Source organism: Chroicocephalus ridibundus, chromosome 5, assembly GCF_963924245.1.
Source record: "Chroicocephalus ridibundus chromosome 5, bChrRid1.1, whole genome shotgun sequence".
In the NCBI taxonomy this organism is placed as follows: Eukaryota; Metazoa; Chordata; class Aves; order Charadriiformes; family Laridae; genus Chroicocephalus; species Chroicocephalus ridibundus.
In genome coordinates, this window is record NC_086288.1 from 5,310,030 (window position 1) to 5,544,119 (window position 234,090).

At 47.7% G+C, this 234,090-nt stretch overlaps 4 protein-coding genes, 4 long non-coding RNA genes and 1 other non-coding gene across 45 annotated transcripts; 6 read left to right on the forward strand and 3 right to left on the reverse strand.

Moving 5' to 3' along the window:
* Positions 1-5,554: 5,554 nt before the first annotated feature.
* CAMK2D (calcium/calmodulin dependent protein kinase II delta) lies at positions 5,555-165,278 on the forward strand. 35 transcript variants are annotated; one of them, XM_063336316.1, is made up of 24 exons: positions 5,555-5,658; positions 6,080-6,320; positions 7,119-7,213; positions 68,379-68,438; positions 98,304-98,358; positions 106,048-106,113; positions 108,735-108,807; positions 114,461-114,563; positions 120,574-120,657; positions 121,664-121,758; positions 123,098-123,220; positions 124,234-124,317; positions 125,036-125,078; positions 129,046-129,083; positions 130,670-130,702; positions 135,039-135,098; positions 136,646-136,687; positions 139,312-139,360; positions 144,372-144,455; positions 155,086-155,161; positions 156,085-156,179; positions 158,386-158,614; positions 162,530-162,579; positions 163,151-165,278. In XM_063336316.1, exons 2-23 carry the CDS (start codon positions 6,253-6,255, stop codon positions 162,534-162,536), a joined length of 1,662 nt encoding a protein of 553 aa, XP_063192386.1. In that variant the 5' UTR covers positions 5,555-5,658; positions 6,080-6,252; the 3' UTR covers positions 162,537-162,579; positions 163,151-165,278. The 35 variants fall into 35 exon arrangements, with proteins under 35 accessions (XP_063192386.1, XP_063192387.1, XP_063192389.1 ...); XM_063336317.1 differs by having other exon boundaries at positions 5,642-5,699; XM_063336314.1 differs by lacking the exons at positions 5,555-5,658; positions 108,735-108,807 and adding an exon at positions 109,736-109,808 and having other exon boundaries at positions 5,892-6,320.
* On the forward strand, positions 54,975-55,046 carry TRNAP-AGG (transfer RNA proline (anticodon AGG)). The gene has a single exon. It is a non-coding gene; the product is annotated as a tRNA-Pro (tRNA).
* A 9,845-nt stretch (positions 165,279-175,123) lies between the features above and the next one.
* Positions 175,124-176,184, forward strand: LOC134516500 (uncharacterized). The gene is made up of 3 exons (XR_010071343.1): positions 175,124-175,530; positions 175,738-175,912; positions 176,038-176,184. It is a non-coding gene; the product is annotated as an uncharacterized LOC134516500 (long non-coding RNA).
* A 2,542-nt stretch (positions 176,185-178,726) lies between these two features.
* LOC134516671 (uncharacterized) lies at positions 178,727-181,302 on the forward strand. Of its 2 annotated transcripts, XR_010071396.1 has the most exons (4): positions 178,727-179,151; positions 179,506-179,746; positions 180,036-180,604; positions 181,130-181,302. It is a non-coding gene; the product is annotated as an uncharacterized LOC134516671 (long non-coding RNA). The 2 variants fall into 2 exon arrangements; XR_010071395.1 differs by having other exon boundaries at positions 180,036-181,302.
* An 8,702-nt stretch (positions 181,303-190,004) lies between these two features.
* Positions 190,005-191,400, reverse strand: LOC134516236 (glutathione reductase-like). Its single transcript, XM_063336196.1, has 4 exons — positions 191,044-191,400; positions 190,833-190,964; positions 190,496-190,629; positions 190,005-190,319 (listed from the first exon to the last, which is right to left on the reverse strand). The coding sequence occupies exons 1-4, from the start codon at positions 191,267-191,269 to the stop codon at positions 190,170-190,172; spliced, it is 642 nt and encodes a 213-aa protein (XP_063192266.1). The 5' UTR covers positions 191,270-191,400; the 3' UTR covers positions 190,005-190,169.
* A 5,688-nt stretch (positions 191,401-197,088) lies between these two features.
* LOC134516266 (uncharacterized) lies at positions 197,089-198,501 on the forward strand. Of its 2 annotated transcripts, none has more exons than XR_010071269.1 (4): positions 197,089-197,270; positions 197,395-197,583; positions 197,988-198,153; positions 198,366-198,501. It is a non-coding gene; the product is annotated as an uncharacterized LOC134516266 (long non-coding RNA). The 2 variants fall into 2 exon arrangements; XR_010071270.1 differs by having other exon boundaries at positions 197,474-197,583.
* Positions 198,502-205,272: 6,771 nt separating this feature from the next.
* On the reverse strand, positions 205,273-206,773 carry LOC134516141 (glutathione reductase-like). Its single transcript, XM_063336050.1, has 4 exons — positions 206,312-206,773; positions 206,101-206,232; positions 205,764-205,897; positions 205,273-205,587 (listed from the first exon to the last, which is right to left on the reverse strand). Exons 1-4 carry the CDS (start codon positions 206,535-206,537, stop codon positions 205,438-205,440), a joined length of 642 nt encoding a protein of 213 aa, XP_063192120.1. The 5' UTR covers positions 206,538-206,773; the 3' UTR covers positions 205,273-205,437.
* A 13,739-nt stretch (positions 206,774-220,512) lies between these two features.
* Positions 220,513-221,958, reverse strand: LOC134516139 (glutathione reductase-like). Its single transcript, XM_063336049.1, has 4 exons — positions 221,556-221,958; positions 221,345-221,476; positions 221,008-221,141; positions 220,513-220,827 (listed from the first exon to the last, which is right to left on the reverse strand). The coding sequence occupies exons 1-4, from the start codon at positions 221,779-221,781 to the stop codon at positions 220,678-220,680; spliced, it is 642 nt and encodes a 213-aa protein (XP_063192119.1). The 5' UTR covers positions 221,782-221,958; the 3' UTR covers positions 220,513-220,677.
* A 2,929-nt stretch (positions 221,959-224,887) lies between these two features.
* On the forward strand, positions 224,888-227,326 carry LOC134516142 (uncharacterized). Its single transcript, XR_010071236.1, has 3 exons — positions 224,888-225,344; positions 225,647-226,215; positions 226,741-227,326. It is a non-coding gene; the product is annotated as an uncharacterized LOC134516142 (long non-coding RNA).
* The last annotated feature ends 6,764 nt before the right edge of the window (positions 227,327-234,090 follow it).

The following is a 234,090-nucleotide window of genomic DNA, read 5'->3' on the forward strand; positions in this document are numbered from 1 at the left end:
TCATACGGGAAGGGCGATTTGCCTGCAGATAAATATAACTCACGATGAAACCCGTACTAATCCAGCTGGTCACTGGCTCAATTTTGAGGGGGAGAAATATCCCCTTCCCTTTTTTTAAAAATATACTGTGAACTGTGCAGTGACACTCCTAAATCTTAGTTTATAATACTGTTACTGGAGCATTCTGGACCCTTTGAATTAATCACTGCTCTTTCCTTCGTTAGATCTGAGGACTCCACATATTACTGCTTAGAGCAGCGGTGTTTGCTGACTTTGTCACTGAATTCCTGAATTTGGCATCCCATTGACGTGTTTTCAGCCATTAAGTGCATAAGACAGTGACCTCCTGCTTTTCTGTGTTCTGCTCTTCCTCCTCACCTTCCAGTCCTTGCTCCATTGACTAATTCATTCACAGCCTGAAATATCATTTTTTTAATAGTATCTATCATTCAAATGCACGTCACGCAAGTCAATGGCAAAAGGTATAATTCTTGGAGTGTTGCTCTGCTGCTACTTGCTTGTAAGAAAAGCTGTGTAAATAATGTAATATTTTGTTTGCTAGGAATTCATAACAAATTACTCAGCTTAAAGTTAAAGCACGTTAAAAAAAAATCACTCTCTTCCAAACGATTAAATGAACATTCTTCATTAAAAATACCTTCAAATAAAAGAGAAGGAAAATGTATTAGTTAAAGTTCTGAGACGAAACCTGTATCTTATCGAGTCTTTGTTGCCTTTCCAATGTAAACCAATTAAACCATCTCAGTTTTGATAAGCCTGTATTTTTGTCCTTGCCCCAAATAAGAAAAAAACAACAAACATTACGTTTTTACCTAGTTCTCCCTGTATTCCTCCTAGAGGTAGGAGGTAAATGTCCAGCAACGCCTCCGAGTCGGTCAGGAGTAATGCTTTTTTAGGCCAGAGAGAAGTCTTGGTCTCCTGCATACCGAGAGCGTGACAGAATCGCTGAGCTATCAAATCAGTTATTCTGCCAACATCTTTCTGGTTCACTGGCAAGTAAATTAATCCTTCGTAAGAGTGCTCCAGCAGGAGAACAAGAGCGAGCACACACGCTGCCATAGTCAGGCAGTAAGGTGCTTGCCAGGAGTGTAAATAATGGGTAAATAATTAATTTTCTTCGGGAACCTTCAAGTTCCCAAGGATCTACTTCTCTGAGTGCTTATGCACACGCGGTGGAACAAGTGCAGCAAGGGATTGAGCAAGAGAGCTTCTCCGTGGAGAGAAAACACGCCCTAGGGCAGGTCGCTCAGCAGCTCCACCGCGGCTCTTCGCGACTCACTGGGGTGTCTGGGGCTGGGACCAGTTTCTGGAGCCAGCGCCGATCAGAAGGTGTCTGGGAGGGAGCTGCTCCGGCAGAAGACGTGAGGACACACCTTAGGCCACCATCATCCCCTGGAAATGACAGGCTGCAAGGAGTGAGTCTCCGGCATGCCGACCAGGCGGCGCTGGCAGCGCTTCTGCCCCACCACAGCTTTATTTCGGAGAGTCCAACAGCTCCAGTGAGAAAATAAGAGAGACACGAGACATGTTGCAACAGATAATTGAGCACTGACCTGGAATCTGTTGCCTCCAGTTCAAACTATTGCAATAAACTGCAAACACATATATTGCCTCCTGTGTGATTTCTCACGGTTGATCCTTTTTTTTGTCCTGTTCTTGCATCTTTCCTTGTTCCACATATGTATTTGATTTTTTTTGATTAACCTCTCCTCATTTTTCCTGCTGTCTTCAGATATTCATTCTTCTATCCCCTTTCACATTGATTATTTTTGTTTCTGACCCTAACGACTGTTTTGCTGTCTTCCAGTTTCCCTTCACTTGTTCCTTTTTCTTAGAAAAAGTTTTCTCCTTTTGTTCCCTGTCCTCTTCAGTCGGTGTGCTCCTGCGATTCTCCATTCCTATTAGAAAACTCATTTACTCTCCGTCTCTCGTCTTGTCTCTCACCACACAAGCCGTGTAACTCCATCCGCCGCAGGCCCGTTGGATTAATTTCCCCTTTTCATCTGCCGTCTCGCACCGCCCCCTTCCTTGTGCTCCCACACAGCGTTGCCTCTTTTCTCTTCCCAGTTTGACACCTCTCCTCCATCCCAAGCCCTCCCTGCCAATGGCGCTAGCAGGAACGCCAAGCTTTGGCGCTTTATCCCACAGATCTCGGTTTCCTTCGCCTCCTTGTTGCTCGTTGGATGAACCACCACCTTCTCGGCCAGCTCAGGGCTGTTTGCCATGCGTTAGCAATGCGAGCCCCTGTGGAAAAACGATGATACTTTCAATGTTCAATCAAGGCACGGGGATCACGTTTTACATCCACAAGATAGCGATATTTTATTGATCGAATTGCAGTTTTTCAGCTTTACTGCAATAACGCACCTGCAACCGCCTTCAATGTTTTCAATCCGTTGCCCCAAGGCAATAAGCGTTTTGCTACAGGGATACGGGAAACCATGGGAAGGACCAAGGATTTCTGTTCGAGACCATCCGGTCGTAAAGCGACTATTTAGCTAAGCCTTTACTCAGGTTTTCAGGCCGTTTTCTGTCTAGACCTCGGCTGTAAATGGCCGTTGCATTTCTTCACGAACTAAACAGACAATATTCCGAGCTGTCCTCATAACGAGAAGTCTACACGAATGACCTTCTGAAAGCTCTCAGACTCCTTCAAGACATAAGCAAATCGGCAAATCTGTATTTCCAAGATGAGAAGCAAAATGAAAACCTCCCTTTGGCTGTCGAAAAAATAAAGCCACGTAAAGCAAAGACCTTGCAGGATAGCAAACTCGTAGAATAAATACCGTTTCCTTTGCCACAGTAAATGTTGTTTCAGATTCTAAAGTTGAATATACGATTCGTTCCACTGAGCTGCAACATTTCGTTAAGCTGCAGGAACTTTAGAGGAACAGTTTTTCAGTTTCTTACAGACTTGAACTGCTTACTGCTCTCTTAAAAAAGCTTCTGGAGAAGAGAAGCTCTGGGATGTTTTTTAAGCCTTTTTTTTTGGGTTCACGATAGAGATTTGACGTTCTGCCTCCACCAGATCGACCCTGGATTAATTGTTTCTGTGACCTTAATAGAAACCCGAAGCTCTAAGCAGCTCTGAGAAGTTCCCCTGGTGGGCCAGATCCTTGGCTGCCATTCTGGCCGTTTTGGTCTACTCAGGAAGAATTTGGAGAACACACGGAGTGCTTGAACGGCAGCTACAAATTACGGTTTTCTTTCACCGCAAGAGTGAACTATATTTAAGAAATGATTGTTGCAACAAGAAAAAAAACCCGCCGAACTGAAGTGTTTCCAAGCTATTTATCACTTCCCTGGTATCTCTCCTCATGGAAATTCTCCAAGTCCTATGATACCGATCTTGTAAATAATTATTTTCTTTCCTTAGCGCCAGTTATGAAAATTCATGCTTGATATTTCTGTCAGAACTCCTTGGCTCCTTCTTGGACTTTTTTTTTTTTTGCCCCCAGATTGGGAAATGGGGAAAAAAAACGAAAAGGATTTAATTTTTTTTAAAAAACCCTCGGTTTGCGTCATGCGTCCTTATAATATCATTAGCCCCCCCCCCAAAAAAATAAAAACAACAGCAAGAAAAGAAAGTGAGTTGACTTTAATAATTCCATCTGAACATTTTTTATTAAATAATAAATGCAGGGCACATGCTTTGGCCAAATGCTTGTTGTCGGAATATATTATTAGGAAAAAAATTACATAGGACGGGAATATGTTGTAATTTTGGAATATTTATGTATATATAGATAAGGAACCTGGCAGACATGCCCCCATAAATACTCACGATCATCAGACCACTCTGGGGTTTCAGTACTGCTGATTGTGTTATTTATGCAGATATATACAAAATTATGCGCAACTCGCACGTTATATTTTTGTTGGAACTAAAAAACACGCTGCCGCTCTGAATGCTTTTTAATGCACCTTCCCTTCACTGACCCAACAATAGATTTATCCTTGCTTCAAGCAAGAATAGACCAAATTTGGACCAAATTTGCTGGTCTAAATTGAAACGTTCTCCGGTCTTTTGGTGCTCGTCGTGCAGCACGCAGCGATTCCCTGGAGAGGAACCTACGGAGCAAACGCTTCGTACTTGCTCACGGGTTTCAAAAACCTCCTTCGCTGCCGCCTTTATACCACGAATCGAGCGGTTTGAGTGTATTCTGCCTCCCCCAGAGGAAAAAAAAAAAATCACCCTCGTCCACAGGCTCACGCGTTCGCGTTGTGCGCGCACGATTTTCTTGTAGCAAAGGAAATGGTATTTATTCTACGAGTTTGCTATCCTGCAAGGTCTTTGCTTTACGTGGCTTTATTTTTTCGACAGCCAAAGGGAGGTTTTCGTTTGGTTTCTCATCTTGGAAATACAGACTTGCCAATTTGCTTATGTTTCGAAGGAGTCCGAGAGCTTTCGGAAGGTCATTCGCGTAGATTTCTTGTTACGAGAACAGCTCAGAATATTGTCTATTTAGTTTGTGGAGAAATGCAACGGCCATTTACGGACTCGACAGAAAACGGCCTGAAAACCTGAGTAATCTTGGGTTTAGCTAAATACTCGCTTTACGACCGGATGGTCTATGACGAGAAACCCTAGTTTAGGGAAGAGCTGCTGGGTTTTTAACTCTTCCTACAGGACCATAGCTCTGGATTCTCATTCCGGAAACTCCGGAGTTTTAATCTAAAATAAAACCTTTGTAGATGTATTTTAGCTCATTGCTTATCTCCCCTACTTTAACTCGGCACTTCTCTTGCCACCGCTTAGTTTCTCAGAAAGGAATAAAAGCAAAACGGTGGCGATTTCCCCAAAGCGAAGCAAATCACCGTTGGCAAAGGCTAGGCCGGAAGCGAGAGTGAAGGTACGACGGCACTGGCGGCACGCGGGTCTTTAACAAGCTTTTTAAAGGAAAAAAAAAAAAATTCAAAATTGGGAAACGGTGAGTTTGGGGTTTGAAAATCCATACAGTTCCAACCCGTCGCATTTCTTTGTCTTACGCGATGAACTATTTTAGAGGAGGAAATCTTCTGGATAAACGGAATCTGAACACTTCTTCCACTTATCCCCCCCCAAATTCCGACACATAAATGCTTTACTTCCACAGCATTTTTAGTTTTTGCTCTCACAAGCGTTAAAACAATCCCAAGACCTTCCAAATTTAACCCATTTAGAGCAAAATGACCTGAATTTCGATGCAATTCAGACGGCCAGCTGACACTCCCCCCCCCCCCCCGCCCCTTTGTGCCCAGTTGCGCTCATCGATGACGCAATTACGCGCTATTTTAACCGGGAAAACCTTTTGGGGGGGGGCGAGGGCCAGGGCCAGGAGGGAGCGTGAGGGCAGGGGGCGGAGGCAGCCGCTCGCCGTCACCTTGTGTCGTCACAGCCGCGTTTTGGGGGACGTTGGGGGGCAGAAAAGGAGCCGGGGGGCTGCGGGCACACGGGGCGTCCCTCGGCACGACCTCCCCGTGACGTCGCCATCGCCCCCCCCGCCTCCGCCGGCGCACGCGCTGTGCCCCCCCCCCCCCCCCGTCCCCGTAGCACACACACACACACACCCCCCCCCCGCCCGCCGTGACGCCACAGTGCTGGGGCGGGGCCCGGCGGTTTATGACGTCAGGCGGTCTCCGGGGAACGGGGCGCAGGTGCATCCGTTTGCGAGGGGGCGCCAGCGCTGCCCGTCCCGGTGGGGAGCCCCGGCGGAGAGGGCGGGGGGGGGGGGGGGGTCCGGTCCTTTCCTTCTCCTCCTTCCTCCCTCCCTGGCTCCCGGTGGGTTCCCCCGTCCGTAGTGTGAGAGTCACCCCCCGCCTCCGCCCCACAGCGTTCCCCGACGGGGCGGGCGGGAGGGAGGGAGGGAGGGAGGTCGCTAGGGGGAGGCACGGCACCGGGAGACGGGGCTGAGGCGGCGGCGGCCCCCGGGGAGGAGCGGGAGCGGAAGGCGGAGGCAGCCCTTGGCCCCCCGCCCCGGTTTTGCTTTCCTTTTCGGTGCCGCCTCCCCCGGCGGGCTTGTGAGGGGGAGAGAGAGGGAGAGACACGGTTATTATTTATTGATCTGTCTCCCTCAAGGGCGGGGGAAGACCGGAGGAGGGCGCGGAGGCAGCCCCGTCACGGCAGGAGGAGGAGGAGAAGCCGGCGCGGAGCCTCGCCTCTCGCCTCGCCTCGCCTCGCCTCACAGCCCCGCCGCCCTCCGCCGCCTCGCCGTCCCTGGCCGCCGGAGGTACCGGCGGCCGCCCGCCCTCATGATGGCCTCAACCGCCACCTGCACCCGCTTCACCGACGAGTACCAGCTCTTCGAGGAGCTCGGGAAGTAAGGACGGAGCCCGCCGGAGCGCGGTTGGGGAGCCGGGGGTGGGAGGGGAAGGCGCGGTTGGTTGTTGAGGGCTCGGTGCCTGAGTCTTACCGGTGCTGGAAGCCCCGCTCCCACCGGCGGCGGGGTGGGGGCAGACGACGGCGCCATGTCTCCAGCCCCACACACCGGGGCGTTATGGGCGGGGGGGGGGGGGAGCGGGCTCCGCGCCCGCCTTTTCCTTCACCCCCGGGGTATGTACGGCCCCGGGGAGCTGCCCTCGGCCATATGGTTATTTATTATATTTTTTATTATTTTTTTTTTTTTTTCAGTCTGGCCGCTGGCAGTAGCGGGGGGAACTAGCCGTGAGGGGCCGTTGAGGGGGAGCTCGGTCGTGAGGGGGCCGTTGGGGCGTGGCGCCCCCTCGCGGCGGGGCGGGAGGCGGCGCGGGGCCGGGGCCCCCATCGCCATGTCGGTGGCCCGGTGTCCCCGCGGGGGTACACGCACACGCGGTGTCCCCGCGGGGTGTGTGGGGGGGGTGTGTGCGCCAGCGTGCCCTCCCTCCGCCCGGTAGCCGGCGGGGATGGGGTCGGCCATACGGCTTGTACCGGCGCTCCTGATCAGAGTTAGTCTTTTGGTGAATAAAATAAAATAGTGGCCGTCCCTCTGGGTGGGGGGGGGAATCCCTTTTTTTTTTTTTTTGGGGGGGGGGGGAATTCTGTCGGCATCACACCTCTGACAAAACCCCCCCCCCGTTAGAAGGCCGGTGATGGCAGCGTTTCGGTGGGGCTGACACTTTGTCCCCTTCTGGGTTTGCAGAGGGGCGTTCTCCGTGGTGAGGCGGTGTATGAAGATCACCACAGGACAGGAGTACGCGGCCAAAATCATCAACACCAAAAAGCTTTCGGCTAGGGGTGGGTATATTTTAACCTGGTGTGCATGGTACCTCCTCCCCGTTTTTCACATTCTTGTGGTAAGCGTTAAAGTAAATGATAAAAATAGCTAAATGATTTTTTTTATTATTATTATTTCCATCATTTTCGTTTTTTTAATTTATTTTATTATTTCCTTGGTGCTTTTTTTTTTCTTCCTATGTTAAATGTGTCATGGATTGGTTGCGTGGAGGTCTGAGGTTGCCGTAAGGCGTTTCAAGAAAAGGTGTACAAATGCTCAAAACAATTTAACACGATGCAGCCCCTTCCTTTTTGTGAATTGCATTTTGCAAGACGACTTTTTTTTTCGGGGGGGGGGGAAGGTTGGGAAATAATAAGTTTCCATCATACCTTTTATTTTAAATACTATAGCTTTAGTGAATTCTCTGTTGCCGTTATATTTAAACGTGAACATCAAGGCGTATCTGGCTGTGCATGCATGAGGAAAAAGTGTACTTCTACCTCATGCTAAACTTTGTTATGAGAAGAAAAAATCACGTTAAAGAAAATTATCGTTTTACGAACTAACCATTTGCGAAGTAAGTCATTCTCATTGAGTGAAGAGTGTTTTCCTGTCATAACCCAACCTTAATACCTGCTCTACAGCTTGTTTATACTTTTTGTGTGATTCGTATATTTTCTGGCTATTTTCGGTATCAGTGGATAGGTCTTTAGGATACATTTGAGGTAAATATACACATGCTGTGGGTTACTGTTGTCCAAAGCAAGCCTTAATGGCGATATGTCAATTGCTTGTTAAATCCAAGTCAGAGTGCCGCTGCTAGGATGTCGGGGATTACGGATTGTTCTCCGTTAACGTTATCTGTGTTTTGATATGAATTTCTGATGTGGTAAATAGCATGGAGGTGAATAAGCAAACAGTATGAGAGTGTAAACCTGTTTATGGCCTGGTTTGCTTGTGAAGCGAAGGAATCACTGCAGGTAAACAGCAGTTGGAATTAATTCATTAAATTTAAACAGAAAATATTACATATGACATTGTGGCATGTTCTGGTAGCCTGCTGCTCTCGGATAAAGGTCTTTCAACATCGTGTCAACGCTTTTATGTTCAGCTGATGAAAGTCGTGTGAAAATTTACTTCTTACCTTCTTGCTGAATTTTAGTCTCCATACTTTTGCTGCAAGATTTGCTTTTCTGTATCTTTCAAAAGGTACTTAAATTTAAAGTACACCTTTGTGGAGTTACGGATTTAAAGGGAGAGAGTTTGAGAAGACGATAATACTTGAGATAAAATATTTTCACAAGTTTGCTTAAAACAGATCTTCCTTTTTTCTTTTGGTAGCACCATAATGTGATCTGTTGAATTTTGATGCTTAAAATAAACCGCCACATTCTGTGTGATTTCATAAATCTTGCGTATCTTCCAATGTGAGAAGCTGTAGCAAGATCACCATCAGGTGACTTACATGGCATGGGTTGTATGTATGATGGGATAGATCTTTAAATGCTAGGCTAAATTAATAAAAATGTTGTATTCCTTAGAAGTCATCATTTGGAACATGCTATATTTCAAGCTTTAATTTTCGTATTTCTCTGACTGTTCATGCAGGGCCGAGTTGCTCCATTAATGAGTGGAACCATATTTGGGAGAATTTGGCTGGGATGATGGGATGAGGCAAGATTCACACAGAGTGTTTTATACAGGTTTAGCACATAAGCCCATAAAGGAAGGGGTTACACTTCAAAGCTGGACCGTGAAGTATCCTTTCTTATCAGAACACGTGTGATGCCATGTCCGTGAATGCAGGGAATGTGTTTCCATCTCTGTTTTCAGAGATCCTGGAGGGGTTTTTGAGGGTTTTTTGTTGGCTTGGTTGTTATTTTGTGGTGGTTGTTTTGGCTTTTAGCTTTTTGAAATCTACTAAACAGTTTTTTCAGAGCAAGCTTCTTGGAGAAATCTTCAGATTCTTATTAGGCAATTCTTTAATTGCAGAAAGGTGTGCTTTAATTGCACTTGTGGTGCAAAAACTAAACATTAAAGAGCCTCAAAGCGTGATACGTTCTCCTGGCTGATAATAGGTATACAGCTTATAACTAAGATACTGTTTTTCAAACCTAAATTGTACGTTTCATTCTGCTCACACCTGAACGCTTTATGATGAGGTGGCAGTTCACTCTTGTGTTTTGTACTTGAAATACCAATTATGATGTAAATTTAAAGGACTGTTTATTGAGTCAGCCTCATCTGTGCACAGATTTAAGGGGTTCTTGTCTTGTAAATGTGTATCCCTTGTCTTTTAAGCACAGCACTTTATTTGGGATGCCTTGCTTGCAAGATCGAAGAGGAGCAGTTTCAATATATAAGAAGGAGCAGTCAAGACTAAATAAAACTTCCTTAAGGTAGCTTTGAAATTAGAAGTCATTTAACTGGCTTCAGCCCAGTCGTAACAATACTTGTCTCCCCATCGTTCCTTCACCTCAGCCCTAAACGCTCTTGGAGGTTTATCTGAATCCTTACTTTAGTACCTCTAAACTGAGGAACTGATCTGATCACAGACTAACGCTGGTGAAGGTGTGTTCTCATCTCTTTCCTTGTCTAGTTACTGGGAAATTTCAAACTAATTGTATCTGTGCAGAGGCATGAGCTTTGGTTTTAATTTGGAAGGGCAAGGACCGTGTTGTGGGAGAAGTAACCTTTGTGCCTTTAAGTTGATGATCAGGTTTTTTTTTTTCTGCTATGCTCTCATTTACAAATGGCAGTCCGAAATGTAATAAAAACACTTAAAGATTATGATTTTAAGTATTTGACTTTATGTGGAAATTCCAATTCCATGTTTTTCTGATTTTAGTAATAGAAATAATAAATTCTTGCAATTTCAATCTCTTTTGGTGTAGCAAAAAAACTTCTGCTTATTTGAATAACACCTCTTCTCTTCTTAAAGTAGTCTTAAGCTGCTTTTAAAAGGTTCTGAGCTTTGACTTCACGTTTACTAAATGAGTTTAAGTATTAAATTGCTATTGAAAATCAACAGCTAGTTTTGCATCAATAAAATATGTTCCAGACAAGCTTGCCCAATTTGATTATGCTGCTGATTTTTGAAAAGGGAAAAAAATAGGTACATAACATAGATCTCTAAAATTAAGTGCAACAGTGAACAAGCATGCAGAAAACTAAGAATAAAGTAAAGAATGTATGTTTTCTGGTTCTGGGGTCTGTATTGTTTCATCTGATGAAGTTGTTGGGATTTTCTTATTACTCGGTCTCTGAAGTGTGCTGGTTTGGGCTTCTCTGTGTTGTTTTTCTTGAGTTGAAAGCAATGTAGATAAAAGTGAACTTCTGTGAGGTGACTTTACTTTTCCTTGTCTGTTCCAAATACCAAATAATTAAGAAATCATCTTTTTCTTTTTGTCATTATCTGTACATCTTTTATCTTTTCTTTTGAGAGTCTTGTGGCTTTGATCCAGATTGATTTCATATAAACAGATGCCATTTTCTTAACAGGTTTGGACGTCGTTTTCTGTTTTTTTAAAAAAAAAAAAAAAAGAATTAGACAAGTGTTTGCCTCTGTGATCATACTTGAAAAGATCAATTACTAATGTATTTTCATTGGGTGTTATTTTTGCCAGTGACTTTTTCTCTGTACTGGCCAAAATCACGGTGCCTTTGATGGCAATTTGATGGCATCTATGAGAGGAAGAGGATGTTCCAGTCCGTTTTCTTTTCTAGGGTGCTTTTGTAAATACTGCCTAGGCACACCTCTCCCAGCCCTTAGATTGCTGCAGCAGAAACACGAACCTGTGTTTACGAGCATACATATTATTAAGAGTAATGTAAGAATCAGCTGGAGGTTATTGCTTCTTTGTGGAAAAGCTCTCGTGAGCTTTCGGGGACCAGCCGTTCCATTAGCTTCAGTGAGCTTTTGAGTTTTAAGCCTTGAAGGCTTCACTGGGTATTTATCTTCCCTCTTAGCAGGAAATATCCCAAATCTTTATCAGCGTCTTACTATTCTTCAAGGAAAAGAGTGTCTCCTACGAGCTTGTGACTGCACAGCCAGAGGCGACTGGACTGATTGCTCTTCCCCGCAACAAGCTCTGATGGGTGAGGAGGCTGGGAACCCCACCCTTTTGGAACAACATTTCAGCGGCAGTATTGAGCAATCCTACTGTGGGAAGAGGTTTTTCTGTGTCTAAATCTGTCCAAGTGGAGCACCTCATGATCCTTGAAGCGATTTAAAATACATTAGGGAGATGAATGGAATGTGAAGCATACAGGGTGGCTGGCATTTTTCAGCGTAGTTTTTCATGATGCAGAGGTGAACATTTTTGTTGTGTCACTGAACCAGCATTTCATTTAGTCAGGTAGGCTCTGTCAGCCTCTGCCAGATGTTTTACAGGAAGGCAAGCTGTAATAAGGCTTCCTGCGTGCCATGGGAGGAGAAGATAATTCTTCCTAATCTAGCTGAAGATCTTAATCTCTGAAGCACACATTTACCTGTGCGAGTTTATTATAACACATGTATTTTAATGCTACTATCTGTTATTATGTACACCTTAAATTATTCCCATGCATAGAGTACTATCCTTGAGGACATTTGTTTGCCAGTGAAGCAGATATTGTCTTTGTGAGGACAAGAGTTAAGCTTGAGGCTTACCTATTTTCTTCATTATCTTTCTCCAGTCAGTTTCTCAGGTTAATTACCTGCCCAGAAGCAGTATGTTTGCCTTCCACCACGTGTTAAGAATGTTTTTAAAAATGTTTTTCTGTAGTATGGAAGAAGGCTGACCTGCGAACATGCGGTTGCCCTTTTTTACAATGTGTGCGCTCTTCCTGTCCTTCAGCTTAAGTCATGGCATGCTTTTCAGTTTGACATAGATGTTGCGATTTAACGTTGGATACGTTTGCATATTTATCTGCAAGTATTTGTTTCAATTGCAAATTACCATAATTAGCAGGCTGTTGGTGCTATCTGTTAAAATTGAGTCATTCAGAAAGCTCAGAGTAGTAGAGAGCACTCATGAGAGTGTTATTTAAAAAAAAATTTGAAAAATCAGATTTTTGGTTAGGTGTTCTGTTTTGAAGGTTTGGAGCTGTTGTTGTATTTTATTTTTAGTGAAAATCTGAAGAGCTTTCAAATACCATTGAGAATGGGGACTTTGAAACTCATTGTAATGAGTGTTGGTTGGTAGCAATTTATTCTAACGGATTAAACTAGATTTGAAATGAATTTTCCTGGCAGTTCATAGTTAAATTATCCATAGCAAATATGATACAATTTTGATGACGCCACTTCTGTTTTCCTTTGCAAAGGACTTATTTTCTCTCTCCATTGTGACTCTTGTTGCTCTTATGAAAGGAGATTCTCTGTGTAGTTTATATGTGGATGGGCCTTAAACAAATTACATCAGAACTTGAAGATACATGTATTCCTCTTGTTATCATTAAAGCTTGTTGCTGGTGTTCTTAGTGGGAGGTATGTACTAAAAAACTTAAAATTGTAGTGCGTATTTTAACATATTTCTACATGGAGGATGGAGGAAAAGGAATTCTAGTATACTCTGCTGCTGTTCTTGTCACGTGTTTCAGAAAAATGTCCTTGACGTGTAGCTTCGTAGTTCGAAGTGATACTCTGAACTGAAAGTTGGAGCTTGTGGAAGCGTAGCCGTTTATTTCAATGGACACATGCCCCAAATCTGGTATGTAAGATAACTCAGGGAAGGCATGGAGAATGAAAAAGTGGTTGGCAGCGTCTGTCATCTCAGTTTGACCAAGCTCAAGGGTGGGGGAAGTACAGAAGAGACATTTTTCTGTCCAAACTCCAAGGTTATTGAGCATGCCTAAAATTATGAAGCAGTTGAATGCATATGTCCCTCGGAAGCTTCTCATTGTGTTTCAGTGGTTTTGCTACTTTGGCCTGGGTCCCTTCTCTGCTTTCAGATCTCTGCCGCTGAAATGTTAACAACAAAGGGATTCTTGGGGACTTATTTGGCTACCCCTTTCCTGCCATTTTCTGTCAGAAGGTGCGAATTCTGGCACTAATGTGCGCTTTTAATTTGTGTGTTCACTTAACCGCAAATTAAAGACTTAACCGCACATCTGAACAGCTCTGCTTTCGGAATTGCTTCTGTTGGGAGAGAAGGGAGAACCAGACACAGGGGGAAATGCGAACTGAATACCTTTACTCGGCTTCCGTATCTGCGTTCTGGTACTGAAATATGGATGTGGTGGTCTCCTCCTGGTCTGAGACAAGTTGTGTTCCCTGCTAATGTTTTACTGCTTATGACCAAATCGTACTTCCAAATGAAAGCTTTTTGTTCAAATATGAAAACAAGGAAATAAGCACAATGGTAAACACTTAATCTTTATTGTAGCCGAAGTGGTAAACACTTAACCATTATTGTTTCTGCCTGATGTTCATAATGCTCTACATAGAAAACATTGTTTTATATATTTAAGTGGCTTGCATCTGTCCTCATTGACAGCGAGATAGAAATACGCTTGTTCCTGGAAGAACTGAGACAGAATATCTGAGGGTTAGTTCTGCACCTAATTTCAAAAAGCTCTCTTAGTCTTCAAATCGAACAAAAAAAAAAAAAAGTATTATAATCTGAAAGTCTTACCATATGTAGATATGTATTTGTCAAAATACTAAAAATTATTTATTCACTTTCTCTCGTTAGGGCTAGTGGTATGTGAAGTCATCTCTGCTTCTTTCATTTACACTTTTATGATTCCAAGGTTTGGGTTTTGGGGTTTGTTTTTGTTTGGATTTGGTTGTTGGTTTTTTTTGATGGTGAATGTTTTGACTATTGCTTGGAAGATAGGAGAAGGCTGCATTTTTTATTTATTTTTTTTTTAATTTAATGGGGAAGTGTCTGATCTGAGAGATTGAAATAAAAGTGAGCTAAATATTTTGCTTTACAAATGTAAATACTGCCAAAACAGTGCTTTTCATGCATCTGTCCTTCATTTGACCTCCGGAGAAATGTAGGCCAGGGTGTTTCATATGTCAGGGTCCAGCTTCCTCCTTCATATACATTTATTGCACATTTATCATATGCTTTGTAAGGATATTATGGGGATTTTTAAAAGATGATGTGAGAAATATAACTTCCTCTGTTCCTTGAAAAAGGTTAATAGAGATCAATCCCCTAATTTAAAGGCGGTAGTTCCTCTTGTTTAATTCCTTAATAAAAATAATTGTGCCTTGAATTTGAAGGAACATCTGCTATGTTTTGGAGAGGCACAGAAATCCAATCTGTCTGTTTTTTCCTTGTGTGTGTTGAGCTCTGTGTGTATCTCTGTGTGCATGTTTGTACAAACTCCTCCTCTGTTTAATCCTTGTATTATGAGAAATGTCTTGTGTGTGGTATCAGAGGGAACGGAGAACTTGTGTGCGACATGGTTTTAGTATTTTCTTCTGGGGGGCCAGTTGTGCTGTTATCCAGGGTCATTTTCTGGATTGTTGTCAGCTTGTTCTGAAATGTGTATTGAGTTTCAGCTGTTTGAATTAGAAAACTCGTTTTAAAGCTTTGCAGCCCTGTTAATGGCTACTGCATCTGATTGGAAGCTGCTGGATATATTCTGCTGAACTGAGAGGTTACTTAATTTCTCTTGAATCTGTTGCTTCTATAGGTGCCGCTGGGTAGGAGCACTAGCTATAGCCAAGAGTAATATACTCATGAGCCGGGGAAGGGGAACTTATGCAAATTTGCAAATATATCTTATCCCTGATTAAGCTTTTATTCTAATCCAGGGCTTCTTTAGTGGAAATTGAGAAGCATAAGTTGTGCTACAGCATATATTTATTTTTTGTAATTAGGTTTTTTTAATCTAGAGAATGATAGTTAATGTGCTGAGCAAGCTATTACAGCTAAGTGTACGAACTGTTGGTTTAGGTTGGTTGTATTTGGTAGAAAGGAGCTTTGCCTACCTGGTGATTTGAGGTGGCTTCCATTACGTGAATTCCTGACCTTTTGTAAGCAGCAAGTATCTCACAGGAAGCTTGGAGGTGCAGGCTTAATTTAAAAGACAACCCCCAAACCTCTCAAAAAGTAACGAAGTAGACTTTACTTAATAATGGAAGCGTGATGCTGTGGATGTTTGCTGGTCAAGATGAAACTTTTTTTTTTATTTGTTCTTACCATTAACCAAGACTTTCTACATTGCTGCAACAAGCTAACATCCTGGTGATGCTTTCCAAGAGCACTGTCTGGCATCCATGAAAACAGAATTAATTTATGCTTTGGCAGTCACTTTCACCTTGAATGTAGAGCACGCTTGTGGAAAAAGCTCACGCCTGGTCGTGGAGTTTCTTTTGCTCAGTTCCAGCCAAATCAGTCAATTGGGTTGTCAGTTGGACAGCCTCTCCCCCCATCCGAGCTGTGCCGTGTACTTCTGCATCAGTGGAAAGCACTACTGTGGCTACATTCCACTGGATGTAGAATTTAACCTCTGACTAAAGATGGGTTTGGGTAATTATGCGCAGAATGAAAAACTTCAGAAGCGGAACGTTTGCTGGATTGAGTATGTGCATGAATTTTGACAGAGGTAAAGTATATTGAAGACTACATCAAACCCGGATGGTGCAGTTAGTTCAGGGTTGTTGTGTGTCTAGTCTGCAGGCAGTCCACAGCCCTTCAGAGCAACTCGTCCAACCCTCTGGCCCCCAGCTGGCAGCTCTCCTTACCTGGGAAACTGTTAATTGATTTGTACAGCATTATGGACAATGCACTGGGTCACGTGGCAGAAAGCTATCTTCCACTCGCCCTCCTTTCCCTGCGTTACAATGAACGGTGTACCTTGACAAACCTCCGTGTCAGTGGAAAAGATAACGCACCTCTGCTGTAAAGTTTCATCATCTCAGCACGTGAGAGGAAGAGAAAAATAAACTTACAGCCTTGAAGCCCGTATTCGTGGCAAGCAATCTATTGCATGTGTTTTCAGAACTTTGTTCCTGATTTAATTATAGTCAGGAACTGCTTACTTGTAAATTTTCCGCACTGTGAATGCAAGTGTTGCAGCAACAGTCACGTTGCATATTCATGTTGCTGCATGAACAGATGGGGTTCCTACATAATATCCATATTTGACAATCTGATGGGATTTGCCAAGCCTAAGCTTTCATTTAAATTTTAACCTCTTGGAGAGATAGGTTTGTGATTTAATCAGTCAAGGGAAGCCTTGAAGTTACTTGTGTTGCGTAGCAGATTTCAAGCTAGCACTTGGGTATGGTTTTGGTTTGGGAGACTTCTTGTAGGAATGGTTTTAACGGGCTATTGCTCATTAGAATAAATAGTCATCAAAATGAAAGGTTTCTCGTGAAACCTTATTAATTTAGCTGATTTTATTCATACCCTGCAGTAAGTGAAGATGTGTTGTATGTGCAGTTAAAACATCGTGTAACATGGACAGAGTTCAGTTGCTGTGGTAGTTGCAGGGAGGATTTTGTACTGTAGGGCAGATGACCTTCAGTTTCCCTTGGGGCAGGTTATTAAAACTCGCTTTATGACTTGTTTTCCACCTTTTTTATAGAAAGATTTCAGAAATGTTAAGTGTCTCCAAGACGCAAGTAACTTTCAGTACAGAAAGCAACCTTCAAAAACTACATTTTTTGGTTATTTATGAAGCGCTATAGCTATGAAAATATAAAGCTCACCTTGGTGCTTTTTATACTGTGTATACTGCTTTTAAAATTAAAAGAAAGAAACTCGGGTGTAAGGTGGATTGCTTGGTGTTTGCTTGCTTTAGGCAGCATGGACAGCTATGAAATTGTGGTTAGGATTGCATTGTTATATGCTCATGGGACTAAATGCCTTGTTGTTCACGGCATAAAAAAAAAAAACCTTTTTTTCAGGGCTTGTTAGTATCACCACCCCAAAAGGCATGGACGGGAAGGGTTTCCATCAAATTTCTGCATCTTTCCGTGGTGCTTTTGCTGCTATTCCTAATTTATACTTAGTAAATTTTAGCATGTTGAAAACATTTCTAGTCACTCACTCTTTTCAGTGAAAGCCTCCCAGTAGTCTTTTAATACTGGAGAAGCGTATAATTTTTAAGATGATGTGTACTGGTGTTGGATGGAAGAGCTTCCAAAACACAGTGTGCCTCTTCTTTTTATGCCTATAGCACTATATGATCTTTCATAGCTGTTACATTTTGGGGGAAAGGAAGTAAAAAAAGGCTGCTGGTGTAGCATTCTCTGTGTGTGTTTGTGTGTGCGCGTGCGCAGAAAAAGATTCAGCAGAGCTTGTGTGTACCCAGCCAGCTTGTTTGCCGTACGAAAATGTTTTGTGCTAAAAGACCTATTAACTAAAGTAATTTTACTTGTAATGAGAGCAAGAATTGGCATCTTTAAATTTCTATTTGTGGTTAACATGATTTATCTATCTAAATTAAGTAATAAATTGCTTTCAATGCCATGTTAATCAAAACATGCTTACTAATGAGATTAATTTTACCAGAGTAGAAGTTCCCTGTGTGTGGTCCATCCCTCCTCCTAGGAGATGGGTGTTAATATTACAGGTGTTTTGGGGACCAGATGGACGACTCGGCTAGCCTTGCACGCTAACGGTGGTAAGCTCAGCATAACTCAGAGATGGCTTTAGGAAACCTGAAGTAAGCGGACAAGGACTCACGAATTAGATGCGTTTCAAATCTATAATAGGTGGATATTTTTTATTCTCAAAATCATGAGGTTTAACATTGCATCAGCATTTTTCGAAATAGTTTTATTTTGGTCATAGAACATTCTTGCAGCTGTATAAATCTCACAAAATTGTTAGATCTCAACAAAGTTCATGCTCCTTAAAGTACCCAATATTTGAAAAAAAACACCTCCTTTGCCTGTTAAATAGGATCGATTGCCCTCCTTCCCCTTTAAATAGGGTTGATTCCCCTCTGTCCCCAACTGTCTTCTTGCTTAGATAGTTTTCAGTGGTAGGAATGGTCATTTACCAATGCTCAAAATGAAATTTAACTAAGGTTGGTTGGTTTGTTTGTTCAGTGGTCTGTTCTTGGTTTTCCTGTTTCATGTAACAGGTTCAGCCTGGCTAAAACTGATACCTTCCACTTTCAGATCCCATTTATCCACTGTCAGACTTCTTCTACAGGATGAGAGGACATCTGGGCATCTGTCACCTGGGGTTGGCCTTAGGTGAAAAAATGGGAAATTAAGTGCATCCAAGGTGAAGCTGAGTACTTCAACAAGAGTAAACAATCTCATTCAGTACTCCAGCTCTACTTTAAAATCAACTGGGGAAGCGAGAGGCTTAGGTCTTTTTGTTTACTGAAGATAATTTTGTACTGCACTCTTTTACTGCACTGATTGACAGCCCAAATTTATTCATGGACAGTGTTTGTGCCTAGGTTGTCCTTCAGTGAGTTCGTCATCTTTCAACAGTGGATTTATCAAGAACGATCTTATTTCCAGTATTTATTTTTTTTAACAGCTATCTTCCTTTAGCTTCCTTGTATATGATACTGTCTGTTATGATGGCTATTCTTACCTATGCTCTAACCTAATTTGTGTGTGTAGAGATATGTAGAGATATATAGATAGATAGATACCCCTCTCTCTCTCTCTCTCTCTCTATATATATATATATATATGTATGTGGATGTTTATAATGGGGGATTGCAATTGACTGGGATTAAAAAAAAAAATAATCAGGTGAGGTCTTATGAGTGGCATTACTAATCACCTTTGTCTGCATGGGAGGATCTTGTCTGGCAAATTCCAGTGTTTATTTACAGTTTAATTTGACTGATTCTGAGACCAATACAGGAGGAACTTCTTTAATGATTTCCCTTCAGCGTTCCCTTTCATCACTACAGTTCTTGTCACCCCTTTTACCAGTTGCCTTCCAATTTTGAAGCTAGTTTGGTGATCTCCATTTTTACTAACCCCCAAATGTCTCATTTTCTTTGTTTCTGCGTCTTAAACAATGGAGCCTTGCAGGAGGCATTGATCCCTGCTTAGAAGAACTCCGCAGAGTAATGTTTTAGAGGACTTACTGTGCCCAACCAGTAACTGATATACAAAGATGTAGGTAGATGCTTTTTTCCTTTTTTTTTTTTTTTTTGGTACAGTTTCTCAAGATGGTGCATGTTTGAGACCTAAGTCAAAACCCAGTTCTTCCCATCAAAAGGCGTGTTATTCAGTTTCTGGCATCATAGCTTTCTGCAGCCTGCCATTAATCTCACCTCTGTGCAAGGTCGAGTGGGAACCGCTGTGAAAATAGCTCCATGAAATGAAGCTAAATTAAGAACAGTTTCTGTGGAGTGTTGACTTTTGTTTCTGCAACCCCAGATGCGCATCTATTCAGGAAAATGGCTAAAGAAAATGAAAACCGTGCAAATGTACTTACAGCAGCTTAGTTCATTGTTCAAAGAAAAGTTGTATTGATTCACACACTAAATAAAGGGAAACACTTTCAAAATGCTGCTAATTGTTGTTAATGGGTTTAGTCGATAAAATAATAGTGCGTAAAAATAAAAAAAAAAACAAACACAAAACAACAAAAAACCAAACCAAGTAAAACCAAAACAAAATGCCAAAAAAACCAAAACCAAACCCCTGCAAAAATCAGTTGAAACACTTAAAAAAAAATCAACAGTAGTTGTGTATTTAGCAATACAGATAAATGTGAGAACTCACTGAATTTTGCTAACAAGCGTAAGCAATCATGAGATCAGTACCTGGCTTTGCATCTGCCATGTGTTCCTTCCTACACAAAAAATAGTCAATTTATTAAAAACTATATGAAACGGGTTGTCAATAAAAATATTTATTAGTAATAAACCGGAAAACTTCACATAAAGCCACATGCTGGTCAGCATAACCTTTTTTTTAAAAAAAAAAAAAAGTAATGTTTTATAAATATGGGAGGTACGTATTTAAATGAATGGCATATTAAGCTTCCTTCTTCTTGTAAATATTTACGTTGATTGATTTAACTTTCTAAAGTAGAATTGTGTCCCTTGATGTGGGTTTTGTTACTGAATAAATCTTCTGAAGGATCAATCAAAAACTGATGCTAGACAGATTAAAAACCGAAACACCAAACAAAACTCCTGTTGTTTTTAGTAAAGCGTTTTGATAATTTATGGGGATTCTCCCTGTCCTGAATTGTCTTCATTTAGAAGGAGGAAGGGAAGGAGATCTCTCAAAGACAATACTGCTCTCTTTAAGGACTTTTTACAAGCTGCAAGACATAGCTCTACAGAAAGGGAGGAGTGGGGGGCGCAGATAATAGCTTGTTTCCAGTCTTGACATAAAAACAAGAGGTATGAAAAAAGTCTATGGTAATTCAGAATTAGCGCTGGCTCCTTTAGTAAATAACAAAATTCTACAATCATACCAAGTTAATACTAATATTAACAGACTTCAGCAGCAAAAGTCAATGGAATCAGATGCGTATTCTTTACATCTCTTAAATATTGAGCAGACCATGCAAATTCTGTATAGAAGATAGGATTAGGGGCATGTGATGAGAGCTATATACCATTCCTCTCAAAAATCTTAGTAATGTGTCAAAGCTCAGATACCTGAAGTTGACCCACCTGAATCTGTATTTCCTAGCACAGTTAATGAATAATCTCAGCTATGATGGGAAAAAAAACCTCTTTTATATTACATAAATGCATTTTCAGTGTGAGATTGACATACATAACACCTGAATTACTCAAAGTGGCTCCAAAATAAGAGGTAAAAACCCCAACAATTTTCTTACTAAGCAGACAGCGTCAGCTCCTTTGAGAACTTCACTAATTTTACCCAGGTGGTTTCACGATATGTAGCTATATAAAATTATCTGTGTGAATATGGGGTATTTGCAGACTGAATTTGCTTCTGGCCTTGCATGCTGGGATGCACGGAATGCGAGTCCTATGTCTTTGAAGGATCCCCCCCTCAATGTTCTTAACATAGCGAATATTTCTTTGCCAAAAAAAGAGCGTGTGAAGGAACTGTCAAAGAAACCGTGCCTGTAGACTTGGTGTGAGAACCTCCGTAGATGATGTTGAAGCTGATGCGCTTTATGTTGCACCTGTGGCAGACTTAACTGCCTGCAGTCAGGAAATTCCCTGGCGGGCAATCATTTTCAAGTGCTGTAACCTGAGCGTGTTTAGTCTGGTACCTATATCCTTAGGACCTTCAGGTGGGATAACAGAAGGGTGGGGATGGTTTCAGAATCTTGTGATACTCCTCTGTCCTTCCTGTGCCCACTTACTCTGCTTATTTTGTTAAGGTATGATATTTCATGCTGCTGGTTTGAGAAATGTTGTTCTCAAGCCTGATGCTTGAGAAGGTTTATAAAATAGGCCTCTGAGTTTTGGGGGGTTTTTTGGTGGGTTTTGTGTTTAGTTTTTTTTTTTTGGATTGAAGTTGTTGCATCCCATCTCTATGAGATGGGGCCCTTATAACCTCATTACGAGATAATCTGATTATTTTAAATGCTGTCTTTTTCATGTTGTTCTTTAGCTTGAAACGTGCTTGTTTTCTTTTACCGTGTTATGTGAATAGTCAATGGAACAAAGGTTCTTGCAGTTAAAATGCTAGAAAATCCTCTTTTAAAGTGCGTGCTTATTTGACTTGAATGTGCTTTGGTTTTGGATATATTTCAATTTGGGTGTACATTTTGACCAAAATAACTTCATGTACGGCATTTAAGCACCTTAAATGTGCAGTTAGTGCCACTGCAAACTGTGCTCTTACACCACAGCTCTTCTTGAAACCACAGATGTGTTTCTCAGCTTAGATTTGCTCTGGTTTTATTTCGCGCTCTTACTCTTTGAACTTGAGTCTGCTCCACTACTGCAAATATACCCTTAGCATGTGGTCGCGTTTTCTGAAGGTTGCTTTTCTTTCATGGTAACTTCCCTAGCAGAAATGTATGCTGCTTTAGTTTTAGTTCAGCTTTTCCAAATTTCAGTTTTAACCTGTCTGTATTTATGTAAAAATAACGTGTGGTGCCGGGAGCTCTTCTGTTTATCTTGTGTGAGTATGGACTACCTGCCAGATAGAGGAGTAAAGGAAGCATTGGCATAGATAATAGTCACCAAGAGAGAAAACTTCATCATTATTTTAAAGGATTAAAAATCTGGAGGGGAAAAAGGCTGGTTATCTTACCTGGAAAGTGTGATGTTCGTTTAAGCTGTTTTTTCTTGGTAGTTTTGCCTGTGCAAGAAGTGAAAATACTGTCCTGGCATCCCGTTATTCTAGCTTACGAGCTACAGAAAAATGCATTAAGAAAAAATGTCTGCTGATAATAGAGTATTCAGTAGTAAACTATTAAAGGTTTATCTTGAATGACTTCACATCAAAAGATAAAGCAGAACAAGACTTTGCAATATAGATAACTTTTAATTGCATATTAACACTGATACCTTTACCTTATTAGTGTGGGAAGATTCTTCATATTTTCATGAAACAGCTCGATAAAATGGTCCGCCACTACTTCAGCCTGATTCTCATTAAATAAATTGACATTCTGTGGTGGATTGTTGAGTGACAAGCATTGCAAATGCACTCGAAGTTTTCCTTAATGACTAAGCTTTCTTGCCTAATATAAAAATGAAAGTCTGCGCAGGAGTGAGCGATGTTGTCAAACCTGTCATCGAGTTCTCAGAGTTGGTTTGAGTACTTGTAATGTTCTTCCTTTAATTGACTTGGAAATTTGCAAAGGTTGATTATAAAAGGGGAAAAGCAATTTTTAAAGATGGTGGGAAAAAACTTAGCTTCCTAGTTAACTCTGCAAAGTTTTATTGCCTGCTTTATAGCATTTGGTTGGAACATCAATTCGTCAGGTTTCTTATCTTTTTTTGGGTAGGACCAAATTGAAGAATGTACAGTCCTTTGAGAGCGTTCGGACGTTGAACTGAAAAAAAGAGATTAAAAATAAATCCTCTATTCATTTGTTTGCTGTCAGTCTGTTGTCATTACCTGTGTGTCACTGGTTTTCTTACTGACAACAAAAGGAAGGAAAAACAAAAACCACCCCACTAATAGAGGAGTCTAAAATGGAAACTTTTAATGCTTTGACAAATGGCAAATCGCAATCACTGTGGGAGTTTGGTGACAACAAGTTGAACATTTCAAGTATTTCAGAAACTGTAGTTTTCTTGAAATCTTAATCTATCTCTACTGCAGGGGTGATAGCTAGAAAGCTGAAGCCCGCAACAGCTTAGTAAGAACTTCTTTTAATGTCCTAATAATCATCCGTGGCAAAAACCTGTGAAGTTTTGGGAGCCCAGCAAGGTGGGGCTCTGGGAAGAATCCGTGATGAACTCTCCTTTGTCTGATCTTTGCATTCCATGCTCCAGCGTAATCCCCTGTGTCTGTCAGAGCCGAAGGGCAGGGCAGCGGAATCGGTGCCTGTGATAACGGCTTTTTGCTGCGTTTCTCACCAGCGTGGTGGCCAGCACTCGGTGCTGCGTTTCTGGTGTACGCGTGTGGTGGGCTGCGTTTGATGGAATCACGATGATACATGATTCCTCCTCTGAACTGCGTTTTTCTGATTCATTGTCTCAGCAGAATTAACTTTAAGGAATAACTTGTGAAACTGTTGGATGTATACAATTGCACAGTGCCAAGGCCAGATGGGGAGGCAATGCTATTAAAATGGCAGATGGCTGTCTTGTACCCTCTGCCAAAGAAAAAGACCGAGTATTTTGTTTAACTTCTGATTTCTGATGTTTCTTTTAGGAAATAGTGTATTATATTTTTCCCTCTTGTGTACTTCTCCAATGATTCCCCTTGATGTTCAAGAACTAAACCAGGAACCAGATAATTGCCTTTGGGAAGACTATAAAAACTCACAATACGGAGGGCTGATTTCAGAATTGTCTTTTGTCTTTTAAAAAGATGAGCAACTGATTGAAATGGGTTAGTAATTCTGTGTATGTGTTCGTAACACTGCATCCTGTGTCAAACCAAGTGTAGGATTGCGAGGATGATCCCTTCACCAGCTTCGGCTGAATCCAAGGAGAGTGTAAATCGGTCAGGATGTGGATCAAATCTGTACTGTAATGCTGACAGGTGACTGTAAAATCGTCGTTTCCATTCGTACATTTCTCAGATTTACAATGACATTACACACAAGTGACCACTGGAAGTAGGCTGTCAGTGTTTTATCCCCATTAACACCGGAGCCGATAAGAAAATGGCAGGGTATGTCACAAACATTTTATGTATGTATAGCGTTGCTGCTGCTCACCCAGGTGATGCTGAGCCAAATAAAGATCTCTGTAACTGTTCTGATTGCGAGAGAGTATTTGATGATTCTAGTAAATGGACTCTGGAAAGAATTTTCAGATGGTGTGTTTAAAACTCCCCTTTCATTCTACTTTACTCCCAGTGCTAAGGACTGTTTGTCTTGCTGCTCCTTCTCCAGGGAATATTGGGGGTAATTGTGCCAAGTGACGCTTTTCCACCAAAATCTGGCCTATATCCAGCCAGTCGTTCTTAGACCACAGAAATTAAAATAACACCTTCAACTTCTTGAACTGCACTAGGTTTTAGATTTTTGAAATATTTGCCACCAAGCTGTTTGATTCATGATTTGCATAGAGTTTTCCAAGGAGGAACTTTAATTTTTGAAATGAAGAACCGGAGCTAGTATCTTCCCACCGCTAGAATACCAGAAATACAGAAATCTTCTGTGTTATATGGGATAGTCGGTCGTAGCTTAGAAAGAATGACTACAAGAAAGATATATACGCTGTCATTTTACCAAAGACTTTGGTGGTAGTGTTTTAGTGTTAGTGAAATTTGATACCACATAATGTTAAGAATCGAATCGGAAGGTGGTGAAATGGTGTTATTTAGGAAACTGTAGATCCTAGTTCAGCATGATAACTAATCCTGTATCTTGAAGCCTGCAAATAATCCATGGGACTAAATGTACCTTAAGTCTGCTTACATTTACATACTGCGCTAAATCATAATTTCAAATCCATTTCAAACCCAGAATAGTGATCGTCTTGTTTTGCTCTGTAATTCCACAGTTCAAACAAAAACAAATGTGTATTTTTATTACAGGTAATTAGTGTACGTGATGGATTTGGCAGATAATGCTAGTTGGTAGTTTGAGTAATTTGAAACGTGACGTTATATTATCTCTATAACACATGGGACAATTACCAGGGTAATTTACACTTGATGGATATTATGTATGTTTACTATAAAAATCAAGAGGCAAAGAAAGCTAGCGTGCAATTTATTAATGACACAACTGAGCAGTTTATTAATGATAGAACTGAGCATCTCTACTATTTTTTCTTATACGTAATAATACTGAAAATCTTATTAGAACGTGGCCATTACCTAAAAAGCCACGTGGCAAGTTTGCTATTGAGGGGAAGGAAAAGAAATGAGATTTCTGTCCTTGGATCTTAACTGATGTTAGTTGTCCTTTCCGTGTGCTCTTGTGTGAACTTTCTGTGCAAGCTGTAAACTGATTACTGGTTTGATTAAATCATTTTCCTGTTAAGCTTTTATGTCTCTTTCTTGCCCCTCCTTTTGGGACGTAGAGGGGGGGAAATTCTTTTCAGGTAGCACTGGGAAGCAGAGATAGATATTTTTTTAATGATAGTGTAATGTTTAACAGAATAACAAGCAAGATATGCATATTTGGAACCTTGCTGGTACCCTACTTCAGTGGCAGCCTCTGCAGTTTCAGGTGTAATCATGTTAAGGGTCTTCTACAGTGATATGATGCGTAATATTTTCCCTTGCTGCTCATATGGCACAAACATGACAGCCCCTATAAGCTTCACTTACAAACACTATTATATAAAATCCATCAAAAATTTGAAAAGGCTGAGGTGTAGTACCAGAATGTCTTGTTCTGGATTAGCATCTCTGAGTTTTGACAACACACAGAAGGGAAATGCAGGCTCCTATTTTACTCTTAAGATGTTTCAAAACCAAGTGATTAAAAAGTATTTTTATCTTCAGCAACGAACTACATTCTGATGTCCGTGTAATATGGCATTAACCCGTGTTACTTCTTGGTCTTCATGCCATATGCCATAAAAAAACATTCTTCAAATGCAATAATTTTTATGCCGTTAGTTGACTAAAAATAGCATAGAGCACCATTCAGCATTTGAAGAGGATGAAATGCTTTGATCGAGATTAAAAACCAAAAAACTGATGTTGAAGATATTAAGTATTTTATGAATGGGGGGGAAGGGTAATGGTGATGAAAGGTGAAAGGCTGTTTTGCTTCTTGTACTAATTTTGTTAAGTTTTGGCACGCTGTATGTAAAAGGACTGTTTGATCATGTGACCATAAACCATCTTGCTTTAAACAATATTATTTTTGACATAATTTTTCTTGAGAGTCGGGAAATAATGGGCAGCTTAAGTGCGGCAAAATACTCGTTTGAGAAGCGAGCCGTGCTTCTGCCTGGGATGATGTCTTCTTGTGTGCAGTGAGATTTGTCAGTGACGCAATTACCGTGAGGGAAGGAGGTGTCGTGCAGTGGAGATTACCAAATTGACCTCCTCTTAATGAGAGCCTGACATAGGATGCTTGCCATGGTTCCTAGCTTTCAGATCTACTGCTACAGAGGTGCCGCGTGTTTTCCGTGAAATACGCGTCTTGCAATGCTTGTTCACCTTTCTCGATGTCTTTGTGTGCTCCTGAAAGGGATTATCTCTGTCTGATAAGCTCCTTAGTTGCTCTGCACAGGCCTCTTCCTTCACAACTATTCCCTCACGATATTTATAGGTACAGCATTAGCAACGTATGCCTTCTTAAAGGGCTGAAATGGATATTTGTATAGGCTTTTACAGGCTTATTTGTCTGGTAAGGAAATTGAACTATTGGGTGTCTTAAATTTTGCAAGATGATCCTACGGGATGTTTGTTTCTTGTAAGCAATAGCCCTGCTGGGTTTTTTTTGCACCCCTCTTCCTACGTTTCTACAGTCTGCGTGAGACAGAGGTGGCTTGTGAACGTAAAGAAAATGCAGCAGGAGAAAAGAGCAAATGGAGGGGGTGAGGATGGCACAAGAGTGTGGGTTTTTTTACTTATGATGTTGGAAAGCTGTGAAAACATATTAGCTGCTTCACGTTCCTCGTGATGCTTTGCCATGGCACTACGGAATCAACCTTCAAGGGATAGAAAATGTCCTTGTGCTGCACAGAATTACCACAAGAACACATTCATTCTGGGAGGCAGACTGTAGCATGAAGAGGATGTTTTCCTGCTATAGTTATGTAGTATATGTTTAAATTTACCATCTCATCACAAGAAACTCTTCGGAAAGATGACTGCATTTGCATTCAAATCCAATGATGCTTTTTGGATGGACGGTAAAAAGCACATGCAAAAGATAAGAGCAGCGGCCTCTGAAAAGGCTACTGAAACGAAAAGCAGGAATTATCACTTCAGTTTCCATTGAGAAGTCTCCCTCGTGTAGCTTAAGGTCATTTTCACATGAAATATTCAGGCTACCGTTCCTTCCGTATTTAAGCGTGCCTGTAAGCTATCATTAGTTACTGCGTAGATATACAAATCTTTGGAGGAAGTTCTTCCGCTGTTATTTCTGTGCATAAACTGTTCTTCTTAAAGAAATTGCCAAGCTCTTAATATTCGGTTATTTTAAATAAGTCTATCCTAGCTGCTCTTACCTTTCTGGCAGAGCTGGGAAATAAGTCTAGTCTTTTTGCCAAAAGCAGAAACATCATTGCTCTTTAACTTGTTTTAAAAGCAGTGGTGTAAGAAAGGCTTCAGCGATGCTATCTAGTAAATAATTTTGTGAGTTCTTAGAGTTCCCAGCACGCTTCCTCTTTATGAAGCTTTTCACTGTTACGCAAGCAGCCTTGGTCTCCATTATTTCTCGTGGGATGACACAATATCACAGGGTAACAGAATAATTTCAAAGATGACTAGCGAGTTTGGATAAAATAATTCTATGAGTTTTATACTCGTAAACGAAGCTAGGTATCTCTGGATGAGTACCTTGGTAACTTCACACATTTTGACATGGGTAAGATAGAAAAGCTCCTTTTGGTGTAATTGGGTGAAGTAGAATCTTTTTCTGAATAAGTCAGGAGGTGAAAAGATTTGTTAAGTTTTGGTTGGAAATTTCAGAAGTGCAATGAAACGCGCTGGGTGAGCTCTTCGGATTTGGAAGAGGAAGGGGGGCGAAAAACAAAACCAAAAAATGCAACAGAAGAAATAACGGTTCCTCTAGAGGAAAGTGGACAATTGAAAAACTTCCTCAAGAAACTTTGATATCTTTTGCCCAAATTGTGAACCAAAATCTTGCTGAACTGCTCGTGGAGGAAGGTGAACGGGAAACACTGTAGTTCTCACATATCGTGGAGGAACTGAATGTACTTCTGAAGAGGAACATTCTTCTTTTCTGTCCAGGCAGAATGAGCGCTTGACTCCTTTTAAACTTACAGGAGAAGCTGCTGTGGTTTTTGATTACTATTCTTCTGGATATTAAAGAAGAGATTTTACCTAGCCTGAAGGAACTGAGTGATAATTCTTCCTAGTCTGTCCTTCACTCAAAACTTTTCTTTTTTTTTTTTTTAATCTCTCTCCCCCTTGGGTGGGTTATGCCTATAGGTCATAAAGAAGCACCAGCCAAATATAAACCAAACTTATTAAGCAGAGCAGAGTAACACATTCATCAATAGTTGTGTTAAAAGGAATGTAAATGTTTTTAAATTTTCAGTATAAGTATTGAACGGTGTGATTCTGATATCTAGTGATTGAAAACTGCCAGTGTATTCACTGTAGCTGAATGATTGATTTAGCTTTGTAGGCTTTTTTTTTTTTTTTAACAGGTTCTCTACCAGATGCCTTTTTCCTTAATTTGAATAAATAAAATTTAAACCTTTACATTTTTTATGCATTTTTATCCTACTGCTACCATACACATTCAGTACTAGCAACTGTTCAGGTTGAATGACAAAAAAAGTAAATGAATAGAAAGTTCCTCCAGCTCCCCAAAAGCTTGGTCAAATACAGGCAAATTATCCAGATATTCATGATAGTTCGTAATCTAAAACGTAATAATTATTGCTTAGAGGTGGGTTGTTTTTTTGTTGGGTTTTCTTTTTCTGCTCCAGGGTATGATCGTAATGTGATTTTCAGCAAAGCTACCTTAACGAGCCTTCTAGCCTTCATAAAAACGCTCCTCAACATGGTCACCATACTGGCTGTTTGCTGATGTGCTAATTTCTAGAGTCACCTGAAGAGCCAAAGAACTTTAACACTGAGTGAGTGTGAGCGAGACAAGCTCACATTCTGATCGAAGGTTAACTCGCTCTCTTTTAAAGAGGCTCTTTCTTGATGGCTCCTGGAATGGCTTTTGAGCTTAAGCCCTCCATATTTCAACCTGGTCTGCATCTTTGGGTGACATCCCAGTCCTGTTGATACTTGATTTGTCTTCATTGAGTCCGGATTTAAAGTGTTTGCTTTTGACAGTATTTTCACCCTGGTGTTTTTCCTTTGAATCTTTGCTATTTTCTTTCACAGTTGGGTTTATCTACTGTGTAGCGGTAAGCGGGGCCAGTCCTTCCAGGTTCTTTTGCTGCGTGGTGTTTGGTTTTTTTCTTCAGCTGTTGACTTCAACTTCCTTTTAAGATTTTTGCAATGAAGTCTTTTCTGTATATCACTCAATAAGAGATGACAGTAAGACGCCCTTTTCCCTCTCTGTTTAGGTTCTCTCTCTGTGTCTCCCTCCCTCTCTCTCCCCCCTGGTCTCCCAGATATAGAGAGGAAGACACCTGTCTACTTTAATGGCATATCAGAACTGGTTTTGAAAGCCCATGGAGTATTACTTCCAAAAATCGGTGTAGCTGACAGAGCATTTGCACCAGGGAGTTGTCGGAGAGGTGCGTAGAAAACCAACTGTAGCCTTTTTGTGAACATCCTTTCGAGAGCAGTTTGACGTGCTGACGCCTGAGTTCACAAATAATTAGGTAGTAGATGGAAAGTTTTAAAATGCGTGGACGTGCAGTGTTCAGTTGCAATCAGAGCACACATTTGATTTTTATCTGTTATATTTCAGATTTTTATTTTGGATTTTTAGACCCATTAGAAAAGAGATAAAGGAGTAAAATCTCGTTGTTATTGATGAATAGGCAGTTTTGTTCAGTCTGGAATCCGTTCTTCTGCATCCCGTTAGACCTTTTGAACTATCTAATTTGAGCTATAAGCAGAAATACTGACACATGACCCCTAACTGCAGATACGTTAAACTTAGATATGAGCGGGCAATTAAAAATGTATCTTTAAATAGAAATGCTGTCTGTACGGTATCCAGCTCATTAAGCAAACTGTCAGACTGTAGCCTGGAATTCTCTTTGCTGAGGGAAATTGGAAATTAAAGCTCTTGAAGTAGTTTAATAGCGAAGAAAATAGAAGTGGGGATAAGGAGGATGGAAGGCGTGAGTCTGAAAGAGGTAAGCATGTTTAAATTTCTCAGGTTTACTGAAGTAATTTAGAAGTGAAAGGCTGAACTTAGAATCTGCCGTTAGAGATGGCTGATGTTATCTCACGTTATTACGCTCTGGACAAATACTTAAGGGCGGGGGAGAACCTTTATTAATTTTACAGCAATTTAACCATGCAGTAGTGAGATTACGTTACTCTCTTGCATGCTGCACCTTCGATATCTGCTGTACGCTGAATTCTCTAGCCTTTTCAGGATGTTTCATGACAGGGGGTAATTTAGCTAAGTGACGGAGGTCTAGCTGTATCCCAGGTAGCGCTGTAGTGGTTCAGAAATACAGCCTGGAAATCAGAAGGGGTTGGAGGATGTAAGTTTACCTGAAGAGCTACGCGGGATCTGGAGAAATCAGTAATATTCAGCACGAGACTCTATTTCCTGTATAACTTTGCAAGCTGATGTGTCCTGTTAGGTGCCGAACCTCGACCTGTTGGTTAATTCCGAGGAGCATCGTGTTTTTTTTCTCAGTGAGATACCTAATTAAAAAGAATGTAGTCTCAATGTGTTCTTAAAAACGTTGCCTGGCGTAATCCTTTAGGAAAATCGTGAGAAAATGGGATGATGGGCTCTGTGGACTGGTGTGTCTTTACTGACAAGTTGGTACAATGCGTTCCTGTTAAAACAAACAAACCTTAGTTCCTGCTTTGCTTTCCTGAGCTATACTAGTGTGTTATATATAGTGATGGCTCTTCTCCTTCTGTAGTCGAATGAAGCGAAGATATAGTTCCTAAAGCCATCGTACAGGCAGTAACGTAAAGCAGCCCCAGCTGGGGTGGTGTTGGGCAAAGTTATTTCTTCTTACGTGTGTACAGCGTGGCACAGCGAATTCAGATCGGCCGTTGCTATTTCCGTTTGGAGCTGTTGATGGATTCCTACGGCAGAAGAGCTTACATTGTCCTGGTGGTTTCTTCTCCACTGAAAAAAAAGAGTACAAATGCAGAGGGAAATTTGAATAAAGGTGTGGGGGCTTTTTTTTTTTTGTTGTCGTTTTGTTTTCCCCGTGGGAGTTACCGGAGCTCTCTTTGGGTAGCAGCAAACAAAGCCTTATGCGCGGAGCTTAAAGCTATTTGGGGGTTTGACCCGTTGATCTTGCTTTCTGCTAAGTTGGGATGAACAATTAATTGGCTGTAGAAACCTGATAAACTTCCAGTTGCTTAACAACGTCAAAGCAAACAATAACTACCATGTGTTTTCTCTAAGCTTGTTTGTATTTAAAATAGCCGTGAACATGTCAAGTGGGGACATGAATAAAATGCTGTCCAGATAAACTACTTAGATAATTAAATTAAATTGAATTTTAAGTACTCGTTTGTTTCATTTGATGATGTTGCATTGTGTAAACCTATTAATTTGGGGTTCGTACAACTGTTTCACTTACAGCAGGACCAAAAGGTCAGCTTGTGTTTCTTTGTGGCGGTCTCCTGTTTACGTACGGCAAATGTCAGATCAGATGTTACAACGCTGGTGCAATGCCAAAGGTGCCCAAACTTCTCGCCTTTTGGAAATCTCCCGATAGGTTGAGAACGATGAAGAAAATGAGTTGTTTAATAACCTCTAGTTACGTACATACTTTAGAGTAAATCAGCATTGTCTAATCAAGCCACGGCTCATTGAGCTTGATGAATTAAAGTATTAATTCTGTAAATAAGGAAAATACTGGTCAATGCAATGGGATTAGTGGGTTACAAACAGCTCTCTTGCATGAGGCTTGCCAAATTAACTGGAAAACCTTGTCATTATTTTATTTAAATACAGGAGAAAGAAGGACTAATTGTAAAAACTTAAATGTAGAGCCAGTGTGGCTGAAAGCTTACGTGAGAATTGAAATTTATATACAGTAGTAGATTCCCTCCGTTATCTATGGACTGCTGTGTACAGAAGTAATGCAGTAATACAGTGCAGCCGGCAACTTGCACTCAGTTGTGCGCTGGAATGAGTTTCAGGCATGTTTTGGCATGCAGGCAGCTTGTTAGTGTCCAGTTGCTGTTTTCGCTTCCAGAAACGTTGGTTGGCTTGGTGGGGAAAAATTATGAACCTCCAAAACTAGAGCCCTAAAAATGTCTGAAGTATATTACATTGTAAAATAGTTGATGAAAAATAATTTTGTGGCCTTGGAAGGGGTAGGCATTTTAACTCTGCCGTTTACATGGAGTAAATGAGCCCAGAGAGTTAAATATTGACAAAGAATATTTAAGACCTTACTTATAACAGTATGTGCATACAAGAGTATTTAAATTAATATCAATATGAGCAAAGATTGGTTAGTGACGTGTAGCTTAGAGAAGTTGTATGTGCAAGTGAGAGTTCAGATCTACGTAGGAGAGTTCAGGTGAGCTGACCGGCCTTGTACAGTAGGAGAACTTCAGCTTGGGACCAGTTTGTTCTTGGATTCATTAGTCTGGAGGGAGAAATAAATAGGTAATTATTATAATTAACTGAGTTAGGTAGTGTTTGTTTCCTTTTGGATCAAAGGTTCCTTAACTGAAAGTGGATCAGAATATTATCCATTCTGCTAGTAGCCAAAGTGGATTTTAAAAATTACTATAAATAAGAAAAGAAGGTTAGATGAGATTATCATTTGTTAACAGTTGTGAATTGGTTTGCATTTCAGGCACTTTGCGGGGGGGGGGTGGTGGTGGTGTCTTTTTTTTTTTTTTTTTAAAAAAGTATTATTTTTCTACTGTCCATCTTCAGCTAGGCATTACGGATATTTAAACTTGTATCCTTATTTACTTTCTGTGACGTTTATAAAGCAATAGAATGATAGGACTGTTCATGGCCCTTATCCAAATCTATTCTAAAATTAGAAGTTTTGGACAGGCTAATTATCAACTGTCCTTTGTAGCAGACCTGATAATTTAAATGTGTACAAATTACTGTATTTTAATCCAAACAATGAATAAATGATTTGTTTTTTCAAAAAATTCTCTGATATTTCACTAGCGTTATAAATGTTTGTGTCGGTATAATAAAAATTTTTAAAAGGGGTGGGGAGACACTCTAGTTTAAATGAAAACTCTATTTTTTCGCTTACCCAAGAAATGCTTGGCTTGCGTGACAGCAAAATGCATGTGATCTCTGAACTATGAACTGCGATACATTCAGTGGCTCCTAATGAATGCTTTAGTCACTGAGTTCTGCTTAATTATTGTTGTTAAAATTATGCATTGCTGAAGCTCTCAATAAGTTCGTTATTCGTTGTAATTTTGTGTGTCGCTTGAGATTAATCTCCGTAGTTGCATACAAACGTGGCATTTTTCAGAAGGATTTTAACGAGGTAAGCGTTTTTCTGAAATGCTGAGAAACGCTCTAAGATTCATTTATTTTAACGGATGAGCAGCAGTTTATAGGTATACTGTTTATCTTAGTAATATACTGCTGTTATTGCAAAGCATTCTTCGTCCCTTTAGCTCATGTTAGCAATTGTAATGATTAATGTATCGCATAGCTTTTCGGGTTATTAAAAGAGGATCAGCGGGGTTCTTTTTCCCCGTATGAATTTAAGAGGGCTCCCCAAAGGAAAGGCAGATCTTGGGCCATTTGCGGTTAATGCAGGTAGCAACTAAACAGTCGTGTTCTGTTCGGCCTCTCTTACCGAGATGTCACTGCTAGGTGTCCAACAAAACTTTCTGCGCGTCTTTTCTAAGGCATAAAATAGATGCGGGTTGGTCAGATAGTGGCTGCTTCAGGCAAAGCGTTGAAATGTGTGGCTAGGACAGCCGTATCTTTTATGCAGTGAGGAATGAGACCGTTTTTATGACTCTTCGTAGCTTTTTGTCTGGAAAATTTCAGTATGTTGAACGCTTGTTGGCCTAGTTCTGGTCAAAAATGCCTATTTCCACATATAACTTTCCATGGGCCTTGTCTGCAGAGTGCTCCATTGCCAACATTGCACAATATTTTTGTCTATTTTGCTTTTGTTAGCAGAGAAATTGATTTTTAAGCTGTCTTTTCGTGTCCTGGTAGTGGTTCCCCCTGTCCTCCCCGTTTAGTAGTTCATTTTGATCTTCTGCCAGAGTAAAGTAGTTTGATTAATCTGTTTGATTAATTAAATATATAAAATAAATCTGTAATTAAATCAGTCACGTCAGCTGACCATACCTCTCGATTAGTGTATTTCTTTCATTTTGGTGGCAGTGCTGCGTGCCTTAAGTGAAATTCTGACCGAATTATAACTGGCTAGGCCTTATGGCTTTTTAGTTATTGTTGGATTGCCTTATTTTACCATAAACAAATGAGTAAGAAGTATATTTTGTTCCAGTTGAATGTTGGTCTTATTACTTTTTAAATGAAAACAGACATTACTGTTTGAGTTGTATTATTTTACAATGAAAATTTCCTAGGTAGTCAAGTTTGGATTAAAGTACTTATTACAGGTTAGCTGTACATGAGGTTTTTTTAGTATAATGGTTTAAAATTAATCCGTAGCAGTTAAGATTTGTTTTCTACTAATAACGTTATATTGTGTGGCATGAAATAAAACAGGCTCATCTTCTATACTAATGCTTCTAGGTATAAATAGGGGAGTTAACTGTTCGTAATTCGTAGCTGTTGGTTAGCCAGTTAGCTGCCTGATCTATGGCTCACCCCTCTGAAATCTGGGAATGTCTTTGCGTGACGTCCTCTGAAGTGCAAGCTTACGTTGAACCAGAGTCTCTTTCAGCGTAGACCTTGGTAACAGTGGTTTCACGTGTGTGGTGTTACCCTCACAGTGCTGTACCAGGCTGCGATGCTTCCTAGGAAACGTGTCATTTTTCTGCAGTGGCTTTGTAAACGAGTAGAGCGTTAATCAAAGAAGTGAAGGGGGAATCCCTGCCAGGGTGGCTGGAGAAACAATACGCACATACGTGCATATACAGCCACACGCACTTTTCATTTGTTTCGTTCGTCAAACTCTTTAAGTCTGTATAGTTTTATTTTTTTAAAACCTCACTTGAAGTTTAGCTAGGAAGATCACCAGAATAACTTTCTTGTGTCAAACTGCCTCTTGTAAGGGGACATCCAGGTTGGACGGGGCTTGGAGCAACCTGGTCTGGTGGGAGGTGTCCCTGTCCAGCGCGGGGGGATTGGAACTGGATGGTCTTTAAGGTCCCTTCCAACCCAAACCATTCTATGATTCCATGGCTTTTTAAGAGAAGCTATGAACTTCCAATATTTAATAGTTGTATTACTTGAGTTTTAAGGTGTATCGTCCCTGAGGCAATCCGGAAGGGTTTTTTTTTCCCCCTCTCTTTCTTAACTGAAGTCTAATAATTACTAAAAGAGATTGTAGTACTTCAGTGAAACGACAGCATGCAAGATGTGCTCAGCAATTTCTGTGCTGAATAAGCTTGTTTTATACTTGAACTTGAGACCTCTAGGGCGCACCTGGTCATAAATTCGCTGGTGGTGTTATTTTTTTGGAGAAAATGCTTATTAGTTGGAAGCGTGACACAGGGAGTTTCTGGTTTTAAAATAATTTTTTATTTTGCTAGGCAGCTTACAGCTGAGGCATTCTTTTTATCTGAAAGATGACGCATTGCTGGTCGTGGACCTGGCCTGGTGGGATTTAGGGGTCAGTGGTGAGTGGATTCAGAGGTGGTTGAGAGGAGGTGAGCTGAGGAGGATGGATCCCTTCCTTTTCCTTGAGCCGAGTTCCTCTCAGGCATGAAAATTAAACCGGTTGTAATTGCTGCAAACTACCTTCTCCTCATTTAGCATGAGAAATGGGAATGGGGAATGGAAACGAAGAGGAAGAAGTTCTGTGCATGGGCAACGATCCCTAGAAGCTTGTGACATGAGTAAAAAAAAAAACTTTGAGAAACTCCTGTGCTACACGCTACGTGGTAACTCAGAAGCGTGACACCTTCCCAGCATCCTTGGAGAGGGTGATATGCTGTGAATGAATGTACTCGAGAATTTAGCTGGTTTTGATAACACAGCATGTATTGTACATTTACTGGAAGGAATCAGGCACATAATGTTGAAATAATCCAGCATCCTGGTGGAGGGATGCTGTCACGCATTTGTATTAGTCTATAAATAATTGTTGTTTGGATTTGATTGCTTAGAGCTGATCATTAGTCTCCAAGAGGCACTACGATTTTTTTTCTTTGTTAACTGTCTTCTGACCTCACCAATCATACCAAACTAGAAATGTATTTAGTCATTAGCTTTTTTTATTAGAAAAAATGTTTTCAGATCAAATAAAATCCGAAAAATAGGTTTTCCTTTTAGACCTGATTTCTCAAAATCTTCCCAGTTGCCTCTCCCCTAATATCAAAACACATCCCTGGGTATCCATATGGATGTTTTTCCCTCATAATTAAATTTATTTTTTCAGAACGCCTAGTAGTGGAAGCAAGGATCTGTAGGGATCTCCGCATCTTTGGCTCATATCTGTGGATAAAACTGTCTACGTGATCGAGTCCTCAGATTGCGTTTTTCTCTCTGTACTTTAACATGTCTTCAGAAAGTTCTAAAATCTGTCTGGTTTTACAAGTGTCACATAGCCATGTGTAACAACAGTGAAAGGAAGATGCTCAGGAGAGCGGGGAAACCTTCTGTCTTTTGATCTAGCCATGAAGGACCAGCGGAGCTGCTCTGAAACTGTTGCCCACCTTCAAAACTGCGGCTCTTCCTTCTTGAAGCTGGGGGCAGGAGCTGCTTTTTCTTCAGTCTTTCAGTTGTCCATCTTTTCTCCTTTAGGTCTTTGGGCACTTTTTCTCCGGTCTCTGCTTTTTTTTCTCTCTCATCTGCCTGTCCGTATTTGTGGTCCTTATTGAATCTTTTCTGTGGGGGTGCATTTTTTTTATTTTTAAACACATTCGCAACTACCGTAAGTGTCAACTGAAGCTCAGTAAAGTCAGGCAGAAGTGTCACGTGCCAGTGTAACAGCTGTCACTTGAAGTTTTTAAGTGTAAAACATCTGGCAACAGGAGAGTAAAACCATCTTCAGGAGAATGACCACGTGTCCTGTCCTCCACTTTTTCCTTGTAAATACGGCTGGGTAAGAAGTTGCGTATCAGTCACGGTGCAGTGCGGGACGTTTACTCTGTAGGTGTTGGGAGCGTTAATTCTCCAGAAGGGAAGGATGGCTGGGGGAGGCAGCTGCAAGGCGCACAAGTGGAATGAGGCAAAAACATGTGATGTGGTTTCCTGGTAATATTCGATCAGCACTCGTGACCAAGCTTGGTACATAGTGTCAACCGGCCGTGCAGCGCTTTGTCCTGGAAGTGCTTCAGATCACTCTTGGGTGGCTTGATGTGGTCGGCAGGATGAGAAACTTCATTTCATAATTGTAGACGGCTACAATTAGTTATTTTTCAAATGGAGTACTGTAAGCGGGGATTTGAAAGAGATTGCATTTAAAATCACGTGTCTGTTTGGAGCTTCTCTCACCTTTCAGTATTTAAAGAATAAGAGAATAACTATTCTTAATGATTTACCAGTTAGATTGTTCAAAGGGAGATTTGGTGTTCATAACTCACTCTGAGCACGCTTGAAGTTGGTGAGAGTAATTTGATTAATATTAGTCAGTTTTGAATAAGGCACGTTAACCAAGAATGCTATTTCAAGGGGCAATAAATACCTCTCTGATACTTTTCACTCCTGTTTTTGCTGCAGGAGCTTATCTTCAAAACTTTGTGATTTTCTGTGTGCATCAGCAGTAAAAATACTGGCCTGATTCCTTGCGTTGTAAGGAGTCAGTTGCACAGAGAATGTTATTTGCAGACAGAAACATTAAATGAAGACACAATTTTGTTTGCTGAAGTTTTGTTCTTGGTAATAATACGACTTGATTTTTGAATTCTGGGATGAGATTGCATTTCAGAAGGCTGTGTGGGTATAGAAGTGGAGAGAATGCAAGTTATTTTGTTCCCTTATTTTTTATAAAGCTCTTCTCGAAGTAGAATCAAAAGCAATAAAATAAAATGTGCCATAGTATCTGCGTTGTTATGGTACCGAGTGGAATACTCTCCTGGTTATACTTAACGCAGATAATTACTGGCTTGAATGCCTTAGTTCTGGCATTAAATCTTGAATTTACTAATTGGCGCTTTCAATTTTGAGCATGAAGTCAGGCCCTAAAATCCAAATTTAGATTTCTAAATCTGTGGCTTTGGTTCTTCAGTCTTGAAATTCCACGTTTTTGTCAGCAATAGTCAGGTTTGAAAAATGCGTAGGTTGTGTTTGCAGTATTCGTGAGAGTCGAGAGACACATAGAGGAATGCATAAATAGGCACTTGACCGGTATGAGCTTTATGGAGAGATAGGGTTTTGTGAGTAACTTGCTGTCCTTTGTGGATCTCTGCCTTGAGAAGAACTGCCTCTAAGTGCCTGTGTTGGTGGCAGAAAGTTGATCTTTTGCAAGTTTTGAAAGGGTACGTTCTATTTAAGATATTTGTGACGGTACAGCGTGTCAGCGTGCCTAAATGAAGCCGCAAACTTCCACTCGTTCCGTGAACCTCCGTAACTGTAACGTACACCGTATGCTTTTCATAGTGTGTTTTCAGCTACGTTATGAACTAAACTCTACGTGGTGTTCAAATGACAGAGAAATGCGGAGAGAATGGAAGGAAGCTGCCACTGAATGGTTCTTTCGTGGAAGCGTTAATTATGGTAAAGAACATGGGGGAACCTCCCAAAACAGTAAGAAAAAGAGCAACATCCCTTCCTCCACTTTTTCATCCTGAATTTTGGATGGGTAGACATCAAGTAATAAAACACTTGATTGGGGGAAAAAAACCCCTTGATTTTGTGAATTGAGATGTTGAGGCTTACTTGGAGATTTATTTGGCAAGAGCAGAGTAGAAAGTTTGAGTGCAGTTTGTGGTACAAAAAGGTGGAAGAGGCGGGAGAAAGGGAGTAAGAGGGGTGGTAGAACCTAAGGTAATGGGAGACAGTGCTGCGTAAGGATGCCGAAGCTGGTAAGATTTTTATCTGCAGTTGGTGATATTTTTTTCTTAAATCTCTCTTGTGATTTCAAAAGTAGTGGGTGTTGGGTTCCAAAGATCATTTGCAAAATATCTAACTTGCCTAAAATACTGTGTTCTAGAGTAAAATGATCAACCCAAGAATGTAGGAAGGTTCAATTATTTTTGAAACGAGACTCAAGTGTCATGGATATTTTGGTGCCTCCCTTGGTGCCGTAAATGATACGGGGAAGTCAAAAGCAACTGTGTTTTCTGTACCGGAATGCTCAGCAAGGGCTATGACCGTCGATTTCCCTCGATTCTCTTTTAGTTTCATTTGCTTGAGACTTCAAGCTGTGAGTGCTTCCAAGTCCTACTGAAGTATTGCAGTGCTTCTGTTTCAGTCTTTTAGCATATTAAAATGTTCCTATGGGTATATAGCTACTGAAAACACAAGCCTCATTAGCACATTTGTGTTTTGCTTTTTTGACAAAGCAATTGCACATTTAAGTAATGCGCTACTCGCAGCCAAGCTGCTAATTTTCATAATCTATCGAAGATGCTAAGTGGATAAAAATAAACGTGTCTCTTAATCTTAAAAGATGAGTTGCTAAAACCGCGCGTAGTGGGTGGCAGCTTCTAAAAACGCTTTTTTGCTTACACCTGAAGCTGTAAAATAGCTCTTTTCAAGAGCACTGTTTCTGAATTCAGGCTTACAAATGACTGGAGTTGGGAAATTTTGTGTTTTATTGCACAATTTGCACATTCATGAATATTGCAATCAGATACTTTTAGCATGGAAACTCCAGTATTAAGAGTGGTGCAGCCGCCTTTAAAATACGTATCAAAAGCTGTTGCTTAGGGGAAATAATTTATTTTACTGCCAAACCATGAGAAAAGTAGGAAAGAAGTGTCACCGCGTTACCAAAACTGCAGTTACGCCAAGGTTGCTGAAAATGCTCTTGAGCTAATGTATTTTTTAAAGGACCGCTTAGTGCTGTAGGCAATCACAGTAGTTTGTGTCGCTGAAATAATGTAGCTTTGCAACTGGTCTATTTTAAGTTTTTGCTTGAGTTTTTAGACACTAATTTCCCTGAGAGAAAACTCTTGCTTGTTTAAATTCTTAATGTTTGGGCTTTTCTTTCTCTAAGATTGTGTGTTATGGTGTGCATCTACTATGCTGTAGAAACAGCGGGGTGAGGGTGGGGGGAAGTGTTTGTGTGTTACATACATATGCATATATAATCCCAGTTTTTCTCTTCAAATTCATTATGACTTGGATATTCTCTTCATGTTTGCCAGTGAAGCGACTCAGAAGCTGTTGCAGGTCTTTTGAGAATTGGAAGAGGTTGAGATATTTCGCTGCATACTGTACATCTAAGGAGAGACTGATATTGTCCGTGTTTGTGCTTTCTGCAGTTCCTTCTTAATGCCTCTCAAAAGCTGTTTGTCTAAAGTCATTGTAAAGTTTAAAGAAATAGTCTGGGTTTTATGATCCATAATTAATTTGGGTGAAGTCCCTGCGATATCTGGGGAGGAAGCACGCTCCCTGGCTATACTTCTGTCATGTTATCCCTGGGAGCCTGACTCCAAGAGGGTTGTTCAGCACTATTAGCTGAGACAATAAGAAACCCAATTTCACTCAAGCTGGAAAACTTGCTGTACCAGATGGTCGAAACAGAGTTATGTTGTTCTTTTCGGCCAACTAAGTGGATTTGTGGGATTTGCTGTCAGTGAACTCTCGGTTGTGGGATGGGTTTAGTGACAAGTTGTCAGACTGGCGCTGGATGACTGCAGCGTTCTCTCTTCCACTGCGGGCAGGTGGGAGTATTTAAGCTCACACAATGAAAAATCAGTTTCACAGTGGATGCAGAATCTGTAATGCCTGAAAATACTCTTCTTCTTAAGACTGCTCCAGCTCTAGTTTGGGGTGCACAGAAGTGGAAGCCATTCAGTGGTTGCTGCTTTTAGCACTGCAGTCAAGCGCTTTTTAGATTTGTTCGTATTCTCCATGCTCTTGACACATCTGTGGTTTGCTTTTGCCTTTTTTTGCCTGCTTCTGACGTTCGAGTTTGCACTTCACCCTTGCTACGTTCGAGTTTGCACTTCACCCTCGCTCAGTCATTTCGTCTTTGCAAATTCCACATCCCTAGCTGCTTCGTGCTTGTATCACTGTGATGGTTTAAAACACTACAACCGGAGAGGATTTTCAAGGTTGACTTATTTTTTCTACTGTAGTTAATCATTATAAAGTACAAATTGCTATATCTTTGGGCCTGTTACTTTCTGAGAGTGTGGCATTCCGTATTAAAAAAAATAATAAATGAGACTATAGATCAAAAGATTTTTTTCCCAGGGAAATTCCAGTATGGTGAGAAAAGCTGTTACAGGCAAATAGCTTATTCTGATTCAGAAAGTGGTTGCCTCTATGTAGCAAAAGTCTTCTGTCTCGTTCCTGGGTTGAAAATAGCTTCTGGTTTTTGGGTTGGGTTTTTGTTTTGTTTTGTATGTAGTACTTGAAGCTCTGAAACGGTTACGGGATGTCCTTTCTGTTCTGAATTACAGTAACCGCTGGAGAGTGGAGCAGAATAAAAGTTCAGGTTAGTGTTTAATTGCGAGAGCAATGAGCAAGGCAGAAAGGCTACCTCGCAGCTTCCCTCTTTGAAGACCTGAAGGTTAAATTTGCTATTTGTGAACCGACGAAACTTTTTTATAGAAATCGGTGACACCGTCAACGTGGAGTTTTGCTGATAGTTAAATCTTAGTGCAATATTATGGTTCTGGCTTCAAGTTAATTTTGGCTAAATGTTCGGTGGCGCTGTTAGATTGTTGAAATGTAGTTCTCTGTGTTGCTGTCTTCTACTTAGCGGAAGACTATAGATAAAATACTCGATCTGTCTTGTTTTTCCCTGTCATTGAAATGCAGAGAATAGCTGTTATCTGTAGAAAAGGATTGGTTTGTTTGGGGTGGGGTTTCTTGTCTTGTGTTTTTTTTGTTTAGTTGGTTGTTTTTTTTACAGTAAAGGAAATAGCTTGTCTTATTAGTACAGCAGGAATAAAGAACTACTATATTTGGCAGAATAGGACACAATTTGTAAAGCCGTTTTGTCAAAAATAAGCATAAGAACTCAAGTGCTAAGTTTCGTATCTGTCATTTTCCTTCCTATCACCAATATTTTCAGTGCCTATATAGAAACTAGATTATAGAAAAAAAAAATCAGCGTCTAGAAGAATACTTTGCTAAAATAGGCTGCATTATTATTGTACCCTGAAAAAGCCCTTTAATAGCAGGAAGCAAGTGGTGCTGCTGTTACCTTTATGTAGCCTTCCTAATGAATCTTCAAGCTTTCCGTCTCTTCAGACACATCTGAATTTGTTTTGCCTCTGTATCCACAGCTTATGTAGTACTTCTCATGAAGTGCTGGTTTTTGTTGTTGTGTTGTGGGGTTTTTTTAACCTCTACGTGGGTTGGTTTGTTAATATAGGACTGAGATTCCTAAACGCACCGAAGTGGATGTAGGCCCAAAGGCTGTAGCTGTGAAAGGGAAGCCCTAGGAATGGGATACAGGGCTGTGCTTTGCTTTTTATAGACCTGTTCTCGCTTGAGAATTAAGAGGAAAATGCAAATCTTGCCTCTGCAGTCTGTCACTTCACGTAAGAGCTTTGCTATCTGTCTAGCCGATAGTGTGATAGTGTTTCTCGTTTTATCTTGAGAAACTGGGATCTAAATAAGAAGCACCTTTCTCTTTTGAGAGAGGTGTTTTCCCCGAACTTTATTTTGTAGAGAAATCATAAATTAACTTGATTGTGACTCCTTCCTGCTATAGGACATCAGGCTGTTCACACAAGTCGGTTGCAGATAGATTGTACAATAAAGTACGTTGTGGTAGGCGTACGGGGGAGCTTACTGGTTTGGCACTGAAACCCATCAGGATTCTGTATTTGCTGTGAAACCGCACAGTAAATTTTAGTGGTCTTTTCACGAGACTTTGTGCTCTTACTGAATATGGACTGTGATTTTTTTTTTCTTGGCCCATAAGGGTTCACGGACGGTGACGGTAAACGGCACGGTGTCTCTGAAAGCCTGGCAAAACTATTTCTGCTATGCTTACACGGCCCTTGCGAAGGTGAAGCCTTAATGTTTCTGTTAATACAGTGACGATGCCTACATAGTTTTGCGTGCTGGCGTAGTTTCTCTTACAGCTCTGTTGAAACGGTCACAACGTGACCGTTTCAAGGCTGGCTTGACTGGGAACAGCCAGGGGTCAGGAGCGAGGGCTACTGTGCCGAAAACCTTGAAGTAAATATAGCAGTGGCTGATATTTGCAATTCAATTAGTAGCGTAATTTGGCCGTCGTGGACAATGAGGAATGTTTATGCTCCAGAATGAGGTACTGGCTAGTAATAGAAGAGTCAATTTCCTGCCTCTGGGTCTTTAAAGGTCTAAAGAATAGCATTTACAGTCTAGCAGAAAAGTCACTACGTTTCCTCTCCAGTTTGTATCTTCTTGCTAGCCTTTGGTGCTGGCAGCGTATACACCAAGGTACTATCATTCTGTATTTCAGGCATGAGAGTCATTGACACCGTTCATATGCCTGTAGTCCACAGAAATTAAGATATGTCAGAGTTAGAAAAAGCTTTCCCCACCTCTTTAATTGATGTGGCTAGCTCTCTCGAGCCGTACGTTTCAGTAAAAAAGACACCGCAGGTAGTTTTCTTCTTTCTCAGCCTCGCATGTTTCTAATTTACTTGAAATAAAGCATGACAGAGTGTCAGTGGCTTCAGCCAGCGTGCTGAGCCTTCAGCCACCGCTCCCCCGCGCGAGGACTGGGAGCACAACTGTGGACGTGGATCTGCCAGTGCCTGTGTGTCACTTCCCGTGTTTAGGCACGCACAACCTCCCCATGCCTTTGGGGGCTTTGTGGGTTTGGGTTTGTTCTGGTTTTAACATTAATCAGCTCATGGATTGGGAGTTTAGTTACTTTATTAGTTAATTCTCTGATGACACAGAACGCTAATTTAAAATAACAGAACACTAGCCTGTTTTTAAAGGTAAGACTGTCTCAGTGAGCACACGGGCTAGTAAAAGAAACCTCTATTAATTTGGAATTTAAAGGTGTTTCTTCCAAGTTTTTTGTACTTTGATTATATGATAGATTAAAAAGATGGGCTTAGTTTTTTATTGTCAGTAAGAAAGTTGTTTTTACTTTTTGTGTATTTCTGCTGATGGTGGCTGGAATTTTTTTTTCTCTTCAAAGGCCAAGACAGTAATACTAAGTATTTTTCTCTCTTTCCTTAGTGGTTAGTGCATGCTGAAGAAACCGTATGCACAAATAGGAAGCACCAAAGTACTTTTAAGTGTAACTTCATTTTAGCAGCCATCTGACAATCTTATGTGACAGTGACCCTGGCTTTGGCTGTAGCCTGATCCACAAGGTTGAGTAAAGAGACAAACCCAAGGAATCTTTTTCTGCAAGAGAAAAATAAAAATCTTCATGTTGACCCCTTTGGACTCGGTAGTGTGTTGTGGTAGATGCACAGGTCACCAGATCTTCACCGGTATCTTTGGAGAACATTTTAAAAACAGAAGTAGCAATTGTGGAAATACTCAAGAGAGTTAAACCCAATAAAGATAAATGAACTAAACATGGCTTCAAAACATCCAATTAAAAATAAAAGGCAACAGAAGGGTTTTTACAAACCCTGTGGGAGGAGAAAGTGAAGGCAAGCCATGTTCAATAAATCTTTTAGGCTAGCCTGTAATATATGGAAACAGTTTACTTTGTGCATATGTGTTTCTTTTACACTGTACTACTGGTGCTTCGATTGATTCTTTTTAAATAAAATTAAAAAAAAGCAGCAGCTTGATTTCTGGCAGCCTGTAACTGGGTCCCTTGAGGAAAGAGGCAACCGAATAGATGATTTTCGGTGTCTCAGTGTTACGTGCGTGTGCTACCTCTGGAGCCAGTTTGTGGTGCTGAACAGTCTTTTGGCAGCGGACACAGATACTGATATTGTTGTGGTAAAAGCCAGATTGTGGGATGTTTGAGTGAATTTTAATTAGATGGGAAACAACTCCAGGAGCCAAGTTTTTGTGGCATGACTCATAATTTGCGTGCCGTGGAGCAGTTCCATCAGCGAGAGTTCTCCCAGAATAATGACTACGGCGACTGGCCCTCAGCCAAGGAAGGGTGCGAGTATCTGGCTTTGTGTGTTTACTGAGGTGCCTCTTAGCTCTTCTCTGAGTAAGAAAGAGCTCCACTAAATTCTTAATTTAAAAAACAAAACCTACCTTTTGAAGAGTGCTTGTCCTTGTGCAGGACTAAATTCAGGGCTGTGCACATATTGGTGTGGACGTTGTTGTGGAGGAGATAATTGCGCTACTGATATTGCCAGTGGGAATCGAGATTTTGCCGCTGTGTCGTACCTCCAGGCCACAGTCGGATTCTCACTATTTACCTGGCGTAGCGCAGGTTTTACTTTTGCGGTATTGTCGATGTGGGAGCAGGGTGGATGAAGGCTGGAGACAGCTGCATTCACACCCGATGCATAATAACCTTGCGCACAGTTCGGCAGGAATACAGTTTATGAATCAGACTCAAGGAATGTGAAAGTTAGGCAATTTGGAGTAATGTTTTCCATGGCACTGTCGCTCCGTCCTGCTGCGCAGCATAAGGGAGTTTGTCGTACTCGTTACGCAGAAGTGAAAGGGAAGTGCGAGGAAGCTATTTAGGACTTGCTAATTGGGAAAGCTGCTTTACCCCTAGTGTGCTTTAAAGATAGACAGCTAACTTAAAGTGTATTTGGGCTAGACTGGTGCTGCACAGCATACTCATACTTTACTATCGTTGATATATTCATTTAAGCGAACATCAGGAGCAAAGGTGGAAACCAAGACCTCACTTTTTAAAGGGAAATTTTCTGCTTATTTGCAGACGCTCTCTCTCTGTGTTGCCTGAGGAGCAAAAAGGGGGCAGATTCCAGAGGAAAATGTGGTCAGCTGTATTTGCGGTAGATACCGCTGTATGTTGTATTCAGTAGGTGCAACAGTAAGTGCCAAAAATCAACATCCGTCCACACCACAGTTTGGGGAATTCAGGGTTTTTCCGCTATCGGCCTAATCCTGGTCTCCTTGACAGCAAGATATCTTGTCGTGATGGACATCCATTTTAGCTAAATAGCTTTCTTCGACGTGTAGTTACCTGAGCGGTTAGGAAATGGTGTGATGTGTCAAGGTGCGGAGTGATTACAGTTAATTTGGAAATCTCAGAGGAGGAAATTCATGGCAGATTAGTCAGGGTGGTGTTAATAAAGTAAAAATACGTCAGCCTTTCCTCATAGAAGAGACGATCCAGTCCTTTCATCATCTTTGCGGCCTTTAACTAGACTCTTGCTGGCAGCTCCTCAGCGCTCTCATGCTGAGGAGCCCACAGCTGGACGCTGCACTCCACGTGGGGCCTCACCAGTGCGGAGTAACGGGGAAGGATCCCCTCCCTTGACCTTCTGGCAACGCTCCTACTGCAGCCCAGGATGCCATTAGCCCTCCCTACAGGGGCACATTTGTCACTTGTGTTCAACTTGGTGTCCACCAGGACCCCCAGGTCCTTCTCTCCAAAGCTGCTTTCCGGACGGTTGGCCCCCAGCAGCACGTCCTGGTGCCTGGGCTGGATCCTCTCCAGGTGCAGGACTCTGCACTTGAACGCCCCTTGGTGAACGCCACGAGTGAGGCTCCTGCCAGCCAATTTGTCCAGCCCGGCTCATTTTCATTTTCTATCTAACAGTGAAGTTCTAGTCGGGGCTGGCATGACGACGTTACCCTACTGAAGCTGTGATACTGGGAGAGAGGGGAAAGGAGTGTTTACAGTCGTGGAGGTGGAAAGGGAATTACAGCTGGTGGCTCCACGGCTTGGATGCTTAAGAGAACACGTTTGGATTCTGGTCCTCAGGACCTCATTTGGTGGGAGTGGCTTTTTTCCCCTCTTTTTACTGGTTAGTACAAAGTTCAATATGTAGTCCTGAGGGGGGAAAAAAAAAGCAGCAGTAGAGATACCTGTTTCTTAAGGAAGAGTCATCGTTGTCAGCAACAAAATATTTTTGCCTTTTGCTTGCAGTTTCTCGTAACCTTGATGTTGATTTCATTTTTGGTGGAACAGTGAGAGAAGTCCAGCTCAAATAGTGCCTTTCCACTAATTAATACACAGCAAATCCTCTTGTCCTTTGGGAGTGCCCTAGCTGTTAACAGCTGAAATACCAAAGCAGAAAAAGCTAAAAGAATTCACAATGACATTTTAAAAATTGGTAGGTGTTAAATATGGTCTAGAAAAATAAAAGTGGATCGGGTTCATCAGGTGGCTTCGCTGGCAGTTTCTAGAGCACGGTGAGCATTAGGCAGGAGGTGGGGCCTTCTTGGTGCCTCGGTCCTTTTTTGGCCTTTTGAATTCTGCCGCTGCACAGGTAGGGAGGCACCTGGTTGTCTCTAGGCTTAGGTAGTGATTTTCTGAGGTGGCAACGGTGCAGTAAGTCATCTTTGTGCCTGGCCCAAACTTTCTTGGTTTGGGCTTTAAGGACTTGTATTATTCTGACCAGCGGAGATGTGACAGAGGTGACGCTGAGCTGGGACCCTGCCCTGTCCGCAGCCTTGCTTTAGAGGGTGTTTAGATCTTCGATGGGACGTGAGCACCACATCCTAGGTGCCTTAAAGTAGGAAATCTTGGGTAGGAGGGAAGGTTGCCGAGTGGTTTCCACCGTGTAAGAAGACAGCAGAGTAAATGGCAAACGATTCGGTCTTAGTAAGAAGCTCATGAGAAAATCCCAAGTTAAAAAGAGAACCTTTAAATTGGCCCTGCCCGTTTTTGTGTCTGATGCCTGCAGAGGTCCCGGCGTGATACAGTAGTGGTTTGTCTTGGAGGGGACTGATTTTAAAGAAATTTGTATGAAATCTTCCTCACCTACCAAGCTTTTTTCTGTTGTCCTGGCAAGGTTTTGCGCACATGTTAGTTCAGCGGCAGCTCTGCTTTTAATTACACCTTCAGCTATTTCCAGTTAAAAAGGTTGGCTAAAATATACCTAACCAGGCTCACCCCTGTCTCTAGGGGTGATAAAGAGAAAATAAAAAAGGTGTGTGCAGCTGAAAAGGGGAAGAGGAAAGGCAGAAAACTAAAATTTTAAAATACACCTGTACTTCTTTTAAAGAGGAGGAGAACGCAGGTATCTTACCGCACCCCATTATTACAACGTCCAAAAGAGGACTCGTAAAAAGAAGTGTTTTTCAGGGCACATTTTCAGTTTAGGGGCCCTTATCCCTTGGAGTGATTCTGTAGATTGGTTTTAATCAGTTCTCCCCCTTCCCCCGTAGCACTCATTAGGCAAAAATCCGTTAATGAATTATTCTGGAGTTTGTTTTATAAGCTGCCTTCTTGTCACAGAGTTGTTCTCTCAAAAGCCATAGGCAGCTGAAAAAAATACTGCCAGAGGTTTTTCTGCCCCGGAAACTGGAATACGTCCAGCTGTGGGACAGGTGGGGAAAGGCATTAAAATGCGGATTTGGGTTTGAAACTGATGAGCTGTATTGGGAAGAGGCAAAAATTGCTGAGATTTGGTTCTTGTGCATTATCAGTGCTTTCCGTGTCAGTTCTCACGGATGTTTTAGAAGCAAAGTGAAAGTGCTGTCATCCTTTCTCTGTGCCGAACTACAGAGCGTTTCCGTCTCCCAGAGCTCTTCAATACGCGTCCTGGCTGTGAGCTCTTGGAATTAGCTGAAAGAGCTGTGGGCAAATACAGTATATGAGTAATGAATTTCTGTTTTATAAATTTGGTATAACAGTGGTACTATTTCCCCAGCGCTTTGCCAGCAATTTAATTAGAAGTGGCAGTTTTGATTAAATAACACAACTGGAGGCTGGGTTATTTCCCTCCTCCGGTTCCCTTACTTCAGTTGCAGGAGAGAAAGGTTTTTCTCTACTGTAGAGTCAGTTAGTACAAAAATGTGTATGGTAGGTAAAATATTCAACGGTACCACGGAAACCACATTATATTTGCTTGTTTAATAATAGTGGTCCATAACATTCATAATTTAAAGTATCTCAACTAAGTAACTTTTTCAGATGTGCAGCAGATCCTAGGAAAAAAAAGCGGGGGAACGATACCAGAGACTGGCACTTAGATGGAATGGGAATTGAACAAAACACCAGTTTTTCTTGTGGGGAATAACCTCTATCTGGTCGAGAGTTTTTCTGCTGACTAAATTGAAATTGTTCTATTTGACTCTGAATTATGTTTTGTTGTTGTTGTTTAGGTGTGGTTTGGGCTGCATTTTTGGGGGGTTGATCCCTGGGGGTTTGTTGTTTTGGGTTTTTTTGCTGGAGTCCTGTGCTGTGATTTGTCAAAGACGTGCTTGCATCAGTGATGATGAGGGCAATAGAACACCTCAACCGTACCATCCCCAATCAGAATAATAAAATTCCTGACTTCAAGTGACAGCGTGGATGTTTTGAACAAATCATGTTGCTGTGAATATATTCTTACATACTTATTTTCTCAAAATCATCAGGCTAATCAAATTCAGTAATTTGCCAGTAATATTGATTACTTTCTTGTTATCATTTGTAATATAATAAAATACTGTGCAACGATTGCCATTTAAAATATTGCAGTTCTACCCTTTCAGACAGCTAATATCAATGATATTGCCGTTTTACCCTTTCAGATGGCTACTGTTAGTCACTGTGCCAGCATTTGGATTCTCTGGAATATTAGCATATCTTCCCTAGGGTCTTTATTTACAGAAACGAGGACTAGACATTCATTACCTAGAATGCCCTATTGACTGTGTTTGTTGTATCCCCGAAAGCTGAGTGTGATTTTAAAAGACTGACGGTGTCTTTAATGCTGAAGTTGTACCGGGGAGGAACCTGACGCCGTGAGAAACTGAAACGCGTCAAGCGTTCTTTTACCTAGTAGGATTATTGGGTTTTTCTCCTTTTGACAGCTTTTCCTCACAGCTCTGTTTCTCTCGAAGATCTTTTTATTTTCCTGAAGTGGAGAATGATTTACTTACCCTGTTCGCTTTGCCAACAGAGAGATAACGTCGTTTTATAGTGTTTCCCGAGAAGCTCGGTGGCTAGGGAAAAGGCTAGCAGCATGGGAATTAACGCTACGTGTGCAGATACCCAAGCGTTAGGTGGTTTCGTAGTGAGGAAGAAGCTGAAGTGCTTTGAGGCAGGTTCCGTGCAGCCACTGCCCATTAAAGAGGGTAGCTTGCCTTGTGGGACTGCCTGCTTGCAGGCTAGATGCCTTAACCTGGTCCAGGATTTCTAGATTCTCACGGTTCCTTTGATCAATCTGCTCGATAGGATGCGTGGCACCGAGTGCAGAAGCTAACGGAAAGCACGCATTTAAGCGAGAGAGCTTGTTTACATATAAACCCCAGAAACTTGTCAAAAGGAGAAGTTTAAATTACCTGGTAATGCTTGCTTTTACTTTTATTTCTGTCTGTCTTGAAAAATCCTGTTTATTCTATCCTCACCTTAATTAAATAAACAAACCCTCAGACTCACTTGCCTGGGAGCATCTTCTGTCGAAAGAGTGAAATTATGACAACTGTTGAATCAAGCAAGCTATTTAGGCGTGAATGTCTTACTAAAATAAGACAAATGAGGAATTAGGAGGCAAAGCACTTGGAGGATTTGGGCATTTATCCCTTGTTTCAAGTATTAGAGGCTTTTGTGTTTTTATGTTTAGTCAGTTACGGTGGGTTTGCATTGCTGTTAGAAAATCAAACTGAAAGAAAGAAAAAGAGATCCATTCGAACTCAGGGGAAAAAATAGCGGTTAATAGCAATTAGACCACTAACCTTCAATAAAAGATTCACTGGTTAGCGTCGACTGAAATGACTGTGGTGGTACTTTAACGGTAACAGCAGTAACCCTCTGAGATTTTTTTTTTTATGAGAAAAGACTCTGTTTGGATACTATCTTTTAGTGGTACGTGTTTGCAAGACTAATGGTTTTTTTTCAAAGAATTGCTTTTACAAACTCAGTGAATTGAGTTACAAGACAGTGATTCTAAAGACAACGTGAAGATGATCCACTTGGAAAATAACACCATACTCCTGGAGCTTGGAGGTCGTGGCATCAGAATCCTGGTATCAAAGATTGCTGTAGCATAAAGCTTCAGATGGTTAAAAACCTATTCACGCACGTGGTATTTGAGGAGGAGATTTGTTATTTTTATGAGCAAAGACTGAGCAACTCGGCAGAGTAGAAAAAAATTAATATGGTGGGTTAGTCATAAACCACTTCTCTCTTAAAATAAGTTAATGGAAGGAAGATAATCAAATTACTATTTAATGTGGATCCCCTTTTTGAGTTTGTTGCTATTACTGGTTTTGCTTTTTATGGGCCATGTAGAAATAAAAACCTGCTTTACTTATGATCTGTTATTTGGTAAATACTGAGGTTTAGTCATTAGGATATTTTTATTGTTGCAATAGTATCTCTAGTCCTATGGTACTGGTACAGCCTACCGTTATTTTTGAAGAAATATTCCCGTAGGCATGTGCTTATGTATTCTTAGCGTTTCTTTTTGTTATGAAAAGCTTTGGCTTTGATGTGCTTAATAAATTTCCTCTGAGTCATAATGATAGTTGCCAAACCATTGTTTTTGTTCTTCTTGGACTTGATTCTAGTTCTGCAGTTGTTTCCTCCGAGGGGGTTAAAGTCCATGAGCTTTTATTAAGATAAATGTCAGTGATTTCAATTGGATTTGCATAAAAGAAGCCCTTAGTCTCTGGTAGAGTAAGTCATGTGTAATGTTTAGTTTTAAAGTAACAGCGACTACAGGAAATGTTAGAAGTAAAAGTTGTTGACCTTTTCTGCACAGTGGAATTCCTGCCTTTGACTACTCTTTTCCCTTTTCTATTAAATATGGAATACTGTAGCATCCTTAAGCTATCAGGGAACTGAACGTCCTCACTGGTTATTTTCTGTTTAAAAAAAAAACGAAAAACTTCCTCCCTCCCAAACAATGAATGCAATATCTTGTTCTAGAAATGACATCAAGGCAAAAGACGGTGACCATTGATACGCTTTCTAAAAATAAACATTGCCAAAGTGAAGAACTTAAAAGTCAGAGTTCAGAACTTGTTCTTTGCAGCGGCTTCAAAATCAGTAACTTGCTCATGTCTGTCCAAGCCAAGTGGATATCCTGGGTAGTCATCGTGACTTGGTGTCTTGCATGTAGTAATTCCTCATTTATATTAAAATTAGCTAGTGTCAGTTAGTAGGTCATGATTTATTTCAAGTTAAAAAATCATTTGCTACCGCAGTTTACATGTTGTTGTAGCTGACAGTGGGTTCGGAGTCTATAAGAAGTTGATTTATTTTTCTTTTTACTCTTAGACAACATTGTTTTATCGGCATCTGGAGGGAAAATGAGGATGTCTCATGTATCTCTCACAGCGTTATTTCAGAAACCTAGATACTTGAGGGGGCCTCCAAAATTTTCGTGGTCAAACAGAAGTCTGTTCAGAGCTTACAGTGCTCTCAGTGGATTTAATGGGTTGAACTATTCCTCTTTAAGCTGGGGTCCGTAGGACTGGCGTTCAGCAAGGCATTCCAGTATGTCCTTAGCCCATCCCTCTCCGCTGAAGTATTTGCGGGCGAGCAGATGCTTTAGTGCTTGTCGGACTGCTGAGTCGACGCCTGAAATTCCAGGCATCTCTTATATATGATGTATTTTTCCGAACTTACTTTCAGTTCCTAAGATTATTTTTTTGCCAAATACTGGTGTTTCCTGCAAACTTAGGGCAGTTTTCTGCGGGAAATGAGTTTAGAAACGGGAAAAATATTTCCCTAGTTATTGTTTAGAACTGTTCATTCAGGAGCGGGTACGGAACGCTCATTCTCGGTGCTGGTGTTATAAACAGGGTGTGTGAAAATATGTCGGAGCAAGCACTCAAGGAGTTTGTGTTTTGCGGAGCGACTTCTCTTCCTTTCGACTCGTCGGAACGTAAGAATGGCAAAGAAAACCTCTATACTTAATATAACAGCCGTCAGACAGCTGTGTTATACAAATTAATAAATTTATCAAGTTGTATTCAAAACCAGCCAGTCATTAAGCTGCTCACTAGGTTTGAAGCGTCCCCCTGCATGGGATGCTGTCCTTTCCCATAGCTCTACACACCGACTCGCTTGTGCCGCGTATGGAATGCTTTTTACTACAGGCAGTATTGACTGAACCAGGAAACCGAATTTGTGATTTTTGTGCGAATACATCGTATAGTTTTCACACCTCTTAGCACACGGGGATGTGTAGAAAGGTTTTCAGACAGATGCTTCGTGGAACTAATGTGCTGATTCAGCAGCGCTTTGTAATGACAAGTGATTTGGGTATTGGTTTCGCAAGCTGAATGTATGAGGCGTTTAGAGTTTTCTTCAAATTGCTCTCCTTTAATCTCCTTCTCCACACCTGTCGAATTGTTGGTAAGCACCCTGAAACTCTGATCGCTGAATTGTTACGTATTCCTCTGTAAAAATCTGAAAAATGGAAGCTGCCCTTTGGCTGAAGCCTGTTGTGCTAAAGCAGTCGCGGTGCTTTTGGCCCGCCTAGATGGGTGCTCAGCTTTAGCTCCTGCCAAGAAGTAAGCGGAGTCAGCTTGTGTATTCTGGAGTATAACTTGTCATGTTTAACGTCTGAATTGCTCAAATATGAATCGTGACTAAGCCTAAAAAAATGAAACGAACCAGCAGAAAATATAAAATAGGAAAAAATGAGAAATAATGTATGCACTCAGATACTTATCAGCCAAAATTAAAAAAAAAAAAAAATTAGAGGTGCAGTCTAAAATTTGAGAACCAAAAATGACAGGGAGGGCGGTGAAGTAAAGGAAGTTGTATGCAAGATGAAGGATGCCCGTTTGTTGAGAGAGGGAAGGGGAAAATGCGGAGAGTAAAGGGCTGCAAGGACAAAATGTGAAGAGCTTTCAAAACGTAGGATATAAACATCATGGATGCATAATCTTTGCAAAAAGGGATGAGTCAATTAAGGCACTCCAGGAGGGTCACCTGGCCAAAGCGGTGGGTCTGAGGTGCCGGATGAGGGGAGAGAAGGGTTCGGGGAGGCTGCGGTGTGTGAAGGAGCAGCGTTCCAGCCAGAGGTGGGAAAACAGACTGAGGCAATAGGGAAAAAAAGTGGTCAGTCCCGAAAGGAGCCTTTTTGTTCTGCTTTTAAATATGCTCCGTCTTGCACGTAGGGTTGTTGCCAAAACCAAATTGTGGTTCAGAAGGAGGAAGGGTTGCAGGAGATTTGGCTGACTGTCGGTTCTAGGAATTTGCAATTCGAGTCGCAAAGGAAAATATACTGCTGCAGGGACGGAAAGAGGCGGTAATGAGAAGCCTGAGAATGTACAGTACAGCGGCTCGTTGGTCTAGGGGTATGATTCTCGCTTAGGGTGCGAGAGGTCCCGGGTTCAAATCCCGGACGAGCCCAGCTTTTTGTGGCCAGCAGATGGAGGGAGGTGACTCTTCCCCTCTGCGTGGCTCTGGGGAGACCCCACCTGGAGTTCTGTGTCCAGCTCTGGGGTCCCCAACATCAGAAGATTATGGACCTGTTGGAGCAGGTCCAGAGGAGGCCACGGAGATGCTCAGAGCCCCTCTGCTGTGAGGACAGGCTGAGAGAGTTGGGGGGGCGGTCAGCCTGGAGAAGAGAAGGCTCCGGGGAGACCTTCGAGCCCCTTCCAGTCCCTAAAGGGGTTCCGGGAAAGACAGGGACTAACTTTTTAGCAGGGTCTGTTGTGACAGGACAAGGGTTAATGCCTTGAAACTAAAAGAGGGAAGATTTAGACTAGATATAAGGAAGAAAATTTTTACACTGAGGGTGGGGAAACCCTGGCCCAGTTGGCCAGAGAAGTGGTCAATGCCCCATCCCTGGAAACGTTCCAGGTCAGGTTGGACGGCGCTCTGAGCCCTAATCTAGTTGAAGGTCTCCCTCCTCATGGCAGGTGGGTTGGACTAGATGGCCTTTAAAGGTCCCTTCCAACCCAAACTGTTCTACGAAAGGTGCATTCAGGTTTTCCTGTAGATCTTCCAGGAAGCCAAATGTAGATCTTCCAGGAAGATATATTAGGGAGATGGTACAAGATGCAGCACTGGACAGAAGATCAGAATAAAAGAGGTGATACGGGGGAGAGAAGATGGGACACAGAGTAAACAGAGTTACATGTCGGGGGAAGATGGGTTGGCAAACAGTCGTGCTGTTTGCATGGGCACTGAAAGGTTTTACAGCGTGTTAATTTCAGTAGACGTACTCTTCATATAATAGCTAAAAACTCTCTCTATAATGTCTATATATAATTGTGCGTATATTTTTATATACTGTATAAAACATAAATCTTTATTTATATTATTTTAAATAGTGGAGATCTATCTCCTCTAACCTGATACGGGCACTTAACCCAGAAATAGGTAAAATGCGTATAAACAATAACTACTGCTTCTTCTCTAGGGACTGTTTTTTAAATTTGTTTTCGCTTGTGCCAGTGTGGCTGGCCGGGACGATGCCGCGGTTTCAGACTTTTACTAGTGCTGCCCTTGCTTTTTTAAGTCACCTCTCTGAAGAGTGAAGTGAGTGAATCACCAGCTGGCCGTTTAAATCCACAGCAAATTGGAGTATAAAAAGTGTGTGTGTGGGGGGGGAAATAAGGATTTATTAGCTTGACCTCAGCACCGTATGAATGCATGCCTTTAAGAACTGTTTAAAGGTTTCCAACATTTGAGTAAAATCCGGTCTGCGTTCTTATAATCATTTTGTTGGTCTCTTCTGTCTGTTCGTTTTGGACATCATTAAACACAAATCATATTAAAAAGAAGTAAAATCTTCTTGGCTCAGTGCTTTGCTATTAATGTCACGCGTTCACTTTATTCCTTTTGTCACCTCACTTTAAATCATGTGCTCCTCAATTTCGGCAGCGGTGCTAGAAACAGAAGAAACAGAGGAATATCCTGCACTTTTTTTTGGTCACAGTTGTCATAGAAATCAGGGCTGAAGGGTCTTTGTGAAGTGGCCCGAAGACACTTGTACCATCTCTGACTCTGTAATCTGTGCTTCGTAGGTAGGAATGAAGCCTCTGCATCAATTTATCAAATGCGCACACACTACGAACGCTAAGATACTGACACAGAAAGAGGGTGGGAAGTGGAAGAAAGCCCTACAGGAACACTACCCGCCTGAAAACTGCTGCTGTTGGCGGCCTTCACAGCTGGGCACAAAGACGCCTTTTGTTTTCTTAATGCCCTGGGGCAGAATTTGAAAATCAACAGGTGTGCTTTTTATGCGTTATTTTTCAAAGCCTCTCAAATTAATATATTTTGCTTTTCCTTGATATTCAGAAGCCTGGTTGAATAGGAGTGTGGATGCGAACATAGCCACAGAAATAACTGGAGGCACACTCTGTGCCCTGATTTCTGGTCTGTTGATGCTTTTGACCACTGGCCTAATAAAAGAATTGGCTCTGCTATTGTTGTTGCATACTCTTATCCATTACGGACCCGGGTATCCATGGAAAAGATGTCTTTATAACAATGAACACCTGGCGTGTGCTTCTGTTCGGGAAGCATTAGGAGGGGTGGGTCAGATGAGTACTCTTCGTGTCTTAATTGCTTATTAAAAGAATGTCCCACTTTCCTCGCTATAAATACTAGGAAGAGAGGAATAAGTGAAGACTCTGTTTTCCAATGTTTCCCCAGGAGCAGGAAGCGAATGCTAGAGCATTCGTTTTGAAAAAGTGCTTTTGGGAATTGAAGGACTGTATTCTTCCACATTTCACCTTCTCTCAGAGTAGTGGAGGGGCTAAGTGAGGTTTATAAGTGAGCGTTTCTGTAGCATGAACTCAGTAATGGAAAATTCAAAGCGCTGCGTGATGTACTGTTATATGAATAAATGTGGTTCTTGTTTTCTCTCTTATAGGCTGAAAGCGAGTAGGTTGCAAAGTGCTAAAGGTCTGTAAATTATCTGTCATAAGAACCAGCTCAGTCAGGGACTTGGTAATGTTGTTGGTCGCCACGAATGACTTCAGCTTACAGAAACGATCAGTTCTAAGAAATGGAACTGGACTGCTTCCAGAGCCTTAATACTTCCTCAGAGAGAGTTTAAAAAATGTATTTGATGGAGTAAGATTGTGTATAAACTGCATTCCTAGACTTAAAGCCAGTCACCGTTGCAACACCATTCCTCTTACACAATATATCCTTAAACCACAAATATTTACGTTCCATGATGCCTAGAATTGTAGAATTGTTTAGGTTGGAAAAGACCTTTAAGATCCTCAAGTCTAACTCTTAACCTCGCACTGCCAAAACCAGCACTAAACCACGCCGTCAGCACCACATATACACGTCTTTTAAATACTTCCAGGGATGGTGACTCAACCACTTCCCTGGGCAGCGTGTTCTAATGCTTGATAAGCCTTTCGGTGAAGAAATTTTTCCTAATATTCAGCCTAAACGTCCCCTGGTGCAACTTGAGGCCGTTTCATCTTGTCCTATCGCCTGTTACTTGGGAGAAGAGACCAACTCCACCCCCGGCTCCACCCTCCTTTTCTCCAGGCTGAACACCCCCACCTCCCTCAGCTGCTCCTCATAAGTCTTGTTCTCCAGACCCCTCACCAGCTTCATTGCCCTTCTCTGGACATGCTCCAGCACCTCAATGTCTTTCCTGTAATGAGGGTCCCAAAACTGAACACAGTATTTGGGGTGCAGCCTCACCAGGGCCGAGAACATGGGGACGATCACTTCCCTCTAATAATGGCCTCCTTGGCCCCCTGGGCACGCTGCTGGCTCGTATTCAGCCGGCTGTCGACCAACACCCCCAGGTCCTTTTCCACCAGGCGGCTCTCCAGCCACTCTGCCCCAGGCCTGTAGCGCTGCATGGGGTTGTTATCACAGAATCACAGAAACTTCAGAGTTGGAAGGGACCTCTAGAGATCATCTAGTCCAACTCCCCTGCTAAAGCAGGATTGCCTAGAGCACATTACTCAGGACGCACATTACTTATTACTTATGACCCAAGTGCAGGACCCAGCACTTGGCCTTGTTGAACCTCATCCCATTGGCCTCGGCACATCGATCCAGCCTGTCCGGATCCCTCTGTAGAGCCATTCTACCCTCAAGCAGGTCAACACTCCCGCCCAACTTGGTGTCATCTGTGAACTTGCTGAGGGTGCACTCGATCGCCTCGTCCAGATCATTGACAGAGATACTAAACAGAACTGGCCCCGATAGTGAGCCCTGGGGAACACCTAAACAGGCCAAAATTTGCCCTCCAGAAGTCCAAGGTAGCAGTTCCACTAATGCTCCTCCTTATTTTCTAAGAATCCAAAACTCAGTCATTTCATGATCCCCATGCCCAAGACAGCCTCCACCCATCACAATCAAAGCACTCCCTAACATACAGGGCTACCTCACCGCCTCTTCTTCCTTGCCTATCCCTTCTGAAGAATTTATAACCATGCATTGCAGCACTCCAGTTAACGCGAGTCATCCCACCAGGTTTCCGCGATGGTAATTGCATCGTAGTTTTCCTGCTGCACAATGGCTTCCAGCTCCTCCCATTTGCTGCCCGTGCTGCGGGCATTGGTGTAGATGTACTTCGGTTGGGCTAAATTCCTAATTCCTAGGTGACCATTCTTGGGCACTTCCGTGGTTTCATCAATAATCCTTGCATCTTTGCTGTTGCGTAGATTTCCGTCCCTTGTGTCCGCTGAGACGGCAGACCGAAGGACCTCGCTAGCATCCTGTCCCTCAAACATTGACGTGCCACCCCCAGGCTTATCTCTAGGGAGCCTGATTTCATCCCTTTCCCCCTTCAAATCTAATTTAAAGCTCTTCCAATGAGCCCTGCTAACTCCTGTGAATACTTCATCGTGCTCTACATAGTTGTCAGAGAAGCTGACAGAATCTGGGTGGTGGTGATGGGGGTGGAAGTTGTATTGCTCTGTTAACCTGTGCGTCTCCCCCGCTGAGTTACACAGAGCTGGTTTGCATATCTGCCAGGAAAAACGTGTAGAAAGAATATGTCTGCTGTTTCAGGTCACCCAGGCATCACATTTGACATTTTGGTAGTACTGAAAGGTAAGCTTTCTTTGATGCTTCCCCCCCCCCAACAGAAAAGTTTGCAGCTCTGTGCTTTTTTGGCCTAGAGTCTGCGTATGTGGAAGGGTTTATCGTAATCTTAACATCTCAATTATACGTATTTTTACTAGGCGTAGCACATTTCTTTCTCAAGGCAGAGCTCAGTTAACTTCACCCGTGCCACTGCATTGTAGCAGCATCATCCCTAGGCTGGTTCCAGCCAGTCCTTTCTGTTCCTCAGAAGTGAGAAGGCAAAGTTTGTTTGGACAACCTGTGTTCCCGTCAGGAAGTGTGGTCTGCCTACTCTTCCCATGTACGGTCAGGTTCTGCCACTGCCGTGGGAAGAGGGCAGGAAATCTGCCTTTTCTTGGCACTTTATGGTGTCCCAGAACTTCTACTTTGGGAAAATACATTCTTTTGAATGATTTAATAAAAAATAAGAATACGGGGAACCTGTGCAAAGCAGGAGGGGTCCTGGCCTGAAAGCCCCTAACAGCTCTAGATGTGGTTGCGGTCTGGGGTGGGAGACCTTCAGAGCGGTGTCCTTGTGGCGTGGCGTGGCTTGGAGCGTGTGTCAAGGACTATGCTCTGCACGAGTCGGTAGGGAGAGTCGCAGCCCGCTTACGTGCCTCCCTTCCTCACGTAGGTTAAAAAAATCTGGCGCTCCTATGACAGAGGAGCATAAAGGAAAGGTTTGGTTCCTCAGTGGGGTTCCTTAGTGGGGTTCCCCGACCCACTAAGCTGTTCTAAACCCTTAATCTTACAGACGTCCTGTGCGTAGCGAGCAAGGGTCAGATCTAAGAGAGTGCAAACAAACCTTGGGTGCCTCCCACTTGTGTTGTGCCCATGAAAATTCCCATTACAGCTACCTGCTGAAATTTTACCAGGCGTTAGGTACGTCTTTAGCCCAGAAACTGCTACAAGGTTGGGTGATGATGTCCTACCTGGCAACTGAACTGCCTCGGAATTACGTGGAGCACGGCTTAAGTTTCTACCAAAGGGTTTGGTCTCCTAAGCAGGCTCCGAGCTCTCTGACACTTGGCTCGCCATCAGCTCAAAGACCTTTAAGCACCTTTTGTCTCAGGGAATAGTCTCTTCATCTCTCTTGTTAAGATAAAAGAGCTTATCCTGGTGAGATTTTACTGCCCAGAGGTTACGTTCTGCGACAACAAATTTTTAAATTCTAATAGAAACAACAAAAGCACCAAGAGGGAGATTTTAATGCATTACAGGGTTTCCTTTTAATAGGAGCTTTGTTTTTCTGTGAAGGAGACTGAGCAAGAGAAAGTCTTTTTTTAGTCAAAATAATACTAACGCCAGCAAGAAAGTGTAGCTGTGTCCTGGTGCATCCTGTTGTCAGGATTTCTGCAGTCGTCTTCTGATTTCCATGGGAGAACGTAACAGGGCCAAGGGGGTCTGGGGTGGGCTTTAAGGTGTGGAATCTGAAGAGTCTCTTGCGACTTAAAACTCCTTGTTTTCTTCTCATTTAGCTGTCTACAGAAAAACGTGGGAAAAAACCTGAAAAGTGTTGAACTGTGTTGCACAGAGTAGGAAGCGGCTTGTAGAGACCATCCTCAGAAAAAGTAAGCAAGCTGTGTGGGAAAACATACGTTTTCTCACAGGGAATAATAATATATCTAGTCAATACTGGGGGGGGAAAAAGAAATGTCCAGACAATGGAAGGGGCTAAAGATATAAAAGTTAGCACTGGGGAGATGCACTTGCACTGTTCGCTGGGGACTGCAAGCTCTAGTAAAAAGATAACAACAGGAAAACCACAAAAGTTATTACAGATTATTGTTAGAAAGAGGCTTTGCTTTGGCGAAGTTTGAATTTTAGATGCCCACGTTGATAGGCGGTGAGCGGTGGACGTCCAGCCGTGGCGATGAGCTCAATGTGGGTGGTCAGGGCAGGATCAGCCCTTTGGATTCAGAGTCACGACACCAGTAGAAGAGATTTATACTGAAGGCATTAGTTATAAAATGCGTTATGACTCAATCCAAGAAATAGGTATGTCTGCGTACGTACTTTTTTGTAAAAAAATGAATATTGATTCCACTTAATTTGTTATTTTATTTGCCTGAGTAATATAAAGACAGCCGGATTTTCTGATGCAGGCATCATAAGTTGTAATATGAGATTTTGGCTTATTAGAATGTTGTCATGTGAATTAAGATCAGTTCAAGTCTTTACATTCATTCAGTCCGTCAGTACCCCAGCTTTTACACATCCATATTCCATTTGTTACACGTTCCACAGAATGTCATTAGTTGTTGTAAAAGTTGAATTTTTCATGGTTTAGTGCATTAGATTTTTTTTTTTTTCTTTTTTCTTGGCTACGTGTCACATTAAAGTTATTTGTAGCTGGCTGCAAGGTTTTTTCCATTAATAAAACTGTATTATTCTCATTGCTACCTTCTTCCAGATTGTATCAGTGTTTCACAGGCTGTGATCTTTTTCTGATCTTGATAACTGCCTGTTGCTGTGACAGATGCCATAGTTCACAAAGGGAGACTTGCTTTCCTCAGACAATCTAGAATTTATAGAGCCTTCCTCCTTCTGCGTTTGCTTTGCTGCTCTTTGAGCTTCTTATTTGTATTTTTCATTTAATTTTCTTGCAGCTTCTGGTGTAGACAGTGTAGGAGACCTGTCGGTAATGAAGTATAGGTGATTAAATGAGAGCAAAGGAAGCAAGTATATAAATATACTTGCATATTCTGTTCTTGTTGTATGTTTGGCTTTAAAGCTTGGCTTCCTCTTACTGATTGTCATTTTTCCCTGTTCGTGCTGACAGGTGAACACAGTTTTAGCTGATGAATTACGAGAGGAATTAACTTCTCGGTTTTAGTAAGTGACCTACTGTTGAATTTTCCTCTGAGTGCTGTTGGAGCATAAACGTTCTGCGCTAGATATGCTGTCACAAACTTTCTCAGCGTTCCTGGGATTTTGCCGCCCGCGAGGTAATTTCTCTGGCTGTATTCCTCGCGGCAGGACGCTTCTTTCCTAATCGACTCCGAGTGCAGCGACACACCTTCTCCTGCTTCGGATGTCTGGGAGCTGAGCGCTGGAAGTATTTCGGTTTGAACTGCCCTTTGACATTCACCTTCGGATGGCCAGTAATTGAAACCTGGCTGAAAACAGGGTAACAGAAATAGATATTTGTCTCCAGCCTGTGCGGTTGGATGTGCTTGGTAAATAAGCTGAGCAGAGGAAGGAAGGAACACAGTAATTCCTCAAATACGTAGAAAAAACGTGCAGACTTTAAAGGCGAGTTGTCATCTTGGGTACCCCACGAGGTTACATTCGCATTTGGTTCCCCCCCAAAAAACTTACGTACAACTTACTCAGAAGGTTTCTGACACTCCTCGAACAACGCTAAGGATCGCTGTATTTCTTTGGAAGTGCCGCTGTCATCCTCTGGATCTTAATGTCCACTTAAATCCTTGGCCCAGGGAATACGTAATGCTCTTTCTGCTGCTTCATGGCACAATGGGCATGGTGTGAGGTACCTCCATTCACTTAGCGTTTCCTTTTATAATGGGTGTCATAACAACTACTCTGACACGAGCAACTTCATGAGGTAAATGCAGAGAGCTCAGTGTTACAATTTACATGACACCAGATACCACCTCGTTGGCGCTACGCTAGTTACGTTTGGGGTGAAAATCTGGGAATATTACGCAGTCAATAACAACAATGATGAGGTAACCTTCATATATGGCAGTGCATATGTGAGGAAGATGTTTTTATTGCGACTTACAAAAATATCAGGCGTGCTTTTTGAATCAGTGCGGTTATTGTTCTTAAATCATGCGATAACAATTCAGCCTGTCTTCATACCTGAAAACATTCGGCTCCAGTTATTTGAGCACACTGTTATGTCTGTAAACAAGAGCTGGACGTGAACCCAATCTCAGCACGGCCTGCTCCTTATGCTTTTGCTAGAACGTGATGGTTTTGGGAATTATTCCCCTGTTTTACGGCACGCTCTGAAGCCATCTCCACAGGCACAGCTGCCTCTGAGGGAATACTGTGGGCATACGACACGCGGGGCATGTCCTTGCTTCGACGCCTGAGCTGAAAGCGTGAGTAACGATTGTATTCACTAGGTGCTTTTAATTGGCAGGCCTTACGATGCGAAGCTTTGTCTCTAAGAAACAGTATTAATTTATGATGGAAATGTATTTTTTTCAGAGCAGTTTACTAGCTGAAGCATCCGAGTTAGCAATATGAAGCAGTAAACAAGAAGAATTTACGTAGCCGAATAAATGAAGTGTGTTGTTTGGTTATGGTGGCCGTCGATTCAAAGAATTTCAGCACACGAACATGTGCAGATACCCTTTATTTTTTTTATGCACTTTGATGCTAAAATCTCAGTGACATCAGTGGGAGCCAAGGGCTGCCAGAATCTTGCAGGTTGACGCTCGGTAAGTTGGTTTTGGTTAAATGAAAGAGCTCCATCTAGTTCATGCGCTGTCATTTGAGAGTTTATTTCCCCTAGTAAATTGTGAAGTCATATTTACTTGTCCGGCTTTTTTTTCACCTTGTTTAATTTACTGCCTGTCCATCAGGCGGGAGTTTTCTGTCGAGTTTGTCACGCGCTGCATGGGTTGGTAGTTGAGATTGCCTTGCCCGGGTGGTCCCCGCCGGCTCGCTCTAGTATGATACCAGTTAAACAATCGATGAAAATGTTTAGTGTGTGTAAAAATATATGTATAAAATATATGATATACATGAGATATCAGTTACATATATGAGAGAGATGTATATGATACCAGTTCGGAAGCTGTGGTATAGCAAATAATAGCAAAGAAATGTCAAGTGTTTATAGTTTATATTCAAGGTCGGAGATGAAGTGCGTGGTTCTATCCGTGTTATTCCTGAAGAGTCGACATAGGATGAATTTGGCGTTTCGTAGAAGACTCTCAGGCCCGTTCCAGGTTTCTAGCTGTGCTGGCTAATCCTGAGACAGATGGAAGTGGTACAGAACAGCCTTTTAAAGCACTGCACCGGAGACACGCGTCTTGTGCCGAATGACCAACAGTTCCTTGATTTTTATTATTATTTTTTTCCCCGAGACACCGATCGTATTTCCATGTTTCTTCTAAACCAGGCTTAGTTCAGTTTGTGTTTCAGATCGTCTGCCTGTGTGCTGGGTGTAATACGGCGACTGGTGAGCCCATGATTAAGTTACGGCCCAAGCTGAGGGGCGTGAAGAAGCTGTAACCAAATACGTCCGTGCTTGGGTTTCAAACCTGCTGCAACTTGAATTTAAAAATCTTAACATAAAACCTCGGTGGGAGAGTTCAAGTTTACAAAAGGACTTCGCACTTATCTTGCTGATTTTTTAATTTTTTTTTTTTTTTAATATTTTGGATTTCTGAAATTTAAAATTAACTCTTCTTTTTTTTAAAGTGATGAAGTTTCATGTTTTTTCCTCCAGATTTTAAAAAGCATTTTACAAACCTGACGTGCTGACTGTTTTAAAGATGGGGTTTACTTTTTATATTTTACTTTAAATCTGTTGTTATAGTTTCTCTAAACATACATACCTAACTATCTAGATACTTTACAGGAAGGATTAAGCTTTGCAACTCTTCTTTTAACATCTGATGCTAAATTATTGACTCTCAGAGTTGTCATCCGTAGCAGCTTTTTCTAAACTTGTTCGTTTCTTAGTGTTTTCAGAACTAAGCTTACCACGCAGTTGTTGTGACGCGTGATAATTTTATTTAAGAGTTAAAGTGCTGTATTTCAATTGTAGCATATTTTTTACATCCCAAACAGTTGTATTTTCCAAAATCTGTAATTTGGAAAATTTGTGACGCTTATTCAGGTCAGGTTTGCAATGTTAGAAACCAAGTACTTGGATTTCTCTGAGGAAGTATATTTGCTGTATGTTTCTGTATTTTTATTTTTTTTTTAATAATTCTGCCCGTAGGGGCTGACATTTTGCATTGCGGCTGTTTTTTCCCGTTATTATGGAGAGAATTGCTAGAGCAGCAGAACTCCATGTGTTTGCCGTGATCTCTCCTACTGAATCGGTGCCTATTTTATCATTATTTGACTTTGGAAATCTCTTTTACTTGCAGAGAATGTAAAAGTAAATAATGTGCCTTTATGTTTAGTTTTACACTATATATTTCTCTGTCAATGTCCTTGTATTTCCTTTTTTTGTTATTACAACATTTAAGTGTTCCTGACAGCTGCGTCCAGGATATTTTGATGTCTCCTTGACATTCATACCCAATAAAATCTTTGCTGTCTTTTTATTCTTGCAGTCAGTGTTTCTCTGATTTAGATTCTCTTTCGATTCATGAAAAGACCCTATACAAATGCTGCTTGTATTTTCTGCAAAAAATGATGTCTCCGAGCAGTCCGGTTACGCTTACTGCTTGTTTTCACCTTTTTTTTTTTTTTTTTTTTTCTTTTTTGATGTTTTTCTTTACACCTCAGGTCTGTGTTGGTGCCTCGCCAGCCGGTTTGTGTGTGAAACCTGGTACTCTGTTCCTCTTGGAGCAGGGCTTTGGCATCCCTCCCCTAGCATCCCTTCTGCTGGAAGGGATACTCATGTCACAAATACACATTCGCTTGGGTTTAACGCACAGAATTAGGTGGATAACGACCACGTGTCCCTCCCTCCCCTGTTTCTTGAAGTTGTCCTAATATTATTGTTGCAGTTGAACAACTATAATTTCTACAGCACTTCTTGCGTTCAAATTCATTGCTGTTTGACGATGACCTCTCTGTTGACATCAATTGTGCTTACTGAAGTCTTTACTGATTATGCCTAAAACAGTTGGATGGATTGAGTAAATTACCAAAAAAAAAATAATGCTCGTTAATTGAGGACAATTACTTGATATTAAGTTGTCAAGATCTGTCAGGAGAGCTGGAGACTTAATCTATCTCTTCTGTTACTATTTGATATAAGAGTTTGCTTTCCAAGTATACATGAAATAGGTTGGTCTGTCTCGCTTCCCCCCGGATTGGTGTGAGGTTGGCTTTAAGGAGCTGGTTCGGAATGTTTCGGACCCAGAGCTGGCTGCTAAGAGTCTCTCCGCTCTAAGGCTGCATGCTATACCCAAAAGTTGGCTAATATTATAAAATTGTATTGGCTGCTATTGGCTAATATTATAAAATTGTATTGGCTGCTTTTCTACCTCTCCAGAAAACCTTAGTATATTCTTAGCAGCCATAGAAATTATGTTGCAGAAAGGATAAATGCGCTGGAAGTTGAAATTACAAGATTACAGTAGGCCGTAGCTGGCTATTTTTATTATCTTCAAATTACGTATTTTATTGCCTGAGTTACGTGTGTGTGTTTCATATTGCCTGACACTAGACATTTTAACACACCTGAAGACCTTTGGGTGTTCCCAGTATAAGTAATGTATGCATTCCCCTCCAACTCTCTCATGTTTTGTATAAAACAAGTACTACCTTGCTTAATGTTAACGAAAATACAACAAAAGTACTACTATAAAGTGGTGTTTGGAGCAAATATTATACAAGTACCTCTCCTGTGAGGACAGACTGAGAGAGTTGGGGTTGTTCAGTCTGGAGAAAAGACGGCTCCAGGGAGACCTTACAGTGGCCTTCGAGTATCTTAAGGGGACCTACAAGAAAGCTGGGGAGGGACTTTTTAGGGTGTCGGGTAATGGTAGGACTAGAGGGAATGGATTAAAACTAGAGATGGGACGATTCAGACTGGACGTTAGGAAGAAGTGCTTCACCAGGAGGGCGGTGAGACACTGGTTGCCCATTGGAACCCCATCCCTGGAGGTGTTCAAGGCCAGGCTGGACGGGGCTCTGAGCAACCTGATCTAGTGGGAGGTGTCCCTGCCCGTGGCAGGGGGGTTGGAACTAGATGATCTTTAAGGTCCCTTCCGACCCTGACAATTCTATGATTCTAAGTGTGCTACATGAAAAAAAAAAAAAAAAACAGGGAAAAAAAAAAAAAGAAAAAAAAGACCAGCTTAAGTAAAATGGAGCTTGATGCAAGTAGTAATATTTTATTTCCAGAAGTGTCATCAAGGCTTGGTGGTGGAGAAGTTGAGCCCTTCGGCCTGCTGCTCTCCCCGAAGGTTAAAAAAAGAATCAAACGGCCGGGAGAGGGGGAGCCAACAGATGGCACACCTTGGACCTACGTGTTCAGGGTGTCTTCAGGTTAATGAATAATCAGCCCGAGAGACAGATTAGCCCTGCTGGGGAAATAATAACTGCTGGTCGCGAGTTATGGGAAGTTGCTGTGGCATGGAACTGCGGTGGGAGCTGGCACTCCGTCGAGCCGTCTGCCTGGTGCGCTAGGCATCATTAAAGCAGGGAACAGATAGGATTTAAGGTGCCGCTAGAGGTTCAGGTTGTCTTTATCTTGATGAATGTTGTAACGCGGTTTATTGCCTGATAATTATAGGTCATGGCATGACTGTTTCCTGTTCTTCCCAGTGAATCGGCAGCTTGATTTTTCTGATGAAACGGTGCCTGTGGTAGTCCATCAAAGAAGTGGTTGGCTGCAGTAGCCTAATTCAATATTACTAACAGGTTGAATGTAAAACCTTAATGGATCTAAATAAAGGAGTATTTTTTAAAGATCCCATCAGATGATGTGATTTTTTGCTTCTGTAAAGCAAATACACTGAATTATGTTAATCATTGTACTAAAAGCAACTCTTCTGCTTTCCTTTGTTGCAGATCACCAGAAACTGGAAAGAGAAGCTAGAATCTGTCGCCTCTTGAAGCATCCCAATATTGGTAGGAACGTTTAATTGCTATATACGGTAGATACCAGTTTAGAAAACTTGGGGGGGAAATACAAAATAACAGACACAAGTAGCAGCTCAGAGAAGTCAAGGGGAAATATCTCCAGGCAAGACTATTTCTTTATAATGCGGTGCTCCTTTCGAGTTCTGCTGCGGGATGTAATGTCCCGGTAGATCACCTAAAGCAACACGTACTGTTCTCATCTCCTTTGAGCCATTGCCCTGCCATCAATGAGCTGTCTGCGCCAGGTGTTTGGGGTTTTTTTTGAGCAGTGTGTAGGAGGAGTTATTTCCAGTACTGCTCATGACTTTTTGAGACCTGCAGAAGAATTTCATCTAACAGCATATGTTGCAAAATGAGACAGACCAATGTCGACGGAGTTAGTGTTGTTTTTACTGAGATGCTTATTTTATCCTGTTTTATTTTGTGTTTGAGATTCTGCTCTTCTGTAGAAAAGATAGGTAGACGCAGAAAGCTCTGCTACTTTTGTTTCCAGAACCGTATGATTTGTACTCAAGCACTCATGGAAAGCAAAAACAGATATTTGGGGAGGTGGGGTGGTGCCTGTTTCCTTGCTTTAGAAACGGTAGAAACAGAGAAGTATCTCGATCTTTAAGGAGTTGTATCTGGGTTTTTCGGACACTGAATTATATGACAAGGGTATCTCTCACAAGAATATTTACTGTGTCTGAAACTTCTCCGGAATGGGGAGGGGATTCCTGTCCATCTTGTTCCTCTTTCCCCACGTACATTCTTAAAAGTCAGAAAAGCTAGTAATATCGCTATATGTTTTAAATAAATGCGTATGCTTGGTACTCCAAAAGCACTTGGCAGCCTGCTTGCTCTTCCTTCTGGTTAGTTTTTTCTCCTTTTAATTTTTAACTAGCAGGTGTTGGTGTTTGTGACATTTTTTGGCTTAATATAATTGTTTCATGCCTGGGAAAGAATCAGCTCCTTCCTTTTAATAGTATTCGTAGATGGAAAACAAATGTACCACAGTTCAAAACGAAGTGTGGAATCTCTGAAAAAGCTCTCTTAGGCAGTCTCAAAAGCTTTAGAGGTTTCACATGCAAATTTGGGTAAAGAGGAAGAATAGTGTTATCTGTGTTATTTTATCCCAGCCGAAATTTTTGCATTGTAAAGTGATGCAAGACAAGGGAACATAGAACTTGTGGGGAGGAAGAGCAGCTCTTCTGCAGCTATGGAAAGCAGTGGTTGCACGTCTGGTGCTACTCTGACTCTAGAGTCCTTTACCTGTGCCTGGCTGTGACTGGAGTATATTTATGAGTTTGAACAAGCCGGGGAAGATGAGCAGAAAACAATTAATAAACAGATGAAGTGGAAGAGCTGAAGCGCACAGAAGAACTCAGTTGAAACAAATGTCTAAATTGATTTCATGCGATGGCATGTCTTCGGTTTGTTGAGTAGCTTGGACCGATATGAGGATGTTGTGGAGGTCCTCTGGGGCAGGCCAGCCATTCCACGTGCAGCGTTTAAATTTGTGAACATTACAAGTTGAAATGCAAACAGGCGACGGCAGCTTTGGTGACAGGCAGGTAGGGTTCGGTCGGTCAGCACACGTGCCATGCACGGCTCCTTGCACCAAGGTGCGCGGTTCAGTCAAAGCGTTACAGACAAATTCTTCTGCTGTTTCACGAAAGAGGCCACCTTCTAGATCTGCCGGAGAGAGAGTTTTCCTGAATTAACAAGCCAGGGTTTGGCAGCAGGCGTTATATTCTGTCATCATTCAGCTTCTACTGTCAGCTCTTCTGCCAGCCCGAAAAAAACTGTTCCAATTAGTGCGGTTACAATAGCTCCTTGTTTGCATAATTGCTGGAATGAAGGCCACTTTGTATCTGGTTTTGCTCTTGAAGGAAGATCATAAATGCAGTCTGAAAACAAGAAAAGGTTTTTGTGAACTTAGAAAGGTAACTGTTTTCAAAGGGAATAATTACAGGTCCCTGAAGCCCTATCAGGTAAGCTATGGGGACGAAGAGGTTGATGTATCTGAAGGAGGTCTACAGGAAAGCTGGAGAGGGACTTTTTACAAGGGCATGTGGTGATAGGATGAGGGGTAATGGCTTCAAACTGGAAGAGGGTAGATTTAGATTAGATATCAGGAAGAAATTCCTTGCTGTGAGGGTGGTGAGCCCCTGGTCCAGGTTGCCCAGAGAAGCTGTGGCTGCCCAATCCCTGGAGGGGTTCAAGGCCAGGCTGGACAGGGCTTGGAGCAGCCTGGTCTAGTTGAGGATGTCCCTGCCCGTGGCAGGGGGGTTGGAATGAGATGATCTTTAAGGTCCCTTGCAACCCAGCCCATTCTGTGATTCGGTGTTTACATGCCGTCTGGTCTCCAGCCGGGTGCCAACCTTCTCCTTCTCCCTGGAGGAGGTCACATGCCGCCGGCTGCAGCCCAGCTCCGATGGGGTCCTGCTCTGCCCCCTTCTCCTGCAGCCGTCCCCTCAGCCAGCTAAGGGCCAGCCCAAAAATCGTTTTGGGGGCACGCTGCCTGCACCTGATGAACTCTCTTATTCTTGGGTCGCTGTCACATCCCTTTTTTTAAAAAGTCATCTCTACCGGGTAATTCTGTACCACCCTAGAAAGCACTAATAGTGAAAAAGGAAGTATAGCAGGGTAAGGAACAGCAGAGAGCAGCGTGCTTTATATGTCTCAAAATGGTAAAGATTAACCCTTGTAAACAAATTTTACTTGCAGTGTGTGTATGCCAAAGAGCACACGCGTTTAAAAAGATTAACAAGTCCGTGAATAGAGAATACGTGATTTTCATCTACATTTTCTCCTGAATTTACTGCCACGGATTCGTTTCTAATAGCCCAGAAAATAAAAAATTTCTTGGGAAGGAACTAGTCTTGTTAACAGTAAGTGTTTATAATTTAAGAAAATTGAGGGGAAAAAAAATATAAAAAACATTTTTTTCAAATGCGATCTGTATAGGAAAGCAGAGATCTAGTTTAATTGATTGGGCAGTTTCTCAAAGATGATCTCAGTGGTTTTCTTTATTTTCCTCCGGCATAGTTTTTTTTTTAGTTACTTGCCTCTTTGAATTACCGATTTGTTGCAGGGCAGCAGATTGCTGAAGTTAGAATTCAGTAATCCTTTCTTTTTTCTTTTAGGCTTCTTCTTTATTCTTCCAAATTAGCTTGATTGAATCTCCCTTCTAAAAGTGACTTAGTGTAAAAGTCTCGGTTCCAGGTTAACTTTATTTCTAAAGTAACACGTAATGTAATAGTACTCCTTTTTAGAGCGTTGTATGGTCTCTTTGGTTAATTATCTTTCAAGACTTAAGACTGTAGCAGGTAGTTTAGGGTGAAAACCCCTTTTTAGTTACCTTTTTCGTGCTTTCCCTCCAGTCAGAGTAAAGCAGCACAGCTGTGGTGAGTCACATTTTTATATTTCAGCCTGAGTAAACACATTGTAGTTTTCATATGAGCAAGATTATTTTTTTTTTTCTTTAGAGAAACGGAGTTAAAAAAACATGCTAAACCACTGGAAATATTTTCCAATTATCTTTCCAGAGAAAATAGAGAATTATCAAAAACATTTACAGATCGCTGGTTTTGTATTGCCAAGGTAGGTGTCCAATTAGTGCCTAACTAGAAAAATATTTAGTATTTAGTCATTTCACGAGGATGAGAAAGAATTTAGAACTAAACTTTTTAACAATCAATGTACCTATTCTTAGGTTCCCAACAATACCATTTTTGCATCCATGGTTTTATTTATATTTTATATATCATGGTTTTATTTAATGAGTGTCATTATGCAGTTAGGAAAACTTAGGATGACATTCAGAAAATACTTTCAATTTTACTCCTGTATTCACGTGTACTAAACTTCAGAAGTTCCTCTGGTATTGGCAGAGGAGTTTTAAAAATGGATGTAAGTGTTTTAATATTTATTTTTTTTTAATGTAGAATTTGAACAAAAGGTTTGGAAACGCACAGCGTATAGGAAAAAATAGAAGACCAAATCAGAATGCTTTCTGCAAAAGGGTACCACTCTGAAATTTGGGAATTAAGGAGACACGTGAAGATATTTTCATTTCAGTTCTTGATTTGAATCTTCTCCAGTAGTCGCTGTAAAGTGTTAAACGCAAAGAATCCTGAGAGGAAACATATTTTCTGCTGCCTTTTTGGAAGTATTTATGACATCAGATTATTATTTCAGGAATCAACATATCTACCAAACACTCGCAAATAGAGCATTTCAGTATGTATAGAGGGAAATGAATTCTTCATCCAAATTATCTGTGAGGCATTTCTACTGAAAGAACGATTTTGAACTAGGGTAGGGCACCAAGTTCTGAATTCATGGGTGAAAATTTAAATTGCTGATGATCGTTCTCGCTAGCCAGGTGTCAGGAAGGGAGGCTAACTAAATCAAAACCCGCCTCTTGGGCACTTCCACATCCTTACGAATTGAAGCAACCCATGATAACTCACAGTTGTTGTCTTGCTTGGTATGGATACACACATCTATGCCTAGCTAAGCCTATAGAAGCATATGGTCATTTGAAAAATGCTTTTTAGATGCAGCAGTTTTATTTCTTGTAGAAACAGATCTTGCCAAGTGCCCTCGATACCCTTTTAATGAAGTCATGAATCTAGCTACTAGCGTCAACTGCCTTCTGTAAGGCATTTGTTCTACTGCTGTATTACGTGCTAATTTTTGTATTAGGGAAAACCAGCATGTCCTTTATTAGCGATATTAGGAAAACAGATAACCACAATAAAAACGTAAGACGGTAGTTCTTATGCGACAGGATTACGTGTGGTGGAGCTCTAAAGAAGTCTCATTCAGTAGTATTATCAACAGATTTAAAGAAAAAAAATCGAAGTGGTATCAATTCGATGTGGTTGGGACTAAGGCGAGTTTACAGCCGAGAGATGGGAGCTCACAGGTCTAAGAACAAAGAATGCGTGTCAGTCTTCAAAGAGGAGTGCCTGCCTCTTGGAAAAGAGCGATTTTGAAAAGCCTGTGATGACGGGAAATAACTATTTCAACACAAATCTCGTTGGGATGCCGGAACACCCAGGGGAAATGCCGTTCTCAGCCGCATGGAAGTAAGAATCAGAAAGAGGAAAATAGTATTTATTTTGTGTCTGCCAACAGAAGTCACTGCTGGAGTGCTGCGCTGAGCTTTGGCAGCCACATGTCAGTAAGCGTGATCTAGGTAAAGGGGGTGATTTGAGGAGCTCTACGGGGGTAACCAGACAATGTTATTTATCAAGAAAAAGGCAAAAAAACCATGACTGTAGTGATGAAGTTAAACATAGGAGTTAGGTTTTTGGCAATGACAATATGAGACTGAGTTAGGGTTATGATGTTTTCTGACTTAAAGCGTGGATTTTATTTTTTGTTAAGCTTTATCCTAAGAACTGTCTGCTACTGAAGATGTATGAACTCCTCGTATTCAGAATTAGGTACAGGCCGTTCTTTTTGGAAAGCCAGATATTGCTGAAGAAAGACTGAACGGTAATGGTTCTGTTTCCGTAGTGCTTAGGAGGCTGGACAGTCCTTACTGGTTGTATTTCTATCCAGGACAGAAGTGTCAGGGAAATCTTCCTTGAAGAAGATGTTTTCATTTCGTGTAGAAGTGTCGTCCCAGCATAACTCGGAAAGCTGAGTATCCCTGTCCAGACGCTGCTTTGAATATAGCTAATTCGTTTTTCAGTGTCTCTCTCGTTTTGGTTTAACGTGAAGAAATCCATGATTTCTCCATCCAGTTATGTAGTCATGATGCCTAATGAATGGTGTAGGAAAAATGCCTAAAAGGAAAGCGGATTAGAAATAGTATTTCCTGCTCTCCTTTTTCAAATCTCCACTTCCCACTTAAGTAACGTATATACGAAGGTTTGTTTAAAAAAAATACAGGATTTCCTCATCCTTTTCACCTACGATTATCCTTAGTAGTAGTTGTTGCTTATGTTGTGATTTCTGCCTCTTCTCACCTCAGTTCTTTGTATCACAGTAATTGTACTGGAAAGCGAGCCCTGCTGAATTTTGTGATTAAAAGAAAACATATATTCATTTCGGCTTGTATGTTTATTCTTCGGATAAACATAAAATTACAAACAAGGGCTACTTGAGCATGTAACTTATTTATGGGAGGGAGGGGTTTCACCTCTATTAATTATTTGTTAGAAAAGTGCTTACTCAGGAATACTTTAGAAGTATGTAAACATCCTTGTCTGCAGTGGTACTAGAATTTTGTTTCCTTCATGGCCTCAGGATATTAAGAGGAGGAAAAAAAAACCCTAATAAAGACACAAAAGTAAGACGATGGGCTATCCTCCTTTGCCTAAGAGTACTCTGTTGAGGTGTACTTGCTCAGGACTCTCTGCGTTGTCAGTCCGGACCAGTCGGTGAGAATTAAAATGATGCAGAATCCATCAGCTGAACTTGAAAGAAAACTTTCAGGGGGGGGCTGAGAGTCCTTTCTTCCTGATCAGTCTTTGGCAATACTGGTATTTTCTCCTTTCCCAGCATTTCTTGAGTAATCTGGCCTGCTGCCTCTGTTACATGGTGGTGGGAAATTCCCAGGCAAAGAGAGCTCCAGCAGCTTGTGCTGGGCTGCGGCAGTTCCTAACGGCAGGCTGATTTTCAGTGCTGCGTTTCTCAGGTTCTTACCCCGATGAGATGACCGTAACAACATCGGTGTGTCCTCTTTTTCGCTTATTACAGCTTGCTAACACAACAGAGTTTGAAATGAAAAGATGTAAATGTAGGTTAAGCCTTACTGTTTGGAGAACCGAGTGCGTTTTCTTTGTAGGATTACACATCAAGTTATATTAAAAGCTTAGCTCCTCTACTGAACAAATACCCACGAAGGATTGGTCATCTTGTGTAACTGTTACTTTCACAGCTGTTACTCATGCTTCCAATGTTTTCATTTAGAAATTTGGAAAGAAAATTTGTAAGGAAAGTAATCATCTCTTCACCAAGAAATCCATTGTCCTTGTCCCGTTTTTCTGGCCTTTATCTTCTTTTGGTAAGCTTTGATTTCTCGGTCCTCTTTTAACTTTACATAATGTTGTAACTTAGCACTCTGATTTCTAGTCCAGCAATCCACATATTTTTGATGGTGTAACTGTTACACCATCTTGTTATTACTTTTGATGTTGATTTAGAGCCCGCTTTGGTAATCTTGGTTTATGAGGTCCCCAACGGATGATAAAAACTGCATTAGCCTGATGATGCAAGTCTGGAAAACTGCTGATTGAAACCTGGTAAAAATGTGGAGATTTTTTCCCGGGTTGAGTTTGCTCTTGCAGGGTTTGTGCTGCGTTTGGGTAGTGTTTTCCGAAATCAGAGTTCCACTGTCTCGCTCTGTAGGCACTGGAAGGGCTCCTGTTGGCTTTACATTCCCGCTTGTCAAAAGCTGTACGCAGCCAAATGGGACGTGCAGTGTAGTAGGATACCATAAATAACCAAAATCTGCTGGTTTTCACGTGGCAGCACTAACACGACTGGCTTCATTACGGCACATCATCCCCTGCCTGCTCCTGTCTCCTCCTTTGCTTTATAGACAGTGTATAAGATACGGCGAGCAGACAAGGATCCATTAGCCAACGGCGTCAGGCTCAAGTCTGAGTCTTCAGCCCTTCCCGGAAGGCAGCAGCAGATTTCACTGACATGTGGCAGCCCTTCAGGTGATAGAGTGAAGTCCTTTTGGCAACAGGACAGGTTGTCCCTGAATGGCTTTGTGAGGCAGGATATTTCGAGGTAAGCAGGACTGCCAAAGCAGGATGGCAGCTCTAATAGTCCTGAGCCGGTTGTGTGCGGATCTGCTGGCCAAGCCTCCCGTGGAGCTGTGGCATTGCCGGCCAGCCTGAGCAACCACGATTTGGAGGGGAGAAAAGTCTTTCTTCTATGCAGAGCTATAGCTGGACCAGCCTAGGGAAGTGCGGAGCAGCATCTTTCCAAGGAACGGTGGCTTTGCACCAGGTCAAGAGGCAGGTTACATACAGGACAGTCCGGGACGCCAGGAAAAAAAGAGACAAATCACTAAGCCAGTTTCCTAAATGTGTTGGTGTCTGTTTGCGATCTGCTCTGGTTGCCATCCGTTGAGCTTGAGAACGTCTCAGAAATCGCGGAGGCAATTGGTATCACCCAAACGTGGCACTGCTCCTCGTCAGACTCGTCCTGCTTGCTTTCAGCTTACTCGCTCAAGAGCGCACCCGTACGCCGGGAGGAAAGGAGGAAAAGCCTGCGTTTCAGGGTTTTCTCACGTCTCCCCACAGTAACACAAAACAGGAGCATAAAAGCTGCTAAATCCTTCACGTGGGAGGAAGAATAAGAAACTTCGTATTCTCTTGTCCTTTTTGGACAGAAAGTAATTAAGGATATGCAGGTTTTCTGTGTCCTTTATGCAAGACATCGTGTCCTTTATGGTTTATATTCACCGAGTTTGTGCATGGGACTTCGCAAAAATTCACAAGAATCTGAAGAGAATCACTATTAGTATACAGCAAACATGGATTTAATAAATCCTGTCTGAATTTCTTTTGACTTAGTGTGGCAAAGTCAGGAGTAGCTCGGCTGGCATTAGTTAAGTTAATGTATAAACCAAATATGGAATAAAAATCAGGCCTGTTCGGGCTTGGTGGATGTAGTTCTTTAGCACGGTATTTTTTTTCTGAGCTTAATTTCAGGTGTCACTCTTTACATCGAAAATATATTAATCCAGACTTCAAAGGTAATAATGCAGTTCTTCCCGGATGCAGTGAAAAATCAAACAAATTCTCAACTATGTAAATTTATGCTCAATAAACATGGGTCCTCAGAAATATATTAACTATGTATATAAAATATATATAGTTTTTATATATACATAAAGCTTTTGTTTACCCCATAGAAAAAATGGAAATCCGTGGGACTGATGCGTGTAGATGATCTTACTTCCTTTAATTACTTTTATTGCTTAGACGAGCTGATCATTTTAAGAATTCAAATCTCATCCATTCTGTCGAATTAATTAAATTTGTAATTTCCGTGATGAATAAGGTGAACCATAGTCCTTGAAAGAATTAAAATAAAACATCAAGAAAGCAAATAAACCAGTGATATAACGTGATTTTATACTTCATGTAAAAGCCAATCGAATGAGGATTGCAGAATAACATTCAGTGTTTGAACTCGGCTGTAGCTGAATAGTGAAGTGCAACAACAGAAAAGAGACGTTGGTTTTGTAGTAGCCATTTGTAAAATTAAATGTACCGTAATGAGACTGAACCAGGCAAGAAAACACGAGGAGAGCATCGTGGGCTTCGTTGCCGCTGGCTTTTCGGCAGTCTTTCTCCTTCTCAGGTTTTGTCGTGACTGTGCGTTTGATTTCCTTTAATTGGTGAAGTTGTGAACACGCAGTTGATGTTTAAGGTGAAGAGGCTGAAAGTTTTCACTTCCGATGGTGTAAGAATTCGGTGGCGAAAGGGCTTTCTGTAGAGCTATCGGCAGCCCTAACAGCGAGTGGAAAAAAAATCTCCACAGTTAAAATACTGTAAGTTGCTTAGTGCTCATCGACATGTCAGTAATTTTCAACATGCAGCGTATGAAGTGTCAGATAATGTGGGCTGTCTGAGTGCGAAAGCAAAGTGTGAAGGCAGCTTTATTAGGTGTTAAAGCTCTTTGTTTCGGTTAGAGCACAATCCTGTTATTCTGGTAAGAGCGGCGCTGAATCTTTCGGTTTTACTCTTCTGGGTTACTGTGGAGCATAAAAATGTCTTTTAGTGTAGACAATGACACTGCTCCTTGCCGCGCTAGGTTAATTTTCTTTCCTTTTAGTGGAGGATGAGATTATTGTAGCTCAAACGAAGCGTCGCTGGTTGTAATGTCCCTGATAACTGTAGCAACACCCGTAATATACCGAGGAAATGAGGTTTCACTGAGATTTGCCACAAATTTTGTCATTTTTTTGCCTCAGAAAGTATAGGCATAATTTGCAGCAAAATAGGTAATGATAAAGTATACATCAAGCGCGAACCAGACCTTGAAGGATTTTCCTTGCCTGCTTATAGCTGGTTTTGTACGTTTCCTTCAATGCACAAAAATTCTATTCGTAGCGTGTCCAGATTCTTCTAAACGTTTTTTCTTCCCGTAAAGTCAGTTAGGCTTGTGTGACCAGTCATTTTAAATGTAAAATCGAGTAATCCGCAGAAACGGGAAGTGGGATTTAAGCATCTCTCTTGAGGAACCTGCTGCAGGGGGTGAGTACGAGGATGTATTTTGTTTTCTTGCTCTGCTTTACTTTCTCTATATGCTTTCTGGAAGGAAGAGTTCCATAATTGCATTGCTGACTTCGAGAACCGTATAAATAAGCTAGACGAAAATGAATTGCTCTCTCTTTACACGCACAAGATGAATCTTTGAGAACTACTTTTTTTTTTTTTTTTTTGTTTGAAAGCTTTGTTTATTATGACTCTGCAACCACGTGTTATGCATACGGATAGACATCATGACTCCCAGCTAAACCACAAATATGTAATTTTCCTCTGGACCCTTTCCTCCAAAAACATCGATCTCTACTACTTAGGCTAAAGTAAGCTTTTTCGCTCAGCACAGCCATTTTTAGAGCATTTTTAAGGGATATTGTAAGTTCTGTTCCTTTGCTTTGTACAGACGCCGTCGTTGACGGTTTGATAGGTGAATTCTGCGCTCGTTCTTGGATCAATACCCAAATGCTGGGAAAAAATACTGTGAACCTCTGACTTGAGTCGGGGGGAGAAAAACCACCAAACCCAAACTGCAAAAAGGTTACAGTATATTCAGTAGTGCAGATGGGTGGCACTGGATGGCATTAGTGCAACTAAAAAGTGGTAAAATGGTTGTCGGGTGGTTTCCGTTATAAACCCAGCTCCGGCCTTGACCTTTGTGGCTGCGGGCTGAACCTGCTCTGGTGAGGGACACTTTTGTCTCGGCCTGTTCCCTTTCCTTAGAGAAACTAGAGAATTACCATTCCGGCAGCATTCGTTTCCCAAGCAGCCTGAATCTCCTAAATTTGGAGCGTTTGGCATCCTACCCCGAGGAGGGTGGGCTGCCACCAGCAGGGAGGCTGGGGGAAGAATCGATATGTGCTTGCTTCTGGAGAAGGTCTCTCCAAGGAGAAGGTGTTCGGCTGTTTGTACCACCTCAGAGCTGAGTCCCAGCCTTACCCCTCCTCTCTGCTCTCCCAACTTCGGTTCCCTGTCACATGCAGAAAAAGAAAAAATTCAAAGATGGGGGCAGAGAGAGGGAAGGGAGGAAGGGTGGCACCACTGGCGGGCAGGAGGAAGAACTTGAGTGAGGGAATGGAGATCTGAGCTGGGAGTGGTGAGAGGCGAAAGGAAGGTCTTCCTGACTTAGGACCATGGATTATGTTTTGAGTTAAGCAATCATAAATCAGGAGTGGTGCTTTGGGAGCTCGCTGTGGAGCTTAGGATGTTTTTGCTCCTCTCCCAAAGACGATAGAAACCCGGGAAGCTCATTAGGGAAGGCGGTCCTCGGGGCTGCTCATCTGCCCAGACATCTTGCTTTACTTACGTAGCCTGCCCCCTGAAAAAAAACATCGTAAATCATGGAATCATGCGGGTTGGAAGGGATCTCTGGAGGTTATCCAGTCCCAACCCCCTGCTCAAGCCATGTCCAGTAAAATCAGGTTACTCGGGGCCTGTCCTGCTGAGTTTGGAGAATCTCCAGGGAAGGAGGTTGCACAGCCGCTCTCGGCCCCGCTCCAGCGTTTCACCACCTTCCTGTCAACGTAAATAAATAAATACACGTGTCTCTATGCCTAGCTGGGATTTTCCATACTCCAGCATGTCTCTCTTGCCTCTGGTCTTGCTATTTGCAGCCCGGAGAAGACGGTCTCTGCCATCTCAACAGCCTCCCCACTGGTAGCTGGTGGCAGGAGCGAGACGTGTTCCAACCTTGTCTTCCTATGGCTGAGCCATCCCCTCCTCCTGTGCCGCCGGGGGCATCGTGGTGGCTGTCTGCTGGAGAGAGCCTGGCAGAAATAATAGCTAGCAACAAATCACGCTGTCCTACTAAATACTCAGACTGGGCTGAAACACAAAGTTAATGTCACGGGTTGCTTCAAAGGCGTGAGATATGATGTAATTCAGGGGATGGTCTGTTTTTGTGCTCGTAACTTTAGATCCGAGCGTTGCATTAGTCTGCTTTTAGGATGCTTTCCTAGGCAAGATGCTGCAGAAGAAAACAGTTTAGGGCAGGGAGCACGGCGTTCGCGATGTTTTGTTCTCTAAAACCTTTCCTGCTGATGAGCGAAGAGGGTACCGGCAGGAAAAGTGGACGTTCTTGCTTACAGCTGCGTCCCTGTTAGGATGTTTTTGTTCTTTTCTTAAAAATACATCAGCTTTTGTGTTTAAATATTGTGACAAATTCTTAGTGAAAGTGGAATTTCACTAAAACCTCAAAGCAGGGCCTGACTTTTTTTGGAATGCAGTTTTTAATTGGTTGCAAGGTGTGCATTTGGTAGCATATTTTATAGGCTGAGCTTGTCTGTGTCATGTCACGTGCAGAAATCCCTTTTCCTCTTGCTTTTTGCATTTCATGTGCATCTCTTACATCTCTACCAACGCAACGCCCTTTCAGTTAGAGATTTTATAGTATCTTGAGTATTATATATTGAGAACATCACATGGAAAATCTGGTTGCTTATGAAAAATGTAAAAACTCGCATCGAAGATAATGAAGAGAGCCCAATGAAACTGTGTGCTGCTGTGGCGCTGGGAGGCTGGCTGGACATCATCAGTCTACGGCTCTTCCCTGTGGAATGCACCTCTCCAGTAGTGACAGTACAAATTAGCCCCGTGTCATGTTCTGGAGAAGTCATGAGAGAGGAAATACCATAATGCAGTTTCTTTTCTTGCTCAGACGGTGGTAACTGCAGTGATTTTAGCAATGACTGCAGCTGCCTGCTGGAGACTGCTGGCCCGTACATCTCACAAAAATCACCCAAAACTCATTGATTTTGAATAGCGTCTCATCCATGTCTGTGTTTTCCTAAGAGCTCTCTTGTAAACTACTTACGACAGCAAAATTATATTTTTTTTTATTATTATTATTATTATTACTGTTTTTTTAAATAGCCACAGATCTGTCCTTATCAGGACTCAGAACTCCCTGCTTAGCCTGGCGTGTCCGCAGCTCTGTGGGATGTCACCCTTCACCGTGCCCCTGCGTGGCAGCAGTGTGGCACTGCCTGGTGACAGGCTGGCTCATCCTCCCCTCATGCTCAAGGGTGAGGGGACGGAATCGATCCCTTCCAGGCTGACAGCCGTCTCCTAACCACCCCCTGTCTTGTAACAAGTGTCTCGGGTGTCCTTTAGGATTTTCCTCGCTCCTCCAAAGTTTTGCCTTTAAAAAGTCCTAAATGAAACTTCTCGTCGTGATGGGAGGCTGTTGTGTTGTGGCGTGGCAGACCGAAGGATGCTACCTGGACTGGTCTCGCAGCCTAGCACAGAGTGGATGCTTTTACCCTGTGGATACCACTAATCTCCAGCATTTGAAATGGATAAATACCTTCTAATTGCTCAGTTTGGTCTGGTTTTTTTGCAGATTTCTGCCCGGAAGACTTTCTTACTCCTACAAAACTGCTGATCTGGGAATTTTTTTCCAGTTGATAGGGGTTTAACGATACCTCTCTCCTCCCAGCCACCTTCCAAATTTGGAAGTTCTTTTTTTAGTGGCTTCACCAGAGTGTTAGTATTCTCATGGACTGCCCGTGGGAATGTGCTTCCAATTTTAGTTTGTCCTCTAGATGTCCGTCTCCCTTAAATGCGTCCAGCTTCTCGTTACAGCTACGCTGGGCCGAGCGTGGCACTCCGCTCCTCATACTCGTCTATCGGAGGTGTTTTCGGTACTGTATTGTAATCAAACCCACGGCTTCTGCTCTTGTGCTGCACAGCAGTGAATAGCACTCGTGTATCAGCCATTGCATCCTCCAAGTAGTGCTTTTTTAATTAATTTCTTTGTTGGGCATCTATTTACCAGGTGACCTTGGCAGTTATTTAATTGCATTCCATCAATTTATACTTGGTCTAATATGGATGGTGTCACATTATTGTTGAGTTTGGCTGTGCAGTCTTGCTGGGAAAGAATCGGTTGATGATCTAAAGTCGTAATTGTGGCTGAACGGCTTGCAGCTATCTTCTGTAGGATATGTATTTTGGGAGTGTTAAGTAAGGCGAATATAGTAGTCCGTGTTTTTGAATACAGACTGGCTTCCAGCGCTCTCTTGCAGCTTCTCTTCCATCCAAGTTCATGTGGGTTTTCACTGAGCTAATTACAATCTTACAAATGGTCCCGCGAGACAGGACAAACTCTCTAATTTCCATTTATTGTCAGACTGTGATTAAAAGACAATGGCAGTTTCTCGTCATAAGCCTCAAGTTTGTCATCTGTTAAGTTAATATGCATTCCCTGCTTTTTGTAAAACAAACCCTTTCAATCATTTGGGATCATCGTTCGCTTGTAAACTTGCACGTTAGGAAAATGATAGTAATTTATAGTTGTGGGCAGTTCTGGTAGCATGACTTACTGTGATAGTTAATCGATAGAGGGGGAAGCCACATTCTCTCAGAAAATAATACAGATGGTTTTGAGCCCAGCCCAGTGGATAGAGATGGAGTGGGATTATTATGGAAACGCCCTGTCTTGGTGTAGCACTCTGGATCTCTCATTCTTACGCCCTGTTAAGTTACTGAAAGCTTCTACTGCTCATATGTTGTCTTGATCAGTTGTAGAAGCATTTGGTTAGCTGGGTTACGGCAGATATTTTTTCACTACGTTTGGTGCCGCGTGGATGTGGGCAGCATCATACAGATAGCTAGAAATAAGAGACCGGTTCCATAACCTTGATTTTTTTTTTCCTCAAGACTTTTCCGACCGTCTGCCTCTCGAGATTTGTAGGGAGTATGAGAAACAGATTTCTTTGCATCTTCACTGCGACCTCTGGCATAGTCTTAAAGATGCCGAGGCTTGCTTTTTGGTTTTGCTGTTGTCAAAGAGCAGGTTAAATAAGTCGTGCTGATAGAATTAAATGAACAGAGGTGCGCACGCCAGCTTGCTTAAACTCAGTTTGGATAGCTCTATGCCGTGTTCCCGTTTGCCGTCAAGACATGCCTTAGGAAAATCTCAGCTCAATCATATTGCTCACATTCAGGATATTCAGGACCTGTCTTTGCGAAAGAGGACACCGGGGACAGAGATGTGGTTATAATTATGTTTTAGGTCTGTTGCGTCCAGTTTAGGTCGTTTTCCTTCAAGCTGGTAACACGGAATTTGTGGGCCCCATCCTCTGAAAGTGGCTTTAGTCTTGTTTTCATGCATAGATGTAAAAAAAAGCTATCAGATAAAAGCACAGAGAAGCCCAATTTACAGTGGTGCTGTGTAACATAAGAAAATAATAGGTTCACTCCCCGAAATACAGAATGCGAAATGATAATAGGGCAAAAAGATGTTTCCTTTTGCCTCGATTCGCTTGGAAGACGATATTTTAATTCACATCTTGTGAGCGAAAAGGTCATCTCGTAGAAAAGTTTAGAAGGGTTTCATTGTCTGCAAAGAGAAGGTATATAGCCATGCATAACTACGTGATCAAGCGGACCACAGAACTGAAAGATGGAGCCAAGTAGGAGTGAACTGCAAAAATAAAAGAAAAAAAGGATTTAGCAAGATATACTAACAATTGCAAAACCTGGAAAGGTAGGAGTGTCCTTTGCTCACGTGAAAGGCGTAAGAACGGCTGCGTTGATCAGATGAAAAGCCGGTCTGGCTGGTGTCTGATGGCGGCTGTGGAGGCCTGGGAAAGATGTGGAGACGCATGTAGCGGTATTTCACCTGGACGCTTCCCTGGTCTCCAACCATGGCAGCTCGAGAGCTTCCTAAGGAAAGGACGGCTTGGATGTGTTCTAGTAACAGTGTGGGTCTCACCCACGCAGTTGGCTTTGTTGTCCTAGAACTAACATTTTGGCTGGAGCAGGTCCATGGCCTGCAGATGCTGCCATCGCTTTAGAATACAGCATTTTCTGATCTTGCGAATTCGAATAATAAGCAGCGTAATCAATAAATATTTTAGAGATAATGTTGACTTGGTATCTTAGCTTTTTTTTTTCCTACTTACGGTTTTGATTTGGGAAAATACCATTTTAATGCCCTATTCTGATACTTAGTATTGCAATCAAAAGTCAGATCAGCGTCACAGTAATGACAGTTTTGATGTATATATGTATATATTGAAAACCTAATCCCGCCTATTTTACGTGCAGTGGCTAACATATATTAACATATATTTGAGGCCTGAGATTAGGAGGCACTTTGTACCCTCGTCCCCACGATGGTCAGGAGGAGCGTTCCTCGCACGTCGTGCTGTTACCTGCTTAACTTCGGAAATCTCAGAAATCATTTCTTCCCAAGGATTAGAGGCTCAGCCTCCCTGTTCGAAGCGGGGCGCGGCTTCTCTGGTTTTGTCTAAAACTGCGTTTTAGCAGTAAAATTGGTTTTGTTTCGTTTTTCTCTCCAAAAGCGTGTTCTTGTTTGTGAAGTATTGTAGGAAAGGGAAAGTTTCCAAAGTTGAAATATGTTTCTGGTTCTTTGTTATAGCTGGAAATGAAATCTGCGGGATTCCTTCGTCACGAGTGTCAGGGATTTGTTTCCACAGGGATAATTAGCCTTCCTTATTTACTTTAAAAAGCCAATTTGCAGAGCAGGTTTTTATATCTAGGATGAGTAATGTGATATAAAAACACGTATCTGTGTGCAGGATTATCCCTTACATGAGAAGCGACTGTGGAAGATTATTTAATAGGCTGATTGACCTACGGGTCGTTGTGAGCTGGTTTATACCAAAATCAGAGGAGAGACCATTTTTGTGAAGATAGTGGGTCAAACTGCAGTTGTATTTACGTTCTTCTGAGCGACTTCGGGGGTTTTTTCCAAAGATGCGAACATCCGAGCTGTCGTCTCCTTTGGCTCCCTGCGGAGCTACAGCCTTGTGTGACTGGGCAAACGGGATGGGGGTGATGGATGTTGCCAGTAGCCCAAAGGCTCTGTTAGCTGGAATACTAGAATAGAAATATATTTTTTTATATATATATTATATGTATATTGGGGGGTTGAAGTAGATGATCTCCAGAGGTCCCTTCCAACCCCTATCATTCTGTGACTCCGTGGTATATATAGCTGGAATACTAGATTATAAAACCCCACTGGGATACTAGGATATAAAAAACCCCACTGGAATACTAGGATATAAAAGTACAACAGGGAAATGAGTTTGCATGCAAAAGATCTTTTTTTTTTCCCCTTTCCCCCCCCCCCCTTTTTTTTTTTCCCCCCAACAGATGCAGTCCATATGGAAAGGCTTCTGCAAATTGTTTACATGTGGTTTTTTATTTGTATGAGCGTATTTGTTACAGATTTTTGTTCTGGTCAGGTTCTTAAAGTGGTTTAAGTGCCTTGGCACAATTAAGTGGAATACTTTTTGGTGGCCATTTTTATCACAGCTGGGGAAAATGAAATCCTTAATAATTAAGGTTTGCATTCCATTAAATAGCGAGAGACCAGCTTGATCTTTGTCACATTACATGATCATTTATTAAATTCTTCACAAACGCAGTTTGTTTACAAACGACTTCTTTCCCAAAGTTTACGGATCACATTCCACCAAAGTGACTGGGACGCTCTTCTAAATGGGTTCAAGAAAATTTCTCTGTTTCCATTTTTTTTTCTCCACCATAATCTGAAATACTTCCTTCAACCAAATGAGTGTTTGTATTTTAAATCAGTATTGGGTTTGGGGTTTGGATTATTTTAATGAAAAATGAATGCATCTTAGGGGGAAGAAGAATTTCAAGTTTTCGTGCAGCCTTCGGAGAGAGAGGGGGGTGCGTGATGTTTCTTGGAGCTTCGCTAATTCAGTTAGGGTAAATTTGCATGCAGTTTCTAACAGCAAGATGGCAATTTAATATATTCATCAGACTGTAGAGCTGGTTCTTCAACCCTGATGCATTTCCATAGTGTCACAAAGCAGGTGTAGCAAGATAATCATGGGGAGAATGGCTTCACGCTTTACTTATTTCCAGAATTACCTGTTTTTAAACTTTAAGGCACTTGTTCTCCTAAAGCACTGGGAGACCAAAAAGCAATGACTGTATATACACATACAGGTTTTCGGTATTCCCCTTGGTCAAATAAATAGTTGAGATTAATTAGAAATATTCTCTGTTAGGATAGTTAACGTAGGAGTGGTGATTGGATTCAGATTGCATACAAGAATTGGATTATTGCTCGGTTATTAAAAAGAAATGCAATATCTGACATAAATATCAGTGAAGATCATCTTTTATCTTTTCTTACTTCTGTAAGCTACCGCAGTTCTAATCAAATGAAGAGTTTTACTAGTTACTTTGGATACACAATCACCCCTTTTTGGTTTTACTTGACGGTCTTTACTCTGACAAACTGACGAATAAGCTTTTAAAATTGAAAAAAAAAAAGCTAAAAATGAAAATTTTTAGAAAATTTAGCGATAGTAAGTGCTGCTGCTGACTGAAGGAATTTGGCCTAGGTTTTCTGGAAGTGACTGTTGCTGAAGGTGCCTGAAATACGGTGCTCATTGCTTTGAAAACATTGTCTAAAGCTGCTTGGTGGGCACCTTCCTCCTTCCTGAGAGGTTCCAGTGGAGCAGGTGACATTTCTTTTCTCTGGTGCTTCTTGAGTCACGCCACAGGATTACAATTTTCTGCTCTCCTTTTTGTTTAAAATATTTAAAGTAGAGTTGACGCTGTTTTCATAAGCTGATGTCTTTAAATACCTTGAGGCCTAGTCCTCATGAAAGGGGAGCATTTAAAAAACAAACAAACATCCTTCTCTGAGTGGTCATTATATAAATTATTTCTATTTCTGTGTTGAATGTGTTTTAAGAGAGGAAAGCCAAGAAGGGAGGCTGTGTCCTGCCCAATGATTACACCCCCAATATCCAATTTTGTGGACGTGTAGATCCTACCTATTATTTACATAGATCCGTTTTAAATGTTGGCCAGCACTGTAAATATTAAAAAGCACCTTTATTAATTTTGACAATTGGGCACTCCTGTCTGAGGTTTTACTTTCTTGTGATGCATCCGGAACGTAACTGAAAGCTTTCTTCTACCACATTGACGTTTATCAAAATTTTATTTTTTTAACTTATTTTATTTATCAAAAAGATACAGAACCGTATCTTTCCAGCGGGGATTAGTGGCCTCTTTTGCTCGTCTAATTAGGATGGTAGATTCTGTGCGTTGAACGGATCTCATGCAGTTTTTCATCTGATCTTTTCCATCACTTCAGTTTCTTGAATTGCTAAAATTCTGGACGTTGCTTCAAAACGAATCCTGGCAATCGATGAGCTGCCCAACCCTTGTGGCAATTTCATCAGCGCTGGTCTGTAAAGGCGACCACGAGAACTAGGCCCTTCTTTTAGAAAAATCAAGCAAATTACATTCCCTCCATTAAAGTATGCTGTGTGGTTTTCCGAACCTGCTAATTTTAATATAACCTCTCTGTGTTACCGCTCGTCCTGTTATTAGTTGACGCTCGGTGAAATTCTTGGGCGGATTGTCATTATTCCGCTTCTTACATGTTCTGATGAATGCTAAAATGGTTAAAAAATGTTAAATGCTTAGAGCATCAACACGGGCAGCTGAGACATCAGTTTGCTTTTAGCAAAAATTTGTGTCAGGCGCTCTTTTAATCCATGCAGATTTCCTCATAAGGCTTAATCTGACGACGTTTGTAAGGCTTTGTTGTGTTCGTAAAATACCTTGTTAAACTTACAAAATCAGGGCTTTAATTGCAACGAGGAATTAACTCAACCTGAAATACAGGTTGTAAATGACATGATGATACGTTAAATGAAGACATAAAGATACAGGTGTACGTTTTAGTACTCTCTCCTTTTTTTAAAATAACTATACACAATTTTGCTATTTCATAAATGAATAATTAAAGGTGTGTAAACTCTAGCTGTTCCTTTTAACTTCGAGGATATAGGATATTATACATAGAATCCCAGGTCGGAAGGGACCTCAAGGATCACCTGGTCCAACCTTTCTTGGCAAAAGCACGGTCTAGACGAGATGGCCCAGCGCCCTCTCCAGCTGAATCTTAAAAGCGTCCAAAGTTGGGGAATCCACCGCTTCCCTGGGGAGATTATTCCAGTGGCTGATTGTTCTCATAGGGAAAAATTTCCCTCTTGTGTCCAACTGCAATCTCCCAGGAGTTACCCGTTACCCCTCGTCTTTCCCATGTGACTCCTTGTAAAAAGGGAGTCTCCGTCTTCTTTTTGTCCACCCTTTAAACCCTGGAACGTGGCGATAAGGTCTCCCCTGAGCCTTCGTTTCTCACGGCTGAACAATCCCAGCTCCCTCCATGTTACTGCTCTGTGCGGGTGTGCGCTGGTGCACTGAAAAGCAAAAAAAAACCCCTTGGTTAAAGAAAAAAGTGTCAGTTATTACAACTACTCTCCCTGGAGATTGCTAATACAGAAGGATATGTTTTGGAATACCCGTTTACTTTTTTTCTTTTTTTAAGTAGTTAATTTTATTTGGGATGTTAAATAGTTTTTAGCAGCTAGATTTCTGATATTTATATGATAGAAAAGGTTTCTGCCTTTTAAGTTCCGTCTGTTAGCGCTTAGTTCCCGAAGCATACGTAGAAGCTCGACCCGAGGGTCTGTCTGTGCGTGCACCTCACCGGGTAAGACTTGACAAGCCGCTCGGGGATTTTTAGGGCGGTTAGTAGCTCAACGAGCCTCCTCTGATCACAAAACGTACTTTTTGTAAAGCGTTCTTCCTTTTTTGCTCTCTCCCTGACATTTCCCACAACCTGTATTGATGGACCTGCCTCAACTGTCAGTCTTCATCCAGCAGGAATGAAGCAAGAGTCTCAGCGGGCCAAAAGAGCTGGTAATTTGAGGCCATCTGCTTCGATATCGGTACCTGGACTGACTTAGTCTCACTTCAAAATTAGGTCTTTTATCTACTTTGGCAAATAATTTTTTTATTTTCTATGTAGCGCGAGGATCTTTTACCAAAGTTAACAGTTTGGCAAACTGACTTCTTACGCGTGCCTTAGACTTGAGGGGTTTTAATGAAGGCTGCGAATGTCAATATTCCTGGCGTTTAATCGGAATACAGAAGTTCATTGTGTGAGGGCCTTGATGAGGGAGGGTTTTGGTCACAAATGAGTATTTTTAGACTATACGGCATTTTGTTCATACTAGTTAACGCTTACTGTTACAGTGCCTTCGGGACAAACGCAGTCTTTCCAAATATTAAATTGCCTAATTATTTTTCCCGTCATTTTTCATTATGGCACGGCAGATGCAGATTAATGGGATTTTTTCTCAAGTTGTTGACCCTAAATAACCGTGAATTTGCACTGTAATAAAACGTTGTTTGTCTTTTGAATGAATTTGGAAGCTATATGGTTTTCATTCGCTGTTGCTGAATATAGACCTGTTAATAGCGTACGTAGCATTGCTGACTTGCATCAAGTCATTTAACGGTAGGAAGTATTACGTTCTACCGCTTGTGTGTTTAACAGCATGGGGGAGGATTATTTTCTTAGATACGCAAAGCATTGCTCTGTGTTTAATGTCTTTCAGAAATCAGCTGCCCTTGAGCATTGCTACTGGACTAATCTTACCAGATTGGCCTCTAAATATTTCAGATTGTTAGGAAACGGCTCTTATTAATATTTGCAAAGTTCTTTCTGCTGTGACTGAGCAGCTTTATTATAGAGGGCCCCAGGCTTTCGTGGTCTCAGAAGAATAGTACTTTAGCTGAGGCAGTAGAAGCGTAAGGAGCCACCCGGGTTGTAATACCTACATTTCTGACTCCGAGCTCCTGAAATGTGAGCAGGGGGCAAAGGACGCTTCCCTGCCCACCGAGGAGCGCAGCCCATCACCCATGGCAAGAGCCAGGTGCTGCTCTGTGACTTGGGCATCCCTCATCTTGTGACTCAGCAGATCATAGAATCACAGGGTTGGAAGGGACCTCTGGAGATCATCTGGTCCAACCCCCAAGCAGATAGAACTGTAGAATCACAGAATGGTTTGGGTTGGAAGGGACCTTTAAAGGTCACCTAGTTCGGACCACCTGCAATGAGCAGGGACACCTCCCACCAGACCAGGTTGCTCCAAGCCCCGTCCAACCTGGCCTTGAACCCCTCCAGGGATGGGGCAGCCACGGCTTCTCTGGGCAACCTGGGCCAGGGGCTCACCTCCCTCACAGTCAAGAGTTTCTTCCTGAGATCTCATCTCAATCTCCCCTCTTGCAATTTAAAGCCATTCCCCCTCGTCCTGTGTCTCCCCTCCCTGCTCCAGAGTCCCTCCCCAGCTTTCCTGGAGCCCCTTTAGGGACTGGAAGGGGCTGGAAGGTCTCCCCGGAGCCTTCTCTTTTCCAGGCTGAACCCCCCCAGCTCTCTCAGCCTGTCCTCCCAGCAGAGGGGCTCCAGCCCTCACAGCGTCTTCCTGGCCCTCTTCTGGACTTCTCAACCACGTCCTTCTTATGTTGGGGAGATGACAGAGGATCTCTGCGCCCCACAGCTGCTGACTCTGCTTCACTCCATACAGGGGGGATGTCTGCGTGATCTCTCCTTTTGACTGATAACTTCGAACTGGTTGTTTTCAAAGAAGTATCTAAGCTGCACAAAATAGGAGCTGTAGCCGCAGCAGTAACTACAGTGTAGACCTCAGCAGGGTTGTTTGGTGTTGAGCGTGATGTCTGGCGGCTATAATCGTGGCTGGGTTACGCACCACTGATTGAAGGAGTTCGGTTGCTCAGCGGAGATTATTTATGCCGTGCAGCCAAAGAGAGGAAGTAGTGACAGTGATGGAAAAATGTGGAGCACTGAGGTGTAGAGAATGAGGTTGCGGTGAAGATGGGATTTTTTTGAAGGAAGCAGATGCCTGATCCGTGCAAAGAGCAGCACCCCTGAGCAGTGGTTCGCAAGCTTTCGCATCCCTGCTCCCATATGCAGTTTTGTGTTTGTCGTGTTCAGCTTGGCGTCTAGACTAAAAGCTCTAGGGTGAATTTTGACTTTGGGCTCAGTTCTTGCCACTGCTGTAGTGCCTTTGCGCTGGCATCCACCTGAGTTTCTGATGAAGTTCTAGCAGTAGCTTTATTTTCCTTCCCTCGTCACCTCGGTTTATTCAGTAGAACAGGAAAGGTGGCAAAGGGCGACTCTGCAGGAGGATCTGAGTCCCAACAGCGCTAAGCCACGGCAGATCTTCCACTTCTCGGCCAAGCGGTTTTGCTGAGCACGAAGCATTCTTTGTCACGAGATGAGACAGCAGAAAATGCTTGTGAAGTGTTTTAAAATAGAAAATCGAGTGGTTCATATCTGGTTATACCTTTTCAGCGGGGTTTTTTCAGGTTTTGCTTTACCTCTTTATTTTCAAATGCAACAGCTTATCCCATACCTAGTGGCAGGCGGATACCAATTCAGAGAAAACCCAAGATCAAATGAAGTCATTCCGTTAAGTTCTTTCCATTAAGTAATTAAGTTCATTTTTTAAAGTCTTTGGTGTTTTGTTTTTTTTTTTTCTAGTAAGAGTGAGCTGCGTAAGATCTGCGTAAATAATATACTTTTTGGAAGTGAACATGGAGGGAAAGCACATCCGTCCCTTTATTTGATTCTGCTCGCAGGGAGGTCAGAACTTGAAGAAATAATTTACATATTTCAGCAAATATAACACTTTTGTGACTTCCCAAACTACTGACGAATGAGCCCTATAACTTCCTAACGGTGCACTAATTCGAGACATCTGGCTTCACAGGATTGCAGGATTGATGCTTCTGGGAGTCCATGGATCTTAATCTTTAGCACCAAAGGGAAAATAAGTGTCTTTAACTGCATTACCATTAACCGTGTCATCCTTTTCCATGCTTTATTAATATAATAAACAGGATGAATGGGATTGCATGGAAAGAGGCTTCCCTAATGAGCGGCACTCCAGTAGTTCGACACCTCCCTGCGCGTTTGTGGAGCTGCTGCGCTGACCACAGACCGTCACTTCGGTTTCAAATCCAGCCTTCATCAATTATTTTGTCTTCGTAACGTTAACTGATTCAGATACCAGGTTATCAAAATGATCACTTCGGCAGTTTCACAAAAACGAATATTTTAGGCAATAGTTCTAGATATGATTAGGTATCTTTGTCCTGAAGAATTTTTATCTGATTTTAGCTGCTGTTTGACTTGTCTCCTTACCTGGGAGAATTTGATTTTCATAGATTTTCATATTTTGACTTTTTTTTCTTTAAAGGCCGAGATTCAGAAAGGAGATAATAAAGCTGCTCCACCATTAGAGCAAGCTGTTTGCTGTAGAATAGACAGGAAAATACTATAGTTCAGCACAAAAAGTCAAATAAAGGAGATGATTTGGAGCTTGCCCACACTAATAGCTAAATACAAAGCTAATAAAGCTAATAGGAGTTCTCCCTTAAATAATTATAATGATTTTCCAGAGTGGTGATTGGAAAGTATTTCAGCTGAAAATCAGTGCTGAAGCCAAAGGGATATTCCTTATCTTTTGTGGGCTCGTAGTATTTTTCTAGAAGGAGCCGTGTGCTCCCTGCGTTCCTGAAGATTGCCGGAGAGCAACAACTTTGTTGTTGAAGTTTGTTAAATCTCTTCAAAAAAGATAAGTGGAACTTTTTCTACTGATGAATGCTTTCTGTGTCGCTGGAGAAACAGGAATTGCAGTGTGGGTTACTGATGGGAGTTCTTATATTGGATGAATAATCCTTGTAATTGCCACCTTTTGGTTTGTCGTGCCTGAATCCTGCCTGATCCGTGTGTGTAAAGAACTATATATGCTTGCAATGAATACACGAATCCTTTTTGTAGTGAGTCACCTCTTAAACTTTGTGAATGGCTCCTCAAATTGTCATCACGACCTCCCTTGTCTCTCCCGGTGAAAAGCTGAGTCGCAGGCAGAAAGCAGGAGCAAAGTCTGGGCCATGCTGGGCTTCCCTCCGTGCCGTCGTGCACCCTTTACTCCCTGTTGTCCGGCTGCCTTGTCTTCTCCACGGATTCTTCTCCTTTGCCCATGCGTATTTGGGATTTCCCCCTAGCAGATATACTGGCATAAAACTGCATCTGAACTGACCGAAGGCACCAACGTGAGCACTTTGCCAAAAGCTGGTTTTGATCTTCCTCGGCTGCCTCAGCCTGTTTTCCTTTCCAGAGACAATCAGGGGCATGTGATGCTGATTCAGAGAAGGATTTGTCTCATCTCACTTATATGATTCAGATATTTGGGAGGAAACGAAAAGAATGTGATCCTTGAAAAAGATATCCCCATGGACGTGTCAGACTAGAGTTTGGCTAATAAGGAAATAGCCTCACCGGGCTGAGAAAAAACATTGTCCGTCATCTCATACAGCCCGTTCCAGTCCCTAAAGGGGCTCCAGGAAAGCTGGGGAGGGACTCTGGAGCAGGGAGGGGAGACACAGGACGATGGGGAACGGCTTTAAACTGAAAGAATGTGAATTTAGATGAGACCACAGGAAGAAATTCGTGACTGTGAGGGTGGTGAGCCCCTGGCCCAGGTTGCCCAGAGAAGCTGCGGCTGCCCCGTCCCTGGAGGGGTTCAAGGCCAGGTTGGACGGGGCTTGGAGCAACCTGGGCTGGTGGGAGGTGTCCCTGCCCAGGGCAGGGGCATGGAACTGGGTGATCTTTAAGGTCCCTTCCAACCCAAACCTTTCTACGTTTCTATGATCTCAACTCACAACTCTTTCCTAGTCAGAAGGGAGCTGTGGTTCTGTGGTGCCACTGAACAAAGAAGCCCTCTTCTAGAAAAGGATGTCACAAAGCGAGAGCACCTCCCGTCTCAGGCAGGCAGCAAAGCTCTGGAAACCCCTTCACACGGTGCTGTGCTGGTCTGCTGAGTAGCAGGGGTATGGATAGATGCCTCTATCCGGGATAAAACTTGGACTCTTGGCTCTACTTTTGATACGTTGTGTGGTGGTGGGCAAGGCATTTATCTTCTCTGATGGAGTGGGAGTAAGCTACTGTTCTGCATAGAGCCGCTGATAGCTATATGTAATAGTCTGTCTATTTAGGTCGGTGTAAGTACAAAGCATCTATCGCAGCCTTAAATATAGATATTCCTAGCAGTACAGGTGGGAGACACCATTATTTAAAAGAGAAAAAAAAAAGAGAGATAAAAGGGTTTTGTACTGCCTTGACCCAAAGGCAGTGAAATGCGGCTTATTCTTCTCCTGTGACTTTTTTCGCTGCGGGGTCACAGTTTTAAAACCGCGCCTTAATGACTGTAGGTTCACGTTGACTTCACTCTCACCTAGGAGATGACTGTCGCATAAATGTGTGTAAGGAAGTCATTTAGTGCTTAAAAAATACAGCGGTAATTAAAGAATACGGCCCTTGGCTTCAGCTGGTCGGTAGCAAATCCACGCTGCAGCAGTAGGAGTGAACCAGGAAAACTAAGTAAGCATGAATATAGGCTGTTGCTGTTTTGTAGCCACAAACCCAAGCCAAGACTGTCTGGTTTTAATACCAAAGTGATATTTTAAAGGTGGATTTCGCTCCTAAATTTTAAGATTCAGTACTTTGTTCGAATCCTCTAAAGACGTTTCGAAAATCGGCGTTGTTTTACGTGCTTCAGAGCCCTTTGAAAGCAGTTGGCAGCAAATATTCTGCCTCCTTCAGAAGTATTGGGTAGTTCCCAATGTCCGTACGTGATACGGGAAATCGACTACGAAGGCTTCTGCCTGTCCGAATGTAATGCTGTTAGCGAGCAGCGAGGAGAGGAATGCTGCTTTGAATCCAAAAAAAAGCGGTCACAGAAAAAATGTCCTTCGGGTGCCGACGAATCTATTTCAGGAGCAGGCAGTTTCTGTCAAAAGGGTATAATTTGCTCTAATCTTACAAAGTTTTGAACTTTTTTTGGAGAGGTTTCTAGCTCTGTTCTGAGCTAGAAGTTGCAGGATACTGTTCTAGGCCAGAACTTGCTCTCTCAGCTCACACTGGTTTGCTTTAAAGACCAGACTTTTGAGAGTATCGAAATCTTACAGAACACAACCAGAAAGAAAGATAATGTTGGTTTTTTAGGGTTTGGGGGTTTTTTTTGTGTGTGGTTTTTTTTTTTGCAGCAATATACTCTCTTGGTCTTTTATGCTCCAGGCTCGCACTTCGTAAAAACTTAGACAAATCTAGAATATAGACCCAGCCAAACCCACAAATTCTGATTTAGACCTACTTGGCTCTTCTGAATCATCACGAGCTCTGGGCAGTGAGTCAGCCAAGAGCTGGTTTTCTCTTCAGTATTGTGTAAACACAAGATGTTTCCCTGGGCTAAATATTATTAAGTAAAAAAGTCATGTTTATTTGATTTTTTTTTTATTTTTTTTTAAATGTCATGTATTGTATAAAAGATCACTAACACATAAAGCTACCATCTGGGGAAATCTGAAAGTCCTTTTCTTCTCCACTTTCTTCATCAGCTCAGTTTTGAACACGAAGCAGTTTTAGGGCGCCCTGATTTTTTTTGTTGTTGTTGTTATTTGATTCTATAAGGAATAACGATTTTGGATCAAACTACTGACAAAGCTTCATGCCTTGTGGGAAAATTAGCTTTGGAAATTGCCAATTCACTTAAAGTAATTAAGAAAAACCGCAGGACTTAATTCGTGGTTCTACCATGATGGGATTTGGATTCTTAAAATGCAAAATTAATTTCTGCAGCTGACTCGTGCATTTTCAGGGAAAACTTTAGATATGGATATATAAGTGTATGGGGGGGGAATACGTAATATATATAGATACATACGTGTGTGTGTGTGTATACATATATATATATATATATATATATAAAAAATATGAGAAGGAAGATAGCTTATTCCCTTTTTGACCCCATGGAGAAGTGTCAGTTAAGAGACAGAAGTAAATGATGGAGCCGGTAGCTGTTTGGTGGCAACAATATTTTATTTTTTTCTTCTTTTTTTTTAGAGAAAGGAAAGTCTGCCAGCCTTTCAGTCAGAGCTTTCTTTTTTCTCGAATTGATGCGGTTTGTAGTTCTAGAGGCTTGAGCTCCCTCGTGGTTTCTCCTCCGTATTCCTCTGAACGAGTTTCCAGCCGGCGTACCCGTCACCACCGCCGCACACGCCAGCTGCGTAGCCAGAAAATGCCGCCTTCATCTCATTCGTTCCTCTGAGCGGCTTCACATGTGTCTAGTTTTGGAGTTTGAGAGGTTTATTTCTTTTCGCTGTCGGCTTTCATAAATTAATGTAAAATTTTTTAAAATCAAGGCCAGTGTTTTTAATACCGTGCTTTCGACGGAGCTAACTAAACCTATAAGAATAAGCTCATCGTTCTCACAATTTCTTCTCTTCCTACACTCATCTTTTTTTGGCCTCCCATGCACAGACATCCCAGAAATACGCTGCAGGTTGGTACGAGGTCTGAATGAGTGCAGGGAGTCCGTATTTTACGGCTTCTGTCTTAACAGAGAGAACTTGTATACCCAGAATATCCTTCCTTTTTTGGGCGGTTGTGTTCTTATTTTGCTTAAGGAGTCTTAACGAGAAACGCGGGCTTGAATTATTCTTCTGGAAGACTGTTCTCAGCGGTGTGGTATGGATTTGGTTATTACCCTAGTTGTCCCTACTTGATAGGGAGGGGACGAGCAGTTTGGGCTTGGTTGGTTTGGTTTTTTAAGGGAATATAAAGTGGCATGCAGGTTTTTTCATTTTTTTCACTTACAACCTTATTATTATTATGAAGATGTTTCCATCTGAAATTCCATTTGAAAGCTGGCTTTCAAAGGGAGAGAAGTACTGTGTTTTTACACCGTTGCAGCTGTGTTACAGTGAAATTAGTCACTGTCTCGGTAGTTAACTTGTTCAAATATTTTTTTTTACCTCAAGTGAAACTGAAGGCATTTAATTAAAAATTAGAACAAGGAGAAGGTGAGACTGAAAAAAGGCCAATTACTCTAGGGACTGCAGACAGTGATTTTATTTTTAATTTAAGTTCCTTTTTAATTATTAGTTAAGAAAGAGTCTTGAATTATTAACTGAACGTGCACTTTTGCTCTCTGTTTATTTTAGTATGGCCAAATGCTTTTAGTGTGCAACGATGCTTTCTCTTTCAAAATCAGCATCTATTGTCTGATTATGGAATTTGTTAGCATAGCCCTTAAAGTTTGTTATTCTGCTGGAATGTATGATGAATTGTTGCTTCTTCCCCCCCACCACCCCCACCCCATATCTGGTTTTGTTTGCAACCTTTAAGATGTAATGCTGCTGAGAAGACAGTCGTATGACAATAAGAATAGTGTTTAAGATCATAAAAGTCCGGTGACCGGAGAGTCCTGCATACGCTATTTAAAAGATTGATTGGAGGCTGTGCCTAGGCAAAAGGGAGTTGAATCATATTAATACAATATATTAAGATGTACAAGTCTGACCATGCTTTTAGCACTTGTTTAGTCATGATTCGAGGAGGTGGTAGGAAATGATTGCAGCGTTCTTTGGTGGCAGAGCAACAGCAGAGCTCCTCTAAAAATGACCATAAAATGAGCTGCACGTGCAGTCTTTTGGTTTCTTTGTTTATCTCACCTTATGAAAAAGGCGGTTCTGAGGGTAGAGAATTAAAAAAAAAACAAAACAAAACACCAGAAACCACAGATGAGAACGGACAGAGCTGCAGTACCGGCTCTACAGTAGAATTATAATCCTCCCTTCTCCCCCAAAATCACAGACAGACGTGAAAGACGTGAAAAAGATGACTGGTGTTTATATTTATTATTTTTTTTTCCCCCCCTTTCAATAGTGCGGCTTCATGACAGCATATCAGAAGAAGGATTCCATTACTTAGTCTTTGACTTGTAAGTATGTGTTTTGCCTATGTTTAGTATGTCGGGGATGTGGTATTCAAACCTTTAGATGGAAATACAAGCTCGCAAGATAAAAGCGCGGTTGTGGTGCAATGAGTTGGACAAAGAGATGTAAACAGAGCTGGAAGGACAACAACATGTTTGGGCATTTGCATGTGCAAGAACTGATTTGGAAGTGTCACTGCAAGAATTCCATATTAAAAACTTTGAATAAGTAGGGCCACTGTCGAAGTTGGATTTTAATATAAAATGTCGGTATGTAAGTAAAAGCTGGCGTGATAGCTGCCAAGGTTAAGCAAACATACGAGTCGGAAAAAATAATTTGCTGCAAGCCAGTGTCTGTGAAGGAAACATGAAAAAAAAAAACCATGTGGAAGAGCAGTTTCCTACAGCAAATCTGCATTTCTGGACTGAAAGGTAAGCCTGAGTTTCCTAGAGGGAAAGAATCTTTCAGTATATTATTCCGAATTGATATTTCCTGATGTATAGAATGGTTCATTTGGACACCAGCCCCCCGCCCCCTAGAGCCCAACGTGGTTTTGCTGGTTGGAGTGAGAGTTCATTCTTTCCCCCAGAAATGTGAAATCACTCGTATGTGAGCATACAATCTGAAACGTTGGCATTCAGCGTAGGTAAGGTAGAACCTGGCTCTCCCCCAGTCAATGGTGTGCTTTCATGTTCAGCTCACATCCTCTTTTATTTTCTGGATTAAGTTTTTTTTTTTTTAAAGTCATCTGTGAAGACTTCTTCAAGACTGGACTTCAGACTAGGAATACAAAAATATGAAATAGTCTGTAGTGAAGGCATACAGGGTTCAGTACTCAAATCCTAACCGGGCTCAACAGGAACTTATATCTGATTTGTATATGTCCCAGGTAAGTGCTCAGGCTGTTGGCTTTGGAAATAGCTGTAGGGCACAACGTGCATACTTGTTCTCTGACACGCTCTAGGGTTTGTTTTGCCCCTTTTTTTTTTTTTTAAGGTCTACAAAGGAAATCTTTCTGTGTGGATTTGGAAAAATCTTCTTTATCCTGAACATTTCCGAGAAGTGTCACGCAGAATTCTTTAGTTCTAGGGACAATATAATATCCCTTTTATAAACTGGTGGCATTTCTAGCTTTTTATAGTAGTACTTTTAGTAGTACTACTAACAGGTAGTACTGTACCTGTTAGAAACCATGGCCTGCTGTAATTGCAGTTAGTCCACTTCTGCCTTAAATGGAAGATACGATGCCAGACAGATCTTGGGAGATGGTGATTGTGATGTGAACTAGAAGGCATTTGAACAACTTTGAAGTTGCAGATACAAGTATCTCTTTCTCGATGGTAACAGAACAAAGAGAAGGCTGCATTCTGCAATAAAAATGAATACCTAACCCAAAGATACACTGTCTTGGCAGAAAACTAGATTCTGCAGGAAACTCTGCGCCGGTGGAGCTTCCTCGGTTCCCCGTCAGTCCCATTCAGGACAAACATAGGAACAGACTCAAACGTATGTCGTTCATCTAGAATGGTCCGCATGGGTTTGGTTTTCATCCTCTTCAAAGAATTTTTTGAATTACTTTGCAAAAAAGCAAACGCCTAAAGGGTAGAGGTGGTGACTGTACCGACTCATCGTTGCCTTTGGAAAAGCAGCATGTTGCATTCGTGAAGAACTTTTGCCTAATTACTAAGGATGACTGTTCACAGTTAATTTTTTCATTCAGACTGAGACATTATTGCTTTAATGCTCACTAATGCTATTGATCAGTGAAACTTCATCTTTTACTGCAGTTACAAATGTGTGGGTTGGTGGCTGGTTAAAACGTACATAAAAGAGCTGCCACGGAAAAAGGCACCGTATGCACTTCTTTAATATGAAGGCCAAGTGCGTGCTTTTATTTATTTATTTTATTTTTACTCAACAGGAGCCTGACTGTGGGGCAACACTGTCACTCCACCCACACATACCATCACGTCATTATCTTAATGATTTCTTTCAGACTGTGTGGGATTCGGTACGACTGCTGCTTTAGAAATTTCTTGTAGGCTGCGTCCCACATAAGAAAGCGAAGAGGAAGAAGTGCTTTTTCTCTGCAGAGACAAAAAACAGTCATTGTCACTTCCTATTTTGAATTTCTAATAATCTCTTTTGAATTAATGTCATAGAGATGTCTGTAATCTGAAGGAGAAGCCTGTTGCTTCACTTGTATACCTCGGTGATAGCTGTGCTTTTATCTGGAGAGGAAAAAAAAAAAGGGGGGGGATTAATGTACTCTGTTACAGGCTTGCGTTTGGGTGAAGAGGTTTAGTGTCAAAATGGGAAGCTGGAAGTCTTTTAAAATCCATGCGGAAACTGGACATTGAACAATGAAAGATGTGCTTTCTGATAAAATGCGGAATTGCGGTGTTCCTATAAGGAGCCCTGCATGTGAGAGAAACAGATGCACTGAAGTATTGACGTATCATATATGTGTATATATATGTGCGTGTATGTACATATATATATATATCAAATTGATCTTTGCTTGCTGACTCCCCATCTCTGAAATATATACATTGCGGTGTCATTCTGGACCATGGTAGTTGTTTTGCGCTTGACTAAGCAAATTAGTGATTTTCAAGGTCTCGTTGATGTCACTGCCAAGGAACAGAGGCACAGAGGTTGGAAAAGACCCCTGGGATCATCGAGTCCAACGCTCAACCCCACTCTGCAAAGTTCTCCCCTACACCATATCCCCCAACACCGCATCTAAACGAGTCTTAAACGCATTCAGGGATGGCGACTCCACCGCCTCCCTGGGCAGCCTGTTCCAGTGTCTGACCGCTCTTTCTGTGAAGAACTTTTTCCTAATGTCCAATCTAAACCTACCATCTTACTGATCTACTGATATCGCTCCTAAATATTTTAGAAAACTTAACTAAGATAGCCTTCTGCGATACTTCTCCCAAGCAAAGAACTTCCTCCTGTTACGTTTCTCTCACTACATACGGTGAAGTGATTTGCAGATTAATAAAACACGCTTAGTAAGGTTAGTAATGGGCTTCACCAAGTTTCTTACTCCTCTTCCCTTACTGGTTAAGGCAACTGTAGTTAGGATTTGCGTCTCTTTATCAGCCCATTTCAGTTGCTAAGCACGAATGAGGTTGTCTTCAGCGTTAATGATGTTAGATGAGTTCAAATCCAATCAATTCTGTCAGTATTAATTGCTGGATCTGAATGGAAACAGCTGTAGCACTTGAGGACTCTCTTGTTGCAAGTCAATGAGATTCTCTTTTCTCAGCGTCTCCCATTTTAATGCACTTGATGAGATGCAACAATTGGCACATTTAGAATCCTGGTGTTGCTGTTAAATTCCAAGTGGAGGGAGTGTACTGCGTAGAAGAAAGGAAAATGCCAAAAAAAAGAAAGGCTAATTGCAGAACAATCTTTGCTTAGGGTAAGTGCCTGAACTTTTCTATTTCGGAAGTAGAACGATCACAGGTAAATGTAAAAAGTATATGGCCACTGTAATTTTGTAAGACTGCGTCCTCACACCTTCATGATGAAAGAAATTTAAGAAAGAAGAAATGTACGCTAGGAGGAAAAAAAGACCGGCGTGATCAGCATGTATGCTCTTCACAAAATTACAGAACAATAACGATGGGTGAGAACCGGTGGCTTCCCTGTGTACCCTTAATGTTACTAGAGCTCGTTTCATGAATTGTCCCACCATGAAACAGGACCGCACTGAAGTCGACAATATCTCTGTATCAGAAAGGCACTGAGAGCCAGCTACTTCCCATTTTAGCCCTGTGGGGAGAAAGCAGTTTGGCAGCTGTTCATGTAGCTTTATAGTGCAGGGCCAAAGTTGGTTGAAGTTGTTTTTTTAACTTTCTACCTTCTGCTTTACAGTCTTCGCTTATATTGTGTATAGCCCATCTGGATAGATACTTGTAGATCTAACTATGCTGGTACTTGCCTCCTAATTTAAGTATACAGACTGGAATCCGTGCGTGATTCCCGCCCCACCTGAATAGTACAACGTGTCAGTTTTTCATTATTCTAGCCTAGTGGAAAAAAAAAAAAAAAGGAAAAAAAAACAAAACCAAAAAGTTTAACAGAAGCCACAGTCAGACTATAGGTAAGTCCTCTTTTTTTAATTTCCTTCTGTGATTTGATTTCAGAGGTCAGCCTAAGTATTTCTGTTGGTCAGCAAAACCCCCCCCCCCAAGAGTTCTGATTTCAACACACCTCTCTGTGTATTCGGTGCTCCTGCTGGTAACACGGAGCCATGCGTTCTCCAAAGAGTTCCTCACGCTTTCGTTTCAGGTCACGGCCTTCGCTGGGCAAGGAGAACCTCATAATGAAGAATCTCTTCTATTTGTGTGGCTTGTGTTCATGATAGGTAGCTCAGGTCCTTCCCTAGCCATCGTGTTTCAAAATTGAAGATACAGAGGGGAGAAGAATCCACCTAAGAAAGTGACATCTAATAAGAAGTAGAACGCCATGTAATCACTTTGGTGTTAAACTGTGTGGAGTATAAAAGGAAGTTTATAGGTAACTGTTCTGTTCTTTATTTATAAAATCAGTGAATAACGTAGGTTGGTAAGGGTCCCTGCAGGTTATCTGGTCTGACCCCCTTCTTGAACGGAGTCCAAGTGAATCAGGTTGCTCGGGAGTTTGTCAAGGTTGGAACGTCTTCACGTGTGGAAATTCCACCACCTCTTTGAGCAACAAGTGCATAGTAAATAATTATAATAACAATAAAGGAAGAAAATTCCTTATATCTATTTGGTATTTCTGGTGTTTCAGCTTGTCTTTCGCCTTTCATGCTGTCTCTGCGTATCCGCCCATAGGTTGGGTTGTAGACAGCAGTTGTAGACAGCAATGAGATCTCCCCTGAGCCTTCCCATCTTAGCGGTGAGCAAACCCAATTATCTCAGCCTCTCCGTGTGCCTCCAGCTCTAACCATCTCGATGGTCCTCCACTAGACGTAGTTCGTTAAGTCAGGGTTGTTCCTGTACTGGGAAGCCCAAAAAGGGGACACAGCACTCCAGGTGTGATCTCACCAGTGTCAAATGCAAGGGAAGAATCACTTCCTTCAACCTTCTGGCTGTCCTGCGTCGCGATGCAGTTGACCTTTTTTGCTGGAAGGGCACAATGCTCACGCACGCTCAATGGGCAAAGACCACTAACGCGGCCAAAATGATCTTCTCGGAGTCAGAGGCTCAGAAGGTGCAGGTGAGTTCTGGCCCCTCTCAGTCCCCTGCGCTACCTTCCTTCATTGCGGCCATTTAGCCGCCTGCTGAGAATTATTGCCGATGCATCCTTCGGAGTTGACGGAGCATGGGAATTGTCGGCTGCTTGTTTGGTTGTCAGTGAAGCTCTGTTCTTGCTTTTATTTTTTCATCATTTAACAGTGGTTATGAATGCCAAGCAAATGTTCAGTGTCAGCAAATAAGGATGCAGATCCCCGTCTTTTCTCCGTGCTTGAGGAGGGCAAGCGTCGGCTTGGTGTTCTCTCCCACTGGAACGCGCTTTGATGGCAAAAGCTTTTTCTTCTCTTTTTTCGCTTGGATCAAAAGTGAGTGTTTTAGAAGAAGAAGAAGATCAAAGGATGCTTTGTTTTTTTCATTCATCACAAAGTGAGAATTATTCCTCTTTACCAGAACTCTGGTAGACAAATATATATGCAAAAAGGAGGTATCAAAGACTGTCAAAACATGCATCAATCAAACATTTTGTGTTACAGCAACCAAAGCCAGTTTCTGGAAGGTAGAAGACAAAAAAGAAAGAGAATATAAATTAGGCAGCCAGCTATTTTACCTCCTCCAGATTTCATTGCAGACTTTTGTGCAAAATAGCATTCTGTTACCTGAAAGTGATTACTTTCAAAGTCAGTAAGGTGTGAACTCAGAAAAAGGACGACGTAGCCCAAACGTAAATGGAAACATGAAAATAAAGTTCTTTAACTGGCCTTCTCGAGGAAAGGAGCCATGCTGCTGGTTGAGCAGATCGTATCTGTCATCATCTAACGTGACTAAATAACTGGGATCTACAACGCGTAGTTAATACAGCAGTTTGCAAATGAGTGTTGTGGTATTGCAGATACCAAGTATCCTCGCTTTTAATTGTTTAATCCTATTAAACTTAATTGTATTCAATAGTAACCGTATTCATTGTACGATAGATTTTTAAGCATCTTAATCTTTAAGCATCTTGTAGCCCACTCTAGCTTTTACGTTTGGGAATGTATGGAGAATATAATGTGCTGTACGAAAATTCACTACGTTTGTAATCAGTAATGAATTACAAGTGTCGATCTCCCGCCTAGGAGTTGTTTCTGTTGGCATATCAGTAGGACGAAGGTTTGGGAAAGCAGTTTCTTCCTTTCACGCTCTTGTTGACATGGGCAGCTAAGTGTTACGATTTTATTTAAAAGCTCATCAATCTTCATCTTAAAAATAGAGCGCCTGTCTCAGTTACCTTACCAAAAACTGTTTAATGACACCGGTTTTATGATCGTTAGAAAACTTCTCCTGATTTTAACCTTATATTTATTCACAGGTATTGTATGCTTATTTATCATTGTACCAAGATTGTCCCTTACAGCTCGCCTCTGTGGAGAGCACAGTTTATGCTCTTTGCCTTCAGTATTTATTGTCATCCCTCTTAAACTTAGTTTTGCCAACTAAGATACATATAGGTTTGCCGGTTTAAGATACGATGAGTAAGTGAATGGATGGCCTAGTGGCAACGTGCTGCTCATATTGCTGTTTCGGTTCCCTTTTCTGAACGTGAGCGACCAGAACTGAATACGATACAAGGAGGGATTTTACTGCTGTACGTAAGGACGTTGCTGTCACCCTCTTTCAAATCCATTCCAAGACTGTGGCAGCGTCCTGCTGGTGACTCATTCTGGACTGTCATCTTTGGGTTATACCAACACGGTTTTATTTCTTTTTAACCACTTCCTACGATTAAACCGCTGGTTGTACGATGAAATCCTAAGTACGCAACCACGCACAGCCGCTTCTGCTGCTGCTCCTCTGGATCGTACAGTTCTTCCCTCGTACTATTAATGCCTCTTGAATCATTTTAAGTGGCACTTTCACTGAACTATTCCTACTTTCTCGAGAAAGATAACTGAACATTTTTGAGGAAAAGAGCCTGCCATTAAACTGATTAAGGCACCTGCTTCTACTGATACTCTCCTTCCAACTCAGTGATGCTATTTCTAGCGAAAGCGCAAAAAGCAAACCACTCTGGCCCATGGGTACACCTCTGTTTGACCTACACTTAAAAGACCCTTTTCCCTCTTGAGCATCATTATATTCGCCTTTCTTGCATCTCTCTCACATTGCAGTTCTCAATTTATCCTTCAGCCACAGTTTCCCTTGCCGGTCAGTTCCCTTTATTCTTGTTTTACTGCTTGCTCTTGACATCCTTAACAGATGCATGGCATCTTGCCCAGTAAGCTGCTGCTCTTTGCTTTTATTTTCTAGTTAAGATTGCTCTTCCACCGCGTCCATTTTATTCATGTAAGGATTCGGATGGACTTTAGTTCCTTTGCCTTGCTGGTCAAGACCTCTTGCATTTCTGTACAGATATTTCAGTTATTCCTCTCTGAATTCTCCCTGTCAAGTTAATTGAAGGTGCACTTTTTCACTTCTGAAATCTCCTTTCCCATCTTGATTTTTTTTTTTTTTTTTAAACAGAGTCACTGGTGGTGAATTGTTTGAAGATATAGTTGCAAGAGAATATTATAGTGAAGCAGATGCCAGGTAAGTCGTTTGTTTTTCTAATGTTGCCTTTAATACTTCTAGGATAGTTACTTAAATATCTCATGGTGTTTGGCATCAGTTTCAGTAGCCCAAATTTCTGCTAGAGTTCTCCTAGACTTGGAAGGGCAGTTTGGCGTTTTGAGCTCACAACTGCGTGGTGGAGAACTCGCGTGAAGTCTTGATGTCTGCTGATCTGAAAAAGCCGAAATTGGATCTCAGTTTGTTAAAATCTTTGTAAACTTGTGAAGTTATTAAAATCTTACCCGGTTTTCTCCTCTACAGACTGGACATGGCATTTCAGCTGTCTCATCTAGGGATGCTGAACAAAGTTTGAAATATATGTTGGTCTTGAAAGAATTTTGCTTTAAGTATCATTTTTGTTCTCAGTCCAGAAGTACTAATTTCCTTTTCGTATTTAAATATTTTTGTTGTGTTTCATCAATAAGCAATCATACTGTGCATCTCATAGTCTGAGCTCAAATTTGAAATCTCTAGCAATTTTCTGCAAGTGCTTGTTGAAAAACTTGAAGAATAAGTTGACAATTATTATAATTTGCGTGCTAAAATAAAGTATCGGGACCAATTTTCTGTCTCGGAATCTGTTTGCCTTCATAAAATAATAAATCTTAAATATTCTCATATAATTATCAATATTAAACATTGCGGTCGATTACTTTAAAGGAAATATGTTCTACCGCTATACTCTTGATGGAAAATTTATCTCAAAGCAAATCGAAAGAAGCCTCATGTTTTTGTGTGTTCAGTCACACACCGCCATTGATATTTATTTAATACATACAATTTTCGCTTATTCCTTTACATTTGGAATTAGTTGGCAGATGACTGGAAAGCATTAAGTGACCCTAACAACAGTGGTAGAGAACAAACGAGAAGTTACTCTGATTATTGGGAGGACTCCACTGTTTATTGCTCTTACTGATTTCTGTGGGAACGGTAGAAACATCATTACTTTAAGCCTTCAAATGTGGAACAGCACATAGCAACACGCTGTAGAAGAGAAAACAAAATTAGTTCTTTAGGTGAGGTGGAGGGTAGAGGAGCCACGTCTAAAAAATTTTTGAATGATTTTTGGCCTGCTGTGATTCAAGCAAAATTTCTAATATTGATGCCAAAGGCCAGCATACGGTGTCATTGTGTGTTTTTAAGGTACTTGTGATTTAAAAGGAAAAATTGCAATGATTTTTTTCTGTTCTAGCATTATGACATATTGGAAGAGGCTATGCATATATAGAGAGAGAGGAGATATATATATATGTGTGTGTGTGTGTATATATATGCATTCTATATATTCAGTAAAAACTCGACCAGATAAGTGAAATATCTAGCTGTCCTGCATCTTTGTATTTTTATATATATATATATTCATGGGCGTGTGTGTGTGTGGATATATATATATATTTATATCTATATCTATAGTGCCTGTGTGTGTATCCCTATAGAAATAGTCGATGGACTTTATAGATGCATATCCTCGGACTGTAACACTGGTCTGCTCCTGCAAGCCCTTACTCACGCAAGTGGTCGCTACTCGTACAGGCAGTCCGGTTCAGAGAGTCGTCAACTACTCGCGTAAGAAAGGGTTTCCAGGCTTGGGCTCCAGTTACTGATTCATGACCATTCCTTCTGAATTCCATGGTCAAAAAGTTCTGGATGAGCAGTATCATAATCCTTGGCCCTTGACTGCTGTGTGTTACGTACAGTCGCCGACTTCTGCCACAAGGATATCTTTAAAAAAAGAACGTTACAAGCTCTTGTGGTGCTGAAAAACATGTGAAAAAGTTCCAGTGCTCTAAAAGATGAATATTTCAGTCGTGCTTTTGGGCATCCTAGGCTGGCCAAAACTTGCAAACCTGGGCATGGAAAAATAGGTGCTAATTGAATTATTTAAAGCACCGAAATAAAACATTTGTCTACATTTTTAATGTAGATTCCCATTTCATGAGTGACTCCTAACTGAACTAGCGCTTGACGATACTTTAAATGAAAATGCATGCCACCTTTTTGAATGACTGGGCTTTATTCTACTACTGGGTTTTAAGAAACCATTAGATGCAACATGAGAAATGTTTTGCTTTTCCTTAGCTTTTGACTTTTTTTTGTTTCATTTGTTGTCCGTATATCATCTCATCTCTGAGCATTTTCTTGTTTCAGCACGTGTTATAATGTTAACTTCACTGTAAAAATTTAAAAAAAAAAAAAAACCAAAACATATCATTATTTGTTTTATTGCCTCCACTTTGTTTTTCCTATAGCAGTTTTTGGAAACTGGAAAAAGCTTCCGTACTGCTGAATGAGAATGCAATCTAATGATTCTGTCTCATAGGTGTCGTATGTTCCACCTTAAACGTCTTTTTTGGTTTGGTTTTGGTTTTTTTTTTGTTTGTTTTGCTTTGTTTTTTGGCTGTGTTAGAGCTGGAAATATCTCTATATTCAACATGGTTTTGTTCCAGTTCAACGTGCAATCAAGACTTGTCAGGAGGTGTAAAATTGGTTTTGTTCTTTATATTATTTTTTTTTTAAGTTTTATTTTATTTCGTATTTAATGTGATTATGTGCCTTTAAAATGTTCTCCCTCCCATTCTGCCCTTGTATCTTTGCAGTCATTGTATACAGCAGATTCTAGAAAGTGTTAATCATTGTCATCTAAATGGCATAGTTCACAGAGACCTGAAGGTCAGTATCTGGTGCCCATCAATTGGATATAAGAGTTTTGGGGATTTTCTTTTTTCTGCTGGGTAGGGGCAGAGGGTGGGTTGTCTGCGATGTTCCCTTGCCTTATCCTACTCACCCACAAAAACAACTCTTTAAGACGAACGAAATAATGCATGACGCCTCTTTCCAGTTTGCAAGTCTACAGGCCTAATATACATCATGGCAAAAGGGGGAATGGTTGCCAAAAAATACTGTCTCCTTCCAAGGCGCTGGATTTATCCCATGCTGTCGAACGTGTCTGGTGTTCTCTTAACGGCTGTCCATGTATCGCTGTGTATGCACATGGAGGTGAACTTTGGCTGTGATGTATGTCAGCTTGCAGATTTAAACGCCACTTCTGTTCTGAGACCCTGGGCTGCAGTCGCAGAACAAACCGGTCGCACACTGCTGCGTTAGAGTATGACGAACCCTCAGGCAAGTGATGCTAATTGCTGGCTAAATTGGACGGCGAGAAGTTAACCATTTACCTTAAAACACCTCGCTTGGAGTGGGGTCGGGGTTTTTTTTTGTTACCTCAATGGCCACTGGAATTTCTGACTCCTCCGAGTAAAGGAGGAAAAAGTACAGAGGATGCCATATATTTAATACGACCCCATGGACGAATTATTGGCAAAATTCGTACGCTTTTCCAACAGCAACAAAAAAATGTAAAAAATAATAATACCAAATTAAAACCCAAAAAAAGCAGGTCTCCGTGGCGGGGGCCCTCAGCCTGAGGCCGTCGTGCTCTGAGCGGCGCGGGGCGGCGCGGTGCGGTGCGGGGAGCGCGGTGCCCACCCGGCCCCGGTCCCCACCGTCACCGCCGCCACCGGCCCCACGCCGGGCTGTGGGCGTGCGGGCGGGCAGCGCACGCTGGGCACTAACCCGCGCCCCTGGTCTTTGCATGCAGTCATTGCATTCAGCAGATCCTGGAGGCTGTGCTCCACTGCCATCAGATGGGCGTAGTCCATCGCGACCTCAAGGTGAGTGTGCTGCTGCCCCGCCGAGCGCTCCCCAGCCACAGCGGAGAGCAGCAAACCCTAGCCAAACAGAGCCTTGGCCGGTGGAAATGTAAACGCTTTTCCTTTTCCCCTGTTTTTTCCCTTTTTTTCTTTTTTTTTTTTTTCCTTTTCCCCTCCCTTTTTTCCTTTTTTCGCCCATGTTTTCTTTTTTTTTCCCTTTTTAATTTTTTTTTTTAACTTCGCTTCACCTATGCACAAGAACGACCCACTGGCATTCACTGGAGAAAAATCTACTACAGGCTTGTCAATACCTTATTGTCCAGCCACCAGAGTCCGCTGGCACCTCTTGTCATAGAATCGTAGAATCGTCCAGGTTGGAAGGGACCTTTGAGATCATCGAGTTCATAGAATCGTTTTGGGTTTGGCTGGAAGAGCCCTTTGAGATCACCAAGTCCAACCGTTGTCAGCACCAAGGGAGAACAGGAGTTGCTTTTCGAGCATTCGGTGTATTCATTGAATACACGATCTGCCTCTCTTGTCGTCCAGAGCTATTGGGGCAGGGTGTGGGGGGAGCTTTCCGTCTCTCACCAGCGTAACTCGGAGTGCTTCTGGGAAGCACGCTAGCGTTTGCATGTCACGCGTTTTAGTGGCACAAGGCCAGCCGCTGGGAGAGTGCTGGCACGAAGACCTCTCTCTCCTCCAGATGATGGCTGGGCTACGGAATAGCTTTAGGAAGCGGGAATTTCAAGTCGTCTCGCCGTGATCACCTGAAGAGTCAAGTTCCTTCTGGATGAACGGTAGCGTTGGGATAGACACTTCAGAAAGCAAACTCTTGAGAAGAACGTTATGTCTTTCTTAACCATGTCCATATCTCCAAATGGCTGGAGCCGTCTGCTGCAGAAACGCTCTGCGTTGAAAGCATGTTGGCATGGAAAGAAACAAGTAAAAAATCGCTTTCTTTTGCTGGGAAACCCGGAGAGACAGGTCTGTCTCAAAGCTGGTAGTAAACTAGCCTTGTAGATAAGGGAGAGGACTTAATTTGTGCATTTGGGCTTCAAGATCCTTGAGTAAAAGATTTTTATGTAGAAATCAAATGGAAGTTGATTTCGGAAGTTGACTGCAAATGGAAGTGCACTATCTGAAATCCCACATCCTCTACGAAGGCAGAGAAAAAATGGCAGGTGGGCTAAGGTAGTGAAACACGCTAATTCCTTCTGGCACGGCTTCCTTGGCTCTTATTTTCCATTCTGCATGAGTTATGGGGAGTGGGAATTTCCTCCCCGGATAGGAGTTTTCCTAGTGGCTATCATTAGTAATAACATTGGAATCAGAATGCCGTCATCTTTCTTGCTGTCCTGCCCTCCGAAACAAACAGGCGTTATTGTCTGGATTTATAAAGTCTCTGTTGTTGTCCTAGAGGAACATCAAGAGTTACGCTCCGAAAGCTCAGCGAGCGTGATGGATTTCAAAGACACGTACCCAAAATTCTCTACCCGTTCTGCGCTCCTGGATTTTCCCGTGTCACGGTTGTACGACAGGAGACTGACGGGTCTCTATCCAACCCATAAATCTTGTGTGGCAGCCGGATAAGACGGAACACGTTTAAATGAAAGGATGTCAGATTTGTCCAGCTGCTCCAGCGATTCCGGTCCTCACCGTACGTGCCGTACTGTGCTTCTAGCGTGAAAAGGAGTTGAAAAGAAGGATTGTAGCCATACAAGCTGAAAGAATAAGGGAAAGCTTTCTAGGACTTTTCATACATTCATGCAAAATAACTTTTTCTATGGAAATGCATTCAATCCAGCTGTTCCCTGCTCCAAACCCCGTGTGGGTTTCTTACCCTGGCAAATCCAGGATGAATCGGAAAAACAGTGTGAGAAAAAGCATTTCTGCCAAGCTGTAGCACCCAGTTTCGTTTCTGAAAGTGAAAACTTCAGGGCGCAGAAAACCATCCTTCTTCAGTTACTACTTTGTGGCAAAAGAAAAAAAAACACCAAAGTATGATGAGAAAGACTGTGGTGAAATCCCAGCAGAACTCTCTGTGCCAAAAAGAAGATGCCGAGTTCCAAGACCCAGGACTACAAGACGTGTAGAAGATGGTTATGGCCTGGCATGGATCCTTCAGCTGCAAAACTTGATGGGTTTTTCATTCCCATAACTCAGACCACAATTTGATGGCATTTTTGGGGGCGGGGAGGGCAACAAGAGGAGGAGATTTTGGACAGTCTCATATTTTTTTAGCCTAATTTAGTAGAAAACAGAGAGGAGCCTTTGCAGCCTCTTCTGGCCCGCAGAAGTGCTTGTCGCTGCTCTCTTTGTAGCCCTTGGTATAAGTCAGAGCGGTGGCGGGTCCTAGATCCAGAAAAAAACTAACTTGTTAGTGGCAGTCTGGCTTTACCAGATGGTAAAAGTGCACTTCCCTGTAGGAATTCCAGTTTTTGGCAGTCAGCAGCATCGCTGCTTTTGTGAAACTCTGTGAATATGACCCCCTTGCGTTCCCCCCCACCCCAAAAGCAGATGCTCTGGTGATATTCAAGGAAAAATGCACAGAGACGTAGACTTGAGCTCTAAGAATGAAAGACCTTTGGAAAAATAACACATAAAACATCTTAATTTATTTGTAAGTAATTTTAGTAGTTAACGCTGCCATTCTACATGCTTGACTGCAGCCAGGCTACCGGTGACGCAAGGTGACACTCCTGAAGCCAAAGTACGAGTCCCGAGTGGCCCACGCTGGGCTGTTAATGTTTTCCAAGTAATTGCCGTCATTCGAAGTTAATGCATGGTAATTATCTAGTACGCCTCTCGTCAGCCTGAAATGACAGCCGCGTGTTGTTTAAGCGCATAGTCCCACACAACCTTGCCCAAAAGGCTGGTGGTGGCTTTGGCACAGGAGTAAATTGGGAAATCTGCTTCAGCTTCTCTTGAAATATAGTCACCTATAGAACGGTATTTCTGCAGAGCGCTTTGATCGGCGGAGTAAAGATGAGTAATGGAATTCTGAAAGAAAATACCCAAGGGAAAAAAAAAAAAAAAAACAACAACCCAGCGGCAGAACCCAGAAAAACGACTGTTTTGACCGGACTCATGTGTGGCGAAGTGGTTTGCGCCTGGTGGGTTAGAGCTTGCGTTTTCCGCCGCGAGGGTGAGGCGTTTGGCTGCTTTGGGCTTGCTGAAGGTCACAACCAAACGGGATCATCCATTGCTTCAAGTGGTTTACATAAGGAGTGCGTTCCAGGAAGTCGTTACCGTAAACTTCTCTCACTCGGGTGGGAAACCTTCAAGAACTATGCGACCGTATGTTGAAATTAGTGTGGTTAAATGACAAGCGGCGTGAGAGAATGGGGTGTGTAAACTGCTGCGAAATGGTCCTTTACGGTTTGGTGAGAGGGGGAAAAATCACCTTTAGAGTTGGCCAGGGCCAGTTGTGTTGTTAATAAATAGAAGTATCACAGTGGTTGAGGTCTTAATTAGGCTCAGGCGTATTCGGCTGGATACTTGACAGATGTATTCAAGATAGCCGTTGCTGAAAGAAGCTTACGATCTGAATTGTTTCCAGGCTCAGTACCTGCGTGGGATTAACTCTCATCGCATAAATAGTCCCTTGGAAAACCTATATGATTGCTGCTGGGTTCAAAAGGAAATACGGATTTAAGAGTTTGCAGGATTGGGTCCCCAGTGCCAGACCGGATATAGTGAATTTCCTTGTGATAGATCCCTCCAGAAATTGCTTCTGGAAAAGTCGCAGCAACACCCTTGGAAGTGAGGTTTTGTTATGATGTAAACGTAGAACAAAACCTTTCTTAAAAACAACGGAGGTAGAAAAGAAAGGAAGGACAAGAAAATAGTACAGAGGTCGCAGTTCTCTGAAATAATCTGTTGAATTCTACAGTATTTTGTAAGTTGTTTTTTTAAAAGAAAAAAATCAAGGTTCATGGAATGAAGCTCTCTTCGGATGCTTTGCATTTGATGTATTTGCTAAATGAAGTTAAGAGGATACATTACGAACAATAGAATGAACACCGTTACTCGTTCAGAGCCTTTAATTGTGTGCGCCTACCATAGCATTTGATTTCAGACGTGACCAACATACCCTAAAAAAAAAAAAAAAAAAGAAAAAAAAGGCAAAGTGGGAACTTCTGCAAGCACAAACGTGGGCATGCTGAAAGGTTTGCAATGTAAATACACCTGCCCTCTAAATACAAATATAATAATGTGTCTGTTATTGTTAAGCTGTCATGCAAAACATATTTATGTTTGACAGTTACAGCTGCCTAATCCTGCAAACCACCTAAGTTAGACAAGGAATCAAAGAATAGCTGTCTTTTGGGGGGGGGGGGTTTCTGCAGCATTTTTCGGGTAATGAGCTCTTAGGAGTCTCCGAATTGTCCTATCACGCGAGGAGGCGTCGCAGTTCCGTATGATCTAGTAGATCCGCACGTTGTCCTTACTCTTGCTGTCGTGGGATCGTGAAGGCTCTTTTCAGGCCTGGTGGTTCTTTCCAAATAGGAATTAAAAGAAACGCGTGGGTTTTTTTTTTTTTTTTCCTCTTTTCCACTCCTCTAAGTATTTGTTCTTTTCCAGACTACCGTAACTAAAAAAAAAAGTGAAAACCTGTCTAAAATATATTTACTTATCTTTTCATCTCAATTTTTTTCTCTCTCTGAATAAAGCCTGAGAACTTACTTTTAGCTAGCAAATCCAAGGGAGCAGCAGTAAAACTGGCGGACTTTGGATTGGCTATAGAAGTCCAAGGAGAACAACAGGCTTGGTTTGGTAAGTAAATATTTGGGTTTTTTCTCACCGTTTATTCAGCCTAGCTGTTAAGCCTCCCAAAACGCCCAGCTCGCACCCTAGGGTAAAACACGCAGCCGTGTGACTACTTGATATGTAGCTTTAAGGGGTATTTTGTTCATAGTTCAGTCTCTCCAGCTGACTACACTTTAGACCTTTTTCTCCAGGAAGAATGTTATCTGTAATTCTCACTGAAGTGAACAGAGCTTGGCAGCAGACCTTAGGTGCTTAAAAAAAAAGAAAAAAAATAAAAAGGAAAAAAAAAAAAGGAGGAGGGGGGAAACAACCAACCAACCAAATAAAAATCCCCCAAGGCTTCAGAAATGACCTGAGGCTACGTTTCCAAATCTCAGCGCTCGCTTAGCCGAGAAGTGGCTCTGCCTCGTAGCCTCCTCTTCACGGGCAAAGGTAAATCACTTTGCCAAAGGACGTAAAATAAATTGGCAAAAGTCTCTTCTGTTGGCACGGCTGTGTTCATACTGGGGATTTTGGCAGCGCAGCAGTACTGGTACAGGGCAGGATGGAGGGGAGAGGGTTTTTTAATTAGTGCTTCTAGTAAATACAGCTTTACAAATGTTCCTTTTGCAGTGACGTTGACATTTCTTGACCCGGAAACTGAGGTTTTCTGATTCCTGGTTTGTCCTGGCTTTTGTCAGGCTGTAAGTTTGACGTGGGTGCACGCAAACCCCTTTTCCCCCGGTTTCCCTTGTGTATCTAGAGGAAGGAAACACGGCTGCGGGGCCTGGGAGGGAGATGGGTGGTTTCCAGTCAGGTTGCTTGGGTGACCGAGGAGTAAGAGCGTAGGTTAATACTGCTGACTCTGCCTGCCCAGTCGTCCAGGCATTTTGTCTGAACAATTGTCTGTCACCTTGAAAGGTCTGAAAACTTAATTCTGAAGCACTTCGGAATGTGACTTGAATGGAAAAAAAAAAGGGGGAGGTTGAGTACCTGAGGCTGTGACGATCGTCCACATCCAGAGCTTCCCGTGACCGTACAAGCTGTCTGTCCCAGCTCTTTGTATTGCTGTCCTAGAGGTGGCTGCCCCCTTCACACCTGCAAGTAAAAGTTGATAAAACTGTTCTTTGACGCACTGAAGTCAAAATAAGACGGCTTATTAAAAAAGTACAACCATCAATATGTTAAGCACCTCACATAGTAGATCATGGAGAGCGTAAACCCAGGAAGGTAAAGGGTGGTTAAAAGCATCTGGAACCTTGCAGGATAGTCTGGAAAAGGTTGTCTTATCCACAGCTTACGAACATCATCTGAGGTTGGGACTGGAGTTTCTCAGCCACCTTAGTGGTGTTGAAAACACCGTCTTCATCTGGAAGAGAGCAAGAGTACGCTTGCTTGATGGTGAAGGCGACAAAGATGTGTGGGAGCGTGGAAGCAAACTCCCTGTGTGCTTGTGAGCGCGTTCTGTGCTTCAGACTTGCTCGTGAAATGTTGGAAAGGGAACGCGTCTGCCTTCCTGACGGTGGCAATTGATGGTGCAAACCAGGATTGATACCTGGAATGTATCTTAGCGTCCTGTACAATGCTCCGCCTCAGGTTATGAGAAGACGATGGGGGGGTATTGAGTTCAATATTATGCACTTCTCTCCCGTTCCACTAAAGTATTCCTTTTTTTTTTTTTCTTAATTAAAAAGAAAATATGCTAATTGCAGGTTCTTTGTTACAGTAACAGATAGCCAAAGGCAAATGGTGAAAAAGATTTAATACAGGTCATTTTAAATAGTAGGACATGTACGAACGTGGCGCGTCTATCTCTCGTACCACCCTCTTGGAACAGACGTGAAGCGCGGGGACAAAAATCTATTGTAAATCCCCGGAGGAAAAAATACAGAATAAAATATTTATAGCAGCTGCCTCTTCTCACTTACGGCAGCTAAGAAAGTGCGGTTTAAAATTGAACAAAGCGATTGCGAGCGTGCTGTCAAAGCTTAGGGTAAAAGCACAAAGGATTTTGTGCAGGCCGTGGGTTGAGAGATTGGAGTGTTTGAAAGCTAGGATATAACCACGGGCGGATGCGCAGGCAGTACCGTTGGACATATGTTGGTAGCTTTATAAGCTAGCCTGTTGTTTTAAATCCCGGCCTTTATCTAAATGGATTTCAATAATCCACAGAGGACAGAGGAGATTGTTCTCGCACATTAACAAATAGCCCAGTACAAAAGGAGTGGAACAGACATAAGACAAAGCACAAGTGATTTGTTGTAGCGGCAGAAACATCAGGTAAACAGGAAGCATCTCAAGAAAAAACCAGCAGGGTGAACTTCACTTCGAGGGTATTTTCTCCCGATGATACATCCGTATGGATGCAGGTGGTGCACGAGGCCCGGGGGGGGGGGGGTGTAATTCCCTGTAAAACCTTGAGCTTTAATTTCTGGTCATTTGGTTCTTGCGAAGTGCTTGGCTTAGACTCGTAGCATCGTGAGGACTGCCGCGCTGAACTTGGTAGAGAGGAGGTGGAGCAGAATGTCATCAAAATATTTATGTAAGGAGGAGGTAAGCTGGCAGCAAGGTAACAGAAAGAAAGTAGTCTCGTGTGGCTCTTTTTTTTTTTTTTTTTTTTTTTTTTTAATTTGTGGTATTCGATAAAGCTAGTGGGTTCTGGAACTTCCTCTGCAAAACCTTTCTGGAACGGTCCGAGTGCCTGCCTTCATCTTCTTAACGGCTGCTTTAACAAGGCAAAATATCATCTCTGATGTGCTCGACGTTATGAACTTTCTCTTGCTTCATTCCAGAAGATTTTTCAGCTTTCCACTGGATTCTGCAGCACTTAGTGACTCATGGTGTGCTCTGATTCTAATTATAGCTCTGCATCAGTATGTTTTTCTTCTTTTTTCCTTTTTTTTTCTTTCTTCCCCCTTTTTTTTTTTTTTGGCGTGTAGTCCTCTGGTGTGATGGTCGCTTTCCTGCTGAACCCCAACGGCTACGCCTCAGCGGGAGACTGGCTAGAGCTCGGTGTGGCTGGGTGCAACGGAACGCTTTCCCGGTTCGCGGGTTTGTAAAACAAACCTGTTCCTTGCCTGTTTGTAGAAAGCGTTGGGAGGGTTTGGCTGAAGCACCCCACCCTGGGAGCAGGTGTTTAATGTACTGGGAACGCGGCAGGTGAGTCATTGCCCCCGGCTGAAGTCGGTGGAAGGGCTGCAGTTAACTCACCGGTAGCTGGATTTAGCCCTAGTTGCATCTCATCTTAAGTCCAGCCCTGCAACTAGGACTAAAATACGCACCGCTACAGTCAGTTGAGTAGTTTCACAGTATTAGTTCGCTCGTTGCGTTAAATTTAGGTTGTGTGCAGTTGCTCTTTTGGATCCAGCCGTGCAGGAGGAGAAAGCTGCTGCCCTGTCCTTACTCCCAGCTGCTTGCTCGTGCCCCCTTGCTGCCACCTTCTCCCTGTCTTCTCACCAGACTGCTCCCTCGAATTTTCATTCTTGAGTCGAAGGGAGGCGTGTTAGCAAAAATAGACAACTCGGACTGTTTAACGTGGTTTATTCTGCCGTTTTATTTTGGAATCCTTGCATGAGGGGTGCTGAGAGGCCGTAAATCCAGCAAGGACCTGGTGAAAGCACAGGGCAGATCTTAGAGCGGTAATCTCTTCTGCTGGGTGTTTAAGATGCATCTCTCTCAATTTAAATTTACGTTGTGGGATTATAGAATCGTAGAATGTGTTGGGTTGGAAGGGACCTGTAAAGGTCATCTAGTCCAACCCCCCTGCGGTCAGCAGGGACATCTTCAGCTAGATCAGGTCGCTCAGAGCCTCGTCAAGCCCGGCCTTGAATTATAGCTAACCTTCAGCCCAGGTTTGACTCAAGAGATGTGCTCACCATTCATGAAGCGTGTGTGTAATCTTCGCATAAACTTAATTTAAATTTTTGTTGCGGGATAATAATTAATAATGGTAAGTTTGAAAGTTGAGACAACTTTATTTCCCCTTTAAAACGAACAGCAATATTAATAGAGCACTGCAGCCCAGAAGAGATACGAAACATCGCTCTATTTAAAGCTACTTCGAACGTGTATTTTTCAGCTTCTCAAAGGAGCTTAAGATGTGTTTCCTGTATGATAGGACGCTTTAACAATTCATAGCTCTCCTATCAGGAGACTGCAAAAAACAAGCTTATTTTTCATGAAAATCTTTTAGCTCTATTCTCAGTCGAATATACAGAATGTGTTCCTTCATTTCCTCCTCCCACCCTGAAGTGATTGCCAGCTGCGGGGCAAAGGCTTCCTTTTTCTGTAGCTGCGCGCTTTATACATTATCACCGTCTCTCAGGAGTTTTGTGGAATCCAGCGTGGTCTTTCAGAAATGACGCGTGGTCCTTCCCGAAAGCCACCAAATTCTCACCTTTCAGGAATTCCCAAGCAGGTATTTTAGGCAGAGACGCTTGAAAGAGCAGCCGTATTAACTGAGATGGTACAGAATATTGTTGGTCATGAAGTTTTTATCATTTATAGTGTCCTAAGAAAAGTCTACGTTTATACCTACGTTTTGCATTTCTCCTAAGAGAAAGCGGCACTGCTGGTGATGAATAAAGAATGAGGAGCATATAAATTTTAAAGGCTGGGTTACTTGAGAGATGCTTTCTGTAAGGAGGTTTCCAGAAGTGGAATGACTTCACGGAAATGAGTTTTGCTGTGGAAAGATGGTGCGAAATACGAACAGCAAAGGTTGTACGAAGGCTGAGCCCTAAGCTGGGGGGCCTTCATACTAAGGAGTAGCCAGTCGTGCTCTTCTGAAAGCTGATCCCAAACATCTCTGAATGTTACTTTGCCACTGTCTGGCATTGGCTGAATTGAGTTTCCACTTCTGCGTGAAGGAATTTGAACAGTGTTTTTACTTTTCTTTTTTTCTTCTAAATGAGACACCTCTCCATACGTAAGCTTTTCTTACATCCAGCCCTCCGTGTTGTTCGCTCCGACGTCTGCCCTCCCGTAAGACTGAGCAGGGGTCTTTAAATGCTCCTTATAGTCAGGATACTGCAGCTTAGCTGCCCCTCTGTTTTGTAGTTCCCCGTAAATGTGAGTGGAAGTACCCTGTGTGTGGTAACTCTCCCGACAGCTGATGGACTCCCAGAAATCCCACACAAGTCATGTTTACAGTCTTCATTCTTATAGTTTGGGGCTATCTTAAAATAGCCTAAATTAGGCTAATGATTAAAAAAAAACCAAAACCAGTAACAGTCTTTGGCATGCGTGGGGTGCATTTTCTGTCTTTCAATGAGTATCTCCAAGGGTGACCACTCAGTTCATGTTCCCCACGCTCCCCCTACTCTCCCAACTTTTTTTGACCTTGACCCTGAACCAGATGTGGTTGCCCCTCGCTACTGGATGTCTCGCTACAGCTCACGGTAATGCAGAAGTCGGCAAAGAAATTTCATCGTCTATCTTGTAGTCTTTGTAGAAACCTTCCCCTGTTGCATCGTCACCAGATTCTTGACCCCGCTGATGAATGTGGAGTGCTGGAGTAGATGGGGAACCAGCAGCTTTGTGGTGTGGTGCCCTCTCGACTCTTCCAGGCGTGGTGGCAGAAAGGGATGTGCCAAGTCTGCATAAGAATTCCCATTATCAATAGAATCGTAGAATCATTTAGGTTGGAAAAGACCCTTGGGATCATCGAGTCCAACCATCAACGCCACTCTACAAAGTTCTCCCCTACACCATACCCCTTAACACCACATCTAAACAAATCTTAAACGTAGTCAGGGATGGCGACTCCACCACCTCCCTGGGCAGCCTGTTCCAGTGTCTGACCACTTTCTGTGAAGAATTTTTTCCTAATGCCCAGGCTAAACCTACCCTGCTGCGGCTTGAACCCGCTCCCTCTTATCGTTACTTCTACGTGGTTCGCCATAAAAAGAAAAGTTCAAAATGAAGCAGTCAGGGGTCAATGGCTTGGGGAATAACATCTTGTGGACTAAGATGGGAATTACTTGATTTTTGTGGAACACACAGAGCTTTTGAGACTAACTGCCTTGCCGTTTGACAGGCTTTGCTGGGACTCCAGGATACCTTTCTCCAGAGGTGTTGCGAAAAGATCCTTATGGAAAACCTGTGGATATGTGGGCATGTGGTAAGAAATTATTCTGAAAGACGATGTTCAGTCCACTGGAAAGTATTTTGAAGGAGAGAGATGATATCCAGAATACATTACATTCTGCATCGGCTAATATGTATTTAGGATAATTCAGTATTAATTTTTAGAAGAGATGATTGGATCTTTCGTTATTCTACCACCTTCATTATTATTTTTTTTAAATTATTATTACTTATGAAGGTGTGTTGTTATCACGGCATTCTCGACCACGTCTGCACAACACACTTCCGCAAAGTATTAAAAAAAATAGCTAGTTAGAAAACATAACAATTCAACCTGTGATCTGGGCCTTAGTTTTGGTTCACAAGCAGCCTAAAATCAAGTCTGAGCAATGTACTACAACTGCAGTTTTAAACTGTGAAACTAAATGTTTTGTGAGCTGGAGGACAGGGCAATTACTTTATCATCCAGTTCTTGAAACGGTGTAGTTTAAGGTGCTGGCAAGTGGGAGCTACCTAGCGGAAAACAATCGGTGGTTTCCTTCTTTTGCTTCTGCCCACGCTTAGTTGGTTGTATTTATGAAAGCACTTTTATTCGTAGTGAATCACCTCTGCAAGACTAGCCGATGGACTTCTTAATGTCCTATCGACTGTATATTTATACAGGTGAACCGAGTTGCCCACGTTGTCTTTGCGTGGGATTAGTTAAAACAGAATCTGACCAGTACAAGCCATGATAAAACCAGAGGTAAAAAAACGCATTTTCTTAGAACATCCGTGATCGCTGAAAATTATTTCTCCAGCTAGCTAGATATTTTCAGTGTTCCTGATCTGACGTTGTGTCAGATGCTCGTTGTTGCCCACACCCTGCATAGGAGGTTATCTTGTGAACCTTACATTTACTATTTTCTCCCGTATCAACAGCGTTTTTCGGTAGCTGGGATAATACTATTGAACGTTTGTTGTACATGGTCTTCAGGTGCAAAATTAATTTCTGTGTTTTTTCCTTAAAATCACTAAATGCTACTATGACTTTTCTGCAGGCGTCATTCTCTATATCCTCCTGGTGGGATATCCTCCTTTCTGGGATGAAGACCAGCACAGGCTTTACCAGCAGATCAAGGCTGGTGCTTATGATGTACGTACCATACTCTTGACTATTCAGTTATTATAATTGTACCTCTAAATAGGAGTTTTCTGGAGAGAAAAGTGAAATTAGATTTATTTCTTAAATTTTTTTTTTATTGGTTGTCTTTTTGAGCCGCTCAATGCGGTAAATGTTGCTTTCGTAACATGAACCGTATTGGAATGGGAACATGCTATGCTAATTTAAATCTCATTTCCCTCCGGCTCCAAACTTTCATTGTCTGGTCCTTGTGTCAATCATGCAAGCTTACGTTACCCTGACAACCCTGTTCAGACCTCTGTGAGCTCCCAAGGGCCGGTGTTTTTCCCTGTGGTTTATCTCTTCAACCAATCAATTATTCTAAATGGTTTTTAGGAATTCTTAAGCTCCCTAAACACACCCCTCGATGCTGTTGTATTGCCCGCTTGCGGAGATGCGAGCTCTTAGAGAGCTTTTCGAAAGGAATATTTTCATTAACGACATGTATTCCAATAAAAAGCAGTATAACTGTTGGTGAGTAAGAACCGATGATTTGGTGATAGTATAAATCTTGCGAGATCATCCATTTATATGGTATTAAAGAGACAGAAGGGCTGTTGGTCCTCAAGAGTCAGGTAATTTGAATGACAAAGAGGAAAACGCAGAACCTTATGATTTTTAAGCTTTTACTTGAATCCAGTCCTGGAGGGTGACTGAAAAGGGAGTTGTTACGCTGTGGCCTTTTAGTGAAAATAAACTTACGCTCTGTCGAGTCTTCTTCCTAGCGAACAAGTAAGCATAGTTTAAGACATGGATTTTTTTCATTCCGTTTGCATTGGAGCAGGCGCCTTGAGTCCACGTATAAATATATGACCGAACAGGGAGGTGTTAATTCACAACTAATTGGATTTGTGTACCACAACGATACGGTTAGCATTAAGATTTACATTGAAGGAAGGCAAACAAGGAGTTTGAATAATAATGCTCGATATTCTTGTCTTTTATTAAAAGAGAAACTAGGGCTGTATTAAGTGCTGTATGACCGTTACCCTGTCAGGTGACTGGAGCGTGTTATTCTGTCTGCTGCTGTTATTTTATGCTGTGAATTTCAGTGGGCATCATGTTACTGTAAATACAGAAATGCTGTGCATTTGAACCAAATAAATAAAAGGTCAAAATAGTAAAGGAGAAAAAAATTATTTCTAAAACTGACCAATTCAGACTTTCCTAATCGCGGCAAACTGTGTTTTCCCCCTTAGAACCGGTTAGTTACGCTAGCAATTGACGTTACAGAAACAGTATCAATAAAAATCCTTAGGTAAAATTGTGTGAAGATTGTGCAAGATAATATATGTGTTTATTTTTCTTTAAGTTTCCCTCACCAGAATGGGATACGGTGACTCCTGAAGCAAAAGACCTTATTAATAAAATGCTTACCATCAACCCAGCAAAACGTATCACAGCATCAGAAGCACTAAAGCATCCGTGGATCTGCGTAAGTAATTCCCACAGATTTAACAGGATAATTTGGCAGACAAAAAAAAAATAAATCAGCTTATGGTTTACTTCGGCATATAGCGAAGGTGTTTAGAGGACAATTTTTGTCCTTACTTGTGCAGCTCTGTGGCTACAGGAGTGTAAAATCGTAACTGTACAGTCGCAGTCAGTGGTGTCATATATCGAGGTCTCAGCGTGGGATACGATTTTTGCAGAAACGAACCCCTTTGCTTTGACGTTGTGGTGCAGAAGTTCCCAAGTTAGAGCTTTATTTTAAATTATCAGAGAAAAAAAAAAAAAGTGTACAAGTAAGTTATATTCAGTTAGGGAACGCTTTACGTATTCATCTCCCTGTAGCCATTATGATAAGGAGGAAATGTAAAGGCAGGAAATTCAGGGACTTTTTAAAAGCCAGTTTGCAGGTAGCAGAGGCCGCCTGTCTCTTACTGGAGCCAGGACTGCTTTCCAGTTCTCAGTCCATTCTACACTTTGACTTCGCAGGTAGTCTGGGCCGATACTTCGAAAGTCACAGTGACAATGAGTAGGCTGCGTTGTCTTGCCTTTAAAACTGTGATGCAAATTAAGCTGAGTTACAGGGAAACTGCAGGTACCGCTGAATTTTCTCCGAAATATTTCCTCCTGCCGTACCTCGCCTAATATCACTAATGGTGAAGAAAAGCTTCCTTCTTGTTTTAAAATACATTTTCCAAAATCATAATTCAGTATATTACTTTGATGATTATACCGCCTAATACAAGTTCTAAGATTTTGTGCTTTTCTTGGTCCCTGTTTCTTTCAAGAGGACTTTGCACGTGGGAAAGGCTGAATAAAATGCAACCTTGGTTTGGTTGATTTGGAAATACCCAAATGTGTAGAAACCTGCCCAAAGGGCTAGACAGGCGATAAGAACTTAAAGGCCTAAGTTTTGGATCATGTGGGTTGTAATACGTACATTGTAGAGTAAATAAAATGCTCGATGGGTGCGTTAAAATGATCCTTTTCTTCTCTCAGCAACGTTCCACTGTTGCCTCTATGATGCACAGACAGGAGACTGTAGACTGCTTGAAGAAATTCAATGCGAGGAGAAAACTAAAGGTAAGAACGAAAACTTCCGCAAGAACGAGTAGCTAATTTTGGAAAGGTTAAAGTATGTCGGCTTGTGTTCCATGTGTAAAACAAATGGTCCCTAAGGATTTTTTTTTCTTGAATATTATGCTTGGGTGAACTATTAGATAGAGGATCAGCTTTTGAGCGTGAGGATCTTAAACTTTTCGCAAACGTGAATAGAACATCCATGTGCTTGGATTAAAAATAATAACAATCATCTTCGTTTATACCCATTAAAAATACTTCACTGAAGGAAAATCCTTAAGGTTACTCTTTAGATTATCTTTGTTTTCTCCTGACTAGACAGGATAACTTTGCAGATGTGAACGTTTCTGATTAGCACATTACAAATAAACTCCTCTTCCTACCTAAAAAAGAACCTAAGCGCATGAGGAGAGTTTGTTTCATATTCAGAGGGTAATTGCTGTGCCTGGGAGTACTCACGGTTTGTGCATTACGTACTCACAATTAGTAAACGTTTGAGATTTGTAAGAATCGCTGGTAGGCGTGTAATTAAGATTAAATTATCAATTTACGCTCTCACAGCATCACGTGTGATGGGTAACGCACAGACAGTCCATTCCTTCAGGATTAATTTAGTAATTGATGTAATTTACGCGTGTGTTTTCCTTTCTGTTGTGTCCTGTTCGCGTTCAGAATTTTACACGAGTGCGATGCTAATTTGAGAAAATGTATGTGTACACAGGGGGCCATTTTGACAACTATGCTGGCTACCAGAAATTTCTCAGGTATGTTCATCGAGCTCCAGGGTACTGTGGTCTTTATGTTTTTGATGGCTGCGATGACTAACATCTAATTAGGATTTATTAGTACAGAAGGATCTTTGTTATTCAGGAGCGCCTAAACGTGATAGATCTTAAGTTGTTTCCTTTGCAGAAGCAAATGAGAATTTAAACTATTTGGGCCAAATAGAATCTCTTGTAAACGACAGTCTAATTTTTCAGCAGAATGCAAGTTCCTTCTTTTCGCTTTTTCAGTGTTAGCAGTCAAAAGACAGACAGTGTTTTCCCGTCTGTTTTGGTGGAGGAAAATTGAAAGTAATGCCTGTAGCTCCACATGCATAAGTACCATGCACCATGAGCGCACGTGCACCAAAAAACTGATTTTTATGTACCTGAAATCTCATTCCAGGATTCTGTTGCCTCTTCAATTGAAAAAAAAAAAAAAAAAGAAAAAAAAAAAAAGGCATGTTCATTCTTTATTGCTTTGCTAAGGAGTAAGAAACATAGTAAAATGAGTCCACCTTTCCCTCCTCTTCTAATGCCTAGCTTGATACGAGACGTTTTCTCTTTATGAAATAATTTTATAGCGGTATCCCTGGAGATTTAGACCTTCATACTAAACAGATTTGAGTAGCGCAAGCTAACGTAAGTTTGGTGTTAGAGTTAGAATTGTCCTCACCAGTAGTATTGCCAAAACTTTGACGCTGTGCTGAAGTTTTCGTTTTGCCATTGGAGATTTCAAGTGAATAGCGAAAAAGAACGTCAGATCTTAAAATCGGTAATCTTGTATGTCCTCCTGCTCTGTGACGCAGCTGTTGGAGTGTAACGTAAATTAATTTGCCCACAAAAACATGATAGTGCTTTGGGCATGTTTTGAATAATCATAAGCACTGAATCATCCAAAATAAATTACATAATCGTGAATGCAAGAAGGACTTGTTCGATTTGCATAGTACTTGAAATACAGTTTATTTCTTAGTTAAAGTCCTATATTTAATACACACCTATAACACAGAAGACTCCATTTCTGTAAATCACAGAAAATTGGTAAACTGCTGTAACGCTTAATGAATTGCCGGTATCTGCCAATTCATTTCCAAGGTAGGGATGCTGTAGGCTGCGTATCTTGTAAAAAAGAATTATTATTAAATGTCAAACAAATACATCGTTTCTCATCACTTCTCATAACTGTCACTGTCTATATATGCGAGGGTCAATTTCAACTTTCATGAACCGAAAAAACCTGAAGTAATTTTAAAATAGTATTTCGGCATGAAAAGCTAACAGGGTTTTTTGGCTTTGTTTTGGATTTTTTTTTCACCTGTCATCTCCGTTTTACACCACACTGACCCATATTTTTCCTTGGAGACATTTTATTTTGTGAAGTTGTTTATTCGTTGTTGTATTTCATTGCCCGGCATGCTTTTTTGAAGGTCATGTGTCCATAACGATGTGGTTATAAAAGTGTTTTATTTTCCTTTTTCTTTCTTTCTTCCTTTTATGTGGAATGTATATTTCTTGTGAGGTAAGACCCTCAGCACGTGAAAGGAACATCTTTTTTTCTCTTCTAAATCAAAACTGCTGTTTGCCCTAAATCACTTTAATTTCTACATGTTGTCACAACACCATTTCTTTCCGGTCTGCTTTCTGGCCTCTTAGCGCTGCCGTAGGTTTTATTTATAGCTATTGCTTGTAGTTGCAAGAAATCTTTCATTGTGGGCTTAATTTAGAATACGCTAATTGCTTTGCTCCTGCAAATTCTTCGACTTATTTGATTTGTATGCAGTATCTGTGCTTAAAGAAACATGCGTCAAAATATTACTAAAAATACGTTCCAAGCCAAAACCGGCAAAGGCAGTCGAGTATGGAATATGGCCTTTAACATAAAATACTGCATAATAATCCGTACTAGGCACATTTCGAAGGACACGCTGGCAATGCCATAAACACAATACTTGTACTTATTGCTTTTGGTGCCCTCATTTTTACTGGCTTTCATTTAATTGCTTACATATAACATGTAACGTTTGTTAACCATTAAAAGAACTCAGAAGTTTCCTGCACAAATTCAGCAAAACGACTTAGTTTATTGTGAACAGCAGCCTATGAAGAATTAATTTATGTTTTCCCATATTTTTGTAGGGTTAACAGTATAAAACAGGCTTCGAAAGCAATGAACTTCTGGGTTTTTTGGCCTTAGGTTTTAGAAACAGCTCCTCCCCTTCGCTTTCCCTAAAATGAATTTCTGAAGTTAGTGGATTGCCCGCAATATCTGTGGTAGGGTAAAATCTAAAGCCACGTTGCGGCAGGTCCTGTAAGCACACATTGCAGCAGGCTGTTTCCCGACTCGAAAATACATGTAAACCAATTTATTTTCAATATTCATTTACATGTTTCTGTAAATAAAAACATGCAGCGGTCCCGGTGCGTAAGACGGGCAAATTTAATTTTGTTCATTTTAGTTGTGACTCATGGGCCGTGTGAGGGTTTTAATGGTAGTGTTGGCTGATGGCCATAATTAATAAACCGCATTTGGAGGCCTGATGCATAAATGAAATTATAAACATTAACCTGGCTTCACTTTCCTTTTTTTTTTTTTTTATTGTAAACAACACAATAATGGGGACATTAGTTATTTCTGTACTCTGAACCAGAGCTAAATGAGCACTTAATGGCGATGTAGCCGGAGAATAAGCCAAAAATACAAAAATTAACCTCAAGTTTAAACCATATACTCAATAACTCCACTGTCCTCAGCTAGTTTGAGCAACCTTAGGTTTGCAAGGTATAATTGTTTGGGGTGTTTGTTTTAAAGAGAAGGATGCCTTTAATGAAGGGAGCACTTTGTGATAGAAGATTGGGTCGTAAACAATGATAACACCGAAAAACGCCAGGCTCGTTTTGCAATTTATTATTCTTCAAGCCTGTGGCAGTGAGTCATGAGGCATTTACGCTTTAGTGAATAGTTTATTTGAATCTGGTAGGTCGTCCAGCATGTATTTCTGCTGGAAATGTTTTCAGGGTCAGAGCCGTGACGTGCTTGTCTGCCCATCAGCCCTCCAAATTTAGTACTTTGGAATGATTTGGGCCCGTTCGCGGTGCCGGTTTTAAGTGGTGGAAATCTAAAGCCTAACACGCGGCAAGTGAAATTTTGCCCAACAGCCCCCACCGCTTTGAAGAATTTTGATCAGTGTGCGACACGATGCAGAAAATAACAAGGTTTTCTTCATCGGAAATTGAAGTAAAGGCTGCTAGCTGTTGTCGTTAACCCCTGGGAAGCACTCCCCCAAAGCGACGCTCGGCTAGCGGCCTTCCCTTCCACTTTGCCACTTCCCTGCCCTTTCAGGCGAGGTGACGGGTGGTGTCACGGTGGGGAATCCCCAAAGAACCATGGCTCAGAGGAGCTTTTTTAAAAACCCGGCTTACTTCTCATTAGGTGGAATAGGTGGTGCCCCACGATGCTCTTTGAAGATATCACCAATCTGGTGTTGGTGACGTTTACGTCGCCGTCATATTAATAACATCATTAAGATGCCCGTGGGATCTACAGACGCCTGGTCCGAGGCCCTGCCGTCAGCACAGCAATTTTCCGTAGTCGGATCACACTATTCCCCATCAAAAAGTGTAAATATATCGCAGTTGAAAAAATAAACATGTCCAAAGCTGCTGCTTTTACACTCGGCCTGCTTCCATTTCCTCTGTGCCGCCCAAGGGGGTCTCTCCTTGTATAAATACAATTAACCTACAGCTTTAATCAATGGGAAAAGAGATGGAGGATGATCTTCGGGATTTTCAGTTTCGTAAATATTTCGTTCCCCGTACTCAGAGCAACAAAAGGAGGAAATAAAAGCCGAAAAAAGTGTCCGCGGCGGGGAGGCAGCGGTGGGGGGGTGGGGGATGGGGGGGTTGCTGCGCAGCTGGTTGGCCTCGGTGGTGACCACCTGACACCGAAATTCTTTGTCTCCTTTTGCAGCAGCCAAGAGCTTGCTGAAAAAGCCGGATGGAGTTAAGGTAGGTTAAACACGCGCTTTAAAATATTCTTTTATTAGTCACCACCTATCTGTAACTTCTGCCAGGTTTTAGAATTGATGACTGTTACTTCTTTCCTTTATAGAATTGGTTAATAGGCGCTTCTTGCCGTATAGTTGAAGTGATTTAAAGTTAGGAGGTGAAGCCTAAAAAATGAAATAAAAGAAATATTTGAAAAGCAAGTATTTTATAAGGGGAAGACAGAAAAACTACTGGAGAAAATGCTTTTCTTGCTGTTTTAATGAAGGATGATTGTGTAATTAATGACTCGGTGTTATTAATTAGTTTATAAACATAAATAACGGATTGGTGGCGGGCACGTTAGCTTTTTAGGCATCAGTGTTTATCTGCAGCGCTCTCGCCTCCGTGTTTCCCCTTGAGTTTGCATTAGATTTCGTGGAAGACCAGAAGTTTTCTGGTAGGCTTGGCTCCACATGAGGTGTCTTCTGCCAGATGTACTTGCTATATTTGGCAGAACTTGCGGGGTTTTTACTATCTCAACAAATCAGCTCGTCCTGACCGATAGACCTTGCTAAGAAGGGAACATTTTGGCAGCTTTCAGACCTGATTGAGAGCTGCTATTCTCACGTCAGCAGATCCTGCAGGAGGAGAGATGCTTCACAAATGACCGTTCTGGATAAATACTTTGAAAAACAGCCAGAGGAAAAAAAAAAAAAAATATATATATATCGCTCAGCAATGAAAAAATATTTTATTTCTTTTCTCGGAGGACTCCTGAAGACTAAAATAAGTGCCTCAAGCTTTCATTATACGATTCGAAAGATAGTCTTCTGTGCTCTGTGTGTTTACTCAGAAGTGTGTCTTTGACCCGAATTTTAATTTTCTATTTAATCTTAACTTTTTACTTTTCGACAAAACATTGTATCCTTAAATACCAGATTCATAGTATATTTGTTCTTGCTCTCCCACATACGCACGCTTTTCCTATCCAAAAAAAAAAAAAAAATCATGAGACTGACTGAAAAATGAAGCGAGTACACTACGATTTCGGTGCTTCTCACTGCCGAGTAGTAGATATCCTAGTTAAATGGAGAAGCAGACATTCGGTACTCTTCTCTCATTCCTGGGGAAAACCCTTAACGTGTTTCATTGGGGAATATATACATTTTATGTACTCTTATCTGACCAGCTTTTTCCTTGTTAAATATCATTCCTCCTACAGGTCTACGATGGTATTTGTTATATCTCAATTATAATATTGGAACCAATTGTTGCCAAAATTTTGCCTAAATTATGCTTGTTGGGATTGGATACGTTGGTGTTGAGCACATTTGGTGTGTCTGCTGTTTGCCTGCATGGTCATGTGGAGCAAAGGGAGTAAATTTACATCTGGGGAAGTCTTATTTTTGGCATTTCTGCTACTGAGATACTAGATACTCCGTAGCATTTTTCCAGCCCTTCCTACAGCTTAAGCTGTCTTTTTCTTTAAAAAAGAAAAAAAAAAAAAAAAGCCAAAACAGAAATATACTGTACTCCATGCATTGATAACTTCAAATCCAACCAGTCACGTTTTCTTCTTTTCCTTTCTCTCTGACTGGTCAATTCAGAAAAGGAAGTCCAGTTCGAGTGTTCAGATGATGGTGAGGATCTTTATCGACAGATTTTTTTTTTTATTATTTTTTTTTTTCCTCCTGTGAAACGTTCACACTTAGAACTATCAAGCAGTTGCGTTTAGTTTTGGTAACATAACGTGAGAAGCTGCAAGACTTTAAAGTACAAGCTGGTGGATTCTAAGCCTGCAGTTGCTATATGCCGTCCGCAGTGACTTGTTCTGCAGTTCTTTCAAGCAAGTTTTTTCTTTTTAATTTTTTTTTTTAACCTGGGGACATACGAAAACAAAAAAGTAGATGTAACATGGGCCAACGCAGCTGTCCTTAGTAAATAAAAACAGTAACAAAATAGTCATAACAGCCGTCTATTAATTTTTAAAACCTCCTTATTTTAAAAGCTAATGGCATTAATACCACAAAACGTAGCACCAACCACATTGCACGGTGAAGTAGTATTGCTTTACTTGAGCCACTGGAGACCAAGATGCCACGCTGAATGCTCAGGAGTTAAAAAAAAAAAACAATTTCACGGCCTTTCCATACTACGGTTTCCCAGCTAACTTCCCTCACAGCTCAGGGCTTTGTCACACGATGTCCCGACTGACGGTCAGTCTCAGTAACCCTTCTTCCTCCTCAGCCTGCTCTACACTCTTGTGTTCAGTTGGCCTCTGTGATCCCGCACGGCGACCTGCTCTATTCCTGTTTATTTTGGGTTTGAATATGACTTTTGAGATGTCCATGATGCTCAGCTGTGATGTCCCGGCCACCTTCTGCCGGCAGAGAGAAGGCAGGTACCCCTCATCCACGCCTTTCGCTGGGAAGTCCAGCCCTCCTTCAAAAGCAAAAATGGCTGGTGATGGCTAAGCAGAGATGTAGATGTACAGGTAAAGAGTCTGTTCTTTGAGTGAACGTAGAATTTCAGTGGCAGAGGATCTCAGCGGTAGCAGCGTCCCAATGAGGGTCGCCGGAAAGGTCTGGTGGGGACATCTCTAGTATCCCAAACACGAAGCGTGCTTGGACTTTCGGTTATAGCAGTACCAGGGGAAAGGTGAAGTCCCAAGAGACAGGTTTTGTTTCTTAAGATATTTTTATAATCAGTTGAACAGAAGACCGATAGTGATTCTACAGTCGTGCCCGGCTGCTTGGGGCGTTTGTGTGTGTCTGTCCTGCATCACTGCCAGACCCAAGAGAGTGGCTTTCGACAAGCGAGGCATTGATAGAAAAGTTTTCCTTCTTCGCAACAAATAGGTGGTCACCACTTAAGCACGACCCAACTTCAGAATAACAGTTTCATGTGAAAATACTTTACCCCTTTTGGAATCATTTCCCTTTGCCGTTAAAAAGATATGCAATATATACACCATGTGTGTTCATATATTAACAAAAGCACATGTCCGTGTTCTATGAGAGAGAGAAAACGTACAGGCTTAGTGCTGTTTTCTCTCTTAAGTTTCAAAGGGTTTTACCAAGTTGTGTTTGCACAGAAGAAATTACTGTGTTTGGAATTACGTTATCTCTTTCTGCTTTTGCCAATGAATGCCGTGTTCTTGATACCTTACCGAGAAGTTCTGAATATATTTCCTGCAGTTTTCAGCAGTAGCTGTAATGGATATTGTTTATTTTTATAGGACTTTCACCAAGGGAGTAGGGAACCAGGCCTGCTCTCCTTACTCAGGCAAAATTGGAATTGAAATTTGATTTAACCTGTTTTCGTTACGTATTCAACAACAAGCATTCGTTTGGCATATCGCTTTTATTTTTTGTGTCGAGCTACTACTGAATAGGACTGTATGAAATCTAGTGAAATCTTCACTTCTTTCCTCATGTTTTTGCTTCGTGTCTATCTGCCTTTTGTTCGGGCCTTTTTATTTGTAGTTTCTTGATGACTGCCCAGTCATAAAAATATGAACTTGAAGTTACACAACTTGGTATGCGATTTTTCTCTCGTTTTGGAAGATAAAGTCTGCCGTCGAGCAGCGTTGTATGTGTTCTCGTTATTCCACGGTTCTGCTGTAGAACTTTCATTCACTGAAGTGGTTGGTTTGGGTTTTTTGAAGGTTTTTTCCTGAGTAAGGAGCCTAGGTTTTGCCCATCGCACGGTCCCATAAATATCGAAGCAAGTTAGTTGATATATAAAATAATCGCTAATACTTATGGCTCCCCATGAATAACTTTACGCACAAAGGTATTTATTCTCTCCCTGTCGTGAGTTCAGACACTGCTGCAACTTATGGCTGTAATTCTGAATAGATAAATTACATTTATTTGACAATAACTAGGGCACAAACTTAAACACTTGAAACTCAGTAATGACTCGGATTTTCTCTTAATGACAACTTCTGTAGAAAGACTGTTGTTAAAAAAAGAAAAACTACTGTTTCTCATCCTCCTGCAGCAGAGCACCGTGAACTTTGATTTTAAATCAAAGAAAAATATTATTCTTCTATATGGGAGCATGGTTCCTATCGCAAATATTACTAAATAACGTTTAGTGTGGAAATAACAGTCCCTGACATTAACGAACAAGACTACTTTATATTCTTCAAAGCCAGTTAAATGCTGGTTAAGATAAGGAAATTTGCAGTCTGTATTGAATTAATGCAAATCCTGTTGACATTTCCATAACCTAGACCTAAGTAAGATTCAGGCTTGATTCCTGCAGTCCACAAGTCAGCTGCCACACCGCTACCAAAGTCAAATAATCATCACAAATTGCTGAGGAGTTGGAGTTGGGTGAGTTTCCCCAGTGGTGCCGACTTCCGAAGGCTTGGCTTTGGCAAAGCCCTTGGCACAGACGACACTTCAGCGTTACCCCGCCTGGCCGGGCTGCTGAATAAATGCTTCATCTGAGACTACAAGAGTCATCGGGAAGTTTAAATCAGAAGTCCAATGTGTCATACGCAGCTCGGTTTGGTCCACTGTTCCAGGACTTCCTCTTTCTTTGTGCCTTTTCATTTGCGTTACTTAGCATATCGCCATTTTCTAATTGGTTTAGAAAGGCTTTTCTTTTAGAAGAAAACATACCAAATTTTCACCCCAAAATTTGCTAGAGTTTGTTTCTTTAAATGCAGAAGCTAGTTCCATTTTTACAAAGATCCACTAACTAAATAATTTTGGACTTTTTTTTCCCCTTTGTTTTGAGCATTTATTACTGAGTACCATGACTAGAAGGTTCAGTAGAACTTTTTTTTGTTTGGATTAAAGTCCGTACAATATGTATCTGCACACCCAGTTCCGCATGCCGCTTTGGACTGCTCTTGTTAAAATCAGACATGACCCAATGTACGTAATTTTTCCTAATTATTGTTTGAAAAAAATTTACGTATTTCACACTAGTTTTACAATACTTCAGTCTTGCTTCTCAGTGCATGTAAAAAGTGGCTGTGGGGACATTATTTTTAGTATTTCGGTTCTTTTCGTACCACGGTATTTATGAAAGCTGGTTCTTAAAAATGGATTTAAAGAATCAGATACCTTTAAACTTATTGCTAAACAGTTTAATTTGAATTAAAACTTCATATAAGTCAAAGCCAAAAGTCCTGTAAAAGCGTAGTACTGCGCTAGTCTTAAGAATTAGCGTGATGATTAACAATGTAAAGTTAAGCTGATATCTACGGAGCTGTGGACGGAGATACTCTAGTGTGAAACCTTACGCCTTTGGGTTGTAGTACCAAAATTGAAAGGCCGACACACCTGTTACTGCAGGGTTCTTGAGACTGCAAAAAAATCACAGCTGCCAATTATTTTTGTCTAATTATTTTTGTCTAAAATACCACGAAAAAGCTAAAGGGCCCCCAGTCTCTTTTCTGTTTATTCGCACCTGGAATTGGGTATATTTATTCAAATCCGTTCCCAGAAGAAAAAAAACAAATGTATAGATTTCTGGAGAGCTATGAGTAATCAAATACTATTAGTGTTAGTGATAGGTTATTAGAAATAAAGACCAACTGGGTGCAGTTATTTAGTACTGTTGCCTGTCAAGAAATCGCAGTGGCTATTTAGGACTTTCTTCAAACCCGTATTAATTCTTTACTCTTCTTACATGCGATTAGCTGCTGCTTAAAGGCTCTCTGTTCTTCTAAGTGTCACAGCTGAAGTCATCTATACCGTATCTATAGACCTTCGTATAGTGCACCTGCAAACCTGTAGCTAGCGTGTTTGGAGGAGTTGCAGCCTGCGATCGGATCTGTTGTTAGCGTTCTTCCAAGTTCATAAGTTCATCTTTCTGTGATTCTTTTATTTCCATATCTATATCTATATAGAGGTATCTATATCTGTATATAGATGTTCTGTACAGAGAGATATAGATACGGTGCCTGCCGCGAGTTCTAAGGCCTGTCTGTTTCTATTTTCTGCATACCTACAGATAAACAACAAAACGAACGTGGTAACCAGCCCCAAGGAAAATATTCCTACCCCGGCGCTGGTATACCTGGAATCTTCCTTCTCATGCTATCTTTGAAGTTTTTGACTGTCTTCTGTTTGTTCTTCCTTCTTTTTTTGTTTTTTTTTTTTTGTTTTGTTTTTTTTTTTTGCTTTTTCATGCATTTACTCCGTTTGCTTTCTAAAAACAGGTTTTGGGGAAAATCTTTTTGTTTGAATTATTATGCTTTTTTTTTTTTCTTTTTTTTTTTGGTGAGGAAGTCCGTTAGAGCGTGTTTATTAATAGAAAATGTTACGTGGAAGCTGGATGCGGTAGAGTCATAGCGTTTGTAACTGTAGTGGAATTTTTTGCATGCTGTGCCAGAAAGTGAGTAGAATGCGCTTTATGTTGCTTTTAGCTCTTTGCCTGATGACTGTTTCCATCTTTTCTTAAATGCTAACCATTTGTTAAAAAAATAAACAAAAAAAAAAAGCTCGATTGTTTTCTCTGCTTTGTCTTCCTATAAGTATTGATATCGAGGAGAGCTAACAGGATTATTGCTAGGCTACCATAAAAAAGACCTTATTCAGATTTTCATCCCATACTTCCTGAAACTCAGCAGGACTTTGCAAGTCTTCACTGGGATCAAGAGGCATCTGGCGCGAAACATTTTTGCTTGTCGCTCTCACGCTTAAATCTGCAGGAGACATTACTCATTAATGAGCTCCGTTAGGAACATATTACTAATCGGAGCTTCTGTTGCAGCCTTGCTTTTATTAGCGGCCTCTATTTCTTAGGCATACGTGGATCACGGGGACTCGGGAATATAAATGCCGGTGCGCGAGTACCTAATTTTCTGAGGTATTGCTTCCCGTATGCCTGCATATATAGCTTTGAAAACGTGGATACGTTCCCCTTGAATTGTTTTGTGGCCCCGGCCCTGGCGCATACATTGCGAAGTAATTTCTAAGGACCAATTAACAGGTTCCACGTGTGAGCATGTGGCGGTCTGTTCCCAGGCGTAGCCATGCACGATGGTCCGGGCTGTAAGTACGCCGGCTAACTGCCATTTCAAAGATTATTTTTTTTAAAGGAAAAAGGGTTTGGGGACATTAAAATGCTGAAAAAGATCTCTCTCGCTTACTTTTACGCTGCTCTGCCAGGGCAGCAATTGGTCGTAATCTACATTTTCCAAAACGTGGTAGTGTCTGGAGGTGGTTAACTCGTCCTTAACCCTTATCGATTCGTCTGTATTTTTATTTGATGACTTAATACAAGCAAAGATGCTTAAAGAAAAGAGGTGATTTATGCCCCTTGTGCAAAAGAGAGCCTCTGTGGGTCTCCGGACCTTCAAAGCCCTGTCTGACATCGGTCGTGAATAAGGTCTCTGCATGCTGCTGCATTAGGCGAGATGGTCTTTTTTGCTGGCTTGCCGTTGAGGAAATCTGTGTTAGAGACATCCAGTTTCACCCTCTGGCAACAGTTAACGTTTGTTTTAGCTCTTGTCAGTGTTCAGCATTTGTGAGCTGGCTCTTCTTGCGCTCCCTCACGCTAACGAGAATGTATTTACCAATGGGAACTCTTTTTCTCTTTATTTTGTTCTCGCTCAGGAGCCCCAAACTACAGTAATCCACAACCCTGATGGAAATAAGGTATTCAGAAAGAAGCGACTCCATCTTGCTTTTTCCACACCACACATTTCATCCACTGTTTCCGCAGCAAAAAATTAGGGCCCATCCGGCAACGTATCGAGGAAAATCTCATCCCTGCCTTTGTTTGCTCCCGGTGTCTCTTGAGCCTGGGCTCATCTGTGTCCGCCTGCTGAGTGCTGAGCTGCTGGAGCTCGGTAGCGATGGGCAGAGTTGAGAAGCCCGGTGCCACCAGGCTCGGGGACCTGGGGCGGGGGGTCGGGGCAGGGGAAGGTCTCTCCTTTCAGCCAAAAATGCCACGGTTTGAGGCAAACCGAAGAACGCTGTTCTCGGGAGTGTGGTGAGACTCTACTGGCGGGTTTCACGCGCAGTTGTCACCTTCGATAAAGATGTCATTTCAGTTGATCCCATCGGCTGTTTCTCAGCATGCTTACACACCGTGTCGTCACGTGTCTTTTGCACAGGGCTTTGGTTTCCTTCCATAACATCACTGAGCAGTTTCCCCCCCCCAAAAAAAAAAAAAACATTTAACATTTCAAGTGACAGAGGTCTTTTGATTTTCATATGTTTTCTTCATGCTCTTTTCTTTTTTCTTGTGTATTGTGATGTTTGCGTTTGGCAGCTGATTCCTAAAATGTGTTTTGTTTTGTTTTTTTCATGCATGGACTTGAAAAGGGCCAGGAAATACCATCATTTACATATAACACATGTTCCTAGGTTTCCTGGAAAGAATTTACTCTTCAACAAAAATGTCACTGTTTACAGTGTTGACTTAAAGAATTGACATTTCATTTATCTAGTCTTAACTACTTGTGGTTATTTCATATGAGAAGGATTGACTCTGAGTGAAAAAATCATGCATGCAGACGTTTTCTCGAGCATGAAAGTGCCGATGGTGTGTGTTGTGCTTGTACATCCCTTTCCTTTACGTCCCTTGCATCTGTCGAACGTAGAGCTTTTATTTTCACGTTACTACCTTCTCAGCTCCCCGAGTTTAAAACTCAGAGGCAACAAACAGCCTGTGTTTGAGCACCAGTCTAATCTTTATCGCTCGAGCCCACTAAAGACCAGAAAACCCAGATAAAATATTGGCGTGACTACATCTACTTGCCTTTATTGCATAATCGTAGCAATTAAAGATACTCGATGTCCCGAAAGGTCACAGCAGACAAGCAAACCACTTAATGCGGAGGGTTGCTCCTAAATTTTGTCTGAAAGACTGATCGTTGTAGTATGGCAACTGGAGCGGATGCTTCAATATCACAGGCTACATCTGCCGTGTGAGCTCGTGCATGGTGTTTACGACTTGTATTTGTGTTTGGGGGGGGGGTTCGTTTACTCATAAGTACTTCAATATTTTAAGTGATAAGAGCATGATACCTCTGTGTCGAGCGAGACGTCTTAACACCAGCCAGTTGAGGAAAAGCATGGTGACTCGTTCGGTTTCGTTTGTGTGTGAATTAATTCCTGTAGTTTTCTTTATGGATGCGCATACGTTTTGGTTTTTTTAAGGTCTGAGTAATGCATTAACCGTTTGGAACGTTCCTTTGGCTCAGCCTTGTGAGGACACAGTAAATAAAGGGCACTGTCAAATTTACCTTTTATCGTTTGATTGTAACAGCCTTTTCAGAGTTAAACGCAGTACGGGTCCTACCGTCGGTCTCTCAGGTAACCGTAGACCAGTTAATTCTTTTCAATATTGAGCTCTGAATTAAAAAAAAAAAAAAAATTACATTGATTCTACTTTTCAAGAAAGTATACAGTTTAAAAAAAAAAAAAGTTTAAAAATTTTTCAGCTTTCTAAAACCGTTCAGATTTAAACAGTGTTTATTTTTAGATCTAAAACTATGAGATTTGACAGTGCCCTGTTGAATTTGCCTGTAATATTTCATGTTTCTGGTAATTTGTGAAAGACTGAGATACAGAATCCTTGCCTTTTTAACAGTGTGGTGGCTTAAGTGTAAACTGTCTGATAGATGAGTCATTCCTCCCGGTTGGTTGAAGAATACCGCTCCAATACCTTAGTTTGTCAAAGTCGTTACGGTGTATTCACCGATTCTCCAGCTCCTTCCCAATTTTCTTTTTTTTTAATCACCAAAACAGTATAAAATGACAAATCTGCTTGTATATCATCAAAATCACTGGGAGGCTTCGTTTTCATATACACGGCGTAAGGCGTATGAGCAGAAAAACGTAAATGGGAGCATGCAGGAGTCTGCGTATTTAAAAGTTGGAACGGAATGACTTACTCTGCACAGTTGGTTTAAACACTAAGCTTAAAACGGCAAGCTCTCCCACTTGGCTGAGGTAATTCATATAACATTTCAGATGGACTTTGTACGGTTGGACGCTAACGAAAAAAATAAAGTTTCCTTTACGTTCCTGTGAAGTAAAAGCATTAGAGAGCGGGAAACGGATTGATGTTTCCCTGCGGTAGAGAGTGGCAGTGTCCGACATCGGTTTCGGGTGGAAATGTCTTGATCGGTGTGTGAACCATTTGTTTGTGAGCTCCATCCCACCCCGCTTCGAGGCTTTGCATGGTACCCGTAACTAACTCTCCTCGGCAAAGGCACCCAGCTGAGGCTTGGCTTGGTTTATACATTCTGCTTCTGTTTACTTCTTAACAGGAGTCGACAGAGAGCTCCAATACCACCATTGAAGACGAGGATGTGAAAGGTACGATTTTAAGCTTGAAACATTTGGAGAAGCAATAACGGGAGTTATGGGAATGTATTCCGTTAGGTCATTAAACACAGAAACTCCTAATGAATCTTAAGAGACAATACTATTTTTCCTTGTTTAAAAGAAATCACCTTTATGCCTTTCTGTGTTACTTCTGGCGTGTTTTAGACCTACCTTTGACTTTTCGTTTCCCGAAACACCATTTGCCATGGTGTTTTGGGATGAAGAGTATAAAGTTACTGCTTATTAACTAACGTACTAGTTACAGTAATAATAGCAGTAGATTAAAAATGCGTTAAGTCAGTGCTTTGTAACGCCTACTTAATTTATGTACTTTTAGCATGCATTTGTGTTTTGGGTTTGCTCTTTTTTGGTTTTGGATGACACCGTTTAATTTTTATTCTGTTCAGATGCCAGTGTTTTTTCATGTTTCTCTTTTGTTCTGTCCATACACTTATTTTAATCTTCTTTTACTCTTCAAAAAACTAAAATCAGTAATTTTTTTTTATAAAATTAGTTCTGTAACTTCACAAATATGGGGTTTGTTTCCATTTTTCCCCCCTAAATGTTACACTGTGATGTTACTCATGCTTACTCTAATAACTTTCTGTCTTAAAACAAAGGGTTTTTTTTTTTTAAAAAAAAGAGTATTAGATTTGTGTATCTCTGATTCACAGAAAAGGTGGTTTTTCAGCCTCAAAGAACTATGTTATACGTACAGGTGAAGCGCAGGCCAGAGGTGATAGTAAAGATAAAATGTGGAAATGGAAAAGAGAATTTGTAGCGAATTATTGTAACGTGGGGTTTGCTGTCTGTTGGAGGTGTTAGAAGGCCAAAATCACCGTTAAAAGCCTGTATTAGCAGAGGTGGGCCCTAAAATACGGACTCGAATCCACTTAAAGAGCATCGTTGGCCTCTGAAGAGCACGGGAGCGTTTTACAATTCAGATGAGATTCCACCGTAAAGTCATTAGAATCGTATCAGAAATATCTGGCGCTTCGTTTCTGGCCGGTAGAATGGGTTCTGTGTACGTTTGATAACAATATCGGTATCGCCAGGGATAATGAATGACGGCGGAAGCATGAAAGCACAGTCTGCGGGCAGCGGCTGCCCAAGGAGCGCCCGGTTGGAAATGCGGATTTATATTTATATATGGGGCACGCACGTCACGGCAGCATAGCTCCGGCGCGGAGGGGAGACCAGAGCCAGCCCGTGGCAGAGACCAGTGTCCCGCCTCTGCTGCTGTACCCTCTAATATCTGCAGCCTGCCGTAATTTTTCCCTATTTTCACGTGGTTGGCGTTCCCTCGGCGGCGAGAAGATTTTTCTATCCGCTGCTAGTAGCGACGCGGCTGGGAATCGTGGCTTCGAGGGCCGGTGGAGCCGCGCTTCGCTCGTGAGTTGCTGATGTTGGCCCTTTGTTCTCAAAAGTTCCAGCGAATCGTTTCACCTCCGCTGGAACAAAGTCTTGGCTGCCGGCACCCGCTCACTTTAAATAACGAGCTAGTGATAGCGGTTCGAGTTAATGCGGAGTAATGGCTCGGAGAACAATTACAGGTATCTGCGGCTGATGCAGAGGAAAATACGGTGTAATTTACCTTTATTCATAACGCTTTGTGTTTCTTCCTTCAAACCACTGTGTGTAGTTTAGCAACTAACCTCGTTAAATGAACAATTTAATTATAGGGCCTCTGCGTGACGATATCACGTGATGTTACAACAGTAGGAGTTTTATAAAATTCTGCTTGAAGCTTAGCGTGCGGAACGGTGTCTCGGGAATACGGTTGTAAGAAAAACAACAATGAAGACGTTTTGCCTGGTTCTTTTGTAGGATTCTGTAGGATCACGGTTAAGCGCCGATCGGACGGCCACCGTGTCCTTTATTCCCAAACCAGAAAGGAGGATCCTGCGGTGACCGCAGGGCGGAGAGACAAGATGCCGCTTGTGTCCCCCTCTTTGCTTTTACAGATGTAGAGTGTTCAGCGGGGGAAGTTTTCTGTGATTTGTGGGTTCCTGACCCGCTGCTGCATTGTAGCGGTGCAAAGGGCATAACGAAGCGCCGGAGAGATCATGACTCCAGAGAGACCACGGCATCGTGTATTTTCTGGAGCCTGCAGAAGCAGCTGAAAGCTGTTAAGCGTGCTGCGGCAGCGCAGGCTGGTGTTGCTCTTCACCTGCTCTGGTGGGAAGGTGGGATGCTTCCTCCCTGCTGAGAATGACGGTTTGAAGCGCTTCCATCGTGGATGATCCACGATACAGCCTGTTTCAGCATCAGGCCCACACGGCAGGACCGCAGCCCTGTTCGCCAGGCACCAGGGGCACGGCTTATTCCCACGTTAGAGGGATTTCATTTTATTTAAAAAACAAATATCCCCCTGCCATTAACTGCGTGCAAGCTTGCTTGTTTTTCGCTTTTTAGTATTCCTCTCGCACTTTCAGTCTTCCCACCGGAGGCTGCTTTTCAGATTGTTTTATGATAAATTAAAGCTAAGGGTACCCCTAGGGTGTAATTTCTAGAATGATTCAGGGAATAGGCAGTCCTGCAACCCTGACAGCTATTGTAAGCTCAAGCTTCGTGCTGCAGCAAGGCACTTAGGAAAGATGTTTTCCCCTTTCACCAAACTGGACTTCTGGATGTAGGTTTTCTAGGACAAGAGTGAGGAGGCTGGTTTTTTGTCAGGAGCCGGCTGCTGGCTGCAGAGGGAGAGAAGATGCGGATAGGGAGGAATGGATTGCAGAGGAAGCAGAGAGAGTTCTTTCAGATTACCGACTGTCTGGGTCCTTAGGCGTATGCTCAAGATGATGCTCGTCACCAAATTTGAGATCTAGAAGGAATGCTCCCCACCTTAGGTGGTCCAAGGACCTTAAAAATCTTTTTGCTTTTCTTCACAGCATGGAGCACGACCCGGGGAGAGGCTGTCTCCTTCCTGTGAAGGAGAAGGGAAATGGGGATGCTGCTCTGGAACTAAGTGATAATAGCATGTTTTGTAGTATTGCAGTACAGAATTGTAGACTGGTTTGGGTTGGAAGGGACCTTAAGGATCATCCAGTTCCAAGCCCCCCGCCCTGGGCAGGGACACCTCCCACCAGCCCAGGTGGCTCCAAGCCCCGTCCAACCTGGCCTTGAACCCCTCCAGGGACGGGGAATGACTCTTCTTTGCCAAGGAGTGCAATCTGTGCACTTTATTCCTCCTCCAGTTATTCTAACACCCTGCCTAGGTTGCACAAAAAGGCCCAAGGTTCCTTCCTTTGTACAGACGACCAGCCCACACGTATTTGAAACATTCAGCTCTGCATCAAGCGGTTTCCTTATTTTTTTAATTGATTTGGCTCTTTAAAGCTGTGCGGATCATGTGAGGCTGTGTGGGATATATCATCTCCGGCACAGTTGCGGTTTTGTGCGCCCTGTGGGAGTGCGTGCACATATTGCATGTCTGTACGAAGTATTACAAATGTTGTGATTCATTAAGAAAGGTAGCAATTAAGGAGAAAAAAAAAGGTCTTAGATGAGCTATCACAAATGTGTCTTTAGGAACAGATTCTCATATCTGTCAGGGAATGCATGAAGTATTCCCCTCTCATGTCAGGATCTCACCCTATTTTTGCTTTTGAAGGCAGGTATTTTAACTCGAAGACAGTAAAATCAGGCTTATTTTTCAGTTGTTATTTATTGAAAATCTTAGCGTCTGTAACTTTGTCTTGCTTGTGTATGCGTTTCACAGAATCGCCCAGAATTTACATCTTTTAGGACCGGAACATATTTCTTTTACTAGGAACAGCGCTTGGCGACCAATAGCGAGCTTTAATAATTCAAGGAATAAGCTAATTGTAGAATTTGAGTCTGAAATTACTTGAAGGTTCCTTGCTGACATAAATTTCTGACACTAACCATTGATCCAGGGCTTATCTGCATGACAGCGATCCCTCCTAAGTGCAAGGAGAGGAGCGGACGGAAAGAACATACGGAAAACTGGACCGGAGGCAATGCCTTCTTCTGGGATTGCTCGTGGGATTTCTCCTTCCTGGAGTAATGAGACCGGAACTCTCGGGCAGCATCTCTTTGATATGAGATGGACGCTTTTTTTCAGTAACGCCGTAGAATGCCATCGTTATTTTAGCCGGCAATGCACACGGGCTTTTATAAAGCCGAGTTGATAAATTTGTCATGGTCAGGAAATGTAGATTTCGCCTGGTATTTTATTGCCCCCAGAAATGAATTGATGAAAAGCACTAGTAAGAATGACGATTCCCTTGCTGCCTTGTAAGGCACTTAGAGATTAGATAAACTCTGGCTAATCTCTGCTACTCACTACATCTCGAAGGTACGTCGCTTCGAAACACTAACCCTTCAGGAGGCAGGAATTTTCCTGTATTTTGCTAACTTGTTTCCTTTTATACCTGTTGTTTTTATTTCAGTTAACAGTAGAAAGAAGCCAATTTAAACAAATCCGTTTGGAACATACTTGCCTGGCGAAAAAACTTGAAATTTCTAAGAACGTTTTTTTTAAAAGCTCTTTCAAAACCCTGTATATCTCATTACTGGAGAGAGGGATAAATCTGCGCTGGCATCTGAACAGAGGCAGTTACGGCTACGACCTTTACAACTGTTCTTTGGCACCCACGCTGCCTCCCAAAAGCACATCATTAACATTGTTTGTCTGCTCAAAAGATTTTATAAGTTCTTGTTGCTTGTGATTAAATTATCGTTATTTTTCTTTTGGCCTTCTCCTTTTTTTTTTTTTTTTTTCTTTCTTTCTCCCCCTTCCCACCCCCCCCCTCACATCTACTTGACCCTCATACAGCTCTCACAAAGGAGGGTGACACGGAGAGGCTGTGTTCCACCCACCATCACTCCTCCTCTTCCATTGCTTCTTCATCCCGGTGGTCACCAGCCTTGCCGTGCCCCAGCGGCCGCTCCTGCTGCCAGTGCCTGCTGAGGAGTCTGGTCACCCTCTACCTCGTCATCTTTGTTTGTTCATATGTTGTGTTTCTTTCCATCAATTCAGCGGGCAAGTCCACGAAAAGTGCAAACTCTGAGAGTCATTCGCTTGAGTCTGAGCTCTCCCACTCCACTCCTTCCTCTGTGCTGTGTAAGTTGAGAGACTCATCTCCCCAGATGATCTCTTTTGCCTCTCCTCCTCTTCCCTCCCCATCACCTGACAGTAGCACAAGAAAGGTCGATTCTGTGATCTGTCTGATCTAGGAATGACCTTTCCTTAGGGTTTACAAAAGTACGGACTGTATTTTTTTAGATATTTATTTCTCGGCCAGGCTTTTTTAATTGTAAAAATACTATCATCAGCTCTATAAATTTGTCTTTCAGAAAGTTGTGTCCTGCAGAGGTAATCTTCGCAGCAGTTTTCAACTTAGACATAAATTTCCCTCTCCCCTCTGGCTCGGATCCTGGATAGGGTCTCCAGATTAATTAATCACCTGTTACGTTTGTGTATGCCACGAAGGCGCTTTCTTCAGCATCACCATTGATAAACCAACCCCAACGCTGCTGTGACAGCTGTCAGCTTGCAGCAGTGATTCGTGACAACTGAAAAGTTTCATGCTTTGCTTAGGAGGAGCCCTGTGATGACTGGTCACCAATTAACTGCAAAGGAAATCGTTAGGGTGAGGAGACTCCGTTTGAGCGGTTCAAATATGAGAGGAAAAAGGCATTGTGTTACTAGCTTGCGCACTGGTAGAACATAAAAGGCCTGGGTAGATGCATTTCTTGTTTCTAAATTAACTCAGAAATTCTTTAGAAATTCTTCGGAGGGACCTTGTGAGTTGGAACGGGGAATGACTTCCCAGGAATGTGGGTTCCGCTTGCGGGATGCTGGTCCTGCATCCCGTGTGTGTTAGGGCGGTCGCGCTGGTCCTAAGAAGGGGCATTTGCAGCGGTCAAGGCGAGATCCAGACGGGCCCTTGGAAAGACAGGCTGGGCGTAATTGGCCTGAACCTTATGTTAAATTTGAGCGGAATTTTTGGTAGGTGCAATTAATGCAGGTGAGAGGGGAATCGGTACCCGAGGTGGTGGGCTGTCTCCGGTCACAGCTGTTGACAGGTAATGTTGAAAGAGCAGCTTCGTTCCAAGGGAGAAGCTGGGTCGTCTGTGTCGGTATATAGAGGACTACATATCAAACTAGAACTACAAATACCGACAGCGCGATCCATACAGAACCTTAGAGAAGAGAGGAATTAATAGGAAAGGCATGGACCTGTATAACATTCAAAGCTAACACATCAGGAACACGTGCCGTAAGGTACACGTCCCCAGAAAAATCTTATCACGTACCCAACGTTTTCAGATCCGAATGCGAGCAGTCTCACATTTCCTGCTTCATTGGGTAGTTAATAGTGCCAAGACCACTGTTAATGTTTAAACATAAGCGTTCATTACTAATTTTTCTTACCAAGTTCAGGAACAGAGGCACCTCAGGTAATACCGCCGTCCTTGAAAAAGTAGATTATTTTAGTTACCCTGAAAGAGCGTGGTGCGGAAATGGCATGGTACGTATATACCGTGACATTTTAAGAACGTGAACAACCTCATATTTATTCTGCTCGTTCTGTGACTTCAGAAACAAGCACGCTTCTTCGCCCCTTTGTTCCACACAAGAAACTTCTCAAAAATCCTATTAAATAGCGCAGGTAGAATTCCGTTTAAGGAATGCAATAACCATCAAATTAAGCAACCACCTATTGTGAGGCAGGAAGAGTTTTAGGTGAAATTATTCCGGTGAAGCTCCTTGGTGAGGACATGGTGGTACTACTACACCTGGTAGTTAGCCTACCGACTCGGGTTTGCCTAGATGATTTACAGATTAGAAAGTTAGAATTTGCCAAAAAAAACTAGTAGGCAAAACAGCAGAAGTTAACCCAGCATTTGAATATTCATCCCAATAAGAGGGAATATTTAATTCCGTTAAATAACTAAGTTTAGCGACCAAAGAAACTGCAAAGTCCCCGTAACCTCACCTGTCCTCAACTTAGTTTGAAAAATGCGTGTTTCTGGTATAATACAGTTTTAGAAATGGCTGCGATAACGCTGTGTTTCCTGTAGCTGCACGTTTAATAGGGATCAGCAGCCCCCTGGCCTGAGAAAATTCAGAAAACCAAAAGTAGTTATTGTTTACCAAGAAATAGGATTAATTCAAGCACGAGGAAAAAGAATTTCGGTGCTGAGAGCAGACATTAGGAATATGATAGGCTGTTATTATAACCTGCCGGTGTGGCTAACGGGAGATGTGCTTGTGCTAGCCTGGGTTGGAAGCGGAGTTTTGTTGGCGTGGCTCTAACGATCTGATTCAGAACGCCGGTATCTCTGCAGTATTACTATAGAGAAGCTACCGGAGTTGTGTACATTTGGCAGGCTTACCTTCGCTGGAAAGAAGATAATTGCTACGAACAGCTATAGGGATGAGTCATTTTCACTAGCAGCGAGCGATATTAAAAAATCGGTGAAAGCTAGTATGGCCGAGACTGTTTTTGGTAAACTACCTGGGAGTCAGAGGGCTTGCTGGAGACGGTGATACAGTGATTCTGATTTTTAAATGACATCACAGGGAGAGCTCAAATCAGTGTTTTCGAAGAGCAGATTTGAGAATGTAGAAGGAACAAAAAAGAAAAAAAAACTATACCGTGAAGTCAGGCTACAAAGTTGAGGACGGGAGGTGGTGGTCAGAGGCACGTGCAGTTTCTTTACGTCCAAAGCATCTGGGAAATGAGCTGGGCTCCAGCGATGAGCCGGATGAAAACCCGGTACCTGACAGCACAGCGGTAAGGTGGCAACTGAAATGGTCTGTGGTGTTAGCTCCGTGGAGCGTGAAACTGAATTCACTCTCTGTTTGTTGTTAAGTAGCAATTATTACAATTGTCAGTATACGTTATAAAAAAGAAAAATACTGATTTCTTAGCTGGGAAACTTGATAGGTTTTAATCTGCCGTCACAGACACGGGGAAAAGGATGATGCAAACGTGGCGTGTTGAGGAAGGATTACCGTATAGTTAAAGCTTTAAGTCCGGAGAGTAAAACATCTCCATTCCCGTGCTTGAGGTATTGAGGAATATATTTTTAAAGGTAACGCAGTTTTCCTATGAGTGAAATAGGCAAATGCCACATGTCTTGGAATTATTGTTTGGGGAGGAGGAGGATTATTATCATTATCATTATCTCAAGTCATCTCGTTGCTTGTTAAAGCTTATTTAAAAGGAAGGAGATGTAGAATTTAAGGTTATTATTGATTTTTCCATTGTAAAGCACTAGTGGACAACAAGAAGCTTTCTCTGAATTGGTGGAGTGATTAGGTAGGAGCTCAGTTTAAATTAAAAATGTGCACAGCGGCAAAGCTTGTTAATGTCTCGGTTATCCAGACTTTAAGCATCATTTCTGGAGACGGCAGCCAGATTCCATGATTAATGTAAGATGTTGAGAAACCTTAGTGCAGTATCTTGTAAGCGCGGTGACCATGACGCAGCTTTGTTCTGCATCTCTAGGCGATTTGTCATTAAAAAATAAACATTTGCCACACGGTATAAATATTAGTGTAATTGTATGGTAGCTCCAAGGAGAGAGCATCTTTAGAAATAATCAATTTCATAGAACTAAAAAGAAACTATGTAGGGCACGTGACAAGTTGCTTAACATCACGTTATGCTAAAGGTTTAAAAAGGAGATGCATTCACTTTGTTCGATCGGTTTTGTCAGTATAGGGTGGAAAAGCCCTGGGATAATTTTTCAGAGACGTTTGGCTACATATCTAATGAATTACGTTTAACCTGTAGGCTGACAGGTTTTCAGACAGGTGAAAGACAGTCGATGGCCTAAAAAAATACCTGCAAACTGTCCGCCTGTATCACGATTTGCTGAATCAGAGGGAATCTTCGGGATTGGCAGGCGCCAGGAGAGAGGCGTTACATGTAAGGTGACAACTCAGACGTCTTAGGTCACATCAAAGTTTAAGCGGTGGGGTGAGAGAGAAGCTCTGATCTTAACGTACGCTAAATTTTGAGGGACTTCTGGAAGTCCCCTGGCGCATGCCTTGTCACCTGAGGGTCTCGGTATTTTGTGACGTAGATCTGAGATTCAATCAGCCGTTTATTCGTGCACCACCACCTTTTATTCTCTTCACAGAAATTACTTTCTTGGAATACTCGTGGAATAAATTGTAAGAGACGCTATCGGCAGAGAATTTTTCAAATCTTGGCGTGAAGAGTATGGTTTTGAAAAAGGTTTTGTGATGTTTGCTGTATTCCTCAGCTTTGTAGGGTAGCAGCCCAGGTGGTAAGGTTGAATGACTGGTACATCCACATTGCCAGAGTTCGTTATACAGCACGGGATAAAATTTCTAGTCTCTTCCTCTTCCTTTTCAAACTTTGGTTGTTTTCAGAGTATAGAAATGGCATTAGTGGCTGTGTGCTTTCCATCTAATTGCCGTTTGCTGGGACGATGTTCAGGTTAGAAACGAAGCGAGGTCCCCCCAGACCGTTCCACTCAATTTTAGCTGCCCGGTGTCACCTTGATAAGGACTGGACTGTTTTAAAATGATAGCACAATGGGCAGGATTTGTCTCCCCAGATTCAGACATCCTCCACAATGTAGACATCTATATTTGAGCTAGTTGTCTAGACTCCCTTCAGTCAACGCAAATAGGTCAGATGAGTCACGCTTGTCTTAAATATCTATTTTAGGATATGACGAATCGTGCCCTGAAAGTGCTTATTTCTCTCCATTGACTGTAAGGGAGGGGAGCTGAGAGAACAAACGCACTTGTCTGTACTTATACATGTCCAAAATGTTGTGAGATTAATCCAGTCTGATGTGTACCAAGAAATGGAGTTAAGAGTACCGAGTTGAAAAGTTTTCAGGGTTTTTGGTTTTTTTCCCCGGAGAAACAACATGGGAGCAAAGTAAGAGGCAGAATCGTTTTAATCATCTTCGAGTTGCAAGTGCAGCCTGCACCGCGCTTACTTGATAAGCTGTTTTCTGAAAGACCAAAAATATTGGGTTTATCCTTGGCTACTGTGATGACTGTTCCTAGGGTTGTTTTGTGTTAGAAGAAACGTGTCAAAGACCAATAAAAAAAGTGTATTCCTACCTCTGCAAGATCAGTGGGGGTAATTACTAACCATTCCAACGCAGTAGTTAGACGGTCGATCATCTAGAGCATTGATAACAGTAGAAAGATACTCGCAATACGCGAGTGAAGCCTAAGGTGTTTTATTATTTTCAGAAGAAAAATACTGATGTCGATTGGGGGAAAGTGAGTGGAAATACGGTGGTCAGTCAATTACCAAGGATTCTCTTTCTGCGTGCCACAAAACGTGAAGTTTCTGGTGCCTGTGTTTCCGAAGACTTCATTTTCACGTTATCTGCCGCTCGTTTTGATTCCGCCCCATCTCTCAGCAGTTAAAATACCAAAGCAGCCATCATTTCTGTGTCATTCTTGTAGATTGAGTTAGCAGATGTTGCTTGGGGCTGCAGGAGGGAAGAAAGGCCCCATAGTTCCCTCCTGGAAAAACAAGCTTTGCTGTTGTTTTGTACTTTCTTCTTGTCCTGTGATACTCGATTTCACTAGCCGTGAGACTGCACCTTGTACGTTTTAAGGCGTTTATAGTCTTAGGTGCCTTTTTGAGTAAATGGCGTTCTTACTTATTTTGTGTTCTTCAGATACTAGCGTTAAAGGTGTTCTTTAATTCTAAAAGATTACCCCCACCCTGTATAGCTGAGCGGGGAAAAAAGGTAGTGAAATACAGCTAGAGGTTAGTAACTCCTTTCAAGTTAACATATGCGCTACTGCAGTGCTGCGGAAATAATTTTTGCCAGTGTTAGGAAATGTTCCGGGTTTGTTCTTTTCTTCTTATTTGGTCTTTTTTATAGCTCTTCTTCATCATATTTTTTTGCTCGAACTGCCTTTTGTATTAGCCATATACCTGCTCATTCGCCAAAGCAGGGGTTGTATTTTTTTTGAACTGCTGATACCTTCTTACCTTAACTCACTGTCCTTACAGGGCTGAAGGTTATATTTAGAGAGTAGGTCCATGGTCTTGTCTTTAATGGTTTTACTTCACCCGTATTCTGAGGAAAAAATGTAAAAGCTACCATCTTTTCCACACGGGTTTGCCATTTTATGGTAGCTTTCTGCTACGCTACCTGCAGTCCTTTTTCATCATTAGTTTTTCAAGAAAATGGCTCGGCACCTTTGACTTCGTTTAACAATATTCTTCCCTCACACATCAGTTCTTTTAAAAACACCAAACGTATTTTTGCTGAGTAATCCCTTGTTTACAGAGATGAAAAAATTTTATGCCGTACTCTTAAGACGGTGTAGATGGGTCGGGCTTCAGTTTTTCAATGGGCTCTTATCTCACCCCTTAAAAAAAGTTGCTGAACCAGTTTTATCAGAATCCCATTGCAATTTTTGAGTTTTTCTCCTGTATCCTGTTTTTGTCATTTATCAGACAAACTCCTACGTGCCGTAAGATCAGATATGGTCCTTGCACTCTGAACACGTGGTGATATTTTGAAGGGAGAGAGTAAGACAGCCGTAATACACGTCGCTCGTAATGCCAAAGAACATTTTGGTTCAGTCCGATGGGCTCAGCACATAATTCTCCTAGAATTCAATACAAGCAAAGTTTACGATTGGATCAAAAAGAAAAAAAAAAAATCAAATTAAAATGGTGATTGTAAGTGACAGTTGGCCGGCAGATGGGAACGGGCCAGATGCCTCTTCCCTAATGCCTCCTGTGTTCGCTTGCTGTCCTTGTGTAGTTTGTAATGTGTATTTTGATGGAAAAAGATATTGGAGATTTGGAAGAGCGTACGTTAACGCGGAGTCCCTCAACTTTATGATGAAAATTTGCTCATTTTTTTACCACTTTAATAAGCGCCAATTATTTCGGGCAGATGCTGTCTGCAATAAGCAGGACCTTGTTCCTACCAATATGGGTTCATCTTCAGCGCCCTCCCTGTTTCTTCCTTTGCACTAAGGAAAAGGGCGAGTATTTGACTTGATTCACGTGGCCACCGAGTCATGGCTGCATTTTCCTTCCAATTCTCTGCTTGTTGTATTCCAGTTCTTCCCTGTCTCCCTTCTCTTCCGTCCTCCCAGGCTAAAGCTCTGCTTCCTGGAGCATGTATTTATCGTCCAAAATACTTTTGGTCTGTATTTGTACTCGGTCACCCTGCACCCACACGCATACCTACACAGAAAGTATAAAATGCCAAGATCCCCAAAAATCAATTAGCAGGAGATCTGTGTAAAATCACAGTGGCTACTGAGATTTTTAATTGTTCTTCCATCTCTGATGTTACCGAGTCTTTCATACTGCCTTGTTCTTGACCATATTTCTCTTGTAATGTTCACTCTTGCTCTCAAATGAATAAAAAAGGCTGAGACCAAGGCGAGGGGTTTTGCACCCAGGATAAATAATTTCTAAATTATGCTCCACCTCTGCCTTTGGCTCTTAGTCCCTTTCTGCCAGTGAGATTGCATATCGGATTGCTAAAGCGGAAAAAATCTAATTTTCTGATATGTGTGTCGTTATTTGTGTGTTGCTGCAAGGGAAGAGCAGCGTAGTTGCTTTCAGGTACGGTTTCATGTGGTCCCTGTAATTTCGTAGAAGAACTGAGAAATGAGTTGGTAGACAGATGATTTGGCAACATCTCTCTCTTCCTGACGGTCCGCATCGTGAACCGGGAAGTCTTTCCACACGGACTTGAAGAACTGTTGTGAGTGCTGGAGTTGGTGATGGATTTGAGCCAGTGATAGCGCCTTCATCTCCTTCACTTCCTCTGCTGGCCTGCGGAGCTTCCTGATGGATGCGGTTTCTATTCCACGGGAAGGTCGGCAGGCACGGCTCTACTGGGTGTTAGCACTGCCCAGAGAAACTTTGCTGGAACCTGGTTCCTAGCAGAAAGCTTCATGAAAACATACGTTCCACTGCAATTTCATTTTGGAAGAAAAAAAAAAAAAAACAAAACAGGAAAAAGAGCAATTTGGGCAATACGGCGCAATCTCACCCTTCTGGGGTTGATGTTGAATTATATCTTGTAATGTAGTACGACATCAAAGGTACGACTGAAGCGCAACATGTTGATTGGGTCCATCAAAATGGTTTTTAAATGTTTGTTAGGAAAAATGGCCGTTCTCATTCATCTTGAAATCAAGTCTCAAAATCTCAAAGATTCGTAGGGAGAAACTGTCGTTGGCATTCCTTTAACTCAGACTATTGAAGGCAGGAACAGATGCCAGCGAGCCAGGTCACCGTCCAACTAAATTGAGCTGTTGCACAGCGTTCATTTAAAACAAAATAAAAACACCTTCATAAGCCTCTGGGCTTTGATCGTGGAGTGTTGCGTAACAGAATATATTCAGATATTCACTGGTGTTTGCTGTCTCGGAGTACGTATAACGTGTAAGTTAACTGTGGGCTTCTCATGGTAACACTCGGAAAAGAAATGACTGACGTTGGCGAAAAAGGGACTATTGCCAATCGCCTCTAGCCCAGTGAAAGTAAAATCACGTGTCCCTGTGGTTTTCTCTCTCTTGCACGTGGGAGCTGCAGGACCTTAGTAGACGTTTTCGTTGCTTACGTTGTTATCTAATAACGCCAACTCATGATTATGTAGCAGCTCGTCAGAGATTCTTACCTCATTTTCCACTGTCTGATTTAATAATTTCCTAGTCTCTGATTGCAGTGTGTTACCGGGTTATTTAATCAAAACCTTTAATTTAGTTGTATGTATGTGAGAAGCCGCATGCAGAACGTGTGATTTCCTCAGTGCGTGAAGCCGACGTATTCTGGATTTCTTTTTTTTCAGCCTTTTTCTAACACTGCACCGTTGTTTCTGGCTCAGCCGTCCCACCACTTGGCTTGTGCTGACGACGCCATACCGTGTCCACAGTTTGGTCTGTGTTGTTTAAACATATGACAATGGAGCCATTGCTGATCTGCAGTCAAAACAGCTCTTCATTAAAATTTTTTGCTGTTTTGTGAAAAAATTGTGAAAAATAAGGCAATTCATACTTGAAACATTCTTACCCGTCATGCCATCTAGTAGTCAAGAGCTACTCACAAATAGCCGTGCTAGACCTTTATATCCACTTTTTTCTCCATCCCTTCTTTCCTTGCTGGTTTCTTTTTGGTGCTTTTTATCTGAATATGTGAGGTGGGCGCTTACTAAGAGAGACGGTGGAGCATAAAAGACATGAAAAGGTTCTTTACCACCACGATGCCAGTTCTTCCAGTACAGCATTGGAGACTTCCATTCTGCCTAAGCTCCCCAACGTTTTCTTTTTGCAGAAGAATGTGAGCTCTCTCAGTACTTTGCTTTTAACATTCCAAGTATATTTGTGTGTGTGTTAATTATCTAGTCCGCGTGTAGGAGGGTGCAGGATAATTACAACTATTTGCTTGCACAAGACAGCTACTACAGCCTGGTGGCTTGCATTTCGTTTTATTCCAAGTTTAGTCTTCCAGATTGATTTTCTGGGGTTTCAGAAGGAGTTGAGCGTAAGTTAAACGCTTGCAAACGTACCGGTAAAATCTTTTTTTTGGGTTTCCCTTAGCCGTTTAGCGTTCAACTCGCAAAACTCTGTCTTTGAGAGCAGTGCCACTCTGGTTGAACTTCATCGGTATACGGTGAGACTTGACCAAACGGTGAATATACAGTGCGAAAACGTAGACCCGTCTTCCTCGAAAAGCAAGGTTTTAAAAGTAGAAGTCAGTTTTCAAAGGAACGTCAGATTTTCCTGATAAAGTCGTGGAGAAGACTTGATAAAATCTCTCAGACCTTGCCCTCCTGGAGTGACTGGTGTTGGTAACCGTACCGCTGTGCAGGAATTTGTTTATTCAGCACTATTTTAGTGTAACTCCTATCAACACTAACAAATACTGAACTGTGAGCGTATTTCTTGACTGATAGATAAAGGAGAAACTGTTTCACGTACTTTTGCCTTCAAGGCATGTGCAGTCGTGACTCGAGTTTGAATATTAGTAGAAATACATATTCTGCTTGGTTCGGATGTGTTATTCTTCTGTTACTGTTTAGCGTTTACGATTAGCAGTAGATGTCCCGTTATTTTGCCGAAGGATCTAATTGAGATTTATTGTAAATACGCATCTTATAAGCAAAGGATAGGCACAAGCACAGAAGTCAGAGCTGAAAGACGGTGCTGTGATTAGACCCACATGGACGCGTGTGCGTTAGATGCAATCCGCGAGCTTTGCGCCAGGCGATGTTGATGACAGGCTTAGGGCTAAATTCCTCGCTAGTTAAACGTACACATTTGGCCAAAGCCAACCCCAAGTGTTACAAAGATTCCTGAAAATCAGCATCAGACGCTTAAAAGGCAAAGGCCCCGTGTGTATGGGAAACGTTAGAGCATCGCTTGGAAAACAATGATCAGTTTCCTTTAATTTGAAGTTAAGAGCTGGGCTTTGGGATTGGTTTTATTTTGCTTTTTAAACAGCAGATCCTTGAGTGAAGGAAAGACGATTAGAAGCGTGGTAGGAAAGTGGATTGGTCTTGTCCTGTGTTTAATTTCCTCGCGAATAAAGGAGCCAAAAGAGTGTAAAGCAGCAAAATAACGTCCTGTCCTTTGGTCATAGGGAAGGAAGAGAAGTGGCCGTTGTGCTTTTGTTACAGCTGTGCTTCTGCAGCCTTCAGCTGTCGCCTTCTGCTTTGCCGTCCATCTTAAAGCTCTTGTTTGTATCTCTCTCTAGCTCGTAAGCAGGAGATTATCAAGGTTACTGAGCAGTTGATTGAAGCTATCAACAATGGGGACTTTGAAGCTTACACGTAAGTTTTTGCATTTCGGAGGGAGTGAGGAGAGTTGATGTATTTGACCTTGTGTATGTAAATACGCCTATTTATATAGGACTGCACGTGTTTGTATTTTTGTGTGGCTGATATTCATTCTCAGATGCCCCCAAGAAACACCAGACGTGTTTGTTGCTGCTTTGCCCCGGCTTTACACGAGCCTGGTTGCCGATTTCAGAGGAGCTGCTCGTGTAAATCCAATGCGCCGCTCTGCCGAGACGGGATCGTAATCCCGACGCAAAAACATGCAGTGATCTATCTTGGTGTACGACAGTAAAGTCACGTTTGTGATTTAGAATCCAGAAAACGCAGCAGAAGCCTGTTTTAACCAATTTTTTTTATCGTATGGAGAGACGGGTGAAAGACCTCGTGAATTTAGGTTCCACCAGCCTCTGCTGAGCGCTGTGCTGGGGAAAAGCGGACCGATTTCTCTCTCTGCTTTTCTCCGCTAAGCTACAGTTTCGTCACTGCTTCTTTTCCTACCTCAAAAAAAAAAAAAAAAAATTAAAAAGTAGAGGAAAGCCCTTCTCAGCATTTCTTTTGGTCTCCCATGTTTCTTGGGATGGGTTCTAACCTGTTGCAGCACAGAAGCAATTTTCAGAGTCACAAGTAGAAGTTCCTACTTGTAATACCGTTGACTTGTGGGGCCTTTTTTGGCGGTCTTTTTTTTTGGTCAAAAGATGATTTACATGAAATCCAGTCCACTTAGAGCAGACCACCAAATTTATTAATTTAAGTGAAACCAGACCTCCATTACTTCTCCCCATTTAAGTTCTGTTCTTTGGTGGCACAGGTGAGTAACACGTCTGATAGGAATAAAGGAAACATTTAAAAAGTAATCTCTCCAAAGTTGTATTAGATAACTGCATGTGTTTATTAAAGAATTCCCTCTTTTTCCACAGAAAAATCTGTGATCCAGGCCTTACATCTTTTGAACCTGAAGCTTTGGGTAATCTAGTAGAAGGCATGGACTTTCACCGGTTTTACTTCGAAAATGGTAAACATTCCTTTTCGGTCTCCGTGAATCTTCATCTGTTCCTTGTGATTGTGTTTCTCTGGTCTAATTAGCATTTTCATTTGGGAGTTAATTGATTTGGGTAGGGGAAGGGAGTATTATTGTTTTTCACAGAATCACAGAATCATAGGGTTGGAAGGGACCTCTGGAGATCATCTAGTCCAACCCCCCTGCCAGAGCAGGGTCACCTAGAGCAGGTTACACAGGAACACGTCCAGGTGGGTTTTGAATGTCTCCAGAGTTGGAGACTCCACCACCTCCCTGGGCAGCCTGTTCCAGTGCTCTGCCACCCTCACAGCAAAGAAGTTCCTCCTCATGTTTAGGTGGAACTTCCTATGTTCCAGTTTGTGCCCATTGCCTCTTGTCCTGTCCCCGGGCACCACTGAAAAGAGCCTGGCCCCATCCTCCTGACACCCACCCTTTCAGTATTTATAAGTGTTGATAAGGTCCCCCCTCAGCCGTCTTTTTTCCAGACTGAAGAGACCCAAATCTCTCAGCCTTTCCTCATAAGAGAGGTGTTCCAGTCCCCTAATCATCTTTGTAGCCCTCCGCTGCACCCTTTCCAGCAGTTCCCCGTCCCTCTTGAACCGGGGAGCCCAGAACTGGACACAGTACTCCAGGTGCGGCCTCACCAAGGCAGAGTAGAGGGGGAGGATGACCTCCCTTGACCTGCTGGCCACGCTCTTCCTGATGCACCCCAGGATGCCATTGGCCTTCTTGGCCACAAGGGCACATTGCTGGCTCATGGTCATCCTGTTGTCCACCAGGACTCCCAGGTCTCTTTCCACAGAGCTGCTCTCCAGCAGGTCAGCACCCAACCTGTACTGGTGCATGGGGTTGTTCCTCCCCAGGTGCAGCACCCTACACTTGCCCTTGTTGAACTTCATAAGGTTTCTCTCTACCCAGATCTCCAACCTGTCCAGGTCTCTCTGTATGGCGGCACAGCCTTCCGGTGTGTCAGCCACCCCACCCAGCTTGGTGTCATCAGCAAACTTGCTGAGGGTGCACTCTATCCCCTCATCCAGGTCATTGATGAGTATATTGAACAGGACTGGAGCCAGTACTGACCCCTGGGGAACACCACTCGTCACTGGTCTCCAACTAGACTCTGTGCCCCTAATCACAACCCTCTGAGCTCTATCTTTCAACCAGTTTTCTATCCACCCCACTGTCCATTCATCTAACCCACACTTCCTAAGCTTCCCTATGAGGATGCTGTGGGAGACCGTGTCAAACGCCTTGCTTAAGTCAAGGTAGACAGAGATCTACAGATTCAGAGATCTGCTGGATGTGTTTTTCTGTGGCGCTCAATTCACGCGTCATAGGGCGTCTCAGGTAGCGGAGGAAAGTTTCAGGTATTTGGAAGGAGAAAGTCAAGATGTATAACTCGGTCTGTACTGCTGAGGATCTGATCGGCTGTCTTTTTTGTATTGGTGGGTGTGTATATTTACAGACGCGTATGAAAACATCGATATGTGTTCTGTCGCTTACAGTCCTGTCAGACACAAGAAAGGAAAATGACTCGTAGGGTGGATTTAATAGAGTTTAGGAGGATCGCGTGATGTTGGTAACCATTTTAGAGCAGACTTGACGCAAAAGGAAATAAAATATTGTAAATGAAGATAGCACTTTATCCAGTAATTTCTGAGAAATGTCCGAGCGTATGGGATTGGCGTGTTCCGAAATTCTCTTCCATCTCCAAAACGGCTTTTTTCATATTTTTCCTTAAAACGTTTCCTTACATTACCACTGCTTTTTAGTTTTCATAGATATCGGCACTTAAAGTATGTCATTAAGAGTGAGTTAAAAGCTGAATTATTTTAACCGAGAGTATTAAGTACCAATGTCATTAGACATTAGACACAGCAGTGAAACTCAAGTATTGGGAAAACTCAGTTGGGAAACTCAAGATGGCGGCGCCCACTGTATTTAATCCAGGTCCGTGCATGGATTAAATAACGTGTACTATTAGACATTTGGTTGGTTTCCTTATGGGAAAGGGGAGAGCATCCTTTATGCTGTGACTGCGCTCATTTCTACAATGTACTTGAGCTAGTTGTCAGCCGTGATTGTCGGTACACACTAATTATGACTTTGAGATTTTTGTTTTGTAAAATGGGGTGAGATGAGTTATTTTAGCTTACAGAGAGAAAAAGTAATCTGTCCTCTGTGTGTGTTTGTTTCCCAGCTTTATCCAAAAGTAATAAGCCAATCCACACCATTATCCTCAACCCTCACGTCCACCTTGTGGGTGACGACGCTGCTTGCATCGCCTACATACGGCTCACGCAGTACATGGACGGAAGCGGGATGCCAAAGACTATGCAGTCAGAGGAGACGCGGGTCTGGCACCGTCGTGACGGGAAATGGCAGAACGTTCATTTTCACCGTTCAGGGTCACCAACAGTACCTATCAAGTAAGCAACAATTCAGACCACCAGCTTAAACTACGTAGGTCAGACCAGATAGTCTTAATAGCTGCTTTTGGCCTTAAAAGCTACAAACCCCTCCTCTCGATAGCGTAATTTCTTGTGGTCGTTTACGCGGTGTGTGTTATATTCAGTAGCGTGCATATAGCATTGGTGCAGATATTTTTAAAATAATGCTTTTTGTGGTTGGCGTCGTTTTCAACCGTGCTGCCCGCTGATCCGCCTCAGTCCCTGGACTGACAGCGTGAAGAGCAGCAAAATGTTTGCATGTTGATACAAGTCACACAAAAGAGGATTGGAAAACCTGAGCTAGAATTTTGGGAAAACCTGAAAAAAAAATAGAAGGCAGTAGGATGCGTGGAGCTCTTAGAGCTGACCAGAAAGTTCCGAGGAAAAAAGTGTCGCTGTTCTGAAAAGCTGAAGTTTGAGTAATATTTATTGTGATTTCCACCCACCTCAACTTACTCAGGCCTAGTTATGTTCACTGCCGGTTGATTTTTGAGCCAGTTTACATATTTACTCTGTAAATTAAGCCGCACGAGTACCTATCACATTCTTCTTTTGTTCATTGGGGCATCTCTGCGTGCCCTCTCCTCCCCTCGGAGTCGTGCCGCGACTCGGCCTGAATAATTCCTTCGGCCAGATTTTCAGCGGTGTAAATCCCAGCACGCTCGCAGCTGCAGTCACCGGGGAAAAAAGTCGCGGCTTCTTGGAGAGGTTCTGCTCCCATCCTTCGCTTTTCTTCTGCTTCCAGCCTTCGCTCCTGCTGCTGTGTCCCCCAGAGCCCAACCTCCCCGGCTTCTGGCATAGGTTCGGGTGTTTCCAAGTTAGGCAGCGAATTAGTACAGGCCTTGATTTGCTCGGGGGCAAGCCCTCTCTGTAGGGTATAATTACGTTTGGGTGACGTGTCTTAAGGTGGATAGCGGCTGAATTTCCTGGCTTGGACGGTGAGAGCTTAGATTTCACCCTTCGAAATTCCATCATGTCCCATATTTTCCTTCTTGCAAGACTATTCTCCCATATGAAATAATACTTGATAAAGTCAGGAACGTGATCAAATTAAGTGTTAAACTCCAGCGGGGATTGATTTTTTAAATTATTTTTTTTTATTTAGGAAAAAATAATTCCATTAGCGAGTGAGAACTATTATATTTTATTTACAAATGTGAAACCAATGGGAGCAGCAACCATGTCGTCCTTTGTTTTCCACGTTCCAGCTGCACTGCCAGCGTCTAAACAGATAGTACGGAAGGAGTAGTTACATTTTCTTGAAATGCAGCGTTATGCACATTTGCGATGTTTTTGTAAAGGAGTGTTTTGTCACGGCATCCGCCCTGGGTATGTGTAGAGCCAGAAAGCGTACGGGAAACAGGTTCGCCTGTCCCACTGCGCCCTGTAATAAGTGTCTACAGCAGAATGACGTGAATTGGGCTAGAGAATTATTTAATCTTTTCCTTTGGTTTTTTTTTTTCCCCCTTTGTTTTTTAAGAAGGGCTTGGGGGCGGGGAAGGCGTGTGTAAATTTTTTTTTAACTTACCCATATTTATAGGAAACGATCCCAAAGAGAACAGGTAATTCATGACACTCAGCAAAACCAGAAGGCAAGAAAATAGCCATCTTATTACTGTTATCACGGGAGATTATTGAACTTGCCCGATAATTCCTGTAATAATTTGTTCAGTATTGCTTTATAGAGATATACTGAATGGCTGCTGCTTTTTGAGGCGCAGCGTTGTCACAGGAGCCTCTGTCCCCAGCGTGCGATGGGCCGCCGTGTGCTGCTGTTGCCCCTCGGAAGCGGTGCCATTTATTTAGGATTCGTGTCATGTCACTTCTTTACGGCCGCTCACGCTCTCTATAATAAAAATAAGGCTTTCTGGGATGGCTACGGTCGGAAGGAGAAGCAGCGGATAGGTAATTTTTTTGAGGCTGCAGGGTTGTGGCTCTGTCAGTTCTGAGCCTCTGGGGTCAGGCAGAGGAGAGTTCAGGATCGCGAGAGGGTATCCCAGCGGAAAAGGGCACTTCTGGGTAGCTTTTGAGGAGTAGCGGCTCAAAGCCTTAGAGCTGGCTAAGGCTTCAGGGGAGATGCTCTGAGATTGCGGCATGGCCCTAGATAAGTCGCCCCTACGTAGCCCTGGCGAGAATATCACGTAAATCCCTTACCTAACCCTCACCTCAAATTCAGAGGGTGTTTTTGGACTTGCTCATAACACTGTTCTAAAACATCATTGGTCTGATGGCTAGAAACCTTACTTTCCCGTCTGAATTTTAGTCGTATTCAGTGTATCCTGGATTATTCTTATTTCATCACCCCGCTGTACTTGGGGATAGGTGTGCGGGCATGAGCTCCTCTGTATGAAGGCTATTAGGTCATTTCCCACCTTCTGTTTTCATAGGGTAAATAATGCTAACTTGGTTGGCTTTTTTTGATAGGCTCTCCATTTTCCTGGCTACCATAGTAGCTCTTCGCCGTCCTTTTCTGGTTTGCGGTTTGTCTTTTTCATTAGCTTGGGTTCTTCTGAAGCACTGTGTACATTTGTGGTCAGGGCTTGATTTAACTTGACGATGTCTTTCTTTTCCCTGTTGAGGATGCCACACCTGCTGTGTCCTGGCGTGATTTTTTTGCACTTTTGCCATCCTCATCCCATTAGGAGATCGTCCGATGAGGTCATAGGAGCTTTTGCTGAGCGTGCAGCTTTGTACCTCCTATTATTACGTGTAACTTTTCTGGATTACCCAGCCCTCGAGGTTATTTGGTTCTTCTTGCACAATACTCCTGTTTTCCATTGTATTTATAGTGCCTTCCGCCTTCCGCTAGGCGTGCTACGTGAGATCAGCCGTACCGCTTTGCTCAGGTCATCGGCAAAGACTAGTGAGTCTCCTCTGGGCCAGTAGTTCCCCTTTCAGCCTGAGCAGTGTCATTTTTCTTTTAATTATTTTACATATTCTTTCTTTAATCCCCATCTCCACAAGTTTAACTGGTAGATTCCCATGGAATGCCATGCCAGAACTCGCCTTCTGTAACCCATCCTGACCATCTTTTAGACAGCCTTGAACTTCACCTTTACTTTTCCCAGCCAGAGCAGCGGTGCACCAGTAACTCCATTTTGGAAAACTACAGCAGAAATTTAATTAAAATATTCTTCTAGGTTATCCTTCCTTTCTTTTCTCGTTATTTGAAACGTACGCAGTCTATACAGCTGTTGATTTAATCATTACCAGTACACAGCAGTTAATAATGGCGCTTCTATAATAAAAAAGTCTCTTGCACGTCGTGTCTGAAGAAGAATTTCAAATCTAATAAAGTTGCAAAAGCAGTTGTAGCTGCGACCCGCTTTTGCAAACGCGGTATCCTAGGTTATGGCAAAGCAGTGGCGTTGCGAGCGCAGCAGCTTATTTCTTTTCAGGACTACAGTAAGGAGCGTGCAGAAATCCAAGGGCAGGAACGAGCTCTTTCGTAGCTGAAGATACGTGGAAACCTTTCCTTATGGCAGATGATTTGTTTAGAAAAGAATGTGAGCACAAATACATATTTAGTTTATAAATAAATCTTAGTTGTAGTTTTTGCTGTGAGTCGGACGAGACAAACTTTGGTTTCTGTCTTGGCCCCTGTTTCTCTCCGAGTGCTGTGACTGACGGTAGGAATTTTTTTCTCTGCTTCCCACGTTCTTGAGAACTTGCGCTAACGTCTTTCTGCAGAACTGCGTCTGCACAGACGCAGAGAGTGGACCTGCTGGTACGGGGCGGGCAGTCAAAGGGCTGTCCGACCTAAAACTGACTCCCAAACCTAAATACAGACCAGCGGCTTAGATTCCCTCCCTTATCGCACCTTCCTAATCTTCCCTAATTAAACACCGACCAGCAGGAAGACTTAAGTAAAGAGTTTGTTCTGTGTTTGTGCAGCGCCTAGCACAGCGGGATCCCAGTCACGCCGTCGGCCCCTAGATGCTACGGTAATACAAACGATATTATAAGCCGAGTTAGTTAACTGCCTGCTTACGCGGTCCTTTTCTTTCCTTTTCTCTCTGCATATGCCTCTCGCATGTCTTGCATGTAAACGCATCTCATCCTTCCTTGTTACTTGCCTCAGTTTTTATACGAAAATCTCCGTCCGGGGCAGCGTCCGTAACGTACGTGGCTGAGGAAATAAGTTAAACTCAGAGATTCACACCTAAATTCTGCCCTCCCGCCTTTAAGAAATCGGTTAAGGCACTTTGGCTTCCTGCTTCAGTTTCCCTTTTTATTTTAACAGCCTCTCTGGCGTGTTACAAAGATGGAAAACTTCTGTAAAGTGGTTTGAAAAATAAGAGAATGCTTTGCCTGAGCCTTTGGGGAGGGGGGCGGGGGGGTGTTTTCCCTTGGTTTTCTTCACAATATTGTGTTAAATGATCTTGAGAAGATTGTTTTTTCATAGTATTGGCTAGCGCTTGAAGCATGCATTGTTATCTGGTGGTGATGTTACTTCAGTAACAGCAATCTTCTTTTTTTTTTTTTTTTCTTCTCTCTCTCTCTCCTTCCTCCTAGCTAAAAATATCAGCGGTGCCGCTCTTGCATTTTCTGTACCCAACGCACCCGGTTGATTACCATCTTGGCCATCCCGTTCTCTTCATGCATGTTTCTGAGTGCATGAAGTTGTGAAGGTTCTTCATGTGACACATTTGTGATGCACCATGTTTGCTGTATATTCCATCTGTACACTGTTAACATTTCGCTGAAGGTGATGTTCCACGCAAATAGAGAGTTAACGTGGCATAAAAGACCAAAAAAAAAAAAAAAAAAAGAAAAAAAATTTGATGGACAGCAGTAGATACATTTGTCACTTTCTCCATTTATGCCAAGTTTTGACAGACAACTTTAAAAACTATCCTGTTTATTAAAAAAAAAAAAAGGAAAAAAAAAAAAAAGAAAAAGTACATTTTACCCTCTTTTTTTAAGAACTGTTTTTTGACTCCTCTTTTTTTCCCCTGAGTCCCAGGATTTTGCTTTGGTTCTGGTAGGAACGGTTAGGATTTCCGCTGGCAGCTCCGTTACTGTAAAACGGGTTTTTATTACGGCGCGTAGATGGACGAAATCACTGATAAATGTGGAAGTGATAATAGCTTGGCTATGATAATAGCTTGGCTTTGTACCAGCTGAAGCCTTCTTAGTTTATTAGTCTATGTAAACTGGAAAAATCTCATCATGTGCTGGCTTGGTCACTTCGGAATTAACCGTGGAGGTTGCGATGAGCCAGCAGCTTCCTTTTTTCCTTTTTTTTTTTTTTTTTTTCCTTTTGAGTCTTTATCTTTGCTTTCTCGCTACGCGAATTGAAAATTTCTGTCGGACGATAAAGCAAAATTAAAAATTGTAAGGAACGAAGCGATGATTGAGGGGCAGGTTTTGAGGATTAAAATGGAAGGATAGCGAAAGATAGATTTTTATCGCTTTTTAGGGTGCACTGCAAAATTTTTAAGGAGGCTTTAAAAAACATAAAACTTTGGTTAAGCTATAGACCAGCTGCGTGGTTGATATATCGAGAAATATTAGGCCTTAAAAGCTTAGTACGAAGAGTTTACTGTCTTTACGCTGCTGCTGTCGCTTCTCTGGAGATGTATTGCGGATACACCAGTTTTCTAGCAAGAATCTCAATACCACGGATTTGTTTCTTCCTCCTTTTCCCCCCTCAATCCGCTCTTGGTTTTCGGAAGACCCTCACGCGGCGCACAGGGACGACACCTGACCTTTGCGGCGTCCCCCACCTTGGTTCGGTCCCTGTACGCCGCGGGGCGGGGGGGGATGCTCTCCGTGGCGCTTTATCACAGGGACTGTTTTTTCATCCCTTATGTTGCTGTGAAAACACGTCCTTGCAAGCATTTAGGTTTAGCCCCTTCCATTTTTAATAGAAAAATACAGGGATGGGTTATTTCTTTTTTTTTTTTTTTTTCCCCCCCGCCATTCGCTAATTGTTCTGTTACCAACAGGGCTAACCGTTTTCTGCAGCGCTGTACAGTGCATGATATCTCAGTCCATGTCCTTTTTAGCGGTTAAAAATTTACAACGCGGCAGCCTGAAGTTTTTAAAACGGGAAAGCTTCCTAATTTGTATCGTTTCACCTTTCTGTGTTGATTACTAATCAAAAGCAGTTCTTAAACATTTTGATGTTGTTACTAGTGGATGTATGGTAGATGGATTTAAGCTTCTCTGATAATTACTACATGATTTTAAACAATATATATTTAAAATAAGCATCTACAATAAATGTGTTGAGCCATATTAACCTGCCAATGGGATCTGTGAAAAAAGTAATGGCCTCATTCTTTTTTTTTTTTCCTCATTAATTTCTTTACTTTTTTTTGTGAAGCGGCTATAACTGTATTTAAAAATTAACAAATTAGGTGTAGGGTGGTTTGGTTTTTTTGTTTTGTTTTGTTTTTTTTTTACACTTCTGACATAGCATGTGGTGTTGACGTATTACTGTAGACCAAGTTTGTCTTCCACACCAAGACGTGAGGAAATTGTGATTTGTTCTCTCCACCACAACTGAATGATACGCTTCTCTTCTGTCATTTTTGGAACACTGCAGTTTACCATGGGACACAGTGTACATATTTCTTGCCATAATGGTAAAATGATTGATATATTTAAGGATTAATAAATTTGTGATTTCTGCTGACACGGTGCTTGCGTTTTAATTTCCCAGTTAATTGTGATTTTCGCCTTGTGAAAACGTGGGGTGCCTGTTTGAATGAGGAAGTCAGAGACGCGGATGCAGTTTCCTACGAGCCAGATTTGCAGTTTGAGAATATGAGCTTTTGTGATTTGTCTGTGGGTCCTTCCCGAGGACTTTCAGCTTTGCTGAGAGATTTTGCACGCAACCTGGTATTTATAGGTCCGTATTTAGAAATGTTTTCAGTGCGTCGCGCACCCCTGTAGCTGCCTTACTGTTCCGTACACTCAGCCTGTAACGCAAGATGCTGGGAAAGCAGTTATTGTGTGTTTAGCGTTACCATAAAATGCATTAAAGTCCATAAATAATTAGCATTTAAAATAACGTACCGGTTTAAAAGCTTTCATGTCTGTCTGTAGTGATTTTTAGGCTCTCTGCTGAGAACGGTCCTTCATCCCAGCAGAAAAGGAAGGAGGAGGGGAGCCGACTTCCAGCTTTCCCGGGTCAGGAAACGCGGAGCGAAACGCGGAGCTGGATGGTTCCTGCGGTTGTGTGCCAGGGGCAGCGGCCTTGGGATGGCCGGGATCCAGGAGTGCTGCCTGGCGAAGGAGCTGGAGCGGATTCCTCGGCTTCTGAACATTTCTGGGTGGCTTTTCGCTACATATTTGTAAACATAAAGGAAAAAAAAAAAAAATAGCTAAGAGAGAGCTCAGAGGTTTGGAATGTTTCAGTAAACCCCCGGGGGAGCGAAAGTGGTTTAGTCTGTTTTATATTTTGTCGTATCACTTCTACCTACTTTGCTTACTCGTTTTTTTCCACTAAACGCTATTCCAGAAAATCAGTTTGACTTCCATTTTAACTGTGCGCCCGCAGCAAGCTGTTCGACAGCAGTGGGATTGCTACTAATTTCAGGTACGTAGATAAAGAGGGATCAGTGTGTAAGGCATAATGAGGGGGCTGGGGAGAAAACATTTGCTAAATACCAGGTTAAAGATTTGGGAGAGGGGCGATTTTTTTTTTTTTCAATTGTGGATGTCCTTTTATAGCAGAAATGTTTTAATATGCTGCCTCCTGGTGGCTTTTTGTACCGGTGTTTTCTATTTAGGTGTGCACAGGAAGATGCTATTTATTCTGAGCAGAAGGGAACCCAACGCTTTCACGCGGTCGCTTTTTTTAATGTCAGGAGGGAGCACAGAATGTTTCAGAGGCCGAAAACGTCCATTTGATGGGCCTTGAATATACGCTATACGCATACCTGGAGGAATCAAGATTGATCCCCTTTTCAGAAAATGGGCTCCCAGGACACAGTTAAGAAAATAAACAGAGTTTTATATTAAATCCAGAGTTCGTTGTGTCAAAGATTAACTTCAGTGTGCTATTAATCCATTGTGATCTGTCATCTCCTTGGACTGCGTGCTTACAGAAAACAGAATTACTTTTCTCGTGGCTTTTCTTTATCCTTAAGTTTGTGTGGTCATACTTGATACGTAACTCATCTTAAGGAAAGACCACTGGTCAAAAAATTAACCATATTAGTTGGAAAATTGATCCAGATTGTTTCAGGAGATTCAGCTTCTTGCTTCCTAACAAATTATTGGTAAAAATCGAGACAGCCGTGGGTGAATGGGTTAAAAGCAAGGTCCAACTCCTAATAAATGCCCAGTTCTGGCAGGGAACCCGACGCACCTGCGCAGGAGTATTGGGAGGTTTTGATCCCTATGAGAAGGGGACACTTACCTATCCTGAGGACTATCTGTGCCTCACATGAAAGGAATCCTACCAGGACAGCAACCTGGAAACCTCTCCTCTCTTCTCCTCCCTCTCTTGCACAGAGACGCATGGCTGAGCAGAACGAGCAGCAGGATCCGCTTCCCAGAGAGCGTTCGTATGGAACGGGGAGAACACAGGAATTGTGTATGCTCCTGTCCGGCACGGTCTTGTCCAGGCTGAGCCCAGGCAAAAAGGCACTGCAGACAGTAAGTTTGGGGAAGAGAACATTTAATCACAGGGTGTGAGGGGAAGAGGACCAATGCCGAGACAACAAGCTGATAGAAAGCAGGGCTTACAAGGTGAAGACATAGGAGAGCAGTATTTTCCATTATTTACCAAAATGCTGCGTTCTTTCTTTAAAGATGTTGCCAGAACCCAGCTATGGGGATGGACCGTCCTGTGAACTAACTGGGAATTTGGCCCATATAACCTTTTTCGTTATAATGACCTCTAATTAGTTAAGAAAGTTAGAGAGCTGAACGGGGCGAGCGGTCAGGACAAGGTTGCTTCCTTTAAAATAGCAAGGCCTGAGTCTGTGTAGCCACAGAACATCCTCTGAAAAGCGGTATTGAATTGCAGCGTGGAATTTGTCAGGAATCCGATGCCCCTAATGATAGCTAAGGGCTGATAATTACTCACTTCTGCTCTTCCCTGAGCTCAGCCCATAGTGGAAGGGTGCTGCCTCGTGCCAGGGCAGAAGGAACAGCAGCCCCTATCACCAAGTTCCCTGCTCACTGTCGGGTATTTCCCGGTGTCCTACCAAGCTGGTACAGGAAGAGAGGGGAGCGAAGTTTATTAATAAACAGCCCGCTGCATTGAAAGAGCGTTCGCGGCGAAGAAAACAACCCTGAGCCGGGAAGGAAGAGAGGGCTCCGCTCTTTCACCACTCCTTTTCCCACCCTTCTCAGGCATTCCGTGCTGGCTCTCTGGGAAGGCAGCTGCCCAGGACCAAGGCGTTGACAGTCACAGATTGTTAAATAACACGTGTAGTCAAGGGACCGTATTAGCAAGCAACCAGCCTGGTAGCGGAGGTAAGAGCCCATGTTTACGTCCCCGACAGCTCATTTTATAAGCAAAGTTGAACATCGGTACCTAAACAGAAGTCAAACCCTTGGTAAGGAGGAGACAAGACTCCCAAGCACATCCCTCTCATATCACAGCAAGGCAGCAACTTAAACACCATATAGAACTGTTGCCACGTCCCTGGAGAGAGGGGTAGGTACCAGAGCAAGAAGCAAGAGTTCGGCTCTGGGATTGATGAAGGGTGCTTACAGTTCCACTGAAGAAACAGTAAGTATATTATCACATTTGGGAAGGAAGTTGTTCATGGACTGTTGCCTCCCTTGCACAAGTCATTTGAGGGGATTAATTCTAGAATGAAGCGACTGCAAAGACTAGATGTTAAAATCGTGTAGAGAGGGTGATGTTGCCTCACGTACTGGTGGTAGTAGTGCCTACTGCCCCGTTTTTGCTGGTGTTTCGGGTTAATGTATGGGTGGTGGATCCCCCGAGGGGTTTATGGAGCATAAGGAAAGACGGCAGGAGCCCCACAGGCCGGTGTGGGAAGCAGCTGATGATTTGCGCTGCTGTTGCATGCAAAGTGACAGAGGATGTTCCAGGCAAGCGGCATCGCTCTGATGGGTGGCACAGAAACTCCAAACTGCCAGGAGTGAAACAGGTTGAACTGAGGTTCACAACACCCCAGTGTAAGGGCTGGTAGATGCAAGGTGAGACTTGACACTTGCACTCTCCCTGGTGCTCCACATATCCCTGGAACATGCCTTCACCTGTCACCAGCATCCTCCTGCTCTGCAGGCTTGTCCTTCCTATCCTGACCTTATTAATCCATCTATCCCATCTTATTAACCCAACTATCAGAGTGGCTTCTTCTAACAGGACTCCCTTCTAGCAGCTCTCCTTGCCATGTTGCATTTGAGCTTCATTTCTTCCCCTTGGCAGAAAAATCTCCGTCTCGAACTCAGTTTTCACCCTCTCGCGGTACATTTCCTTGTGCTCCCATGTTTGTTTTGTGCAGCTTGTTGGCAATGCCTCCGCTTCTCAGTGCCCTGAAGCAGGGATTGGTGAACATCAGGAGCTTAGTGTCTTCTCAGCACGTTCATTTGGTTAAGTTCCTCAGGCGACATGGGCATCAGAACATCTATTCCCTTACCTGAGACAGAGTTTTAGCATGAGCCAAGAGCGTGGCCGCTCAGCTGTGAGTGCCGCTGGGCATACACTGAAATGACGTCCTGAGTGCCACGGGCACTGCCGTAGAAGGGGTAAGAGTCATGCAGCAGTTTCACAATCACAACTTTAGGTGTAGCTCCCGTTCCTCCTTCAGGTTCCAATGGCATTGCTAAGAGACATCACTTTTACATTGATTTTCCCTGGTGTAGGAATTCCTGTTAGAAGGGCCGCCTGCCAGACACGCTGGAGCAGAACTGGTTTTCCTTGGGATGCAGGTAGGGGGCTGCCATGGCGCTTTGCTGGGAGCGCCTAAATGCTAAATTCCCATTTTGTTTCAAAGGTCTGGCCTCCTGAATCTCTGGCGTACTCGAATATCAATGCTCACCTCGCAATCTTAAGTTTTTCCTCACTTTTCTCCAGGACAACACTATTTCAACAGCTGCCAACTCTCTCCACCCCAGATACTTACTCCCATTTATGATCACAATTAAAAGCTGGGGCTTTTGTTTTTCCTTTAAGAAGATTTTGGTTTTTAACTCAGTTCATTTTACTGGCCTGATTTTATAAGATTAGCTGACAAGATGTTGCATCAGCTTAACAAAGGAGGGAAAGATAGGATTTTAAACCAGTTTTTATCCCTGGAAGAGATGTATATGCAATTATTTCTTAGGTAATTGAATACAGCATATCTACCAATATCCTAATTTACGGTCAAGGGTCCGGAGCAGGTGAACTACTTAAAAATTAAGTGTCTACAGTTACCGTGTCTTCATGTGAAGTTGGTGAAAACAGCGATTCCTCCCTCAGTTATTGACTCCCATAAAATTCCAGTTATTGTTTCCTACCAGTAGGTTAATTCTAGTTGCAGGTTAACAATTTGGGACACAAAGCTTGATGTTGCTTCCCACGCCTGTTCTTTCTAGTGGTCCCCGCAGCACCCGTGAACTGCGTCACACAGTTCCCTTAGCATCGGTCAGTCTGTGAATACGCCTCGTACTATAAAGTTGTGCCCTTTCTCAGTGTTTTATTTTTGGCTGGTAACAGAGAAGGATCGATAGCTCTAAGGGAGGTTTCTTCAAACTCTGTGTTACGGTTTGGATAGTTACAACACGCCCTTAGTAGTAATAACAATTTTTTAAATCTGCTTTTTTCTTTGGGAGAAACTAAGCACCAATACTTTCTAGTCTAGGAAGGCGAGTTCTTGCACTGGCTCCAAAAAAAAAAGCAGCCTCAAAGCCTGGTAGCTGGACATTTCCATGAAGATGGAAGGAGTTTGCCACTCACCTGGTGGTTGAGAGCTCGGTGTGGCCCTACTCAAGGGTGACAGCAACAAGAAAAGATGAGGAGGAGACGCGCAAGTAGTTTGGAGAGCAGAAGCCAGCTCTGCTGTCTCTGATGGTGCCCAAACCACGCGATGCTCGGCTGCTGCTGGGGAGAAGAGATCCAGCCGCCTTGTGGATGGTGTGTACTGACGAGGAGCAGCTCAGCCCGTGGCTGGCCAGTTTATCAAGAGCAACTTGCCTCAATATACAAGCAAAAGTAGATGTTTGGCACCTGGGACAGTCTCAATGCGGAAGGGAGATACTGAACACCCCGAGGAAACCAAATCCTGCCACAAGCCCGTATTCAGCACTTATGCACCAGGAGGAAAATAAGCTTACCAACCCAAATTAAGAGAAGTCCAAAAAAAAGAAAGAATCAGCAGCTCTTTCTTCGTCACTCAGCTCCTTCACAGACAAAGCCATTGCATCACAGTTCCTGCAGGAAAACAGAAACATGTAGTAAGGTCAGCCAAACTGTTTTCCAAGCAGACAAGGCAATAGCCTGGCCCCTCAGGAGGGCTCACGAGATGGAGCAGAGTCAATGGTTTTCTCCAGACACCTCCTCTAAAACCAAGGAAAACCACCTTCGCTACGTCACTCTGGATTTCTCTCTCCTGTTGTGGCACGCACGAGAGAAAGAGCGACACATTATCTCAGCAGCTCTGAGACTAATAATGGTGGTTTCGGAGGTGTTTTTTTCCTGAACAAAACTTATTAGAGAGTAAAGCACAGAGGCTGGGCCGTGCCAGAATTGGCCTGCCTTGTTCATTGGGGCAAACAGAGTTATGGAAAATGCGCTACTCTGACCTCCGCAGGCGAGTTCTGTTTCTCCTATGGATACTTGAGCTCCACGCAAGTCTTTGCAAAGGAAAAAAAACAAACCAACCAACCCAAAACAGTATGTATGTGTGAAAAAGCTTTGTTTATATTCTGCTGTATTACCAAAATTTTAAATCATCAAACCATTTTATTAGCAAACCAGGATAAAGATACTATCAGAAGTTAGGGAAACGCTTGTTTCTTTGTCTAGTTGGTCAAATCAACGCCGCACCAATGGAGGGAGGCATAGGGAGCTTAACTTTCTTTTACGGTGGCGTAGGGATATTCTTTTGGTTTTGACCAAGAGTAAATACTGTAAAGTAACACATTTTAGTAAATTAGGAAAGTTTCCATTGCCATGCCTTCATTGCTACTCTTGGTATTGGTAATATTCAGACTGTCTCTCTAGACCCCGGAGAACCTGTGGATTAAAGGGTTCTGTGAAAGCTGAACAAAATTAACCTGTAGTTACAGACTTAAATTACTCCATGTATGTATTTTTAAGAACCAGGGAGTATTAGCTAGTTTCCAGAGCCAAAAAAAAAAATCTCCAAACCTGTACAACACATCCCTTCTAAAGAACAATAATAGTTTGGGGTTTGTTGTTTGTTTGGTTTTTTTTAATTCTGCCCTAACTACTTAGTGTCTAAACAGTGAAATACTCTGTGATGGAGACAAACAAGCACATCAGCAACGCACTGATTTCAGGACCTGGATGTAAAGCACTTTGCCAGGGAGCCTGAAGACAAAAATCGGAGTTTTCGCCCTTTTTTATTCAGGCCAGGACCCTGAACGTAAACATCCCTTGTGCAGTGTCAGTGCCATAACCACCGAATGAATATTAGAGACAGCCTTTCTCTGTTGGTTCCCCCCCCCCGCCCTGAAAAATAAGGAGGGAAGGATCTGCTTTGTGTGTCAGTGCAGCTCAAAACAATTGTCAAGAGTCTCCCCAGTGCCATCAGCAGAAAGGATACCTTTCCCTGGGCTCCTGTCACCCGAAGGGGCCAAAATGACTAAAAAAAAAAGCAATGAGGATTAAGGAACACAAAGCTGAGAGTAGGAAGGGTTACAAGTCTGTTTCCGTAATAGATGCCTTTAACTTTCAGTATGTGAATAGATACAAACGTTAAAGGCCTCAGCTGGTGCTTTGCTGGTCTCTTCTGCCTAAGGAGTTTCTCCTCAGGATGAGGACCCGAGGCACACCAAGAGCCAGCGCAGGAGAAGATTTCCTCTCCCCTCCATGGTTCAACAGAGGATGGTGGTCTTGGAGTCCTACCACACCCACACCTTTCTACAAGCGCTGGTTCCCAGTTAAGCCCAGCTTTTCTCACGCACAGCAGAGCCGCTTTACGCCCCACAAGCCTTACGCCATCTGCCAAAAGGGTGAGAGTGGGAGAGCCAGGAGGAGGAGAAGCACACCGCTGCCATTAAAAACAGCTCGGGGTGTTGAGTTTCTTGCTACGTGCTCCCCAGCAGAACAAACGGCATCAGTAACACACACTCCATAGAAAGAGACATTTCCTCAGTATTTCTTTGATCATCCTGCTCGTTATGTTGTCTGGGGCCAAGACCAAAGCAGTCCCTTGGCCCTCTGGCCATGTTTCCTTATCAGGCTGAAACACAGGCTGGAAGCCAGTTCCCACCTCAGATCAACAGAGCTTTCCTGGCCAAAGGATGTCTCGGCTGCATGGAAGCAGCAACTGAAGATGAAGATACACCAGGAGTAAATTGGGGCACCTCCCACACACACCCCTCAGCACAGGAGGATGGGCATCCCACATCGCACAAACCTGTTGCGGAGCCACCCAAAACCCCGTATAGGTACCCAAGCAGGGATGAAGAATGGTGCAGAGACCACGCAGCTGCTGCCTGATACAGAAAGGAGGGACCAGAGAGAACAGCCCAGAGCCAGGCTGCCCAGCCCTGGGGCTGGAGGGCTGTCCCTCGTGGCCACCCCTGTCCCAGCGTGGAGGGGGACGCCGGCTTGGCACATCAGGGCTGGGTTCCTTGCGTGGGTTTCATTGTAGAGCCTCCCCCTGGTGCTCCTTTTGAGGCATCCCCTACCTGTTTCTGCCTCCCCAAAAATCCAGCTCCCACCCGGACCCCACAGCCAAAGCCAGTGATACTCATCCCACCACCAGCACTAGGGGCTTTCTCCCTCCTCACGCAGCTGAAGGGTGGAGGAAGGCAAGCTCGGGGAGGCCAGCGGGTGCTTCACACCCGACTTACATCTCCACTGCTGCTCTGCCTCAAACTGGAAAAAAGCATCCCTGCTCTCAGGGGGTTCCCTACAGCACCACTTCACGGGCACAGGTTATCAAAATAGCCTTTTCTAGGCTTAAACAGCAAACAGAAACCTTGCCAGAGACCCGGAGACCGAGGAGTTCTGCCCCAGTGCTATAACCTGGTGGAGCATCGACACGGCCGCATACCCAGGGTCTGCTGCCTCTCCAGAGCCAGCAGCAGTACAGTGTTTATAATGGGCCTGTCTTTTTACGTGTTCATTAAAATACCCGCACATAAGGGAGGTAGACAAGAACCTGAAGTCTCTCACACGGCCTTTTACCTAAAGGGTCTTCCTCCTTCCTTTCCCCCCCAGTTTCTCCGCGCTCTCTAACGCTAGAAGCGGCACCTCTGTTTTTAATAATCAAGCTGACTGTTAAATTCAAGTGAACCCTGTTCAAGGCAGTAAAGGCCACGCCTGGGATGTAAGTGGCCCTTCATCTTGCAAAAGGCAAGACTTAAAAAAAACCAGACCCCCCCGCACACGAATCAAACCTGCATTACTGGGTAAGCTTGAAAAAAAAAAAAAAAGAACATGCTCCAGCTTTAGCTTATCAGCCAGCAGAAATAACCAAAGCAGCAAATTACACAGTGCTAATAACTCAAGTAATGCGGGTAGGTGACAATAAAACTGCTAAGACGCACAAACTTACACCAAACAACAGCAGGAACCCAGAGCCCCCTCCACAGGCAGAGCCCCACAGCGCCTAAGCAGGAGGCAAAGGCCGTCCGATAACTCCGTAACAATAAACGCGGAAAATAAAGACAGCAAAAACATACCAAAGTTAACAGGGGGGGAAAAAAAAAGAGGATTTGCAACACAGCTACCAGGGAAGTGAGAAACCAGCCCCCCGGCCGTAGTTTAAATGCAGAGCTGTGGCCAATGGGGAGGGGGGGTGGGCGGTGGGGGCTGCAGGTGAGGCCGTCAGGGTGATGGGACCCGCTGGGACCCTCGGGGGGCTCCGCCAGCACCTGAAACCAAGCAGCGCTGGCATCTCCACCCACATCTCTATGGCCGGCTGCCCAGACGGGGCTGTCGGCATCCCTCGGAGCAAGGGGAGAGCCAGAAACGTCATCGCCATTTAGGACGCGTCGCAGACTGTGAACTTGATTTGCCTGCTGTCCTTCAAATCAATGAACAGCAGTTGAAACTAGGAAGAGCCCTTTAAAATCAGAAACGCAGGGTCAGACAGAAAAGGGAGAAACATTTTCAGCTTTTGCAGGCGTATCCCAAGCACGTTAAGTGCAAGTTCCAGGCTGTCAGCGAGGAAGCGAGGAGATCTCTACGGATTCCCCGCAGGGATGGGAGCATCAGTCTCGCGCTGGGATTAGGTACGTATATTCTGTTACACGCCTCGGAATACATCCGGAGGCTTCTGCCAGTCCCATCTGGCCCGATGGAAGGAAAAAAAAAAAATCATCTGCGATTCGAAAGACCTCATTCAAAAGAAGCCTTTTCTGCCAGGAAAACCTTGAAATGTGCCTGGGTTTGTGCGTGGGTGTTACACTGAGCTGTGCTGCTGCTCGCAGCGGAGCGGGATTCAGAGCTGTGTCCCGGGTGGCATGGGGGGAATATTGGCTATCTGTTCCTCAGCGTGGCTCGCAAAGCGTCGGTGCACCGCGGGGCTACCTCGTGCTCGAATTTCTTCTCCTAATTTGAAGGTCTTTCGGTTGTTAAGGGGGGATTGCTGTGCAGGAGGTGACGTGGGCTTGGCCTCGCGGCGATGGACGCGGTTGCGTTCTTGCAGGTCCTGAAGCAGCCCGTGGACATCGCTGTGGCGCGGGATGTCGCTGCAGGCGCTCGTGATGGCCTCGGAGGGTGAGGATCCCCTCTCTGCGTACCGGAGCAAGGGATCCCAAAACGCATCCCGCTCAGGGTGAGCGCTTTTGTTTTTATCTGCAGCTACGGGGGAAGGAGGAAGCTCTTGGGTTTATTAACCCAGGGATTAGTAACTGGGTGGGATCTTAGTATTTCTGATGGAGGCGGTGGGTTGGAAAGTTCCCCGGAGTACGAGAAAGCCTTCACCCGGAATAGCCTGCGTTAGTCAAAGCCCACGCGTTCAGGAAAGGTTAATTTAAACCAGATTCACAGAGATGCTGCTGAAGGACCCGGAGAGGACGCCCTTTGGAGGAGAAACACTGCAAAAAGCTGCCCGTGGCGTAGCTATTCAGCACGTGCTGAGGCAGGGACTCCTTTTTGCTCTTCTCAGTCTCGGAAGTGTAAATACCAGGAAATAAACCCAACGCGTTTAGCTACAAGTAAGTATGGAAAGGGTTCCTATCGGCAACGAGCGCACTGAGGTAGGTAGGAAAGCTTTTTCGTAGGAAAAACGTAAACAAAAAGTACCACCCAAATATTAATACGAGGTTGTTTTTTTTTCCAGCTTGGAAAGAAACGCTCTCTTGCGAATTCCGAACTCCCAGTGCGATTCCTGGGCAGCCATCCTGAGATGGGGAGATTCCTGGGTGCGAGCAAATACGCTCTGAGCTGCGCGGGCGAGCAAAGAGCCAGCGCTGGGGAAGGTTTCTGGAACGGCGTTTCAAAAGCTGAAACGGCCGGCTTTTCCACTTCACGCTCTCCTTCCTCCCGGGGTGGCAGAGCTGCCCGTTCTCTCCGTCTTTTATTAGATGAGAATTTAAAAGGAAACTATTTTTGACTACAGTGATTTTTCTATAGCCAGTGACAGTAGCTGAAACTGGAGATTTATTCTGAGTCCTAGGGGTTGCTCAGGGAGGGAAGTGGGCCTGGGGCGGCTTTGTTGGTGTCTGGGGAGTACGGGCGTTTTTAGGCGGGGAAAGAAATGAGGTTCTAGGAACCGAGTTCAGAAGCTGAGGCGCCTCCGCAGCGCCGATGTATGTGTGTTTGGGGCGTGAGGTGTAGTGCGACAGCAGAACAGCGGAGCAGTTCGGCCCGAGACACTTGGGACCTTCAGCATTTGACTTCATTACCCACACGTGGATGTGGGTAACGCCCTGGAAAACCCCGTTTCAGCTGCAGGGCGACTGCATCAGAGGGCCAGGTGAGTCCTGGATGCTTCCAAGCGCATTTCTAAACACAGCATCTTAAAAAAACCAGCTGGGCTTCGGTCTGAACAGCCGGGAGAGGACTGCGGCTGCTGGGAATGCGGCTGGAATGGGTTTTAGGCACGCTTTCATCCCTGCCTTGATGTCTCACGATGAGAGATGTTTTACTGACATACTCTGGCTTGGAAGGGAACGACCACATCCACAGCCGAAGCTTGCCACAGCTGCAGACCTGCCTTTCGGGCTCGTTTCTGTGCTTGACCTCCCTTGTGGCAGCCTGACACCGATCTGTAGGTGGTTTCTTTTAGCGGCTTTCTCTTGTTTGCAGGATGGAGACATCCATCCCCGAGGAACACGGCTCCGGTTCTCCCTTAGTCCGTGCAAAACCCACTTCTCCGTGTTTCCCTCTGCTGCTGCGCCCTTGCTTGAGGGCGAGGGTTACTCTTTTTCCATCAAAACCAACAGCAATGGGGGTTCCAGGCCCTCCGGGCAGCGCTGAGGTGGTTTTCTCGCTGCTACAGCGGTTGTTTGCCCCGGGAGGGGACCCTGTGGCGCGGTGCAGCCGCTTGCCCGGGGGGGTCTTATCAGTGCCCTGTGGGGTTGGGCTAGTGCCTCCTCGCTCCAGCTAGCCAGCAAAGGCTGCTTTGTCCCGAGAGCTTGCTGTGCTTGGAGAGAGGGAGAAGTCTGGGGCTCCTCTGCTCCCCGCTCCCCGTGTCCCATTTTGGGTGCCCCCCCCCACCCCCCAGCGTGCTGCCCTGCGTTCTTCCTCCAGCAAGGGATGGGCATGGAAAACAGGTCACCGGGCACAATCCCTCGGTTGGGTCTGGGCAAAAACCCCCCAGGTCCCTCCAGCAGGTCGCCAGGTGTGAAACACCCCCCCCTTATTCTGGTTTTGGGCACGTTCATGAGAAATTAGTCTCCGTCACCAACAGCATCCGCCCGGGCCGGGCCAGCGCTACGGGATGCCGACGGCGTTCTTTAGGCCGTTGGGTGCCCTCAGGGCCTCTCCCGGGACAGAGGGGCCGTGGCGGCGGGCTGACGAGCTCTGTCGCTGATGCGCTCCCTGCCTTTTTGGGGGAAAAAAACCGGGAACTGGGGACTCCGGGGAGGACGCGGCCGCGGGCGGGCGCGGTGCCGCCGCTCCTCCGCCAGGCGGCGCCACCGCACCCCCCGCTCCCGCCCCGCCATTGGCTGCTGCCCCGCGGGCGCCGGCGCCGCTGATTGGTGGGCGCCGGGCGGGGCCGACCCCGCCCCGAGGCGACAAGAAGCCCCGGGGCGCAGTACCGCTCGCCACCGCCAGGGGGCGCCGCCGCGGCGGGAGCAGCGCGAGGCAGCGGGCGCCGCGCGGAGGTCCCGGCGGGGCGGGGGGCCCTGAGGGGAGAGGGGGGGTCCCGGCCCAATGGGGGGTCCCGGCCCAATGGGGGGTCCCTGACTGCAGGGGGGGTCCCTGCCGGGCCCGGGGCCCTCGGGGCCCGTCTCCGGGCGACCTCGGGGACCAGCTGTGCCCCTGGCGAGTCCCAGGCCCGGCCGCGGTGAGGGGGGACCGGGCCCGGTCGGGGCCGGGGGGTGGTTGGGCCCGGCCGCGGCTTGTGGGGGGTGTCCGGGCCCGGTCGGGGTCTGAGGGGTGCCCGGGGTGGGTTTTTTACCCCCCCGGGTTGGGGTGCCGGGGCCCGGTCGGGCTGTGTGGGCGGTGGGGCCCGGGGTGAGGGTGTTTGGGCCCCCCCGGTTGGGGCGGTGGGGGGGCGGCTCTATCCCGGAGCAGCCCCGGGGGGCTCGGCCGGGGGCGCGGGGTCCCTGTGCGCAGGAGGTGGGGGGCCCTGGGTGCCAGGCCCGTGGGGTGGCTGTGGGTGACCGTCCCCTGGGAACACCCCCGGGGGGTCGGCGGGGGGGCCCGTGTCTGTGTTCTGGGGGGTCCCCAACCTGCACAGGGGGAACCTGCGCTGTACCACATTTTGGGGGGTCGGTACTGACATTGTGTGGGTTCTGGGGTGGGGGCCGTGGCCGGGAGGGCTCTTGGGGCTGGGGGACGTGGGTGGGCAATGCTGGGGGCTGTGTCTGAGGTCTCCTTTGGTGGAGTTAACGCATTTTTGGTGCAGGTTTTATGGTCCCCGTGTAATAGAGGTACTACTGGATTCACCAGGATCCCCAGATGAGCCATTTTACATGGATAGCTCTGGACTGCACCCGTTTCCAGCCCTGGACAGGCCAGGATGGTTTGGGCTGCACAGACAGGATATTCCCGGGACACCAGGGCATGGTCTTGGCACCCAAACGCACAGACCGGATGGCTGATGGACTCAGAACTTCCAGGGATTCTCCAAAGAGGGGAAGCAGAGGTGCTGGATGCTGCCCTAATCCCAGTGAGTACCAGGAGGCATGAGGAGAGGCACCAACAGCTGGAGGCACCTGAATTGGCTCCACCTGTCTGCTGCTGCCTGGCTTTGTCCACAGTTTCTTCTGCTTCTCAGTTTCAGGTATTGGCTGTTACTCTGAAGAATGGTTTTTGCTCCTTCCTGCAAAACCCCAAGGGCTGCAGCTGGTTCCCAGCAGGGCCGAGGCTGGGGGGTATCATGTCCCCTGAGGTGCTGGGGGCAGCAGGGCTGGGACCGGAACCGCTGGGGCATTTCTGCAGGTCACCTGCACCAGAGGAGCCTTTCTCCCTTTCTGTAGGGGTTTCTGATGAGGTCAAGGGTGTAATTAAATGCTTATGGTTAATGGTTTATGTAATTAAATGGTTATGGTTAAGATTAAAAGTTAAAGTTTTGACTTCGCACGGCAGTTGTTTTATTTGTGCATTGATTTTTACCACGCTTTTCTTTCCCCCCCAGGAAACGGACTGTTTTATTGTCCCCGTCGCTCTCCGAGCCCTTCCCGTCTGTGTGCCTGACCCCACAGTCTCTCGGTCGCTGGGTTTTTGCCAGGACCCACAAGTGACCGTGGACAGACGCGGCGCTGGCTGCTGGCCGTGATGTTTTGTGGCTCCAGGAGCTGCCGGGCACAACGGCCGCTCGCTCGCAGGGCTGCTGGCATCGGGGGAACCGGCTGAGGCCACAGCTGCTCCCACCGCTGGTGAGTGAGGACTTTGGTGGCGGCTGCAGTGACTTTGCTCGGGGGGAGCTCCTGGGGGTCTGGGGCCACTGCAGATCCCTCGGGCAAAGTCCCGGGGGCTGACTCCTCCCTGCAGGACTCGCTCCGAGGGGCCGAGGGGGAGCCCAGGGGGTGGCGTGTGCTGCGTGTGCCCCCCTGCCTGGGGAGTTTGAAGGCAATGCCCTTCCCTAACGATACATCGGTCGGTCTTTTATCATATAAAAGCATATTAACTTTGCTATACTGTACTGGTTCCTATTCTACACTGCAGTTGATGATGTGGTGGACTTCAGTGCAGACGTGGGTGGTGTTCGTGCTGAAGGACAACAAACTCAAGGACGTCCTGGCCCTGGACATGAGGACTTTGCTGTGTGGAAGCGGAGAGCTGTCCCTGAAGGACAACGGACGCCCCAGGACATCCAAGGTAAAGCCAGCCCCTCTGACGAGGCTTTGAAACCCTCCGGCATCGGCTGGTGTCACGGACAAGCGGCTCTGGCCAGACGGACTGCAGGGGCATCGGGATCCAGCCAAGCAGCGAGGATGCTGCAGAAATAGAGCTGCTGTGCCGGGATTTTCTGTGATCAGCAATGGGCAGGGTGGGTGCCAGTGAGGAGTGAAACGTGTTGGACCCGCACGTGTGAAGGGCGCGAGAACCCCGGGTTTGGGGAGCCCCAGTTTGGCTGGGACGCCTCATGTGCAGGAGTCGGTATTTCCTCCGGTGAGTCTGTGCTTTGTGTTCCAGCCTTTCTCCTCGGACGGCACGAGCCGGGTGCGGATGTACGGACCGGTGCTGGGCCCTGCTCCGCTCCTCCGCTCCGGGGCCTCACGCAGGCAGCTGCGGTGAGTGCTCCGTTTCCCTCTCCCCGGTGCGGGATCCCCCGCGGTGCCTGGCCGGGGCCCGGTGACTTTCCCAGCGGGTTTTTGCACCAACCCTCTGGGGTCCCCTCTCGGGGGGCAGCGGCTGGGGGTCCCCTGCAGCTCCCGATTTCCACCATGGGATCAATCCTCACTCGATGACGCCGGCAGCTCCTGGGCCTGGCTCACATCTTGTCCCCAGGGGAGAAGGGGACTCAGTGGGGCTGGGGGTCTCCTGGGGTGGCCGGTGACCCCTCCTGCTGCCGGGCTCCCTCCTCCCGGTGCAGGCACCGGCTGGTTTCTTCTCTGCAGCTCTTTTCCAGAGCGGCTGCCGGGAGGACAAACCGCTCCAGCCCAGCACGGGCTCTGCCGGAGCTGGGGAGAGCCCAGCGTCATCCTCGCAGGCAGATGGCCCGGGGAGGGCAGCGTTAGGGCACTGCCACAGCAGGGCCTTGGTGTGGCTCTGAGCTCTGTTTGAAACTGTGCGTTTACCTGAAATCTTTTTTTTAGCTCAAAATGTGCTGCGGTGGGAGCAGAGGCCACTCCAGGGACCCACCCCGGCTCCTGCAGCCCCGGCGGTGGACAGTGAAGCCGGGCAGAGGGAGCGATGCCATCCCCGAGCTGCTGGTCCCTCGGGAGGTGTTGGTGGCCCCGGTGATGCCCGTGGCTGTGCCCACGTGCGGGGAAGGTGCGGGAACGAGGAGCGTGGCCCCGGGGCGGGGGAGGCTGTGCCCGGTGAGGTGAGTGCCCTGGGGCAGCGGGGAGGGGAGCCAGAGCTGTGCGGGGGGGGACCAGGACACTCGGCTCCCGGGGATGGGGAGGGCACGTGCTGCTGGTGCTGGCCCCGGCCCCACCTTGGGGCTGCTGGAGTCGGTCTGTGACGCTGCTGCGTGGGCAGGTTTTCAGCCAGATGTGGCTGTCACCCACCCTTCTGGGGAGAAACGGGACGTTTCTGGTGTCCCGTCCCCTCTCGGGTGCGCGGTGCCGGGCTGCTGCTGCCGAGGGTCCGGGCAGAGCTGCCCGTGCCTGGGCAGCCGCAGGTTTGTCCGTCCCGGTGCCACCGGGAACTGATTGTCCCACCTCTCTCCCTCTGCAGGGATGGACGGATGGACGGAGGAGCCCCAGCCACACCGGGACCTGCGTGGGGTGAGGAGCCCCGGGAAGGAGCCGGGCTGCCTGCGCTGAGGCTGATGCTGCCGCCTGCCCCGTGACGGGGGACAGCGTGGCCTGCGCCCCCCCGGAGACCTGTGAGGACGGCACCGCTCCAGCTCCGTACGGCTTCAGGTCGGTTCTTTGGGCCCCCGTTTGTTTTGGGTCCGGCTCCGTTTGGGCCCCCGTTTGTTCCTGTTTGTGGGTTCACTCCCATTTGTTCCAGGTCCGGCTCCTGGACGGCTGCAGTTTGTTTTTGGCTCCAGCTCATTTGTGGCTCCTGTTTGTTTCTGCTCTGGTTCCAGTCCAGCAGATGGACGGCTCCAGCCCCAGCTCATTGCGGCTCCAGCTCATGGATGGCTCTGGCTCGTTTCTGCTCCTGTTCCTTGTGGCTGCAGCTCATTTGCACCTTCAGGTTGGTGGTTTCTGCGCCCGTTTTGTTTCTGTTCCGGCCCATGGACGGTTCCAGCTCGTTTGCAGCCCCTGGTCATTGTTTCTGTCCTGCTTTCAGCTGGGGCACAGTTAATTTCTTCCCAGTAGCTGGTATGGGGCTGGTTTGGGTTTGTGCTGGAAACGGTGTTGGTCACACAGGGATGGTTTAGTTTTTGCTGAGCAGAGTTTGCACAGCTGGGTACGGGTCAGCGGGTGGTGAGCAACTGCACTGTGTGTCACTTGGTTTTGGATATTTTATCATCATTATTATTAATAATTATTAGTATTATTATTACTACTACTATTATTATTACTAGTAGTATTGTTATTATTTCTTCCTTTTTTGTCCTGTTAAACTGTCTTTATCTCAACCCATGATGTTTACTGGGTTTTTTTTCCTTTCTCTTCCCCAGTTTTGGCTCCAGCTCGTTTGCGGCTCCTGTTTGTTTCTGCTCTGGATTCAGTCTGGCTCATGGATGGCTCCAGCTCGATTCCAGCTTGTTGCGGCTCCAGCTCATGGATGGCTCTGGCTCATTCCAGCCCCTGTTCCTTGTGGCTCCAGCTCATTTGCACCTTCAGGTGAGTTATTTCTGCACCCATTTTGTTTCTGTTCCAGCTCATGGACGGTTCCAGCTCGTTTGCAGCCCCAGGTCATTGTTTCTGTCCTGCTTTCAGCTGGGGCACAGTTAATTTTCTGCACAGTAGTTTGTACGGGGCTGTTCGGGGTTTTGCTGGAAACAGTGTTGATCACACAGCGATGTTTTACTTTCTGCACCCATTTTTTTTTTTGCAGGTCCAGCTCCTGGTGGGCTCCAGTTGGGTTTCATCTCCTGGGCAGTTTTGGCTCCAGCCCATTGATGGTTCCAGCTCGTTTTCGCCTCCAGCTCTTGGGTGGTTCCAGCTCTGGCTCCAGCCCCAGCCCATCACAGCTTGTGCTTGTTCAACTGCTCCTGGCTTTTGGCCAGGTCGTAAATCAATCACTGTCATGGCCTGTATATGAATATGAACTGTCATAATTGTACACGTGTTGCCTAATGAGCGTGTTTATTGGTCAATGACTAGTCCGGTGAATAAACAGTTGGACTCTCAAATGAAGTGGGAAAAGTGCCTTTTCGCCCAGAGACTATCTCAGACGTTTAATTCGGCCTGGTGCATGCCGGCGTCCCGCACTTTGGGGAACAACGCGACCGGACCCCCACCTCCGGCGGGGGTCCACGCACCCTGCCTACCCCCCCTCCCGCCCGGGCCCCAGCGCCCTCCCACCCCCCTCTGCCTCCCACCGCCCAAAGGGCCCCCCTCCCGGGCCACGGTTTTGGGGCTGAAAACAGACGACGGAGCCTCCGTTTCCAAGTCCCAAAAACGCAGCACTTGGTCATTTTTCTGAGCCCAGACCCGCAGGACTCCGCCGGCATTTTCAAGCACAGAAAACGCACGACTTAGTCTTTTTTCTGGGCTGCAGAAATCCCCGGGCTCTGCCCCAAAACCGCCCCAGAGCTTGTTCCCAAACCCCCAGCTGGACCCAGTGGGAGACCCAAGCCCTGAACCACCCCCCGGTGCCCAGTTGAGCCCCAAAGCTGGGCCTGAGCCCAAACCACCCCCCGGTGCCTGCTCCTGAGCCCCGAACCTGCCCCCAGCTCCCGGTCCTGAGCCCCAAATCTGCTCCAGTGCCCGGCCCTGAGCCCTTAACAAGCTCCCAGTTCCCCGGTCCTGAGCCCCAAACCCTGCTGAGCCCCGAACCCTCCCTGGTGCTCGGTCCCCAGCCCTCAATCTGCTCCCAGTGCCCGGTTCTAAGCTCAAACCGCACCCGTTTCCCGGTCCTGAATCCCCAACCCCCCGCTGCCGCCCCGACACCCACAACCGGCCCGGCCCGGGGCTCCCGGCCCCCAGCACCCACCGCTCAGCCCCGGCACCGGCTCCCGACTCCCCGCAGCCCCGGACAAGCCCCGAACTCCACGGCCCCGGGCGGGACGAGACGGGGGGACCCGCCAGGCGGACCCGGGGCGCCGCTCTCCGGCCCTCCGGGCTTTATTCCCCGGCGCCCCGAGCCCCGACGGCTCCTCCGACGAGACCCCGGCAGCGCGACCGCTCCACCGGGCCTGGGCGCGGGCCCGACCCTCCTCCGCTGCCGGCCGCAGGCCGAGCCCCCCGCGCCTCACCTGGCCCCGCCGGGGGAGCCCGGCCCGGCCCGGCCCGGCCGCTGCCGCCCCGGGGCCGCGGGCGGCGTCGCCGGCAGAGAACGAGCGGAGAGAGAAGGCGAAGGGACGGCGGCCGGCGCGGCCCAAATACCCTCGGCCCCGCCCCGCGCACGCGCCCTGGGGACCCGCCCCTCCCGCCCCCGCCCCAGGCCCCGCCCCGCGCACGCGCCCCGAGGCCCCGCCCCTCCCGCCCCGCGCACGCGCCCCGAGGCCCCGCCCCTTCCGCCCCGCCCCGCGCACGCGCCGCTTCTTCCGCCGGCAGAGCGGGAGCGGTGGGTGCGGACGCGGGGTCTTCTCCCGGGGCTGGTGAGCTGGGGACGGGGCTGGTGTTGCGGCTGAAGCTGCTGCTGCTGCGGCCGGTGTTGGCTCTGGGAGCGGGTCTGGGTCTCGCGGGCGCGCGGTGCCGGGTCCCGGGGCCGCGGCGGGGTCGGGGCTGGGCTCGGTCTGCCCCGAGCCCGGCCCGGCCGCCCCCGTCCCGGCGCCGCGGGCCGGAGGAGCCGCGCTGCGGGGCCGGGCCCGGCCTGGCGGGGAGCGGCCCCGGGGCCCAAGTCCGGCGCTGCCGGCTCCTGCCCGCCGGGCTCCGGGCCCGGCCCCGCGGGGAGCCGGGGGCTGCCGGGGCCGGGCACGGGAAAACGGTGGCGGCTTCGTGCGGGCGCGGAATAATAAAGGCTGGAAGCGGCGGCGGGGCGGGGGCTGGTCCCCCAGGGGAAGCGGGGCCGGGCTGTCGGTGCGAGCCCCGCGGCGGCCCCGGGAGCCCGGGCTGCAGCCCCCAGCGGGGCCGGGGCTCTCGCCGGAGCCCCCCGAAGGCGGGACTCGGGCTGTGCTGCCCGGCCCGGACACGGGCACACGGGGCCGAGCCCCCGACGGCGGCACTCGGTGGCTCTGCCGAGCCCCAGCACTGGCCCCCGGAGCCTTGTCTGGAGCCCACGCACCCCCCCGGGGCTGGGGCTCTGCTGCGAGCCCCCGCAGGCGGGCACTGACCTCTGTTCCCGAGCACCAACACCCGGGGCTCGGTCCCTGTCTCTCGGCTCTAACACTGGCCACAGGAGCCCGGGCTGCAGCCCCCAAAGGCAGCCCTTGGTCTGTCTGGGGGAGCCCTGACACTGGCCCCATGAGCCAGGTTTCAGGCCCCCAAACACAGGGCTGGGTCTCTGCTGCCAGCCCCAAAAATGCAGCACTTGGTCTCTTTTTGTGAGCCCAAAAACCTCGCCAAGCGAGCCCTGTCTCAAGCCCCCCAAACGCAGCCCTTAGTTTCTCCTCCTCACCTCTGACACGGGGCAAGTGACCCTGGTTTATGGGCCCCCAAACACGCAGGGCTTGGGCTCCATTTCAAGCCCCCAAAACGCAGCACTTTTAGTCTCTTTTTGTGAGCCCAAAACCTGACCAAAGGAGCCAGGTTTCGAGTCCCCCAAACGCAGCACTTAGTCTCTGTCTCTCATCCCAAACACACAGGGTTTGGACTCTGTTTCCAGCCCCCAAAACGCAGCACTTTTAATCTCTCACTCTCCCCCTGGCCCAATGAGCCTGGCTTTCACCCCTGCCACCAAAACGCAGCACTTAGTCTCTGTTTCTGAGCCCAGAACCTGACCAAGCGAGCCCGGTTTCACCCCCCTCCCAAACACAGCACTTAGTCTCTGTCTCTCAGTTCTGAGCCTGGTTTTGACACTCCAGCCCCCCCAAAAAACACAGCACTTCCCTACTTAGTCTCTGTTTCTGAGCCCAAACATACAGCACTTAGTTTCTGGCTCTGAGCTGCAAAACACAGCACTTAGTCTCTGTGAGCCCTACACTGGCCAAACGATGCCAGTTTCAGGCAGGACTCAGTCCCTGTTTCTCGGCTCTAACACTGGCCCAAGGACCCCGCTTTCAAGCCCCCCACCCCAAAACGCAGGACTTGGTCCGTATTTCCGAGCTCTGAGCCCGGCCCATGAGCCCTAAACACACGCAGGACTTAGTCTCTGGTTTTAAGTTCTGAGCCCTAAACTGGCCAAACGAGCCCAGTTTTGAGCCCCCCAGACTCAGCACCAAGTTTCCCTTTCTGAGCCCCAAACCTGCCTTAGCGACTGTCCTGCTTTGAGGTGAAACAGCACCGATTTTCTGTTTAGTAATTTCACTTTTTAGCTAAGCCCCTTCCAAGGAGCTGAACTCTGAAATCACCCATCTCTTCCCCCCTCTCCTCAGGAGAGCATCTCTCCTTTGTCCCCGTGGCCCAAACCACGGCAGTGACCCTGGTCTCAAGCCCCCAAAAGGCGGGACGTGGTCTCTGTGTCCCGGCTCCATGTGCCGGAGCCCCAAACCCGCCGGATTCACCCCGGACTCGGGGTTTAACCCCAGCGGGGGCCGGGGGCTGCCCGCTCACACCCACCCCCCCCATGCAGGAGGGCGGGGAGAAGAGGGAGAAAGAGGAGGAAAAAGACTCGTGGGTTGAGTTAAAGGCAGTTTAATAGCACAGTAACGGCAGAGAACATCATCATCATAACAACAATAATAAAAAATAATAACAATAACATCGGTAGAAAGACATGCACAATAACAATGCAATAACGACACAGACAATGACAATAAAATATCAATACTAACAGTAATAACGCGGCTCCAAGGACCCACACAAGGAAGCGACACAGCCCAGGCGGCTCTCAGCCCCCGGGGGCCGGTTGCCCGGCCCGTCCCGTCCCGCCCCGGCAGCCCCCGTTCCCATCCCCTCCCCGGTCGGACCGTTCCCCGCCGTGCTCCCCGCGCCGTTCCCGTGCCGAGCCCGGCTCCGGCCGCTGCGGGGAGAAGGGAGCTCCGTCCCGCCGGGCCCCGGGCCGCGCCGCTCGGGAGCCCGGCCCCGACCCGCCGAGCCGGTCCCGGTCCCCCCCGGCCGGACTCGGTCCGTGCCGGAGCCGCCGCAGACACTGTCCCGGGCGGGAAGGCGGGACTCGCTGCCGGCTCCGCGCCCCGAGCCCGGCCCGGAGCCCCAGCCCCGGTTCCCGAGCGCCGCGGGGGGGAAGCTGGAGCGGGACCGGGCCGGGGGGCAGCGCGGCGGCTCCGTCCCGGCGGGCGCCATTGCCCGGCGTGGGGGCGTGGGGTGTCCGGGCCCCGGCCTCGCCCCGCCCGCTCCTTTTATGGGCATCGCCCCGCCCACCGGGGACGCCCCGGGTCCCGCCGCCCGCCCGCTCCGCGCTGCCCGCTCCGCCCCGGCCCGTGGCCATCGGTCAGACGCCATGGCTCGCCACCGCCGCCCCCGTTGGCCGCGGGCCGGGACGACAGCCCGGGCATGCGGCGGCGGGGAGCGGGGTCGGGGGCGGTTCTGCCCGGGGAGAAGCGGCGGCGGAGGCTCGGGGACACCCGGGGGGGGGAAATCAGGGGAACTCGAGCCACTGAGCGAGTTTTCAGGTCCCAAAACCGCGGGACTTTGGTCTCCCTTTTTTAAGCCCCGAACACCCCGACTCGGTGGGTTTTACGTGCCCGGGTCTCACCGCACCGCTCGGCTCCTGTCCCCGAGACCCGGCTGAGCCCGGCCTGGCGCTGTGACCCCCCCGCCTCCGGCGCCGTCCCCGCACCCCAAACCCCGCGGGTGCCTCTTCCCCCCGCGGCCCCCGAGCTCGGGCTCCATCTCACCAGCCCGGGGCCCCCTCCTCAGCCCCGAGCCGCCCCCCCGGGGCCCCGCCCGTTCCCGCTGCTCACCTGGGGCAGGCGGCCGCCCGCTGAGGTACCGGCGCGAGGCAAGATGGCGGCCGGGCTCCCCGCGCATGCGCCGCGCGGCCCCGTCCCTCGGGGAGGGGCGGAGTCTCGGCGGGGGCGTGGCCAAGGCGGGGGCGCGGCGGGAGGGGGCGTGGCCTGACCCCGCTCCCGCCGCTGACTCCGCCGCTTTTCCTTTTTGCCCGATTTCACCCCAAAAAAAAACCAAAAAAAGGAAGGTTCTGCGGGCGCTCGGCTCCTGCCCGTGCCCGTGCCTCCCCGCCTCTCTGCGCTGGGGCGTTTGCGCGCTGTGGTGACCCCTCTGGCCGCGAAGCGGGGGAGAAATCGGCCAAACGCTCTGAACCGTGCCTGAAATAACATAAATAAGATAAAATAAAATAAAAGATAGAATAAAATAAAAAGAAAAGAAAAGAAGGGAAAAGAAAAGAAGGGAAAAGAAAAGAAGGGAAAAGAAGAAAAGAAAAGGGAAAAGTAGGGAAAAGAAAAGAAAGGAGAGGAAAGGAGAAAGGAGAGGAGAGGAGAGGAGAGGAAAAAGAAAAGAAAAGAAAAGAAAAGAAAAGAAAAGAAAAGAAAAGAAAAGAAAAGAAAAGAAAAGAAAAGAAAAGAAAAGAAAAGAAAAGAAAAGAAAAGAAAAGAAAAGAAAAGAAAAGAAAAGAAAAGAAAAGAAAAGAAAAGAAAAGAAAAGAAAAGAAAGAGAAGAAAAGAAAAAGAACTTTAGCCCCTGGGAGTCCAATACGCTCTTTAAACGTGAGCTGATGGGGTCGGGGGGGCTGGGCAGGGGTGGGTTTTTGCCTGCTATGGTTTTTCCAGCTGGGATGGAGACACTGGGGCTGTGACACCAGCCTCCCCTTCCTTGGGCCACTCGCCTCCTCCGCAGGTTTCAGGGAATTTTCAACCTCAGAGACACTTCGATTTCATTTAAACTATTTCTTTCTAGCAAAAGCAAAGCAGAAGCCAGCAGTTCCTCAGCCAGCGCCGTGTCCCAGCTCTCCTGGCTAGCTTTGCCCTCACCCGCTTCAAGATACCTCAAGCTTTGAGAGCTCGGGAGCTGCGGCCATGAAGAGCAGAGAGCGACGGGGCAGCGGAGGGGATCTGGAAGCCCCCGGGATGCAGCGGGGTCAGGCCAGCAGCTCCTCCATGATCCCACGTCCAACGGCGATGCTGATGGATCCATGTTCAACAGCGATGCTGATGGATCCACATCCAATGATGATGCTGCTGGAATCACGTCCAACGGCGATGTTGATGGATCAACATCCAACAGCGATGCTGATGGATCCATGGCCAACAGCGACACTGATGGATCAACATCCAACAGCGATGCCCAGGGATCCACCTCCAACGGCGATGCTGCTGGAATCCCGTCCAAGGGCGATGCTGATGGATCCATGTTCAACGGCGATGCTGATGGATCCATGTCCAATGATGATGCTGCTGGAATCACGTCCAACGGTGAAGTTGATGGATCAACATCCAACAGCGATGCTGATGGATCCATGTCCTACAGCGATGCTGATGCATCCATGGCCAACAGCGACACTGATGGATCAACATCCAACAGCGATGCCCAGGGATCCACCTCCAACGGCGATGCTGCTGGAATCCCGTCCAAGGGCGATGCTGATGGATCAACATCCAACAGCGCTGCGGATGGATCCATGTCCAATGGCAATGCTGCTGCGCCCTTCCATGAGCCCGCGGCGGAAGAGAGAGCCCACTGGGATCCACCACGAGTACCCCAGACACCCAGCCGTCCTGCCCCGCTCTGCTGCTCCCCGCACGCACCCGGTGACAGGGACGGTAGAGGAGGAGCCCGGCCACCAGCAGCCTTCCCCCAAACCGCCCTGAGGGACCGTGCCACCACCCTCCGCAGCTGGGCACGGACAGAGATGGGCACCACAAAGCGGAAGGCAGGAACAGCGTGATGTTTGCCAGCATCGCCGTATTTATTTTCCACTCCAAAGCAAGCCACACGGATTCTGACACGCTCTCCAGGCAACCGCCTGACGTTAAGGCATTTTTTTTTAAGACATCTAAAAAGGTTTCCCCAGCTGCAGCTGCCGTCCCTGGGGCGGCCAGCGCCCACCGCCTCAGCGCAGCGTCACCAGCTCTTCGGCAGAAGTGGGGTGAATGGCCACGGTGTTGTCCAGGTCGGCCTTGGTGGCCCCCATTTTGATGGCCACGGCGAAGCCCTGCAGCATTTCGTCGCAGCCCAGCCCTTGCATGTGCAATCCCACCACCTTTGGGGAAGAAGCGAGAGGCCGGATGGGACCCAGGAGCGGAGAAATCCAGGCTGAAATCCAGGCTTGGTGCTGGGGCAGCTGGATCCCACCCCAAGACCTGGCCTGAGCAGGGGACAAGGGGACGGCCAGCCCCCTGCGGCGCCCGGCTGTCCCCCCCGCTCCCCTCCACGCACCTTCTCCTCCTTGCCAGCGCACACCAGCTTCATGACGCACTTCACCTTCCTCTGGGTGACGGCGTGGTACAAGGGGGTGAAGGACGTGCTGTAGATCTTCACGTTCTCCTTGCCGTGCGTGGCCACGGCCTCCTCTGCAGCAGAAGACACGGCACGTAGGTCAAGGGGACGCGCCGTATCCCCGAGGCATTTATAAAGAGGGAGTCAAAGCACATTTTGCAAGGCTTCAGACCGCTTGCTGGAGCTCAGATGGTCTCCTCGAGCATCAAACCAGCAGCTCGGAGCCACAACGTCCCCATCCTCTCCGCCCCCCACCCCGTGCCCTCTCCGTCCCCACCTTCCGTGAGGCCCACGGTGCCGATGGGCGGGTGGCTGAAGACGACGGTGGGGATGTCCCGGTAGTCCAGCTGGGACTCCTGCTTCTCCTCGAAGAGCCTGTGGGCCAGCTTTCTGCCGGCCGCGATGGCCACTGCAGGGAGGGACGGGGAGCCTGAGCTGCGGCGCGGGGCAGCGCTGAGGGGCTGGGGAGGGGGACACGACCGCGGTACCTGGGGTGAGGAGGGCTCTCCCGCAGACGTCCCCGACGGCGTAGATCCCTTTCCTGGTGGTGTTCTGGTACTCATCCACCACCACATGGCCCTTGGCGTCCACCTGCACACCCTGCCGTGGGAAATGGCGGACACCTCGGAACGTGGCCCAGGTGGGATGGGACAAGCGATGCCCATGGGGGACCTGTGCCGGTGGCCACCATGTTCGCAGATGGGGGGGTGGCATGGTGGGAACACCATCCTATGGCAGGCTCCAGAGACTCGCAGGATCCCTGGAGACCCATGGGATTCCCGGAGACCTGTGGGAACTTCAGAGAACCGTGGGAACCCCAGAGATCTGTGAGACTACCAGAGACCCGTGGGATCCCTGGAGACCCATGGGACCCCCAGAGACCTGTAGGAACTCTGGAGGCCTGTTGCATCCCCAGAGACCTGTAGGAACTCCAGAGACCCATGGGACCCCGTGGAGACCCGTAGGAACTCTGGAGACCCATGGGACCCCCAGAGACCTGTAGGAACTCTGGAGGCCTGTTGCATCCCCTAGACCTGTAGGAACTCCAGAGACCCATGGGACGCCTGGGACCCCGTGGAGACCCGTAGGAACTCTGGAGACCTGTGGGAACCCCGGAGACCTGTGGGACCCCCAGAGATCTGTGGGACCCCCAGAGATCTGTGGGATCCCCAGAGACCTGTGGGCCCGTGAGACCCCTTGAGACGCGGGTCCTCCAGAAACGCATAGGAACTCTGGAGACCTGTTGCATCCTCGGAGACCTGTAGGAACTCCAGAGACCCATGGGACCCCTGGGACCGCCCGGAGACCCATAGGAACTCTGGAGACCTGTGGGACCCCTGGAGACCCGTGGGACCCATAGGAACTCCAGAGACCTGTTGCATCGCCAGAGACCCATAGGAACTCCGGAGACCCACGGGACTCCTGGAGACCCACGGAGCCCCCAGAGACCTGTCGGAACTCTGGAGACCCGTGGCATTTCTAAACACAGCATCTTAAAATAACCAGCTGGGCTTCAGCCTGAACAGCTGGGAGAGGACTGCGGCTGCTGGGAATGCGGCTGGAATGGGTTTTAGGCACGCTTTCATCCCTGCCTTGATGTCTCACGATGAGAGATGTTTTACTGACATGCTCTGGCTTGGAAGGGAACGACCACATCCACAGCCGAAGCTTGCCACAGCCGCAGACCTGCCTTTCGGGCTCGTTTCTGTGCTTGACCTCCCTTGTGGCAGCCTGACACCGATCTGTAGGTGGTTTCTTTTAGCGGCTTTCTCTTGTTTGCAGGATGGAGACATCCATCCCCGAGGAACACGGCTCCGGTTCTCCCTTAGTCCGTGCAAAACCCACTTCTCCGTGTTTCCCTCTGCTGCTGCGCCCTTGCTTGAGGGCGAGGGTTACTCTTTTTCCATCAAAACCAACAGCAATGGGGGTTCCAGGCCCTCCGGGCAGCGCTGAGGTGGTTTTCTCGCTGCTACAGCAGTTGTTTTCTCTGCAAATTCTGTCTGCCCCCCCATTGCCCCGGGAAGGGACCCCGTGGCGCGGTGCAGCCGCTTGCCCGGGGGGGTCTTATCAATGCCCTGTGGGGTTGGGCTAGTGCCTCCTCGCTCCAGCTAGCCAGCAAAGGCTGCTTTGTCCCGAGAGCTTGCTGTGCTTGCAGCGAGGGAGAAGTCTGGGGCTCCTCTGCTCCCCGCTCCCCGTGTCCCATTTTGGGTGCCCCCCCCCACCCCCCAGCTTGCTGCCCTGCGTTCTTCCTCCAGCAACGGATGGGCATGGAAAACAGGTCACCGGGCACAATCCCTCGGTTGGGTCTGGGCAAAAACCCCCCAGGTCCCTCCAGCAGGTCGCCAGGTGTGAAACACCCCCCCCTTATTCTGGTTTTGGGCACGTTCATGAGAAATTAGTCTCCGTCACCAACAGCATCCGCCCGGGCCGGGCCAGCGCTACGGGATGCCGACAGCGTTCTTTAGGCCGTTGGGTGCCCTCAGGGCCTCTCCCGGGACAGAGGGGCCGTGGCGGCGGGCTGACGAGCTCTGTCGCTGATGCGCTCCCTGCCTTTTTGGGGGAAAAAAACCGGGAACTGGGGACTCCGGGGAGGACGCGGCCGCGGGCGGGCGCGGTGCCGCTGCTCCTCCGCCAGGCGGCGCCACCGCACCCCCCGCTCCCGCCCCGCCATTGGCTGCTGCCCCGCGGGCGCCGGCGCCGCTGATTGGTGGGCGCCGGGCGGGGCCGACCCCGCCCCGAGGCGACAAGAAGCCCCGGGGCGCAGTACCGCTCGCCACCGCCAGGGGGCGCCGCCGCGGCGGGAGCAGCGCGAGGCAGCGGGCGGCGCGCGGAGGTCTCGGCGGGGCGGGGGCGCCCTGAGGGGAGAGGGGGGGGGGTCCCGGCCCAATGGGGGGTCCCTGCCTGCAGAGGGGGTCCCTGCCGGGCCCGGGGCCCTCGGGGCCCGTCTCCGGGCGACCCTGGGGTCCCACAGTGCCCCTGGCGAGTCCCGGGCCCGGCCGCGGTGAGGGGGGATCGGGCCCGGTCGGGGCCGGGGGGTGGTTGGGGCCGGCCGCGGCTTGTGGGGGGTGTCCGGGCCCGCTCGGGGTCTGAGGGGTGCCCGGGGTGGGTTTTTTCCCCCCCCGGGTTGGGGTGCCGGGGCCCGGTCGGGCTGTGTGGGCGGTGGGGCCCGGGGTGAGGGTGTTTGGGCCCCCCCGGTTGGGGCGGTGGGGGGGCGGCTCTATCCCGGAGCAGCCCCGGGGGGCTCGGCCGGGGGTGCGGGGTCCCCGTGCACAGGGGGGGACCCTGGGTGCCAGGCCCGTGGGGTGGCTGTGGGTGACCCGTCCCCTGGGAACACCCCCGGGGGGTCGGCGGGGGGGCCTGTGTCTGTGTTCTGGGGGGGTCCCCAACCTGCACAGGGGGAACCTGCGCTGTACCACATTTTGGGGGGTCGGTAGTGACTTTGTGTGGGTTCTGGGGTGGGGGCCACGGCCGGGAGGGCTCTTGGGGGCTGGGGGACGTGGGTGGGCAATGCTGGGGGCTGTGTCTGAGGTCTCCTTTGGTGGAGTTAACACATTTTTGGTGCAGGTTTTATGGTCCCCGTGTAATAGAGGTACTGCTGGATTCACTAGGATCCTAAAATGAGCCATTTTACATGGATAGCTCTGGACTGCACCCGTTTCCAGCCCTGGACAGGCCAGGATGGTTTGGGCTGCACAGACGGGGCGTTCCTGGGACACCAGGGCATGGTCTTGGCACCCAAACGCACACACTGGGTGGCTGATGGACTCAGAACTTCCAGGGATTCTCCAAAGAGGGGAAGCAGAGGTGCTGGATACTGCCCTAATCCCAGTGAGTACCAGGAGGCATGAGGAGAGGCACCAACAGCTGGAGGCACCTGAATTGGCTCCACCTGTCTGCTGCTGCCTGGCTTGGTCCACAGTTTCTTCTGCTTCTCAGTTTCAGGTATTGGCTGTTACTTGGAAGAATGGTTTTTGTTCCTTCCTGCAAAACCCCAGGGGCTGCAGCTGGTTCCCAGCAGGGCCGAGGCTGGGGGGTATCATGTCCCCTGTGGTGCTGGGGGCAGCAGGGCTGGGACCGGAACCGCTGGGGCATTTCTGCAGGTCACCTGCACCAGAGGAGCCTTTCTGCCTTTCTGTAGGGGTTTCTGATGAGGTCAAGGGTGTAATTAAATGCTTATGGTTAATGGTTTATGTAATTAAATGGTTATGGTTAAGATTAAAAGTTAAAGTTTTGACTTCGCACGGCAGTTGTTGTATTTGTGCATTGATTTTTACCACGCTTTTCTTTCCCCCCCAGGAAATGGACTGTTTTATTGTCCCCGTCGCTCTCCGAGCCCTTCCCGTCTGTGTGCCTGACCACACAGTCTCTCGGTCGCTGGGTTTTTGCCAGGACCCACAAGTGACCGTGGACAGACGCGGCACTGGCTGCTGGCCGTGATGTTTTGTGGCTCCAGGAGCTGCCGGGCACAACGGCCGCTCGCTCGCAGGGCTGCTGGCATCGGGGGAACCGGCTGAGGCCACAGCTGCTCCCACCGCTGGTGAGTGAGGACTTTGGTGGCGGCTGCAGTGACTTTGCTCGGGGTGTGGGAGTGGAGGGAGCTCCTGGGGGTCTGGGGCCACTGCAGATCCCTCGGACAAAGTCCCGGGGGCTGACTCCTCCCTGCAGGACTCGCTCTGAGGGGCCGAGGGGGAGCCCAGCGGGTGGCATGTGCTGCGTGTGCCCCCCTGCCTGGGGAGTGTGAAGAAAATGCCCTTCCCTAACGATACATCAGTCGGTCTTTTATCATATAAAAGCGTATTAACTTTGCTATACTGTACTGGTTCCTATTCTACACTGCAGTTGATGATGTGGTGGACTTCAGTGCAGACGTGGGTGGTGTTCGTGCTGAAGGACAACAAACTCAAGGACGTCCTGGCCCTGGACATGAGGACTTTGCTGTGTGGAAGCGGAGAGCTGTCCCTGAAGGACAACGGACGCCCCAGGACATCCAAGGTAAAGCCAGCCCCTCTGTCGAGGCTTTGAAACCCTCCGGCATCGGCTGGTGTCACGGACAAGCGGCTCTGGCCAGACGGACTGCAGGGGCATCGGGATCCAGCCAAGCAGCGAGGATGCTGCAGAAATAGAGCTGCTGTGCCGGGATTTTCTGTGATCAGCAATGGGCAGGGTGGGTGCCAGTGAGGAGTGAAACGTGTTGGACCTGCACGTGTGAAGGGTGCGAGAACCCCGGGTTTGGGGAGTCCCAGTTTGGCTGGGACGCCTCATGTGCAGGAGTCGGTATTTCCTCCGGTGAGTCTGTGCTTTGTGTTCCAGCCTTTCTCCTCGGACGGCACGGGCCGGGTGCGGATGGACGGACCGGTGCTGGGCCCTGCTCCGCTCCTCCGCTCCGGGGCCTCACGCAGGCAGCCGCGGTGAGTGCTCCGTTTCCCTCTCCCTGGTGCGGGATCCCCCGCGGTGCCTGGCCGGGGCCCGGTGACTTTCCCAGCGGGTTTCGGCACCAACCCTCTGGGGTCCCCTCTCGGGGGGCAGCGGCTGGGGGTCCCCTGCAGCTCCCGATTTCCACCATGGGATCAATCCTCACTCGATGACGCCGGCAGCTCCTGGGCCTGGCTCACATCTTGTCCCCGGGGGAGAAGGGGACTCATTGGGGCTGGGGGTCTCCTGGGGTGGCCGGTGACCCCTCCTGCTGCCGGGCTCCCTCCTCCCGGTGCAGGCACCGGCTGGTTTCTTCTCTGCAGCTCTTTTCCAGAGCGGCTGCCGGGAGGACAAACCGCTCCAGCCCAGCACGGGCGCTGCCGGAGCTGGGGAGAGCCCAGCGTCATCCTCGCAGGCAGATGGCCCGGGGAGGGCAGCGTTAGGGCACTGCCACAGCAGGGCCTTGGTGTGGCTCTGAGCTCTGTTTGAAACTGTGCGTTTACCTGAAATCTTTTTTTTAGCTCAAAATGTGCTGCGGTGGGAGCAGAGGCCACTCCAGGGACCCACCCCGGCTCCTGCAGCCCCGTCGGTGGATGGTGAAGCCGGGCAGAGGGAGCGATGCCATCCCAGAGCTGCTGGTCCCTCGGGAGGTGTTGGTGGCCCCGGTGATGCCCGTGGCTGTGCCCACGTGCGGGGAAGGCTCATCCCGGTGCCCAGGCGTGGAGCGTGGCCCCAGGGCGGGGGAGGCTGTGCCCGGTGAGGTGAGTGCCCTGGGGCAGCGGGGAGGGGAGCCAGAGCTGCGCGGGGGGACCAGGACACTCGGCTCCCGGGGATGGGGAGGGCACGTGCTGCCGGTGCTGGCCCCGGCCCCACCTTGGGGCTGCTGGAGTCGGTCTGTGACGCTGCTGCGTGGGCAGGTTTTCAGCCAGATGTGGCTGTCACCCACCCTTCTGGGGAGAAACGGGAGATTTCTGGTGTCCCGTCCCCTCTCCGGTGCGCGGTGCCGGGCTGCTGCTGCCGAGGGTCCGGGCAGAGCTGCCCGTGCCTGGGCAGCCGCAGGTTTGTCCGTCCCAGTGCCACCAGGAGCTGATTGTCCCACCTCTCTCCCTCTGCAGGGATGGACGGACGGACGGAGGAGCCCCAGCCACACCGGGACCTGCGTGGGGTGAGGAGCCCCGGGAAGGAGCCGGTCTGCCTGCGCTGAGGCTGATGCTGCCGCCTGCCCCGTGACGGGGGACAGCGTGGCCTGCGCCCCCCCGGAGACCTGTGAGGACGGCACCGCTCCAGCTCCGTACGGCTTCAGGTCGGTTCTTTGGGCCCCTGTTTGTTTTGGGTCCCGCTCCGTTTGGGCCCCCGTTTGTTTCGGGTCCAGCTCCGTTTGGGCCCCCGTTTGTTTCTTTTTGTGGGTTCACTCCCATTTGTTCCAGGTCCGGCTCCTGGACGGCCGCAGTTCGATTTTGGCTCCAGCTCATTTGTGGCTCCTGTTTGTTTCTGCGCTGGTTCCAGTCCAGCAGATGGACGGCTCCAGCCCCAGCTCCTTGCGGCTCCAGCTCATGGATGGCTCTGGCTCGTTTCTGCTCCTGTTCCTTGTGGCTCCAGCTCATTTGCACCTTCAGGTTGGTGGTTTCTGCACCCATTTTGTTTCTGTTCCGGCCCATGGACGGTTCCAGCTCGTTTGCAGCCCCAGGTCATTGTTCCTGTCCTGGTTTAGGCTGGGGCACAGTTAATTTCTTCCCAGTAGCTGGTACGGGGCTGGTTTGGGTTTGTGCTGGAAACGGTGTTGGTCACACAGGGATGGTTTAGTTTTTGCTGAGCAGAGTTTGCACAGCTGGGTACGGGTCAGCGGGTGGTGAGCAACTGCACTGTGTGTCACTTGGTTTTGGATATTTTATCATCATCATTATTATTATTATGCTAGTATTATTATTATTGCTATTATTTCTTCCTTTTTTGTCCTGTTAAACTGCCTTTATCTCAACCCACAATATTTACTGGGTTTTTTTTCCTTTCTCTTCCCCAGTTTTGGCTCCAGCTCGTTTGCGGCTCCTGTTTGTGTCTGCTCTGGATTCAGTCCGGCTCATGGACGGCTCCAGCTCGATTCCAGCTCGTTGCGACTCCAGCTCATGGATGGCTCTGGCTCATTTCAGCTCCTGCTTGTTGTGACTCCAGCTCATTTGCACCTTCAGGTTGGTTATTTCTGCACCCATTTTGTTTCTGGTCCAGCTCATGGACGGTTCCAGCTCGTTTGCAGCCCCAGGTCATTGTTTCTGTCCTGCTTTCAGCTGGGGCACAGTTAATTTTCTGCACAGTAGTTTGTACGGGGCTGTTTGGGGTTGTGCTGGAAACAGTGTTGATCACACAGCGATGTTTTACTTTCTGCACCCATTTTTTTTTTCAGGTCCAGCTCCTGGTGGGCTCCAGTTGGGTTTCATCTCCTGGGCAGTTTTGGCTCCAGCCCATTGATGGTTCCAGCTCGTTTTCGCCTCCAGCTCTTGGGTGGTTCCAGCTCTGGCTCCAGCCCCAGCCCATCACAGCTTGTGCTTGTTCAACTGCTCCTGGCTTTTGGCCAGGTCGTAAATCAATCACTGTCATGGCCTGTATATGAATATGAACTGTCATAATTGTACACGTGTTGCCTAATGAGCATGTTTATTGTTCAATGACTAGTCCGGTGAATAAACAGTTGGACTCTCAAATGAAGTGGGAAAAGTGCCTTTTCGCCCAGAGACTATCTCAGACGTTTAATTCGGCCTGGTGCATGCCGGCGTCCCGCACTTTGGGGAACAACGCGACCGGACCCCCACCTCCGGCGGGGGTCCACGCACCCTGCCTACCCCCCCTCCCGCCCGGGCCCCAGCGCCCTCCCACCCCCCTCTGCCTCCCACCGCCCAAAGGGCCCCCCTCCCGGGCCACGGTTTTGGGGCTGAAAACAGACGACTGAGCCTCCGTTTCCAAGTCCCAAAAACGCAGCACTTGGTCATTTTTCTGAGCCCAGACCCGCAGGACTCCGCCGGCATTTTCAAGCACAGAAAACGCACGACTTAGTCTTTTTTCTGGGCTGCAGAAACCCCCGGGCTCTGCCCCAAAACCGCCCCAGAGCTTGTTCCCAAACCCCCAGCTGGACGCAGTGGGAGACCCAAGCCCTGAACCATCCCCTGGTGCCCAGCTGAGCCCCAAAGCTGGGCCTGAGCCCAAACCACCCCCCGGTGCCTGCTCCTGAGCCCCGAACCTGCCCCCAGCTCCCGGTCCTGAGCCTGAACCTGGTCCTGAGCCCCAAATCCGCTCCAGTGCCCGGCCCTGAGCCCTGAATAAGCCCCCAGTTCCCCGGTCCTGAGCCCCAAACCCCGCTGAGCCCCGAACCCTCCCCGGCGCCCGGTCCCGAGCCCTGAATCTGCTCCCAGGTCCCGGTCCTGAGCTCCAAATCCCCCCCCAGTGCCCGGTTCTGAGCTCAAACCGGACCCGTTTCCCGGTCCTGAATCCCCAACCCCCCGCTGCCGCCCCGACACCCACAACCGGCCCGGCCCGGGGCTCCCGGCCCCCAGCACCCACCGCTCAGCCCCGGCACCGGCTCCCGACTCCCCGCAGCCCCGGACAAGCCCCGAACTCCACGGCCCCGGGCGGGACGAGACGGGGGGACCCGCCAGGCGGACCCGGGGCGCCGCTCTCCGGCCCTCCGGGCTTTATTCCCCGGCGCCCCGAGCCCCGACGGCTCCTCCGACGAGACCCCGGCAGCGCGGACGAGCCTCCGGGCGCGGGCCCCGGCCCGACCCTCCTCCGCTGCCGGCCGCGGGCCGAGCCCCCCGCGCCTCACCTGGCCCCGCCGGGGGAGCCCGGCCCGGCCGCTGCCGCCCCGGGGCCGCGGGCGGCGCCGCCGGCAGAGAACGAGCGGAGAGAGACGGAGCAGGGACGGCGGCCGGCGGGGCCCAAATGGCCTCGGCCCCGCCCCGCGCACGCGCCCTGGGGACCCGCCCCCCGCCCCCGCGCCAGGCCCCGCCCCGCGCACGCCCCCGAGGCCCCGCCCCTCCCGCCCCGCGCACGCGCCCCGAGGCCCCGCCCCTTCCGCCCCGCCCCGCGCACGCGCCGCTTCTTCCGCCGGCAGCGCGGGAGCGGTGGGTGCGGACGCGGGGTCTTCTCCCGGGGCTGGTGAGCTGGGGACGGGGCTGGTGTTGCGGCTGAAGCTGCTGCTGCTGCGGCCGGTGTTGGCTCTGGGAGCGGGTCTGGGTCTCGCGGGCGCGCGGTGCCGGGTCCCGGGGCCGCGGCGGGGTCGGGGCTGGGCTCGGTCTGCCCCGAGCCCGGCCCGGCCGCCCCCGTCCCGGCGCCGCGGGCCGGAGGAGCCGCGCTGCGGGGCCGGGCCCGGCCTGGCGGGGAGCGGCCCCGGGGCCCAAGTCCGGCGCTGCCGGCTCCTGCCCGCCGGGCTCCGGGCCCGGCCCCGCGGGGAGCCGGGGGCTGCCGGGGCCGGGCACGGGAAAACGGCGGCGGCTTCGTGCGGGCGCGGAATAATAAAGGCTGGAAGCGGCGGCGGGGCGGGGGCTGGTCCCCCAGGGGAAGCGGGGCCGGGCTGTCGGTGCGAGCCCCGCGGCGGCCCCGGGAGCCCGGGCTGCAGCCCCCAGCGGGGCCGGGGCTCTCGCCGGAGCCCTCCGAAGGCGGGACTCGGGCTGTGCTGCCCGGCCCGGACACGGGCACACGGGGCCGAGCCCCCGACGGCGGCACTCGGTGGCTCTGCCGAGCCCCAGCACTGGCCCCCGGAGCCTTGTCTGGAGCCCACGCACCCCCCCGGGGCTGGGGCTCTGCTGCGAGCCCCCGCAGGCGGGCACTGACCTCTGTTCCTGAGCACCAACACCCGGGGCTCGGTCCCTGTCTCTCAGCTCTAACACTGGCCACAGGAGCCCGGGCTGCAGCCCCCAAAGGCAGCCCTTGGGCTGTCTGGGGGAGCCCTGACACTGGCCCCATGAGCCAGGTTTCAGGCCCCCAAACACAGGGCTGGGTCTCTGCTGACAGGCCCCCAAAAATGCAGCACTTGGTCTCTTTTTGTGAGCCCAAAAACCTCGCCAAGCGAGCCCTGTCTCAAGCCCCCCAAACGCAGCCCTTAGTTTCTCCTCCTCACCTCTGACACGGGGCAAGTGACCCTGGTTTACGGGCCCCCAAACACACAGGGCTTGGGCTCCATTTCAAGCCCCCAAAACGCAGCACTTTTAGTCTCTTTTTGTGAGCCCAAAACCTGGCCAAAGGAGCCAGGTTTCGAGTCCCCCAAACGCAGCACTTAGTCTCTGTCTCCCATCCCAAACACACAGGGTTTGGACTCTGTTTCCAGCCCCCAAAACGCAGCACTTTTAATCTCTCACTCTCCCCCTGGCCCAATGAGCCTGGCTTTCACCCCTGCCACCAAAACGCAGCACTTAGTCTCTGTTTCTGAGCCCAGAACCTGACCAAGCGAGCCCGGTTTCACCCCCCTCCCAAACACAGCACTTAGTCTCTGTCTCTCAGTTCTGAGCCTGGTTTTGACACTCCAGCCCCCCCAAAAAACACAGCACTTCCCTACTTAGTCTCTGTTTCTGAGCCCAAGCATACAGCACTTAGTTTCTGGCTCTGAGCTGCAAAACACAGCACTTAGTCTCTGTGAGCCCTACACTGGCCAAACGATGCCAGTTTCAGGCAGGACTCAGTCCCTGTTTCTCAGCTCTAACACTGGCCCAAGGACCCCGCTTTCAAGCCCCCCCACCCCAAAACGCAGGACTTGGTCCGTATTTCCGAGCTCTGAGCCCGGCCCATGAGCCCTAAACACACGCAGGACTTAGTCTCTGGATTTAAGTTCTGAGCCCTAAACTGGCCAAACGAGCCCAGTTTTGAGCCCCCCAGACTCAGCACCAAGTTTCCCTTTCTGAGCCCCAAACCTGCCTTAGCGACTGTCCTGCTTTGAGGTGAAACAGCACCGATTTTCTGTTTAGTAATTTCACTTTTTAGCTAAGCCCCTTCCAAGGAGCTGAACTCTGAAATCACCCATCTCTTCCCCCCTCTCCTCAGGAGAGCATCTCTCCTTTGTCCCCGTGGCCCAAACCACGGCAGTGACCCTGGTCTCAAGCCCCCAAAAGGCGGGACGTGGTCTCTGTGTCCCGGCTCCGTGTGCCGGAGCCCCAAACCTGCCGGATTCGCCCCGGGCTCAGGGTTTAACCCCAGCAGGGGCCGGGGGCTGCCTGCTCACCCCCCCCATGCAGGAGGGTGGGGAGAAGAGGGAGAAAGAGGAGGAAAAAGACTCGTGGGTTGAGTTAAAGGCAGTTTAATAGCACAGTAACGGCAGAGAACATCATCATCATAACAACAATAATAAAAAATAATAACAATAACATCGGTAGAAAGACATGCACAATAACAATGCAATAACGACACAGACAATGACAATAAAATATCAATACTAACAGTAATAACGCGGCTCCAAGGACCCACACAAGGAAGCGACACAGCCCAGGCGGCTCTCAGCCCCCGGGGGCCGGTTGCCCGGCCCGTCCCGCCCCGGCAGCCCCCGTTCCCATCCCCTCCCCGGTCGGACCGTTCCCCGCCGTGCTCCCCGCGCCGTTCCCGTGCCGAGCCCGGCTCCGGCCGCTGCGGGGAGAAGGGAGCTCCGTCCCGCCGGGCCCCGGGCCGCGCCGCTCGGGAGCCCGGCCCCGCCCCGCCGAGCCGGTCCCGGTCCCCCCCAGCCGGACTCGGTCCGTGCCGGAGCCGCCGCAGACGCTGTCCCGGGCGGGAAGGCGGGACTCGCTGCCGGCTCCGCGCCCCGAGACCGGCCCGGAGCCCCAGCCCCGGTTCCCGACCGCCTCGGGGGGGAAGCTGGAGCGGGACAGGGCCGGGGGGCAGCGCGGCGGCTCCGTCCCGGCGGGCGCCATTGCCCGGCGTGGGGGCGTGGGGTGTCCGGGCCCCGGCCTCGCCCCGCCCGCTCCTTTTATGGGCATCGCCCCGCCCACCGGGGCCGCCCCGGGTCCCGCCGCCCGCCCGCTCCGCGCTGCCCGCTCCGCCCCGGCCCGTGGCCATCGGTCAGACGCCATCGCTCGCCACCGCCGCCCCCGTTGGCCGCGGGCCGGGACGACAGCCCGGGCATGCGGCGGCGGGGAGCGGGGTCGGGGGCGGTTCTGCCCGGGGAGAAGCGGCGGCGGAGGCTCGGGGACACCCGGGGGGGGAAAATCAGGGGAACTCGAGCCACTGAGCGAGTTTTCAGGTCCCAAAACCGCGGGACTTTGGTCTCCCTTTTTTAAGCCCCGAACACCCCGACTCGGTGGGTTTTACGTGCCCGGGTCTCACCGCACCGCTCGGCTCCTGTCCCCGAGACCCGGCTGAGCCCGGCCTGGCGCTGTGACCCCCCCGCCTCCGGCGCCGTCCCCGCACCCCAAACCCCGCGGGTGCCTCTTCCCCCCGCGGCCCCCGAGCTCGGGCTCCATCTCACCAGCCCGGGGCCCCCTCCTCAGCCCCGAGCCGCCCCCCCGGGGCCCCGCTCGTTCCCGCTGCTCACCTGGGGCAGGCGGCCGCCCGCTGAGGTACCGGCGCGAGGCAAGATGGCGGCCGGGCTCCCCGCGCATGCGCCGCGCGGCCCCGTCCCTCGGGGAGGGGCGGAGTCTCGGCGGGGGCGTGGCCAAGGCGGGGGCGCGGCGGGAGGGGGCGTGGCCTGACCCCGCTCCCGCCGCTGACTCCGCCGCTGACTCCGCCGCTTTTCCTTTTTGCCCGATTTCACCCCAAAAAAAACCCAAAAAAAGGAAGGTTCTGCGGGCGCTCGGCTCCTGCCCGTGCCCGTGCCTCCCCGCCTCTCTGCGCTGGGGCGTTTGCGCGCTGTGGTGACCCCTCTGGCCGCGAAGCGGGGGAGAAATCGCCCAAACGCTCTGAACCGTGCCTGAAATAACATAAATAAGATAAAATAAAATAAAATATAGAATAAAATGAAAAGAAAAGAAAAGAAGGGAAAAGGAAAGAAGGGAAAAGAAAAGAAGGGAAAAGAAGAAAAGAAAAGGGAAAAGTAGGGAAAAGAAAAGAAAGGAGAGGAAAGGAGAAAGGAGAGGAGAGGAGAGGAAAAAGAAAAGAAAAGAAAAGAAAAGAAAAGAAAAGAAAAGAAAAGAAAAGAAAAGAAAAGAAAAGAAAAGAAAAGAAAAGAAAAGAAAAGAAAAGAGAAAAGAAAAGAAAAGAAAAGAAAAGAAAAGAAAAGAAAAGAAAAGAAAAGAAAAGAAAAGAAAAGAAAAGAAAAGAAAAGAAAAGGAAGAGAAGAAAAGAAAAAGAACTTTAGCCCGTGGGAGTCCAATACGCTCTTTAAACGTGAGCTGATGGGGTCAGGGGGGCTGGGCAGGGGTGGTTTTTTGCCTGCTATGGTTTTTCCAGCTGGGATGGAGACACTGGGGCTGTTACACCAGCCTCCCCTTCCTTGGGCCACTCGCCTCCTCTGCAGGTTTCAGGGAATTTTCAACCTCAGAGACACTTCGATTTCATTTAAACTATTTCTTTCTAGCAAAAGCAAAGCAGAAGCCAGCAGTTCCTCAGCCAGCGCCGTGTCCCAGCTCTCCTGGCCAGCTTCGCCCTCACCCGCTTCAAGATACCTCAAGCTTTGAGAGCTCGGGAGCTGCGGCCATGAAGAGCAGAGAGCGACGGGGCAGCGGAGGGGATCTGGAAGCCCCCGGGATGCAGCGGGGTCAGCCCAGCAGCTCCTCCATGATCCCACGTCCAACGGCGATGCTGATGGATCCATGTTCAACGGCGATGCTGATGGATCCATGTCCAATGATGATGCTGCTGGAATCACGTCCAACGGCGATGTTGATGGATCAACATCCAACAGCGATGCTGATGGATCCACGTCCTACAGCGATGCTGATGCATCCATGGCCAACAGCGACACTGATGGATCAACATCCAACAGCGATGCTGATGCATCCATGGCCAACAGCGACACTGACGGATCAACATCCAACAGCGATGCCCAGGGATCCACTTCCAACGGCGATGCTGCTGGAATCCCGTCCAATGGCGATGCTGATGGATCAACATCCAACAGCGCTGCGGATGGATCCATGTCCAATGGCAATGCTGCTGCGCCCTTCCATGAGCCCGCGGCGGAAGAGAGAGCCCACTGGGATCCACCACGAGTACCCCAGACACCCAGCCGTCCTGCCCCGCTCTGCTGCTCCCCGCACGCACCCGGTGACAGGGACGGTAGAGGAGGAGCCCGGCCACCAGCAGCCTTCCCCCAAACCGCCCTGAGGGACCGTGCCACCACCCTCCGCAGCTGGGCGCGGACAGAGATGGGCACCACAAAGCGGAAGGCAGGAACAGCGTGATGTTTGCCAGCATCGCCGTATTTATTTTCCACTCCAAAGCAAGCCACACGGATTCTGACACGCTCTCCAGGCAACCGCCTGACGTTAAGGCATTTTTTTTTAAGACATCTAAAAAGGTTTCCCCAGCTGCAGCTGCCGTCCCTGGGGCGGCCAGCGCCCACCGCCTCAGCGCAGCGTCACCAGCTCTTCGGCAGAAGTGGGGTGAATGGCCACGGTGTTGTCCAGGTCGGCCTTGGTGGCCCCCATTTTGATGGCCACGGCGAAGCCCTGCAGCATTTCGTCGCAGCCCAGCCCTTGCATGTGCAATCCCACCACCTTTGGGGAAGAAGCCAGAGGCCGGATGGGACCCAGGAGCGGAGAAATCCAGGCTGAAATCCAGGCTTGGTGCTGGGGCAGCTGGATCCCACCCCAAGACCTGGCCTGAGCAGGGGACAAGGGGACGGCCAGCCCCCTGCGGCGCCCGGCTGTCCCCCCCGCTCCCCTCCACGCACCTTCTCCTCCTTGCCAGCGCACACCAGCTTCATGACACACTTCCCCTTCCTCTGGGTGACGGCGTGGTACAAGGGGGTGAAGGACGTGCTGTAGATCTTCACGTTCTCCTTGCCGTGCGTGGCCACGGCCTCCTCTGCAGCAGAAGACACGGCACGTAGGTCAAGGGGACGCGCCGTGTCCCCGAGGCATTTATAAAGAGGGAGTCAAAGCACATTTTGCAAGGCTTCAGACCGCTTGCTGGAGCTCAGATGGTCTCCTCAAGCATCAAAGCAGCAGCTCGGAGCCACAACGTCCCCATCCTCTCCGCCCCCCACCCCGTGTCCTCTCCGTCCCCACCTTCCGTGAGGCCCACGGTGCCGATGGGCGGGTGGCTGAAGACGACGGTGGGGATGTCCCGGTAGTCCAGCCGGGACTCCTGCTTCTCCTCGAAGAGCCTGTGGGCCAGCTTTCTGCCGGCCGCGATGGCCACTGCAGGGAGGGACAGGGAGCCTGAGCTGCGGCGCGGGGCAGCGCTGAGGGGCTGGGGAGGGGGACACGACCGCGGTACCTGGGGTGAGGAGGGCTCTCCCGCAGACGTCCCCGACGGCGTAGATCCCTTTCCTGGTGGTGTTCTGGTACTCATCCACCACCACATGGCCCTTGGCGTCCACCTGCACACCCTGCCGTGGGAAATGGCGGACACCTCGGAACGTGGCCCAGGTGGGATGGGACAAGCGATGCCCATGGGGGACCTGTGCCGGTGGCCACCATGTTCGCAGATGGGGGGGTGGCATGGTGGGAACACCATCCTATGGCAGGCTCCAGAGACCCGCAGGATCCCTGGAGACCCATGGGATTCCCGGAGACCTGTGGGAACTTCAGAGAACCGTGGGAACCCCAGAGATCTGTGAGACTACCAGAGACCCGTGGGATCCCTGGAGACCCATGGGACCCCCCAGAGACCTGTAGGAACACCAGAGACCCATGGGACCCCTGGGACCCCCCGGAGACCCGTAGAAACTCTGGAGATCTGTGGGACCCCCGGAGACCTGTGGGACCCCCCAGAGACCTGTGGGATCCCCAGAGACCTGTGGGCCCGTGGGACCCCTGGAGACGCGGGTCCTCCAGAAATGCATAGGAACTCTGGAGACCTGTTGCATCCTCGGAGACCTGTAGGAACTCCAGAGACCCATGGGACCCCTGGGACCGCCCGGAGACCCATAGGAACTCTGGAGACCTGTGGGACCCCTGGAGACCTGTGGGACCCATAGGAACTCTAGAGACCTGTTGCATCACCAGAGACCCATAGGAACTCTGGAGACCCATGGGACTCCTGGAGACCCACGGAGCCCCCGGAGACCTGTCGGAACTCTGGAGACCCGTGGCATTTCTAAACACAGCATCTTAAAAAAAACAGCTGGGCTTCAGTCTGAACGGCCGGGAGAGGACTGCGGCTGCTGGGAATGCGGCTGGAATGGGTTTTAGGCACGCTTTCATCCCTGCCTTGATGTCTCACGATGAGAGATGTTTTACTGACATGCTCTGGCTTGGAAGGGAACGACCACATCCACAGCCGAAGCTTGCCACAGCCGCAGACCTGCCTTTCGGGCTCGTTTCTGTGCTTGACCTCCCTTGTGGCAGCCTGACACCGATCTGTAGGTGGTTTCTTTTAGCGGCTTTCTCTTGTTTGCAGGATGGAGACATCCATCCCCGAGGAACACGGCTCCGGTTCTCCCTTAGTCAGTGCAAAACCCACTTCTCCGTGTTTCCCTCTGCTGCTGCGCCCTTGCTTGAGGGCGAGGGTTACTCTTTTTCCATCAAAACCAACAGCAATGGGGGTTCCAGGCCCTCCGGGCAGCGCTGAGGTGGTTTTCTCGCTGCTACAGCGGTTGTTTTCTCTGCAAATTCTGGCTGCCCCCCCATTGCCCCGGGAAGGGACCCCGTGGCGCGGTGCAGCCGCTTGCCCGGGGGGGTCTTATCAATGCCCTGTGGGGTTGGGCTAGTGCCTCCTCGCTCCAGCTAGCCAGCAAAGGCTGCTTTGTCCCGAGAGCTTGCTGTGCTTGGAGAGAGGGAGAAGTCTGGGGCTCCTCTGCTCCCCGCTCCCCGTGTCCCATTTTGGGTGCCCCCCCCACCCCCCAGCTTGCTGCCCTACGTTCTTCCTCCAGCAAGGGATGGGCATGGAAAACAGGTCACCGGGCACAATCCCTCGGTTGGGTCTGGGCAAAAACCCCCCAGGTCCCTCCAGCAGGTCGCCAGGTGTGAAACACCCCCCCCTTATTCTGGTTTTGGGCACGTTCATGAGAAATTAGTCTCCGTCACCAACAGCATCCGCCCGGGCCGGGCCAGCGCTACGGGATGCCGACAGCGTTCTTTAGGCCGTTGGGCGCCCTCAGGGCCTCTCCCGGGACAGAGGGGCCGTGGCGGCGGGCTGACGAGCTCTGTCGCTGATGCGCTCCCTGCCTTTTTGGGGGAAAAAAACCGGGAACTGGGGACTCCGGGGAGGACGCGGCCGCGGGCGGGCGCGGTGCCGCTGCTCCTCCGCCAGGCGGCGCCACCGCACCCCCCGCTCCCGCCCCGCCATTGGCTGCTGCCCCGCGGGCGCCGGCGCCGCTGATTGGTGGGCGCCGGGCGGGGCCGACCCCGCCCCCGAGGCGACAAGAAGCCCCGGGGCGCAGTACCGCTCGCCACCGCCAGGGGGCGCCGCCGCGGCGGGAGCAGCGCGAGGCAGCGGGCGGCGCGCGGAGGTCCCGGCGGGGCGGGGGGGCCCTGAGGGGAGAGGGGGGGTCCCGGCCCAATGGGGGGTCCCTGACTGCAGGGGGGGTCCCTGCCGGGCCCGGGGCCCTCGGGGCCCGTCTCCGGGCGACCCTGGGGTCCCACTGTGCCCTGGCGAGTCCCGGGCCCGGCCGCGGTGAGGGGGGACCGGGCCCGGTCGGGGCCGGGGGGTGGTTGGGGCCGGCCGCGGCTTGTGGGGGGTGTCCGGGCCCGCTCGGGGTCCGAGGGGTGCCCGGGGTGGGTTTTTTCCCCCCCGGGTTGGGGTGCCGGGGCCCGGTCGGGCTGTGTGGGCGGTGGGGCCCGGGGTGAGGGTGTTTGGGCCCCCCCGGTGGGGGCGGTGGGGGGGCGGCTCTATCCCGGAGCAGCCCCGGGGGGCTCGGCCGGGGGCGCGGGGTCCCTGTGCGCAGGAGGTGGGGGGCCCTGGGTGCCAGGCCCGTGGGGTGGCTGTGGGTGACCCGTCCCCTGGGAACACCCCCGGGAGGTCAGCGGGGGGGCCTGTGTCTGTGTTCTGGGGGGGTCCCCAACCTGCACAGGGGGAACCTGCGCTGTACCGCATTTTGGGGGGTCGGTACTGACTTTGTGTGGGTTCTGGGGTGGGGGCCGTGGCCGGGAGGGCTCTTGGGGGCTGGGGGACGTGGGTGGGCAATGCTGAGGCCTGTGTCTGAGGTCTCCTTTGGTGGATTTAACGCATTTTTGGTGCAGGTTTTATGGTCCCCGTGTAATAGAGGTACTACTGGATTCACCAGGATCCTAAAATGAGCCATTTTACATGGATAGCTCTGGACTGCGCCCGTTTCCAGCCCTGGACAGGACACAATGGTTTGGGCTGCACAGACGGGGCGTTCCCAGGACACCAGGGCATGGTCTTGGCACCCAAATGCACAGACCAGATGGCTGATGGACTCAGAACTTCCAGGGATTCTCCAAAGAGGGGAAGCAGAGGTGCTGGATGCTGCCCTAATCCCAGTGAGTACCAGGAGGCATGAGGAGAGGCACCAACAGCTGGAGGCACCTGAATTGGCTCCACCTGTGTGCTGCTGCCTGGCTTGGTCCACAGTTTCTTCTGCTTCTCAGTTTCAGGTATTGGCTGTTACTCTGAAGAATGGTTTTTGCTCCGTCCTGCAAAACCCCAAGGGCTGCGGCTGGTTCCCAGCAGGGCTGAGGCTGGGGGGTATAACGTCCCCTGAGGTGCTGGGGGCAGCAGGGCTGGGACCGGAACCGCTGGGGCATTTCTGCAGGTCACCTGCACCAGAGGAGCCTTTCTGCCTTTCTGTAGGGGTTTCTGATGAGGTCAAGGGTGTAATTAAATGCTTATGGTTAATGGTTTATGTAATTAAATGGTTATGGTTAAGATTAAAAGTTTAAGTTCTGACTTCACGCAGCAGTTGTTGTATTTGTGCATTGATTTTTACCACGCTTTTCTTTCCCCCCCCAGGAAACAGACTGTTTTATTGTCCCCGTCGCTCTCCGAGCCCTTTCCGTCTGTGTGCCTGACCCCACAGTCTCTCGGTCGCTGGGTTTTTGCCAGGACCCACAAGTGACCGTGGACAGACGCGGCGCTGGCTGCTGGCCGTGATGTTTCGTGGCTCCAGGAGCTGCCGGGCACAACGGCCGCTCGCTCGCAGGGCTGCTGGCATCGGGGGAACCGGCTGAGGCCACAGCTGCTCCCACCGCTGGTGAGTGAGGACTTTGGTGGCGGCTGCAGTGACTTTGCTCGGGGTGTGGGGAGCTCAGGGAGCTCCTGGGGGTCTCGGGCCACTGCAGATCCCTCGGGCAAAGTCCCGGGGGCTGACTCCTCCCTGCAGGACTCGCTCCGAGGGGCCGAGGGGGAGCCCAGGGGGTGGCGTGTGCTGCGTGTGCCCCCCTGCCTGGGGAGTGTGAAGGCAATGCCCTTCCCTAACGATACATCGGTCGGTCTTTTATCATATAAAAGCGTATTAACTTTGCTATACTGTACTGGTTCCTATTCTACACTGCAGTTGATGATGTGGTGGACTTCAGTGCAGACGTGGGTGGTGTTCGTGCTGAAGGACAACAAACTCAAGGATGTCCTGGCCCTGGACATGAGGACTTTGCTGTGTGGAAGCAGAGAGCTGTCCCTGAAGGACAACGGACGCCCCAGGACATCCAAGGTAAAGCCAGCCCCTCTGACGAGGCTTTGAAACCCTCCGGCATCGGCTGGTGTCACGGACAAGCGGCTCTGGCCAGACGGACTGCAGGGACATCGGGATCCAGCCAAGCCGCGAGGATGCTGCAGAAATAGAGCTGCTGTGCCGGGATTTTCTGTGATCAGCAATGGGCAGGGTGGGTGCCAGTGAGGAGTGAAACGTCTTGGACCCGCACGTGTGAAGGGTGCGAGAAGCCCGGGTTTGGGGAGCCCCAGTTTGGCTGGGACGCCTCATGTGCAGGAGTCGGTATTTCCTCCGGTGAGTCTGTGCTTTGTGTTCCAGCCTTTCTCCTCGGACGGCACGGGCCGGGTGCGGATGGACGGACCGGTGCTGGGCCCTGCTCCGCTCCTCCGCTCCGGGGCCTCACGCAGGCAGCCGCGGTGAGTGCTCCGTTTCCCTCTCCCTGGTGCGGGATCCCCCGCGGTGCCTGGCCGGGGCCCGGTGACTTTCCCAGCCGGTTTCAGCACCAACCCTCTGGGGTCCCCTCTCGGGGGGCAGCGGCTGGGGGTCCCCTGCAGCTCCCGATTTCCACCATGGGATCAATCCTCACTCGATGACGCCGGCAGCTCCTGGGCCTGGCTCACATCTTGTCCCCGGGGGAGAAGGGGACTCAGTGGGGCTGGGGGTCTCCTGGGGTGGCCGGTGACCCCTCCTGCTGCCAGGCTTCCTCCTCCCGGTGGAGGCACCAGCAGGTTTCTTCCCCACAGCTCTTTTCCAGAGCGGCTGCCAGGAGGACAAACCGCTCCAGCCCAGCACGGGCTCTGCCGGAGCTGGGGAGAGCCCAGCGTCATCCTCGCAGGCAGATGGCCCGGGGAGGGCAGCGTTAGGGCACTGCCACAGCAGGGCCTTGGTGTGGCTCTGAGCTCTGTTTGAAACTGTGCGTTTACCTGAAATCTTTTTTTTAGCTCAAAATGTGCTGCGGTGGGAGCAGAGGCCACTCCAGGGACCCACCCCGGCTCCTGCAGCCCCGGCGGTGGACAGTGAAGCCGGGCAGAGGGAGCGATGCCATCCCCGAGCTGCTGGTCCCTCGGGGGGTGTTGGTGGCCCCGGTGATGCCCGTGGCTGTGCCCACGTGCGGGGAAGGCTCATCCCGGTGCCCAGGCGAGGAGCGTGGCCCCGGGGCGGGGGAGGCTGTGCCCGGTGAGGTGAGTGCCCTGGGGCAGCGGGGAGGGGAGCCAGAGCTGCGGGGGGGGACCAGGACACTCGGCTCCCGGGGATGGGGAGGGCACATGCTGCTGGTGCTGGCCCCGGCCCCACCTTGGGGCTGCTGGAGTCGGTCTGTGACGCTGCTGCGTGGGCAGGTTTTCAGCCAGATGTGGCTGTCACCCACCCTTCTGGGGAGAAACGGGACGTTTCTGGTGTCCCGTCCCCTCTCGGGTGTGCGGTGCCGGGCTGCTGCTGCCGAGGGTCCGGGCAGAGCTGCCCGTGCCTGGGCAGCCGCAGGTTTGTCCGTCACGGTGCCACCAGGAGCTGATTGTCCCACCTCTCTCCCTCTGCAGGGATGGACGGAGGAGCCCCAGCCACACCGGGACCTGCGTGGGGTGAGGAGCCCCGGGAAGGAGCCGGGCTGCCTGCGCTGAGGCTGATGCTGCCGCCTGCCCTGTGACGGGGGACAGCGTGGTCTGCGCCCCCCCGGAGACCTGTGAGGACGGCACCGCTCCAGCTCCGTACGGCTTCAGGTCGGTTCTTTGGGCCCCTGTTTGTTTTGGGTCCAGCTCCGTTTGGGCCCCCGTTTGTTTCTGTTTGTGGGTTCACTCCCATTTGTTCCAGGTCCGGCTCCTGGACGGCTGCAGTTCGATTTTGGCTCCAGCTCATTTGTGGCTCCTGTTTGTTTCTGCGCTGGTTCCAGTCCAGCAGATGGACGGCTCCAGCCCCAGCTCATTGCGGCTCCAGCTCATGGATGGCTCTGGCTCGATTCTGCTCCTGTTCCTTGTGGCTCCAGCTCATTTGCACCTTCAGGTTGGTGGTTTCCGCGCCCGTTTTGTTTCTGTTCCAGCTCATGGACGGTTCCAGCTCGTTTGCAGCCCCAGGACATTGTTTCTGTCCTGGTTTTCGCTGGGGCACGGTTAATTTTCTTCCCAGTAGCTGGTATGAGGCTGCTTGGGTTTGTGCTGGAAACAGTGTTGATCCCACAGGGATGTTTTGGTTTTTGCTGAGCAGAGTTTGCACAGCTGGGTACGGGTCAGCGGGTGGTGAGCAACTGCACTGTGTGTCACTTGGTTTTGTATATTTTATCATAATCATCATTATTATTATTATGCTAGTATTATTATTATTGTTATTATTTCTTCCTTTTTTGTCCTGTTAAACTGCCTTTATCTCAACCCATGATGTTTACTGGGTTTTTTTCCCTTTCTCTTCCCCAGTTTTGGTTCCAGCTCGTTTGTGGCTCCTGTTTGTTTCTGCTCTGGATTCAGTCTGGCTCATGGACGGCTCCAGCTCGATTCCAGCTCGTTGCGACTCCAGCTCATGGATGGCTCTGGCTCATTTCAGCTCCTGCTTGTTGTGACTCCAGCTCATTTGCACCTTCAGGTGAGTTATTTCTGCACCCATTTTGTTTCTGGTCCAGCTCATGGACGGTTCCAGCTCGTTTGCAGCCCCAGGTCATTGTTTCTGTCCTGCTTTCAGCTGGGGCACAGTTAATTTTCTGCACAGTAGTTTGTAGGGGGCTGTTTGGGGTTGTGCTGGAAACGGTGTTTGTCACACAGCGATGTTTTACTTTCTGCACCCATTTTTTTTTTCAGGTCCAGCTCCTGGTGGGCTCCAGTTGGGTTTCATCTCCTGGGCAGTTTTGGCTCCAGCCCATTGATGGTTCCAGCTCGTTTTCGCCTCCAGCTCTTGGGTGGTTCCAGCTCTGGCTCCAGCCCCAGCCCATCACAGCTTGTGCTTGTTCAACTGCTCCTGGCTTTTGGCCAGGCCGTAAATCAATCACTGTCATGGCCTGTATATGAATATGAACTGTCATAATTGTACACGTGTTGCCTAATGAGCGTGTTTATTGGTCAATGACTAGTCCGGTGAATAAACAGTTGGACTCTCAAATGAAGTGGGAAAAGTGCCTTTTCGCCCAGAGACTATCTCAGACGTTTAATTCGGCCTGGTGCATGCCGGCGTCCCGCACTTTGGGGAACAACGCGACCGGACCCCCACCTCCGGCGGGGGTCCACGCACCCTGCCTACCCCCCCTCCCGCCCGGGCCCCAGCGCCCTCCCACCCCCCTCTGCCTCCCACCGCCCAAAGGGCCCCCCTCCCAGGCCACGGTTTTGGGGCTGAAAACAGACGACGGAGCCTCCGTTTCCAAGTCCCAAAAACGCAGCACTTGGTCATTTTTCTGAGCCCAGACCCACAGGACTCCGCCGGCATTTTCAAGCACAGAAAACGCACGACTTAGTCTTTTTTCTGGGCTGCAGAAACCCCCGGGCTCTGCCCCAAAACCGCCCCAGAGCTTGTCCCCAAACCCCCAGCTGGACCCAGTGGGAGACCCAAGCCCTGAACCACCCCCTGGTGCCCAGTTGAGCCCCAAAGCTGGGCCTGAGCCCAAACCACCCCCCGGTGCCTGCTCCTGAGCCCCGAACCTGCCCCCAGCTCCCGGTCCTGAGCCCCAGAAACCCCGAACCGGCCCCTGGTGCCTGGTCCTGAGCCCTGAATAAGCCCCCAGTTCCCCGGTCCTGAGCTCCAAACCCCGTTCTGAGCCCCGAACCCTCCCCGGTGCTCGGTCCCGAGCCCTGAATCTGCTCCCAGGTCCCTGTCCTGAGCTCCAAATCCCCCCCCAGTGCCCGGTTCTGAGCTCAGACCGGACCCGTTTCCCGGTCCTGAATCCCCAACACCCACAACCGGCCCGGCCCGGGGCTCCCGGCCCCCAGCACCCACCGCTCAGACCCGGCACCGGCTCCCGACTCCCCGCAGCCCCGGACAAGCCCCGAACTCCACGGCCCCGGGCGGGACGAGACGGGGGGACCCGCCAGGCGGACCCGGGGCGCCGCTCTCCGGCCCTCCGGGCTTTATTCCCCGGCGCCCCGAGCCCCGACGGCTCCTCCGACGAGACCCCGGCAGCGCGGACCAGCCTCCGGGCGCGGGCCCCGGCCCGACCCTCCTCCGCTGCCGGCCGCAGGCCGAGCCCCCCGCGCCTCACCTGGCCCCGCCGGGGGAGCCCGGCCCGGCCGCTGCCGCCCCGGGGCCGCGGGCGGCGCCGCCGGCAGAGAACGAGCGGAGAGAGAAGGGGGCGGCCGGCGGGGCCCAAATGGCCTCGGCCCCGCCCCGCGCACGCGCCCTGGGGACCCGCCCCCCGCCCCAGGCCCCGCCCCGCGCACGCCCCCGAGGCCCCGCCCCTCCCGCCCCGCGCACGCGCCCCGAGGCCCCGCCCCTTCCGCCCCGCCCCGCGCACGCGCCGCTTCTTCCGCCGGCAGAGCGGGAGCGGTGGGTGCGGACGCGGGGTCTTCTCCCGGGGCTGGTGAGCTGGGGACGGGGCTGGTGTTGCGGCTGAAGCTGCTGCGGCCGGTGTTGGCTCTGGGAGCGGGTCTGGGTCTCGCGGGCGCGCGGTGCCGGGTCCCGGGTCCCGGGGCCGCGGCGGGGTCGGGGCTGGGCCCGGTCTGCCCCGAGCCCGGCCCGGCCGCCCCCGTCCCGGCGCCGCGGGCCGGAGGAGCCGCGCTGCGGGGCCGGGCCCGGCCTGGCGGGGAGCGGCCCCGGGGCCCAAGTCCGGCGCTGCCGGCTCCTGCCCGCCGGGCTCCGGGCCCGGCCCCGCGGGGAGCCGGGGGCTGCCGGGGCCGGGCACGGGAAAACGGCGGCGGCTTCGTGCGGGCGCGGAATAATAAAGGCTGGAAGCGGCGGCGGGGCGGGGGCTGCCCGGGGCCGGAGCGGGGCTGCGGGCGCTGCCCCCCCGGGGGAAGTGGGGCCGGGCCGGGCTGTCGGTGCGAGCCCCGGGAGCCCGGGCTGCAGCCCCCAGCGGGGCCGGGGCTCTTGCCGGAGCCCCCCGAAGGCGGGACCCGGGCTGTGCTGCCCGGCCCGGACACGGGCACACGGGGCCGAGCCCCCGAAGGCGGCACTCGGTGGCTCTGCCGAGCCCCAGCACTGGCCCCCGGAGCCTTGTCTGGAGCCCACGCACCCCCCCGGGGCTGGGGCTCTGCTGCGAGCCCCCGCAGGCGGGCACTGACCTCTGTTCCTGAGCACCAACACACGGGGCTCGGTCCCTGTCTCTCAGCTCTAACACTGGCCACAGGAGCCCGGGCTGCAGCCCCCAAAGGCAGCCCTTGGTCTGTCTGGGGGAGCTCTGACACTGGCCCCATGAGCCAGGTTTCAGGCCCCCAAACACAGGGCTGGGTCTCTGCTGCCAGGCCCCCAAAAATGCAGCACTTGGTCTCTTTTTGTGAGCCCAAAAACCTCGCCAAGCGAGCCCTGTCTCAAGCCCCCCAAACGCAGCCTTTAGTTTCTCCTCCTCACCTGTGACACGGGGCAAGTGACCCTGGTTTACGGGCCCCCAAACTCGCAGGGCTTGGGCTCCATTTCAAGCCCCCAAAACGCAGCACTTCTAGTCTCTTTTTGTGAGCCCAAAACCTGGCCAAAGGAGCCAGGTTTCGAGTCCCCCAAACGCAGCACTTAGTCTCTGTCTCTCATCCCCAACACACAGGGTTTGGACTCTGTTTCCAGCCCCCAAAACGCAGCACTTTTAATCTCTCACTCTCCCCCTGGCCCAATGAGCCTGGCTTTCACCCCTGCCACCAAAACGCAGCACTTAGTCTCTGTTTCTGAGCCCAGAACCTGACCAAGCGAGCCCGGTTTCACCCCCCTCCCAAACACAGCACTTAGTCTCTGTCTCTCAGTTCTGAGCCTGACACTCCAGCCCCCCCCCAAAAAAAAACACAGCACTTAGTCTCTGTTTCTGAGCCCAAACATACAGGACTTAGTTTCTGGCTCTGAGCTGCAAAACACAGCACTTAGTCTCTGTGAGCCCTACACTGGCCAAACGATGCCAGTTTCAGGCAGGACTCAGTCCCTGTTTCTCAGCTCTAACACTGGCCCAAGGACCCCGCTTTCAAGCCCCCCCACCCCAAAACGCAGGACTCGGTCCGTATTTCCGAGCTCTGAGCCCGGCCCATGAGCCCTAAACACACGCAGGACTTAGTCTCTGGTTTTAAGTTCTGAGCTGTAAACCGGCCAAACGAGCCCAGTTTTGAGCCCCCCAGACTCAGCACCAAGTTTCCCTTTCTGAGCCCCAAACCTGCCTTAGCGACTGTCCTGCTTTGAGGTGAAACAGCACCGATTTTCTGTTTAGTAATTTCACTTTTTAGCTAAGCCCCTTCCAAGGAGCTGAACTCTGAAATCACCCATCTCTTCACCCCTCTCCTCGGGGAGAGCATCTCTCCTTTGTCCCCGTGGCCCAAACCACGGCAGTGACCCTGGTCTCAAGCCCCCAAAAGGCGGGACGTGGTCTCTGTGTCCCGGCTCCGTGTGCCGGAGCCCCAAACCCGCCGGATTCACCCCGGGCTCGGGGTTTAACCCCAGCGGGGGCCGGGGGCTGCCCGCTCACACCCACCCCCCCCCATGCAAGAGGGTGGGGAGAAGAGGGAGAAAGAGGAGGAAAAAGACTCGTGGGTTGAGTTAAAGGCAGTTTAATAGCACAGTAACGGCAGAGAACATCATCATCATAACAACAATAATAAAAAATAATAACAATAACATCGGTAGAAAGACATGCACAATAACAATGCAATAACGACACAGACAATGACAATAAAATATCAACACTAACAGTAATAACACGGCTCCAAGGACCCACACGAGGAAGCGACACAGCCCAGGCGGCTCTCAGCCCCCGGGGGCCGGTTGCCCGGCCCGTCCCGCCCCGGCAGCCCCCGTTCCCATCCCCTCCCCGGTCGGACCGTTCCCCGCCGTGCTCCCCGCGCCGTTCCCGTGCCGAGCCCGGCTCCGGCCGCTGCGGAGAGAACGGGAGCTCCGTCCCGCCGAGCCGGTCCCGGTTCCCCCCAGCCGGACTCGGTCCGTGCCGGAGCCGCCGCAGACGCTGTCCCGGGCGGGAAGGTGGGACTCGCTGCCGGCTCCGCGCCCCGAGCCCGGCCCGGAGCCCCAGCCCCGGTTCCCGACCGCCGCGGGGGGGAAGCTGGAGCGGGACCGGGCCGGGGGGCAGCGCGGCGGCTCCGTCCCGGCGGGCGCCATTGCCCGGCGTGGGGGCGTGGGGTGTCCGGGCCCCGGCCTCGCCCCGCCCGCTCCTTTTATGGGCATCGCCCCGCCCACCGGGGACGCCCCGGGTCCCGCCGCCCGCCCGCTCCGCGCTGCCCGCTCCGCCCCGGCCCGTGGCCATCGGTCAGACGCCATCGCTCGCCACCGCCGCCCCCGTTGGCCGCGGGCCGTGACGACAGCCCGGGCATGCGGCGGCGGGGAGCGGGGTCGGGGGCGGTTCTGCCCGGGGAGAAGCGGCGGCGGAGGCTCGGGGACACCCGGGGGGGGAAAATCAGGGGAACTCGAGCCACTGAGCGAGTTTTCAGGTCCCAAAACCGCGGGACTTTGGTCTCCCTTTTTTAAGCCCCGAACACCCCGACTCGGTGGGTTTTACGTGCCCGGGTCTCACCGCACCGCTCGGCTCCTGTCCCCGAGACCCGGCTGAGCCCGGCCTGGCGCTGTGACCCCCCCGCCTCCGGCGCCGTCCCCGCACCCCAAACCCCGGGGATGCCTCTTCCCCCCGCGGCCCCCGAGCTCGGGCTCCATCTCACCAGCCCGGGGCCCCCTCCTCAGCCCCGAGCCGCCCCCCCGGGGCCCCGCTCGTTCCCGCTGCTCACCTGGGGCAGGCGGCCGCCCGCTGAGGTACCGGCGCGAGGCAAGATGGCGGCCGGGCTCCCCGCGCATGCGCCGCGCGGCCCCGTCCCTCGGGGAGGGGCGGAGTCTCGGCGGGGGCGTGGCCAAGGCGGGGGCGCGGCGGGAGGGGGCGTGGCCTGACCCCGCTCCCGCCGCTGACTCCGCCGCTTTTCCTTTTTGCCCGATTTCACCCCAAAAAAAAACCAAAAAAAGGAAGGTTCTGCGGGCGCTCGGCTCCTGCCCGTGCCCGTGCCTCCCCGCCTCTCTGCGCTGGGGCGTTTGCGCGCTGTGGTGACCCCTCTGGCCGCGAAGCGGGGGAGAAATCGCCCAAACGCTCTGAACCGTGCCTGAAACAACATAAATAAGATAAAATAAAATAAAATATAGAATAAAATGAAAAGAAAAGAAAAGAAGGGAAAAGAAAACAAGGGAAAAGAAGAAAAGAAAAGGGAAAAGTAGGGAAAAGAAAAGAGAGGAGAGGAGAGGAGAGGAGAGGAGAGGAAAGGAAAAAGAAAAGAAAAAAGAAAAGAAAAGAAAATAAAAAAGAAAAGAAAAGAAAAGAAAAGAAAAGAAAAGAAAAGAAAAGAAAAGAAAAGAAAAGAAGGGAAAAGAAAAGGAGGGAAAAGAAAAGGAGGGAAAAGAAAAGAAAAGAAAAGAAAAGAAAAGAAAAGAAAAGAAAAGAAAAGAAAAGAAAAGAAAAGAAAAGAAAAGAAAAGAAAAGAAAAGAAAAGAAAAGAAAAGAAAAGAAAAGAAAAAGAACTTTAGCCCCTGGGAGTCCAATACGCTCTTTAAACATGAGCTGATGGGGTCAGGGGGGCTGGGCAGGGGTGGTTTTTTGCCTGCTATGGTTTTTCCAGCTGGGATGGAGACACTGGGGCTGTGACACCAGCCTCCCCTTCCTTGGGCCACTCGCCTCCTCCACAGGTTTCAGGGAATTTTCAACCTCAGAGACACTTCGATTTCATTTAAACTATTTCTTTCTAGCAAAAGCAAAGCAGAAGCCAGCAGTTCCTCAGCCAGCGCCGTGTCCCAGCTCTCCTGGCCAGCTTCGCCCTCACCCGCTTCAAGATACCTCAAGCTTTGAGAGCTCGGGAGCTGCAGCCATGAAGAGCAGAGAGCGACGGGGCAGCGGAGGGGATCTGGAAGGCCCCGGGATGCAGTGGGGTCAGGCCAGCAGCTCCTCCATGATCCCACGTCCAACGGCGATGCTGATGGATCCACGTCCAACGGCGATGCTGATGGATCCATGTCCAATGATGATGCTGCTGGAATCATGTCCAACGGTGATGTTGATGGATCAACATCCAACAGCAATGCCGATGGATCCACATCCAATGATGATGCTGCTGGAATCACGTCCAACGGCGCTGTTGATGGATCAACATCCAACAGCGATGCTGATGGATCCATGTCCAATGATGATGCTGCTGGAATCATGTCCAACGGTGATGTTGATGGATCAACATCCAACAGCAATGCCGATGGATCCACATCCAATGATGATGCTGCTGGAATCACGTCCAACGGCGATGTTGATGGATCAACGTCCAACGGCGATGTTGATGGATCAACATCCAACAGCGATGCTGATGGATCCACGTCCTACAGCGATGCTGATGCATCCATGTCCAGCAGCGACACTGATGGATCAACATCCAACAGCAAATCCCAGGGATCCACCTCCAACGGCGATGCTGCTGGAATCCCGTCCAAGGGCGATGCTGATGGATCAACATCCAACAGCGCTGCGGATGGATCCATGTCCAATGGCAATGCTGCTGCGCCCTTCCATGAGCCCGCGGCGGAAGAGAGAGCCCACTGGGATCCACCACGAGTACCCCAGACACCCAGCCGTCCTGCCCCGCTCTGCTGCTCCCCGCACGCACCCGGTGACAGGGACGGTAGAGGAGGAGCCCGGCCACCAGCAGCCTTCCCCCAAACCGCCCTGAGGGACCGTGCCACCACCCTCCGCAGCTGGGCACGGACAGAGATGGGCACCACAAAGCGGAAGGCAGGAACAGCGTGATGTTTGCCAGCATCGCCGTATTTATTTTCCACTCCAAAGCAAGCCACACGGATTCTGACACGCTCTCCAGGCAACCGCCTGATGTTAAGGCATTTTTTTTTAAGACATCTAAAAAGGTTTCCCCAGCTGCAGCTGCCGTCCCTGGGGCGGCCAGCGCCCACCGCCTCAGCGCAGCGTCACCAGCTCTTCGGCAGAAGTGGGGTGAATGGCCACGGTGTTGTCCAGGTCGGCCTTGGTGGCCCCCATTTTGATGGCCACGGCGAAGCCCTGCAGCATTTCGTCGCAGCCCAGCCCTTGCATGTGCAATCCCACCACCTTTGGGAAAAGAAGAAGCGAGAGGCCGGATGGGACCCAGGAGCGGAGAAATCCAGGCTGAAATCCAGGCTTGGTGCTGGGGCAGCTGGATCCCACCCCAAGACCTGGCCTGAGCAGGGGACAAGGGGACGGCCAGCCCCCTGCGGCGCCCGGCTGTCCCCCCCGCTCCCCTCCACGCACCTTCTCCTCCTTGCCAGCGCACACCAGCTTCATGACACACTTCACCTTCCTCTGGGTGACGGCGTGGTACAAGGGGGTGAAGGACGTGCTGTAGATCTTCACGTTCTCCTTGCCGTGCGTGGCCACGGCCTCCTCTGCAGCAGAAGACACGGCACGTAGGTCAAGGGGACGCGCCGTATCCCCGAGGCATTTATAAAGAGGGAGTCAAAGCACATTTTGCAAGGCTTCAGACCGCTTGCTGGAGCTCAGATGGTCTCCTCGAGCATCAAAGCAGCAGCTCGGAGCCACAACGTCCCCATCCTCTCCGCCCCCCACCCCGTGTCCTCTCCGTCCCCACCTTCCGTGAGGCCCACGGTGCCGATGGGCGGGTGGCTGAAGACGACGGTGGGGATGTCCCGGTAGTCCAGCCGGGACTCCTGCTTCTCCTCGAAGAGCCTGTGGGCCAGCTTTCTGCCGGCCGCGATGGCCACTGCAGGGAGGGACGGGGAGCCTGAGCTGCGGCGCGGGGCAGCGCTGAGGGGCTGGGGAGGGGGACACGACCGCGGTACCTGGGGTGAGGAGGGCTCTCCCGCAGACGTCCCCGACGGCGTAGATCCCTTTCCTGGTGGTGTTCTGGTACTCATCCACCACCACATGGCCCTTGGCGTCCACCTGCACACCCTGCCGTGGGAAATGGCGGACACCTCGGAACGTGGCCCAGGTGGGATGGGACAAGCGATGCCCATGGGGGACCTGTGCCGGTGGCCACCATGTTCGCAGATGGGGGGGTGGCATGGTGGGAACACCATCCTATGGCAGGCTCCAGAGACCCGCAGGATCCCTGGAGACCCATGGGATTCCCGGAGACCTGTGGGAACTTCAGAGAACTGTGGGAACCCCAGAGATCTGTGAGACTACCAGAGACCCGTGGGATCCCTGGAGACCCATGGGACCCCTCAGAGACCGGTAGGAACTCTGGAGACCTGTTGCATCCCCAGAGACCTGTAGGAACTCCAGAGACCCATGGGACCCCCGGGACCCCGTGGAGACCCGTAGGAACTCTGGAGACCTGTGGGACCCCCGGAGACCTGTGGCACCCCCAGAGATCTGTGGGACCCCCAGAGACCTGTGGGATCCCCAGAGACCTGTGGGCCCGTGGGACCCCTGGAGACCCGTGGGACCCATTGGAACTCCAGAGACCTGTTGCATCACCAGAGACCCATAGGAACTCTGGAGACCCATGGGACTCCTGGAGACCCACGGAGCCCCCGGGGACCTGTCGGAACTCTGGAGACCCGTGGCATTTCTAAACACAGCATCTTAAAAAAACCAGCTGGGCTTCAGTCTGAACAGCCGGGAGGGGACTGCGGCTGCTGGGAATGCGGCTGGAATGGGTTTTAGGCACGCTTTCATCCCTGCCTTGATTTCTCATGATGAGAGATGTTTTACTGACATGCTCTGGCTTGGGAGGGAACGACCACATCCACAGCCGAAGCTTGCCACAGCCGCAGACCTGCCTTTCGGGCTCGTTTCTGTGCTTGACCTCCCTTGTGGCAGCCTGACACCGATCTGTAGGTGGTTTCTTTTAGCGGCTTTCTCTTGTTTGCAGGATGGAGACATCCATCCCCGAGGAACACGGCTCCGGTTCTCCCTTAGTCCGTGCAAAACCCACTTCTCCGTGTTTCCCTCTGCTGCTGCGCCCTTGCTTGAGGGCGAGGGTTACTCTTTTTCCATCAAAACCAACAGCAATGGGGGTTCCAGGCCCTCCGGGCAGCGCTGAGGTGGTTTTCTCGCTGCTACAGCGGTTGTTTTCTCTGCAAATTCTGGCTGCCCCCCCATTGCCCCGGGAGGGGACCCCGTGGCGCGGTGCAGCCGCTTGCCCGGGGGGGTCTTATCAATGCCCTGTGGGGTTGGGCTAGTGCCTCCTCGCTCCAGCTAGCCAGCAAAGGCTGCTTTGTCCCGAGAGCTTGCTGTGCTTGGAGAGAGGGAGAAGTCTGGGGCTCCTCTGCTCCCCGCTCCCCGCGTCCCATTTTGGGTGCCCCCCCCCACCCCCCAGCTTGCTGCCCTGCGTTCTTCCTCCAGCAAGGGATGGGCATGGAAAACAGGTCACCGGGCACAATCCCTCGGTTGGGTCTGGGCAAAAACCCCCCAGGTCCCTCCAGCAGGTCGCCAGGTGTGAAACACCCCCCCCTTATTCTGGTTTTGGGCACGTTCATGAGAAATTAGTCTCCGTCACCAACAGCATCCGCCCGGGCCGGGCCAGCGCTACGGGATGCCGACGGCGTTCTTTAGGCCGTTGGGTGCCCTCAGGGCCTCTCCCGGGACAGAGGGGCCGTGGCGGCGGGCTGACGAGCTCTGTCGCTGATGCGCTCCCTGCCTTTTTGGGGGAAAAAAACCGGGAACTGGGGACTCCGGGGAGGACGCGGCCGCGGGCGGGCGCGGTGCCGCCGCTCCTCCGCCAGGCGGCGCCACCGCACCCCCCGCTCCCGCCCCGCCATTGGCTGCTGCCCCGCGGGCGCCGGCGCCGCTGATTGGTGGGCGCCGGGCGGGGCCGACCCCGCCCCGAGGCGACAAGAAGCCCCGGGGCGCAGTACCGCTCGCCACCGCCAGGGGGCGCCGCCGCGGCGGGAGCAGCGCGAGGCAGCGGGCGGCGCGCGGAGGTACCGGCGGGGCGGGGGGCCCTGAGGGGAGAGGGGGGGTCCCGGCCAAATGGGGGGTCCCTGCCTGCAGAGGGGGTCCGTGCCGGGCCCGGGGCCCTCGGGGCCCGTCTCCGGGCGACCCTGGGGTCCCACAGTGCCCTGGCGAGTCCCGGGCCCGGCCGCGGTGAGGGGGGACCGGGCCCGGTCGGGGCCGGGGGGTGGTTGGGGCCGGCCGCGGCTTGTGGGGGGTGTCCGGGCCCGCTCGGGGTCCGAGGGGTGCCCGGGGTGGGTTTTTTCCCCCCCGGGTTGGGGTGCTGGGGCCCGGTCGGGCTGTGTGGGCGGTGGGGCCCGGGGTGTGGGTGTTTGGGCCCCCCCGGTTGGGGCGGTGGGGGGTCAGCTCTGTCCCGGAGCAGCCCCGGGGGGCTCGGCCGGGGGCGCGGGGTCCCTGTGCGCAGGAGGTGGGGGGCCCTGGGTGCCAGGCCCGTGGGGTGGCTGTGGGTGACCCGTCCCCTGGGAACACCCCCGGGGGGTCGGCGGGGGGGCCTGTGTCTGTGTTCTGGGGGGGTCCCCAACCTGCACAGGGGGAACCTGCGCTGTACCGCATTTTGGGGGGTCGGTACTGACTTTGTGTGGGTTCTGGGGTGGGGGCCGTGGCCGGGAGGGCTCTTGGGGGCTGGGGGACGTGGGTGGGCAATGCTGGGGGCTGTGTCTGAGGTCTCCTTTGGTGGAGTTAACGCATTTTTGGTGCAGGTTTTACGGTCCCCGTGTAATAGAGGTACTACTGGATTCACCAGGATCCCCAGATGAGCCATTTTACATGGATAGCTCTGGACTGCATCCGTTTCCAGCCCTGGACAGGCCAGGATGGTTTGGGCTGCACAGACGGGGCGTTCCCAGGACACCAGGGTATGGTCTTGGCACCCAAATGCACACACTGGGTGGCTGATGGACTCAGAACTTCCAGGGATTCTCCAAAGAGGGGAAGCAGAGGTGCTGGATGCTGCCCTAATCCCAGTGAGTACCAGGAGGCATGAGGAGAGGCACCAACAGCTGGAGGCACCTGAATTGGCTCCACCTGTGTGCTGCTGCCTGGCTTGGTCCACAGTTTCTTCTGCTTCTCAGTTTGAGGCTGTTACTTGGAAGAATGGTTTTTGCTCCTTCCTGCAAAACCCCAAGGGCTGCGGCTGGTTCCCAGCAGGGCCGATACCCTGGGGGGTGTCATGTCCCCTGTGGTGCTGGGGGCAGCAGGGCTGGGACCGGAACCGCTGCGGCATTTCTGCAGGTCACCTGAACAAGAAGAGCCTTTCTGCCTTTCTGTAGGGGTTTCTGATGAGGTCAAGGGTGTAATTAAATGCTTATGGTTAACGGTTTATGTAATTAAATGGTTATGGTTAAGATTAAAAGTTAAAGTTTTGACTTCACACGGCAGTTGTTGTATTTGTGCATTGATTTTTACCACGCTTTTCTTTCCCCCGCAGGAAACGGACTGTTTTATTGTCCCCGTCGCTCTCCGAGCCCTTCCCGTCTGTGTGCCTGACCCCACAGTCTCTCGGTCGCTGGGTTTTTGCCAGGACCCACAAGTGACCGTGGACAGACGCGGCGCTGGCCGCTGGCCGTGATGTTTTGTGGCTCCAGGAGCTGCCGGGCACAACGGCCGCTCGCTCGCAGGGCTGCTGGCATCGGGGGAACCGGCTGAGGCCACAGCTGCTCCCACCGCTGGTGAGTGAGGACTTTGGTGGCGGCTGCAGTGACTTTGCTCGGGGTGTGGGAGTGGAGGGAGCTCCTGGGGGTCTGGGGCCACTGCAGATCCCTCGGGCAAAGTCCCGGGGGCTGACTCCTCCCTGCAGGACTCGCTCCGAGGGGGCGAGGGGGAGCCCAGGGGGTGGTGTGTGCTGCGTGTGCCCCCCTGCCTGGGGAGTGTGAAGGCAATGCCCTTCCCTAACGATACATCAGTCGGTCTTTTATCACATAAAAGCGTATTAACTTTGCTATACTGTACTGGTTCCTATTCTACACTGCAGTTGACAATGTGGTGGACTTCAGTGCAGACGTGGGTGGTGTTCGTGCTGAAGGACAACAAACTCAAGGACGTCCTGGCCCTGGACATGAGGACTTTGCTGTGTGGAAGCGGAGAGCTGTCCCTGAAGGACAACGGACGCCCCAGGACATCCAAGGTAAAGCCAGCCCCTCTGTCGAGGCTTTGAAACCCTCCGGCATCGGCTGGTGTCACGGACAAGCGGCTCTGGCCAGACGGACTGCAGGGGCATCGGGATCCAGCCAAGCAGCGAGGATGCTGCAGAAATAGAGCTGCTGTGCCGGGATTTTCTGTGATCAGCAATGGGCAGGGTGGGTGCCAGTGAGGAGGGAAACGTGTTGGACCCGCACGTGTGAAGGGTGCGAGAACCCCGGGTTTGGGGAGCCCCAGTTTGGCTGGGACGCCTCATGTGCAGGAGTCGGTATTTCCTCCGGTGAGTCTGTGCTTTGTGTTCCAGCCTCCCTCCTCGGATGGCACGAGCCGGGTGCGAATGGACGGACCGGTGCTGGGCCCTGCTCTGCTCCTCTGCTCCGGGGCCTCACGCAGGCAGCTGCGGTGAGTGCTCCGTTTCCCTCTCCCTGGTGCAGGATCCCCCGCGGTGCCTGGCCGGGGCCCGGTGACTTTCCCAGCGGGTTTCGGCACCAACCCTCTGGGGTCCCCTCTCGGGGGGCAGTGGCTGGGGGTCCCCTGCAGCTCCCGATTTCCACCATGGGATCAATCCTCACTCGATGACGCCGGCAGCTCCTGGGCCTGGCTCACATCTTGTCCCCGGGGGAGAAGGGGACTCAGTGGGGCTGGGGGTCTCCTGGGGTGGCCGGTGACCCCTCCTGCTGCCGGGCTCCCTCCTCCCGGTGCAGGCACCAGCAGGTTTCTTCTCCACAGCTCTTTTCCAGAGCGGCTGCCGGGAGGACAAACCGCTCCAGCCCAGCACGGGCTCTGCCGGAGCTGGGGAGAGCCCAGCGTCATCCTCGCAGGCAGATGGCCCGGGGAGGGCAGCGTTAGGGCACTGCCACAGCAGGGCCTTGGTGTGGCTCTGAGCTCTGTTTGAAACTGTGCGTTTACCTGAAATCTTTTTTTTAGCTCAAAATGTGCTGCGGTGGGAGCAGAGGCCACTCCAGGGACCCACCCCGGCTCCTGCAGCCCCGACGGTGGACAGTGAAGCCGGGCAGAGGGAGCGATGCCATCCCAGAGCTGCTGGTCCCTCGGGGGGTGTTGGTGGCCCCGGTGATGCCCGTGGCTGTGCCCACGTGTGGGGAAGGCTCATCCCGGTGCCCAGGCGAGGAGCGTGGCCCCGGGGCGGGGGAGGCTGTGCCCGGTGAGGTGAGTGCCCTGGGGCAGCGGGGAGGGGAGCCAGAGCTGCGGGGGGGGACCAGGACACTCGGCTCCCGGGGATGGGGAGGGCACGTGCTGCTGGTGCTGGCCCCGGCCCCACCTTGGGGCTGCTGGAGTCGGTCTGTGACGCTGCTGCGTGGGCAGGTTTTCAGCCAGATGTGGCTGTCACCCACCCTTCTGGGGAGAAACGGGACGTTTCTGGTGTCCCGTCCCCTCTCGGGTGCGCGGTGCCGGGCTGCTGCTGCCGAGGGTCCGGGCAGAGCTGCCCGTGCCCAGGCCGCCGCAGGTTTGTCCGTCCCGGTGCCACCAGGAGCTGATTGTCCCACCTCTCTCCCTCTGCAGGGATGGACGGATGGACGGAGGAGCCCCAGCCACACCGGGACCTGTGTGGGGTGAGGAGCCCCGGGAAGGAGCCGGGCTGCCTGCGCTGAGGCTGATGCTGCCGCCTGCCCCGTGACGGGGGACAGCGTGGCCTGCGCCCCCCCGGAGACCTGTGAGGACGGCACCGCTCCAGCTCCGTACGGCTTCAGGTCGGTTCTTTGGGCCCCTGTTTGTCTCAGGTCCAGCTCCGTTTGGGCCCCCGTTTGTTTCTGTTTGTGGGTTCACTCCCATTTGTTCCAGGTCCGGCTCCTGGACGGCTGCAGTTCGTTTTTGGCTCCAGCTCCTTTGTGGCTCCTGTTTGTTTCTGCTCTGGTTCCAGTCCAGCAGATGGACGGCTCCAGCCCCAGCTCATTGCGGCTCCAGCTCATGGATGGCTCTGGCTCGTTTCTGCTCCTGTTCCTTGTGGCTCCAGCTCATTTGCACCTTCAGGTGAGTTATTTCTGCACCCATTTTGTTTCTGTTCCAGCTCATGGACGGTTCCAGCTCGTTTGCAGCCCCTGGTCATTGTTCCTGTCCTGGTTTAGGCTGGGGCACAGTTAATTTCTTCCCAGTAGCTGGTACGGGGCTGGTTTGGGTTTGTGCTGGAAACGGTGTTGGTCACACAGGGATGGTTTAGTTTTTGCTGAGCAGAGTTTGCACAGCTGGGTACGGGTCAGCGGGTGGTGAGCAACTGCACTCTGTGTCACTTGGTTTTGGATATTTTATCATCATTATTATTAATAATTATTAGTATTATTATTACTACTACTATTATTATTACTAGTAGTATTGTTATTATTTCTTCCTTTTTTGTCCTGTTAAACTGCCTTTATCTCAACCCACAATATTTACTGGGTTTTTTTTCCTTTCTCTTCCCCAGTTTTGGCTCCAGCTCGTTTGCGGCTCCTGTTTGTGTCTGCTCTGGATTCAGTCCGGCTCATGGACGGCTCCAGCTCGATTCCAGCTCGTTGCGACTCCAGCTCATGGATGGCTCTGGCTCATTTCAGCTCCTGCTTGTTGTGACTCCAGCTCATTTGCACCTTCAGGTTGGTTATTTCTGCACCCATTTTGTTTCTGGTCCAGCTCATGGACGGTTCCAGCTCGTTTGCAGCCCCAGGTCATTGTTTCTGTCCTGCTTTCAGCTGGGGCACAGTTAATTTTCTGCACAGTAGTTTGTACGGGGCTGTTTGGGGTTGTGCTGGAAACAGTGTTGATCACACAGCGATGTTTTACTTTCTGCACCCATTTTTTTGCAGGTCCAGCTCCTGGTGGGCTCCAGTTGGGTTTCATCTCCTGGGCAGTTTTGGCTCCAGCCCATTGATGGTTCCAGCTCGTTTTCGCCTCCAGCTCTTGGGTGGTTCCAGCTCTGGCTCCAGCCCCAGCCCATCACAGCTTGTGCTTGTTCAACTGCTCCTGGCTTTTGGCCAGGTCGTAAATCAATCACTGTCATGGCCTGTATATGAATATGAACTGTCATAATTGTACACGTGTTGCCTAATGAGCATGTTTATTGTTCAATGACTAGTCCGGTGAATAAACAGTTGGACTCTCAAATGAAGTGGGAAAAGTGCCTTTTCGCCCAGAGACTATCTCAGACGTTTAATTCGGCCTGGTGCATGCCGGCGTCCCGCACTTTGGGGAACAACGCGACCGGACCCCCACCTCCGGCGGGGGTCCACGCACCCTGCCTACCCCCCCTCCCGCCCGGGCCCCAGCGCCCTCCCACCCCCCTCTGCCTCCCACCGCCCAAAGGGCCCCCCTCCCGGGCCACGGTTTTGGGGCTGAAAACAGACGACGGAGCCTCCGTTTCCAAGTCCCAAAAACGCAGCACTTGGTCATTTTTCTGAGCCCAGACCCGCAGGACTCCGCCGGCATTTTCAAGGACAGAAAACGCACGACTTAGTCTTTTTTCTGGGCTGCTGTTCCCAAACCCCCAGCTGGACCCAGTGGGAGACCCCAGCCCTGAACCACCCCCCGGTGCCTGCTCCTGTACCCCAAACCGGCCCCTGGTGCCTGGTCCTGAGCCCCAGAAACCCCGAACCAGCCCCTGGTGCCTGGTCCTGAGCCCCAAATCTGCTCCAGTGCCCGGCCCGGAGCCCTGAATAAGCTCCCAGTTCCCCGGTCCTGAGCTCCAAACCCTCCCCGGGGCCCGGTCCCGAGCCCTGAATCTGCTCCCAGTGCCCGGTCCTGAGCTCCAAATCCCCCCCCAGTGCCCGGTTCTGAGCTCAAACCGCACCCGTTTCCCGGTCCTGAATCCCCAACGCCCCGCTGCCGCCCCAACACCCACAACCGGCCCGGCCCGGGGCTCCCGGCCCCCAGCACCCACCGCTCAGCCCCGGCACCGGCTCCCGACTCCCCGCAGCCCCGGACAAGCCCCGAACTCCACGGCCCCGGGCGGGACGAGACGGGGGGACCCGCCAGGCGGACCCGGGGCGCCGCTCTCCGGCCCTCCGGGCTTTATTCCCCGGCGCCCCGAGCCCCGACGGCTCCTCCGACGAGACCCCGGCAGCGCGGACCAGCCTCCGGGCGCGGGCCCCGGCCCGACCCTCCTCCGCTGCCGGCCGCAGGCCGAGCCCCCCGCGCCTCACCTGGCCCCGCCGGGGGAGCCCGGCCCGGCCGCTGCCGCCCCGGGGCCGCGGGCGGCGCCGCCGGCAGAGAACGAGCGGAGAGAGAAGGGGGCGGCCGGCGGCCGGCGGGGCCCAAATGGCCTCGGCCCCGCCCCGCGCACGCGCCCTGGGGACCCGCCCCTCCCGCCCCCGCCCCAGGCCCCGCCCCGCGCACGCCCCCGAGGCCCCGCCCCTCCCGCGCACGCGCCCCGAGGCCCCGCCCCTCCCGCCCCGCGCACGCGCCCCGAGGCCCCGCCCCTTCCGCCCCGCCCCGCGCACGCGCCGCTTCTTCCGCCGGCAGAGCGGGAGCGGTGGGTGCGGACGCGGGGTCTTCTCCCGGGGCTGGTGAGCTGGGGACGGGGCTGGTGTTGCGGCTGAAGCTGCTGCTGCTGCGGCCGGTGTTGGCTCTGGGAGCGGGTCTGGGTCTCGCGGGCGCGCGGTGCCGGGTCCCGGGGCCGCGGCGGGGTCGGGGCTGGGCCCGGTCTGCCCCGAGCCCGGCCCGGCCGCCCCCGTCCCGGCGCCGCGGGCCGGAGGAGCCGCGCTGCGGGGCCGGGCCCGGCCTGGCGGGGAGCGGCCCCGGGGCCCAAGTCCGGCGCTGCCGGCTCCTGCCCGCCGGGCTCCGGGCCCGGCCCCGCGGGGAGCCGGGGGCTGCCGGGGCCGGGCACGGGAAAACGGCGGCGGCTTCGCGCGGGCGCGGAATAATAAAGGCTGGAAGCGGCGGCGGGGCGGGGGCTGGTCCCCCAGGGGAAGCGGGGCCGGGCTGTCGGTGCGAGCCCCGCGGCGGCCCCGGGAGCCCGGGCTGCAGCCCCCAGCGGGGCCGGGGCTCTCGCCGGAGCCCCCCGAAGGCGGGACTCGGGCTGTGCTGCCCGGCCCGGACACGGGCACACGGGGCCGAGCCCCCGACGGCGGCACTCGGTGGCTCTGCCGAGCCCCAGCACTGGCTGCAGGAGCCTTGTCTGGAGCCCACGCACCCCCCCGGGGCTGGGGCTCTGCTGCGAGCCCCCGCAGGCGGGCACTGACCTCTGTTCCTGAGCACCAACACCCGGGGCTCGGTCCCTGTCTCTCAGCTCTAACACTGGCCACAGGAGCCCGGGCTGCAGCCCCCAAAGGCAGCCCTTGGTCTGTCTGGGGGAGCCCTGACACTGGCCCCATGAGCCAGGTTTCAGGCCCCCAAACACAGGGCTGGGTCTCTGCTGCCAGGCCACAAAAATGCAGCACTTGGTCTCTTTTTGTGAGCCCAAAAACCTCGCCAAGCGAGCCCTGTCTCAAGCCCCCAAACGCAGCCCTTAGTTTCTCCTCCTCACCTGTGACACGGGGCAAGTGACCCTGGTTTACGGGCCCCCAAACTCGCAGGGCTTGGGCTCCATTTCAAGCCCCCAAAACGCAGCACTTTTAGTCTCTTTTTGTGAGCCCAAAACCTGGCCAAAGGAGCCAGGTTTCGAGTCCCCCAAACGCAGCACTTAGTCTCTGTCTCTCATCCCAAACACACAGGGTTTGGACTCTGTTTCCAGCCCCCAAAACGCAGCACTTTTAATCTCTCACTCTCCCCCTGGCCCAATGAGCCTGGCTTTCACCCCTGCCCCCAAAACGCAGCACTTAGTCTCTGTTTCTGAGCCCAGAACCTGACCAAGCGAGCCCGGTTTCACCCCCCTCCCAAACACAGCACTTAGTCTCTGTCTCTCAGTTCTGAGCCTGGTTTTGACACTCCAGCCCCCCCAAAAAACACAGCACTTCCCTACTTAGTCTCTGTTTCTGAGCCCAAACATACAGCACTTAGTTTCTGGCTCTGAGCTGCAAAACACAGCACTTAGTCTCTGTGAGCCCTACACTGGCCAAACGATGCCAGTTTCAGGCAGGACTCAGTCCCTGTTTCTCAGCTCTAACACTGGCCCAAGGACCCAGCTTTCAAGCCCCCCACCCCAAAACGCAGCACTTGGTCCGTATTTCCGAGCTCTGAGCCCGGCCCATGAGCCCTAAACACACGCAGGACTTAGTCTCTGGTTCTGAGCCCTAAACTGGCCAAACGAGCCCAGTTTTGAGCCCCCCAGACTCAGCACCAAGTTTCCCTTTCTGAGCCCCAAACCTGCCTTAGCGACTGTCCTGCTTTGAGGTAAAACAGCACCGATTTTCTGTTTAGTAATTTCACTTTTTAGCTAAGCCCCTTCCAAGGAGCTGAACTCTGAAATCACCCATCTCTTCACCCCTCTCCTCAGGAGAGCATCTCTCCTTTGTCCCCGTGGCCCAAACCACGGCAGTGACCCTGGTCTCAAGCCCCCAAAAGGCGGGACGTGGTCTCTGTGTCCCGGCTCCGTGTGCCGGAGCCCCAAACCCGCCGGATTCACCCCGGGCTCGGGGTTTAACCCCAGCGGGGGCCGGGGGCTGCCCGCTCACACCCACCCCCCCCCCATGCAAGAGGGTGGGGAGAAGAGGGAGAAAGAGGAGGAAAAAGACTCGTGGGTTGAGTTAAAGGCAGTTTAATAGCACAGTAACGGCAGAGAACATCATCATCATAACAACAATAATAAAAAATAATAACAATAACATCGGTAGAAAGACATGCACAATAACAGTGCAATAACGACACAGACAATGACAATAAAATATCAATACTAACAGTAATAACGCGGCTCCAAGGACCCACACGAGGAAGCGACACAGCCCAGGCGGCTCTCAGCCCCCGGGGGCCGGTTGCCCGGCCCGTCCCGCCCCGGCAGCCCCCGTTCCCATCCCCTCCCCGGTCGGACCGTTCCCCGCCGTGCTCCCCGCGCCGTTCCCGTGCCGAGCCCGGCTCCGGCCGCTGCGGGGAGAAGGGAGCTCCGTCCCGCCGGGCCCCGGGCCGCGCCGCTCGGAAGCCCGGCCCCGACCCGCCGAGCCGGTCCCGGTCCCCCCCGGCCGGACTCGGTCCGTGCCGGAGCCGCCGCAGACGCTGTACCGGGCGGGAAGGCGCGACTCGCTGCCGGCTCCGCGCCCCGAGCCCGGCCCGGAGCCCGCAGACGCTGTCCCGGGCGGGAAGGCGCGACTCGCTGCCGGCTCCGCGCCCCGAGCCCGGCCCGGAGCCCCAGCCCCGGTTCCCGACCGCCCTGGGGGGGAAGCTGGAGCGGGACCGGGCCGGGGGGCAGCGCGGCGGCTCCGTCCCGGCGGGCGCCATTGCCCGGCGTGGGGGCGTGGGGTGTCCGGGCCCCGGCCTCGCCCCGCCCGCTCCTTTTATGGGCATCGCCCCGCCCACCGGGGACGCCCCGGGTCCCGCCGCCCGCCCGCTCCGCGCTGCCCGCTCCGCCCCGGCCCGTGGCCATCGGTCAGACGCCATCGCTCGCCACCGCCGCCCCCGTTGGCCGCGGGCCGGGACGACAGCCCGGGCATGCGGCGGCGGGGAGCGGGGTCGGGGGCGGTTCTGCCCGGGGAGAAGCGGCGGCGGAGGCTCGGGGACACCCGGGGGGGGAAAATCAGGGGAACTCGAGCCACTGAGCGAGTTTTCAGGTCCCAAAACCGCGGGACTTTGGTCTCCCTTTTTTAAGCCCCGAACACCCCGACTCGGTGGGTTTTACGTGCCCGGGTCTCACCGCACCGCTCGGCTCCTGTCCCCGAGACCCGGCTGAGCCCGGCCTGGCGCTGTGACCCCCCCGCCTCCGGCGCCGTCCCCGCACCCCAAACCCCGCGGGTGCCTCTTCCCCCCGCGGCCCCCGAGCTCGGGCTCCATCTCACCAGCCCGGGGCCCCCTCCTCAGCCCCGAGCCGCCCCCCCGGGGCCCCGCTCGTTCCCGCTGCTCACCTGGGGCAGGCGGCCGCCCGCTGAGGTACCGGCGCGAGGCAAGATGGCGGCCGGGCTCCCCGCGCATGCGCCGCGCGGCCCCGTCCCTCGGGGAGGGGCGGAGTCTCGGCGGGGGCGTGGCCAAGGCGGGGGCGCGGCGGGAGGGGGCGTGGCCTGACCCCGCTCCCGCCGCTGACTCCGCCGCTTTTCCTTTTTGCCCGATTTCACCCCAAAAAAAAACCAAAAAAAGGAAGGTTCTGCGGGCGCTCGGCTCCTGCCCGTGCCCGTGCCTCCCCGCCTCTCTGCGCTGGGGCGTTTGCGCGCTGTGGTGACCCCTCTGGCCGCGAAGCGGGGGAGAAATCGCCCAAACGCTCTGAACCGTGCC

Bases quoted from the DNA above. Each gene is read 5' to 3' on its own strand.
- LOC134516236 (XM_063336196.1), bottom strand. From the start codon at position 191,269: ATGCCACCCCCCCATCTGCGAACATGGTGGCCACCGGCACAGGTCCCC. The intron at 190,630-190,832 runs GTGGGGACGGAG...CTTCTGCTGCAG, and splicing joins CACCGTGGGCCTCACGGAAG to AGGAGGCCGTGGCCACGCAC. The intron at 190,320-190,495 runs GTGCGTGGAGGG...TCTTCCCCAAAG, and splicing joins GCGCTGGCAAGGAGGAGAAG to GTGGTGGGATTGCACATGCA.
- LOC134516141 (XM_063336050.1), bottom strand. From the start codon at position 206,537: ATGCCACCCCCCCATCTGCGAACATGGTGGCCACCGGCACAGGTCCCC. The intron at 206,233-206,311 runs GTACCGCGGTCG...CCCTCCCTGCAG, and splicing joins GAGAGCCCTCCTCACCCCAG to TGGCCATCGCGGCCGGCAGA. The intron at 205,898-206,100 runs GTGGGGACGGAG...CTTCTGCTGCAG, and splicing joins CACCGTGGGCCTCACGGAAG to AGGAGGCCGTGGCCACGCAC.
- CAMK2D (XM_063336316.1), top strand. From the start codon at position 6,253: ATGATGGCCTCAACCGCCACCTGCACCCGCTTCACCGACGAGTACCAG. The intron at 98,359-106,047 runs GTAAGTATGTGT...TTTTTTAAACAG, and splicing joins CATTACTTAGTCTTTGACTT to AGTCACTGGTGGTGAATTGT. The intron at 124,318-125,035 runs GTAAGAACGAAA...ATGTGTACACAG, and splicing joins ATGCGAGGAGAAAACTAAAG to GGGGCCATTTTGACAACTAT.
- LOC134516139 (XM_063336049.1), bottom strand. From the start codon at position 221,781: ATGCCACCCCCCCATCTGCGAACATGGTGGCCACCGGCACAGGTCCCC. The intron at 221,142-221,344 runs GTGGGGACGGAG...CTTCTGCTGCAG, and splicing joins CACCGTGGGCCTCACGGAAG to AGGAGGCCGTGGCCACGCAC. The intron at 220,828-221,007 runs GTGCGTGGAGGG...CTTTTCCCAAAG, and splicing joins GCGCTGGCAAGGAGGAGAAG to GTGGTGGGATTGCACATGCA.